Source organism: Kogia breviceps, chromosome 11 (genome assembly GCF_026419965.1).
Source record: "Kogia breviceps isolate mKogBre1 chromosome 11, mKogBre1 haplotype 1, whole genome shotgun sequence".
NCBI lineage: Eukaryota > Metazoa > Chordata > Mammalia > Artiodactyla > Physeteridae > Kogia > Kogia breviceps.
This window is the reverse complement of record NC_081320.1, coordinates 35,594,341-35,882,698: the sequence shown is the minus strand read 5'-3', so window position 1 is coordinate 35,882,698 and position 288,358 is coordinate 35,594,341. Positions and strand designations below refer to the sequence as shown.

Genomic DNA, 288,358 nt, shown 5'->3' with positions numbered 1-288,358 from the left:
GAATTTTCTGGTCGATATCTGACCTCAGAATTTTTTCTGGGGCCCAGTGTCCTTTACAGTCCTGCAAATATTTTGAATATTCAGTGACCTTTAATGCTGGGTTCAAAGCTGCATTTGTGTGAAACGGCCACAAGAAGGCAGCATTTCGCCATTACCAAATCTGTTTACTAGGGCAATAGAGCCTTAATAAGGTCCTGTTCTAGGCTAGGTTGCAAATTAGAATGGAAAGTGCCAGGAAAATCCCTTTAGGTTTATGTCTCATTACTTCTTGTTCGTATTCTTAATTTAATTTTTATTTTTTATTGACAGCAAATTTGATTACAGTGTTTTGTGTGTTCTTGGTGTGCAAGATGTGGTTCTTTCACACATACACATATATCTATTCTTCTTCAGATCCTTTTCCCATGTAGGTTATGACACAATGTTGAGTAGTTTTCTCTTGGTCTTTGGTGATTATATATTTCACATTTGTCTGTATATCTCTGTTAATCCCAATATCTTAATGTATCCAATCCTCACACCTTTCCATTTGGTGAACCATAAGTTTGTTTAATGAAACTGTGATTGCTTTTCTCTGTGGAAATGTCTTCATCGGTACCAATTTTTAGCTAACACCTATACGTGAAATGATAGGGTATGTGTCTTTCCCTTTGTCACTTACTACAAGTTGTGTGATTACTTCTAGACTCATCTATGGTGCTGCAAATGGCATTGTTTCATTTTTTCCCTAGCTAATATTCCATCTCTACAAGTAGCAGTTCTTCTCTGTCCACCCATCTGCTGGTGGACTTTTTGGTTACTTCCATATCTGGACTATTGTAATACTGTGCAATGCAGATTTACATGCCTGTGTCTTTCCAACTCTGTCATAGATTATAGGTCCAGGAATGGACCTGCTGGATCATATGGTACGTCAGTGTTTACCTTTTAAATGCACCTCCATTCTGTTCTCATTATTAGCTCTTTCCAGGTTACACCCCCCTTAAATTTGAGGGTATGCATTTCTCCACAACACCACCAGCATTTATTGTTTATAGTTCTCTTGATGATGGTTATTCTGAATGGTGTGAGCTGATACCTCTTTGTGGTTGAATTTGCATCTGTCTCATACTCTGTTTAAATTGAGCTTTAAGGCATGTCCTTTTTCTTTTTCAAACTGTGATTACAGCTTAGTTCTTCCAAGTGTTTCCTTAAAGTATGTGTCACATTTTGCAATTTTTTGGCCATTACCTCCCTCAAGACATATTGAGGGTAGGTTTCATTTACAACCCTGCAGTTCTTGTTCATATGAAGTGACCATTAACACAGGCTTTAAAGCTGCTTTTGCAGCTAACGGCCAGAGGGCGGCAGCCTTTCTATGTTCCCCACACTGGTACTAGGGAAACAGACCTTCTGGCCAGTGGTGTTCCACAGTTATAAATTAGAGTGGAATGTGCCTGGATAAACCCACAAATGCTGATGTTTCCTTACTTTTGTTTGTTTCTTAAATTTAATTATATTTTTTATTGGAGTAATATTCCATTGTGTACACGGACCACTTCTTCTTTGTGCATTCCTCTGTTGATGGACTTTTTCGTTGCTTCCAAGTGTTGGCTATGGTAAATATTGCTGGAGTGCAGGATTGCCAGCCTGTGACTTTTCTTTTTTTTTTTTTTGTGGTATGCGGGCCTCTCACTGTTGTGGCCTCTCCCGTTGCGGAGCACAGGCTCCGGACGCGCAGGCCCAGCGGCCATGGCTCACGGGCTTAGTTGCTCCACGGCATGTGGGATCTTCCCGGACCAGGGCACGAACCCGTGTCTCCTGCATCGGCAGGCGGACTCTCAACCACTGCGCCACCAAGGAAGCCCGTAGCCTGTGACTTTTTGATTCTCATTTTCTCAGGTGATAGGCCCAGAAGTGGGTATGCTTCATTAAATGGTAGCTCAATGTGTACCTTTTCAAAGCACCTCCATTGTGTTTTCATTAGTGGCTCTTACCACGTCCCCCTTAGAACAGAGTTTACGCATTTCTCCACAATCCCTTCAGCATTTAGTGTTTGAAGCATTTCTGCTGAAGGCCATTCTGACTGGTGTGAGCTGATAGGATTTTGTAATTTGGGTTTGCATGTCTTTCAAAATTCCTAAAATTCATCAGTTTGAGACGCTTTTTTCTTTTCTGCTAAAAAAAGAGAAAAAAGTGTGAGTACAACATACCTCTTGAAATTGTCTTCTTGGAAGGTTGCCCTCTTTTGAATTTTTGTCCAATTTTCGACCCCAGGATTTTTTTGGAGGGCAGGTGTGATTTACAGGCCTGCAAGTTTGGTGAATATTTAGTGACCTTTAGCACTAGGTTTAAACCTGCTGTTGTGGGAAACGGCCCCAAGGAGGCAGCATTTCTCCATTCCCAAATCTGGGTCCTAGGGCAACAGAGCCTTTCTGGACGTCGTGTTCCTAGCTTGAAAATTGGAATGGAATGTGCCAGGAAAACCCCCCATAAGTTTATGTCTCATTACTTCTTCTTGGTTTTTAATTTTTTTTTAATTGGGGTAATTATTAGAATAGTGTTTGTCTTAGGTGAAAACAGCCTGGTTCATTTGTACATTATATATGTCTATGCATGTACAGATCCTTTTCCCATGTAAAATATTACAGAGTGTTCTGTATACCTCCCTTGCTGTATGGTCAGTCTTTTTGATATATGTATAAAATATGTATTGGTATACGTATAGTAACACTAATCTTAATTTATCCATTTTTTTAACATCTTTATTTGAGTATAACTGTTTTACAATAGTGTGTTAGTTTCTCCTTTACAACAAAGTGAATCAGTTATACATAAACATGTTCCCATAACTCTTCCCTCTTGTGTCACCCTCCCTCCCACCCTCCCTATCCCACCCCTCTAGGTGGTCACAAAGCACAGAGGTGAACTCCCTGTGCTATGCTGCAGCTTCCCACTAGCTATCTATTTTACATTTGGTAGTGTGTATATGTCCCTGCCACTCTCTCACATCGTCACAGCTTACCCTTCCCCCTCCCCATATTCTCAAGTCCATGCTCTAGTAGGTCTGTGTTTTATTCCCATCCTGCCACTAATCTCTTCATGACATTTTTTTTTAGATTCCATATATATGTGTTAGCATACGGTATTTGTTTTTATCCTTCTGACTTACTTCACTCTGTATGACAGACTCCAGGTCTATCCACCTCATTACAAATAACTCCGTTTCATTTCTTTTTATGGCTGAGTAATATTCCATTGTATATATGTGCCACATCTTCCTTATCAATTCATCTGTTGATGGACACTTAGGTTGCTTCCATGTCCTGGCTATCGTAAATAGAGCTGCAATAAACATTCCCCACACCTTTCTGTCTAGATAAGCATAGTTGTTTTCTAAGTCTGTGAGTGTCTTTCTTTGTGGAAATATGTACATTTGTGTCAGTTATTAGATAACGCCTATAAGTGATATCATAGGATAGGTGTCTTTTGCTTTCTCACTTTCTACTATTTGCGTGATTACTTCTGGACTCATCTGTGGTGCTGCAAATGGCATTGTTTCATTTTTTTCTTTGGCTAATACTCCATCTGTACATGTACCAATTCTTCTTTGTCCACTCATCTGTTGATGGACGTTTTGGTTGCTTCCATGTCCTGGCTATTGTAATACTGCTGCAATGCAGATTTGCCTGCCTGGGTCTTTCCAATTCTGTCTTCTTAGGTTATAGGCCCAGAGATGGGGCTGCTGGATCATATAGTAGCTCAATGTTTACCTTTAACAGTCACCTCCATTGTGTTCCCATTAGTGGCTCTTACCAGGTTATGTCCCACTTCAAATTGAGGGTATGGGGGCTTCCCTTGTGGCACAGTGGTTGAGAACCTGCCTGCCGATGCAGGGGACATGGGTTCGAGCCCCGGTCCGGGAGGATCCCACATGCCGCGGAGCAGCTGGGCCCATAGGCCATGGCCACTGAGCCTGCGCGTCTGGAGCCTGTGCTCTGCAACGGGAGAGGCCACAGCGGTGAGAGGCCCGCGTACCACACACACAAAAAAAAAACAGACAAATTGAGGGTATGGATTTCTCCACAACCCCATCAGCATTGATTGTTTGTAGTTTTTTGGCTGATGGTTATTCTGAGTGGTGTGAACTGATACCATTTTGTGGTTGGATTTGCATGTGTCTCATAAGCCCTTGAAACTGAGCTTTCAGGCATGTCCTTTTATTTTTTAAACTCTGAATACAGCTTACTTCTTCAAATTGTTTTCTTGAATTATGTGCCACATTTTGAAAATGTTTGGCCTTTACCTGCGTCAAGACATTTTGAGGGCAGGTTTCATTTACAGCCCTGTAGTACTTGTGCATATGAAGTGACCATTAGCACAGATTGTAAAGCTGCTGTTGCAGGTAACAGCCAGAGGGCGACAGCATTTCTACCTTCCCCACCCTGGTACATAGGGAAACAGACCTTCCTGCCAGTGGTGTGCCGCGGTTATAAATTAGACTGGAATGTGCCCTGATAAACCCCCCAAAAATTATATCTCCTTACATTTGTTTGTTTTTTAAATTTAATTTATGTTTTTTATTGGAGTAATATTCCATTGGGTACATGGACCACTTCTTCTTTGTACATTCCTCTGTTGATGGACATTTTCATTGCTTCCAAGTGTTGGCTATGGTAAATATTGCTGGAGTGCCAGATTGCTAGCCTGTGACTTTCTGATTCTCATTTTCTCAGGTGATAGGTGCAGGAGTGGGTATGCTTTATTAACTGGTAGCTCAATGTTTACCTTTTCAAAGCACCTCCATTGTGTTTTCATTAGTGGCTCTTACCACCTGGCTTCTCCACAACCCCTTCAACCTTTATTGTTTGCGGAATTTTTGCTTATGGCCTTTCTGACTGGTGTGAGCTGAGAGGTTTTTGTAATTTGGATTTGCGTGTCTTTTAAAATTCCTAATGTTCAGCATTTTTCCATGCCTTTCTCTTTTCTTTAAAAAAGGAAAAAAGTGTGAATACAAGATACCTCTTTTTTTAACATCTTTATTTGAGTATAACTGTTTTAGAATAGTGTGTTAGTTTCTCCTTTACAACAAAGTGAATCAGTTATACATATACATATGTTCCCATAACTCTTCCCACTTGTGTCACCCTCCCTCCCACCCTCCCTATCCCACCCCTCTAGGTGGTCACAAAGCACAGAGGTGAACTCCCTGTGCTATGCTGCAGCTTCCCACTAGCTATCTATTTTACATTTGGTAGTGTGTATATGTCCCTGCCACTCTCTCACATCGTCACAGCTTACACTTCCCCCTCCCCATATCCTCAAGTCCATGCTCTAGTAGGTCTGTGTTTTATTCCCATCCTACCACTAATCTCTTCATGACATTTTTTTTTAGATTCCATATATATGTGTTAGCATATGGTATTTGTTTTTATCCTTCTGACTTACTTCACTCTGTATGACAGACTCCAGGTCTATCCACCTCATTACAAATAACTCAGTTTCATTTCTTTTTATGGCTGAGTAATATTCCATTGTATATATATATGTGCCACATCTTCCTTATCCATTCATCTGTTGATGGACAGTTAGGTTGCTTCCATGTCCTGGCTATCATAAATATAGCTGCAATAAACATTTTGGTACATGACTCTTTTTGAATTATGGTTTTCTCAGGGTATATGCCCAGTAGTGGGATTGCTGGGTCATATGGTAGTTCTATTTGTAGTTTTTTAAGGAACCTCCATACTGTTCTCCATAGTGGCTGTATCATTTTACATTCCCACCAACAGTGCAAGAGTGTTCCCTTTTCTCCACACCCTCTCCAGCATTTATTGTTTCTAGAGTTTTTGACGATGGCCAATCTGACCAGTGTGAGATGATATCTCATTGTAGTTTTGATTTGCATTACTCTAGTGATTAATGATGTTGAGCATTCTTTCATGTGTTTGTTGGCGACCTGTATATCTTCTTTGGAGAAATGTCTATTTCGTTCTTCCGCCCATTTTTGGATTGGGTTGTTTGTTTTTTTGTTCTTGAGCTGCCTGAGTTGCTTATAAATTTTGGATATTAATCCTTTGTCACTTGCTTCATTTGCAAATATTTTCTCCCATTCTGAGGGTTGTCTTTTGGTCTTGTTTATGGTATCCTTTGCTGTGCAAAAGCTTTTAAGTTTCATTAGATCCCATTTGTTTATTTTTGTTTTGATTTCCATTTCTCTAGGAGATGGGTCAAAAAGGATCTTGCTGTGATTTTTGTCATAGAGTGTTCTGCCTATGTTTTCCTCTAAGAGTTTGATAGTCTCTGGCCTTACATTTAGGTCTTTAACCCATTTTGAGTTTATTTTTGTGTATGGTGTTAGGGAGTGTTCTAATTTCATACTTCTACAGGTAGCTGTCCAGTTTTCCCAGCACCACTTACTGAAGAGGCTGTCTTTTCTCCACTGTGTTTCCTTCCCTCCTTTATCAAAGATAAGGTGACAATATGTGTGTGGGTTTATCTCTGGCCTTTCTATCCTGTTCCATTGATCTATATTTCTGTTTTTGTGCCAGTACCATACTGTCTTGATTACTGTGGCCTTGTAGTATAGTCTGAAGTCAGGGAGCCTGATTCCTCCAGCTCCATTTTTCGTTCTCAAGATTGCTTTGGCTATTCGGGGTCTTTTGTGTTTCCATACAAATTGTGGAATTCTTTGTTCTAGTTCTGTAAAAAATGCCAGTGGTAATTTGATAGGGATTGCATTGAATCTGTAGATTGCTTTGGGTAATAGAGTCATTTTCACAATGTTGATTCTTCCAATCCAGGAACATGGTGTATCTCTCCACCTATTTGTATCATCTTTAATTTCTTTCATCAGTGTCTTATAGTTTTCTGCATACAAGTCTTTTGTCTCCTTAGGTAGGTTTATTCCTAGATATTTTATTCTTTTTGTTGCAATGGTAAATGGGAGTGTTGTCTTAATTTCACTCTCAGATTTTTCATCATTAGTGTATAAGAATGCCAGAGATTTCTGTGCATTAATTTTGTATCCTGCAACTTTACCAAATTCATTGATTAGTTCTAGTAGTTTTCTGGTAGCATCCTTAGTATTCTCTATGTATAATATCATGTCATCTGCAAACAGTGACAGCTTTACTTCTTCTTTTCCTATTTGGATTCCTTGTATTTCTTTATTTTCTCTGATTGCTGTGGCTAGAACTTCCAAAACTAGCTTGAATAATAGTGGTGAGAGTGGGCAACCTTGTCTTGTTCCTGATCTTAGTGGAAATGGTTTCAGTTTTTCACCATTGAGAACAATGCTGGCTGTGGGTTTGTCATATATGGCCTTTATTATGTTGAGGAAAGTTCCCTGTATGCCTATTTTCTGCAGGGTTTTTATCATAAATGAGTGTTGAATTTTGTCAATAGCTTTCTCTGCATCTATTGAGATGATCATATGGTTTTTCTCCTTCAGTTTGTTGATATGGTGTATCACGTTGATTGATTTGCATATATTGAAGAATCCTTGCATTCCTGGAACAAACCCCACTTGATCATGGTGTATGATCCTTTTAATGTGCTGTTGGATTCTGTTTGCTAGTATTTTGTTGAGGATTTTTGCATCTATGTTCATCAGTGATATTGGCCTGTAGTTTTCTTTCTTTGTGACGTCTTTGTCTGGTTTTGGTATCAGGGTGATGGTGGCCTCATAGAATGAGTTTGGGAGTGTTCCTCCCTCTGCTATCTTTTGGAAGAGTTTGAGAAGGATAGGTGTTAGCTCTTCTCTAAATGTTTGATAGAATTCGCCTGTGAAGCCATCTGGTCCTGGGCTTTTGTTTGTTGGAAGATTTCGAATCACAGTTTCAATTTCAGTGCTTGTGATTGGTCTGTTCATATTTTCTCTTTCTTCCTGGTTCAGTCTCGGCAGGTTGTGCATTTCTAAGAATTTGTCCATTTCTTCCAGGTTGTCCATTTTATTGGCATACAGTTGCTTGTAGTAATCTCTAATAATCTTTTGTATTTCTGCAGAGTCAGTTGTTACATCTCCTTTTTCATTTCTAATTCTATTGATTTGAGTCTTCTCCCTTTTTTTCTTGATGAGTCTGGCTAATGGTTTATCAATTTTATTTATCTTCTCAAAGAACCAGCTTTTAGTTTTATTGATCTTTGCTATTGTTTCCTTCATTTCTTTTTCATTTATTTCTGATCTGATCTTTATGATTTCTTTCCTTCTGCTAAAGTTGGGGTTTTTTTGTTCTTCCTTCTCTAATTGCTTTAGGTGCAAAGTTAGGTTGTTTATTCGAGATGTTTCCTGTTTCTTAAGGTATGATTCTATTGCTATAAACTTGTCTCTTAGAACTGCTTTTGCTGTATCGCATAGGTTTTGGGTCGTCGTGTCTCCATTGTCATTTGTTTCTAAGTATTTTTTGATTTCTTCAGTGATCACTTCATTATTAAGTAGTGTATTGTTTAGCCTCCATGTGTTTGTATTTTTTACAGATCTCTTCCTGTAATTGATATCTAGTCTCATAGCGTTGTGGTCAGAAAAGATACTTGATATGATTTCAATTTTCTTAAATTTGCCAAGGCTAGATTTGTGGCCCAATATATGATCGATCCTGGAGAATGTTCCATGAGCACTTGAGAAAAAATGTGTATTCTGTTGTTTTTGGATGGAACGTCCTATAAATATCAATTAAGTCCATCTTGTGTAATGTATCATTTAAAGCTTGTGTTTCCTTATTTATTTTCATTTTGGATGATCTGTCCATTGGTGACAGTGGGGTGTTAAAGTCCCCTACTATAATTGTGTTACTGTCGATTTCCCCTTTTAAGGCTGTTAGTATTTAGCTTATGTATTGAAATGCTCCTATGTTGGGTGCATAAATATTTACAATTGTTATATCTTCGTCATGGATTGATCCCTTGATCATTATGTAGTGTCCTTCTTTGTCTCTTGTAATAGTTTTTATTTTAAAGTCTATTTTGTCTGATATGAGATTTGCTACTCCAGCTTTCTTCTGATTTCCATTTGCATGGAATATCTTTTTCCATCCCCTTACTTTCAGTCTGTAAGTGTCCCTAGGTTTGAAGTGGGTCTCTTGTAGACAGCATATATATGGGTCTTGTTTTTGTATCCATTCAGCCAGTCTGTGTCTTTTGGTGGAAGCATTTAATCCATTTACATTTAAGGTAATTATCGATATGTATGTTCCTATTACTATTTACTTAATTGTTTCGGGTTGTTCTTGTAGGTCTTTTCCTTCTCTTGTGTTTCTTGCTTAGAGAAGTTCCTTTAGCATTTGTTGTAAAGCTGGTTTGGTGGTGCTGAACTCTCTCAGCTTTTGCTTGTCTGTAAAGGTTTTAATTTCTCCATCAAATCTGAATGAGATCCTTGCTGGGTAGAGTAATCTTGGTTGTAGGATTTTTTCCTTCATCACTTTAAATATGTCCTGCCACTCCCTTCTGGCTTGTAGAGTTTCTGCTGAAAGATCAGATGTTAGCCTTATGGGAATTCCCTTGTGTGTTATTTGTTGTTTTTCCCTTGCTGCTTTTAATATGTTTTCTTTGTATTTAATTTTTGACAGTTTGATTATTATGTGTCTTGGCGTGTTTATCCTTGGGTTTATCCTGTATGGGACTCTCTGTGCTTCCTGGACTTGATTGACTATTTCCTTTCCTATATTAGGGAAGTTTTCAACTATAATCCTTCAAATATTTTCTTAGTCCGTTTCTTTTTCTCTTCTTCTTCTGGGACCCCTATAATTCGAATGTTGGTGCGTTTAGTGTTGTCCCAGAGGTCTCTGAGAATGTCCTCAGTTCTTTTCATTCTTTTTTCTTTCTTCTGCTCTGCAGTAGTTATTTCCACTATTTTATCTTCCAGGTCACTTATCCGTCCTTCTGCCTCAGTTATTCTGCTATTGATCCCATCTAGAGTATTTTTCATTTCATGTACTGTGTTGCTCATTGTTACTTGCTTCCTCTTTATTTCTTCTAGGTCCTTGTTAACTGTTTCTTGCAATTTGTCTATTCTATTTCCAAGATTTTGAATCATCTTTACTATCATTATTCTGAATTCTTTTTCAGGTAGACTGGCTACTACCTCTTCATTTGTTAGGTCTGGTGTGTTTTTATCTTGCTCCTTCATCTGCTGTGTGTTTTTCTGTCTTCTCATTTTGCTTATCTTACTGTATTTGGGGTCTCCTTTTTGCAGGCTGCAGGTTCGTAGTTCCCTCTGTCTTTGGTGGCTGTCCCCAGTTGCTGAGGTTGGTTCAGTGGGTTGAGTAGGTTTCCTGGTTGGGGGGACCAGTGCCTCTGTGGATGAGGCTGGATCCCATCTCCCTGGTGGGCAGGTCCACGTCCGGTGTCGTGTATGGAGATGTTGGTAGCCTTATTATGATTTTAGGCAGCCTCTCTGCTAATGGATGGGGCTGTAGACATGTCTCGCTCTTTGTTGGGTATAGGGTGTCCATCACTGTTCGTTGCTGGTCCTTGAGTGAAGCTGGGTCTTGGTGTTGAGATGGAGATCTCTGGGAGATTTTCGCCGTTTGATATTACATGGAGCTGAGAGGTCTCTTGTGGACCAGTGTCCTGAGGTTAGTTCTCCCACCTCAGAGACACAACCTTGACACCTGACTGGAGTGCCAAGAGCCTTTATTCCACACGGCTCAAAATAAAAGGGAGAAAAAATAGAAAGGAAAGAAAAGAAGGAAGGAAGGAAGGAGGAAGGGAGGGAAGGAAGGAAGGAAGAAAGGAAGGGAGGGAGGAAGGAAGAAAGGAAGGAAGGGAGGAAGGAAGGAAGGAGGGAAGGAGGAAAGAAAGGAGGCAAGAAAGGAAGAATGAAAGGGAGAAGACAAAATAAAGTAGGATAAAATATATTTATTAAAATAAAATTAATTATTAAGAAGAAAAATTTCTATTAAAGAAAAAAATAAAACCAACCAAAAAAAAAAAAAAAAAACCGGGTCGGTCTAACCCTAGGACAGATGGTGAAAACAAAGCTATACAGACAAAATCTCACACAGCAGCACACACATACACACTCACAAAAAGAAAAAAGGGGAAAATAATAGTGTATCTTGCTCCCAAAGTCCTCCTCCTCAACTTGTGATATTTTGCTGTCTATTCAGGTTTTCCACAGATGCAGGGCACTTCAAGTTGACTGTGGACCTTTAATCCTCTGCTTCTGAGGCTGCTGGGAGAGACCTCCCCTCTCTTCTGTGTTCGCACAGCTCCTGGGGTTCAGCTTTGGACTTGGCCCCGCCTCTGCGTGTAGGTCGTCTGAGGGCGTCTGCCCTTCGCTCAGACAGGACGGGGTTAAAGAGGCAGCTGATTCGGGGGCTCTGGCACAGGCCAGGGGGGAGGGAGGGGCACGGATGAGGGGCGAGCCTGCGACATCAGAGGCTGTCGTGACGCTGCACTTGCCCGAGGTGCACCGTGCGTTTTCCCTGGGAAGCTGTCCCTGGATCCCGGGACCCCGGCAGTGGTGGGCTGCACACCTCCTGGGAGGGGCGGTGTGAAGAGTGACCTGTGCTCGCACACGGGCCTCTTGGTGGTGGCAGTAGCAACCCTAGCGTCCCACACCCGTCTCTGTTGTCCGTGCCGACAGCCGCAGCTCGCGCCCGTTTCTGGAACTCCTTTACACGGTGCCCGTAATCCCCTCTCCTCGCACCCCAGGAAGTGAAGAGGCAAGAAAAAGTCTCTTTCATGAAGGATTTATCTGTAGTATGCAATGCTATAGATAAATCCTTCATGAAAGAGACTTTTTCTTGAAGGGTCCATCGATGTAGCACACTTCATTGTTGTCTTATTTTAAGAAATTGCCTCAGCTACCCCAGCCTTAGCAGCCACCACCCAGATCAGTTAGCAGCCATGGACATAGAAGCAAGACCCTCCACCAGGAAAAAGATTGTGACTCACTGAAGGCTCAGATGATGGTTAGCATTTTTTAGCAATAAAATATTTTTAATTAAAAAAAAGTCTCTTATCTCTTCAGTAGCTCCGCGCCCATTTCTGGAGCTCCTTTAAGCGGCGCACTTAAAGCCCTCTCCTCGCGCAGCAGGAGGCAGAGGGAAGAAAAGGTCTCTTGCCTCTTCCGCAGCTCCAGACTTCAACTGGACTCCCTCCCGGCCAGCTGTGGTGCACTAACCCCTTCAGGCTGTTTTCACTCTGCCAACTCCAGACCTTTCCCTGGGATCCCACTGAAGCCCGAGGCTCAGATCCCAGCCCCACCCACCCAGGGGGGTGAGCAAACAAGCCTCTCAGGCTGCTGAGTGCTGATCGGCACTGATCCTCTGTGTGAATCTCTCCACTTTGCCCTCTGCACCCTGTTGCTGCGCTCTCCTCCGCAGCTCCGAAGTTTCCCCCTCTGCCACCCGCAGTCTCCGCCCGCAAAGGGGCTTCTAGTGTGTGGAAACCTTTCCTCCTTCACGGCTCCCTCCCACTGGTGCAGGTCCCGTCCCTATTCTTTTGTCTCTGTTTATTCTTTTTTCTTTTGACCTACTCAGGTACGTGTGGAGTTTCTTGCCTTTTGGGAGGTCTCAGGTTTTCTGCCAGAGTTCGGTGCGTGTTCTACAGGAGAAGTTCCACGTGTAGATGTATTTCTGATGTATCTGTGAGGAGGAAAGTGATCCCCGCATCTTACTTTTCTGCCATGTTCTCGCTCCCCTGAAGACACTCTTCTAAATCAAAACCAGTTCTCTTAACTTGCTGTTTCCTTCTTGGGTCACATTATGAACTCTTTCCGTGGCCACAGGGCATGTGTACTTTTAATTTCAGGGACTGCTGATATTCCAGGATGTGGCCATCGATTTCTCTCAAGAGGAGTGAGAAAGCCTGGGCCATGATCAGGGAGAATTGTACAGGGATGTGATATGAGAGAAGTATAGGAACCTGCTCTCGTTGGGTGAGGATACCTTCCTTCCAGAATTCCTTATCCAACCAGAGGGATTAGAGTCCTTCATTTGCAGAATGTCTCCTGATATCTTCTGCTTCCTACAATAGGGTTTCAGATTGCAACGTTTCAGGACAGATTGGGAGTTTGTGGGTATAATTCATCTTCTTTTAAAATTGCAGCCTCCATTTTAATATACTTTGGAACTGCTTGGGATGTGTCTATATGAACTGAGTACTATTGCTTCTGTTAGAATCCTTACAATATTTTATTGTCTTTTTATCTGTAACAATTTTCCATGGACTCTTTGGGATTAAGGTATATTAGAAGAGAGACTGCGATTCTGGGACTTTCCTGGTGATGCAGCGGTTAAGAATCTGCCTGCCAAGGCAGGGGACATGGGTTCGAGCCCTGGTCCGGGAAGAGCCCACATGCCATGGAGCAGCTAAGCCCATACGCCACAGCTACTGGGCCTGCAGGCCACAACTACTGAAGCCCACACGCCTAGCGCCAGTGCTCCACAACAAGCGCAACAAGAGAATCCACCGCAAAGAGAAACCCGTGCACCACAACAAGGAGTAGCCCCCACTCGTTGCAACTAGAGAAAGGCTGCACATAGCAACAAAGACACAATGCAGACAAAAATTAATTAATTAATTAATTAATTTTAAAAAGTACTAAATCCTTCTATACAACTTCTCTGGGAAGAACAGAGAGATGGCGTGGGAGAGTGAGAAAGACAAGTATTTAGTGCACATCTCTCATGCAGGTGCTCTGCTGGCTCAGGTAGATTTATCCCCAGTTTACAAAGGAGGAATTTCAGTGAGGTTTAGTAATTTTCCCAAAGCCAAACAGCTATTCAGTGACAGAACCAAGTTATGAACCAAGTCTGTTACCTTCAAAGCCTAAGTCGTCATCACAACAAAACTCAACTAATATCTACATTTATCCAACTACATTGCAACCTGGGGAGTTCTTGGCACAATCCTGAATAAGGGTGAGAAAGAAAGAAACAGCATTGTTCCTACAGGCAACCGAAATTTTTGGAGCAGCTGCTAGATGCCTGGCCGTTTTGGGGGTTCAGCAGTGATCAAGACAGGAAGAGTCCTGCTTTCATGAACCATGTAGTGGGGAGGAGAGATGGGTGCAACTTGGGTGAGAGATTTCACCTTGCTGGACCTCTGTTTGCCCATCTGGAAAATGGGATGGGTGTTCCTCATTTTCTGGGATTGTCCAGCCCTCACATTCTCTGATTCCATAAGAAGCATTTCTTTTCCTGTTTCTGTAAAATTCATTCAGGCCATGAGCTGTGATGAGTGTGGTTAGCTGCTCCCCAAATCACTCTGTTCCCACCCTTTTCCTGTGATCAGGTCTTTCCCGAAACATGACTCACAATCAATCCAGTCACAGAACCAAAGCGGCACCTAGCAGAAAAATTCCAACCATGGCTTCTCAGGAGCTCTGCGGCCTACCTGCCAGGTAAACTTAACTCACCTGGCACAAGGTGGCCATCCCTGGTTTCACATCAACATGACCACAGGCACAAACCTCCTTGTTTTTCCATTTTGTCTTTCAGTTACTTGTTGAAACAACTGCACAAATATGCCTAGGATATAAATTCAGGCACCTTCTGGTCCCAGTGCCTACTAATAAATAATTTTTTGCCACTTGAATGATAAAGATAGAACATTTTATCATTCTGCTACCCTTACTATTTGTCATTTTTGTTGATATTTCTATTGAATGCATCTTGCAATACTTTAGCAATGGAACATTTATTTACGTTGTTCTAGACCCAGGCTTTAGTGGTAAAGCTTTCGTTGTTATATTTCTATTGGGTTTCCTTTAAAAATTATTATCCTATTTAACTGGATTAAGTCAATTCTATAAGCATTTATCTTAGGATATTGCTGAGATTAATACCTAGAGGGCAGGTGTACAAGGTGATTGGACTTCAGAACCTCTATTAGCACAATTAACTATAAATATTATCTATATGTAAACCAAGGTACATGCCGAGTGAGACTCTCTGACTCTTTTTCACTGTCTGCCCCTCAAGTCTGTGACAAACGGAATATTTCTTGCCATCTCAGTAAATAAAGGATGTCACAGTCATCAGCACTTGCAGCCCTCCAATGTGAGCCGGCGGTCCCTGAGGAACTCACGATATGCAAATACAGAATACTGGCCCCAGAGAGCTGAGGTGCATATCAAAGGAAGGATTTCAGTGAGCCCAGACTCTGGCATCTTCCCATACAAAGAAAAGCGCTGCATTCCTCACCTTGGGAGAGCTGGTTTTCCTTAGTTAACAATCACCTTTGGATGTTCCCCATTACCAATGCCAGTCCCTTGCCCTGTCCCCTCCCCATGGTACTTTAGCTCAGGGAGGAAGGAGCGCAGAGGGGCTCTGCTGGCCTGCAAGCCTCGGGAGGAGTTTTCGGCCGCAGCCAGAACCTGCACCTCCCTTGCCCAGTTTCCTCTCAGGACGCTCAGGCCGAGCCCCTCCCCACGCCACCAAGGCCCTGCGAGCCAGGCCGAGGGCAGGGGCGAGAGGAGGGACCAACGTTTCCCGCGACCAGACGCTGCGGGCAGCTCTTTCTGCACAGCAGCGGCGGGTGGCAGCGAAACCCTGCCCCACAGAAACTGGTCTTGTGCGGCAGCCCGAGCAGGGGACCAGGCCGAGAGTTCGCGCCCACTTGCCCGGCCTGGCGTCCCCAAGACGGTCACGACTTCATCAGCCAGGGCCCCTTCAGAGCCGGCAGCCTCAGTGAGGTCGCACTCCCTGACACCAGAGGGAAGAGACCCCGAGCAGGGAGTTCCAGCTCTGCGGAAACGCGGGCTCCGTTCTGGGCATAGGGTTGGGGTCCCTCTGACCTGAGGCCTTCCGGGAGGGAGAGGGGCGCTCCGGGCAGGAGCAACCAGGACTGCAGGGCACCATCGAGGGTCCTGGAGGTGCGGCCTGGCCTGGGGTGCCGCCCAATGTGACAGAAATTTTACTCATGGCCATTTTGACTGGTGTGAGCTGGTAGTTTTTTGTAATTTGGATTTGCATGTTTTTAATAATTCCTAATGTTCAGCATTTTCCATACCTTTATCTTTTTTATTCAACATAAAAGGAAAAAAGTGGGAGTACAATATACCTCTTGAAATGGTCTTCTCGGAAGCTTGTCCTCTGGAATTTCTTGGTCGATTTTCGACCCCAGGATTTTTTTTTGAGGGGAGGTGTCATTTACAGGCCTGCAATGATTATGAATATTTAGGGACCATTAGCACTGGGTTTAAAGCTGCTGTTGTGGGAAACGGCCACAAGGCGGCAGCATTTCTCCATTCCTAAATGTGGTTACTAGGGCAGCAGAGTCTCTCTGGAAGTCATGTTCCTAGGTTGTAAATTAGAATGGAATGTGCCAGGAGAAAAACCCCATGAGTTTATGTCTCATTCCTTCTTGTTCGTTGTTTTAATTTTTTTTTAATCGGGCTAATGATTAGAATATGGTTTGTCCTAGGTGTACACAGTCTGGTTCATTTGTACATTATATATGTCTATTCATGTACAGAACCTCTTCCCTTGTAAATTATTAGAGAGTGTTCCGTAGGCCTCCCTTCCTATATGGTCGTCCTTTTTGTTATATGTGTTCAGTAGGTATTTGTATACGTATGGTAACCCTAATCTTAATTTATCCATTCCCCCCACTTTTCCTTTTAGATGAGCATAGTTTGTTTTCTAAGTTGGTGCGTGTCTTTCTCTGTGGAAGTGTGATCATTTGTGTCAGTTGTTAGATAACACCTATAAGTGATATCATAGGATATATGTCTTTTGCTTTCCGACTTCCCTCATATTCTGGGAGTATCTCTAGGCTCATCTATGATGCCACAAAGAACAGTGTCATTGTTTTCCATGTCTAATATTCCAGTGATTACATGGACATTTTCTTTATCCTTTCACCTGTTGATGCACATTTTGGTGGATTCCATGGCTTGGCTATTGTGAATATGGCTGAAGTGCCACTGTCGCAGCCTGTGTCTTCTCGATTCTGGTCTTCTCAGGTGAGAGGCCCAACGGTGGGCCTGCTGGACCGAACGGTAGCTCAATTTTTACTTTTACATACAGCTCCTTTCTGTTCTCACTATTGGCTCTTACCACTTTACATCTCACCAGAAGCTAGAGGGTATACAGTTCTCTAAAACCGCTTCAGCACTTATTGTTCGTAGACTTTTAGCTGATGGTCAGTGGACTGGTGTGAGTTGAAACCATTTTGTATATTAGATTTGCAGGAGTCTAATAATTCCTAATGTTGAGACTTTATCCATTTTCCTTTTGTTAAGAAAAGAGTGGATAAAATTTACCTCTTCATACTATCTTCTTGAAAAAAATTGCCTGTTTTGAATTACTTGTCCATTCCCTAGCTCAGGATATTTGTGGAGGGCAGGTATCCTTTACAGCCCTGAGTCGTTGTGAATGTTAAGTGACCATCAGCTGTGGGCTTAGAGCCCCTCTTGCTTGAAACGACCACAAGGCGGCAGCATTTCTACATTTCCGACTCTGGGTTTTTGGGCAACAAAGCCTCCCTGGAAATCATGTAAGTAGGCTGAAAATTAGAGTGGAATGCGCCAGGGCAAATCCCCAAGAGCTTGTGTCCTTACTTCCTGTTTGTTTTTTAAATTTAACTTTTATTTATTATCAGAGCCAATTTGATACAAATGTTGTGCTTGTTCTAGGTGTACAGAACCGGGTATAATAAGTCTATGGATCCATCTATTCTTCTTTGGATCCTTTCCCATGTAGGTTATTACAGAGTGGTGAATAGACCTCAATTGGTATTCCATAGGTATTTTGTGATTATATATTTCATACGTATTAGTACATGTCTCTTAACCCCCATATCCTAATTCATAAATTCCTTACATCTTTCCGTTTCATTAAACATAATTTTGTTTTCTTAATGCATGCGTGTCCTTCTCTTGCAAATAAGTTCATGGGTATCAATTTTTAGGTAACACCTAGAAGTGATGTCACAGGATATCTGTCTTTCAGTTTCTTTCTTCATGTTGGGTGATTATTTCTAGGTCCTTATATGCTGATGCAAACGGCACTATTTCATTTTCTTCCATGGCTAATATTCCATTGTTTACATGGACCACTTCCCCTTTGTGCATTTTTCTGTTTCTTCCAAGTCTTGGCTATGTTAAATGTTCCTGCAGTGCAGGATTTCCAGCCTGTGCCTTTTCTATTCTGCTCTGCTCGGGTGATAGGCACATCAAAGGACCTCCCAGATCACGTGGTAGCTCAATTTTTACGTTTAATGCACCTCCATTATGTTCTCACTACTGGCTGTTACCAGTTTATCTCTTCCAGCAGCTATAGGGTCCACATTTCTCTGAAACCCCTTCAGCCTTTATTTCTTGTAGACTTTTTGCTGAACATCGTTCTGATGGCTGTGAGGTGAGCATTTCTGTAGATTGGATTTGCATGGCTTTATTAATTGCTGATGTTGAGTGTTTTTCAATTCCCTTTTCTTTTAAAGAAAAAAGAATGAAAAGACAAAACGTGCATAAAGTATGCCTGTTGAAACAGTCTTCGTGATATGTTGATGTCTTTTGAATTTTCTGGTCGATTTACAACCCCAGGATTTTTTTTTTTTTTTTTGATGGCAGGCGTCGTTTACAGGCCTGCAATTATTTTGAATATTAAGTGATATTTAGTGCTGTCGTGTGATATGGCCGCAAGGCTGCAGCACTTCTCCCTACCAAATGTGGTTACTAGGGCAACAGAACCTTAATGGAAGTCCTGTTATCGGTTGTAAATTAGAATGGATTCTGCCAGAAAAAAGCCCCTTAAATTTATGTCTCATTACTTCTTGTTCGTTTTTTAATTTAATTTTTATTTTTTATCACAGCAAATTTGATTGCAATGTTTTGTTTATTCTAGGTGTGCAAGATGTGGTTTTTTTCACACATATACATATGTCTATTCTTCTTCGGATCCTTTTTCTATGAGGTTATGACACAATGTTGAGTAGGCTTCTCGGTATTCCATAGGTCTTTAGTGAATATATATTTCACATGTATTTCTCTATATATTTTAACCCCAATATCCTAATGTATCCAATCCTCACACCTTTCAATTTGGTGAACCATAAGTTTGTTTAATGAATCTGTGATTGCATTTCTCTGTGGAAATATCTTCATTGGTATCAACTTTTAGCTAACACCTATAAGTGATATTATAGGATATGTGTTTTTTGCTTTCTGACTTAGTACAATTTGCCTGATTAACTCTAGAATCATCTATGTTGCTGCAAATGGCATTGTTTATTTTTTTCCCCAGCTAATATTCCATCTCTACATGTAGTACTTCCTCTTTGTCCACCCATCTGTTGGTGGACTTTTTGGTTACTTCTATATCTTGGTTATTGTAATACTGTGCAATGCAGATTTGCCTGCCTGTGTCTTTCCAATTGTGTCTTCTTAGGTTATACGCCCAGGAATGGGCCTTCTGGATCATATCATAGCTCAATGTTTACCTTTTAAAGGCACATCCATTCTGTCCTCATTAGTGGCTCTTTCCAGGTTACGTCCCACTTAAAGTTGAGGATGTGCCTTTCTCCACAACAGCTTCAGCATGTATTGTTTGTAGTTTTCTTGCTGATGGTTATTCTGAGTGGTGTGAGCTGATACCTATTTGTGGTTGGATTTGCATGTGAATCATAATCCATTGAAATTGAGCTTTAAGGCATGTCCTTCTGTTTTTCAAACTGTTATTACAGCTTACTTCTTCAATTTTTTTTCTTGAAGTATGTGTCACATTTTGAAATTTTGTGGCCATTACCTCCCTCAAGACATTTTGAGGGAAGGTTTCATTTACAGCCCTATTAGCACAGGCTTCACAGCTGCTGTTGCAGGTAAGGGACAGAGGGCAGCAGCCTTTCTATGTTCCCCATGCTGGTATTAGGGAAACAGACCTTCCGGCCAGTGGTGTTTCTCGGTTATAAATTAGAGTGCAGTATGCCTGGATAAACCCACAAAAGCTGATGTCTCCTTACTTTTGTTTGTTTGTTAAATTTAATTTTTATTTTTTAGTGGAATAATATTCCATTGTGTACATGGACCACTTCTTCTTTGTGCATTCCTCTGTTGATGGACGTTTTTGTTGCTTCCAAGTGTTGGCTATGGTAAATATTGCTGGAGTGCAGGATTGCCAGCCTGTGACTTTTTGATTCTCATTTTCTCAGGTGATAGGCCCAGCAGTGGGTATGCTTCATTAACTGGTAGTTCAATGTTTACCTTTTCAAAGCACCTCCGTTGTGTTTTCATTAGTGGCTCTTACCACGTCCTGTCCCCGTTAGAACAGAGTTTACGCATTTCTCCCCAATCCCTTCAGCATTTATTGTTTTCAGCATTTTTGCGGATGGCCATTCTGACGGGTGTGAGCTGATAGGGTTTTGTAATTTGGGTTTGCATGTCTTTAAAAATTCCTAACATTCAACATTTTTCCACGCCTCTTTCTTTCTCTAAAAAAAGAAAAAAGTGTGAGTACAATATACCTCTTGAAATTATCTTCTTGGAATGTTAACCTATTTTGAATTTTTTGGTCGATTTTCGACCCCAGGATTTTTTTGGAGGGCAGGTGTCATTTACAGAGCTGCAAGTTTGGTGAATACTTAGTGACCTTTAGCAATGGCTTTAAAGCTGCTGTTGTGTGAAATGGCCACAAGGAGGCAGCATTTTTCCATTCCCCCATCTGGGTTCTAGGGCCGCAGAGACTTTCTGGACATCGTGTTCCTAGCTTGTATATTAGAATGGAATATGTTAGAAGAAAAGCCCATAAGTTTATATCTCATTACTACTTGTTAGTTGTTTTATTTTTTTAATCAGGGTAATGATTAGAATATTGTTAGTCCTAGGTGTACACAATCTGCTTCATTTGTACATTATATATGTCTATTCATGTACAGAGCCTCTTCCCATGTAAAATATTACAGAGTGTTCCATAGACCTCCCTTGCTATATGGTCGGTCTTTCTGATATATGTATATAATATGTCGTTGTATACATATAGTAACACTAATCTTAAATTATCCATTACCCTCACCTTTCCTTTTAGATGAGCATAGTTTGCTTTCTACGTCTGTGAGTGTCTTTCTCTGTGGAAATATGTTCATTTGTGTCAGTTAGTAGATAACGCCTATAAGTGATATCATAGTATATAGATCTTTTGCTTTCCGACTTACCTCATGTTTTGTGATTATCTTCAGGCTCACCTGTGGTGCCTCAAAGAGCAGTGTTTCATTGTTTTCCATGGCTAATATTCCATTGTGCTCATGGACCACTTCTTTATCCATTCACCTGTTGATGGCCATTTTGGTTGCTTCACTGTCTTGGCTATTGTGAATACATCTGCAGTGCAGTTTTGCAGCCTGTGTCTTCTCGATGCTTGTCTTCTCATGTGAGATTCTCAGTGGTGCACCTGCTGGATTGAATGGTACCTCCATTTTTACTTTTAAACGCAACTCCTTTCTGTTCTCATTATTGGCTATTACCACTTTACATCTCACCAGCAGCTAGAGGGTACAGAGTTCTCTAAAACCCCTTCAGCATTTATTATTTGTAGCCTTTTTGCTGATGGTCAGTCTACTGATATGAGTTGAAACCTTTTTGTATATTAGATTGCATGAGTCTAATAATTCCTGAGGTTGAGATTTTATCCATTTTCCTTGATTTTAACAGAGAGTAAGTCAAACTTACCTCTTCATACTATCTTCTTGAAAAATTTGCCTGTTTCGAATTTTTTTGTCCATTCCCTACCTCAGCACAATTTTTTCGTGCAGGCGTCCTTTACAGCCCTGAGTCGTTGTGAATGTTAAGTGACCATTAGCTGTGGGCTTAACGCCGCTCTTGTGGGAAACGGCCACAAGGCTGCAGCATTTCTACATTTCCAACTCTGGGTTGTTGGGCAACACAGCTTTCCTGGAAATCATCTTAGTCGGCTGCAAATTAGAGTGGAATGTGCCAGAGCAAACCCCAAAGTGCTTATATTTCCTACTTCTTGTTTGTTTTTTAAATTTAATTTCTATTATTTATCAGAGTAAATGTGATAAAAGATGTTGTTTCTCCTAGGTGTACAGAATCTGGTGCATCATATCAATGTATCTTTCTATTCATCTTTGGATCATTTCCTATGTAGGTTATTATAGAGTGTTGAGTAGATGTCTCTTGGTATTCCATAGGTATTTTGTGATTATATATTTCATATATATTAGTACATGTCTGTAAAGCACCATATCGTAATTCATCCATTCCTTACACCTTTCCATTTGGTTAAACATAATTTTGTTTTCTTAATCCATGCGTGTCCCTCTCTTGGAAATAAGCTCTTGGGTATCAATTTTTAGGTAACACCTAGAAGTGATGTCATAGGATATCTGTCTTTTGGTATCTTTCTTACTTCACGTTGGGTGATGATCTTTCGGTCCTTCTATGGTGGTGCAAACAGCACTTTTTCATTTTCATGGCTAATATGCCATTGCATACGTGGACCTCTTCTTCTTTGTGCATTGTTCTGTTGATTTACATTTCGGTTTCTTCCACATCTTGGCAATGGTAAATGTTCCTGCAGTGCAGGATTGCCAGCCTATGTCTTTTTGATTCTGCTCTGCTCAGGTGATAGGCCCATCAAAGGGCATACAAGATCACATAGAACTTCATGTTTTACATTTAAACAAACATCCATTCTGTTCTCACTACTGGCTGTTACTAGTTTACGTTCCCCCAGCAGCTAAAGGGTACACAGTTCTCTGAAACCTCTCCAGCATTTATTGTTTGTAAATTTTTTCTGATGATCATTGTGACAGCTGTGAGGTGAAGATTTCTGTAGATTGGATTTGCATGGCTTTATTAATTCTTGATGTTGAGCTTTTTTCATACTTCTTTTTTTAAACAACAACAACAAAAAGACAATGTGTACATAAAATATGCCTGTTGAAATTGTCTTCCTGAAATGTTGATGGCTTTTGAATTTTCTGGTCTATATACGATGTCAGGATTGTTTTTTGACGTCAGGTGTTATTTACAGGCTTGCAATTATTTTGAATATTACTTGACTATTTAGCACTGGGTTTAAAGCTGCTGTTGTGGGAAACTGCCACAAGGCGGCAGCATTTCTCCATTCTCAAATCTGGTTGCTAGGGCAGCAGAGCGTTTCTGGAAGTCCTGTTCCCAGGTTGTAAATTAGAATGGAATGTGCCAGGAAAAAGTCCCTTAAGTTTATGTCTCATTACTTCTTGTTCATTTTTTAAATTTAATTTCTATTTTTCATCACAGCAAATTTTATTACAATGTTTTGTTTGTTCTAGGTGTGCAAGATGTGGTTGTTTTACACATATACATGTGTCTATTTTTCTTCGGATCCTTTTCCCATGTAGGTTATGACACAATGTTGAGTAGTCTTCTCTTGGTATGCCGTAGGACTTTGGTGATTATATATTTCACATTTGTTTGTATATCTCTGTTAACCCCAATATCGTAATGTATCTAATCCTCACAGCTTTCCATTTGGTGAACCATAAGCTTGTTTAATGAATCTGTGATTGCCTTTCTCTGTGGAAATATCTTCATTTGTATCAATTTTAGCTAACACCTATAAGTGATATGATAGGATATGTGTCTTTTGCTTTCTCACTTACTACAAGTTGCGTGATTACCTCTAGACTCATCTATGGTGCTGCAAATGGCATTGTTTCACTTTTCGCATAACTAATATTCCATCTGTAAATGTACCAGTTCTTCTTTGTCCACCCATCTGTTGATGGACTTTTTTGTTGCTTCCATATCTTGGCTATTGTAATATTGTGCAATGCAGATTTCCCTGCCTGGATCTTTCCAATTCTCTCTTCTTAGGTTATAGGTCCAGGACTGGGCCTCTGGGTCATATCGTAGCTCAATGTTTACCATTTAAAGGCATCTCCATTCTGTTCCCATTACTGGCTCTCACCAGGTTATGTCCCACTTCAAATTGAGGGTATGCATTTCTCCACAACTCCTTCAGCATTGATCGTTTGTAGTTTTTTTTTGCTGATGGTTATTCTGACTGATGTGAGCTGATACCTCTTTGTGGTTGGATTTGCATGTGTCTCATAAGCCCTTGAAATTGAGCTCTCAGGAATGTCTTTTTATTTTTCAAACTCTGAATACAGCTTACCTCTTCAAATTGTTTTCTTGAAGCATGTGCCATATTTTGAAAGTTTTTGGCCATTACCTCCCTCAAGACATTTTGAGGGCAGGTTTCATTTACAGCATTGCAGTAGTTGTGCATATAAAGTCACCTTTAGCACAGGTTTTAAAGCTGCTCTTGCCGTTAACGGCCAGAGGGTGGCAGCATTTCTACGTTCCCCACTCTGGTAACTAGGGAAACATACCTTCCTCCCAGTGGTGTTACTCGGTCATAACTTAGAGTGGAATGTGCCTGGATAAATACTCAAAAGCTTATGTCTCCTTACGTATGTTTGTTTTTGAAATTTAATTTTTATTTTTTATTGGAGTAATATTCCATTGTGTACATGGACCACATCTTCTTGTTCATTCCTCTGGTGATGCACATTTTCGTTGCTTCCAAATGTTGGCTATGGTGAATATTACTGGAGTGCAGCATGGCCAACCTGTGTCTTTTTGATCCTCATCTCCTCAGGTGATAGCCCCAGTAGTGGGCATGGGAAAATGCTCAACATCATGAATTAATAAAGACATGCACATCCAATCTACAAAAACGTTCACCTCACAACAGTCAGAATGATCATCACCAAAAAATCTACAAACGATAAATGCTGAACGGGTATTAGAGAACTGTGTACCCTCTAGCTTCTGGTGGGATGTAAACTGGTAACAGCCAGTAGTGAGAACATAAGGTAAAAATTGAGCTACCAGACGATCTGGAAGGCCCACTGCTGGGACTGTCACCTGAGAAGACCAGAATCAAAAAGACAATGGCTGGCAATCCTGCACTGCAGCCATATTTACCATAGCCAAGAGCTGGAAACAACCAAAATGTCCATCAGCAGATGAATGCACAAAGGAGAAGTGTTCCTTGTACACAATGGAATATTAGCCATGGAAAAGAATGAAACAGTGCCGTTTGCAACACCATAGAAGGAGCTAGAGATAATCACACAACCTGAAGTAACAAGGAAACTGAAAGACATATCCTATGATATCACTTTTAGGTTTTACCTAAAAATTGATACACATGAACTTATTTCCAAGAGAAGGACCCTCAAGGATGAAAAAAACAAAATTATGTTTAACCAAATGAAAAGGTGTGAGGAATGTATAAATCAGGATATGCGGGTTGACAGACCTATAGTGATACATATGAAAAATATAAATCACCAAAACCTAGGGAATACCAACAGAGGTCTACTCAACACTCTGTAATAACCTATGTGGGAAAGGATCCAAAGATCAATAGATACATATATATAATGAACCAGATTTTGTACACCTAGAACAAACACAACATTTGTATCGAATCTGCTCTAATAAAAAATAAATTTAAGAAACAAACAAGAGGTAAGGAGATATAAGCTGTTGGGGGGTTGCCTTGGCACATTCCACTCTAATTTTCAGCCTACTAACATGATTTCCAGGAAGGCTCTGCTGCCCAAGTACCCAGAGTTGGAAATGTAGAAATGCTGCCGCCTTGTGGCCATTTAACGCAAGAGCAACTTTAACCCCACAGCTAATGGTCACTTAATATTCACAAGGACTCAGGGCTGTAAAGGTCACCTGCCCTCAAAAAAAGTCCTGAGGTAGGGAATGGTCAAAAAACTCAACACACATCAAATTTTTCAAGAAAATCAGGGGTAAGATTTACTCATTTTTTAAAAGGGGGTAAGTTTTACTCACTCTTTTTTTTTAAAAAGGAAATTATTAGAAATCAGGAATTATTAGACTAATGCAAATCTAATCTACAAAAGGTTTCAACTCACACCACTTGAATGACCATCGGCAAAACGTCTACAAATAATAAATGCTGAAGGGGTTTTAGAGAACTGTGTGCCCTGTAGCAGCTGGTGAGATGTAAAGTGGTAAGAGACAATAATGAAAACAGACAGAAGCTGTGTTTAAAAGTAAAAATTGAGCTACCATTTGATCCAGAAGGGCAACAGCTGGGCCTATCATCTGAGAAGACCAGAATCGAGAAGGCACAGGCTGGCAAAGCTGCACTGCAGCAATATTCACAATAGGCAAGATAAGGAAGCAACCAAAATGTCCATCAACATGAATAGACAAAGAAGAAGGGGTCAGGGTACACAATGGGATTTTTGCCATGGAAAACAATGAAACACTGCTCTTGGCAGCACCGTAGATGAGCCTAGATGTAATCACAGAACATGAGGTAAGTCAGAAAGCTAAAGAAAAATATACTGTGATATCACTTATAGCTGTTATCTAACAACTGACACAAATGAACATATTTCCACAGAGAAAAACACTCACAGAGTTAGAAGACAAGCTATGCTTATGTAAAGGAAAACGTGGAAGCAATGGATAAATTAAGATTACAGTGAGCATACGTATACAAATACATATTAAATACATATATCAAAAAGACCGACCATATAGAAATGGAGGTGTATCGAACACTCTGTAATAATTTACATGGGAAGTTGATCTCTACATCAAGAGATATATATAATGTACAAATGAAACGGAATGTGTACACCTAGACAAAATATTCTAATCATTACCCCAATTTTAAAAATTAAATGAAAAAACCGAAGAAGGAATGAGACATAAACTTCAGGGGCTTTTTCCTGGCACATCCCATTGTAATTTACAACCCAGGAACAAGACTTCCAGAAAGGCTCTGCTGCCCTAGTAACAAGTTTTGTGAATGGAGAAATGCTGCTGCCTTGTGGCCGTTTCCCACAACAGCAGCTTTGAACCCAGTGCTAATGGTCACTAAAGATTCACAGTCATTGCAGGCAAGTAACTGACACCTGCTCTCAAAAAAAAATCCTGGGGTTGAAAATAGACCACAAAATTCAAAACAGGGCAACCTTCCAAGGAGACAATTTCAAGAGGTATATTGAGAAGATGGCGGAAGAGTAAGACGCGGGGATCACCTTCCTCCTCACAGATACATCAGAAATACATCTTCATGTGGAACTTCTCCTATAGAACACCCACCGAATGCTGGCAGAAGACCTCAGACCTCCCAAAAGGCAAGAAACTCCCCACGTACCTGGGTAGGGCAAAAGAAAAAAGAAAAAACAGAGACAGAAGATTAGGGACGGGACCTGCACCAGTGGGAGGGAGCCGTGAAGGAGGAAAGGTTCCCACACACTAGAAGCCCCTTCGCAGGCGGAGACTGCGGGTGGCGGAGGGGGAAGCTTCAGAGCCCTGGAGGAGAGCGCAGCAACAGGGTGCGGAGGGCAAAGCGGAGAGATTCCACAGAGGATCGGTGCCGACCAGCACTCGCCAGCCCGAGAGCCTTGTCTGCTCACCCGCCGCGGCGGGCGGGGCTGGGAACTGAGCCTCGGGTGGATCCCAGGGAAAGGTCTGGAGTTGGCAGAGCGAAAACAGCCTGAAGGGGTTAGTGCACCACAGCTGGCAGGGAGGGAGTTCCGGAGAAGTCTGGAGCTGCCGAAGAGGCAAGAGACCTTTTCTTCCCTCTTTACCTCCTGCTGCGTGAGGAGAGGGGTTTAAGCGCGCCACTTAAAGGAGCTCCAGGAATGGGCGCGGAGCTGCTGAAGAGACAAGAGACTTTTTCTTGCCTCTTCGCTTCCTGGGGCGCAAGGAAAGGGAAATAAGGGCACCACGTAAAGGAGCTCCAGAAACGGGCTCGAGCTGCGGCTGTCGGCACGGACAACAGAGATGGGTGTGGGACGCTAGGGTTGCTACTGCCGCCACCAAGAGGCCTGTGTGCGAGCACAGGTCACTCTCCACACCACCCCTCCCGGGAGCCTGTGCAGCCTGCCACCGCCAGGGTCCCGGGATCCAGGGACTGCTTCCCCAGGAAAACGCGTGGTGCGCCTCGGGCCGGTGCAGCGTCACGCAGGCCTCTGCCACCGCGGACTCGCCCCACATCCGTGCCCTGCCCCCCGCCTGAGTGAGCCAGAGACCACGAATCAGCTGCACCGTTAATGCTGCTCCTTTGACCCCGCCCTGTCTGAGCGAAGGGCAGACGCCCTCGGATGACCTGCGCACAGAGGCGGGGCCAGGTCCAGGGCTGAGCCCCAGGACCTCTGCAAACAAAGAGAGGGGGAGGTCCCTCCCAGCAGCCTCAGAAACAGCGGGTTTAAAGCTCCACAGTCAGCTTGAAGTGCCCTGCATCTGTGGAAAACCTGAATAGACAGCGAAATATCCCAGGTTGAGGGAGTGGACTTTGGGAGCAAGATATACTATTATTTTCCCCTTTTTTCTTTTTGTGAGTGTGTATGTGGGTGCTGCTGTGTGAGATTTTGTCTGTGTAGCTTTGTTTTCACCATTTGTCCTGGGTTAGACTGACCCTTTTTTTTGGGGGGGGGTGTTCTTCTTTGTCTTTAATAGAAATTTTTCTTCTTAATAATTATTTTTTTATTTTAATAACTGTATTTTACCCTACTTTATTTTGTCTTCTCCCCTTTCTTTCTTCCTTTCTTCCCTCCTTTCTTTCCTATTTCCCTCCTCCCTTCCTTCCTCCCTTCCTTCCTTTATTCCCTCCTTCCTTCCTCCCTTCCTTTCTTCCTCCCTCCCTTCCTTTCTTCCTTCCTTCCCTCCCTTCCTCCTTCCTTCCTTCCTTTCTTGCCTTTCTATTTTTTTCTCCCATTTGTTTTGAGCCGTGTGGATTAAAGGCTCTTGGCACTCCAGCCAGGTGTCAAGGCTGTGTCTCTGAGGTGGGAGAACTAACCTCAGGACACTGGTCCACAAGAGACCTCTCAGCTCCATGTAATATCAAACGGCGAAAATCTTTCAGAGATCTCCATCTCAACACCAAGACCCAGCTTCACTCAAGGACCAGCAACGAACAGTGCTGGACACCCTATACCCAACAAAGAGCGAGACATGTCTACAGCCCCATCCATTAGCAGAGAGGCTGCCTAGAGTCATAGTAAGGCTACCGACATCCCCATACACGACACCAGATGTGGACCTGCCCGCCAGGGAGACGGGATCCAGCCTCATCCACCAGAACAGGGGCACTGGTCCCCCCAACCAGGAAACCTGCTCAACCCACTGAACCAAACTCAACCACATATCAATAATTACCTTAAATGTAAATGGATTAAATGCTCCCACCAAAAGACACAGACTGGCTGAATGGATACAAAAACAGGACCCACCAAAAATAGATAGAACTACGAACCTGCAGCCTGCAAAAGGGAGACCCCAAACATAGTAAGATAAGCAAAATGAGAAGACAGAAAAACACACAGCAGATGAAGGAGCAAGATAAAAACACACCAGACCTAACAAATGAAGAGGTAATAGCCAGTCTACCTGAAAGAGAATTCAGAATAATGATGGTGAAGAGAATTCAAAATCTTGGAAATAGAATAGACAACTTGCAAGAAACAGTTAACAAGGACCTAGAAGAAATAAAGAGGAAGCAAGTAACAATGAGCAACACAATAAATGAAATGAAAAATACTCTAGATGGGATCAGTAGCAGAATAACTGAGGCAGAAGGACGGATAAGTGACCTGGAAGATAAAATAGTGGAAATAACTACTGCAGAGCAGAAGAAAGAAAAAAGAATGAAAAGAACTGTGGACAGTCTCAGAGATCTCTGGGACAACATTAAATGCACCAACATTCAAATCATAGAGGTCCCAGAAGAAGAAGAGAAAAAGAAAGGGACTAAGAAAATAGTTGAAGAGATTATAGTTGAAAACTTCCCTAATATAGGAAAGGAAATAGTTAATCAATTCCAGGAAGCACAGAGAGTCCCATACAGGATAAACCCAAGGATAAACACACCAAGACACATAATAATCAAACTGTCAAAAATTAAATACAAAGAAAACATATTAAAAGCAGCAAGGGAAAAACAACAAATAACACACAAGGGAATTCCCATAAGGCTAACATCTGATCTTTCAGCAGAAACTCTACAAGCCAGAAGGGAGTGGCAGGACATATTTAAAGTGATGAAGGAAAAAAACCTACAACCAAGATTACTCTACCTAGCAAGGTTCTCATTCAGATTTGATGGAAAATTAAAACCTTTACAGACAAGCAAAAGCTGAGAGAGTTCAGCACCACCAAACCAGCTTTACAACAAATGCTAAAGGAACTTCTCTAAGCAAGAAACATAAGAGAAGGAAAAGACCTACAAGAACAACCCGAAACAATTAAGTAAATGGTAATAGGAACACACATATCAATAATTACCTTAAATGTAAATGGATTAAATGCTCCCACCAAAGACACAGACTGGCTGAATGGATACAAAAACAGGACCCATATATATGCTGTCCACAAGAGACCCACTTCAGACCTAGGGACACTTACAGGCTGAAAGTGAGGAGATGGAAAAAGATATTCCATGCAAATGGAAATCAGAAGAAAGCTGGAGTAGCAATTCTCATATCAGACAAAATAGACTTTAAAATAAAAACTATTACAAGAGACAAAGAAGGATACTACATAATGATCAAGGGATCAATCCATGAAGAAGATATAACAATTGTAAATATTTATGCACCCAACATAGGCGCACCTCAATACACAAGGCAAATACTAACAGCCATAAAAGGGGAAATCAACAGTAACACAATCATAGTAGGGGACTTTAACACCCCACTGTCACCAATGGACAGATCATCCAAAATGAAAATAAATAAGGAAACACAAGCTTTAAATGATACATTATACAAGATGGATTTACTTGATATTTATAGGACATTCCATCCAAAAACAACAGAATACACATTTTTCTCAAGTGCCCATGGAACATTCTCCAGGATAGATCATATCTTGGGTCACAAATCTAGCCTTGGCAAATTTAAGAAAATTGAAATCGTATCAAGTATCTTTTCTGACCACAACGCTATGAGACTAGATATCAATTACAGGAAAAGATCTGTAAAAAATACAAACACATGGAGGCTAAACAATACACTACTTAATAACGAAATGATCACTGAAGAAATCAAAGAGGAAATCAAAAAGTACTTAGAAACAAATGACAATGGAGAAACGACGATCCAAAACCTATGGGATACAGCAAAAGCAGTTCTAAGAGGGAAGTTTATAGCAATACAATCATACCTTAAGAAACAGGAAGCATCTCGAATAAACAACTTAACTTTGCACCTAAAGCAATTAGAGAAGGAAGAACAAAAAAACCCCAAATTTAGCAGAAGGAAAGAAATCATAAAGATCAGATCAGAAATAAATGAAAAAGAAATGAAGGAAACAATAGCAAAGATCAATAAAACTAAAAGCTGGTTCTTTGAGAAGATAAATAATATTGATAACCCATTAGCCAGACTCATCAAGAAAAAAAGGGAGGAGACTCAAATCAATAGAATTAGAAATGAAAAAGGAGATGTAACAACTGACTCTGCAGAAATACAAAAGATTATTAGAGATTACTACAAGCAACTCTATGCCAATAAAATGGACAACCTGGAAGAAATGGACAAATTCTTAGAAATGCACAACCTGCCGAGACTGAACCAGGAAGAAAGAGAAAATATGAACAGACCAATCACAAGCACTGAAATTGAAACTGTGATTCAAAATCTTCCAACAAACAAAAGCCCAGGACCAGATGGCTTCACAGGCGAATTCTATCAAACATTTAGAGAAGAGCTAACACCTATTCTTCTCAAACTCTTCCAAAAGATAGCAGAGGGAGGAACACTCCCAAACTCATTCTATGAGGCCACCATCACCCTGATACCAAAACCAGACAAAGACGTCACAAAGAAAGAAAACTACAGGCCAATATCACTGATGAACATAGATGCAAAAATCCTCAACAAAATACTAGCAAACAGAATCCAACAGCACATTAAAAGGATCATACACCATGATCAAGTGGGGTTTGTTCCAGGAATGCAAGGGTTCTTCAATATATGCAAATCAATCAACGTGATACACCATATCAACAAACTGAAGGAGAAAAACCATATGATCATCTCAATAGATGCAGAGAAAGCTATTGACAAAATTCAACACTCATTTATGATAAAAACCCTGCAGAAAATAGGCATACAGGGAACTTTCCTCAACATAATAAAGGCCATATATGACAAACCCACAGCCAGCATTGTTCTCAATGGTGAAAAACTGAAACCATTTCCACTAAGATCAGGAACAAGACAAGGTTGCCCACTCTCACCACTATTATTCAAGCTAGTTTTGGAAGTTCTAGCCACAGCAATCAGAGAAAATAAAGAAATACAAGGAATCCAAATAGAAAAGAAGAAGTAAAGCTGTCACTGTTTGCAGATGACATGATACTATACATAGAGAATACTAAGGATGCTACCAGAAAACTACTAGAACTAATCAATGAATTTGGTAAAGTTGCAGGATACAAAATTAATGCACAGAAATCTCTGGCATTCTTATACACTAATGATGAAAAATCTGAGAGTGAAATTAAGACAACACTCCCATTTACCATTGCAACAAAAAGAATAAAATATCTAGGAATAAACCTACCTAAGGAGACAAAAGACTTGTATGCAGAAAACTATAAGACACTGATGAAAGAAATTAAAGATGATACAAATAGGTGGAGAGATATACCATGTTCCTGGATTGGAAGAATCAACATTGTGAAAATGACTCTATTACCCAAAGCAATCTACAGATTCAATGAAATCCCTATCCAATTACCACTGGCATTTTTTACAGAACTAGAACAAAGAATTTCACAATTTGTATGGAAACACAAAAGACCCCGAATAGCCAAACCAATCTTGAGAACGAAAAATGGAGCTGGAGGAATCAGGCTCCCTGACTTCAGACTATACTACAAGGCCACAGTAATCAAGACAGTATGGTACTGGCACAAAAACAGAAATATAGATCAATGGAACAGGATAGAAAGGCCAGAGATAAACCCACACACATATTGTCACCTTATCTTTGATAAAGGAGGGAAGGAAACACAGTGGAGAAAAGACAGCCTCTTCAATAAGTGGTGCTGGGAAAACTGGACAGCTACCTGTAGAAGTATGAAATTAGAACACTCCCTAACACCACACACAAAAATAAACTCAAAATGGGTTAAAGACCTAAATGTAAGGCCAGACACTATCAAACTCTTAGAGGAAAACATAGGCAGAACACTCTATGACAAAAATCACAGCAAGATCCTTTTTGACCCATCTCCTAGAGAAATGGAAATCAAAACAAAAATAAACAAATGGGATCTAATGAAACTTAAAAGCTTTTGCACAGCAAAGGATACCATAAACAAGACCAAAAGACAACCCTCAGAATGGGAGAAAATATTTGCAAATGAAGCAACTGACAAAGGATTAATATCCAAAATTTATAAGCAACTCAGGCAGCTCAAGAACAAAAAAACAAACAACCCAATCCAAAAATGGGCAGAAGAACTAAATAGACATTTCTCCAAAGAAGATATACAGGTCGCCAACAAACACATGAAAGAATGCTCAACATCATTAATCACTAGAGAAATGAAAATCAAAACTACAATGAGATATCATCTCACACTGGTCAGATTGGCCATCATCAAAAACTCTAGAAACAATAAATGCTGGAGAGGGTGTGGAGAAAAGGGAACACTCTTGCACTGTTGGTGGGAATGTAAAATCATACAGCCACTATGGAGAACAGTATGGAGGTTCCTTAAAAAACTACAAATAGAACTACCATACGACCCAGCAATCCCACTACTGGGCATATACCCTGAGAAAACCATAATTCAAAAAGAGTTATGTACCAAAATTTTTATTGCAGCAATATTTACGATAGCCAGGACATGGAAGCAACCTAAGTGTCCATCAACAGATGAATTGATAAGGAAGATGTGGCACATATATACAATGGAATATTACTCAGCCATAAAAAGAAATGAAACGGAGTTATTTGTAATGAGGTGGATAGACCTGGGGTCTGTCATACAGAGTGAAGTAAGTCAGAAGGATAAAAACAAATACCGTATGCTAACACATATATATGGAATCTAAAAAAAAAAGTCATGAAGAGATTAGTGGCAGGATGGGAATAAAACACAGACCTAGTAGAGCATGGACTTGAGGATATGGGGAGGGGGAAGGGTAAGCTGTGACGATGTGACAGAGTGGCAGGGACATATACACACTACCAAATGTAAAATAGATAGCTAGTGGGAAGCTGCAGCATAGCACAGGGAGTTCACCTCTGTGCTTTGTGACCACCTAGAGGGGTGGGATAGGGAGGGTGGGAGGGAGGGTGACACAAGAGGGAAGAGTTATGGGAACATATGTTTATGTATAACTGATTCACTTTGTTGTAAAGGAGAAACTATCACACTATTGTAAAACAGTTATACTCAAATAAAGATGTTAAAAAAATGGATAAATTAAGATTAGTGTTACTATACGTATACCAATACATATTTTATACATATATCAAAAAGACTGACCATACAGCAAGGGAGGTATACAGAACACTCTGTAATATTTTACATGGGAAAAGGATCTGTACATGCATAGACATATATAATGTACAAATGAACCAGGCTGTTTTCACCTAAGACAAACACTATTCTAATCATTACCCCAATTAAAAAAAAATTAAAAACCAAGAAGAAGTAATGAGACATAAACTTATGGGGGGGTTTTCCTGGCACATTCCATTCCAATTTTCAAGCTAGGAACACGACGTCCAGAAAGGCTCTGTTGCCCTAGGACCCAGATTTGGGAATGGAGAAATGCTGCCTCCTTGGGGCCGTTTCCCACAACAGCAGGTTTAAACCTAGTGCTAAAGGTCACTAAATATTCACCAAACTTGCAGGCCTGTACATCACACCTGCTCTCCAAAAAAATCCTGGGGTCGAAAATTGGACAAAAATTCAAAAGAGGGCAACCTTCCAAGAAGACAATTTCAAGAGGTATGTTGTACTCACACTTTTTTTCTCTTTTTTTAACAGAAAAGAAAAAAGCGTCTCAAACTGATGAATTTTAGGAATTTTGAAAGACATGCAAACCCAAATTACAAAATCCTATCAGCTCACACCAGTCAGAATGGCCTTCAGCAGAAATGCTTCAAACAATAAATGCTGAAGGGATTGTGGAGAAATGCGTAAACTCTGTTCTAAGGGGGACGTGGTAAGAGCCACTAATGAAAACACAACGGAGGTGCTTTGAAAAGGTACACATTGAGCTACCATTTAATGAAGCATACCCACTTCTGGGCCTATCACCTGAGAAAATGAGAATCAAAAAGTCACAGGCTGGCAATCCTGCACTCCAGCAATATTTACCATAGCCAACACTTGGAAGCAACGAAAAAGTCCATCAACAGAGGAATGCACAAAGAAGAAGTGGTCCGTGTACACAATGGAATATTACTCCAATAAAAAATATAATTAAATTTAAGAAACAAACAAAAGTAAGGAAACATCAGCATTTGTGGGTTTATCCAGGCACATTCCACTCTAATTTATAACTGTGGAACACCACTGGCCAGAAGGTCTGTTTCCCTAGTACCAGTGTGGGCAACATAGAAAGGCTGCCGCCCTCTGGCCGTTAGCTGCAAAAGCAGCTTTAAAGCCTGTGTTAATGGTCACTTCATATGAACAAGAACTGCAGGGTTGTAAATGAAACCTACCCTCAATATGTCTTGAGGGAGGTAATGGCCAAAAAATTGCAAAATGTGACACATACTTTAAGGAAACACTTGGAAGAACTAAGCTGTAATCACAGTTTGAAAAAGAAAAAGGACATGCCTTAAAGCTCAATTTAAACAGAGTATGAGACACATGCAAATTCAACCACAAAGAGGTATCAGCTCACACCATTCAGAATAACCATCATCAAGAGAACTATAAACAATAAATGCTGGTGGTGTTGTGGAGAAATGCATACCCTCAAATTTAAGGGGGGTGTAACCTGGAAAGAGCTAATAATGAGAACAGAATGGAGGTGCATTTAAAAGGTAAACACTGACGTACCATATGATCCAGCAGGTCCATTCCTGGACCTATAATCTATGACAGAATTGGAAAGACACAGGCATGTAAATCTGCATTGCACAGTATTACAATAGTCCAGATATGGAAGTAACCAAAAAGTCCACCAACAGATGGGTGGACAGAGAAGAACTGCTACTTGTAGAGATGGAATATTAGCTAGGGAAAAAATGAAACAATGCCATTTGCAGCACCATAGATGAGTCTAGAAGTAATCACACAACTTGTAGTAAGTGACAAAGGGAAAGACACATACCCTATCATTTCACGTATAGGTGTTAGCTAAAAATTGGTACCGATGAAGACATTTCCACAGAGAAAAGCAATCACAGATTCATTAAACAAACTTATGGTTCACCAAATGGAAAGGTGTGAGGATTGGATACATTAAGATATTGGGATTAACAGAGATATACAGACAAATGTGAAATATATAATCACCAAAGACCAAGAGAAAACTACTCAACATTGTGTCATAACCTACATGGGAAAAGGATCTGAAGAAGAATAGATATATGTGTATGTGTGAAAGAACCACATCTTGCACACCAAGAACACACAAAACACTGTAATCAAATTTGCCGTCAATAAAAAATAAAAATTAAATTAAGAATACGAACAAGAAGTAATGAGACATAAACCTAAAGGGATTTTCCTGGCACTTTCCATTCTAATTTGCAACCTAGAACAGGACCTTATTAAGGCTCTATTGCCCTAGTAAACAGATTTGGTAATGGCGAAATGCTGCCTTCTTGTGGCCGTTTCACACAAATGCAGCTTTGAACCCAGCATTAAAGGTCACTGAATATTCAAAATATTTGCAGGACTGTAAAGGACACTGGGCCCCAGAAAAAATTCTGAGGTCAGATATCGACCAGAAAATTCAAATGACGTCAACATTTCTAAAAGACAATATGAAGTGGCATATTTTACGCACATTTTCTCTTTTTCTTTTTGTTTAAAAAATGCATGGAAAAATGGTCAATATCAGGAACTAATAAAGCCATGCAAATCCAATCTATAAAAACGTTCACCTCACAGCCGTCAGAATGATCTTCAGCAAAATAGTCTACAAAGGATGAATGCTGAAAGGCTTTTAGAGAACTGTGAACCCTCTAGCTGCTGGTGTGACATAAACTGATAAGAGCCAGTAGTGAGAAGAGAATGGCGCTGCGTTTACAGTTAAAAATTGAGCTACCATACGATCTGGTAGCCCAACTGCTGGTCTTATCACCTGAGAGCACCTGAGTCAAAAAGACACAGGCTGGGAATCCTGCACTACAGCAATATTTCCCATAGCCGAGACTTGGAAGCAACCAAAATGTCCATCAACAAATGAATGCACAAAGAAGTGGTCCATGTACACAATGGAATATTAGCCATGGAAAGAAGGAAACAGTGCCATTTGTACCACCATAGAAGGACCTAGACATAATCATCCAACTTGAAGTAAGAAAGAAACTGAAAGACAGATATCCTATGACATCACTTCTAGGTGTTACCTAAAAATTGATACCCACGGACATATTTCCAAGACAAGGACACGCATGGATTAAGAAAACAAAATTATGTTTAACCAAATGGAAAAGCATAAGGAATGAATGAATTAGGATATAGGGGTTAACAGACATGTACTAACACATGAAATATATAATCACAAAATGCCTATGGAATATCAAGAGAGGTCTACTAAACACTCTGTAATAGCCTACACAGGAAAGGAACCAAAGATGAATAGCTAGATACATAGATATAATGAACCAGATTCTGTATACCTAGAACAAACACAATATTTTTATCCAATTTGCTCTGAAAATATATAAAATTAAATTTAAAAAACAAACAAGAGATAAGGAGACATAAGCTCATGGGTGTGTGCCCTGGCACATTCCACTCTAATTTGCAGCCTACTAACAGAATTTCCAGGAAGGCTCTGTTGCCTAAAAACCCAGATTGGAAATGTAGACATGCTGCTGCCCTGTGGCTGTTTCCCACAAGAGCAGCTTTAAGCCCACAGCTAATGGTCACCTAACATTCAGAAGGACTCAGGGCTGTAAAGGACACTAGCCCTAAAAAATTGTGCTGAGGTAGGGAATGGCCAAAAAAATTCAAACCAGGCAATTTTTCAAGAAGATAGTTTGAAGAGGTAAGTTTTACTCACTCTCTTTAAAAAAAGGAAAATGGATAGAAGCTTGACCTCAGGCACTATTAGACGCATGCAAATCTAATCTACAAAAAGGTTTCAACTCATACCAGTCGACTGACCATCAGCAAAATGTCTACAAACAATAAATCCTGAAGGGGTTTTAGAGAACTGTTTACCATCTAGCTGCAGGTGAGATGTAAAGTGGTAACAGACAATAATGAGAAGAGAAAGGAGCTGTGTTTAAAAGTAAAAATTGAGCTACCAATCGATGTAGCAGGCCCACAGCTGGGTCTCTCACCTGAGAAGACCAGAATCGAGAAGACACAGGCTGCAAAAGCTGCACTGAAGCCTTATTCACAATAGCCAAGACATGGAAGCAACCTAAATGTCCACCAACAGATAAATGGATAAAGAAGAAGTGGTCCATGTGCACAATGGAATATTAGCCATGGAAAACAATGAAACACTGCTCTTTGTGGCACCATAAATGAGCCTAGAGATAATCACAGAACATGAGGCAAGTTGGAAAGCAAAAGACATATATCCTATGATATCACTTATAGGTGTTACCTAACAACTAACAAACATGGACATATTTCCACAGAGAAAGACACACACAGACTTAAAGAACACACTGTGTATCTAAAAGGAAAGTTGGTGGCAATGGATAAATGAAGATTAGGTTTACCATACCTATACAAATACAGATTAAGTACATATATCAAAAAGACCGAGCACATAGCAAGGGAGGTCTATGGAACGCTCTGTAATCTTTTACATGGGAAAAGGATCTGTACATGAATAGATACATATGATGTAGAAATAAACCAGAATGTGTACACCTAGGACAAACTGTATTCTAATCATTACCCCGATTAAAACAATTAAAACAACAAACAAGAAGTAAGGAGACACAAACTTCATGGGGTTTTTCCTGGCACATTCCATTCTAATTTACAACCTAGGAACATGACTTCCACAAAGGCTCTGCTGCCCTAGTAACCATAGTTGGGAATGGAGAAATCCTGCCGCCTTGTGGCCGTCCCACAACAGCAGCTTTAAACCCAGTGCTAATGGTCCCTAAATACTCACAATCATTGCAGGCATGTAAATAACACCTGCTCTCAAAAAAAGTCCTGTGGTCAAAAATCGACCAAGAAATTCAAAGGAGGACAACCTTCCAAGAAGACAATTTCAAGAGGTATATTGTACTCCCATTTTTTCCTTTTATTTTTAATAAAAAAGAAAAAGGTATGGAAAAATTCTGAACATTAGAAAATATTAAAAACCTACAAATCCAAACTACAAAAACCTATCAGCTCACGCCAGTCAGAATGGTCATGAGCAAACATTCTGCAAACAATAAATGCTGAAGGGGTTGTGGAGAAATGCGTACCCTCGGTGCTAAGTGGGACATGGTAAGAGCCACTAATGAAAACCCAGTGGAGGTGCTTTGAAAAGGTAAACATTCAGCTACCAGTCAATGAAGCATACCCATTGCTGGGCCTTTCACCTGAGAAAATGAGAAGCAAAAGTCACAGGCTGGCAATACTGTACTCCAGCAATATTTACCATAGCCAACACTTGGAAGCAACGAAAATGTCCATCAACAGAGGAATGAACAAAGAAGTGGTCCATGTCACAATGAAATATTACTCCAATAAAAATGATAAGTTAAATTTAAAAAACAAACATAAGTAAGGAGACATAACACTTTGGGGGTCAATCAGGGCACATTGCCCTCTAATATATAACTGAGGAACGCCACTGGCAGGAAGGTCTGTTTACCTAGGTACCACCGTGGGGAACGTAGAAATGCTGCTGCCCTCTGGCCGATACTTACAACAGCAGCTATGCAATCTGTGCTAATGGTCACTTCATATTCACAAGTACTGCAGGGCTGCAAATGAAAACTGCCCTCAAAATGCCTTGATGCATGTAAAGGCCAAAAAATTTCAAAATGTGGCACAGAATTCAAGAAAACAATTTGAAGAAGTAAGCTGTAATAACAGTTTGAAAAATAAAAGGACATGCCTGAAAGTTCAATTTCAAATGATTATGAGACACATGCAAATCCAACCACAAAGAGGTATCAGCTCACACCACTCAGAATAACCGTCAGCACAAAAACTACAAACGATCAATGCTGAAGAGGTTGTGGAGAAATGCATACCCTAATTTGAAGTGGGACGTAACCTAGTAAGAGCCACTAATGGGAACAGAATGGAGGTGCCTTTAAAAGGTAAACATTGAGCTATTAGATGATCCAGCAGGTCCACTCCTCGGCCTAAAACCTAAGAAGAGAGAATTAGAAAGAAACAGACAGCCAAATCGGTACTGCAGCAGTATTACAATAACCAAGACATGGAAGCAACCAAAAAGTCCATCAAGAGATGAGTGGACGAATAATAACTGGTACATGTGCAGATGGAATATTAGCCAAGGAAAAAAATGAAACAGTGACATTTGCAGCACCATAGATTAGTCTAGAGGTAATCATGCAACTCATAGTGAGTGAGAAAGCAAAAGACACATATCTTATGATCTGACTTATAGGTGTTACCTAAAAATTGATACAATGAAGATATTTCCACAGAGAAATGGAATCACAGATTCATTAAGCAAACTTATGGTTTAACAAATTTAAAGGTGTGAGCATTGGATACATTACGATATTGGGGTTAACAGAGACATACAAACACATGTGAAATATATAATCACCAAAGACCTACAGCATACCAAGAGAAGCCTACTCAACATTGTGTCATAACCTACATGGGAAAAGGATCCGAAGAAGAATAGATATATGTATATGTGTAAAGGAATAACATCTTACACAGCTAGAACAAAGAAAACATTGTAATCAAATTTGCTCCGATACAAAATAAAAATTAAATTAAAAAAACAAAGAGCAAGTAATGAGACATAGACTTAAGGGGCTTTTTCCAGGTACATTCCATTCTAATTTACAATCTACAACACAACTTCCATTATGGCTCTCCTGCCCTAGTGCCCAGATTTGGTAATGGTGAAATGCTGCCTCCCTGTGGCCGTTACACACAAATGCAGCTTTAAACCCAGCGTTAATGGTCACTGAACATTCAAAATATTTGCAGGACTCTAAAGGAAACCGGGACTCAAAAAAAAAAAAAAAATCCTGAGGTCATAAATCGAACAGAAAATTCAAAAGACGTCAAAATTTCAAAAAGACAATATCAAGAGACATATTTTATGCACATTTTGTCTTTTCTCTCTTTTTATTTTTCTTTTTGTTTAAAAGAAGTGCATGGAAAAATGGTCAATATCAGGAACTAATAAAACCATGCAAACCCAATCTATAAAAACGTTCACCTCACAGCCATCAGAGATATCATCAGCAAAATAGTCTACAAAGAATGAATGCTGAAAGGCTTTTAGAGAACTGTGAACCCTCTAGCTGCTGGTGTGACGTAAACTGATAAGAGCCAGTAGTGAGAAGAGAATGGCGCTGCGTTTACAGTTAAAAATTGAGCTACCATACGATCTGGTAGCCCAACTGCTGGTCTTATCACCTGAGAGCACCTGAGTCAAAAAGACACAGGCTGGGAATCCTGCACTACAGCAATATTTCCCATAGCCGAGACTTGGAAGCAACCAAAATGTCCATCAACAAATGAATGCACAAAGAAGAAGTGGTCCAGGTACACAATGGAATATTAGCCATGGAAAGAAGGAAACAGTGCCATTTGTACCACCATAGAAGGACCTAGACATAATCATCCAACTTGAAGTAAGAAAGAAACTGAAAGACAGATATCCTATGACATCACTTCTAGGTGTTACCTAAAAATTGATACCCACGGACATATTTCCAAGACAAGGACACGCATGGATTAAGAAAACAAAATTATGTTTAACCAAATGGAAAAGCATAAGGAATGAATGAATTAGGATATAGGGGTTAACAGACATGTACTAACACATGAAATATATAATCACAAAATGCCTATGGAATATCAAGAGAGGTCTACTAAACACTCTGTAATAGCCTACACAGGAAAGGAACCAAAGATGAATAGCTAGATACATAGATATAATGAACCAGATTCTGTATACCTAGAACAAACACAATATTTTTATCCAATTTGCTCTGAAAATATATAAAATTAAATTTAAAAAACAAACAAGAGATAAGGAGACATAAGCTCATGGGTGTGTGCCCTGGCACATTCCACTCTAATTTGCAGCCTACTAACAGAATTTCCAGGAAGGCTCTGTTGCCTAAAAACCCAGATTGGAAATGTAGACATGCTGCTGCCCTGTGGCTGTTTCCCACAAGAGCAGCTTTAAGCCCACAGCTAATGGTCACCTAACATTCAGAAGGACTCAGGGCTGTAAAGGACACTAGCCCTAAAAAATTGTGCTGAGGTAGAGAATGGACCAAAAAATTCATAACAGGCCAATTTTTCAAGAAGATAGTTTGAAGAGGTAAGTTTTACTCACTCTCTTTTTTAAAAAAAGGAAAATGGATAAAAGCTCGACCTCAGGAATTATTAGACTCATGCAAATCTAATCTACAAAAAGGTTTCAACTCATACCAGTCGACTGACCATCAGCAAAAAGGCTACAAACAATAAATGCTGAAGCGTTTTTAGAGAACTGTGTAACTTCTAGCTGCTGGTGAGATGTAAAGTGGTAACAGCCGATAATGAGAACACAAAGGAGCTGCGCTTAAAAGTAAAAATGGAGGTACCATTCGATCCAGCAGTCACACCACTGGGCCTCTCACTTGAGAAGAGCAGAATCGAGAAAACCCGGGTTGCAAAAGCTGTCCTGCAGCGTTATTCACAATAGCCAAGAGTGTGAAGCAGCGATAAAGTCCATCAACAGATGAATGGATAAAGAAGTGGTCCATGTACACAATGGAATATTAGCCATGGAAAACAATGAAACAGTGCTCTTTGAGGCACCATAAGTGAGCTTGGAGATAATCACAGAACGTGAGTAAGTCAGAAAGCAAAGACCTATATCCTATGGTATCAGTTATAGGCATTATCTAATAACTGAAACAAATGAATATATTTCCACAGAGAAAGACACTCACAGACTTAGAAAATTCTATGCTTGTCTAAAAGGAAAGGGTGGGGGGAATGGATAAATTAAGATTAGTGTTACTATACATATAACAATAACTACTATATGCATATGTCAAAAGACCAACCATCTAGCAAGGGAGGTCTACGGAACACTCTAATATTTTACATGGGAAGAGGATCTGTACGTGAATAGACATATAAAATGTACAAATGATTGTGTACACCTAGGACCAACAATATTCTAATCATTACCCCGATTACAAAAATTAATACAACCAACAAGTAATGAGTCATAAACTTATGGACGTTTCTCCTAGCACATTCCATTCTAATTTACAAATTAGGAACACGACTTTCAGAAAAACTCTGCTGCCCTAGTACCCAGATTTGGGAATGGAGAAATGCTGCCTCTTTTTGGCCGTTTCCCACAACAGCAGCTTTAAACCCAGTGCTAATGGTCACTAAATATTCACAATCATTGTAGGCCTGTAAATGACACCTTCCCTCCAAAAATCTCCTGAGGTCGAAAATCGACCAAAAATTCAAAACAGAGCAACCTTCCAAGAAGACAATTTCAAGAGGTATATTATACTCACACTTTTTTTTTTCTTAACAGAAAAGAAAAAGGCGTGGAAAATGATGAATTTTAGGAATTTTTAAAGGCATGCAAACCCAAACTACAAAACATATCAGCTCACAGCAGTCAGAATGGCCATAAGCAAAAATGCTGCAAACAATAAATGTTAAAGGGATTGTGGAGAAATGCGTAACCTAGGTTCTGAGGGGGACGTGGCAAGAGCCACTAATGAAAACACAATGGAGGTGCTTTGAAAAGGTACACATGGAGCGATTAGTCAATCAGTCACACCCACTGCTGGACCTATCACCTCAGAAAATGAGAAACAAAAAGTCACAGGCTGGCAATACTGCACTCCAGCAATATTTAACATAGCCAACACTTGGAAGCAATGAATAAGTCCATCAACAGAGGAATGCACCAAGAAGAAATGGTCCATGTACACAATGGAATATTACTCCAATAAAAATATAAATTAAATTTAAAAAACAAACAGAAGTAAAGAGACATCAGCTTTTGTGGTTTTATCCGTGCACATTCCACTCTAATTTATAACCAAGGAACACCACTGGCCACAGGTCTGTTTCCCTAGTAACAGCGTGGGGAATGGAGAAAGGCTGCCACCCTCTGGCCGTTACCTGCAAACGCAATTTAAAGCCTGTGCTAATGGTCACTTCATATGAATAAGCACTGCAGGGCTGTTAATGAAATCTGCCCTCAAAATATCTTGAGGGAGGTAATGGCCAAAGAATTTAAAATGTGACACATACTTTAAAAAAGCACTTTGAAGAACTAAGCTGTAATCACACTTTGAAAAAGAAAAAGGACATGCCTTAAAGTTCAATTTCAACGGATTATGAGACACATGCAAATTCAACCACAAAGAGGTATCAACTCACACCAGGAAGAATAACCATCAGCAAGAAATCTACAAACAATAAATGCTGAAGGTGTTTTGCAGAAATGCATACCCTCAACTTTAAGTGGGATGTAACCTGGAAAGAGCCACTAATGAGAACAGAATGGTGGTGCCTTTAAAAGGTAAACACTGAGCTACCATATGATACAGGAGGCCCACTCCTGGGCCTATAACATAAGAAGACAATATTGGAAAGACACAGGCAGGCAAATGTGCATCGCAGCGGTGTTACAATAGCTAAGACATGGAGGCAACCATAAAGTACATCAAGAGTTGAGTGGACAAAGAAGAACTGATACATGCACAGATGGAATATTCGCTAGGGAAAAAAGTGAAAAAATGCCATTTTCAGCACCGTAGATGATTCTAGAGGTAATCAGGCAAATTGTACCAAGTTAGACAGCAAAAGACACATATCCTATAATATCACTTATAGGTGTTAGCTAAAAATTGATACCAATGAAGATATTTCCACAGAGAAAGTCAATCACAGATTCATTAAACAAACTTATGGTTTACCAAATGGAAAGGTGTGAGGATTGGATATGTTAGGATATTGGGGTTATCATAGATATACAAACACATGTGAAATGTATAATCACCAAAGACCTACAGCATACCAAGAGAAGCCTACTCAACATTGTGTCATAACCTACATGAGAAAACGATCCGAAGTAGTATAGATATATGTATATGTGTAAAAGAACCACATCTTGCACACCTAGAACAAACAAAACATTTTAATCAAATTTGCTCTGATAAAAAATAAAAATTAGGGCTTCCCTGGTTGCACAGTGGTTGAGAATCTGCCTACTAATGCAGGGGACATGGGTTTGAGCCCTGGTCTGGGAGGATCCCACATGCAGCAGAGCAACTAGACCCGTGAGCCACAACTACTGAGCCTATGCATCTGGAGCCTGTGCTCTACAGCAAGAGAGGCCACGATGTGAGAGGCCCGCACACCGCGATGAGTGGTCCCCGCTTGCCGCAACTAGAGAAAACCCTCGCACAGAAACGAAGACCCAACACAACCAAAATTTTTTTTTTCTTTTTTTTAAAAAAGAGAGCCCAAATAAGTCAGAAATGAAACAGATGATGTTACAACAGACACCACAGAAATACAAAGTATCCTAAGATACACACAGGGTAACTCAGGGCTCAGACTGGACAGAGCCCACTCTCCATTCCCCTGTACATGACTTACAGGAGCCTCAGGAACTGAGGAGGGGGTCCCTGAGGAGACACACAGGATAGAATACATTAGGCATTAACGTGACTGCATTCATCTTAAACGTGCCTGAACTACATTGACACGAAATGATTTTGTCCTGTATGTACATCGGCACCTCTAGTCGGAAATTCAGGTCTTTGGCTTCACCACCTCTACTGACAGCATTAGCTTCACCTGCTGTGGACCTTCTCCTATAGGATTTCTAGAACCACAAAGCATCAAAGCTTTACAGGACCCAGAGTCTGTTCGACTCCACTCAGAGTCTCAGAGTCTCAACTGCACTCAGAGACTCCACTCTTGGAGGGCACACTCAAAGTAGTGTGCACGTCAGGACCCAGGGGAAGGAGCAGTGACCCTGTAGGCGAATGACCAGACAATACAATAACTGAAATGAAAAATACACTAGAAGGAATGAGTAGCAGAATAACTGTGGGAAAAGAATGGATAAGTGACCTGGAAGACAGAAAGGTGGAAATCACTGCCATGGAACAGAATAAAGAAAAAGAATGAAAATAAAAGAAGACACCCTAAGAGACCTCTGGGACAATGTTAAACGCAACAACATTCGCATTATAGGGGTCCCAGAAGGAGAAGAGAGAGAGAAAGGACCCGAGAAAATATTTGAAGAGATTATAGTCAAAACCTTCCCTAGCATGGGGAAAGAAATAGCCACCCAAGTCCAGGAAGCACAGAGAGTCCCAGGCAGGATAAACCAAAGGAGAAAAATGCCGAGACACATAGTAATCAAATTGACAAAAATTAAAGACAAAGAAAAATGATTGAAAATGATTGAAAGGGGAAAATGGCAAATAACATACAAGGGAACTCCCATAAGGTTAACAGCTGATTTCTCAGCGGAAACTCTAGAAGCCAGAAGGGAGTGGCATGATAAATTTAAAGTGATGAAAGGGAAGAACCTACAACCAAGAGTACTCCACCCAGCAAGGATCTCATTCAGATTTGACAGAGAAATCAAAAGGTTTACAGACAAGCAAAATCTAAGAGAATTCAGCACCACGAAACCAGCTCTACAACAAATGCTAAAGGAACTTCTCTAAGTGGGAAACACAAGAGAAGAAGATGACCCACCGAGACAAACCCATAATAATTAAGAAAATAGTAATAGGAACATACATATCGATAATTACTCTAAACGTGAATGGATTAAATGTTCCAACCAAAAGACACAGGCTCGCTGAATGGATACAAAAACAAGACCCATATATATTCTGTCTACAGGAGACCCATTTCAGACCTAGGGACACAAACAGACTGAAAGTGAGGGAATGAAAAAATATATTCCATGCAAATGAAAATCAAAAGAAAGCTGGAGTAGCAATACTCATATCAGATAAAATAGACTTTAAAATAAGGAATGTTACAAGGGACAAGGAAGGACACTACAAAATGATCAAGGGATCAATCCAAGAAGAAGATGTAACAATTATAAATATATATGTACCCAACATAGGAGCACCTCAATATATAAGGCAACTGCTAACAGCTATAAAAGAGGAAATCGACAGTAACACAATAATAGCAGGGGACTTGAACACTTCACTTACATCAATGGAGATCATCCAGACAGAAAATTGATAAGGAAACACAAGCTTTAAATGACACAATAGACCAGATAGATTTAATTGATATTTATAGGACATTCCATCCCCAAACAGCAGATTATACGTTCTTCTCAACTGCACATGGAACATTCTCCAGGAAAGATCACATCTTGGGTCACAAATAAAGCCTCAGTAAGTTTAAGGAAACTGAAATCATATCAATCAGCTGTTCCGACCACAATGCTATGAGATTAGAAATCAATTCCAGGGGAAAAAAAAACGTAAAAACACACAAACACGTGGAGGCTAAATAATACGTCACTAAATAACCAAGAGATCACTGAAGAAATAAAAGAGGAAATCAAAAACTACCTAGAGACAAATGGCAACAAAAACACGATGATCCAAAACCTTTGGGATTCAGCAAAAGCAGTTCTAAGAGGAAAGTTTATAGCGATACAAACCTCCCTCAAGAAACAAGAAAAATCTCAAATAAACAATCTAAACTTACACCTAGAGGAAGTAGAGAAAGAAGAACAAAACCCTAAGTTAGTAGAAGGAGAGAACTCATAAAGATCAGAGCAGAAATAAATGAAATAGAAACAAAGAAAACCACAGGAAAGATCAGTAAAACTAAAAGCTGGTTCTTTGAGAAGATAAACAAAAATGATAAACCTTTAGCCAGACTCAAGAAAAAGAGGGAGAGGACTCAAATCAATAAAATTAGAAATGAAAAAGGAGAAGTTACAACAGACACCACAAAAATACAAAGCATCATGAGAGACTACTACATGCAACTTTATGCCCCTAAAATGGACAACCTGCAAGACATGGACAAATTCTTCAAAAGGGATAACCTTCCAAGACTGAACCAGGAAGAAATAGAAAATAAGAACAAACTTATCCCAAGCAATGAAATTGAAACTGTGATTAAAAATCTTCCAACAAACAAAGGCCCAGAACCAGAGGGCATCACATGTGAATTCTACCAAACATTTAGAGAAGAGCTAACACTCGACCTTCTCAAACTCTTCCAAAAAATTGCAGGGGAAGGAACACTGCCAAACTCATTCTATGAGGCCATCATCACCCTGACACCAAAACCAGACAAAGATACTACAAGGAAAGAAAATTAGAAGCCAATATCACTGATGAATATAGATATAAAAATCCTCAATAAAATACTAGCAAACAGAATCGAACAACACTAAAAGGATCATACACCATGATCAAGTGGGGTTTATCCCAGAGATGCAAGGATTCTTCAATATACACAAATCCATCAATGTGATACACCATATTAACAAATTGTAGAATAAAAACCATATGATCATCTCAATAGATGCAGGAAAAGATTTTGAGAAAATTCAACACCCATTTATGATAAAAAAAAAAAACTCTGCAGAGTGTGGGCATAGAGGGAAACTACCTCAACATAATAAAGGCCATATATGACAAACCCACAGCAAATATCATTCTCAATGGTGGAAAACTGAAAGCATTTCCTCTAAGATCAGGAACCAGACGAGGATGTCCACTCTCATCACTATTATTCAACATAGTTTTGGAAGTCCTAACCACAGCAATCAGAGAAGAAAAAGAAATACAGATTGGAAAAGAAGAAGTAAAATTGTCACTGTTTGCAGATGACATGATACCATAGATAGAGAATCCTAAAGATGCCACCAGAAAACTACTAGAGCTAATCAATGAATATGATAAAGTTGTAGGATACAAAATGAATGCACAGAAATCTCTTGCATTCCTATACACTAACAATGAAAGATCAGAAAAAGAAATTAAGGAAATATCCCATTACCACTGCAACAAGAAGAATAAAATACCTAGGAATAAACCTACCAAAGGAAGTAAAAGACCTGTACTCAGAAAACTATAAGACACTGATGAAAGAAATCAAAGATGATATAAACAAATGGAGACATATACCATGTTCTTGGATTAGAAGAATCAATATTGTGAGAATGACTATACTACCCAAAGCAATCTACAGATTCAATGCAATCCCTATCAAATTACCGGCGGCATCTTCTACAGAACTAGAACAAAAACTCTTAAAATTTGTAGGGAGACACAAAAGACCCTGGATAGCCAAAGCAGTCTTTAGAGGAAAAAAAAAAAAAAAGAGCTGGAGGATTGAGACTTCCAGACTTCAGACTATACTACAAAGCTACAGTAATCAAGACAATATGGTACTGACACAAAAACAGAAATATAGATCAATAGAACAGGATGGAAAGCACAGAGAAACACACGTACCTATGGTTAACTAATCTATGACAAAAGAGGCAAGGGTATACAATGGAGAAAAGACAGTGTCTTCAGTAAGTGATGCTGGGAAAACTGGACAGCTACATGTAAAAGAAGGAAATTAGAACACTCCCTAACACCATACACAAAAATAAACTCAAAATGGATTAGAGACTGAAATGTAAAACCAGACACTATAAAGCCCTTAGAGGAAAACTTAAGCAGAACACTCTATGACATAAATCACAGCAAGATCCTCTTAAACCCACCTCCTAGAGAAATGGAAATGAAAACAAAAATTAAAAAATGGGACCTATGGGGCTTCCCTGGTGGCGCAGTGGTTGAGAGCCTACCTGCCAATGCAGCAGACACAGGTTCGTGCCCCAGTCTGGGAACATCTCACATGCCCAGAGCGGCAGGGCCCGTGAGCCATGGCCACTGAGCCTGCGCGTCCGGAGCCTGTGCTCCACCATGGGAGAGGCCACAAGAGTGAGAGGCCCGTGTACTGCAAAAACAAAAACAAAAAAATGGGACCTAATGAAACAAAATCTTTTGCACAGCAAAGGAAAACATAAACAAGACGAAAAGACAACCATCAGAATGGGAGAAAATATTTTCAAATGAAGCAAATGGCAAAGGATTAATCTCCAAAAAGCAGCTCATGTAGCTCAATATCACAAAAACAAACAACCGAATCCAAAATTGGGTGGAAGACCTAAATAGACATTTCTCCAAAAAAGACATACAGGTTGCCAACAAACACATGAAAGGATGCTGAACATCACTAATAATTAGAGAAATGCAAATGAAAACTACAGTGAGGTATCACCTCACAACAAGTCAGAATGGCCATCATCCAGAAATCTACAAACAATAAATACCGGAGAGACATTTATTGGATAAAAGGGAACCCTCTTGCACTGTTGGTGGGAATGTAAATTGATATAGCCACTAGGGAAAACGGTATGGACGTTCCTTAAAAACTAAAAATAGAACTACCACACGACCCAGCAATCCCACTACTGGACATTTACCCTGAGAAAACCATAATTCAAAAAGAGTCATGTACCACAATGTTCATTGTAGCTCTACTTACAATAGCCAGGACATAGAGGCAACCCAAGTGTTCATCGACAGATAAGTGGGTAAAGAAGTTGTGGCACATATATATAATGGAATATTACTCAGCCATAAAGAGAAACGAAATTGAGTTATTTGTAGCAAGGTGGATGGATCTAGAGTCTGTCCTACAGAGTGAAGTAAGTCAGAAAGAGGAAAACAAATACCGTATGCTAACACATATATATGGAATCTAAAACAAAGTTCATGAAGAACCTAGGGGCAGGAAAGGATTAAGGACACAAACATAGAGAAAGGACTTGAGGATACGGGGAGGGGGAAGGGTAAGCTGGGACAAAGTGAGACAGTGGCATGGACATATATACACTACCAAATGTAAAATCGATAGCTTCTGGGAAGCAGCCACATAGCACAGGAAGATCAGCTCGGCAATTTGTGTCCACCTAAAGGGGTGGGATAAGGGGGTGAGAGGGAGGTGCAAGAGGGAGGGGATATGGTGTTATATGTATACGTATAGCTGATTTTTTTATACAGCAGAAACTAACACAATTGTAAAGCAATTATACTCCAATAAAGATGTAAAAGAAAAAAAAAGCCCAAAGATAAACCGACACACCTATGGTCCACTAAACTATGACAAAGGAGGCAAGGATATACAATGGAGAAAAGACAGTCTCTTTATAAGTGGTGCTAGGAAAAATGGACAGCTACATGTAAAAGAATGCAATTAGAACACTCCCTAACACCATACGCAAAAATAAACTCAAAATGGATTAGAGACTGAAATGTAAGACCAGACACTATAAAACTCTTAGAGGAAAACATAGGAAGAATACTCTTTGACATAAATCACAGCAAGATCTTTTTTGATCCACCTCCTAGAGTAATGGAATAAAAAACAAACAAATGGGACCAAATGAAACTTAAAAGCTTTTGCAAAGCAAAGCAAACTACAAACAAGATGAAAAGACAATCCTCAGAATGGGAGAAAATATTTGCAAACAAATCAACAGACAAAGGATTAATCTCCAATATATATAAACAGCTCATGGAACTCAACAGTAAAAAAAAGCAAACAACCCAATCCCAAAATGGGCAGATGACTTAAACAGACATTTGTCCCAAGAAGACATACAGATGGCCAAGAAGCACATTAAAAGCTGTTCTACATCACTAATTATTAGAGAAATATAAGCCAGAACTACAATGAGGTATCACCTCACACCAGTTAGAACGGACATCATCAGAAAATCTACAAACAACAAATGCTGGAGGTGGTGTGGAGAAAAGGGAACCCTCTTGCACTATTTGTGGAAATGTAAATTGATACAGTCACTATGGAGAACAGTACGGAGGTTCCTTAAAAATCAAAAATAGAATTCCCATATGACCCAGCAATCCCACTACTGGGCATACACCCAGAGAAAACCATAATTCAAAAAGACACATTCACCACAATGTTTATTGCAGCACTATTTACAATAGCCAGGTCATGGAAACAACCTAAACGCCCATAGACAGACGAATGGAAAAGATGTGGTACATATATAAAATGGAATATTACTCAGCCATATAAAGGAATGAAATTGGGTTATTTGTAGAGACGTGGATAGATCTACATACTCTCATACAGAGTGAAGTAAGTCAGAAACAGAAAAAACAAATATTAACAAATATTAACGCATACATGTGGAACCTAGAAAAACGATACAGATGAACCGGTTTGCAAGGCAGAAATAGAGACACAAATGTAGAGAACAAATGTATGGACACCAAGGGGGGAAAGTGGAGGGGTGGTGGTGGTGGGATGAATTGTGAGACTGGGATTGACATATACACACATATGTATAAAATAGATAACCAATAAGAACCTGATGTATAAAAAATAAATTAAATTAAATTCAAAAATTAAAACAATAGTATTTTAAAAAGAGAAAAAACATTTTCCCTCCCATAGACATATTTATATGAATGAATTATTTCCATGTTTATATCTATAAATGGAAGAAGAGGAATAAAACTTACCTTGAACCAAAAAAGAAGAAAAACTGCTCATACAGAGGAAAACCCTATCAGGGCACTTGCTCCAGTGGCGAACAATTCTGAAGTTGGTCAGAGGTGGGGAATCGTCTCCCATGCAGCCAGCAGCGCCCCCGCAAGGAGCATCCTCATTGCAAAGCTGGGGGACGGTGCCGAGGCATCTCTGAGTAAACGTGAGCTGAGCCCCAGGCTAGCTGCTACTGAACTGTTCCCACTCTTCCCAGGTAAAAATGTGTGCAAGTACTTGAAAGCCTAGAGGAAGGGCCGTGGAGCCACAACAGCCACAGTACACAGGCCGACTTGGTGCCTGGAGGTCAGCCAGGCTAGTCCTGGCCCCAGGCACTCTTATGGAAGCTTTCTATTTCCCTGCCTGACATACCCCTCCTGTCCCAGCCCTCACTGTTTTTTTTCCCTTCCTCAGCTTTGCCCGGGGAGAAATTCCAGCGGCAGGTATGGGTAATACATCCTCTTCTTTAGCAGGTGGCAGCCTGGCAACTCCTTCAGAAAGTCCAGCAGAGCCCCACTCACACTGGGGCACCCACAGAGCCGCAGGCCCTACTCCCTCCCACAAGCCCAGCCCCGAGACTGCTGACAGGGCAGAGAATATGACGTCAGGTACAGCTGCAGGGACTCTTGCTGCCTGGAGGGGTGTTTATATTGACCTCAGCCCAGGCACAGCTGAGAAGGGCTGGCCGGCCAGGTCAGGCTGCCCAGGTCAGCCAATCCTCGCCTCTCAGGGGCTCACAGTTGCAGAAAATGGGCCTTGCTGCACCAGCCAGGTCCAAGGAACAGGTGTGGCGTCCTGAGGGTCAGGATAGACAAGGGGCTGCAGCTCTAGCTTGTTTTCTAATCATTTTATCTGGTCCATGAGTGGGAGACAACTTCAAGAAGACCCTCTCTTAATGAGAGGAACCCAGGAGTCAGGGAGAGGAGGGGTGGTGGGTGGAGACAAAGGCCTGGTGCCCCGGTTGCAGTGGAAGCTTCTGGAAGACTTGGCAGAGGGAGGCCGCACAGAGTGAAGGTCAGGGTCACAGACCTGTCGGAGCCACTGTTTGTTAGTTCAAGTTCTGCTCTGAGGTGCTCTGGGGCAGCTCTGACCAACAGGTGAGCTGGGGGTGCTCTGCAATGAGGGATATGGGCACAGTTCCTGTGTGCCCAGCCCTGTCGGTGTACCTGCCCAGGGGAGCTCCAAATCCTGGGAGGGGCCTGACCACTAGAGCCCCGTGGGCTGCTGGGGACATGCCCAGGTGAGCTCCGTATCCTGGGAGGGGCCTGACCACAAGAGCCCCGTGGGCTGCAGGGTACCTGCCCAGGTGAGCTCCATATCCTGAGATTGGCCTGACCACGAGAGCCCCATGGGCTGCTGGCGACCTGGTACAGGATGTCAGGACAGTCAGTGAAGCCATCGAGGATATATATCCAGTAGTTCCTAATTCCTACACACTGCTGGTCATTCTACCATCCACCAGAACATGCTATTCTGTATTAGACTTCAATGATGCCTTCTTCTGTATTCCATTATCCCAGAGTCACAAGAAGTTTTGGCTTGTGAGTGGCAGGACTCAACATACAACAGAAACAATACCGCTGAGGCGTCCTGCCCCAAGGGTTCAAAAATTCCCACACCATCTTTGGGGAAACGTTAGCTAAAGACCTAAAAGTTCTACCTCTGGAAAAGGGAACCCTCCTTCAATAGGCAGATGACATTCTGATCGCCAGCCCTACTAAGGAGGTCTCTGAACTACTTAGCCAATAAAGGATAGAAGGTGTCCAAGAAAAAGGCTAAAATATCACAGACTAAGGTGACCTGCCTGGGCTTCACTCTCACAGAAGGTCAGAGAAGGCCATCCCAGGAAAGGGAAGAAGCCATTTGCAGCCGTACCCCTTCTAAAACTAGAAGACAGCTTAGGGGTTCCTGGGGAGGCCGGGGTTTACTGCATCTGGATCCTAACTACAGTCTAATAGCTGGGCCTCGATATGAAACACTGAAAGGAAAAGATGATGATCCTTTTGAATAGAATCCAGAAGTGGCCATTGAAGAATGGAAAGAGCAGTCAATTCAGACCCTTGCCCTGGAACTCCCTAATTTAACTAAACCCTTTGACCTTTACATTCCCAGTCGAAGGTGAATCGCCCTTGGAGTATCAGTGCAAAAACTGGGACCACTTGAAATGGAACAACGCAAGAATGCCCTCCAGGTAGGAGAAACTACGGTCACCAAGGGCTTGGCCCACCACCTCATCCGGCCAGGATACTGGGGGTATCGAAAAACCTGGAAATCAGCAGCCTGCAAGGCCAGGTCCCTCCCAAGAGAAAAGGACCCCACGTGGTGATCCTAACCACCCACCAGGCCCTGAAGTTGCAGGGATTGCTCCGTGGGCACACTGACCTCGAGTGAGGAGGCCCTCCAACTCCAGCCTCCAGAGAGACAACCGGGGGCAACAGACCCCCAAGATGACTCGTGTGACCATCACTTGACCTGGAGCTTCTCTCAGAAAACAACAAGAGTGTGCCCCAAAAGAGCAGACTACTGCTTGCAGGACTTACTGCACCCAGAGCGGAGCTAATAAGCTTGGCGGGGAAACCGTAAATAACACTGTCACCATAGAAAAGCCTACAGACACCGCGGTGACGGCAGCCAATGAGACCGGCTGGACTCCTGGCTACTTCAAAACGCCGTTGACTCAGTGGCCGTTATGGTCCTGGATCATCACCGGTCCTGGACTGTCTGGGAGTTGAGCAGGCAGGGCTCTGACACCTGGTGCTGTTTGTACGTTAATTCAGGGGCCTAATTGAAGAAAGCGCAGACTACTGGTCAGAGCATCTAGGCTGGCAGAAACCCTCAGCCTAATGTGGCCAAACAAATGTGGGGTGGGGTAAAGCTGCCGCCCCCCAGCAACTCTGCACATCTCTTTCCTGGACCCTCAAAAGTCATTAGAATCTAAGCACTTCCAATGCTGGTGCTCAGGCAGACAAGCAGTGAGAGAGGAGGCCTGGGGACAATCAACCTCACCTGGAGGCTGCCAGGGAGCAGTTCTGCCCCTCCCCCACAGGTATGAGGACTCCCAACTCAGCACGAAGCAGTTGCAGAAGAGGGGTCTGCACCCTCAGCCCCCCAAGAATGAGGAACAGGACAAAAGGCAGAGGAGGGGTTTGTCGCCGGCAAAGCCCATTAAAAATTCCTGGGAGATAAAAATAGAATCTGGGCAATAAAATAAAATCTAACCTTTTTTTTCCTTTGTGCTTTGTCTAATTTCACATGCCCCTAGGTTTCCACATGCAGAGGTCCCACACCCGGCACTTCAGACCCGATTTCCTACTGCAAAATGGCTGGGCCGACACCTCAGCTCTCAGGGCCACGTGCAGACTCGGCGACATGGAGCCTGAGCTCCAGCCAACCCGGGCCGTGGAGAGCTCTGCCCCCTCCCTCCCGCTGACACTGTCGGGATCCCTACCCAGCAGCCTGTCCCACAGCCCACGGGGGAGCGCACGCTCTCACCTCTCCATTCTCTGATCAAAATATAAAGTTTCCTTTGCTTCTGAAGCAAACTCAGTCTCGTTCTTTTGGCTCCAGTGACCCTGGGCAAGGGGACCCTTGTTGGGACCACTCTGTAGGATCAGTAACAGAAATTGAGAGCATTGTACCTTCAATGAACAGATGTGTGAGCCAAACTGTAATTAACATAGAGCAGTGTGTAAGGCTCGTGTAAAATAAGATGTTTCTAACACTTCCATTTGATATTTCCATCACTTTATTATAAGCAAGTTCAGTGGAGGGCTTTGTCTTATTTGTCAGGTCAACATTAGAGAAATGACGTGATTTCTTTCCAACGATGTACACTACATCTAATAATCTTGGCTGAAGCTTCAATCTTGTTTTGATTGCTTTTCCATTGAAAATGATACCTCTCCTTCAACTCCCCCATGTCTGAGAAGTATAAAATCTTAGAACGTATTATTACCAAAGGGGAAACGCGGGAGGAGGGATAAATTAAGAGTTTAGGATTAACACATACAAACTGTGATGTATAAAATAGATCGTCAACAAGGAACTTCTGTATAACACGGGGAACAACATTCAATATTGTGTAATAACCTATAAGGGGAAAAATCTGCAAAAGAATACATAACTATATCTACATCATCTATCAACGATAGATAAAATGTAACCTAAAGGAGGTCGATGGTGAGCTCTTCTGCCCTGAAGATTTCAATCATCTAAAGCTCGGACTCTGCCTACTGCCCAAGGCCCTTAATGATCATACATGTACCCATAGCTTAAAAATTTCCCAATTTGGGGTTCGGGGAGACACTGATTTGGAAAAACCTGGTGTTCTCCTTACATGAAAGGGGCTCTACCTACAGCTAAAACATGCCTGACACCCAGAAGATGGTACACCGTTTGATCGGGAAGAGTTTGGAAATGACACGTCATCTCCTCAGCTCCTGGTAGTCGGGTTCACCCCTGCAGCCTTTTTTCTAACAAGCTCCCCACTTGCAGAATCAGCACATTTAACCTCCTGTTTTGTACAGTTAGGAATTTGTAAGGAGGATGAACGGGAAGAGGGGGAACTAATGAGAGACCAGCTCTAGGTGTTTGGACAGGCACATGCCACCCTAATTTCCAATCAGGAAGAAGAATTAACCAAAGGCTCAGCCTGCCCCCTGGAACCACAATAGGGCGTGTAGCAATCCTGTGGCTTTGTGGCCAGTTCCCAAAAGAGGACTTAAAAATGGAGCTCAGGAGCACTGCAATTCACAAACCTGCAGGGTTATAAATGATAACGATCTTCCAAAAATACACTGAGGTAAGGCAACGAAAAAGATTCGAAAGCAAGGCAAAATTTCAGGAAAAAGTTTTCAAGAGGTATGTTGGAGTCGCCTTTAAAGCACATGAAAAGTGGCAGAACTTCGCAAATGATGCAGTTGGCCAAAACATATATTTTTCCTAAATATATTTAGCAAAAATGCATACACTCTTTTTGGCCAACCAAACAAGCAGGACATGCAAATCAGCACTACAAAGAAGTCTCACTTCCCATCTGTCAAAAGGGCGATCCTGGAAAAGTGTAAAAACCAGAAATGCAGGACAGGCCATGGAGAAAAGGGAGTCTTGTGACACTGATGAGCGGGATGTAAATTGCCAACGGCCACTCTGGAGTAGTGTATGGTGTTTCCTAAAACATCTAAAAAACAGAACTACAATGCATAGGGCACTTCCACTCATTGGCGTATATATTCAGAGAACCAAAAATCGACAGAACACGGGCACCTCAAAGTTTAGGGCTGCTTGGTTTGCAAGGACCTCGGCTTGGGTACACTGAAAATATCCTAGGAAAGAGAAAAATGGGTAAACAAGTTGTGGTACTTATGTACAATGGAATATAACTCAGCCATGAAATCAATATCATAAGGCTACTAACAGCATAATGAGTATATTTAGGAACGATGATGTTAAGTAAAATAAGTCAGACAGAAAAAGAAACTTATGATAACATATCACTTACCGGGGGTTTCGAAAAATTGCTACACATGAACTGAATTACAAAACAGAACACAGAGTCACACATTTAGAAAACACACTTATGGCTGCTTAAGGGGAAAGGTGAGGTGGGGTGATGCATAAAACGAGAGTTTCAAGTGAGCACAGATACCGTTCCATAAACCAAATATGTAATAGACATGACCTACTCATTGCTCAATGAAGTGGACTCAACACATCCTATTCACTGCAGAAGACTACATCTGCCTAGTAAGAATCTTAAAAAGTATTTATTGGGCTTCCCTGGTGGCGCAGTGGTTGAGAGTCTGCCTGCCGATGCAGGGGACATGGGTTCGTGCCCTGGTCCGGGAAGATCCCACATGACATGGAGCGGCTGGGCCTGTGAGCCATGGCCGCTGAGCCTGCACGTCTGGAGCCTGTGCTCCGCTACGGGAGAGGCCACAACAGTGAGAGGCCTGCGTAACGAAAAAAAAAAAGTATTTATTGATATCTCTCTGTAAGTGAATCAGCTGGGTGTAAAACAGCATAAACACAGCATTGAAAATCAGCTGAACCCCATTAAAAAATAAATTAAAAAAAATAAAAATTAAAAAAACAAACAGTGAAAGAGAGAAACATTCTTACAAAATTCTTTCAGGGGCTGTGATGAAACCCTGATTGACCACATCTAGACACACAACTGGATGAGACATAAGGCTGGACACTCTTGGGGCCAAGAGGATTGGTGAGGTTGGGTGAGCAAATGCAGACCCTTTAAAGTAATACTGCGTGGTACCCATTCCATGGGTCCCAACTCTCCAGGTTCAAGGGAATCTTCCTACAGCTAAAACATGCATGGGAAACTCATAGGATGGTACATTGTGTGATCGGGAAATGTTTCTAAAACACATCTCATTTTTCATCCCTGGTGCTCGGGTTTGCCATTCCAGCCGCTTTACTAACAATCTCCGCACTTGGAGAATCAGCACCTTTATTTAACCTCCTGTTTCGTACAGTTTGCAATTTGTCCAGAGGATGAACGGGAAGAGGGGGAACCAATGAGAGACCAGCTCTAGGTGTTTGGACAGGCACATGTCACTCTAATTTCCAATCAGGAAGAAGAATTAACCAAAGGCTCAGCCTGCCCCCTGGAACCAGAAAAGGGCCTGAAGCAATCCTGTGGTTTTGCGGCCAACTCCAAAAAGGCGAGTTGAAAAATGGAGCTCAGGGGCACTGCAATTCACAAACCTGCAGTGTTATAAATGATAACAATTGTCCAAAAATATACTGAGGTAAGGAAATGAAGAGGATTTGAGATCAAGGCAGTATTGGAGGAAACAGTTTTCAAGAGGTAGATTGGAGTCGCCTTTAAAGCACCTGAAAAGCGGCAGAATTTCAACAATGATGCAGTTGGCCCAAAAGGGCGTATGCGGTTTTTTCCTGAATATATTCAGGGAAAAAACGCATAAGCCCTTTTTGGCCAACGAAACAAGCGGGCAATGCACATCAGTAGTACAAAGAAGTCTCACTTCGCATCGGTCAAACGGCCATCGTGAAAAAGTGTAAAACCCAGAAATGCAGGATAAGCCATGGAGAAAAGGGAGCCTTGTTATGCTGGTGGAAGGGATGTAAATTGCAAACGGCCACTCTGGAGAAGTGTATGGTGTTTCCTAAGACATCTAAAAAACAGAGCTACAGCGCATAAGGCACTTCCACTCATGGGCGTGTATCTTAGCCCCGACCCTGTGGCGGAGTCTGGATCCGGGCCAGCCACCGCCAGAGCGTCTGGTGTGCCGCTGCCTTCCAGAGCCGCCTTCTGGCCGCCCTAGCCCCGGCCAGGCCGGCGGGGAGCGCCCCCTCTGGCGCGCGCTGTGGTGGGAGGGGCCTGAGGAGGTGGGGGCCTGCAGCGGTGCCCGGCCGGGGCGGAGGCGGCCTCAGCCCCGGGCGACTAAAGGAGAAGGCGGGGCGGGAGGCAAAAAGCGTACAGCACCCAGTATTCTCAGGTGGTCTCCCATCCAAGTACTAACCAAGCCCGACCCTGCTTAGCTTCCGAGATCAGGCGCGTTCAGGGTGGTATGGCCGTACGCAGGGTTGGGGACTGCAGGCTGCCTCTTGAGGCCCAGCTTCTCTGGCCCGTGCACCTTACCGCCAGCCCCGCGGCCAGCCCGCCCCGGCAGGGCCCCGCTGCCCGCCCAGCCAGGGGAATGGAGGTCTCGGGTACCGCAGGGTGGTGGAGGGGTTGGCGACCTCCCAGCCCAGGGCGGGAGGGACCCAGCAAACCCTTTGGCGCTTGGCGCCCCGCCCCAGATCCCGCTCGTCTCTCACAGGGATGTGGCCCCGGAACATGTCCGGGGACGTGACAGGAATCATCTTAGCCAACTCAACCCCAGACATTGTGCTCCAGGATACATGCTATGTAGTAGCACACTTCCATGACCTAATGTCCATGGGAGCAGTCTTCACTATTATGGGAGGCTCCTACACGGATTCCCACTATTCTCAGGTTTTACAGTTAACTCAGCATGAGCAAAAATTCACTTCACAAGTATATTTGTAGTAGTAAATATGACTTCCTGCAGCACTTTCTTGGCCTCTCAGGGATGTCACTACGTTAGTCTGTGTGCCCTGAGGCACACACAACATGAAATATTTTGTCTTTAGGCTCATTCATCTCAGTAGCAGCAGTAATGCTAATACTCTTCATATTTTGAAAAGCATTTGCATCTAAACAAGAAGTCTTAGCAGTGGAAACTCCTACTCCTAACCTAGAATGGTTACACAAATGCTCTCCACCATATCCTATGTTTCAAGAATCCTATCTATGTAAGTGTAAAATAAGGAAGGACTCAAGTCCTTTTCAACCAGTTTCAAGCCAACACCATAACAATTATGCCTTTCTCAATAAATGAGATAAAAGTAAAAAGTAATGTAGATTGGTCAAAGTTAAATCATAGGCTAAAATCCTGTATATCACTATGGCATATAAATTTCATCTAGGTTCTCAAGATACAACATCACCGATTATGGAAGAACTTTTACATTTTCATCATCACACATTAATAGTGATTTTTAAAATAAGTTCTCTAGTCCTCTATATTATTTCACTAATATTGACATCTAAACTAACTCATATACATACAATAGATGCACAGGTAGAGAAAATGTGAACAATTTACTAGCCATTATTGTCATCTTAATTGCCCTATCATCATTGTAAATCCTCTACATGATACATGAAATGAATAACTCTTTCAAACCATAAAAAACTATGGGTCAGTAATGATACTGAAGCTACAAATACACAGATAATGAAGATTTAAATGTTGACTTCTCTGTAATCCCCACATCGGAGCTAAAACCAGGAGAATACTAATAGAAGTCAACAACCGAGTAGTTAGAGATAGTCATTGAATATTAGTTTCATCTGAAATTGTTGTACGCTCCTGAGCTGTTCCTTCTCAGGCCTAAAAAGAGCTGCTATCCCAGGACGCCTAAATTAAAGAATCCTAATACCAACAGGACCAGGCCTATGTTGTGGACAAGGGAGCTCGTTTTTGTGAGTTCAAGACTGGACAGAGTGATATGGCTGAGATATGGAGTGAATCTGGAGCCCATGGGGATGCACTTTGCAAGCTCCAGGATAGGAATGGGGCCTCTAGGGTGCCACGCCACCCACCATGCCCTCCCAAGCAGGATCTTGGCAACATTCTCTGTCAGTGATGAGGCAGCCCTAGCACTTGTCACGCCCTGATGTTGTGTCCTATGTGGGCCCCATGCTCTTGGGACCACACCCCACACTCTTCAGGTCCATGCTACAGGGTCCTTCGTGCCTCAGGAGTAGAGACCACAGAGCAAGCAGTTCCCGCCCCAACCAGCAGGAGGAGGGGAGGAGAGCAAGGGCACCAGGGGAATCTCACTCAGACAACAACAGCCCAGCGGTGCCAGTGGGGGCAGTGATGATGCAGATGAGGCACAGACCAAGAGATGGGACCAGAGGACCCAAAAGGCAGCTGGTCAGGTCCTGGCTCATCTGCACCCTGGACACCTTTGTCCCTCATACACCCCCTTCCTCATACACCATCTCCTTAAATGCAAATTCTTCAGATGCAAACAGGCAGAGCTTCAGACTGAAAGTCAGCTCTTCCAAAATGACCCGTGAGCAAACACTGCAGGATTCCACTCCAGTGGGTGCCCTGGAGTCGACAACTCAGGGACTGAAGTGGATATGGGGGCCAGGGCAGCGGGAGGGAATGGAGAGGGAGACTCTCATGGTTGTGGAATTTGGGTTTTGCAAGATGAAAAGTTCTAGGGGTGGTGGTGATGGCTCCACGAGAAAGTGAATAGATCTGATGCCTCAGAAACGTGCACTTAAAATGGTGATGATGGTAAAGGGTACGTGACGTGTTTTATTTCACTTAAAATAAATTCTTAAAATTATGTCTTGTTAATTGAGATTCCATTTTGACTCCTCTTCATCACAGATGTTGGAGGCCCAGACACAGTTTCCTACCTTAGGGGCCATCACGGTACCCTCACAGAGCATGTGGGAGACCATTCTTAGGGGGGGGCGCTAGTCTGTGCTCAGCTGACCTCTGTCCAGGGGGACCCAGGCTGTGGTGACCCCCATAGATTAGGCATATGATATGCTATGATATTAATAGGATACCACCAAGTGTTGTCACTCACCAGAACACAGAGTAGCAGCACACTCAAACATGACTGACCTCATATGATTGTGACCAGATTAAGAGAAGTAAAGGAACCACAGGTTAACTAGGGCAACACCGTTAATGCAGTTTGGAAATCTCAAAGGGGACAGGACGCAGTGCAGGCAAAGAGCACATATGCAGTCTCCCCGTACATGTGATCCTGACCCATGAAGATGTGGTAAGACGCACACAGTCCCCGCACCCTATACCTGGGGTCACACATCCACACTCACCAGGGTGACACACCTCCCCAGACCCTGCACCTAAAGTCACACCTTCTCTCTCAACAGGTGACCCCTCCTCTCCAGACACCTCCACCTGGGTCACATGTCCATAGTCCCAGGGTGACCTCACCTCCGCAGACCCTGCACCTGGCGTCACACGTCCCCTTGGTCAGGACACCATGGCTCTGCTGGTGGCTCCCCTAATGTGGAAACAAGCTGGGTTCCTGGGACCTCCTGGGATGGGAAAAAGTGTCAGGTGGGTCTCCTCTCACCACACTTGTCCCAGAGAACTCCTCTTTTCCCTTTGGTTCTGTGTGATTTTAACTGTTTTTAAAGCTTTCATGCTAGAGTTGAACACACGACCTTGGTGCTGGCAGGCTCAGTCCTTTCTCGTCTCACCTACATATTGAGAAAACTCACAGGGCAGCAGGGCTGAAAGCCAAGGGGCAGCTCTGGACACTGCTGAGTAGGGACAGTAGACTGGAAGGAGAGGTCAGCAGCAGCCTCAGCTGTTACCCATCGGCCTTTTGCCCACTCTGAGGTATCCGGCAATCAATTCACCAGCTAAACCTGCCTCTCTATGCACCATGTACATGCTGGTGAATTGGAATTATTGCCAGGTAGCCCTCCTGAGGATTCTCCACGAGCCCCAGGGAAGGTGAGCCTTGCAGGGATTAAGACGAAGGCCCCGACCATAGCACTGACCCTTGGGAGGACCAGGTCACCACACTCAGAAGAGAAGCTGTTATGTAGACAAGCCCACCTGAGCTCCAGACCCCGGACATCTAAGCACTGACCTTCAGATGCAGGCATGGAGCTTCCCAGTGCTGAGGCCAGGCCGGGTCTCTACCCAGGTCCCTATAGTCCTAGCACAGACATGGTCAGGTCGAAATGTTATCATAGACAACACATGGTTAGCTCTAAACATAATCAGTAGACGGGACATGCAGAGGTCTAAATGTACCACATAGACAAAACTTGATCATGTTTAAACTAGCTTAGGGCTGATCTCATAGGAGGTACAGATCATACACATGGGTCTCTCATCTTTGGACACCCACATCAGGAAACTGAACAAAATCTTTGTCATTAATCATTTCAACAGGCAAAACAGAAATGTTACCAATTTCTCTGGCCACCTGATGGTCAGGATCCACGGGTGAGCCGTGAACTTCTTCTTATAGTGCAGCCCAGTCTGCTGCAAGGACAGACAACAAGTGGCCTGATTCCAGCCTCCCAGGCTTCCAGAAGGAGGTGGCCACACTGGAAGCCCAGGCAGGACAGTCCTGCATGTTCCGGGCCGGGAGATCCGGTCTGTCCATTCCGCTGGCCGATTCCAGGCAGGGCGCTCAGGGCCGCTGAGAGCCCTGCACTCAGGTCCTGCTTCCCTGCAGCGTGTGCGTCTGTGTGTGTGTGTAGAGGGGGCGGTGGCTGATGGCTCCCATGGCTTCCGGTCAGGTGACCTCATGCCCTGGGGCTGACAGCCAGCATGGACACTGAGCTGTCTTCGAAGGGAGGCACGGGGAGAAGTAGGGACACAGAAGCCATTGGAGAGGAGAACCCACCGTGGAACTCCTTGCACACTGGCTCGCCCCACCCAGGGACCCGCCTGCCCATCGTGGGCCGCAGGTCACACCCCAGCCCCCCACTCCTGAGGGCAGGGCACCTGCTCTTCCCACAGCACAGGGTCTCACATGAAGGAGACCCAGTGGGGACTGTCACTGTCACTGCCCCACTCCTGATACTGTGTTTGGGGAGAATGAACCCCCTTGACTGGGCGATGGGACCCTGTGAGGAAAGAGGTGGCGGCCCCATCCAAGTCGGGGCCTGGCTGAGAGATGGGAACACAGGAGCCAACTGCAGGGCCTGGAGGCCAGGCTAACTGGAGGGGCACCCCCAGCCTTGGCTGGGCTCTCCAACTGTGACATTGTAGCTTTAGGGGACCTGGAGCAAGTGAGTGAATGTAATGGGGGTCTAAACTGGACCCTGAATGGGGCTTAAAGAAGGTATGAAGGATGTTACTGAGGTAGTGACAGTCATTGGAAGACTAACTCTGTGTCAGGCCATCCTGCTCCATCCATTTAAATCCCTGAGATCTGTGACCTTTACGTGGCTATGCAGGATTGTTAGAGCAGGTACGTGTGGACATATCTGGAGCACAATTCAGTCTGCAACCAACTTGCAAGTGGTTCCAGCAAACACAAAGGTGTGCACGCAGGCAAGCGCAACACACACACAAACATATGCACGTGCACAGCACAAATATATTCACACACTAGCATATGAACACACATGCATGCATATGCCCATACACACACTAATGTGTGCAAGTGCACATAACTATGCACATGCACAGCATATATATGCAAACAGTCACATGCACACGCATAGCGCACACACACAGGGAATACAGTGAATCGGTAAAGCATTCATTCCTGGACACAAGTGAAGCTGACATGTATTTTTGCCTTTTCTTAGCTTTGATGTTTTTCACAATAAAAAGTTTATGAAAGGGGCTTCCCTGGTGGTGCAGTGGTTGAGAATCCGCCTGCTGATGCAGGGGACATGGGTTCGTGCCCCAGTCCGGGAACAGCCATATGCCACGGAGCAGCTGGGCCTGTGTGCCATGGCCACTGAGCCTGTGCGTCCAGAGCCTGTGCTCTGCAACAGGAGAGGCCACAACAGTGAGAGGCCCACGTACCACAAAAAAAAAAATGTTTAAGAAAAAAGTTAATGGCAAATGACTTTTTTTGCGGTACACGGGCCTCTCACTGCCGTGGCCTCTCCGTTTCAGAGCACAGGCTCCGGATGCGCAGGCTCAGTGGCCATTGTTCACAGGTCCAGCCACTCCGTGGCATGTGGGATCTTCCCAGACCGGGGCACAAACCCGTGTCCTCTGCATCCACAGGCAGACTCCCAACCACTGCGTCACCAAGGAAGCCCACAAATGACTTTTGATTCATAGGACTTTCTGACGTTATTCCACAAATATTATGACAGGAGAAATGAATATAGATATTACATGTGTCCACTAATGGATGAATGGAGAAGAAAAACATGGTCTATCAATACAAGGGAATGTTATTCATCCTAAAAAGGAAGGCAATTCTGACACAGGCTGCAGCAGGGATGAGCCTTGCAGGCATTATGCTCAGTGATGGAAGATAGACACACACAAAAAGAAACAGTGCTTGATCCACTCATACAAGGCCCCTAGAGCAGTTGGAAACATAGAGACAGAAAGTAGGATGTTGAGTTCTAGGGGCTGAGGGAGGGATGATGGGGAGTGTGTGTTTAAGGGGGACTGTTTCAATTTTGCCAAATGAAAAAGCTGGAGGACGAGGCGGTCAGGTTTGCACAACAGTGTGAATTACTTCTTGACCCTGAAACGTGCACTTAAAAATGGTTAAGATAGTAAAGTTTACGTTATGTGTATTGGACCACAATTTTTAAAACTTTTATAAAACTATATGAAATAGTCCATGAATACTACAAGATGCACAACTTCTCTAACACCTGAGGGATTAAAACCATAAGAAAAATACTGTGCATACACCTACCAGAATGGCAGACATGAAAGACATAGTATCAAATATCAGCAGGATGTGGACCAATGGAAAGCCTGGTACGCAGCGGGGGAACGCAACCACTTCTGAGACAATCGGGCCTCAGATAGCGAAGTCCCTGCACAACACAGACCCGCAGTGCTCCTCCCAGCTGAACACAAACCCACCAGCCCTGCACCAGAACACATGGACATGGACTCCGCAGCCACAGGAGCCAAACCTGAAAGAACCTGAAGGCCACCATAAGCGGATGCAGAAATGAACCATGCACGCCCCTATGAAGGGATACTCCACAGCAATGGAGTACATTTTGTTTAAAGGTAGTAAAACTATAAAAATTATTTTTGAAAAAAAACTATATTCACAAGATGAAAGAATCTATAGTTCTGGCACCTAGGGATTGTCAAATGCTCCTAAAAATGGATTGTTGTGGAAATGTTTATTATAAGGAAATTGACATATTCTCTAGGAAGGATGGCGTGAACGGGCCTGCTACATTTTCTACATTGAAGACATATACAGGTTTTGATTCTACTTCTGTTAAATCAAGTGGGGCTTCATTGGATTTCTGCTACTGCGGAGATAATCAAATTCTGGGTAGGGGTCAGGATAAAATTAGCTATAGGTGTTCTTGTGTAATAATTACTGTTGAAAGTGTAAATGATCCATTTATTAGAAAGACTGAGAATAGGATAACTGCTACATTACTTCGTATGAGATTGTCTGTGCTATTGTCCCTAGAGCTCCAGTGAGTGAGTATTTTGAATGTGAAGCTCATCCAGATCTGAGGATGGAATAAATGGCTAGGTGTGATATGACTAATATAAATAATATGACTACATTCATATTAATTAGTGGATAAAATATGGGAAGAGGAATTCATTTTGTGAGAGCCAGGGTTAAGGCTAGCATTGGAGCAATAATACATAAATAGATGATGTTGATGGACATAGTGGTTCTTTAAAAAGTAATTTGAATACCTCAGCAATGGGTTGTAATAATCCATGGGGGCTGATGATTTTTGGCCCTTTCTGGATCTGTATATAGCCAAGGATTTTCCATTTAGTTAATATGAGTAATGCTATGGTGAATTAAATTGGGTAATTTGTGAAAGAATGTTGATTATACACATATTCTTAAGAAGAGGACTTGAACCAGTGCACATAAAGGTTTCCGTATTACATAAGTGTCGGGCTCTGCCACCATAACAAACCCTGATCTACAGTAAGGTATGTATAAATTAATTGAATGTAGATTATATCATCATTTAGTTTGAAGTCATTTTGTAAAGTAAGCCGAATTGCTCTTGTCCTTTCATACTGGAAGAAATCTGCAATAGACAGAAACCAACAAGGATGACTCCAGTGTGAACTCAGATCACGTGAGAATTTAATCGTTGAACAAAGAGAAAATTAATAGCAGTTATACAATTGAAATGTCGTGATCCAGCATCAAGGACATAAACCATATTGCCGATAAGAACTCCAGAATACAATTCCACTGTTATCCCTAGTACAACTTGTTCCATTGATCAGTGTTTTAGAAGAACAGGTGATAAACCATTTTGACTAGTTGGTCTACATTTTAATCACTCAGAGGTGGGTTTATTCTCCAAAAAATAAATGGCGCACGGGCTCAAGACGCACCGGGTTCAGTAGTTGTGGCACTCTGGCTAAGTAGTTGTGGCCCACAGGCTTAGTAGCTCGGTGGCACGTGGGATCTTCCCGGACTGGCGATCCAACTCGAGTGCCCTGCACTGGCAGATGAATTCTTAACAACTGCAAGACCAGGGAAGTACCAGAATCGCAGTCACCCTTCTAATATACCTTAAGCCCAAAGAATCCATGGAAAATTGTTACAGAAAATAAGACAATAAAATATTGTAAGGACTCTAACAGAAGCAATAGTACTCAGTTCATATAGACACATCCCAAGCAGTTCCGAAGTATATTAAAATGGAGGCTGCAATTTAAAAGGAAGATGAATTATACCCACAAACTCCCAATCTCTCCTGAAACGTTGCAATCTGAAACCCTATTGTAGGAAGCAGAAGATTCCAGGAGACATTCTGCCAATGAAGGACTCTAAACCCTCTGGTTGGAGAAGGAATTCTGGAAGGAAGGTATCCTCACCCAAGGAGAGCAGGTTGCTATACTTCTCTCACATCATATCCCTGTAAAATTCCTCCCGATCTTGGTCCAGGCTTTCTCACTCCTCTTGAGAGAAATCGATGGCCACATCCTGGAATATCAGCAGTCCTTGAAATTAAAAGTACACATGCCCTGTGGCCACGGAAAGAGTTCATAATGTGACCCAAGAAGAAAACAGCAAGTTAAGAGAACTGGTTTTGATTTAGAAGAGTGTCTTCCATTATTCAATTATATATATATATGTGTGTATATATATATATATATATATACATATATATATATATATATATATATATATATTTTTTTTTTTTACAAAGTAACTTTCTCTACCTTATGTCTAAGTACAAGAAAAGAGTATGGCATGTGATCCACAAAACCAGTATAGAGACTATACTTATCTGGAAAAGAAATGATAAAATGATGGTTTCAAAAGAGGCATATGCATTTTTGAGTCTTTTATTTATATCAAAGTGGATAAAATGTGTGTATTTCTCAGACAGAGAACACATGTCGAGGTAGAAATGTACCTTTCAACTCTTCACGGGTATACAAGTTCACTGGAGAGATTGTAAAAGTGCAGATTGTGTTTCAGTAGGTTCGGTGGGCCTGAGTTTTATTTTTTTAACAAGCTCAATTTAAACTAGTGATGTCACAGTCTCTGATTCATTAAGGACAATTGTGAAGAGCAGAGACATAATTAGAAACGTAAAAATTCATATTTAACTTTGAACTGAGAGTTTTATGGATTTTACACATTTAATAGGATAGTAAGCACAGCAACAACAATCATTTGTGATTATTTACTATAGACTATCTTTCTAACATTTTTGTGTAGGATTCCAGGAAAAAGGCTTGGGCTGTGGCCACAGTGGGCGGGGCCCCAGGCCGGGCACCTCCAGGACCCCGGATGGGGCCCCGCAGTCCTGGTGGCTCCTGCCCTGGGCGCCCCCCTCCCTCCCGGAAGGCATCAGGTCGGAGGGCCCCATCCCCTGCGCCCAGAACAGAGTCCGCGTTTCCGCAGAGCTGGAACTCCCTCCTCGGGGTGTCTTCCCTCAGCCGTCAGGGAACTGCCCTGGAGCCTGAGGGGAGTGCGGCCTCACTGAGGCTGCCGGCTCTGAAGGGGCCCTGGCAGATGAAGTCGCGACAGTCGTGGGGACGGCGGGCCGGGTAAGTGGGCGCGGACCCTCCGCCTGGTCCAGTGCCCGGGATGCCGCGCAAGACCAGTTTCTGAGGGGCAGGGTTTTGCTGCCACCCACCGCTGCTGTGCAGAAAGAGCTGACCCCAGCGTCCGGTCCCAGGAAACTTTGGTCCCTCCTCTCGCCCCCACCCTCGGCCTGGCTCACGGGGTCTTGGGGACGTGGGGAGGGGCTCGGCCTGAGCGTCCTGAGGGGAAACAGGGCAAGGGAGGTGCAGGTTCCAGCTGCGGCCAAAAACTCCTCCCGAGGCTCACAGGCCCCTTATTCAGCGGAGCCCCTCTGCACTCCTTCCTCCCTGAGCTAAAGTACCCTGGGGAGCAGGCAGGGCGGGGGACTGGCACAAGTAATGGGGAACATCCAAAGGTGATTGTTAACTAAGGAAAACCAGCTCTCCCAAGGTGAGGAATGCAGCGCTTTTCTTTGTATGGGAAGATGCCAGAGTCTGGGCTCACTGAAATCCTTCCTTTGATATGCACCTCAGCTCTCTGGGGCCAGTATTCTGTATTTGCATATGCTGAGTTCCTCAGGGCCCGCCAGCTCCCATTGGAGGGCTGCAAGTGCTGATGACTGTGAGGTCCTTTGTTTACTGAGATGGCAGGGAATATTCCCTTTCTCACAGGCTTGAGGGGCAGACAGTAAAAAAGAGTCAGAGAGTCTCACTCGGCATGTACTTTGGTTTACATATAGGTAATATTTATACTTAATTGTGCTAATAGAGTTTCTCAAGTCCAATCACCTTGTACGCCTGCCCTCTAGGTATTAATTTCAGCAATATCCTAAGATAAACGCTTATAGAATTGACTTAATCCAGTTAGATAAGATAATAATTTTTAAAGGAAACCCAATAGAAATATAACAACGAAAGCTTTACCACTAAAGGCTGGGTCTGGAACAACGTAAATAAATGTTCCATTGTTAAAATAGTGAAAGATGTATTCAATAGAAATATCAACAAAAATGACAAATAGTAAGGGTAGCAGAATGATAAAATGTTCTGTCTTTATCATTCAAGTGGCAGAAAATCATTTATTAGTAGGCACTGGGGCCAGAAGATGCCTGAATTTATATCCTAGGCATATTTGTGCAGTTGTTTCAACAAGTAACTGAAAGACAAAATGGAAAAACAAGGAGGTTTGTGCCTGCGATCATGTTGATGTGAAACCAGGGATGGCCACCTTGTGCCAGGTGAGTTAAGTTTACCTGGCAGGTAGGCCACAGAGCTCCTGAGAAGTCAGGGTTGGAAGTTTTCTGCTGGGTGCCCCTTAGGTTCTGTGACTCGATTGATTGTGAGTCATGTTTCGGGAAAGACCTGATCACAGGAAAAGGGTGGGAACAGAGTGATTTGGGGAGCAGCTAACCACATTCATCACAGCTCATGGCCTGAATGAATTTTACAGAAACAGGAAAAGAAATGCTTCTTATGGAATCAGAGAATGTGAGGGCTGAACAATCCCAGAAAATGAGGAACACCCATCCCATTTTCCAGATGGGCAAACAGAGGTCCAGCAAGGTGAAATCCCTCACCCAAGTTTCACCCGTCTCTCCTCCCCACTACCTGGTTCATGAAAGCAGGACTCTTCCTGTCTTGATCACTGCTGAACCTCCAAATGGGCCAGGCATCTAGTGGCTGCTCCAAAAATTTCTGTTGACTGTAGGAACATTGCTGTTTCTTTCTTTCTCACTCTTATTCAGGATTGGGCCAAGAACTCCCCAGGTTGCAATGTAATTGGATAAATGTAGATATTAGTTGAGTTTTGTTGTGATGAGGACTTAGGCTATGAAGGTAACAGACTTGGTTCATAACTCGGTTCTGTCACTGAAGAGCTGTTTGGCTGTGGGAAAATTACTAAACCTCTCTGAGCTTATTTCCTCATTTGTAAGGTGGGGATAAATCTACCTGAGCCAGCAGAGCACCTGCATGAGAGATGTGCACGAAATATCGGTCTTTCTCACTCTCCCACGGCATCTCTCTGTTCTTCCCAGAGAAGTTGTATAGAAGGATATAATTCTTTTAAAAAATAATTAATTAATAAATTAATTTTTGTCTGCGTTGGGTCTTCGTTGCTACGTATGGGATTTCTCTAGTTCCAGCGATTGGGAGCTACTCCTTGTTGTGGTGTGCGGGTTTCTCACTGCGGTGGATTCTCTTGTTGCACTTGTTTTAGAGCACTGGTTTTAGAGGTGTGGGCTTCAGGAGTTGTGGTCTGCAGGCTCAGTACTTGTGGCGAATGGGCTTAGCTGCTCTGCGGCATGTGGGATCTTCCCAGACCAGGGCTCGAACCCATGTCCCCTGCCTTGGCAGGCAGATTCTTAACCACTGCATCACCAGGAAATTCCCAGAATCGAAGTTTCCCTTCTAATATACCTTAAACCGAAAGAATCCATGGAAAACTGTTACAGAAAATGAGAAGCAATAGTACTCAGCTCATAGAGACACATCCCAAGCAGTTCCAAAGTATATTAAAATGGAGGCTGCAATTTAAAAGGAAGATGAATTATACCCACAAACTCCCAAACTGTCCTAAAACGTTGCAATCTGAAACCCTATTGTAGGAAGCAGAAGATTCCAGGAGACATTCTGCCAATGAAGGACTCTAAACCCTCTGGTTGGAGAAGGAATTCTGGAAGGAAGGTATCCTCACCCAAGGAGAGAAGGTTCTTATACTTCTCTCACATCACATCCCTGTATAATTCCTCCTGATCTTGGTCCAGGCTTTCTCACCTCTCTTGAAAGAAATCAATGGCCACGTCCTGGAATATCAGCAGTCCTTGAAATTAAAAGTACACGTGCCCTGTGGCCACGGAAAGAGTTCATAATGTGACCCAAGAAGAAAACAGCAAGTTAAGAGAACTGGTTTTGATTTAGAAGAGTGTCTTCCATTATTCAATTATATATATATATAGATATGTATACATATATATAATATATATATATTTTTTACAAAGTAACTTTCTCTACCTTATGTCTAAGTACAAGAAAAGAGTATGGCATGTGATCCACAAAACCAGTATAGAGACTATACTTATCTGGAAAAGAAATGATAAAATGATGGTTTCAAAAGAGGCATATGCATTTTTGAGTCTTTTATTTATATCAAAGTGGATAAAATGTGTGTATTTCTCAGACAGAGAACACATGTCGAGGTAGAAATGTAACTTTCAACTCCTCATGGGTATACAAGTACACCAGGGAGGTTGAAAAAGTGCAGATTGTGTTTCAGTAGGTTCGGTGGGTGTGAGTTTTATTTTTTTAACAAGCTCAATTTTAACTAGTGATGTCACAGTCTCTGATTCATTAAGGACAATTGTGAAGAGCAGAGACATAATTAGAAAGGTAAAAATTCATATTTAACTGTGAATGAAAAGTGTTTTATGGATTTTACACGTTTAATAGGATAGTAAGCAAGCAACAACAATCATTTGTGAATATTTACAATAGACTGTGTATCTTTCTAACATTTTTGTGTAGGATTCCAGGAAAAGGGCCTGGGCAGTGGCCACAGTGGCCGGGGTGCCAGGCCGGACCGCACCTCGAGGACCCCCGATGGGGCCCTGCAGTCTTTGCCCAAAGTAATGAACAGTTGAAAGTCAAATGTAATACTTCATCAGACGACGTAAAAATGCTTGCACGCTGGCAAGGATTGTAGAGAACACAAATAGACCCAGAGCAACCTTTGCCAAAAGAGAATAGTGTGCTCAATGTACAGCCATAGTTCTTCTCCATATGAGCAAACAGTCAGGAGGATAAAAGAACTTGGTCAAACTCACACAAGTAAGTAGGACAGAATGTGGTCTGTCTGTCCTAAGCGTTGTGTTCTTTAACCACCAGGCTAGCTTTTCTCAGATCTGATTCATGCATACTGTAACCATATAGCTCTGTTTGCCTTGAATCTTCCCTGTTTATACGTATGCCTGCTGCCGTTTTAAATACGGCCCACTTGGACTCCCCAAAGCAACCGAGAAGGCACAATCATTTGGTCACGATATACATGGACCACTGTGCTGGGACTACCCAGGAAGCTTATTTAAAAAGTGCAACTTAGGGCTTCCCTGGTGGCGCAGTGGTTGAGAGTCCGCCTGCTGATGCAGGGCACACGGGTTCATGCCCCGGTCCGGGAAGATCCCACATGCCGCGGAGCGGCTGGCTCTGTAGGCCATGGCCGCTGAGCCTGCACTCCGCAACAGGAAAGGCCACAAGAATGAGAGGCCCAAGAACCACACACACACACACATACACACACACACACACACACAAGTGGCAACTTCCTGAGCCCTACTCCAAATCTAGATAAGTTTTCTGAGGGTTGCCTCCAGAATCCAGGTACAAGTCTTTTTAAGTGCTTTTGTGGAACTCCCCAGGTGAGTCTCTCACTCTCCTAAGTTAAGAAACCGTTTATTCCGCCTCCCCCAGATGCCCAGCCAGGTTCTGTTAAGGTTGGAGTCCCCGCACCACATCACAGGGATGCTCCCAGCCAAGTCATCTCTGGAGCCTTGGACAATCTGAATGGTCTCATGCTGGCCCACCTGCCACGACAAACCTCCTCCAGAGCATTCCCCTTCACACTTCACCTTCTACCACTCCCAAAGGCAGTCTGCTCCAATGAGGCCTGACTTCGTCTGTCCTAACGGGCACCCGATGATTCAAGCACTTTAGGAGAACAAGGTGCTATGCTTCTCAACCAGGGTGGCCCAACCTCTAAAATGGTAGTCCAAGCAGTCTCTACCTCCTGGGCACATCCCCTCTGCAACAGCCCAAGTACACGAATGTCCCATCTTTGCTTTTTCAAGGTCGGCAACAGGGAGTCCCCTCCTAAAGAAGGTTCTCTCTCATTGCCACACTATCCAAGGCTGCCCCAAATGTGCTTCCTTCCTGTGGGCCTGCTCAGGCTAAGGGCAGAGTCGTCTCTTTCCTTCTCTGAGACGGACCAAATCGTCTTAGTAACACCTCTTCACGGTGTGGACCATGTCTTTCACGGGGGCTGCTGCTGAGCCTTTCTCTCATCCTTTCATGGTGGAGAGAGGGAGAGAGAGGATTCTAATGATATTTACCTCTAGGGGAGAGGGCGAGTGTCATGATTATGTGATCATTCGGTATGATGTCCTTTCGACAGGAATTTGTTTGGACTTTCACGTTAAAGTGGGCCCACCATTTCCACTTTGTGGGGTCATTCAGCACCCTCATTTTGCACCTTTAACATCTCTCTCAGTATCACCTTGGAAATGTTTGAAACGGCATGAGTTTGTCCTCACGTTCCTATCAGCTGGGAATCCGGGGCCCCAACATGAACCTAACCATTGAGCGCAACACCTCTCCACGACCTGTGTAACACTGGGTAGGCCCCTTCACCTCTCGGGTTTTTGAAGCCCTCGGGTGTAAAAATGGGAGGGTTCTATGAATCTATATTTGGGGCAGGACAAGGTCGAGAAGAGTGTGTCTCTGCTATTCTTCTTCCAAAGTGGAATGTCTGCCCTCTCTTCCCCATGGGTCCACATGTCACTTGTCCTTCAGGCCCACTGCCAAGGAGCCTTCCCTGATTCCCCAGTCCACACAAATCTCTGCCTCTTAGGGTCAGGGCCATACAACATAGCTGCCTCCTAACGTTCATCTTGCCTCTCAAGCCGATCTCAGGATGTGGGTCTCTCTTGCCCTCCTGTGGCCCCTGGGGCTGTGCCAGCCCACCGGCACGCCCCACATGGGGTGTCTACTAGACTAGGGCATGGGTGGGGAGGCCCCGGTGTGAGGGCCCAGGCAGAGTACCTCTGCCTTCACCCTGCTCTCCTCCACAGAACTGCCCCTCCTCCTCAAGCCTGACCCCCAAGTCACAGGTTTCATACGATGACCTCACTGGCTAGTGAGGACCTCACAGGCCTTCTTACAATTTCCATGGCAGTGTAACTGTGCAAACAGTTTGCTGCCCTCAGAGAAACTTCCCTACTGGTTCTCCACCAGAGACCAATCTCTTTGGTTGTCTGAGAGAGAATGTGTGACCGGATCCTCTACACATATTCCAACCTGTGCTCTGTTCCCTGGCTGGGCGGTGCAGGAGGAACAGCGAGACCGGGCATCTGCGGAACAGGCCTGGGGTACACACAACCTCACCTGGCTGCCACGTGTTTCTGTGGCTCTTGCCCACTACGTACACCCGAGTTCTTTCCCAGATGTAAGTAATACCAGTGACCTGGGACACCTTCAGGGTCCCACAGTGCTCACTGCTGAGGACAAGTGAAAGGTCAGCCCCGGACTAGTGTGCAGGAAGCTTCTGATCTTTATAAATATAGCCTTCTGCTTTGGGCTACAGGATGCTTCGATTCAGACCCTTTCCGATGGGCCGCTTAGCAAAAGACAAGTGCATTGTTGTGGAGAAGTGGTAAATGGAGCAGTTTGAGGAAGAGGGCCACTCTTGAACAGCACCTTCAAACACAGGCACCTCTGTGCTGGCACGGAGACATCGAGATCGGTCCCCTCAGACACATCCCATACTGAGCTGCTGAGTACTAGGGGAGAGGGTGGTGCCATAGTCATGGGAAGGACGGAAGAACCAAGGGGCGGGGGGTGATGAAGTGCTAGTGAGACCGGAGGGCTGAGGAGATGGTGCCCCAGGAGGCTGGGTTGATGTGAGCCTAGATATGGTACCCAGAAGCCGGGTTCTGAGTCTCCTGTTCACTCTGCCTCAGTAGTGGACCTCGTGCTACTCTAGATACAAGGATCCCAGGGCGAGAGTTCAGTGTGTTTGAAACAGGCAGTATACATGGGGCCCAAGAGGGGTGGCCAAGGTGGGAGTGGTCCTGAACCAAGTTATATTAGATGATTGTTTTCGAAATCTTGAAAGGCATTTCCATGAAAGCCTCAGAAATGACAGACAGCAAGAAATGGTTGGTTTCTCTGTTGTGGAAGGGACAGATGGAGAGGATCATAAGTGCAATGACTTTCGGGTTCTACTGTTTTCCCTGGAAACGGTGAAGACACTTCCTCATGTGCTGCAGCCGTAGGCTCCAGGAATTGCCTTTGCAGCCAGTTTCCCTTCTCCAGGGACTCAGAGAGGTGATGGGCCAAGGCTGTGTTTTGGATGTCCAGGAGATGAAAGGTCTTCGGCCAGAAACTGGGAGAGACTTGAGAGAGGGAAATCCTGCCAGGAGACTGTGTACAGCCGAAGTGACTGATCACTTCTGATTTTCTTTGCAGCAGCAGCGGCTCCCATTTCTCCTCCGACACCTGGTCACTACCACGTCCTCTACTGGGGATGTGAAGAAACGCAGTTGGGCTGGCACAGGGAGACCTACTGCCTGGCTGGTGGCTACCGGGCCTACGGGGACGTTCCTTTGGCCACACCAGCAAAGGTGGAAGCCGAGAAGCCAGTCCCCAGACGAGCTCTGAAGAGAAAGCGTGCTCCGGAGGAGTTGGACGAAGATCTCCGCTGCTCCAGACCAAAAATCCGGCGATTGCAGGAGTCAAGCAGCTTACTAGGATTACAAGGTGCTGTGATTCTCAAGCAGAGTGGCCCCACCTCTGGGCACATCCCCTCTGCAACAGCCCAAGTACACGAATGTCCCATTTTGGCTTTTGCAAGGTGGGCAACAGGGAGTCCCCTCCTAAAGAAGGTTCTCTCTCATTGCCACACTATCCAAGGCTGCCCCAATTGTGCTTCCTTCCTGTGGGCCTGCTCAGGCTAAGGGCAGACTCATCTCTTTCCTTCTCTGAGTCGGACCAAATCGTCTTAGTAACACCTCTTCACGGTGTTGACCAGGTCTTTCACGGGGGCTGCTGCTGAGCCTTTCTCTCATCCTTTCATGGTGGAGAGAGGCAGAGAGAGGATTCTAATGATATTTACCTCAAGGGGAGAGGGCGAGTGTCATGATTATGTGATCATTCGGTATGATGTCCTTTCGACAGGAATTTGTTTGGACTTTCACGTTAAAGTGGGCCCACCATTCCCACTTGGTGGGGTCATTCAGCACCCTCATTTTGCACCTTTAACATCTCTCTCAGTATCACCTTGGAAATGTTTGAAATGGCATGAGCTCTTCCTCACGTTCCTATCAGCTGTGAATCTGGGGGCCCAACATGAACCTAACCATTGAGTGCAACACCTCTCCACGACCTGTGTTAACACTGGGGAGGCCCCTTCACCTCTAGGGTTTTTGAAGCCCTCGGGTGTTAAAATGGGAGAGTTCTATGAATTTATATTTGGGGCAGGACAAGGTCGAGAAGAGTGTGTCTCTGCTTTTATTCTTCCAAAATGGAATGTCTGCCCTCTCTTCCCCATGGGTTCACATGTCACTTGTCCTTCAGGCCCACTGCCAAGGAGCCTTCCCTGATTCCCCAGTCCATACACATCTCTGCCTCTTAGGGTCAGGGCCGTACAACCTAGCTGCCTCCTAACGTTCATCTTGCCTCTCAAGCCGATCTCAGGATGTGGGTCTCTCTTGCCCTCCTGTGGCCCCTGGGGCTGTGCCAGCCCACTGGCACGCCCCACGTGGGGTGTCGACTAGACTAGGGCATGGGTGGGGAGGCCCCGGTGTGAGGGCCCAGGCAGAGTACCACTGCCTCCACCCTGCTCTCCTCCACAGAACTGCCCCTCCTCCTGAAGCCTGCCCCTCAACTCACACGTTCCTTATAGGACCTCACTGGCTAGTGATGACCTCACAGGCCTTCTCACAGTTTCCATGGCAGGGTAACGATGCAAACGTGCTGCTGCCCTCAGAGATACTTCCCTACCGGTTCTCCACCAGAGACCAATCTCTTTGGTTGTCTGAGAGAGAATCCCTCACCAGACCTTCTGCATTTACTCTAACCTGTCCTACGTTCCCTGAGAGGGCAGTGCACGAGGTACACCGAGACCGGGCATCTGTCCAAGAGGCATGGTGTACGCACAACTTCCCCTGGCTGCCACATGTTCCCTGGGGCTTGCCCAGCACATAACACCTGAGCACTTTCCCAGCTGTAACGAATACCAGTGACCCGCGGCACCTTCAAGGACCCACAGTGCTCACTGCTGAGGACAAGTGAAAGGTCATCCCTGGACAAGTGTGCGGGAAGGTTCTGATCTTTATCAAAGGAGCCTTCCCCTTTGGGCTACAGGATGCTTCCATTCAGACCCTTTCCTGATGGGCCTCTTAGCAAAAGACAAGTGCGTTGTTGTTGGCGAATGGTCAATGGAGCAGTTTGAGGAAGAGGGCCACCCTTGAACCGCACCTTCAAACCCAGGCACCTCTGTGCTGTCGTGTAGACATCTAGATCGGTCCCGTCAGACACATCCCATACTGAGCGGCTGAGTACTAGGGCCCACGGTGGTGCCCTATTGATGGCAGGAGCGGAAGAACCAAGGGGGCGTGATGAAGTGCTAGTGAGACCGGAGGGCTGAGGAGATGGTGTCCCAGGAGGCTGGGTTGATGTGAGCCTAGACATGGTACTCAGAACCCGGTTCTGAGTCTCCTGATCACTCTGCCTCAGTATGTGGCCTGTTCTAATCGAGATAAAAGGATCAGAGGACTAGAGTTCCGTGTGGTTGAAACAGGCACTGTAAAAATGGGACCCAAGAGGGGTTGCCAAGGTGGGAGGGGTTCTGAACCAACTTATATTAGATTACCTTTTTGCAAAACTTGAACGATATTTCCATTAAAGCCTCACAAGTGACAGACTGCAAGAAATGTTTTCTCTGTTGTGGAAGGGAGAGATGGAGAGGATCATGCTTGCAATGACTTTTGGGTTCTACTGTTTTCCCTGGAAACGGTGAAGGAACTCCCGCATCTGCTGCAGCTGTAGGCCCTAGGAATCGCTTTTGCAGCCAGGGTCCCTTCTCCAGGGACTCAGAGAGGTGATGGGCCAAGGCTGTGTTTTGGATGTCCAGTAGATGAAAGGTCTCTGGCCAGAAACTGGGAGAGACATGAGAGAGGGAGATTCGGCCAGGAGACTGTGCACAGCAGAAGGGACTGATCACTTTTGATTTTCTTTGCAGCAGCAGCGGCTCCCGTTTCTCCTCGTACAGCTGGTCACTGCCACGTCCTCAACCGAGGGTGTGGGGAAACGCAGTTGGGCTGCCATGGGGAGACATACTGCCAGGCTGGTGGCTACCGGGCCTACGGGGATGTTCCTTCGGCCACGCCAGCAAAGGTGGAAGCGGAGCAGGAGCCAGTCGCCAGACGTGCGCCCAAGAGAAAGCGCGCTCCGCAAGAGTCGGACGAAGATCTTTGCTCCCGACCCCAAATCCGGCGATTGTAGCATGGTGCCAGGAGGCGGACTCCACAGAATCTTGCTGGCTGAGCCATTCTCAAGAGAGGGCCATGGCAAAGCTCACAAGGTTACCACCCGACCCCCCCCCCACAACCCCCATTTCCTGCTCCCCGAAGCAAGAACAGGATGGAGAGTCAAGCAGCACGCACCCTGCCCCGAGGTTCACATGCTCCTTTATTCCCAGCCCCTTCTGTCCCCAGTGGCGTTCCCTACTGCTCCGCAAAGTGTTTTTCTGTTACAGATTTCTAAAGGTCGCCACAGCTCAGACTTAGGTCACTACCCCTGTGCTAGGCACTCCTGCCACCCGGGAAAGGTTCCAAAGGTGGAGCAGCTCCAGCGGGTGCCAGGGATCAGAGCAAAAACTTGAGAGGCTGGGGATGAAGGAGTTTGGGCACAGTCCCTAAAGCATCTCAATGGTTGAGCTTCTGTGAGAAGGCACATCCCCACTGTGTGGGGAGGTGGTGGGGGGAAGGGGTCCCTAGAGGAGGCAGCTAGGGGGAGGGCCTGAGGCTGGAAATGGGGAATGGCGTGCGGCCTCTGAGCGAGCACAGGCACTTAGCCCTTGAGGTTTCTGGGAAAGCTAGAGCCACAAGGGCCACGAGAGAAGGCAAGTGGAGCAGCAGAAGCCAGGTGCCAGATCTCTCCTCAGAACCTATACTTCTCCACGAGGCCGGGCCTTCCACACTGAGGTAGGAGCGATCCTGGCCAGAAGGACAGCCAGCGGCAGCTCTGGGAGGAAGGGTGCTGCACTGGGGGCTCTGCTGCCATGGAAATGACTTCATTTCCTTCCACCCAAATACCGTACGGACTGGGTTCCTGCTCTGGTGAGTAAAAGGGTCGCTGACTCTCCCCAGAAGGTTGTTCACTTCACATCCCCAAAGTCCCTCTATTCGGGCCCTGGGGGGCGTGTAGCAACTCCTGAGGGCGCTCTTTCCTGAGGCTGGCTGACCGAAGTGGGGGAGGTTCCTGATAGGTCCCAGGTGCTGGTTGAAGTCCCCAGAGAATGGTCATGAAGGCTGGAGAGTCAAGTAGGTGGAGAGAGAAGGCCGGGGGCAGAGGGCCCCTACCTGAATCCAGAGCTCACAAGGTTATTACCCCCCACCATTTCCAGAAACTATCTCTTCCCCCATACCAGCCCCAATGGCCCAGTACCGGGAAACCGGGAGCCCAGAGCACTTGTGGCCACAGAGACACTCGCACGCAGCCCTCGGCGTGGGCTGGGCCTGCTGCAGGCGGATGGGGACGAGGTGTGCTCCCGGGAGGCCTCGGGCTGAAGGTGGCCCCCTGAGAGAAGCACCCCAGCTTGGACAGGAAGTTTAGAGGCGGGGGAGAGCAACCTAGGGCGCCCCCTCAGAGCAGTGGGAGGGGGAAGAGGGCCGGGGGCAGAGGGCACCCGCGATGGGAGGCCAGTGGGCTCTCAGGAGAGGCCAGCTGAGCCCGCGGGACCTGCCTCTGAGCAGGGGCCGGGAGGGCAGTGCTGCCCTGTGGCTTCCGGGCTTCGTGGATCACGGCTCTCCGCACACGGGTCATAGGGTCCTCTGACCCTGTATCGCCTCCCTCACCCAGGGCCCCTCGCGAGGCCGTGCCGCTGGGTGGCCTGTGTCGACGGGCACAACCCCATCACCCGCCCCTCTCAGACCCGCCGCCTCTGCCCGCCTGCCTGGCCGTGTGCAGCTTGCGACCCGGGGGGCCTCGAGGGTCCCCGCGCACTCAGCCAGCGGCCTCTGCTGGGTCTGCTGCTCCTGCTGGGTCTGCTGCTGTGGCCGGTAACCCGTGTGCACACCACGCCGGCCACCTCCAGCACCCCAAGTCCGCGGGAGCGCACGCGGGCCCTGATGCGGGACTTCCCGCTTGTGGACGGGTGGCTGCAGTGTGTGAGGGCTGCTTGGGGCCGTTGGGGGCCTAGCCTGGACCTGGGCAGCGGAGGAGGTCCGGAGGTGCCCACACAAGCGTGGTGTGAGGCTCCCTCAGGCTGCCCCAGGCCAGGCAATGTATCCTGCCTGATCCCAAGACCTAAGGGGCCCACCCACTTGCCTTGACCTCCCTCCAGCCACAACGACATGCCCCTGGTCCTGAGGCAGTTGCACCACAATGGGCTCCAGGCTGTTAATCTGCGCAAGTTCAGCCACGGCCACACCAGCTTGGACGGGCTGAAAGACGGTCTCGTGGGTGCGCAGGCACCAAGGGGACACACAAGGTGTCCCCGTGGCTGCTGGGGAATAGTGGGGTAGTTTGGGGGCCTCCGAGACCACAGGTTAGGCACATTGGAACTATGTTACCATAGTGACCTAGAAAGTGCCATGCCATGGATGCTGGGGGCTACAGGGGTCACCGTGAGCCACCCTGACGGGCATCCAAGTACCACAGACAAAAACAATGCGTTACAGGTGACTTCTGGGCACAGTGAGCGCTGTGCCAGCTGAGGAGGCGATGAGAAGCCCAAGGAGTTCCAAGCCCCAAACCAAGCCCTGGCCTTCCCTCACTTCTGGTCAGCCTACGTCCCACGCCAGACCCACCAACGGGATGCCGTGCGCCTCACCCCGGAGCAAATCGACCTCATCTGCCTCACGTGTGCCTCCTATTCTGCGCTGGAGCTTGTGACCTCAGTTAAAGGTACACGGGGGACTTCCCTGGTAGTCCAGAGGTTAGGACTCCACGCTTCCACTGCAGGGGGCTCGGGTTGGATCCCCGCTCACCGGGGAAGAGGCTCAGGTTCAAGGGCTCCTGCTTTGAACCATCTTCTACTCAACATGTAGAAAACAAAGCCTTGATCTGCCCTCCTAAGCCTTGTCCTCTCTCTCCAATTATGGAGTCAACAGACACTTACTGAGCCTCTAAGGTATGTCAAGCACTGGTAGGCACTGGACATAACCTGATGAGACAGGAGGGAAAGGTTCAGTAGAACACAGGGTTATAGAAAAGGCACTTAAAAATATGTGAGAAATTCAAACTGTGTATGGTGCTATGAAGGAGCAGTTATGTAAGGCTGTGGGAGTCTACGTCAGCAGGAAAGAGATGGATGCGGCTTGAGGAGGGCCTCCCTTAAGAAATAAACTCTGGGGACTACCCTGGTGGTGCAGTGGTACAGAATCCGCCTGCCAACACTATTTACGGTGGCCAGGACAGGGAAGCAACCGAAGTGTCCATCGAGAGACGAACAGATAAAGAAGATGTGGCACATATATACAATGGACTCTTACTCCGCCATAAAAGGAAATGAAACTGAGTTATTTGTAGTGAGGTGGATAGACCCAGAGTCTGTCATACAGAGTGAAGTAAGTCACAAAGAGGAAATCAAATACCGTATGCTAATACATATATATGGAATCTAAAAAAAAAAAAAGGTTCTAATGAACCTAGGGGCAGGGCAAGAATAAAGACGCAGACATTGAGAATGGACTTGAGGACTCGGGGAAGGGGAAGGGTAAGCTGGGAGGCAGTAAGAGAGTAGCATTGACAAATATACAATACCAAATGTAAAATACCTGGCTAGTGGGAAGCAGCTGCACAGCACAGGAAGATCAGCTCAGTGCCTTGCAACCACCTAGAGGGGTGGGATCAGGAGGGTGGGAGGGAGATGCAGGAGGGAGGGGATGTGGGGATATACGTATGCATGCAGCTGATTCCCTTTGTTATACAGCAGAAACTGACACACCAGCGTAGAGCAATTATACTCCAACAGACGTTTAAAAACAAAAACAAAAAAAACAATCCACCTGTCAAGCAGGGGACACGGGTCGGCTCCCTGGTCCAGGAAGCTCCCACATGCCGCGGAGCCAGTAAGCCCGCGAGCCACCACTACCGAGTCCACGTGCCACAATTAGTGAGGACCGCGTGCTCAGAGCCCGTGCTCCGCAACATGAGAAGCCACTGCACTGAGAAGCCCGTGCACCGCAAAGAAGAGTAGCCCCGGCTCGCCGCAACTACAGAAAGCCCGCGCCCGGCAATGAAAACCCAACGCAACGAAAAATAAATAAATAAATAAATTCATTCATTAAACAAATAATCAAAAGTTATATTAAAAAAAAGAAAGAAACGAAAAGCAAAAATCTCTGCTGGGAATTCCCCGGTGCTCCGGTGGTCTAGTGGTTAGGACCCCGGGCCTCCACGTCAGGGGGCCCGGGTTCAATCCCTGGTTGGGGAACTGAGATCATGCAAGCTGGCATCGCAGCCCAATTAAAAATGCAATAAAATAAAATATAACTAAATAAAACAAGAAAGCATCTCTGATTCAAGGTCTAAAGGGTGAGAAGGTGTTTATCGGGCCAGTATGTGGGCAGAAAACGTTTCCCATTTCAGTAAGTAGCACCTCCATTTACCCAATTACACACCCTTAACCCACATTCCACCCATCCAATTCATCACTAACTCCTATTCACCTCCAAGCCATCACTAACCTTCCAAATAGGACTCTAACCTGCCTGCTTTACTCTACCTCCAAGGCCACCACTGTGCACAAAGCCAGTCTCCTAATGAGTCTCCCCAAATCCAGTCCTGCCCCCTCCTAGCCATTCTCTTACACTAGCCAGTATGGTGTCTGAAAAAGGCATCTCTGCCAACACCACTTCTCTCTTTATACCCTGCAATGGCTTCCCACCAAGTTTACGATCAATCCCAAACAGATGATGGACTGCAGGCTGAAAGACAACAAGGAGGTAGGGAGGGTGTCAGGTTAGAAAGAGGGATGAAGGCTCTGGACAAACAGCGAAAAGGGCTGAAAAGAAAATGATCAGCACTTGCACAACAGTCCTGATGCAGGCAGGAAAAATGCAGCAATAGTGAAGGCATACCAATAGCCTCTTTTGATTTCTGCAATGCCCTTTGCAGTTCCCCACGTGCTTCATTGATAACTGTGATTCTCAAACCTAGCTGTACATTAGAATCATCTGGGGACATTTGAAAAACTACCAATGGCCAGGCCTCACCCTAAACCAATTACATCACAATATACAGTTAACTGGGGCAGGAATTTTGTCGGTGTCGTTCACTGGACATATGAAAAGTAAGTGGCACATACATGCTGCTCAGAAAATAGTTCCTGAATGAAGGAAGGAAGGAAGGAAGGAAGGAATGCACCACTATCACCTGAGATCCAAGGAAGAATTCTTTTCAAACCTTAGGGAGTCACCAGGCAACGACAGTTACCATGGCAGCCGTGGGAAACACAATACCAAGTGACACTAACACTCCCAGGAGCCCACACTGGTTTCCACAGTAAGTAAACCTTTCTCGTTTCTAAAGGACTATACTGGGAAATACGCATCTCAGTAACAGCTAGAGGTTACTCAATGTCTGCTGGGAGCAGGAGGAAAAGACAAGGGCCTTACACACTATCGAAAGCCACGACAGGAAGAAACTAGGGGCCACGGGCAGAGACAGACAGGCTCCGACAGGCTCCAATCTCTGTGACATTCCTAGGTGATCCCATTGGAAGGGCTTGAGCACGAGAAAGCAGCCACTAACCAGCTACCCTGTCTCAGATATTTGGAGAAAGTCAATGCAAATACATACCTATGCATTATTCCTTTCTGATCATTCTTTCAGTGTATCCTTTCGGGCTTTGTGCAAAGCGATTCTTTGTTTGGTACCTGAAAAAGGAGTGGCACGTGTCAACGGATGAAACATGTCAGAGCAGACCTCCAAGGAGCTCTGCAGCTCAAGAACGAGGAGCTCCGAGTCCTGGGAAAGAATCGTGAAAGTAGTGTAGAATCACAAGATCTTAGAGCATCCTTTATATCAGCCCCCCCCTCTATCATATCACCAATCAGTGGGCATCAGTCTATACAGGAACTCTTGGACTCTGCAGTGACAGACAACCCAGCACTCTCTAGACAGATCAAGGCATTGCTCGTTGCTACAGCAGTCTATATCAAATTCACAATCTGACTCCCTGGCACCCATCACTCCCAGGCTGCCTTCTGGAATGGGACACCCCAGGGCACACCTCATCTCTTTTCCATCTGGCACATTTCCCAAACACATGAGGACAATGTTGTTCTTCCTAAAGTTCTCTTTAGGAAGAGAACTTTAGGGCTCCCACGTCACCCTCCTAAATCACTCCTTCCTGTGTTTAGGACTTTCAGGAGCCCCCAAGGGTTTCGTACCCCAAGGACATGACAAGCATTGGCATCAACGTGCCTGCTACAGATTCTGGGAAAGGGGCAGGGCCACACAACAGTCTGGCAAATGTGACTGACTACCTGACGTGAGAGTACATCGGACAACCTCAGCCTCTCTTCAGTCCTCAGCCTCTATCCAAGGTTTCTCCATAGCACACTATTGACATTTTGGGCCAGCTCATTCTTTTGGGGTGGTGGGGAAAGGCTGTCCTGTGCCTTGTACGATATGTGGTACCATCCTGGCCTCTACCCACTAGATGCCTGCAGCACCGCCCCGACCAGATGTGAACCAAGGAAAATGTCTCCAGCCATTGTCAAACGTGCTGGGGGAAGGGTGAGGGCAACATCACCCTCACTCAAGAGCCACTGCTCTATCCCATGGCGTTGTTCACCCATGAGTACTCAAAACGCTCTCCTCTGCTGGCTTAACAGCTAACCCTCCAGAAAGTCTATCGTGTATCAAAATGCTATAGGAAATTGAATAGTATTTATCTCTATAACGGTATCTCCTGACACCAAAGGAATACTCTTTCTCCAGAGGTTAAGAACCTCCCAGGTGCTTAATCCGCATTTACCTTATCTCCTACCCCAGGCACTGGAAATGACAGAAATGATCTGACACCCATTTTCGGGACCCGTTCAAGAAGTACCAGTAGTGTAAGGCTTTCTGGCAACCTGAACAACCGAACTCACGTAGAATATCCTGCCTGACCCTGGCTTTGTGAGACAAGCCGCAAACCTGTAGCAGGACCCTCCTCGCTGCTATTTACGGAATCGGGGTAGCTGACTGGAAAGCCGGTGGAGGTGAACAAGCCAAGAAAGCAGTGGGCTCAGCATGAGAAGCTGGAAAGGGTGACAAGGGAGGGGAGAATGAGCCTCAGCTGAAAACAAAGGGGAAAAGTACCAAGCGATGAGTTCTCTTGACTGAAGAGAAGATACGCTGAAGGCCATCAGCTTGCCCTCGGGGCCGCCCTCAGCTCTCTGGGGAGCTCTAAGGGAAGGGTGAGCCTGGATCTAGGACTCCGGACTCCTGGTGTCAGCCCCCAGGCCTGACCATTCACTCAGACTCTCAATAAATAACTTGTATTCAAAGACCTTGCACGGGGACCCCATCTGGGAAAACATCGCCACATCCTCATAAGTTACAGGGGGAGACCCGAACTGGCCAAGCCATGACAGGAGCTGTGAGGGTGACAAAAGAGCATTGCAGGGATCCGACATCGGATCACCACAAGCCCTCCGCCCTCCTGGCTCCTAATGCCAGGGCCCCATCACCGCGTATCCTCGGACCCCCGTCCTGCCTCCATCGCGCACCCTTCCCCAAGGTTGGCCGGGGCCTGGAGTCACCAGCCCCTGTTCGGACCTACCCACCTCGCCGCTGCTGAGCTCTACACATCCCGCTCCTTCCACACGCTTCGCCAATTCCGTGGCCCTGACTGAGCCGCGCCAGCCACCGACCGCCAGAACTTGGCGCGCCCGTGAAGTCACTGTCGTGCGCCTCTCCCGCAGCAAGGGGAATATGGCTCTGGCACCCCGGCTGCGGCTCTTGTCGCTCGTGGCTCGATTGCTTCTGGCGCTTCGCCGGGACCTCACGATCCGCGGTCCCAACGAGCCCCGGCCCGTGGTGCGCATCCCGCGGGCTCTACAGTGGCGGCAGGAAGAGCGGCAGAGCGGGCAGCGGAGCCCCCCGCGACCGGTGCTGGTGCGACCCGGGCCGCTGCTGACCTCCGCGTGGCGGCCCGAGTTGAACCAGCCGGTACGCCTCACGCTGGGCCCTTGTCAGCCCGCGCCACTAGGCTTCGCGCGGCTGGAAGAATCGCCGCGCCCACGAGGACCAATTCTCAACATGTAGAAAACAAAAATAAAGCCTTGATCTTCCCTCCTAAGCCTTGTCCTCTGTCTCCAATTAGGGATTCAACAGACACTTACTGAGCCCCTAAGATATGCCAAGCACTGGCAGGCACTGGAGATAAAATGATGAGGCAGGAGGGAAAGGATTAGTAGAACAGAGGGTTATAAAAAGGGAACTTACAAATGTCTGTGAAATTAAAACTGTGTATGGTACTCGGAAGGAGCAGTTACGTAAGGCCGTGGGAGTCTGTGTCAGCAGGGAAGAGACTGGTGGGGCTTGAGGAGGGCCTCCCTTAAGAAATAATCTCTGGGGACTTCCCTGGTGGTGCAGTGGTTCAGAATCCGCCTGCCAGCACAATTTACAGTAGCCAGGACCGGGAAGCAACCTAAGTGTCCATCGACAGACGAATAGATAAAGAAGATGTGACACATACATACCATAGAATATGACTCAGCCATAAAAGAAATGAAACTGAGCTATTTGTAGTGAGGTGGATAGACCTCGAGTCTGTCATACAGAGTGAAGTAAGTCAGGAAGAGAAAAAACAAATATCGTATGCTACCACATATATACGTATATATATATATATATATATATATATATATATATATATATATATATATATATATGTATATAAATGTTCTCATGAACCTAAGGGCAGGGCAGGAATAAAGATGCAGATAGAAAATGAACTTGAGGACACGGGGAGGGGGAAGGGTAAGCTGGGACGAAAGAACAGTAGCATTGACATATATACAATACCAAATGTAAAATACCTAGCTAGCGGGAAGCAGCTGCACAGCACAGGGAGTTCAGCTCAGTGCCTTACGACCACCTAGAGGGTTGGGCACAGGAGGGTGAGAGAGAGAGACGCAGGAGGGAGGGGATATGGGGATATAGGCATGCATAGAGCTGATTCACTTTGTTACACAGCAGAAACTGACACACCAGGGTAAAGCAATTACACTCCAACAAAGATGTTTAAAAACAAAAACAAAAACAAACAATCCGCCTGCCAAGGCAGGGGACACGGGTTCGCACCCTGGTCCAGGAAGGCCCCACATACCGCAGAGCCAGTAAGCCTGCGCGCCACCTCTACCGAGCCCACGCGCCAGAACTACTGAGGACCGCGTGCATCATAGAGCCCATGCTCCGCAACATGAGAAGCCACTGCACTGAGAAGCCCAGGCACCACAACGAAGAGTAGCCCCTGCTCGCCGCAACTACCGAAAGCCCACGCGCGGCCATAAAGAACCAATGCGACCCAAAATTCATTCATTCATTCATTCATTAACCAATTAATCAAAACTTATATTAAAAAAAGAAAGAAACGAAAAGTAAAAATCTCTGCTGGGAATTCCCCGGTGGTCCAGTGGTTAGGACCCCGTGCCTCCACTTCAGGGGGCCCGGGTTCAATCCCTGGTTGGGGAACTGAGATCCTGCAAGCTGGCATCGCAGCCCAAATAAAAATGCAATAAAATAAAATATAACTAAATAAAACAAGAAAGCATCTCTGATTCAAGGTCTAAAGGGTGAGAAGGTGTTTATCGGGCCAGTATGTGGGCAGAAAACGTTTCCCATTTCAGTAAGTAGCACCTCCATTTACCCAATTACACACCCTTGACCCACATTCCCCACATCCAATTCATCACTAACTCCTATTCACCTCCAAGCCATCACTAACCTTCCAAATAGGACTCTAACCTGCCTGCTTTACTCCACCTCCAAGGCCACCACTGTGCACAAAGCCACTCTCCTAATGAGTCTCCCCAAATCTACTCCTGCCCTCTCCTAGCCATTCTCTTACAGTAGCCAGTGCGGTGTCTGAAAAAGGCATCTCTGCCAACACCACTTCTCTCTTTATACCCTGCAATGGCTTCCCACCAAGTGTAGGATCAATCCCAAACTGATGATGGACTGGAGGCTGAAAGACAAGAAGGAGGTAGGGAGGGTGTCAGGTTCGAAAGAGGGATGAACGGTCGAGGCAAACAGCGAAAAGGGCTGAAAAGAAAATGATCAGCACTTGCACAACAGTCCTGATGCAGGCAGGAAAGAAAATGCAGGAAGAGTGAAGGCATACAAATAGCCACTTTTTATTTCTGCAATGCCTTTGCAATTCCCAAAATGCTTCATCGATAACTGTGATTCTCAAACCTCGCTGTACATGAGAATCATCTGGAGAGATTTTAAACGCTACCAATGGCCAGGCCTCACCCCAAGCCAATTAAATCAGCATAGACATTTCACTGTATTGCATTTTATTCCCTGCCCCCAAACATCCATTTAGACCCAGGAGAATGAGAAGGGGATGTGAGTAGCAATAGAGAGAAATTTTCTGCACAACAATGGCCATGGCAAGCTTAGGCGCTTTGGGTGAAATCTCTCTGGGAAGTACTGGCAGTGGAGGAAAAAGCCAAACTGACACACAAGTATTGCCTGGTGTGCATTTCCAGCCTCTGCCTTCTTTCTCATCTCTTGGTGGCAGGTGGAGGAAGTGGAGAAAAGGTGAAACTTCTTTATAAACCGGCAGAAGGTTATAGCATCCTCTCACTATCTCTGCATAGGTTCTAGTCTGTGCAGCACTACAGAAGCTTTGCCCAAAGTAATGAACAGTTGAAAGTCAAATGTAATACTTCATCAGACGACTTAAAAATGCTTGCACACTGGAAAGAATTGCAGAGAACACAAATGGACCCAGAACAACCTTTGCCAAAAGAGAATAGTGTGCTCAATGTACAGCCATAGCTCTTTTCCACATGAGCAAACAGTCAGGAGGATAAAAGAACTTGGTCAAACTCACACAAGTAAGTAGGACAGAATCTGGTCTGTCTGTCCTAAGCGTTGTGTTCTTTAACCACCAGGCTAGCTTTTCTCAGATCTGATTCATGCATACTGTAACCATATACCTCTGTTTGCCTCGAATCTTCCCTGTTTATACATATGCCTGCTGCCGTTTTAAATACGGCCCACTTGGACTCCCCAAAGCAACCGAGAAGACACAATCATTTGGTCACTCTATACATGGACCACTGTGGTGGGGCTGCCCAGGAAGCTTATTTAAAAAGTGCAGCTTAGGGCTTCCCTGGTGGCGCAGTGGTTCAGAGTCCGCCTGCCGATGCAGGGCACACGGGTTCATGCCCCGGTCCGGGAAGATCCCACATGCCGCGGAGCAGCTGGCTCCGTGGGCCATGGCCGCTGAGCCTGCACTCCGCAACGGGAAAGACCACAACAGTGAGAGGCCCACGCACCACACACACACACACACACACACACACACACACACACACACACACACACACACACACACACACACAAGTTGCAGCTTCCTGAGCCCTACTCCACATCTAGATAAGTTTTCTGAGGGTTGTCTCAAGAATCCAGGTACAAGTCTTTTTAAGTGCTTTTGTGGAACTCCCCAGGTGAGTCTCTCACTCTCCGAAGTTAAGAAACCGTTTATTCGGCCTCCCCCAGATGCCCAGCCAGGTCCTGTTAAGGTTGGAGTCCCCGCACCACATCACAGGGATGCTCCCAGCCAAGTCATCTCTGGAGCCTTGGAGAAGCTGAATGGTCTCATGCTGGCCCACCTGCCACGACAAACCTCCTCCAGAGCATTCCCCTTCACACTTCACCTTCTACCACTCCCAAAGGCAGTCTGCTCCAATGAGGCCTGACTTTGTCTGTCCTAACGGGTACCCGCTGATTCAAGCACTTTAGGAGAACAAGGTGCTGTGCTTCTCAACCAGGGTGGCCCAACCTCTAAAATGGTAGTCCAAGCAGTCTCTACCTCCTGGGCACATCCCCTCTGCAACAGCCCAAGCACACGAATGTCCCATCTTTGCTTTCTCAAGGTCGGCAACAGGGAGTCCCCTCCTAAAGAAGGTTCTCTCTCATTGCCACACTATCCAAGGCTGCCCCAAATGTGCTTCCTCCCTGTGGGCCTGCTCAGGCTAAGGGCAGAGTCATCTCTTTCGTCTCTGAGTCGGACCAAATCGTCTTAGTAACACCTCTTCACGGTGTTGACCAGGTCTTTCACGGGGGCTGCTGCTGAGCCTTTCTCTCATCCTTTCATGGTGGAGAGAGAGAGGGGATTCTAATGATTCTTAACTCTAGGGGAGAGGGCGAGTGTCATGATTATGTGATCATTCGGTACGATGTCCTTTCGACAGGAATTTGTTTTGACTTTCACGTTCAAGTGGGCCCACCATTCCCACTTTGTGAGGTCATTCAGCACCCTCATTTTGCACCTTTAACATCTCTCTCAGTATCACCTTGGAAATGTTTGAAACGGCATGAGTTTGTCCTCACGTTCCTATCAGCTGGGAATCCGGGGCCCCAACATGAACCTAACCATTGAGCGCAACACCTCTCCACGACCTGTGTAACACTGGGTAGGCCCCTTCACCTCTCGGGTTTTTGAAGCCCTCGGGTGTAAAAATGGGAGGGTTCTATGAATCTATATTTGGGGCAGGACAAGGTCGAGAAGAGTGTGTCTCTGCTATACTTCTTCCAAAATGGAATGTCTGCCCTCTCTTCCCCATGGGTTCACATGTCACTTGTCTTTCAGGCCCACTGCCAAGGAGCCTTCCCTGATTCCCCAGTCCACACAACTCTCTGCCTCTTAGGGTCAGGGCCGTACAACCTAGCTGCCTCCTAACGTTCATCTTGCCTCTCAAGCCGATCTCAGGATGTGGGTCTCTCTTGCCCTCCTGTGGCCCCTGGGGCTGTGCCAGCCCACCGGCACGCCCCACGTGGGGTGTCTACTAGACTAGGGCATGGGTGGGGAGGCCCCGGTGTGAGGGCCCAGGCAGAGTACCTCTGCCTCCACCCTGCTCTCCTCCACAGAACTGCCCCTCCTCCTCAAGCCTGACCCCCAAGTCACAGGTTCCATACGATGACCTCACTGGCTAGTGAGGACCTCTCCGGCATTCCACAGTTTCCATGGCAGTGTAACTGTGCAAACAAAGTTTGCTGCCCTCAGAGAAACTTCCCTACTGGTTCTCCACCAGAGACCAATCTCTTTGGTTGTCTGAGAGAGAATGTGTGACCGGATCCTCTACACATATTCCAACCTGTGCTCTGTTCCCTGGCTGGGCGGTGCAGGAGGAACAGCGAGACCGGGCATCTGCGGAACAGGCCTGGGGTACACACAACCTCACCTGGCTGCCACGTGTTTCTGTGGCTCTTGCCCACTACGTACACCCGAGTCCATTCCCAGATGTAAGTAATACCAGTGACCTGGGACACCTTCAGGGTCCCACAGTGCTCACTGCTGAGGACAAGTGAAAGGTCAGCCCCGGACTAGTGTGCAGGAAGCTTCTGATCTTTATAAATATAGCCTTCCGCTTTGGGCTACAGGATGCTTCCATTCAGACCCTTTCCTGATGGGCCTCTTAGCAAAAGACAAGTGCGTTGTTGTGGGAAAGTGGTAAATGGAGCAGTTTGAGGAAGAGGGCCACTCCTGAACCACACCTTCAAACCCAGGCACCTCTGTGCTGGCACGGAGACATCGAGATCGGTCCCCTCAGACACATCCCATACTGAGCTGCTGAGTACTAGGGGAGACGGTGGTGCCATAGTCATGGGAAGGATGGAAGAACCAAGGGGCGGGGGGTGATGAAGTGCTAGTGAGACCGGAGGGCTGAGGAGATGGTGCCCCAGGAGGCTGGGTTGATGTGAGCCTACATATGGTACCCAGAAGCCGGGTTCTGAGTCTCCTGTTCACTCTGCCTCAGTAGTGGACCTCGTGCTACTCTAGAGACAAGGATCCCAGGGCGAGAGTTCAGTGTGTTTGAAACAGGCAGTATACATGGGGCCCAAGAGGGGTGGCCAAGGTGGGAGTGGTCCTGAACCAAGTTATATTAGATGATTGTTTTCGAAATCTTGAAAGGCATTTCCATGAAAGCCTCAGAAATGACAGACAGCAAGAAATGGTTGGTTTCTCTGTTGTGGAAGGGACAGATGGAGAGGATCATGAGTGCAATGACTTTCGGGTTCTACTGTTTTCCCTGGAAACGGTGAAGAGACTTCCTCATGTGCTGCAGCCGTAGGCTCCAGGAATTGCCTTTGCAGCCAGTTTCCCTTCTCCAGGGACTCAGAGAGGTGATGGGCCAAGGCTGTGTTTTGGATGTCCAGGAGATGAAAGGTCTTCGGCCAGAAACTGGGAGAGACTTGAGAGAGGGAAATCCTGCCAGGAGACTGTGTACAGCCGAAGGGACTGATCACTTCTGATTTTCTTTGCAGCAGCAGCGGCTCCCGTTTCTCCTCCGACACCTGGTCACTACCACGTCCTCTACCGGGGATGTGAAGAAACGCAGTTGGGCTGGCACGGGGAGACCTACTGCCTGGCCGGTGGCTACCGGGCCTACGGGGACGTTCCTTTGGCCACACCAGCAAAGGTGGAAGCCGAGAAGCCAGTCCCCAGACGAGCTCTGAAGAGAAAGCGTGCTCCGGAGGAGTTGGACGAAGATCTCCGCTGCTCCAGACCAAAAATCCGGCGATTGCAGGAGTCAAGCAGCTTACTAGGATTACAAGGTGCTGTGATTCTCAAGCAGAGTGGCCCCACCTCTGGGCACATCCCCTCTGCAACAGCCCAAGTACACGAATGTCCCATTTTGGCTTTTGCAAGGTCGGCAACAGGGAGTCCCTTCCTAAAGAAGGTTCTCTCTCATTGCCACACTATCCAAGGCTGCCCCAATTGTGCTTCCTTCCTGTGGGCCTGCTCAGGCTAAGGGCAGACTCATCTCTTTCCTTCTCTGAGTCGGACCAAATCGTCTTAGTAACACCTCTTCACGGTGTTGACCATGTCTTTCACGGGGGCTGCTGCTGAGCCTTTCTCTCATCCTTTCATGGTGGAGAGAGGCAGAGAGAGGATTCTAATGATATTTACCTCAAGGGGAGAGGGCGAGTGTCATGATTATGTGATCATTCGGTATGATGTCCTTTCGACAGGAATTTGTTTGGACTTTCACGTTAAAGTGGGCCCACCATTCCCACTTGGTGGGGTCATTCAGCACCCTCATTTTGCACCTTTAACATCTCTCTCAGTATCACCTTGGAAATGTTTGAAATGGCATGAGCTCTTCCTCACGTTCCTATCAGCTGTGAATCCGGGGGCCCAACATGAACCTAACCATTGAGTGTAACACCTCTCCACGACCTGTGTTAACACTGGGGAGGCCCCTTCACCTCTAGGGTTTTTGAAGCCCTCGGGTGTTAAAATGGGAGAGTTCTATGAATTTATATTTGGGGCAGGACAAGGTCGAGAAGAGTGTGTCTCTGCTATACTTCTTCCAAAATGGAATGTCTGCCCTCTCTTCCCCATGGGTTCACATGTCACTTGTCCTTCAGGCCCACTGCCAAGGAGCCTTCCCTGATTCCCCAGTCCACACAAATCTCTGCCTCTTAGGGTCAGGGCCGTACAACCTAGCTGCCTCCTAACGTTCATCTTGCCTCTCAAGCCGATCTCAGGATGTGGGTCTCTCTTGCCCTCCTGTGGCCCCTGGGGCTGTGCCAGCCCACTGGCATGCCCCACGTGGGGTGTCTACTAGACTAGGGCATGGGTGGGGAGGCCCCGGTGTGAGGGCCCAGGCAGAGTACCTCTGCCTCCACCCTGCTCTCCTCCACAGAACTGCCCCTCCTCCTGAAGCCTGCCCCTCAACTCACACGTTCCTTATCGGACCTCACTGGCTAGTGATGACCTCACAGGCCTTCTCACAGTTTCCATGGCAGGGTAACGATGCAAACGTGCTGCTGCCCTCAGAGATACTTCCCTACCGGTTCTCCACCAGAGACCAATCTCTTTGCTTGTCTGAGAGAGAATCCCTCACCAGACCTTCTACATTTACTCTAACCTGTCCTACGTTCCCTGAGAGGGCAGTGCACGATGTACACCGAGACCGGGCATCTGTCCAAGAGGCATGGTGTACGCACAACTTCCCCTGGCTGCCACATGTTCCCTGGGGCTTGCGCAGCACATACACCTGAGCACTTTCCCAGCTGTAACGAATACCAGTGACCCGCGGCACCTTCAAGGACCCACAGTGCTCACTGCTGAGGACAAGTGAAAGGTCATCCCTGGACAAGTGTGCGGGAAGGTTCTGATCTTTATCAAAGGAGCCTTCCCCTTTGGGCTACAGGATGCTTCCATTCAGACCCTTTCCTGATGGGCCTCTTAGCAAAAGACAAGTGCGTTGTTGTTGGCGAATGGTCAATGGAGCAGTTTGAGGAAGAGGGCCACCCTTGAACCGCACCTTCAAACCCAGGCACCTCTGTGCTGTCGTGTAGACATCTAGATCGGTCCCGTCAGACACATCCCATACTGAGCGGCTGAGTACTAGGGCCCACGGTGGTGCCCTATTGATGGCAGGAGCGGAAGAACCAAGGGGGCGTGATGAAGTGCTAGTGAGACCGGAGGGCTGAGGAGATGGTGTCCCAGGAGGCTGGGTTGATGTGAGCCTAGACATGGTACTCAGAACCCGGTTCTGAGTCTCCTGATCACTCTGCCTCAGTATGTGGCCTGTTCTAATCGAGATAAAAGGATCAGAGGACTAGAGTTCCGTGTGGTTGAAACAGGCACTGTAAAAATGGGACCCAAGAGGGGTTGCCAAGGTGGGAGGGGTTCTGAACCAACTTATATTAGATTACCTTTTTGCAAAACTTGAACGATATTTCCATTAAAGCCTCACAAGTGACAGACTGCAAGAAATGTTTTCTCTGTTGTGGAAGGGAGAGATGGAGAGGATCATGCTTGCAATGACTTTTGGGTTCTACTGTTTTCCCTGGAATCGGTGAAGGGACTCCCTCATCTGCTGCAGCCGTAGGCCCTAGGAATCGCTTTTGCAGCCAGGGTCCCTTCTCCAGGGACTCAGAGAGGTGATGGGCCAAGGCTGTGTTTTGGATGTCCAGTAGATGAAAGGTCTCTGGCCAGAAACTGGGAGAGACATGAGAGAGGGAGATTCGGCCAGGAGACTGTGCACAGCAGAAGGGACTGATCACTTTTGATTTTCTTTGCAGCAGCAGCGGCTCCTGTTCTTCCTCGTACAGCTGGTCACTGCCACGGCCTCAACCGAGGGTGTGGGGAAACGCAGTTGGGCTGCCATGGGGAGACATACTGCCGGGCTGGTGGCTACCGGGCCTACGGGGATGTTCCTTCGGCCACGCCAGCAAAGGTGGAAGCGGAGCAGGAGCCAGTCGCCAGACGTGCGCCCAAGAGAAAGCGCGCTCCGCAAGAGTCGGACGAAGATCTTTGCTCCCGACCCCAAATCCGGCGATTGTAGCATGGTGCCAGGAGGCGGACTCCACAGAATCTTGCTGGCTGAGCCATTCTCAAGAGAGGGCCATGGCAAAGCTCACAAGGTTACCACCCGACCCCCCCCCCACAACCCCCATTTCCTGCTCCCCGAAGCAAGAACAGGATGGAGAGTCAAGCAGCACGCACCCTGCCCCGAGGTTCACATGCTCCTTTATTCCCAGCCCCTTCTGTCCCCAGTGGCGTTCCCTACTGCTCCGCAAAGTGTTTTTCTGTTACAGATTTCTAAAGGTCGCCACAGCTCAGACTTAGGTCACTACCCCTGTGCTAGGCACTCCTGCCACCCGGGAAAGGTTCCAAAGGTGGAGCAGCTCCAGCGGGTGCCAGGGATCAGAGCAAAAACTTGAGAGGCTGGGGATGAAGGAGTTTGGGCACAGTCCCTAAAGCATCTCAATGGTTGAGCTTCTGTGAGAAGGCACATCCCCACTGTGTGGGGAGGTGGTGGGGGGAAGGGGTCCCTAGAGGAGGCAGCTAGGGGGAGGGCCTGAGGCTGGAAATGGGGAATGGCGTGCGGCCTCTGAGCGAGCACAGGCACTTAGCCCTTGAGGTTTCTGGGAAAGCTAGAGCCACAAGGGCCACGAGAGAAGGCAAGTGGAGCAGCAGAAGCCAGGTGCCAGATCTCTCCTCAGAACCTATACTTCTCCACGAGGCCGGGCCTTTCACACTGAGGTAGGAGCGATCCTGGCCAGAAGGACAGCCAGCGGCAGCTCTGGGAGGAAGGGTGCTGCACTGGGGGCTCTGCTGCCATGGAAATGACTTCATTTCCTTCCACTCAAATGCCGTATGGACTGGGTTCCTGCTCTGGTGAGTAAAAGGGTCGCTGACTCTCCCCAGAAGGTTGTTCAGTTCACATCCCCAAAGTCCCTCTATTCGGGCCGAGGGGGGCGTGTAGCAACTCCTGAGGGCACTCTTTCCTGAGGCTGGCTGACCGAAGTGGGGGAGGTTCCTGATAGGTCCCAGGTGCTGGTTGAAGTCCCCAGAGAATGGTCATGAAGGCTGGAGAGTCAAGTAGGTGGAGAGAGAAGGCCGGGGGCAGAGGGCCCCTACCTGAATCCAGAGCTCACAAGGTTATTACCCCCCACCATTTCCAGAAACTATCTCTTCCCCCATACCAGCCCCAATGGCCCGGTACCGGGAAACCGGGAGCCCAGAGCACTTGTGGCCACAGAGACACTCGCACGCAGCCCTCGGCGTGGGCTGGGCCTGCTGCAGGCGGATGGGGACGAGGTGTGCTCCCGGGAGGCCTCGGGCTGAAGGTGGCCCCCTGAGAGAAGCACCCCAGCTTGGACAGGAAGTTTAGAGGCGGGGGAGAGCAACCTAGGGCGCCCCCTCAGAGCAGTGGGAGTGGGAAGAGGGCCGGGGGCAGAGGGCACCCGCGATGGGAGGCCAGTGGGCTCTCAGGAGATGCCAGCTGAGCCCGCGGGACCAGCCTCTGAGCAGGGGCCGGAGGGCAGTGCTGCCCTGTGGCTTCCGGGCTTCGTGGATCACGGCTCTCCGCACACGGGTCGTAGGGTCCTCTGACCCTGTATTGCCTCCCTCACCCAGGGCCCCTCGCGAGGCCGTGCCGCCGGGTGGCCTGTGTCGACGGGCACAACCCCATCACCCGCCCCTCTCAGACCCGCCGCCTCTGCCCGCCTGCCTGGCCCTGTGCAGCTTGCGACCCGGGGGGCCTCGAGGGTCACCACGCACTCAGCCAGCCGCCTCTGCTGGGTCTGCTGCTCCTGCTGGGTCTGCTGCTGCGGCCGGTAGCCCGTGTGCACACCACGCCGGCCACCTCCAGCACCCCAAGTCCGCGGGAGCGCACGCGCGCCCTGATGCGGGACTTCCCGCTTGTGGACGGGTGGCTGCAGTGTGTGAGGGCTGCTTGGGGCCGTTGGGGGCCCAGCCTGGCCCTGGGCAGCAGAGGAGGTCCGGAAGTGCCCACACAAGCGTGGTGTGAGGCTACCTCAGGCTGCCCCAGGCCAGGCAATGTATCCTGCCTGATCCCAAGACCTAAGGGGCCCAGCCACTTGCCTTGACCTCCCTCCAGCCACAACGAAATGCCCCTGATCCTGAGCCAGTTGCACCACAATGGGCTCCAGGCTGTTAATCTGCGCAAGTTCAGCCACGGCCACACCAGCTTGGACGGGCTGAAAGACGGTCTCGTGGGTGCGCAGGCACCAAGGGGACACACAAGGTGTCCCCGTGGCTGCTGAGGAATAGTGGGGTAGTTTGGGGGCCTCCGAGACCACAGGTTAGGCACATTGGAACTATGTTACCATAGTGACCTAGAAAGTGCCATGCCATGGATGCTGGGGGCTACAGGGGTCACCGTGAGCCACCCTGACGGGCATCCAAGTACCACAGACAAAAACAATGCGTTACAGGTGACTTCTGGGCACAGTGAGCGCTGTGCCAGCTGAGGAGGCGATGAGAAGCCCAAGGAGTTCCAAGCCCCAAACCAAGCCCTGGCCTTCCCTCACTTCTGGTCAGCCTACGTCCCACGCCAGACCCACCAACGGGATGCCGTGTGCCTCACCCCGGAGCAAATCGACCTCATCCGCCTCACGTTGTGTCTCCTGTTCTGCGCTGGAGCTTGTGACCTCAGTTAAAGGTACACGGGGGACTTCCCTGGTAGTCCAGAGGTTAGGAATCCACGCTTCCACTGCAGGGGGCTCGGGTTGGATCCCCGCTCACCGGGGAAGAGGCTCAGGTTCAAGGGCTCCTGCTTTGAACCATCTTCTACTCAACATGTAGAAATCAAAGCCTTGATCTGCCCTCCTAAGCCTTGTCCTCTCTCTCCAATTATGGAGTCAACAGACACTTACTGAGCCCCTAAGATATGTCAAGCACTGGTAGGCACTGGACATAACCTGATGAGACAGGAGGGAAAGGTTCAGTAGAACACAGGGTTATAGAAAAGGCACTTAAAAATATGTGAGAAATTCAAACTGTGTATGGTGCTATGAAGGAGCAGTTATGTAAGGCTGTGGGAGTCTACATCAGCAGGAAAGAGATGGATGCGGCTTGAGCAGGGCTTCCCTTAAGAAATAAACTCTGGGGACTACCCTGGTGGTACAGTGGTACAGAATCCGCCTGCCAACACTATTTACGGTGGCCAGGACAGGGAAGCAACCGAAGTGTCCATCGAGAGACGAACAGATAAAGAAGATGTGGCACATATATACAATGGACTCTTACTCCGCCATAAAAGGAAATGAAACTGAGTTATTTGTAGTGAGGTGGATAGACCCAGAGTCTGTCATACAGAGTGAAGTAAGTCACAAAGAGGAAATCAAATACCGTATGCTAATACATATATATGGAATCTAAAAAAAAAAAAAAAAAGGTTCTAATGAACCTAGGGGCAGGGCAAGAATAAAGACGCAGACATAGAGAATGGACTTGAGGACTCGGGGAAGGGGAAGGGTAAGCTGGGAGGCAGTAAGAGAGTAGCATTGACAAATATACAATACCAAATGTAAAATACCTGGCTAGTGGGAAGCAGCTGCACAGCACAGGAAGATCAGCTCAGTGCCTTGCAACCACCTAGAGGGGTGGGATCAGGAGGGTGGGAGGGAGATGCAGGAGGGAGGGGATGTGGGGATATATGTATGCATGCAGCTGATTCCCTTTGTTATACAGCAGAAACTGACACACCAGCGTAGAGCAATGATACTCCAACAAAGACATTTAAAAACAAAAACAAAAAAACAATCCGCCTGCCAAGGCAGGGGACACGGGTCGGCTCCCTGGTCCAGGAAGCTCCCACATGCCGCGGAGCCAGTAAGCCCGCGAGCCACCACTACCGAGTCCACGTGCCACAATTAGTGAAGACCGCGTGCTCAGAGCCCGTGCTCCGCAACATGAGAAGCCACTGCACTGAGAAGCCCGTGCACCGCAAAGAAGAGTAGCCCCGGCTCGCCGCAACTAAAGAAAGCCCGTGCCCGGCAACGAAAACCCAGCGCAACGAAAAATAAATAAATAAATAAATTCATTCATTAAACAAATAATCAAAAGTTATATTAAAAGAAAGAAAGAGACGAAAAGCAAAAATCTCTGCTGGGAATTTCCCGGTGCTCCGGTGGTCTAGTGGTTAGGACCCCGGGCCTCCACTTCAGGGGGCCCGGGTTCAATCCCTGGTTGGGGAACTGAGATCCTGCAAGCTGGCATCGCAGCCCAATTAAAAATGCAATAAAATAAAATATAACTAAATAAAACAAGAAAGCATCTCTGATTCAAGGTCTAAAGGGTGAGAAGGTGTTTATCGGGCCAGTATGTGGGCAGAAAACGTTTCCCATTTCAGTAAGTAGCACCTCCATTTACCCAATTACACACCCTTGACCCACATTCCCCCCATCCAATTCATCACTAACTCCTATTCACCTCCAAGCCATCACTAACCTTCCAAATAGGACTCTAACCTGCCTGCTTTACTCCACCTCCAAGGCCACCACTGTGCACAAAGCCAGTCTCCTAATGAGTCTCCCCAAATCCAGTCCTGCCCCCTCCTAGCCATTCTCTTACACTAGCCAGTATGGTGTCTGAAAAAGGCATCTCTGCCAACACCACTTCTCTCTTTATACCCTGCAATGGCTTCCCACCAAGTTTACGATCAATCCCAAACAGATGATAGACTGCAGGCTGAAAGACAACAAGGAGGTAGGGAGGGTGTCAGGTTAGAAAGAGGGATGAAGGGTCTGGATGAACAGCGAAAAGGGCTGAAAAGAAAATGATCAGCACTTGCACAACAGTCCTGATGCAGGCAGGAAAAATGCAGCAATAGTGAAGGCATACCAATAGCCTCTTTTGATTTCTGCAATGCCCTTTGCAGTTCCCCACGTGCTTCATTGATAACTGTGATTCTCAAACCTAGCTGTACATTAGAATCATCTGGGGACATTTGAAAAACTACCAATGGCCAGGCCTCACCCTAAGCCAATTACATCACAATATACAGTTAACTGGGACAGGAATTTTGTCGGTGTCGTTCACTGGACATATGAAAAGTAAGTGGCACATACATGCTGCTCAGAAAATAGTTCCTGAATGAAGGAAGGAAGGAAGGAAGGAAGGAATGCACCACTATCACCTGAGATCCAAGGAAGAATTCTTTTCAAACCTTAGGGAGTCACCAGGCAAGGACAGTTACCATGGCAGCCGTGGGAAACACAATACCAAGTGACACTAACACTCCCAGGAGCCCACACTGGTTTCCACAGTAAGTAAACCTTTCTCGTTTCTAAAGGACTATACTGGGAAATACGCATCTCAGTAACAGCTAGAGGTTACTCAATGTCTGCTGGGAGCAGGAGGAAAAGACAAGGGCCTTACACACTATCGAAAGCCACGACAGGAAGAAACTAGGGGCCACGGGCAGAGACAGACAGGCTCCGACAGGCTCCAATCTCTGTGACATTCCTAGGTGATCCCATTGGAAGGGCTCGAGGACGAGAAAGCAGCCACTAACCAGCTACCCTGTCTCAGATATTTGGAGAAAGTCAATGCAAATACATACCTATGCATTATTCCTTTCTGATCATTCTTTCAGTGTATCCTTTCGGGCTTTGTGCAAAGCGATTCTTTGTTTGGTACCTGAAAAAGGAGTGGCACGTGTCAACGGATGAAACATGTCAGAGCAGACCTCCAAGGAGCTCTGCAGCTCAAGAACGAGGAGCTCCGAGTCCTGGGAAAGAATCGTGAAAGTAGTGTAGAATCACAAGATCTTAGAGCATCCTTTATATCAGCCCCCCCCTCTATCATATCACCAATCAGTGGGCATCAGTCTATACAGGAACTCTTGGACTCTGCAGTGACAGACAACCCAGCACTCTCTAGACAGATCAAGGCATTGCTCGTTGCTACAGCAGTCTATATCAAATTCACAATCTGACTCCCTGGCACCCATCACTCCCAGGCTGCCTTCTGGAATGGGACACCCCAGGGCACACCTCATCTCTTTTCCATCTGGCACATTTCCCAAACACATGAGGACAATGTTGTTCTTCCTAAAGTTCTCTTTAGGAAGAGAACTTTAGGGCTCCCACGTCACCCTCCTAAATCACTCCTTCCTGTGTTTAGGACTTTCAGGAGCCCCCAAGGGTTTCGTACCCCAAGGACATGACAAGCATTGGCATCAACGTGCCTGCTACAGATTCTGGGAAAGGGGCAGGGCCACACAACAGTCTGGCAAATGTGACTGACTACCTGACGTGAGAGTACATCGGACAACCTCAGCCTCTCTTCAGTCCTCAGCCTCTATCCAAGGTTTCTCCATAGCACACTATTGACATTTTGGGCCAGCTCATTCTTTTGGGGTGGTGGGGAAAGGCTGTCCTGTGCCTTGTACGATATGTGGTACCATCCTGGCCTCTACCCACTAGATGCCTGCAGCACCGCCCCGACCAGATGTGAACCAAGGAAAATGTCTCCAGCCATTGTCAAACGTGCTGGAGAAGGGTGAGGGCAACATCACCCTCACTCAAGAGCCACTGCTCTATCCCATGGCGTTGTTCACCCATGAGTACTCAAAACGCTCTCCTCTGCTGGCTTAACAGCTAACCCTCCAGAAAGTCTATCGTGTATCAAAATGCTATAGGAAATTGAATAGTATTTATCTCTATAACGGTATCTCCTGACACCAAAGGAATACTCTTTATCCAGAGGTTAAGAACCTCCCAGGTGCTTAATCCGCATTTACCTTATCTCCTACCCCAGGCACTGGAAATGACAGAAATGATCTGACACCCATTTTCGGGATCCGTTCAAGAAGTACCAGTAGTGTAAGGCTTTCTGGCAACCTGAACAACCGAACTCACGTAGAATATCCTGCCTGACCCTGGCTTTGTGAGACAAGCCGCAAACCTGTAGCAGGACCCTCCTCGCTGCTATTTACGGAATCGAGGTAGCTGACTGGAAAGCCGGTGGAGGTGAACAAGCCAAGAAAGCAGTGGGCTCAGCATGAGAAGCTGGAAAGGGTGACAAGGGAGGGGAGAATGAGCCTCAGCTGAAAAGAAAGGGGAAAAGTACCAAGCGATGAGTTCTCTTGACTGAAGAGAAGATACGCTGAAGGCCATCAGCTTGCCCTCGGGGCCGCCCTCAGCTCTCTGGGGAGCTCTAAGGGAAGGGTGAGCCTGGATCTAGGACTCCGGACTCCTGGTGTCGGCCCCCAGGCCTGACCATTCACTCAGACTCTCAATAAATAACTTGTATTCAAAGACCTTGCACGGGGACCCCATCTGGGAAAACATCGCCACACCCTCATAAGTTACAGGGGGAGACCCGAACTGGCCAAGCCATGACAGGAGCTGTGAGGGTGACAAAAGAGCATTGCAGGGATCCGACATCGGATCACCACAAGCCCTCCGCCCTCCTGGCTCCTAATGCCAGGGCCCCATCACCGCGTATCCTCGGACCCCCATCCTGCCTCCATCGCGCACCCTTCCCCAAGGTTGGCCGGGGCCTGGAGTCACCAGCCCCTGTTCGGACCTACCCACCTCGCCGCAGCTGAGCTCTACACATCCCGCTCCTTCCACACGCTTCGCCAATTCCGCGGCCCTGACTGAGCCGCGCCAGCCACCGACCGCCAGAACTTGGCGCGCCCGTGAAGTCACTGTCGTGCGCCTCTCCCGCAGCAAGGGGAATAGGGCTCTGGCACCCCGGCTGCGGCTCTTGTCGCTCGTGGCTCGATTGCTTCTGGCGCTTCGCCGGGATCTCACGGTCCGCGGTCCCAACGAGCCTCGGCCCGTGGTGCGCATCCCGCGGGCTCTACAGTGGCGGCAGGAAGAGCGGCAGAGCGGGCAGCAGAGCCCCCCGTGACCGGTGCTGGTGCGACCTGGGCCGCTGCTGATCTCCGCGTGGCGGCCCGAGTTGAACCAGCCGGTACGCCTCATGCTGGGCCCTTGTCAGCCCGCGCCACTGGCTTCGCGCGGCTGAAAGAATCGCCGCGCCCACGAGGACCAATTCTCAACATGTAGAAAACAAAAATAAAGCCTTGATCTTCCCTCCTAAGCCTTGTCCTCTGTCTCCAATTAGGGATTCAACAGACACTTACTGAGCCCCTAAGATATGCCAAGCACTGGCAGGCACTGGAGATAAAATGATGAGGCAGGAGGGAAAGGATTAGTAGAACAGAGGGTTATAAAAAGGGAACTTACAAATGTCTGTGAAATTAAAACTGTGTATGGTGCTCGGAAGGAGCAGTTACGTAAGGCCGTGGGAGTCTGTGTCAGCAGGGAAGAGACTGGTGGGGCTTGAGGAGGGCCTCCCTTAAGAAATAATCTCTGGGGACTTCCCTGGTGGTGCAGTGGTTCAGAATCCGCCTGCCAGCACAATTTACAGTAGCCAGGACCGGGAAGCAACCTAAGTGTCCATCGACAGACGAATAGATAAAGAAGATGTGACACATACATACCATAGAATATGACTCAGTCATAAAAGAAATGAAACTGAGCTATTTGTAGTGAGGTGGATAGACCTCGAGTCTGTCATACAGAGTGAAGTAAGTCAGGAAGAGAAAAAACAAATATCGTATGCTACCACATATATATATATATATATATATATATATGTATGTATATAAATGTTCTCATGAACCTAAGGGCAGGGCAGGAATAAAGATGCAGATAGAAAATGAACTTGAGGACACGGGGAGGGGGAAGGGTAAGCTGGGACGAAAGAACAGTAGCATTGACATATATACAATACCAAATGTAAAATACCTAGCTAGCGGGAAGCAGCTGCACAGCACAGGGAGTTCAGCTCAGTGCCTCACGACCACCTAGAGGGTTGGGCACAGGAGGGTGAGAGAGAGAGACGCAGGAGGGAGGGGATATGGGGATATAGGCATGCATAGAGCTGATTCACTTTGTTACACAGCAGAAACTGACACACCATGGTAAAGCAATTACACTCCAACAAAGATGTTTAAAAACAAAAACAAAAACAAACAATCCGCCTGCCAAGGCAGGGGACACAGGTTTTCACCCTGGTCCGGGAAGGCCCCACATGCCGCGGAGCCAGTAAGCCTGTGCGCCACCTCTACCGAGCCCACACGCCAGAACTACTGAGGACCGCGTGCATCATAGAGCCCATGCTCCGCAACATGAGAAGCCACTGCACTGAGAAGCCCGGGCACCACAACGAAGAGTAGCCCCTGCTCGCCGCAACTACCGAAAGCCCATGCGCGGCAATGAAGAACCAATGCGACCCAAAATTCATTCATTCATTCATTCATTAACCAATTAATCAAAACATATTAAAAAAAGAAAGAAACGAAAAGTAAAAATCTCTGCTGGGAATTCCCCGTTGTGGTCCAGTGGTTAGGACCCGGTGCCTCCACTTCAGGGGGCCCGGGTTCAATCCCTGGTTGGGGAACTGAGATCCTACAAGCTGGCATCGCAGCCCAAATAAAAATGCAATAAAATAAAATATAACTAAATAAAACAAGAAAGCATCTCTGATTCAAGGTCTAAAGGGTGAGAAGGTGTTTATCGGGCCAGTATGTGGGCAGAAAACGTTTCCCATTTCAGTAAGTAGCACCTCCATTTACCCAATTACACACACTTGACCCACATTCCCCACATCCAATTCATCACTAACTCCTATTCACCTCCAAGCCATCACTAACCTTCCAAATAGGACTCTAACCTGCCTGCTTTACTCCACCTCCAAGGCCACCACTGTGCACAAAGCCAGACTCCTAATGAGTCTCCCCAAATCTACTCCTGCCCTCTCCTAGACATTCTCTTACAGTAGCCAGTGCGGTGTCTGAAAAAGGCATCTCTGCCAACACCACTTCTCTCTTTATACCCTGCAATGGCTTCCCACCAAGTGTAGGATCAATCCCAAACTGATGATGGACTGGAGGCTGAAAGACAAGAAGGAGGTAGGGAGGGTGTCAGGTTCGAAAGAGGGATGAACGGTCGAGGCAAACAGCGAAAAGGGCTGAAAAGAAAATGATCAGCACTTGCACAACAGTCCTGATGCAGGCAGGAAAGAAAATGCAGGAAGAGTGAAGGAATACCAATAGCCACTTTTTATTTCTGCAATGCCTTTGCAATTCCCAAAGTGCTTCATCGATAACTGTGATTCTCAAACCTCGCTGTACATGAGAATCATCTGGAGAGATTTTAAACGCTACCAATGGCCAGGCCTCACCCCAAGCCAATTAAATCAGCATAGACATTTCACTGTATTGCATTTTATTCCCTGCCCCCAAACATCCATTTAGACCCAGGAGAAGGAAAAGGGGATGTGACTAGCAATAGAGAGAAATTTTCTGCACAACAATGGCCATGGCAAGCTTAGGCGCTTTGGGTGAAATCTCTCTGGGAAGTACTGGCAGTGGAAGAAAAAGCCAAACTGACACACAAGTATTGCCTGGTGTGCATTTCCAGCCTCTGCCTTCTTTCTCATCTCTTGGTGGCAGGTGGAGGAAGTGGAGAAAAGGTGAAACTTCTTTATAAACCGGCAGAAGGTTATAGCATCCTCTCACTATCTCTGCATAGGTTCTAGTCTGTGCAGCACTACAGAAGCTTTGCCCAAAGTAATGAACAGTTGAAAGTCAAATGTAATACTTCATCAGACGACCTAAAAATGCTTGCACACTGGAAAGAATTGCAGAGAACACAAATGGACCCAGAGAAACCTTTGCCAAAAGAGAATACTGTGCTCAATGTACAGCCATAGCTCTTTTCCACATGAGCAAACAGTCAGGAGGATAAAAGAACTTGGTCAAACTCACACAAGTAAGTAGGACAGAATCTGGTCTGTCTGTCCTAAGCGTTGTGTTCTTTAACCACCAGGCTAGCTTTTCTCAGATCTGATTCATGCATACTGTAACCATATACCTCTGTTTGCCTCGAAACTTCCCTGTTTATACGTATGCCTGCTGCCGTTTTAAATACGGCCCACTTGGACTCCCCAAAGCAACCGAGAAGACACAATCATTTGGTCACTCTATACATGGACCACTGTGGTGGGGCTGCCCAGGAAGCTTATTTAAAAAGTGCAGCTTAGGGCTTCCCTGGTGGCGCAGTGGTTCAGAGTCCGCCTGCCGATGCAGGGCACACGGGTTCATGCCCCGGTCCGGGAAGATCCCACATGCCGCGGAGCAGCTGGCTCCGTGGGCCATGGCCGCTGAGCCTGCACTTCGCAACGGGAAAGACCACAACAGTGAGAGGCTCATGCACCACACACACACACACACACACACACACACACACACACACACACACACACACACAAGTTGCAGCTTCCTGAGCCCTACTCCACATCTAGATAAGTTTTCTGAGGGTTGTCTCAAGAATCCAGGTACAAGTCTTTTTAAGTGCTTTTGTGGAACTCCCCAGGTGAGTCTCTCACTCTCCTAAGAAACCGTTTATTCGGCCTCCCCCAGATGCCCAGCCCGGTCCTGTTAAGGTTGGAGTCCCCGCACCACATCACAGGGATGCTCCCAGCCAAGTCATCTCTGGAGCCTTGGAGAAGCTGAATGGTCTCATGCTGGCCCACCTGCCACGACAAACCTCCTCCAGAGCATTCCCCTTCACACTTCACCTTCTACCACTCCCAAAGGCAGTCTGCTCCAATGAGGCCTGACTTTGTCTGTCCTAACGGGTACCCGCTGATTCAAGCACTTTAGGAGAACAAGGTGCTGTGCTTCTCAACCAGGGTGGCCCAACCTCTAAAATGGTAGTCCAAGCAGTCTCTACCTCCTGGGCACATCCCCTCTGCAACAGCCCAAGTACACGAATGTCCCATCTTTGCTTTCTCAAGGTCGGCAACAGGGAGTCCCCTCCTAAAGAAGGTTCTCTCTCATTGCCACACTATCCAAGGCTGCCCCAAATGTGCTTCCTCCCTGTGGGCCTGCTCAGGCTAAGGGCAGAGTCATCTCTTTCGTCTCTGAGTCGGACCAAATCGTCTTAGTAACACCTCTTCACGGTGTTGACCAGGTCTTTCACGGGGGCTGCTGCTGAGCCTTTCTCTCATCCTTTCATGGTGGAGAGAGAGAGGGGATTCTAATGATTCTTACCTCTAGGGGAGAGGGCGAGTGACATGATTATGTGATCATTCGGTACGATGTCCTTTCGACAGGAATTTGTTTTGACTTTCACGTTTAAGTGGGCCCACCATTCCCACTTTGTGAGGTCATTCAGCACCCTCATTTTGCACCTTTAACATCTCTCTCAGTATCACCTTGGAAATGTTTGAAACGGCATGAGTTTGTCCTCACGTTCCTATCAGCTGGGAATCCGGGGCCCCAACATGAACCTAACCATTGAGCGCAACACCTCTCCACGACCTGTGTAACACTGGGTAGGCCCCTTCACCTCTCGGGTTTTTGAAGCCCTCGGGTGTAAAAATGGGAGGGTTCTATGAATCTATATTTGGGGCAGGACAAGGTCGAGAAGAGTGTGTCTCTGCTTTTATTCTTCCAAAATGGAATGTCTGCCCTCTCTTCCCCATGGGTCCACATGTCACTTGTCGTTCAGGCCCACTGCCAAGGAGCCTTCCCTGATTCCCCAGTCCACACAAATGTCTGCCTCTTAGGGTCAGGGCCGTACAACCTAGCTGCCTCCTAATGTTCATCTTGCCTCTCAAGCCGATCTCAGGATGTGGGTCTCTCTTGCCCTCCTGTGGCCCCTGGGGCTGTGCCAGCCCACCGGCATGCCCCACGTGGGGTGTCTACTAGACTAGGGCACGGATGGGGAGGCCCCGGCGTGAGGGCCCAGGCAGAGTACCTCTGCCTCCCCCCTGCTCTCCTCCACAGAACTGCCCCTCCTCCTCAAGCCTGACCGCCAAGTCACAGGTTCCATACGATGACCTCACTGGCTAGTGAGGACCTCACAGTCCTTCTCACTGTTTCCAAGGCAGTGTAACTGTGCAAACAAAGTTTGCTGCCCTCAGAGAAACTTCCCTACTGGTTCTCCACCAGAGACCAATCTCTTTGGTTATCTGAGAGAGAATGTGTGACCGGATCCTCTACACATATTCCAACCTGTGCTCTGTTCCCTGGCTGGGCGGTGCAGGAGGAACAGCGAGACCGGGCATCTGCGGAACAGGCCTGGGGTACACACAACCTCACCTGGCTGCCACATGTTTCTGTGGCTCTTGCCCACTACGTACACCTGAGTACTTTCCCAGATGTAAGTAATACCAGTGACCTGGGACACCTTCAGGGTCCCACAGTGCTCACTGCTGAGGACAAGTGAAAGGTCAGCCCCGGACTAGTGTGCAGGAAGCTTCTGATCTTTATAAATATAGCCTTCCGCTTTGGGCTACAGGATGCTTCCATTCAGACCCTTTCTTGATGGGCCTCTTAGCAAAAGACAAGTGTGTTGTTGTGGGCAAGTGGTAAATGGAGCAGTTTGAGGAAGAGGGCCACTCTTGAACCACACCTTCAAAGCCAGGCACCTCTGTGCTGGCACGGAGACATCGAGATCGGTCCCCTCAGACACATCCCATACTGAGCTGCTGAGTACTAGGGGAGAGGGTGGTGCCATAGTCATGGGAAGGACGGAAGAACCAAGGGGCGGGGGGTGATGAAGTGCTAGTGAGACCGGAGGGCTGAGGAGATGGTGCCCCAGGAGGCTGGGTTGATGTGAGCCTAGATATGGTACCCAGAAGCCGGGTTCTGAGTCTCCTGTTCACTCTGCCTCAGTAGTGGACCTCGTGCTACTCTAGAGACAAGGATCCTAGGGCGAGAGTTCAGTGTGTTTGAAACAGGCAGTATACATGGGGCCCAAGAGGGGTGGCCAAGGTGGGAGTGGTCCTGAACCAAGTTATATTAGATGATTGTTTTCGAAATCTTGAAAGGCATTTCCATGAAAGCCTCAGAAATGACAGACAGCAAGAAATGGTTGGTTTCTCTGTTGTGGAAGGGACAGATGGAGAGGATCATGAGTGCAATGACTTTCGGGTTCTACTGTTTTCCCTGGAAACGGTGAAGACACTTCCTCATGTGCTGCAGCCATAGGCTCCAGGAATTGCCTTTGCAGCCAGTTTCCCTTCTCCAGGGACTCAGAGAGGTGATGGGCCAAGGCTGTGTTTTGGATGTCCAGGAGATGAAAGGTCTTCGGCCAGAAACTGGGAGAGACTTGAGACAGGGAAATCCTGCCAGGAGACTGTGTACAGCCAAAGTGACTGATCACTTCTGATTTTCTTTGCAGCAGCAGCGGCTCCCATTTCTCCTCCGACACCTGGTCACTACCACGTCCTCTACCGGGGATGTGAAGAAACGTAGTTGGCCTGGCATGGGGAGACCTACTGCCTGGCTGGTGGCTACCGGGCCTACGGGGACGTTCCTTTGGCCACACCAGCAAAGGTGCAAGCCGAGAAGCCAGTCGCCAGACGAGCTCTGAAGAGAAAGTGTGCTCCGGAGGAGTCGGACGAAGATCTCCGCTGCTCCAGACCAAAAATCCGGCGATTGCAGGAGTCAAGCAGCTTACTAGGATTACAAGGTGCTGTGATTCTCAAGCAGAGTGGCCCCACCTCTGGGCACATCCCCTCTGCAACAGCCCAAGTACACGAATGTCCCATTTTGGCTTTTGCAAGGTCGGCAACAGGGAGTCCCTTCCTAAAGAAGGTTCTCTCTCATTGCCACACTATCCAAGGCTGCCCCAAATGTGCTTCCTTCCTGGGGGCCTGCTCAGGCTAAGGGCAGACTCATCTCTTTCCTTCTCTGAGTCGGACCAAATCGTCTTAGTAACACCTCTTCACGGTGTTGACCATGTCTTTCACCGGGGCTGCTGCTGAGCCTTTCTCTCATCCTTTCATGGAGGAGAGAGGGAGAGAGAGGATTCTAATGATATTTACCTCTAGGGGAGAGGGCGAGTGTCATGATTATGTGATCATTCGGTATGATGTCCTTTCGACAGGAATTTGTTTGGACTTTCACGTTAAAGTGGGCCCACCATTCCCACTTGGTGGGGTCATTCAGCACCCTCATTTTGCACCTTTAACATCTCTCTCAGTATCACCTTGGAAATGTTTGAAATGGCATGAGCTCTTCCTCACGTTCCTATCAGCTGTGAATCCGGGGGCCCAACATGAACCTAACCATTGAGTGCAACACCTCTCCACGACCTGTGTTAACACTGGGGAGGCCCCTTCACCTCTAGGGTTTTTGAAGCCCTCGGGTGTTAAAATGGGAGAGTTCTATGAATTTATATTTGGGGCAGGACAAGGTCGAGAAGAGTGTGTCTCTGCTATTCTTCTTCCAAAATGGAATGTCTGCCCTCTCTTCCCCATGGGTTCACATGTCACTTGCCCTTCAGGCCCACTGCCAAGGAGCCTTCCTTGATTCCCCAGTCCACACACATCTCTGCCTCTTAGGGTCAGGGACGTACAACCTAGCTGCCTCCTAACGTTCATCTTGCCTCTCAAGCCGATCTCAGGATGTGGGTCTCTCTTGCCCTCTTGTGGCCCCTGGGGCTGTGCCAGCCCACCGGCACGACCCACGTGGGGTGTCTACTAGACTAGGGCATGGGTGGGGAGGCCCCGGTGTGAGGGCCCAGGCAGAGTACGTCTGCCTCCACCCTGCTCTCCTCCACAAAACTGCCCCTCCTCCTGAAGCCTGCCCCTCAACTCACAAGTTCCATACGATGACCTCACTAGCTAGTGAGGACCTCACAGGCCTTCTCACAGTTTCCATGGCAGGGTTACGATGCAAACGTGCTGCTGCCCTCAGAGATACTTCCCTACCGGTTCTCCACCAGAGACCAATCTCTTTGGTTGTCTGAGAGAGAATCCCTCACCAGACCTTCTGCATTTACTCTAACCTGTCCTACGTTCCCTGAGAGGGCAGTGCACGAGGTACACTGAGACCAGGCATCTGTCCAAGAGGCATGGTGTACGCACAACTTCCCCCGGCTGCCACATGTTCCCTGGGGCTTGCCCAGCACATACACCTGAGCACTTTCCCAGCTGTAACGAATACCAGTGACCCGCGGCACCTTCAAGGACCCACAGTGCTCACTGCTGAGGACAAGTGAAAGGTCATCCCTGGACAAGTGTGCGGGAAGGTTCTGATCTTTATCAAAGGAGCCTTCCCCTTTGGGCTACAGGATGCTTCCATTCAGACCCTTTCCTGATGGGCCTCTTAGCAAAAGACAAGTGCGTTGTTGCTGGCGAATGGTCAATGGAGCAGTTTGAGGAAGAGGGCCACCCTTGAACCGCACCTTCAAACCCAGGCACCTCTGTGCTGTCGTGTAGACATCTAGCTCGGTCCCGTCAGACACATCCCATACTGAGCGGCTCAGTACTAGGGCCGACGGTGGTGCCCTATTGATGGCAGGAACGGAAGAACCAAGGGGGCGTGATGAAGTGCTAGTGAGACTGGAGGGCTGAGGAGATGGTGTCCCAGGAGGCTGGGTTGATGTGAGCCTAGACATGGTACCCAGAACCCGGTTCTGAGTCTCCCGATCACTCTGCCTCAGTATGTGGCCTTGTTCTTATCGAGATAAAAGGATCAGAGGACTAGAGTTCCGTGTGGTTGAAACAGGCACTGTAAAAATGGGACCCAAGAGGGGTTGCCAAGGTGGGAGGGGTTCTGATCCAATTTATATTAGATTATCTTTTTCCAAAACTTGAACGATATTTCCATTAAAGCCTCACAAGTGACAGACTGCAAGAAATGTTTTCTCTGTTGTGGAAGGGAGAGATGGAGAGGATCATGCTTGCAATGACTTTCGGGTTCTACTGTTTTCCCTGGAAAAGGTGAAGGGACTCCCTCATCTGCTGCAGCCATAGGCCCTAGGAATCGCTTTTGCAGCCAGGGTCCCTTCTCCAGGGACTCAGAGAGGTGATGGGCCAAGGCTGTGTTTTGGATGTCCAGTAGATGAAAGGTCTCTGGCCAGAAACTGGGAGAGACATGAGAGAGGGAGATTCGGCCAGGAGACTGTGCACAGCAGAAGGGACTGATCACTTTTGATTTTCTTTGCAGCAGCAGCGGCTCCCGTTTCTCCTCGTACAGCTGGTCACTGCCACGTCCTCAACCGAGGGTGTGGGGAAACGCAGTTGGGCTGCCATGGGGTGACATACTGCCGCGCTGGTGGCTACTGGGCCTACGGGGATGTTCCTTCGGCCACGCCAGCAAAGGTGGAAGCGGAGCAGGAGCCAGTCGCCAGACGTGCGCCCAAGAGAAAGCGCGCTCCGCAAGAGTCGGACGAAGATCTTTGCTCCCGACCCAAAATCCGGCGATTGTAGCATGGTGCCAGGAGGTGGACTCCACAGAATCTTGCTGGCTGAGCCATTCTCAAGAGAGGGCCATGGCAAAGCTCACAAGGTTACCACCCGACCCCCCCCCAACGCACCATTTCCTGCCCCCGAAGCAAGAACAGGATGGAGAGTCAAGCAGCACGCACCCTGCCCCGAGGTTCACATGCTCCTTTATTCCCAGCCCCTTCTGTCCCCAGTGGGGTCCCCTAATGCTCGGCAAAGTGTTTTTCTGTAACAGATTTCTAAAGGTCGCCACAGCTCAGACTTAGGTCACTACCCCTGTGCTGGGCACTCCTGCCACCCGGGAAAGGTTCCAAAGGTGGAGCAGCTCCAGGGGGTGCCAGGGATCAGAGCAAAAACTTGAGAGGCTGGGGATGAAGGAGTTTGGGCACAGTCCCTAAAGCATCTCAGTGGTTGAGCTTCTGTGAGAAGGCACATCCCCACTGTGTGGGGAGGTGGTGGGGGGAAGGGGTCCCTAGAGGAGGCAGCTAGGGGGAGGGCCTGAGGCTGGAAATGGGGAATGGCGTGCGGCCTCTGAGCGAGCACAGGCACTTAGCCCTTGCGGTTTCTGGGAAAGCTAGAGCCACAAGGGCCACGAGAGAAGGCAAGTGGAGCAGCAGAAGCCAGGTGCCAGATCTCTCCTCAGAACCTATACTTCTCCACGAGGCCGGGCCTTCCACGCTGAGGTAGGAGCGATCCTGGCCAGAACGACAGCCAGTGGCAGCTCTGGGAGGAAGGGTGCTGCACTGGGGGCTCTGCTGCCATGGAAATGACTTCATTTCCTTCCACTCAAATACCGTACGGACTGGGTTCCTGCTCTGGTGAGTACAAGGGTCACTGACTCTCCCCAGAAGGTTGTTCAGTTCACATCCCCAAAGTCCCTCTATTCGGGCCCTGGGGGGGTGTAGCAACTCCTGAGGGCGCTCTTTCCTGAGGCTGGCTGACCGAAGTGGGGGAGGTTCCTGATAGGTCCCAGGTGCTGGTTGAAGTCCCAAGAGAATGGTCATGAAGGCTGGAGAGTCAAGTAGGTGGAGAGAGAAGGCCGGGGGCAGAGGGCCCCTACCTGAATCCAGAGCTCACAAGGTTATTACCCCCCACCATTTCCAGAAACTATCTCTTCCCCCATACCAGCCCCAATGGCCCGGTACCGGGAAACCGGGAGCCCAGAGCAATTGTGGCCACACAGACACTCGCACGCAGCCCTCGGCGTGGGCGGGGCCTGCTGCAGGCGGATGGGGACGAGGTGTGCTCCCGGGAGGCCTTGGACTGAAAGTGGCCCCCTGAGAGAAGCACCCCAGCTTGGACAGGAAGTTTAGAGGCAGGGGACAGCAACCTAGGGCGCCCCCTCGGAGCAGTGGGAGTGGGAAGAGGGCCGGGGGCAGAGGGCACCCGCGATGGGAGGCCAGTGGGCTCTCAGGAGATGCCAGCTGAGCCCGCGGGACCTGCCTCTGAGCAGGGGCCGGGAGGGCAGTGCTGCCCTGTGGCTTCCGGGCTTCGTGGATCACGGCTCTCCGCACACGGGTCGTAGGGTCCTCTGACCCTGTATCGCCTCCCTCACCCAGGGCCCCTCGCGAGGCTGCGCCGCTGGGTGGCCTGTGTCGACGGGCACAACCCCATCGCCCGCCACTCTCAGACCCGCCGCCTCTGCCCGCCTGCCTGGCCCTGTGCAGCTTGCGACCCGGGGGGCCTCGAGGGTCCCCGCGCACTCCGCCAGCGGCCTCTGCTGGGTCTGCTGCTCCTGCTGGGTCTGCTGCTGCGGCCGGTAACCCGTGTGCACACCACGCCGGCCACCTCCAGCACCCCAAGTCCGCGGGAGCGCACGCGGGCCCTGATGCGGGACTTCCCGCTTGTGGACGGGTGGCTGCAGTGTGTGAGGGCTGCTTGGGGCCGTTGTGGGCCTAGCCTGGCCCTGGGCAGCAGAGGAGGTCCGGAGGTGTCCACACAAGCGTGGTGTGAGGCTCCCTCAGGCTGCCCCAGGCCAGGCAATGTATCCTGCCTGATCCCAAGACCTAAGGGGCCCACCCATTTGCCTTGACCTCCCTCCAGCCACAACGACATGCCCCTGGTCCTGAGGCTGTTGCACCACAATGGGCTCCAGGCTGTTAATCTAAGCAAGTTCAGCCACGGCCACACCACCTTGGACGGGATGAAAGACGGTCTCGTGGGTGCGCAGGCACCAAGGGGACACACAAGGTGTCCCCGTGGCTGCTGGGGAATAGTGGGGTAGTTTGGGGGCCTCCGAGACCACAGGTTAGGCACATTGGAACTATGTTACCATAGTGACCTAGAAAGTGCCATGCCATGGATGCTGGGGGCTACAGGGGTCACCGTGAGCCACCCTGACGGGCATCCAAGTACCACAGAAAAAAACAACGCGTTACAGGTGACTTCTGGGCACAGTGAGCGCTGTGCCAGCTGAGGAGGCGATGAGAAGCCCAAGGAGTTCCAAGCCCCAAACCAAGCCCTGGCCTTCCCTCACTTCTGGTCAGCCTACGTCCCACGCCAGACCCACCAACGGGATGCCGTGCGCCTCACCCCGGAGCAAATCGACCTCACCCGCCTCACGTGTGACTCCTATTCTGCGCTGGAGCTTGTGACCTCAGTTAAAGGAACACGGGGGACTTCCCTGGTAGTCCAGAGGTTAGGACTCCACGCTTCCACTGCAGGGGGCTCGGGTTGGATCCCCGCTCACCGGGGAAGAGGCTCAGGTTCAAGGGCTCCTGCTTTGAACCATCTTCTACTCAACATGTAGAAAACAAAGCCTTGATCTGCCCTCCTAAGCCTTGTCCTCTCTCTCCAATTATGGAGTCAACAGACACTTACTGAGCCCCTAAGATATGTCAAGCACTGGTAGGCACTGGACATAACCTGATGAGACAGGAGGGAAAGGTTCAGTAGAACACAGGGTTATAGAAAAGGCACTTAAAAATATGTGAGAAATTCAAACTGTGTATGGTGCTATGAAGGAGCAGTTATGTAAGGCTGTGGGAGTCTACGTCAGCAGGAAAGAGACGGATGCGGCTTGAGGAGGGCCTCCCTTAAGAAATAAACTCTGGGGACTACCCTGGTGGTGCAGTGGTACAGAATCCGCCTGCCAACACTATTTACGGTGGCCAGGACAGGGAAGCAACCGAAGTGTCCATCGAGAGACGAACAGATAAAGAAGATGTGGCACATATATACAATGGACTCTTACTCTGCCATAAAAGGAAATGAAACTGAGTTATTTGTAGCGAGGTGGATGGACCTAGAGTCTGTCATACAGAGTGAAGTAAGTCACAAAGAGGAAATCAAATACCGTATGCTAATACATATATATGGAATCTAAAAAAAAAAAAGGTTCTAATGAACCTAGGGGCAGGGCAAGAATAAAGACGCAGACATAGAGAATGGACTTGAGGACTCGGAGAAGGGGAAGGGTAAGCTGGGAGGCAGTAAGAGAGTAGCATTGACAAATATACAATACCAAATGTAAAATACCTGGCTAGTGGGAAGCAGCTGCACAGCAGAGGAAGATCAGCTCAGTGCCTTGCAACCACCTAGAGGGGTGGGATCAGGAGGGTGGGAGGGAGATGCAGGAGGGAGGGGATGTGGGGATATACGTATGCATGCAGCTGATTCCCTTTGTTATACAGCAGAAACTGACACACCAGCGTAGAGCAATTATACTCCAACAAAGACTTTAAAAACGAAAACAAAGAAACAATCCACCTGCCAAGGCACGGGACATGGGTTGGCTCCCTGGTCCAGGAAGCTCCCACGTGCCGCGGAGCCAGTAAGCCCGCGAGCCACCACTACCGAGCCCACGTGCCACAATTAGTGAGGACCGCGTGCTAAGAGCCCGTGCTCCGGAACATGAGAAGCCACTGCACTGAGAAGCCCATGCACCACAACGAAGAGTATCCCCGGCTCACCGCAACTACAGAAAGCCCGCGCCCGGCAACGAAAACCCAACGCAACGAAAAATAAATAAATAAATAAATTCATTCATTAACCAAATAATCAAAAGTTATATTAAAAAAAGAAACAAACGAAAAGCAATAATCTCTGCTGGGAATTCCCCGGTGCTCCGGTGGTCTAGTGGTTAGGACCCTGTGCCTCCACTTAAGGGGGCCCGGATTCAATCCCTGGTTGGGGAACTGAGATCATGCAAGCTGGCATCGCAGCCCAATTAAAAATGCAATAAAATAAAATATAACTAAATAAAACAAGAAAGCATCTCTGATTCAAGGTGTAAAGGGTGAGAAGGTGTTTATCGGGCCAGTATGTGGGCTGAAAACGTTTCCCATTTCAGTAAGTAGCACCTCCATTTACCCAATTCCACATCCTTAACCCACATTCCCCACATCCAATTCATCACTAACTCCTATTCACCTCCAAGCCAACACTAACCTTCCAAATAGGACTCTAACTTGCCTGCTTTACTCCACCTCCAAGGCCAGCACTGTGCACAAAGCCAGTCTCCTAATGAGTCTCCCCAATTCCAGTCCTGCCCCCTCCTAGCCATTCTCTTACACTAGCCAGTATGATGTCTGAAAAAGGCATCTCTGCCAACCCCACTTCTCTCTTTATACCCTGCAATGGCTTCCCACCAAGTTTACAATCAATCCCAAACAGATGATGGACTGCAGGCTGAAAGACAACAAGGAGGTAGGGAGGGTGTCAGGTTAGAAAGAGGGATGAAGGGTCTGGACAAACAGCGAAAAGGGCTGAAAAGAAAATGATCAGCACTTGCACAACAGTCCTGATGCAGGCAGGAAAAATGCAGCAATAGTGAAGGCATACCAATAGCCTCTTTTGATTTCTGCAATGCCCTTTGCAGTTCCCCACGTGCTTCATTGATAACTGTGATTCTCAAACCTAGCTGTACATTAGAATCATCTGGGGACATTTGAAAATCTACCAATGGCCAGGCCTCACCCTAAGCCAATTACATCACAATATACAGTTCACTGGGGCAGGAATTTTGTCTGTGTCGTTCACTGGACATATGAAAAGTAAGTGGCACATACATGCTGCTCAGAAAATAGTTCCTGAATGAATGAAGGAAGGAAGGAAGAAAGGAAGGCACCACTATCACCTGAGATCCAAGGAAGAATTCTTTTCAAACCTTAGGGAGTCACCTGGCAATGACAGTTACCATGGCAGCCGTGGGAAACACAATACCAAGTGACACTAACACTCCCAGGAACCCACACTGGTTTCCACAGTAAGTAAACCTTTCTCGTTTCTAAAGGACTATACTGGGAAATACGCATCTCAGTAACAGCTTGAGGTTACTCAATGTCTGCTGGGAGCAGGAGGAAAAGACAAGGGCCTTACACACTATCGAAAGCCACGACAGGAAGAAACTAGGGGCCACGGGCAGAGACAGACAGGCTCCGACAGGCTCCAATCCCTGTGACATTCCGAGGTGATCCCATTGGAAGGGCTCGAGCACGAGAAAGCAGCCACTAACCAGCTACCCTGTCTCAGATATTTGGAGAAAGTCAATGCAAATACATACCTATGCATTATTCCTTTCTGATCATTCTTTCAGTGTATCCTTTCGGGCTTTGTGCAAAGCGATTCTTTGTTTGGTACCTGAAAAATGAGTGGCACGTGTCAACGGATGAAACATGTCAGAGCAGACCTGCAAGGAGCTCTGCAGCTCACGAACGAGGAGCTCCGAGTCCTGGGAAAGAATCGTGAAAGTAGTGTAGAATCACAAGATCTTAGAGCATCCTTTATATCAGCACCCCCTCTCTATCATATCACCAATCAGTGGGCATCAGCCTATACAGGAACTCTTGAACTCTGCAGTGACAGACAACCCCGAACTCTCTAGGCAGATCAAGGCATTGCTCGTTGCTACAGCAGTCTATATCAAATTCACAATCTGACTCCCTGGCATGCATCACTCCCAGGCTGCCTTCTGGAATGGGACACCCCAGGGCACACCTCATCTCTTTTCCATCTGGCACATTTCCCAAACACATGAGGAAAATGCTGTTCTTCCTAAAGATCTCTGCTCCCACGTCACCCTCCTAAATCACTCCTTCCTGTGTTTAGGACTTTCAGGAGCCCCCAAGGGTTTCGCACCCCAAGGACATGACAAGCATTGGCATCAACGTGCCTGCTACAGATTCTGGGAAAGGGGGAGGGCCACACAACAGTCTGGCAAATGTGACTGACTACCTGACGTGAGAGTACATCGGACAACCTCAGCCTCTCTTCAGTCCTCAGCCTCTATCCAAGGTTTCTCCATAGCACACTATTGACATTTTGGGCCAGCTCATTCTTTTGGGGTGGTGGGGAAAGGCTGTCCTGTGCCTTGTACGATATGTGGTACCATCCTGGCCTCTACCCACTAGATGCCTGCAGCACCGCCCCGACCAGATGTGAACCAAGGAAAATGTCTCCAGCCATTGTCAAACGTGCTGGAGAAGGGTGAGGGCAACATCACCCTCACTCAAGAGCCACTGCTCTATCCCATGGCGCTGTTCACCCGTGAGTACTCAAAACGCTCTCCTCTGCTGGCTTAACAGCTAACCCTCCAGAAAGTCTATCGTGTATCAAAATGCTATAGGAAATTGAATAGTATTTATCTCTATAACGGTATCTCCTGACACCAAAGGAATACTCTTTCTCCAGAGGTTAAGAACCTCCCAGGTGCTTAATCCGCATTTACCTTATCTCCTACCCCAGGCACTGGAAATGACAGAAATGATCTGACACCCATTTTCGGGATCCGTTCAAGAAGTACCAGTAGTGTAAGGCTTTCTGGCAACCTGAACAACCGAACTCACGTAGAATATCCTGCCTGACCCTGGCTTTGTGAGACAAGCCGCAAACCTGTAGCAGGACCCTCCTCGCTGCTATTTACGGAATCGAGGTAGCTGACTGGAAAGCCGGTGGAGGTGAACAAGCCAAGAAAGCAGTGGGCTCAGCATGAGAAGCTGGAAAGGGTGACAAGGGAGGGGAGAATGAGCCTCAGCTGAAAACAAAGGGGAAAAGTACCAAGCGATGAGTTCTCTTGACTGAAGAGAAGATACGCTGAAGGCCATCAGCTTGCCCTCGGGGCCGCCCTCAGCTCTCTGGGGAGCTCTAAGGGAAGGGTGAGCCTGGATCTAGGACTCCGGACTCCTGGTGTCGGCCCCCAGGCCTGACCATTCACTCAGACTCTCAATAAATAACTTGTATTCAAAGACCTTGCACGGGGACCCCATCTGGGAAAACATCGCCACACCCTCATAAGTTACAGGGGGAGACCCGAACTGGCCAAGCCATGACAGGAGCTGTGAGGGTGACAAAAGAGCATTGCAGGGATCCGACATCGGATCACCACAAGCCCTCCGCCCTCCTGGCTCCTAATGCCAGGGCCCCATCACCGCGTATCCTCGGACCCCCGTCCTGCCTCCATCGCGCACCCTTCCCCAAGGTTGGCCGGGGCCTGGAGTCACCAGCCCCTGTTCGGAACTACCCACCTCGCCGCTGCTGAGCTCTACACATCCCGCTCCTTCCACACGCTTCGCCAATTCCGCGGCCCTGACTGAGCCGCGCCAGCCACCGACCGCCAGAACTTGGCGCGCCCGTGAAGTCACTGTCGTGCGCCTCTCCCGCAGCAAGGGGAATAGGGCTCTGGCACCCCGGCTGCGGCTCTTGTCGCTCGTGGCTCGGTTGCTTCTGGCGCTTCGCCGGGACCTCACGGTCCGCGGTCCCAACGAGCCCCGGCCCGTGGTGCGCATCCCGCGGGCTCTACAGTGGCGGCAGGAAGAGCGGCAGAGCGGGCAGCGGAGCCCCCCGCGACCGGTGCTGGTGCGACCCGGGCCGCTGCTGATCTCCGCGTGGTGAACCGAGTTGAACCAGCCGGTACGCCTCATGCTGGGCCCTTGTCAGCCCGCGCCACTGGCTTCGCGCGGCTGGAAGAATCGCCGCGCCCACGAGGACCAATTCTCAACATGTAGAAAACAAAAATAAAGCCTTGATCTTCCCTCCTAAGCCTTGTCCTCTGTCTCCAATTAGGGATTCAACAGACACTTACTGAGCCCCTAAGATATGCCAAGCACTGGCAGGCACTGGAGATAAAATGATGAGGCAGGAGGGAAAGGATTAGTAGAACAGAGGGTTATAAAAAGGGAACTTACAAATGTCTGTGAAATTAAAACTGTGTATGGTGCTCGGAAGGAGCAGTTACGTAAGGCCGTGGGAGTCTGTGTCAGCAGGGAAGAGACTGGTGGGGCTTGAGGAGGGCCTCCCTTAAGAAATAATCTCTGGGGACTTCCCTGGTGGTGCAGTGGTTCAGAATCCGCCTGCCAGCACAATTTACAGTAGCCAGGACCGGGAAGCAACCTAAGTGTCCATCGACAGACGAATAGATAAAGAAGATGTGACACATACATACCATAGAATATGACTCAGCCATAAAAGAAATGAAACTGAGCTATTTGTAGTGAGGTGGATAGACCTCGAGTCTGTCATACAGACTGAAGTAAGTCAGGAAGAGAAAAAACAAATATCGCATGCTACCACATATATATATATATATATATATATATATATATATATATATATATATATATGTATATAAATGTTCTCATGAACCTAAGGGCAGGGCAGGAATAAAGATGCAGATAGAAAATGAACTTGAGGACACGGGGAGGGGGAAGGGTAAGCTGGGACGAAAGAACAGTAGCATTGACATATATACAATACCAAATGTAAAATACCTAGCTGGCGGGAAGCAGCTGCACAGCACAGGGAGTTCAGCTCAGTGCCTTACGACCACCTAGAGGGTTGGGCACAGGAGGGTGAGAGAGAGAGACGCAGGAGGGAGGGGATATGGGGATATAGGCATGCATAGAGCTGATTCACTTTGTTACACAGCAGAAACTGACACACCAGGGTAAAGCAATTACACTCCAACAAAGATGTTTAAAAACAAAAACAAAAACAAACAATCCGCCTGCCAAGGCAGGGGACACGGGTTTGCACCCTGGTCCGGGAAGGCCCCACATGCCGCGGAGCCAGTAAGCCTGCGCGCCACCTCTACCGAGCCCACGCGCCAGAACTACTGAGGACCGCGTGCATCATAGAGCCCATGCTCCGCAAAATGAGAAGCCACTGCACTGAGAAGCCCGGGCACCACAACGAAGAGTAGCCCCTGCTCGCCGCAACTACCGAAAGCCCACGCGCGGCAATGAAGAACCAATGCGACCCAAAATTCATTCATTCATTCATTCATTAACCAATTAATCAAAACTTATATTAAAAAAAGAAAGAAACGAAAAGTAAAAATCTCTGCTGGGAATTCCCCGGTGGTCCAGTGGTTAGGACCCCGTGCCTCCACTTCAGGGGGCCCGGGTTCAATCCCTGGTTGGGGAATTGAGATCCTGCTAGCTGGCATCGCAGCCCAATTAAAAATGCAATAAAATAAAATATAACTAAATAAAACAAGAAAGCATCTCTGATTCAAGGTGTAAAGGGTGAGAAGGTGTTTATCGGGCCAGTATGTGGGCAGAAAACGTTTCCCATTTCAGTAAGTAGCACCTCCATTTACCCAATTACACACCCTTGACCCACATTCCCCCCATCCAATTCATCACTAACTCCTATTCACCTCCAAGCCATCACTAACCTTCCAAATAGGACTCTAACCTGCCTGCTTTACTCCACCTCCAAGGCCACCACCGTGCACAAAGCCAGTCTCCTAATGAGTCTCCCCAAATCTACTCCTGCCCTCTCCTAGCCATTCTCTTACAGTAGCCAGTGCGGTGTCTGAAAAAGGCATCTCTGCCAACACCACTTCTCTCTTTATACCCTGCAATGGCTTCCCACCAAGTGTAGGATCAATCCCAAACTGATGATGGACTGGAGGCTGAAAGACAAGAAGGAGGTAGGGAGGGTGTCAGGTTCGAAAGAGGGATGAACGGTCGAGGCAAACAGCGAAAAGGGCTGAAAAGAAAATGATCAGCACTTGCACAACAGTCCTGATGCAGGCAGGAAAGAAAATGCAGGAAGAGTGAAGGAATACCAATAGCCACTTTTTATTTCTGCAATGCCTTTGCAATTCCCAAAGTGCTTCATCGATAACTGTGATTCTCAAACCTCGCTGTACATGAGAATCATCTGGAGAGATTTTAAACGCTACCAATGGCCAGGCCTCACCCCAAGCCAATTAAATCAGCATAGACATTTCACTGTATTGCATTTTATTCCCTGCCCCCAAACATCCATTTAGCCCCAGGAGAAGGAAAAGGGGATGTGACTAGCAATAGAGAGAAATTTTCTGCACAACAATGGCCATGGCAAGCTTAGGCGCTTTGGGTGAAATCTCTCTGGGAAGTACTGGCAGTGGAAGAAAAAGCCAAACTGACACACAAGTATTGCCTGGTGTGCATTTCCAGCCTCTGCCTTCTTTCTCATCTCTTGGTGGCAGGTGGAGGAAGTGGAGAAAAGGTGAAACTTCTTTATAAACCGGCAGAAGGTTATAGCATCCTCTCACTATCTCTGCATAGGTTCTAGTCTCTGCAGCACTACAGAAGCTTTGCCCAAAGTAATGAACAGTTGAAAGTCAAATGTAATACTTCATCAGACGACTTAAAAAATGCTTGCACACTGGAAAGAATTGCAGAGAACACAAATGGACCCAGAGCAACCTTTGCCAAAAGAGAATAGTGTGCTCAATGTACAGCCATAGCTCTTTTCCACATGAGCAAACAGTCAGGAGGATAAAAGAACTTGGTCAAACTCACACAAGTAAGTAGGACAGAATCTGGTCTGTCTGTCCTAAGCGTTGTGTTCTTTAACCACCAGGCTAGCTTTTCTCAGATCTGATTCATGCATACTGTAACCATATACCTCTGTTTGCCTCGAATCTTCCCTGATTATACATATGCCTGCTGCCGTTTTAAATACGGCCCACTTGGACTCCCCAAAGCAACCGAGAAGACACAATCATTTGGTCACTCTATACATGGACCACTGTGGTGGGGCTGCCCAGGAAGCTTATTTAAAAAGTGCAGCTTAGGGCTTCCCTGGTGGCGCAGTGGTTCAGAGTCCGCCTGCCGATGCAGGGCACACGGGTTCATGCCCCGGTCCGGGAAGATCCCACATGCCGCGGAGCAGCTGGCTCCGTGGGCCATGGGCGCTGAGCCTGCACTCCGCAACGGGAAAGACCACAACAGTGAGAGGCCCACGCACCACACACACACACACACACACACACACACACACACACAAGTTGCAGCTTCCTGAGCTCTACTCCACATCTAGATAAGTTTTCTGAGGGTTGTCTCAAGAATCCAGGTACAAGTCTTTTTAAGTGCTTTTGTGGAACTCCCCAGGTGAGTCTCTCACTCTCCTAAGAAACCGTTTATTCGGCCTCCCCCAGATGCCCAGCCAGGTCCTGTTATGGTTGGAGTCCCCGCACCACATCACAGGGATGCTCCCAGCCAAGTCATCTCTGGAGCCTTGGAGAAGCTGAATGGTCTCATGCTGGCCCACCTGCCACGACAAACCTCCTCCAGAGCATTCCCCTTCACACTTCACCTTCTACCACTCCCAAAGGCAGTCTGCTCCAATGAGGCCTGACTTTGTCTGTCCTAACGGGTACCCGCTGATTCAAGCACTTTAGGAGAACAAGGTGCTGTGCTTCTCAACCAGGGTGGCCCAACCTCTAAAATGGTAGTCCAAACAGTCTCTACCTCCTGGGCACATCCCCTCTGCAACAGCCCAAGTACACGAATGTCCCATCTTTGCTTTCTCAAGGTCGGCAACAGGGAGTCCCCTCCTAAAGAAGGTTCTCTCTCATTGCCACACTATCCAAGGCTGCCCCAAATGTGCTTCCTCCCTGTGGGCCTGCTCAGGCTAAGGGCAGAGTCATCTCTTTCGTATCTGAGTCGGACCAAATCGTCTTAGTAACACCTCTTCACGGTGTTGACCAGGTCTTTCACGGGGGCTGCTGCTGAGCCTTTCTCTCATCCTTTCATGGTGGAGAGAGAGAGGGGATTCTAATGATTCTTACCTCTAGGGGAGAGGGCGAGTGACATGATTATGTGATCATTCGGTACGATGTCCTTTCGACAGGAATTTGTTTTGACTTTCACGTTAAAGTGGGCCCACCATTCCCACTTTGTGAGGTCATTCAGCACCCTCATTTTGCACCTTTAACATCTCTCTCAGTATCACCTTGGAAATGTTTGAAACGGCATGAGTTAGTCCTCACGTTCCTATCAGCTGGGAATCCGGGGCCCCAACATGAACCTAACCATTGAGCGCAACACCTCTCCACGACCTGTGTTAACAGTGGGGAGGCCCCTTCACCTCTCGGGTTTTTGAAGCCCTCGGGTGTAAAAATGGGAGGGTTCTATGAATCTATATTTGGGGCAGGACAAGGTCGAGAAGAGTGTGTCTCTGCTTTTATTCTTCCAAAATGGAATGTCTGCCCTCTCTTCCCCATGGGTCCACATGTCACTTGTCTTTCAGGCCCACTGCCAAGGAGCCTTCCCTGATTCCCCAGTCCACACAAATCTCTGCCTCTTAGGGTCAGGGCCGTACAACCTAGCTGCCTCCTAACGTTCATCTTGCCTCTCAAGCCGATCTCAGGATGTGGGTCTCTCTTGCCCTCCTGTGGCCCCTGGGGCTGTGCCAGCCCACCGGCACGCCCCACGTGGGGTGTCTACTAGACTAGGGCATGGGTGGGGAGGCCCCGGTGTGAGGGCCCAGGCAGAGTACCTCTGCCTCCACCCTGCTCTCCTCCACAGAACTGCCCCTCCTCCTCAAGCCTGACCCCCAAGTCACAGGTTCCATACGATGACCTCACTGGCTAGTGAGCACCTCACCGGCATTCCACAGTTTCCATGGCAGTGTAACTGTGCAAACAAAGTTTGCTGCCCTCAGAGAAACTTCCCTACTGGTTCTCCACCAGAGACCAATCTCTTTGGTTGTCTGAGAGAGAATGTGTGACCGGATCCTCTACACATATTCCAACCTGTGCTCTGTTCCCTGGCTGGGCGGTGCAGGAGGAACAGTGAGACCGGGCATCTGCGGAACAGGCGTGGGGTACACACAACCTCACCTGGCTGCCACGTGTTTCTGTGGCTCTTGCCCACTACGTACACCCGAGTGCTTTCCCAGATGTAAGTAATACCAGTGACCTGGGACACCTTCAGGGTCCCACAGTGCTCACTGCTGAGGACAAGTGACAGGTCAGCCCCGGACTAGTGTGCAGGAAGCTTCTGATCTTTATAAATATAGCCTTCCGCTTTGGGCTACAGGATGCTTCCATTCAGACCCTTTCCTGATGGGCCTCTTAGCAAAAGACAAGTGCGTTGTTGTGGGCAAGTGGTAAATGGAGCAGTTTGAGGAAGAGGGCCACTCCTGAACCACAGCTTCAAACCCAGGCACCTCTGTGCTGGCACGGAGACATCGAGATCGGTCCCCTCAGACACATCCCATACTGAGCTGCTGAGTACTAGGGGAGAGGGTGGTGCCATAGTCATGGGAAGGATGGAAGAACCAAGGGGCGGGGGGTGATGAAGTGCTAGTGAGACCGGAGGGCTGAGGAGATGGTGCCCCAGGAGGCTGGGTTGATGTGAGCCTAGATATGGTACCCAGAAGCCGGGTTCTGAGTCTCCTGTTCACTCTGCCTCAGTAGTGGACCTCGTGCTACTCTAGAGACAAGGATCCCAGGGCGAGAGTTCAGTGTGTTTGAAACAGGCAGTATACATGGGGCCCAAGAGGGGTGGCCAAGGTGGGAGTGGTCCTGAACCAAGTTATATTAGATGATTGTTTTCGAAATCTTGAAAGGCATTTCCATGAAAGCCTCAGAAATGACAGACAGCAAGAAATGGTTGGTTTCTCTGTTGTGGAAGGGACAGATGGAGAGGATCATGAGTGCAATGACTTTCGGGTTCTACTGTTTTCCCTGGAAACGGTGAAGAGACTTCCTCATGTGCTGCAGCCGTAGGCTCCAGGAATTGCCTTTGCAGCCAGTTTCCCTTCTCCAGGGACTCAGAGAGGTGATGGGCCAAGGCTGTGTTTTGGATGTCCAGGAGATGAAAGGTCTTCGGCCAGAAACTGGGAGAGACTTGAGAGAGGGAAATCCTGCCAGGAGACTGTGTACAGCCGAAGGGACTGATCACTTCTGATTTTCTTTGCAGCAGCAGCGGCTCCCGTTTCTCCTCCGACACCTGGTCACTACCACGTCCTCTACCGGGGATGTGAAGAAACGCAGTTGGGCTGGCACGGGGAGACCTACTGCCTGGCTGGTGGCTACCGGGCCTACGGGGACGTTCCTTTGGCCACACCAGCAAAGGTGGAAGCCGAGAAGCCAGTCCCCAGACGAGCTCTGAAGAGAAAGCGTGCTCCGGAGGAGTTGGACGAAGATCTCCGCTGCTCCAGACCAAAAATCCGGCGATTGCAGGAGTCAAGCAGCTTACTAGGATTACAAGGTGCTGTGATTCTCAAGCAGAGTGGCCCCACCTCTGGGCACATCCCCTCTGCAACAGCCCAAGTACACGAATGTCCCATTTTGGCTTTTGCAAGGTCGGCAACAGGGAGTCCCTTCCTAAAGAAGGTTCTCTCTCATTGCCACACTATCCAAGGCTGCCCCAATTGTGCTTCCTTCCTGTGGGCCTGCTCAGGCTAAGGGCAGACTCATCTCTTTCCTTCTCTGAGTCGGACCAAATCGTCTTAGTAACACCTCTTCACGGTGTTGACCATGTCTTTCACGGGGGCTGCTGCTGAGCCTTTCTCTCATCCTTTCATGGTGGAGAGAGGCAGAGAGAGGATTCTAATGATATTTACCTCAAGGGGAGAGGGCGAGTGTCATTATTATGTGATCATTCGGTATGATGTCCTTTCGACAGGAATTTGTTTGGACTTTCACGTTAAAGTGGGCCCACCATTCCCACTTTCTGGGGTCATTCGGCACCCTCATTTTGCACCTTTAACATCTCTCTCAGTATCACCTTGGAAATGTTTGAAATGGCATGAGCTCTTCCTCACGTTCCTATCAGCTGTGAATCCGGGGGCCCAACATGAACCTAACCATTGAGTGCAACACCTCTCCACGACCTGTGTTAACACTGGGGAGGCCCCTTCACCTCTAGGGTTTTTGAAGCCCTCGGGTGTTAAAATGGGAGAGTTCTATGAATTTATATTTGGGGCAGGACAAGGTCGAGAAGAGTGTGTCTCTGCTATACTTCTTCCAAAATGGAATGTCTGCCCTCTCTTCCCCATGGGTTCACATGTCACTTGTCCTTCAGGCCCACTGCCAAGGAGCCTTCCCTGATTCCCCAGTCCACACAAATCTCTGCCTCTTAGGGTCAGGGCCGTACAACCTAGCTGCCTCCTAACGTTCATCTTGCCTCTCAAGCCGATCTCAGGATGTGGGTCTCTCTTGCCCTCCTGTGGCCCCTGGGGCTGTGCCAGCCCACTGGCATGCCCCACGTGGGGTGTCTACTAGACTAGGGCATGGGTGGGGAGGCCCCGGTGTGAGGGCCCAGGCAGAGTACCACTGCCTCCACCCTGCTCTCCTCCACAGAACTGCCCCTCCTCCTGAAGCCTGCCCCTCAACTCACACGTTCCTTATAGGACCTCACTGGCTAGTGATGACCTCACAGGCCTTCTCACAGTTTCCATGGCAGGGTAACGATGCAAACGTGCTGCTGCCCTCAGAGATACTTCCCTACCGGTTCTCCACCAGAGACCAATCTCTTTGGTTGTCTGAGAGAGAATCCCTCACCAGACCTTCTGCATTTACTCTAACCTGTCCTACGTTCCCTGAGAGGGCAGTGCACGAGGTACACCGAGACCGGGCATCTGTCCAAGAGGCATGGTGTACGCACAACTTCCCCTGGCTGCCACATGTTCCCTGGGGCTTGCCCAGCACATAACACCTGAGCACTTTCCCAGCTGTAACGAATACCAGTGACCCGCGGCACCTTCAAGGACCCACAGTGCTCACTGCTGAGGACAAGTGAAAGGTCATCCCTGGACAAGTGTGCGGGAAGGTTCTGATCATTATCAAAGGAGCCTTCCCCTTTGGGCTACAGGATGCTTCCATTCAGACCCTTTCCTGATGGGCCTCTTAGCAAAAGACAAGTGCGTTGTTGTTGGCGAATGGTCAATGGAGCAGTTTGAGGAAGAGGGCCACCCTTGAACCGCACCTTCAAACCCAGGCACCTCTGTGCTGTCGTGTAGACATCTAGATCGGTCCCGTCAGACACATCCCATACTGAGCGGCTGAGTACTAGGGCCCACGGTGGTGCCCTATTGATGGCAGGAGCGGAAGAACCAAGGGGGCGTGATGAAGTGCTAGTGAGACCGGAGGGCTGAGGAGATGGTGTCCCAGGAGGCTGGGTTGATGTGAGCCTAGACATGGTACTCAGAACCCGGTTCTGAGTCTCCCGATCACTCTGCCTCAGTATGTGGCCTGTTCTAATCGAGATAAAAGGATCAGAGGACTAGAGTTCCGTGTGGTTGAAACAGGCACTGTAAAAATGGGACCCAAGAGGGGTTGCCAAGGTGGGAGGGGTTCTGAACCAACTTATATTAGATTACCTTTTTCCAAAACTTGAACGATATTTCCATTAAAGCCTCACAAGTGACAGACTGCAAGAAATGTTTTCTCTGTTGTGGAAGGGAGAGATGGAGAGGATCATGCTTGCAATGACTTTTGGGTTCTACTGTTTTCCCTGGAAACGGTGAAGGGACTCCCTCATCTGCTGCAGCCGTAGGCCCTAGGAATCACTTTTGCAGCCAGGGTCCCTTCTCCAGGGACTCAGAGAGGTGATGGGCCAAGGCTGTGTTTTGGATGTCCAGTAGATGAAAGGTCTCTGGCCAGAAACTGGGAGAGACATGAGAGAGGGAGATTCGGCCAGGAGACTGTGCACAGCAGAAGGGACTGATCACTTTTGATTTTCTTTGCAGCAGCAGCGGCTCCCGTTTCTCCTCGTACAGCTGGTCACTGCCACATCCTCAACCGAGGGTGTGGGGAAACGCAGTTGGGCTGCCATGGGGAGACATACTGCCAGGCTGGTGGCTACCGGGCCTACGGGGATGTTCCTTCGGCCACGCCAGCAAAGGTGGAAGCGGAGCAGGAGCCAGTCGCCAGACGTGCACCCAAGAGAAAGCGCGCTCCGCAAGAGTCGGACGAAGATCTTTGCTCCCGACCCCAAATCCGGCGATTGTAGCATGGTGCCAGGAGGCGGACTCCACAGAATCTTGCTGGCTGAGCCATTCTCAAGAGAGGGTCATGGCAAAGCTCACTAGGTTACCACCCGACCCCCCCCCACAACCCCCCATTTCCTGCTCCCCGAAGCAAGAACAGGATGGAGAGTCAAGCAGCACGCACCCTGCCCCGAGGTTCACATGCTCCTTTATTCCCAGCCCCTTCTGTCCCCAGTGGCGTTCCCTACTGCTCGGCAAAGTGTTTTTCTGTTACAGATTTCTAAAGGTCGCCACAGCTCAGACTTAGGTCACTACCCCTGTGCTAGGCACTCCTGCCACCCGGGAAAGGTTCCAAAGGTGGAGCAGCTCCAGGGGGTGCCAGGGATCAGAGCAAAAACTTGAGAGGCTGGGGATGAAGGAGTTTGGGCACAGTCCCTAAAGCATCTCAGTGGTTGAGCTTCTGTGAGAAGGCACATCCCCACTGTGTGGGAAGGTGGTGGGGGGAAGGGGTCCCTAGAGGAGGCAGCTAGGGGGAGGGCCTGAGGCTGGAAATGGGGAATGGCGTGCGGCCTCTGAGCGAGCACAGGCACTTAGCCCTTGCGGTTTCTGGGAAAGCTAGAGCCACAAGGGCCACGAGAGAAGGCAAGTGGAGCAGCAGAAGCCAGGTGCCAGATCTCTCCTCAGAACCTATACTTCTCCACGAGGCCGGGCCTTCCACACTGAGGTAGGAGCGATCCTGGCCAGAAGGACAGCCAGCGGCAGCTCTGGGAGGAAGGGCGCTGCACTGGGGGCTCTGCTGCCATGGAAATGACTTCATTTCCTTCCACTCAAATACCGTATGGACTGGGTTCCTGCTCTGGTGAGTAAAAGGGTCGCTGACTCTCCCCAGAAGGTTGGTCAGTTCACATCCCCAAAGTCCCTCTATTCGGGCCCTGGGGGGCGTGTAGCAACTCCTGAGGGCGCTCTTTCCTGCGGCTGGCTGACCGAAGTGGGGGAGGTTCCTGATAGGTCCCAGGTGCTGGTTGAAGTCCCCAGAGAATGGTCATGAAGGCTGGAGAGTCCAGTAGGTGGAGAGAGAAGGCCGGGGGCAGAGGGCCCCTACCTGAATCCAGAGCTCACAAGGTTATTACCCCCCACCATTTCCAGAAACTATCTCTTCCCCCATACCAGCCCCAATGGCCCGGTACCGGGAAACCGGGAGCCCAGAGCACTTGTGGCCACAGAGACACTCGCACGCAGCCCTCGGCGTGGGCTGGGCCTGCTGCAGGCGGATGGGGACGAGGTGTGCTCCCGGGAGGCCTCGGGCTGAAGGTGGCCCCCTGAGAGAAGCACCCCAGCTTGGACAGGAAGTTTAGAGGCGGGGGAGAGCAACCTAGGGCGCCCCCTCAGAGCAGTGGGAGTGGGAAGAGGGCCGGGGGCAGAGGGCACCCGCGATGGGAGGCCAGTGGGCTCTCAGGAGAGGCCAGCTGAGCCCGCGGGACCTGCCTCTGAGCAGGGGCCGGGAGGGCAGTGCTGCCCTGTGGCTTCCGGGCTTCGTGGATCACGGCTCTCCGCACACGGGTCGTAGGGTCCTCTGACCCTGTATCGCCTCCCTCACCCAGGGCCCCTCGCGAGGCCGTGCCGCCGGGTGGCCTGTGTCGACGGGCACAACCCCATCACCCGCCCCTCTCAGACCCGCCGCCTCTGCCCGCCTGCCTGGCCCTGTGCATCTTGCGACCCGGGGGGCCTCGAGGGGCCCCGCGCACTCAGCCAGCGGCCTCTGCTGGGTCTGCTGCTCCTGCTGGGTCTGCTGCTGCGGCCGGTAACCCGTGTGCACACCACGCCGGCCACCTCCAGCACCCCAAGTCCGCGGGAGCGCACGCGGGCCCTGATGCGGGACTTCCCGCTTGTGGACGGGTGGCTGCAGTGTGTGAGGGCTGCTTGGGGCCATTGGGGGCCCAGCCTGGACCTGGGCAGCGGAGGAGGTCCGGAGGTGCCCACACAAGCGTGGTGTGAGGCTCCCTCAGGCTGCCCCAGGCCAGGCAATGTATCCTGCCTGATCCCAAGACCTAAGGGGCCCACCCACTTGCCTTGACCTCCCTCCAGCCACAACGACATGCCCCTGGTCCTGAGGCAGTTGCACCACAATGGGCTCCAGGCTGTTAATCTGCGCAAGTTCAGCCACGGCCACACCAGCTTGGACGGGCTGAAAGACGGTCTCGTGGGTGCGCAGGCACCAAGGGGACACACAAGGTGTCCCCGTGGCTGCTGGGGAATAGTGGGGTAGTTTGGGGGCCTCCGAGACCACAGGTTAGGCACATTGGAACTATGTTACCATAGTGACCTAGAAAGTGCCATGCCATGGGTGCTGGGGGCTACAGGGGTCACCGTGAGCCACCCTGATGGGCATCCAAGTACCACAGACAAAAACAATGCGTTACAGGTGACTTCTGGGCACAGTGAGCGCTGTGCCAGCTGAGGAGGCGATGAGAAGCCCAAGGAGTTCCAAGCCCCAAACCAAGCCCTGGCCTTCCCTCACTTCTGGTCAGCCTACGTCAAACGCCAGACCCACCAACGGGATGCCGTGCGCCTCACCCCGGAGCAAATCGACCTCATCCGCCTCACGTGTGCCTCCTATTCTGCGCTGGAGCTTGTGACCTCAGTTAAAGGTACACGGGGGACTTCCCTGGTAGTCCAGAGGTTAGGACTCCACGCTTCCACTGCAGGGGGCTCGGGTTGGATCCCCGCTCACCGGGGAAGAGGCTCAGGTTCAAGGGCTCCTGCTTTGAACCATCTTCTACTCAACATGTAGAAAACAAAGCCTTGATCTGCCCTCCTAAGCCTTGTCCTCTCTCTCCAATTATGGAGTCAACAGACACTTACTGAGCCTCTAAGGTATGTCAAGCACTGGTATGCACTGGACATAACCTGATGAGACAGGAGGGAAAGGTTCAGTAGAACACAGGGTTATAGAAAAGGCACTTAAAAATATGTGAGAAATTCAAACTGTGTATGGTGCTATGAAGGAGCAGTTATGTAAGGCTGTGGGAGTCTACGTCAGCAGGAAAGAGATGTATGTGGCTTGAGGAGGGCCTCCCTTAAGAAATAAACTCTGGGGACTACCCTGGTGGTGCAGTGGTACAGAATCCGCCTGCCAACACTATTTACGGTGGCCAGGACAGGGAAGTAACCAAAGTGTCCATCGAGAGACGAACAGATAAAGAAGATGTGGCACATATATACAATGGACTCTTACTCCGCCATAAAAGGAAATGAAACTGAGTTATTTGTAGTGAGGTGGATGGACCTAGAGTCTGTCATACAGAGTGAAGTAAGTCACAAAGAGGAAATCAAATACCGTATGCTAATACATATATATGGAATCTAAAAAAAAAAAGGTTCTAATGAACCTAGGGGCAGGGCAAGAATAAAGACGCAGACATAGAGAATATACTTGAGGACTCGGGGAAGGGGAAGGGTAAGATGGGAGGCAGTAAGAGAGTAGCATTGACAAATATACAATACCAAATGTAAAATACCTGGCTAGTGGGAAGCAGCTGCACAGCACAGGAAGATCAGCTCAGTGCCTTGCAACCACCTAGAGGGGTGGGATCAGGAGGGTGGGAGGGAGATGCAGGAGGGAGGGGATGTGGGGATATAGGTATGCATGCAGCTGATTCCCTTTGTTATACAGCAGAAACTGACACACCAGCGTAGAGCAATTATACTCCAACAAAGACGTTTAAAAACAAAAACAAAAAAAACAATCCGCCTGCCAAGGCAGGGGACACGGGTCGGCTCCCTGGTCCAGGAAGCTCCCACATGCCGCGGAGCCAGTAAGCCCGCGAGCCACCACTACCGAGTCCACGTGCCACAATTAGTGAGGACCGCGTGCTCAGAGCCCGTGTTCCGCAACATGAGAAGCCACTGCACTGAGAAGCCCGTGCACCGCAAAGAAGAGTAGCCCCGGCTCGCCGCAACTACAGAAAGCCCGCGCCCGGCAACGAAAACCCAACGCAACGAAAAATAAATAAATAAATAAATTCATTCATTAAACAAATAATCAAAAGTTATATTAAAAGAAAGAAAGAGACGAAAAGCAAAAATCTCTGCTGGGAATTCCCCGGTGCTCCGGTGGTCTAGTGGTTAGGACCCCGGGCCTCCACGTCAGGGGGCCCAGGTTCAATCCCTGGTTGGGGAACTGAGATCCTGCAAGCTGGCATCGCAGCCCAATTAAAAATGCAATAAAATAAAATATAACTAAATAAAACAAGAAAGCATCTCTGATTCAAGGTCTAAAGGGTGAGAAGGTGTTTATCGGGCCAGTATGTGGGCAGAAAAGGTTTCCCATTTCAGTAAGTAGCACCTCCATTTACCCAATTACACACCCTTAACCCACATTCCCCCCATCCAATTCATCACTAACTCCTATTCACCTCCAAGCCATCACTAACCTTCCAAATAGGACTCTAACCTGCCTGCTTTACTCCACCTCCAAGGCCACCACTGTGCACAAAGCCAGTCTCCTAATGAGTCTCCCCAAATCCAGTCCTGCCCCCTCCTAGCCATTCTCTTACACTAGCCACTATGGTGTCTGAAAAAGGCATCTCTGCCAACCCCACTTCTCTCTTTATACCCTGCAATGGCTTCCCACCAAGTTTACGATCAATCCCAAACAGATGATGGACTGCAGGCTGAAAGACAACAAGGAGGTAGGGAGGGTGTCAGGTTAGAAAGAGGGATGAAGGGTCTGGACAAACAGCGAAGAGGGCTGAAAAGAAAATGATCAGCACTTGCACAACAGTCCTGATGCAGGCAGGAAAAATGCAGCAATAGTGAAGGCATACCAATAGCCTCTTTTGATTTCTGCAATGCCCTTTGCAGTTCCCCACGTGCTTCATTGATAACTGTGATTCTCAAACCTAGCTGTACATTAGAATCATCTGGGGACATTTGAGAAACTACCAATGGCCAGGCCTCACCCTAAAGCAATTACATCACAATATACAGTTAACTGGGGCAGGAATTTTGTCGGTGTCGTTCACTGGACATATGAAAAGTAAGTGGCACATACATGCTGCTCAGAAAATAGTTCCTGAATGAAGGAAGGAAGGAAGGAAGGAAGGAAGGCACCACTATCACCTGAGATCCAAGGAAGAATTCTTTTCAAACCTTAGGGAGTCACCAGGCAAGGACAGTTACCATGGCAGCCGTGGGAAACACAATACCAAGTGACACTAACACTCCCAGGAGCCCACACTGGTTTCCACAGTAAGTAAACCTTTCTCATTTCTAAAGGACTATACTGGGAAATACGCATCTCAGTAACAGCTAGAGGTTACTCAATGTCTGCTGGGAGCAGGAGGAAAAGACAAGGGCCTTACACACTATCGAAAGCCACGACAGGAAGAAACTAGGGGCCACGGGCAGAGACAGACAGGCTCCGACAGGCTCCAATCCCTGTGACATTCCTAGGTGATCCCATTGGAAGGGCTCGAGCACGAGAAAGCAGCCACTAACCAGCTACCCTGTCTCAGATATTTGGAGAAAGTCAATGCAAATACATACCTATGCATTATTCCTTTCTGATCATTCTTTCAGTGTATCCTTTCGGGCTTTGTGCAAAGCGATTCTTTGTTTGGTACCTGAAAAAGGAGTGGCACGTGTCAACGGATGAAACATGTCAGAGCAGACCTCCAAGGAGCTCTGCAGCTCAAGAACGAGGAGCTCCGAGTCCTGGGAAAGAATCGTGAAAGTAGTGTAGAATCACAAGATCTTAGAGCATCCTTTATATCAGCCCCCCCCTCTATCATATCACCAATCAGTGGGCATCAGTCTATACAGGAACTCTTGGACTCTGCAGTGACAGACAACCCAGCACTCTCTAGACAGATCAAGGCATTGCTCGTTGCTACAGCAGTCTATATCAAATTCACAATCTGACTCCCTGGCACCCATCACTCCCAGGCTGCCTTCTGGAATGGGACACCCCAGGGCACACCTCATCTCTTTTCCATCTGGCACATTTCCCAAACACATGAGGACAATGTTGTTCTTCCTAAAGTTCTCTTTAGGAAGAGAACTTTAGGGCTCCCACGTCACCCTCCTAAATCACTCCTTCCTGTGTTTAGGACTTTCAGGAGCCCCCAAGGGTTTCGTACCCCAAGGACATGACAAGCATTGGCATCAACGTGCCTGCTACAGATTCTGGGAAAGGGGCAGGGCCACACAACAGTCTGGCAAATGTGACTGACTACCTGACGTGAGAGTACATCGGACAACCTCAGCCTCTCTTCAGTCCTCAGCCTCTATCCAAGGTTTCTCCATAGCACACTATTGACATTTTGGGCCAGCTCATTCTTTTGGGGTGGTGGGGAAAGGCTGTCCTGTGCCTTGTATGATATGGGGTACCATCCTGGCCTCTACCCACTAGATGCCTGCAGCACCGCCCCGACCAGATGTGAACCAAGGAAAATGTCTCCAGCCATTGTCAAACGTGCTGGGGGAAGGGTGAGGGCAACATCACCCTCACTCAAGAGCCACTGCTCTATCCCATGGCGCTGTTCACCCATGAGTACTCAAAACGCTCTCCTCTGCTGGCTTAACAGCTAACCCTCCAGAAAGTCTATCATGTTTCAAAATGCTGTAGGAAATTGAATACTATTTGTCTCTATAACGGTATCTCCTGACAACAAAGGAATACTCTTTCTCCAGAGGTTAAGAACCTCCCAGGTGCTTAATCCGCATTTACCTTATCTCCTACCCCAGGCACTGGAAATGACAGAAATGATCTGACACCCATTTTCGGGATCCGTTCAAGAAGTACCAGTAGTGTAAGGCTTTCTGGCAACCTGAACAACCGAACTCACGTAGAATATCCTGCCTGACCCTGGCTTTGTGAGACAAGCCGCAAACCTGTAGCAGGACCCTCCTCGCTGCTATTTACGGAATCGAGGTAGCTGACTGGAAAGCCGGTGGAGGTGAACAAGCCAAGAAAGCAGTGGGCTCAGCATGAGAAGCTGGAAAGGGTGACAAGGGAGGGGAGAATGAGCCTCAGCTGAAAACAAAGGGGAAAAGTACCAAGCGATGAGTTCTCTTGACTGAAGAGAAGATACGCTGAAGGCCATCAGCTTGCCCTCGGGGCCGCCCTCAGCTCTCTGGGGAGCTCTAAGGGAAGGGTGAGCCTGGATCTAGGACTCCGGACTCCTGGTGTCGGCCCCCAGGCCTGACCATTCACTCAGACTCTCAATAAATAACTTGTATTCAAAGACCTTGCACGGGGACCCCATCTGGGAAAACATCGCCACACCCTCATAAGTTACAGGGGGAGACACGAACTGGCCAAGCCATGACAGGAGCTGTGAGGGTGACAAAAGAGCATTGCAGGGATCCGACATCGGATCACCACAAGGCCTCCGCCCTCCTGGCTCCTAATGCCAGGGCCCCATCACCGTGTATCCTCGGACCCCCGTCCTGCCTCCAACGCGCACCCTTCCCCAAGGTTGGCAGGGACCTGGAGTCACCAGCCCCTGTTCGGACCTACCCACTTCGCCGCTGCTGAGCTCTACACATCCCGCTCCTTCCACACGCTTCGCCAATTCCGCGGCCCTGACTGAGCCGCGCCAGCCACCGACCGCCAGAACTTGGCGTGCCCGTGAAGTCACTGTCGTGCGCCTCTCCCGCAGCAAGGGGAATACGGCTCTGGCACCCTGGCTGCGGCTCTTGTCGCTCGTGGCTCGGTTGCTTCTGGCGCTTCGCCGGGACCTCACGGTCCGCGGTCCAAACGAGCCCCGGCCCGTGGTGCGCATCCCGCGGGCTCTACAGTGGCAGCAGGAAGAGCAGCAGAGCGGGCAGCGGAGCCCCCCGCGACCGGTGCTGGTGCGACCCGGGCCGCTGCTGATCTCCGCGTGGCGGCCCCAGTTGAACCAGCCGGTACGCCTCACGGTGGGCCCTTGTCAGCCCGCGCCACTGGCTTCGCGCGGCTGGAAGAATCGCCGCGCCCACGAGGACCAATTCTCAACATGTAGAAAACAAAAATAAAGCCTTGATCTTCCCTCCTAAGCCTTGTCCTCTGTCTCCAATTAGGGATTCAACAGACACTTACTGAGCCCTAAGATATGCCAAGCACTGGCAGGCACTGGAGATAAAATGATGAGGCAGGAGGGAAAGGATTAGTAGAACAGAGGGTTATAAAAAGGGAACTTACAAATGTCTGTGAAATTAAAACTGTGTATGGTGCTCGGAAGGAGCAGTTACGTAAGGCCGTGGGAGTCTGTGTCAGCAGGGAAGAGACTGGTGGGGCTTGAGGAGGGCCTCCCTTAAGAAATAATCTCTGGGGACTTCCCTGGTGGTGCAGTGGTTCAGAATCCGCCTGCCAGCACAATTTACAGTAGCCAGGATCGGGAAGCAACCTAAGTGTCCATCGACAGACGAATAGATAAAGAAGATGTGACACATACATACCATAGAATATGACTCAGCCATAAAAGAAATGAAACTGAGCTATTTGTAGTGAGGTGGATAGACCTCGAGTCTGTCAGACAGAGTGAAGTAAGTCAGGAAGAGAAAAAACAAATATCGTATGCTACCACACACATATATATATATATATATATGTATGTATATAAATGTTCTCATGAACCTAAGGGCAGGGCAGGAATAAAGATGCAGATAGAAAATGAACTTGAGGACAGGGGGAGGGGGAAGGGTAAGCTGGGACGAAAGAACAGTAGCATTGACATATATACAATACCAAATGTAAAATACCTAGCTAGCGGGAAGCAGCTGCACAGCACAGGGAGTTCAGCTCAGTGCCTTACGACCACCTAGAGGGTTGGGCACAGGAGGGTGAGAGAGAGAGACGCAGGAGGGAGGGGATATGGGGATATAGGCATGCATAGAGCTGATTCACTTTGTTACACAGCAGAAACTGACACACCAGGGTAAAGCAATTACACTCCAACAAAGATGTTTAAAAACAAAAACAAAAACAAACAATCCGCCTGCCAAGGCAGGGGACACGGGTTCGCACCCTGGTCCGGGAAGGCCCCACATACCGCAGAGCCAGTAAGCCTGCGCGCCACCTCTACCGAGCCCACGCACCAGAACTACTGAGGACCGCGTGCATCATAGAGCCCATGCTCCGCAACATGAGAAGCCACTGCACTGAGAAGCCCGGGCACCACAACGAAGAGTAGCCCCTGCTCGCCGCAACTACCAAAAGCCCACGCGCGGCCATGAAGAACCAATGCGACCCAAAATTCATTCATTCATTCATTCATTAACCAATTAATCAAAACTTATATTAAAAAAAGAAAGAAACGAAAAGTAAAAATCTCTGCTGGGAATTCCCCGGTGGTCCAGTGGTTAGGACCCCGTGCCTCCACTACAGGGGGCCCGGGTTCAATCCCTGGTTGGGGAACTGAGATCCTGCAAGCTGGCATCGCAGCCCAATTAAAAATGCAATAAAATAAAATATAACTAAATAAAACAAGAAGGCATCTCTGATTCAAGGTCTAAAGGGTGAGAAGGTGTTTATCGGGCCAGTATGTGGGCAGAAAACGTTTCCCATTTCAGTAAGTAGCACCTCCATTTACCCAATTACACACCCTTGACCCACATTCCCCACATCCAATTCATCACTAACTCCTATTCACCTCCAAGCCATCACTAACCTTCCAAATAGGACTCTAACCTGCCTGCTTTACTCCACCTCCAAGGCCACCACTGTGCACAAAGCCAGTCTCCTAATGAGTCTCCCCAAATCTACTCCTGCCCTCTCCTAGCCATTCTCTTACAGTAGCCAGTGCGGTGTCTGAAAAAGGCATGTCTGCCAACACCACTTCTCTCTTTATACCCTGCAATGGCTTCCCACCAAGTGTAGGATCAATCCCAAACTGATGATGGACTGGAGGCTGAAAGACAAGAAGGAGGTAGGGAGGGTATCAGGTTCGAAAGAGGGATGAACGGTCGAGGCAAACAGCGAAAAGGGCTGAAAAGAAAATGATCAGCACTTGCACAACAGTCCTGATGCAGGCAGGAAAGAAAATGCAGGAAGAGTGAAGGAATACCAATAGCCACTTTTTATTTCTGCAATGCCTTTGCAATTCCCAAAGTGCTTCATCGATAACTGTGATTCTCAAACCTCGCTGTACATGAGAATCATCTGGAGAGATTTTAAACGCTACCAATGGCCAGGCCTCACCCCAAGCCAATTAAATCAGCATAGACATTTCACTGTATTGCATTTTATTCCCTGTCCCCAAACATCCATTTAGACCCAGGAGAAGGAGAAGGGGATGTGACTAGCAATAGAGAGAAATTTTCTGCACAACAATGGCCATGGCAAGCTTAGGCGCTTTGGGTGAAATCTCTCTGGGAAGTACTGGCAGTGGAAGAAAAAGCCAAACTGACACACAAGTATTGCCTGGTGTGCATTTCCAGCCTCTGCCTTCTTTCTCATCTCTTGGTGGCAGGTGGAGGAAGTGGAGAAAAGGTGAAACTTCTTTATAAACCGGCAGAAGGTTATAGCATCCTCTCACTATCTCTGCATAGGTTCTAGTCTCTGCAGCACTACAGAAGCTTTGCCCAAAGTAATGAACAGTTGAAAGTCAAATGTAATACTTCATCAGACGACTTAAAAATGCTTGCACACTGGAAAGAATTGCAGAGAACACAAACGGACCCAGAGCAACCTTTGCCAAAAGAGAATAGTGTGCTCAATGTACAGCCATAGCTCTTTTCCACATGAGCAAACAGTCAGGAGGATAAAAGAACTTGGTCAAACTCACACAAGTAAGTAGGACAGAATCTGGTCTGTCTGTACTAAGCGTTGTGTTCTTTAACCACCAGGCTAGCTTTTCTCAGATCTGATTCATGCATACTGTAACCATATACCTCTGTTTGCCTCGAATCTTCCCTGTTTATACGTATGCCTGCTGCCGTTTTAAATACGGCCCACTTGGACTCCCCAAAGCAACCGAGAAGACACAATCATTTGGTCACTCTATACATGGACCACTGTGGTGGGGCTGCCCAGGAAGCTTACTTAAAAAGTGCAGCTTAGGGCTTCCCTGGTGGCGCAGTGGTTCAGAGTCCGCCTGCCGATGCAGGGCACACGGGTTCATGCCCCAGTCCGGGAAGATCCCACATGCAGCGGAGCAGCTGGCTCAGTGGGCCATGGCCGCTGAGCCTGCACTCCGCAACGGGAAAGACCACAACAGTGAGTGGCCCACGCACCACACACACACACACACACACACACACACACACACACAAGTTGCAGCTTCCTGAGCCCTACTCCACATCTAGATAAGTTTTCTGAGGGTTGTCTCAAGAATCCAGGTACAAGTCTTTTTAAGTGCTTTTGTGGAACTCCCCAGGTGAGTCTCTCACTCTCCTAAGTTAAGAAACCGTTTATTCGGCCTCCCCCAGGTACCCAGCCAGGTCCTGTTAAGGTTGGAGTCCCCGCACCACATCACAGGGATGCTCCCAGCCAAGTCATCTCTGGAGCCTTGGAGAAGCTGAATGGTCTCATGCTGGCCCACCTGCCACGACAAACCTCCTCCAGAGCATTCCCCTTCACACTTCACCTTCTACCACTCCCAAAGGCAGTCTGCTCCAATGAGGCCTGACTTCGTCTGTCCTAAGGGGCACCCGCTGATTCAAGCACTTTAGGAGAACAAGGTGCTGTGCTTCTCAACCAGGGTGGCCCAACCTCTAAAATGGTAGTCCAAGCAGTCTCTACCTCCTGGGCACATCCCCTCTGCAACAGCCCAAGTACACGAATGTCCCATCTTTGCTTTCTCAAGTTCGGCAACAGGGAGTCCCCTCCTAAAGAAGGTCCTCTCTCATTGCCACACTATCCAAGGCTGCCCCAAATGTGCTTCCTCCCTGTGGGCCTGCTCAGGCTAAGGGCAGAGTCGTCTCTTTCGTCTCTGAGTCGGACCAAATCATGTTAGTAACACCTCTTCACGGTGTTGACCATGTCTTTCATGGGGGCTGCTGCTGAGCCTTTCTCTCATCCTTTCATGGTGGAGAGAGAGAGGGGATTCTAATGATTTTTACCTCTAGGGGAGAGGGCGAGTGTCATGACTATGTGATCATTCGGTATGATGTCCTTTCGACAGGAATTTGTTTGGACTTTCACGTTAAAGTGGGCCCACCATTCCCACTTTGTGAGGTCATTCAGCACCCTCATTTTGCACCTTTAACATCTCTCTCAGTATCACCTTGGAAATGTTTGAAACGGCATGAGTTTCTCCTCACGTTCCTATTAGCTGGGAATCCAGGGCCCCAACATGAACCTAACCATTGAGCACAACACCTCTCCACGACCTGTGTAACACTGGGTAGGCCCCTTCACCTCTCGGGTTTTTGAAGCCCCTGGGTGTAATAACGGGAGGGTTCTATGAATTTATATTTGGGGCAGGACAAGGTCGAGAAGAGTGTGTCTCTGCTACACTTCTTCCAAAATGGAATGTCTGCCCTCTCTTCCCCATGGCTCCACATGTCACTTGTCCTTCAGGCCCACTGCCAAGGAGCCTTCCCTGATTCCCCAGTCCACACAAATCTCTGCCTCTTAGGGTCAGGGCCGTACAACCTAGCTGCCTCCTAACATTCATCTTGCCTCTCAAGCCGATCTCAGGATGTGGGTCTCTCTTGCCCTCCTGTGGCCCCTGGGGCTGTGCCAGCCCACCGGCACACCCCACGTGGGGTGTCTACTAGACTAGGGCATGGGTGGGGAGGCCCCGGTGTGAGGGCCCAGGCAGAGTACCACTGCCTCCACCCTGCTGTCCTCCACAGAACTGCCCCTCCTCCTGAAGCCTGCCCCTCAACTCACAGGTTCCTTATAGGACGTCACTGGCTAGTGATGACCTCACAGGCCTTCTCACAGTTTCCATCCAGGGTAACGATGCAAACGTGCTGCTGCCCTCAGAGATACTTCGCTACCACTTCTCCACCAGATACCAATATCTTTGCTTGTCTGAGAGAGAATGACTGACCCGATCTTCTGCATTTACTCTAACCTGTCCTACGTTCCCTGAGAGGGCAGTGCACGAGGTACACCGAGACCGGGCATCTTTCCAAGAGGCATGGTGTACGCACAACTTCCCACGGCTGCCACATGTTCCCTGGGGCTTGCCCAGCACATACACCTGAGCACTTTCCCAGCTATAACGAATACCAGTGACCGGACACCTTCAAGTACCCACAGGGCTCACTGCTGAGGACAAGTGAAAGGTCATCCCTGGACAAGTGTGCAGGAAGGTTCTGATCTGTATCGAAGGAGCCTTCCCCTTTGGGCTACAGGATGCTTCCATTCAGACCATTTCCTGATGGGCCTCTTAGCAAAAGACAAGTGCGTTGTTGTTGACGAATGGTAAATGGAGCAGTTTGAGGAAGAGGGCCACCCTTAAACCGCACCTTCAAACCCAGGCACCTCTGTGCTGGCACGGAGACATCGAGATCGGTCCCCTCAGACACATCCCATACTGAGCTGCTGAGTACTAGGGCCGACGGTGGTGCCCTACTGATGGCAGGAGCGGAAGAACCAAGGGGGCGTGATGAAGTGCTAGTGAGACCGGAGGGCTGAGGAGATGGTGTCCCAGGAGGCTGGGTTGATGTGAGCCTAGACATGGTACCCAGAACCCGGTTCTGAGTCTCCCGATCACTCTGCCTCAGTATGTGGCCTTGCTCTAATCGACGTAAAAGTATCACAGGATTAGAGTTCCGTGTGGTTGAAATAGGCACTGTAAAAATGGGACCCAAGAGTGGTTGCCAAGTTGGGAGGAGTTTTGAACCAATTTATATTAGATTACCTTTTTCCAAAACTTGAACGATATTTCCATTAAAGCCTCACAAGTGACAGACTGCAAGAAATGTTTTCTCTGTTGTGGAAGGGAGAGATGGAGAGGATCATGCTTGCAATGAATTTCGGGTTCTACCGTTTTCCCCGGAAACGGTGAAGAGACTCCCTCATCTGCTGCAGCCGTAGGCGCTAGGAATCGCTTTTGCAGCCAGGGCCCCTTCTCCAGGGACTCAGAGAGGTGATCGGCCAAGGCTGTGTTTTGGATGTCCAGTAGATGAAAGGTCTCCGGCCACAAACTGGGAGAGACATGAAAGAGGGAGATTCTGCCAGGAGACTGTGTAGAGCAGAAGGGACTGGTCACTTTTGATTTTCTTTGCAGCAGCAGCGGCTCCTGTTTCTCCTCGTACAGCTGGTCACTGCCACGTCCTCAACCGAGGGTGTGGGGAAACGCAGTTGGGCTGCCATGGGGAGACATACTGCCGGGCTGGTGGCTACCGGGCCTACGGGGATGTTCCTTAGGCCACGCCAGCAATGGTGGAATCGGAGCAGGAGCCAGTCGCCAGACGTGCGCCCAAGAGAAAGTGCGCTCCGCAAGAGTCGGACGAAGATCTTTGCTCCCGACCCCAAATCCGGCGATTGTAGCATGGTGCCAGGAGGCGGACTCCACAGAATCTTGCTGGCTGAGCCATTCTCAAGAGAGGGCCATGGCAAAGCTCACAAGGTTACCAACCGCCCTCCCCCACAACCCCCCATTTCCTGCTCCCAGAAGCAAGAACAGGATGGAGAGTCAAGCAGCACACACGCTGCCCCAAGGTACACATGCTCCTTTATTCCCAGCCCCTTCTGTCCCCAGTGGCGTCCCCTACTGCTCGGAAAAGTGTTTTTCTGTAAAAGTTTTCTAAAGGTCGCCACAGCTCAGACTTAGGTCACCACCCCTGTGCTAGGCACTCCTGCCACCCGGGAAAGGTTCCAAAGGTGGAACAGCTCCAGGGGGTGCCAGGGATCAGAGCAAAAACTTGAGAGGCTGGGGATGAAGGAGTTTGGGCACAGTCCCTAAAGCATCTCAGTGGTTGAGCTTCTGTGAGAAGGCACATCCCCACTGTGTGGGGAGGTGGTGGGGGGAAGGGGTCCCTAGAGGAGGCAGCTAGGGGGAGGGCCTGAGGCTGGAAATGGGGAATGGCGTGCGGCCTCTGAGCGAGCACAGGCACTTAGCCCTTGAGGTTTCTGGGAAAGCTAGAGCCACAAGGGCCACGAGAGAAGGCAAGTGGAGCAGCAGAAGCCAGGTGCCAGATCTCTCCTCAGAACCTATACTTCTCCACGAGGCCGGGCCTTCCACGCTGAGGTAGGAGCGATCCTGGCCAGAAGGAGAGCCAGCAGCAGCTCTGGGAGGAAGGGTGCTGCACTGGGGGCTCTGCTGCCATGGAAATGACTTCATTTCCTTCCACTCAAATACCGTATGGACTGGGTTCCTGCTCTGGTGAGTAAAAGGGTCGCTGACTCTCCCCAGATGGTTGTTCAGTTCACATCCCCAAAGTCCCTCTATTCGGGCCCTGGGGGGCGTGTAGCAACTCCTGAGGGCGTTCTTTCCTGAGGCTGGCTGACCAAAGTGGGGGAGGTTCCTGATAGGTCCCAGGTGCTGGCTGAAGTCCCCAGAGAATGGTCATGAAGGCTGGAGAGTCAAGTAGGTGGAGAGAGAAGCCCGGCGTCAGAGGGCCCCTACCTGAATCCAGAGCTCACAAGGTTATCCCCCACCATTTCCAGAAACTATCTCTTCCCCCATGCCAGCCCCAATGGCCCGGTACCGGGAAACCGGGAGCCCAGAGCCCTTGCGGCCACAGAGACACTCGCACCCAGCTCTCGGTGTGGGCGGGGCCTGATGCAGGCGCATGGGGACCAGGTGTGCTCCCGGGAGGCCTGGGGCTGCAGGTGGCCCCCTGAGAGAAGCACCCCAGCTTGGACAGGAAGTTTCGAGGCGGGGGAGAGCAACGTATGGCGCCCCCTCGGAGCAGTGGGAGTGGGAAGGGGGCCGGGCGCAGAGGGCACCCACGATGGGAGGCCACTGGGCTCTCAGAAGAGGCCAGCTGAGCCCATTGGACCTCTGACCAGGTGCCGGGAGGGCAGTGCTGCCCCGTGGCTTCCGGACTTCGCGGATCGTGGCTCTCCGCACACGGGTCGTAGGGTCCTCTGACCCTGTATCCCCTCCCTCACCCAGGGCCCCTCGCGAGGCCGCGCCGCTGGGTGGCCTGTGTTGACGGGCACAACCCCATCACCCGCCCCTCTCAGACCCGCCGCCTCTGCCCGCCTGCCTGGCCCTGTGCAGCTTGCGACCCGGTGGGCCTCGAAGGTCGCCGCGCACTCCGCCAGCGGCCTCTGCTGGGTCTGCTGCTCCTGCTGGGTTTGCTGCTGTGGCCGGTAACCCGTGTGCACACCACGGCGGCCACCTCCAGAACCCCAAGTCCGCGGGAGCGCACGCGGGCCCTGATGCGGGACTCCCCGCTTGTGGATGGGTGGCTGCAGTGTGTGCGGGCTGCTTGGGGCCGTTGGGGGCCTAGCCTGGCCCTGGGCAGTGTAGGAGGTTCGGAGGTGCCCACACAATCGTGGTGTGAGGCTCCCTCAGGCTGCCCCAGGCCAGGCAATGTATCCTGCCTGATCCCAAGACCTAAGGGGCCCACCCATTTGCCTTGACCTCCCTCCAGCCACAACTACATGCCCTTGGTCCTGAGGCAGTTGCACCACAATGGGGTCCAGGCTGTTCATCTGAGCAAGTTCAGCCACGGTCACACCAGGTTGGATGGGCTGAAAGATGGTCTCGTGGGTGCGCAGGCACCAAGGGGACACACAAGGTGTCACCGTGGTGGCTGGGGAATAGTCGGGTACTTTGGGGGCCTCCTAGACCACAGGTTAGTCACATTGGTACTATGTTACCATAGTGACCTAGACAGTGCCATGCCATGGATGCTGGGGGCTACAGGGGTCACCGTGAGCCTCCCTGACGGGCATCCAAGTACCACAGAAAAAAACAATGCGTTACAGGTGACTTCTGGGCACAGTGAGCGCTGTGCCAGCTGAGGAGGCGATGAGAAGCCCAAGGAGTTCCAAGCCCCAAACCAAGCCCTGGCCTTCCCTCACTTCTGGTCCGCCTACGTGCCACACCAGACCCACCAATGGGATGCCGAGCACCTCACCCGGAGCAAATCGACCTCATCCGCCTCACGTGTGCCTCCTATTCTGCGCCGGAGCTTGTGACCTCAGTTAAAGGTACACGGGGGACTTCCCTGGTAGTCCAGAGGTTAGGACTCCACGCTTCCACTGCAGGGGGCTCGGGTTGGATCCCCGCTCACCGGGGAAGAGGCTCAGGTTCAAGGGCTCCTGCTTTGAACCATCTTCTACTCAACATGTAGAAAACAAAGCCTTGATCTGCCCTCCTAAGCCTTGTCCTCTCTCTCCAATTATGGATTCAACAGACACTTACTGAGCCCCTATGATATGTCAAGCACTGGTAGGCACTGGACATAACCTGATGAGACAGGAGGGAAAGGTTCAGTAGAACACAGGGTTATAAAAAAGGCACTTAAAAATATGTGAGAAATTCAAACTGTGTATGGTGCTATGAAGGAGTAGTTATGTAAGGCTGTGGGAGTCTATGTCAGCAGGAAAGAGACACATGGGGCTTGAGGAGGGCCTCCCTTAAGAAATAAACTCTGGGGACTACCCTGGTGGCGCAGTGGTTCAGAATCCGCCTGCCAACACTATTTACAGTGGCCAGGACAGGGAAGCAACCGAAGTGTCCATCGAGAGACGAACAGATAAAGAAGATGTGGAATATATGTACAATGGACTCTTACTCCGCCATAAAACGAAACGAAACTGAGTTATTTGTAGTGAGGTGGATAGACCCAGAGTCTGTCATGCAGAGTGAAGTAAGTCACAAAGAGAAAAACAAATACCGTATGCTAATAAATATATGTGGAATCTAAAAAAAAAAGGTTCTAATGAACCTAGGTGCAGGGCAAGAATAAAGACTCAGACATAGAGAATAGACTTGAGGACTCGGTGAAGGGGAAGGGGAAGCTGGGAGGCAGTAAGAGAGTAGCATTGACAAATATACAATACCAAATGTAAAATACCTGGCTAGTGGGAAGCAGCTGCACAGCACAGGAAGATCAGCTCAGTGCATTGCGACCACCTAGAGGGTTGGGATCAGGAGGGTGGGAGGGAGATGCAGGAGGGAGGGGATGTGGGGATATATGTATGCATGCAACTGATTCACTTTGTTATACAGCAGAAACTGACACACCAGCGTAAAGCAATTATACTCCAACAAAGACGTTTAAAAACAAAAACAAAAAAAACAATCCGCCTGCCAAGGCAGGGGACAGGGGTTTGCTCCCTGGTCCGGGAAGCTCCCACATGCCGCAGAGCAAGTAAGCCCGCGAGCCACCACTACCAAGCCCACGTGCCACAATTACTGAGGACTGCGTGCAGAGAGCCCGTGCTCCACTACATGAGAAGCCACTGCACTGAGAAGCCCTTTCACCGCAATGAAGAGTAGCCCCGTCTCGCCGCAACTACAGAAAGCCCATGCCCGGCAACGAAGACCGAACGCAACCAAAAATAAATAAATAAATAAATAAATTCATTCATTAACCAATTAATCAAAACTTACATTTAAACAAATCCCAAACACATGATGGACTGGAGCTTGAAAGACAAGAAAGAGGCAGGGTGTCAGGTTAGAAAGAGGGATGAAGTGTATAGGCAAACAGCGAACAGGGCTGAAAAGGAAATGATCAGCACTTGTGCAGTAGTCCTGATGCAGGCAGGAAAAATGCAGGAATAGTGAAGGAATACCAATAGCCACTTTTTATTTCTGCAATGCCTTTGCAATTCCCAAAGTGCTTCATTTATAGCTGTGATTCTCAAACCTCGGTGTACATTCGAAACATATGGAGAGATTTTAAACGCTACCCATGGCCAGGCCTCACCCCAAACCAATGAAATCAGAATATACAGTTCACTGCGGCAGGAATTCTGTTTCGTTCACTGTCCATATGAAACGTACCTGGCACATACATAGTGCTCAGAAAATATTTCCTGAATGAACAAATGAATGAAGGAATGTACCACTATCACCTGAGATCCAAGGAAGAATTCTTTTCAAACCTTAGGGAGTAACCAGGCAACGTCAGTTACCACGGCAGCCCTAGGAAAAACATTACCAAGTGACACTAACACTCCCAAGAGCCGACATTGGTTTCCACAATAAGTAAACCTTTCTCATTTCTAAAGTACTATACTGTGAAATATGCATCTCAGTAACAACTAGAGGTTACTCAATGTCTGCTGTGAGCAGGAGGAAAAGACAAGGGCCTTACACAGTATCGAAAGCAATGACAAGAAGAAACTAGGGGCCGTGCGCAGAGACAGACAGGCTCTGACTGGCTCCAGTCCCTATGACATTCTGAGGTGATCACATTCTAAGGGCTCGAGCATGAGAAAGCAGCCACTAACCAGCTACCCTGTCTCAAATATTTGCAGAAAGTCAATTCAAATACATACCTATGTATTATTCTTTTCCGATCACTCTTTCAGTGTATCCCTTCGGGCTTTTGCAAAGCGATTCTTTGTTCTGTACCTGAAAAATGAGTGGCACATGTCAATGGATGAAACATGTCAGAGCAGACATCCAAGGAGCTCTGTAGCTCACAAATGAGGAGCTCTGAGGTCTGGGATAGAATCGTAAAAGTAGTGTAGAATCACAGTATCTTAGAGCATCCTTTATATCAGCCTCCCTCTATCATATCACCAATCAGTGGTCATCAGTCTATACAGAAACTTTGCAGTGACAGACCACCCAGCACTCTCTAGACAGATCTAAGCACTGCTAGTTGCTAGAGCAGTCTATATCAAATTCAGAATCTGACTCCCTGGCAGGCATCAGTCCCAGTCTGCCTTCTGGAATGGTACACCCCACGGCACACCTCATCTCTTTTCCATCTCGTCCTCAGACCCCGAATGGCCTTGAACGATGCTCTGCGGGCTTTGTTAGCTCTTCACAAGCTAACAAAGTGAAGGCTTTTAAGGAGAGGAGTGGCATGACTGATCACATTCCCCATGATCACGGTGACTGCTGGATGAAAAACAGACTGTGGGGGCCACGGTAGACACAGGCAGATCAGTTAGGAGAAGGCTCTTCAGTCACCGATGTCAGAGATGATGGTGGCTCAGGATGGAGAGATAGTAGGGGAGGTGGTGAGAAGTGGGCACATTCTAAAGATATTTTGAAGGTAGAGCAACAGGAGTAAAACGAAGAAAATCAAAATCCCATGTTCCAGAGATAACTGTTACTTTATTTATTCTAAGCAAACATGGTCCCCTCTAAAAACCACAAAGCTTGCCAAGGATACTCTTCTCAGAGGTACTAACTCTTTACTCCTCACCCTACTCCAGCCTGGCCTCCCCCTCTGCCACTCTCCCAAAACTGCTCTGATTAAAGTCACCAATTACCTCGAAGTTGCTCAACCTACGAGACACTGACCTGTCTGTCCTCAATCTTGTTTGGCTGGCAGCACATGGCATGGTTGAGCCTCCCCTCTTCCTTGATCTCTCTCCTCCCTGGGTTCGTCGACCGCACACTCTCCCAGTTTTTCTCCCTACCCCTGCTTTTCACACTCTTGCTGGTTTCACCTCCTCTTCTCACATGTTGAGGGTGCACCTTAGTCGGGGACCCTCTTCCCTTCTAATTTCACACATCCTCCCTCACAAATTTATTCACACCCATGGTTTAAAATATTGGCCATGACCATCTCCAAAGGCATCCCAACCTCACAACAATTGCGCAAAACACATCCCCACTCGGATGTCTTAAGGGCATCTTCTACTCAACATATAGTAAACAAAGCCTTGATCTTCCCTCCAAAGTCCTGTCCTCTGTCTCCATTTCTTTGTTCAACAGACACTTACTGAGACCCGAAGATATGCCAAGCACTAGTAGGCACTAGACATAAAATGATGAGGCAGGAGGGAAAGGTCCTTTAGAACACAGGGTTACAAAAAGGGAACTTACAAATATGTATGAAATTAAAACTGTGTATGGTGCTAAGAAGGAACAGTTATGTAATGCTGTGGGAGACTATGGCAGCAGGGAAGAGACTGATGGGGCTTAAGGAGGGCCTCCCTAAAGAAATAATCTCTGGGGACTTCCCTGGTGGCACAGTGGGTCAGAATCCGCCTGCCAGCACTATTTACAATAGGCAGGACAGGGAAGGACCCTATGTGTCCATCGACAGACGAATAGATAAAGAAGACGTGGCACATGTATACAATGGACGACTACTCAGCCATAAAAAGAAATGAAACTGAGTTATTTGCAGTGAGGTGGCTAGACCTAGAGTCTGTCATACAGAGTGAAGAAAGTCAGAAAGAGAAAAACAAATACCGCATGCTAATAAATATATATGAAATCTTAAAAAAAGGTTCTAATGAACCTAGGGGCAGGGCAGGAATAAAGACGCAGACATAGAGAATGGACTTGGGGACTCAGGGAGGGGGAAGGGTAAGCCGGGAGGTAGTAAGAGAGTAGCATTGACAACTATACAACACCAAATGTACAATAGCTAGCTAGTGGGAAGCAGCTACACAGCTCAGGTAGATCAGCTCAGTGCCTTGCGACCACCTAGAGGGGTGGGATCAGGAGGGTGGGAGGGAGACGCAGGAGGGAGGGGATGTGGGGATATACGTATGCATGCAGCTGATTCACTTTGTTATACAGCAGAAACTAACACACCAGTGTAAAGCAATTATACTGCAACAAAGATGTTTAAAAACAAAAACAAAAAAAAACAATTCGCTTGGCAAGGCAGGGGACACGGGTTTTCACCCTGGTCTGGGAAGGTCTCACATGCCACGGAGCAAGTAAGCTCGCGAGACACCACTACCGAGCGCACGCGCCACAACTACTGAGGACCACGTGCATAGAGCCCATGCACCGCAACATGAGAAGCCACTGCACTGAGAAGCCCGTGCACGGCAATGAAGAGAAGCCCCGGCTGGCCGCAACTACAGAAAGCCCACGCCCGGCAACGAAGCCCCATGGCCACCAAAAATTAATTAATGAATTAATTCATTAATCAATTAATGAAAACTTATATTACAAAAAGAAAAAAAATGAAAAGCAATAATATCTGCTGGAATTCCCCGGTGGTCCAGTGGTCATGACCCCGTGCCTCCACTTCAGGGGGCCTGGGTTCAATCCCTGGTTGAGGAACTGAGATCCTGCAAGCTGGCATCACAGCCCAAACAAAAATGCAATAAAATAAAATACAACTAAATAAAACAAGAAAGCATCTCTGATTCAAGGTCTAAAGGGTGAGAAGGTGTTTATCAGGCCAGTATGGGGGCAGAAAACGTTTCCCATTTCAGTAAGTAGCACCTCCATTTACCCAATTCCACACCCTTAACCCACATTCCCCACATCCAATTCATCACTAACTCCTATTCACCTCCAAGCCATCACTAACCTTCCAAATAGGACTCTAACCTGCCTGCTTTACTCCACCTCCAAGGCCACCACTGTGCACAAAGCCAGTCTCCTAATGAGTCTCCCCAAATCCAGTCCTGCCCCCTCCTAGCCATTCTCTTACACTAGCCAGTATGGTGTCTGAAAAAGGCATCTCTGCCAACCCCACTTCTCTCTTTATACCCTGCAATGGCTTCCCACCAAGTTTAGGATAAATCCCAAATAGATGACGGACTACAGGGTGAATGACAAGAAGGAGGTAGGGTGTGAGGTTAGAGAGAGGGATGAAGGGTCTAGGCAAACAGTGAAAAGGGCTGAAAAGAAAATGATCAGCACCTGCACAACAGTCCTGATGCAGGAAGGAAAATGCAGGAATAGTGAAGGAATACCAATAGCCACTTTTAATTTCTGCAATGCCTTTGCAATTCCCAAAGTGCTTCATCGATAACTGTGATTCTGAAACCTCGCTGTACATTAGAATCATCTGGAGAGATTTTAAAAACTACCAATGGCCCGGCCTCAACCCAAGCCTATTAAATCAGAATATACACTTCACTGTATTAAATTTTATTCCCTGACCCCAAACATCCATTAAGCCCCAGGAGAAGGAAAAGGGGATGTGACTAGCAAGAGATAGAAAATTCCTGCACAACAATGGCCATGGCAAGCTTAGGCACTTTTGGTGAAATCTCTCTGGGAAGTACTGGCAGCGGAAGAAAAGGCAAACTGACACAGTATTGCCTGGTGTGCATTTCCAGCCTCTGCCTTCTTTCTCATCTCTTGGTGGCAGGTGGAGGAAGTGGAGAAAAGGTGAAACATTTTTACAAAACCGGCAGAAGAAGCTTATAGCATCCTCTCACTATCTCTGCATAGGTTCTGACCTCTGCAGCACTATAGTAGCTTTGCCCAAAGTAATGAACAGCTGAACGTCAAATGTAATACTTCATCAAACGACTTAAAAATGCTTGTACACTGGAAAGGGTTAAGTTGCAGAGAACACAAATGGACCCAGAGCAACTTTTGCCAAAATAGAATATTGTGCTCTATGTACAGCCATACCTCTTTTCCATATGAGCAAACAGTCAGAAAGATAAAAGAACTTGGTCCAACTCACACAAGTAAGTAGGATAGATTCTGGTCTGTCTGTCCTAAGCGTTGTGTTCTTTAACCACCAGGCTAGCTTTTCTCAAATCTGATTCATGCATACAATTACTATACACCTCTGTTTGCCTTGAATATTCCCTGTTTCTACATATGCCTGCTGCAGTTTTAAATATTGCCCACTTTGACTCCCCAAAGCAACTGAGAAGACACAATAATTTGGTCACTCTATACATGGACCACTGTTGTGCGACTGCCCAGGAAGCTTATTAAAAAAGTGCAGCTTAGGGCTTCCCTGGTGGCGCGGTGGTTGAGAGTCCGCCTGCCGATCCAGGGGACTCGGGTTCGTGGCCCGGTCCGGGAAGTTCCCATGTGCCGCAGAACGGCTGGGCCCGTGAGCCATGGCTGCTGAGCCTGTGAGCCCGGAGCCTGTGCTCCGCTACTGGAGAGGCCACAACAGCGAGAGGCCTGCGTTCTGAGAAAAATAAATAAATAAATAAAATATGTTTTTAGACCTGAATGTATTATCTTTTCTTTCCTTCTAAGGTGCTATTATTTTTGTTCCAAGCATTATCAGTCTACTAGTGACCCTAAACTAAAAATTTCAGAATTACATTTGACCCCTATTCTTGCTTCTGCTTTTCTTACATCATCATCAAGTATATAGATCCTTACTATCTTATTAGTCCAGTATCTTTGCTGCTCTCCCAGGTTCTAATTTTTACTTCCCAATCCATATCCAGGAGACCAAATAATCTTCTCAAAGACTGCTTTCATGCTATTCCCTTTCACAGAAATCCTTCGATGGGCTCCTGTTTATTTTTACTGCCACACAAGTCCAATCTCCCTCTACATCTTTATTACAAATAACCCTCGTAAAACTATAATTTTAGACCGGAATGAAGTGAAAGTGTAATCATATAAACCAATTTTGACACAGTGAATCCATATCTAGGAATTTATCTTATAAAAATACTTGCAATGCAAAAAGATACATGTATGGGTTGGCCATAAAGTTCGTTTGGGTGTTCCATTAAGATCTTACGGAAAAACCTGAACGAACTTTGTGGTCAATCCAATACAAGTATACTCACTACAACATTTGTGAAATGTAAAAAAAGTAAAATAAATTATCCATTGAAGTGACATTGGTTTAGTAAATTATGGGACATTTATTTAAAACAATAACACAGAGCTGTTGAAAAGAAGCAAATCTACATGACCTGACTTACAAGGATACCCATTTTATATTGCCTCAATTTCTTGGGAAAACCCAACAACTCATATAATAATCCTTACTCTCCCATGGATAAACGTAACAAACTTTAACAAACAAATTTAAAACAGAAAGATAATACCTGCAGAAAATTCAAGCACTGTAGATACGTATAAAGAAATAAAAATTATTTAAAGTCCCATCACCTAGGGGCTTCCCTGGTGGCGCAGTGGATGAGAATCCGCCTGCCAATGCCGGGGACACAGGTTCGTGCCCCGGTCCGGGAAGATCCCACGTGCCGCGGAGCGGCTGGGCCCTCAAGCCATGGCCACTGAGCCTGCGCGTCCGGAGCCTGTGCTTCGCAACGGGAGAGGCCACGACAGGGAAAAGCTTGCGTACCGCAAAAAAAAAAAAAAAAAAAAAAAATTTCAGGCAAGACTTGTTATCTACATCTTTTCAGTTAAACAGTTGCTACCTTGTAACAAAACTGTAGAATGAAAACTGTTACATAAAACTGTTAATAATTATATACAAAATTAAAATTTTTATTTGTATCGCCAGTCTGCCCTCCAATAAGGTTATACCAACTTATTCTTACATTAAAGCATTATTTGAGAGCATGTGCCCTCACGTCTCCAACTAGAAACTCTCAACCCTTTGTAACTGTTGTCAAACTACTAGTCAAAAGTAGTATCTCTGATTTTGTTTGCGTAGTTTTGAATACTAGTAACATTGAATATCTTTTAAAAAGCTTACTGGTCATCTATATTTGCTGCTTTAAGAACTGTCAGACTTTTACCCATTTTTTCTAATTAGATTGCTTATGTTTTTATTAACTGCATATTCATATTAGCCTTCTGTATGTTACAAATATTAGCCCCAGTCCATCATTTGCTTTCAATTTTAGCTTTGTGCAGTATATGATTCACTTTAATTAGTCATTTTTATTTTATGCTTTCTAGCTTTTGTAGCATACCTAGAAGGGCTTTCCGCATAGCAAGATTACATTAATATTCAGCTATATTTTTTCCCAAGTTATAGAGTGTTAATTTTCACATTTACATTTATGAGCCTTCTGGAATTCATTAGGTCTAAGTTTATTTCCAGATGGCTAGAGACCAATTCTGTCACATGGATAATGAACAGTTTATCTTTCCCACACAGATCTAACACCAATTTTATCATAGATTAAATTCAAAATATACAGGTCTATTTCAAGACTACGCTTCAGTGATGGGCTTATCTATTGCTAAGATTTTACCATAAATTTAAGTTCTTTTAACTTTATACTATGTTCTGTTATCTGGTAAGTAAAGGTTCTCAAAAAACTTTTCCATAATTTTCCTTAGTATTATTACATATTGTTCTAGGTTAACTTGAGACTAATTTAAGGCTTAAAAAAATCAGGATTTTGCTTGTGCTGGTACACTGATCTAATATATTTAGAAATAAATGACATTAGTATTCTGATGAGTCTGCCTATCCAAGAAATGTATGTATGCCTATTTATTTTTTAAGTCTCTTAGAAGACTTATTTTAAGCCTGCTTCATCTAAGATTTGAAGATTTCTTGATAAATTAGTCATATGTTACCTGCTGTTACTATGAATGGAATTGAAAATATCAGTTAACATTTATTGAGCACTTATTTTATGCCAGGCACGGTGCTAAGCATCTTTAATTATTTCATTTAATTCATCAATTCTATGCCTTGTTTCACAAATGAGAACACCGAGACACACAGGGGATTAAGTAATTTGCCAGATGCCACATAGCTAGGAGTGGAGATTTGAAGCTGGCAACCTGGTTCCAAGGATGATGCCTTCCATTAAATACTCTGAACTAGATAATTTTGACTTGTGTTTTTCAAAGTATATAAAAAAGGACTTCTTCCTTCCAACCTGAATTCCTTCCAATGTGAATTTGCATTTGGGGAACAAAACATCAATAAAAAATGGGAGTTCATAACTATAACATGCTCAGTCTTCTAAGTAGTCCATACCTTCCCATCATAAATAGTCTCCCATGTTGCTCTTTTCTTGCTTCTTGGACATTCTTCCATTTCCTGCATGGCTACTTCATATTCCCCATCTAAAAGCTGTAAGCGCCTGTTAGACAAACACATACACTTTAAAGTAACCTGACTATTATTGTAAGTACACAAATTCTACATCTTTAGATTTATACTAAAAAGCACTTATTAAATTTATAAACTAGCTTACATGCCCAACAAGACTTAAAGATATACCTACACTCCATTCCTGACAAAAGAAATTTTAATGATTTGTACTGATAATTATTACTAGAGAATTATTTCATTACTGTAGCTACTCAGATATAACTTTAAACATTTAAAGTATAATAGGCCTAAGGTCTTAAAACTTGCTAAGTTTTAAATGTTAAGTATAAAGCATGTGCGCAGGCTTTATACTTTTAAAAACAAGGTAACAACGGTGTTATAATACTTGCTTTAGGGAACAGCTAAGAATTAGGTCTCTGTTATCTTTAACTACTGTAAGTACTTGAACTAGAATTCTTGACTTTTATACTTGACCAGTAAACTAATTAACTGTAAGAACCTGGGGGGCACCTGGCACATACAGGTGCTCAATAAACATTTCATAGGTGAATGAATAAATGGAATACTGGTTGAATCAAAGAATCGATGAAATTCTACCCATACTCACAGTATACTTTTAATGTGTGTGTACATATCTGTGTGTGTATACATAGTTTATGTTATTTTCTCCATACAATTAAACACTACTAACCTAAATACCATTCTTCAACCATACTCAATAATTAATTGTATATCAAGAATCTGGCATCTCTTCATCAGTCTTAGAGAAATTCTGTTAGGTGGTATTAGCTGACATTTATTGAGTGCTTACTATATGCCAGGCACTATTTTAAAGACTTTACAGAGTTCATTTAATCTTCCCAACACCTCTATGAAGTAGATGTTATTACTCCATTGTTCAGAAGAAACTGAGGCATAGAGAGGGTTAAATAACTTGCCTTAAGATGACACAGTAAGTAGCCAGAGCTAGCAACAGAATCTAGGCAATCTGTCTCCAAAGTCTGGCTCTTAACACCGCATGATTTTGAGCCTTAAGAATTCTTGTCTTAGGCTTCCCTGGTGGCGCAGTGGTTGAGAGTCCGCCTGCCGATGCAGGGGACACGGGTTTGTGCCCTGCTCTGGGAAGATCCCACATGCCGCCAGAGCGGCTGGGCCCGTGAGCCATGGCTGCTGAGCCTGCGCGTCCGGAGCCTGTGCTCCGCAACGGGAGAGGCCACAACAGTGAGAGGCCCGCGTACCGCAAAAAAAAAGAAAAAAGAAAAAAAGAATTCTTGTCTTTATGCTGTGCTACTGAATTTATTCTACTTCAATAATTTATCAACAAGGCTGTTCAACTTAATAATTTAGAAGATAATTTTATTTACTAATTTGAATAGGTAATACATTAGTATACTTCTAAAATGGAAAGGACTTTTTCCTCCTGCATGTTTACATGGCTACATAATATTCTATTTTATGGCTGAACGTGTGATAGCTACAATCCAATGTACTCTCCTACCTGTAGTCTATGAAGAGGGCCTTTTCCCCCACAGCCTCATCAACAGTGCTTTATCAAGTTTTTTGATATCTGTCAAACTGCTAAGTGAAAAAATGACATCTCAGTGTACTTTTATATTCAGATGTTTTACCTTTTAGTTGTTTAAAAACCATATATATTCTCTTTTCTTGTAAACATTTTCACGATATCCCTTCCTCATTCTTCTACTGGCCTGTGGTGTTTTTCTTTTTACTTAGTATAATCTTTTTATATTAAAGGAATGAGGCATCTATCTATACATTATGAGTTGAAATTAATCTTCTCCTGACTTGTTATCTTTATTTTGACTTGGCTTATGATGGTGTTTTTGTTTTCAGAAGAAGGTTTTTTTTTTTATTTCACTCCATATTTCATACTCTTTCAATATGGCTTTTGAATTTTAGTCATTCTTTAAGGAGACTTTAGCTTCTCAAGAGATTATAAAAAGAATTTTTAAAACATCTAACTCCTCAGATCTTGGTTGGCAAATACTTCTCCTCTACTGAAAAGAACTATGACCCTTTGAAGAAACAGCCAATTCCAGAGCAGAGGTAGGAAAAGGAGAATGTAAAGCCTGGAATATCTAGAAGAATATTGCAGAAAACAAGAAAATAAATAAATAAAAACAAGTCAAAGGGACTTAGGAGCCTGCTTGGAGGGGCTCCTCCTCACCAAATTTGGGACAATTTGAGCATTAATATAGCAACATCAATAGATTAAAACAGACTGAATAAAAGTGGAATTCGTTAATCCATACTGATTTAAAAAAAGGTTGAGAAAAGTAACGTTCTTCTTCACAGAAAAATGCCAACAAACCAAACATGGAAGAACTGATAGAAAGTTACCATGTGGCCACCACCATAGAATAATTTATTCAAGTAAGAATCATCAATGGATGCTAAACTATTGCGTTAAAAAATAACTGTTGGGAGAAAAAAGGATATTTATCCAGTTTCATGTATTACTACAGAGGTTGCATATTAATTAATTAAAGTGAAAAGGGACCATTACAATGGAGAAATATGGTAAACACCACTTTAGCCAAGCGATCAAACCTGATATCAGCTGTGTCTGTGACGTCCACAAAGAACACATCACCAATGAGTGTTCCTGGCCAAAATGTTTAACCTGAATCTAAACATAAAGAAACAATCACAAAAGTCCAAACTGAAAAACATTCTGCAAAACTACACGCCTGTATTTAAAGTGTTGTTACAAAAGGCAAAAAAAAAAAAAAAAAAAAGGCTGGAAAATGGTTCCAAATTGAAGGAGACTGAAAAGATATGGCAACTGACAGATCGCAATCCTTAACTGGGGTGAGTAGGGAACAGAAAAGGACATTATCGAGGAAACTGGGGAGAGAGTACTGTATTTTTGGTATCATGTTAAATTTTCTGAATATGATAGGCGTACTGTGGTTATGGAGGGAAATGTCCCTGCTCTTAGGAGATACACGCTGAATGAAGTGTTTATGAATAAGGAATGAAATCCAGCGTCATGATCTAACCCTCAAATGGTTTGTCACAAAAATACACTCACAAATAAAGCAAATGTGGTAAAATGTTAACAACTGATGAATCTAGGTGAAGGGTACATGGGTATTACTACCTGCATTGTTCTTTCAACATGTTTATAGGTTTGGAAATTTTCAAAAGAAGTTTGGGGAAAATTCTCCCATGATTTCCTCTTGGTACTTTTTTAAAAAGCAGTTTCTTTGTTTTAACGTACAAGGAATATGTTAATACAAGGAAGGTAGAAAGAATTCTTAAAAGAATGTACCCTTACCCTCACGCTGCCTAAAATATATAGAACATTTACCAACACTGATGAAGCCCAGTGTGCAACAACAGCCTAATTGCTTCTCCCACAGACACAACCCCTATCTCTTAGCATATATGTTTCTGTTGTTCTCCATTTAAATTTTTGATCCACATTCAAATTTCTGACTTTAAAAAAACACTATATTGGTTTCTGCTGGTAACATTAAGCGACATTAAGTGATATATTCTAAGACAATATGGTAGCAAAATCCATGGCATTATTCCTAATCACCTTTGCTTTCCCATTAAAAGCCCTATAACCTGTCTTTACCCTAGTGGCTAATAAGTGGATTACATTAAAGCAACAAGTTACTTTTTAAAGAGCAGGAGAAACACACTCATTGCTTTTCTTGGCTCTTTCTCCCATACCTGATGGTGGACTGTGTTAACTACCAGTGAGCAGCCTAGGACAAGAAATCATGACATATTATAAGTTTCACCCTTCAACCCTATCAAAAAAGAATACTGTATTTGCTTCCCAGAGGTTCTTTTACTGGCACTAAGATGCTTCATTCCCAACTGAAAACTGCAGAGATGATTATAAATCCAAGTGCTCCTTGCTACCCTGTGCCAAATGCACACAGAGCCAAACGATGATTTCACACACTTTTCTTCCTTAACTCTAGTAAATACATAATCTCAAGATTTGCATGGGGCCCACTTTATTCAGGTCTCTGCTCAAATATGACCTTTTCTCAGAGGCTTTCTCTACAAAACCACCATTTATTCTCTTTATTTTTCTTCACAGCATTCCCACTAAGTGACATTAGTTGATACAATTTTGGGGGGTGGTGTCTATTTCCTCCACTAGAAGTTAAGCTCCATGAGGGCAGGGGTTTTGTTGCCTTCTCACTGCCTAAAACAGTGTCTGACAAAGAGGACACACTCAGAAAATACTGGCTGAATGAACAATCTTAACTGAGCCGTTCAAATAGTTCCTCATCTGTGTTTATTGCTTTCTAGGTGATAAAGACAAAAGTTCAGTATTTGCAAATTTGTTTTTTCATCCATAAGAATAAAGAGAAACAAAGGCAAAGAAACAGTATCATCACTATATTCTGCTTCAAAATAAAAACATTTCTAAAACATGGGAGCCTTGCTTGTCCATCAACATTACCTGTTTTTATCAAATACTGTCATTTGTGCAACAAATGTTTTTCCCCATCTTCACGATTTCGTTTTCTTCTAGCTGCAAGTTCTTCATTGACATCTGAATTTGACAAACATTTCTCATGAATCAAATATTCAAGCAAAAACAGATTTATGATATATAGTCCCTTCACATAACATACTACATTTATCCCAAATGAGATACAAATAAACTTAAGTTGCAATATAATAATATCCAAACACTCTTCAACTTTATGTCTCAACCTTATGTGTATGTCCTTACTTTCTGATATTCATTGACACTATTAACTCCACATTTTTGCAAATGTTATTTTCTGTTCAGAATGATCTTTATTGCTAGGCAAGGAGAAAAAACCCTCCTCATTCATGGTTACTTTCCAGGAACTTCAAAGGATACTTCAAGACTCAAAGATTATTTCTTCCAAGCTGCTTCTCCCCTGAACTTCACAAATACCTCTATTATACCACATATCATTTAGCTGCAATTATATTTTATGTTTATCTCCATACTCTAGGTTATGAGCCTTTGGAAGATGGGACTGGACTTTTTAATCATCTCTGTGTTCCCAACACCTATATGTTGTTGTTTGAATGATTACCTCAAAGGTGGATTCAGAACTGTTGGGAGGATACAAGGATAGATGTATGTTAACTGTAGACTCTAAGTGGTGGGTAGATAGGTGCTCACTACCAAATTCTTTTGTCTGTTCCATATGTATGAAATTTTTCACAATAAAATGTTGAGGGGGGAATGAATTCATTGTTTGCTGAGAGACTAATTTAAACACCAGTCTTTTCCATCCAGTGTTTTATATATACATATATATATATATATATATGTGTGTGTGTGTATTTTCATTTTGCTGCATGAAATGTTTCATCATACAACAATGAGAATTTTACAGATTAAATACCTAATACAACATAATAGCCAAAAGTCTAACAGCAAGGCCAATGTACCATAAAATTAAGTATCTCATTAGACTATAAGAGATTTGCAAATAAATAAAGGCCATGCTATTAGAACACATGCATTTATTTCTAGTTCTGTACCACTTTTCCCTCTAAATAATTATGAAAATAACTAAAAAAAGAAATATTCTGTACACAATTACGAATACTATGAAGATGGATTAGTTCAATCATTTTCACTGATCACCTTAATCTCCAACAACAAAATCTAGTAAAATTATTAAAATAAAAATTACCAATATTTTCATTGGTTTCTCCATTAATCATTCCATTAAACTCTCTTCTTCCTGGACAAGTCACTCTAAATAGCAATGAGTAAGACTTCACCATATGGCTGTTACTAGGTTCAAATTCATTACTGGAAACTGCAAGGGACGGGAAATTTCCAGGTTTTGTTTGACTGAGGTCAGGATTCAAAGGCACCTGCTTTTTACCTGTAGGAACTTGTCTTATTGGACAACGTACATCCTGCAAAGGCAAAGATTATTATATTTATTTATGCATATGCATTTGTAAGAATTACAATAAAACCTCTAATCACAGCTATAGGAAATATGGTATAGGCCGTGATTTCCAAATGGCATGCTAAAATTCTAACCATAAATCTGAAAATTGTGATGAAGCAAAAAGAAAATTTGGATCAACTATCTTTCAAATATTAGCCCAATTTAGGATATCCTCAATACAATGAAAACAATGATATAATAGTATATCTAATATTTAGCTGATGGTCATCGGAAAGTTTTAAGTTAGAAATATAGAACTAAAACCATGCTTAAAATATTACAACTCATGTAAATTAATCTTTTCCCCTTAAATATTCTATTTTAACAAAATGACTGATAGGACTATTAGAAATGAAAAAAGATTATTACAATAACCCCACTGTCAACAACACTGAGAAAAAGTAAATCCATATATTTAAATAATTGTTTATAAGAAGTAACATTAATCATCTTATGAGTAATGTTCTGTAATTATATAACTAGTTATGCCGAAAGAGCAAAGTTGAAAAATTGCAAGATGCAAAAGACCTTTTTAACAAGAAAATATAGTACATATTTTAGGTAACTTCTTTTTAAAAACAAACAGAATACATGCTTATGGTCTTAAAAGTCTGCTCTACAAGAATATAAAACGAGAAAAATAAAAGTCGCCTCCACCCCCCTCCCCGGGTCTTATACTCCAGAGAAGACTAGTATTAGCAATTGGTTGTATTTATCCTCTGAAGAAAATATGTATGCCTATTACTTTTTTTTAAACACAAAAAGGATCATACTATAGTTACAGGCACATTTTTTTGTCTAAATAATAATATTATCTTGAATTTTCACATCACTACTTGTTGTGTATGGGTGTTGGGTGAGAGCGTGGAGTATTACTAGCTAACTTTATAGAGTTTTTAATATGTACTTACACTGCTGTCTCCCATCACCTTGGTCTATTCCATACCAATGCTCTAGCACAGTTTTCACCATATCACCTTACTGTGATTGATTTTGGAAGAGCATGAGCAATCAGAACCTCTATACAGGTCATTCCTCGTTTTTTTGGTCTCACCACATGGCTTGTGGGCTTTTACTTCCCCGATGAGGGATGGAGCCCAGGCCCCCTGCAGTGAGAGCATAAAGTCCTAACCACTGGACCGCCAGGGAATTCCCTCCCATTCTTAAAATACCCAAGGACTTAAGGCTACTAAAAGTATCTCTGTTGGCTTTGGTGGGTTGCTCAGGAAATTTAACCACCATAATACTTGTTTCGACGGTGAAATGATTTCATCTTATAAATAAAAACTTGAAGCAATATATTTATAAGTTAATGGCTGATAATGCTAGAAACAGAAATTTCTTTGCCTGAGAGTAGTGTTACAATATAATCCTTTTGGGAAAAACTCTCTCTTAGACCTTATTTAAAACATTAATGTGTACAAATAGCTACAAAAAATAAGCTAAGAGGCTGAAGTGGCAGGAAGCAACTGAATTTATGTCCTAAGATGCTAAAAGATAGCTTCTTCCCTTCACTGTCATACTCCTGTAACAGAAGGTTCTATGCAGATACCTATAGCCAGATTAGAAAAAAACATGAAGATATGGGAGGTTGGCAAAAGAGCTTATCAGTTTTACAATTCAGCCATCAACATATTTAAAAGCTTTTAAGGTTTATATGCATAAACAATATATATGCATAAACATATTCAATGAAAAAAATTATTCCATTTCATCTACCAGTAGCATCCTATACATTACCTTTCCTTTTTTGTGGCAAACTTTCACAAGCAGGACTTCCAGGGTAACAGAATTTTGTTCATTTTCTGAATTTCGTGATGGCTTATCTAAATAGAAAATCAATACTTTAAAATCTATTTTACACTTGATCTTAGCCAAAAGGCTGAGAAATGATTAAAATCTATTTTTAAAAAAATAGTATTCATTTTCCTAAGAAGTCTGAGAATTTACAAAAAAGACTTCCTATAGTGAAGTCTTCTCAGAAGTTTACTCATTCCTGTTTCCCAAAATCAGTTTCAAATTTGACAAATACAGTTAAGGCTTCTTAGTAGAAAGCACAAATGAAATAGTTCAGGCGAGGTAACACACAAAATAAACATTAAAAATTTTTTTCCTTCTTCTAAAATCTATCAGAAAAATTATTTAGTTTAAGATACATTTAAATTGAACTGGTTACTATTTTTACATATTTCATTTTATTTTGAATGCTCAGATATTTAAACTTAAAAGGCTCTTTGATTTGATCGAAACTTATAACCAAAAGGATTAAAAAAAGTTTTCAAAAAATATTAAACATAAAACTTACATGCCTAAATGGGATAGCAAAAATCAAGATATTATTTACTACCTAGGGAAATCTCTTGGTTTATAATGTTTAGGAAATTTAATTTTAAAGTAATAGTCTATATTCTCTATATCAATGAACTCTAACAAAGGTTTCTGCAAATTAAGGTTCCAGAATACTTCCCTACAGCTTGTCTTTAATCCCAAAGGCATTAATAGTCCAAAAAACTTTAATATTTAATCATTCATTCATCATTAAGTTCCTAATATATTGAACTACTATGTACTTCTATATAGTTCTCTATATATTACAGATAAATCTATAAACATATACAGAAATAATATAATTTTTGTTCTGAGATTTTGGACAATACTTCTTTCTACTTGAAAACATTCTTCTTACTCAGGGTATATACATAAAATACATTTCAATCAGTCTCTTGAAAGTTGCAGCCAGGATAAAAATAATTTAATATACCAAAAAATAACTGAATATCTAAAATGCAGTACCAAAAATACTCTCTGAACAATACTCACCATGAAAATAGTACCCTAATAATCTTTGTGTATTCATTCTAAGCAGTCTCAAGTAGTAATTGCTAAACAAGAGTCTTCATTTAAAAACAAAAGAAAAAATAATCATATTTTAGGGATTGTGATGTTGCTTTTCTAACCTGATTTCTTAAAAATATTATTTCTTTTAAAAAAACTACAAATATACCTTGAATAGACAAAGGAGGCAATATATCTGCTTCTTTCCAACTTCCACTAATTTCAAAGTTACAATGGGAAATTATTTTCTGGAAATAGAAGTATCAACAGAGTTTACTTTCTCATTTACTTCAGTAATATCAAGAAAATAGAGTTTAAGTGAATTTGTGCAATTTTTGAACTTTTTTGCCATGTAGATGGGAAAGAAGTTTATCGTACCATGTTCCAGTTAATTTCAACTAACTAATTCAAGTAAATTCAATTACTATTAATTAATCAAATAATATTAATTAGTAAATATTATTCGATTAATATCCATCAATGATTTCAGTGATGAATAATTTATATGTTTTATAGAAGTCCCTGAGAACAAAGGGCAAACAAACCTATAAAATTCAAATTATAAGCTTCTAAAGTATTAGAGTTCATGTACTTTTTAAGTATCACAGAAGACAAAGTATGATGAGTGATTAGAAATATGATCTCTACAAGATGATTATAAATGATTTAGGAGGAAAAAACATGAAAATGCTACTGAGGTTACTTAAATAGACCAGATGTAAGGCAAAACTATAAGTAAAGTTACATTAGCTGCTAATACAGATATGACCAGACTTCAAATTTCTTACATTAAAAACCTGACTAGTTATCAAACTGTTCTAATATAACCATTCTGCTTATTATTAAACTTTGTTTCTTACTAAACAATACCAAGGATGACCAACTTGACCTTTTTCTTATAAAGGTTTTATTCCATTACCTGATTATTAAAGGATACACACACAAATTTAAGATGGACAAGCCTAGAGGCATTTTATTCATTCTGAAACCAACGGAAACTTTACCCAGTACGCTTTCACCTCTTTTAATGAAGTAACATTTACGACTATATAATTTTCTTTATATAATATCTAACACATTGATATATCCCATTGGTAGCAGTGGTTGTTTCAGTTGTTTTATTATTGTATTAAAAATACTCAAAATGTTTATGCAGAAAGGGCTCTACTCAGGAGACTCTTCACCTATTCCAGGTTCTAAGGCAATTAATTACAATTCTCATCATTAGTCTTTATAATTTAAAGTTTGAAAAACGTTGGAAATAAAAAAATGACAAAATCTAAGAAATTGAATTTCATTACAAGTCCTTCCCATTATTTTCTACTTACAATCTTTGGAAAGATGATGGCTCTGAGTTGGGTAAGATAATGTTACACAGCATTTTTAAAACTGTGATACTTAGAGCCCTAAAAGGTACGGTTGAGCGGTAAGAGCTGGGATTTCATCTATTTAGATATGAGCCAGATGAAGCTAACATTTACCTTCAAGAATGATCCCACACAGCACTGATTATTTTAATAATTTAAAAATCTACTTAAAACTTAAATAGACAGCAAGACAGCAATAAGAAAACAAGGCGATGAACACAACCTTATGTATAAAGTCTACCTACAATTTTAAAAAAACTTTTAAGGCAGAGTTTCTTATTTATTTATTTTTATTGAAGTGTAGTCGATTTACAACGTTGTGCCCACCTCTGCTGTACAGCAAAGTGACTCAGTTACACACATATATATTGACACATTTTTTTAATGCCAGAGTTTCTTAAAACTTGTTCCTCAGACAACCTACTTCTGAATTACCTTGGTGCTTTATTACAATGCAGACTCCTAAGCTCCACCAAAACCCTGCTAGATCTGAGTCCCTGTAGGGTCCAGGTATATGTATTTCAAACAAACTGTCAAAATGCTTCTACACACACTAAAATTTAAGAACTACTACTTTTAAAGTTTAATGAGTTGCAAGTTACCTCCTCCATATCCCACCATTGACCAAATAAAGCAATAATTGAAACTGTTGGAGAAATCCACTAAAGAGAAATTAAATTATCAACATCAACATCTTTTCCATTAAATATAATTTTCTGAATTTACACGCAATTTTTTTCAGTCACAAAGGTGTTTTGTTGTTAGAATGCCAATATGTTTAAGTACATACCATTTTTGTGGAAGAAACCAGTAAATGTAAGCTGCAGATGAGTTGACAAGCTAAACAGAACAAAAAAATTTTATCACTTTAATATTCTATAATAAAAATAACCTAAACTTTAAAATATAACACTGAAATCAAAGCTACTTCAGCTAATATATAAATATTTGGCTGCCTAATTCTTAACTCTGTTCAAGCCCATGACCCCATGCTCTCCCTGTTAAGTATGACATCCAATACAGTGTGTCTATACACATTAAACACACACACACACACACACACACACACACACACACACACACACACACACAAATAAAAACAAAAACACCAAAGAAGCAAGGCAGAAAAAAATAAACCACCAAATAAGAGGCAAGATAATTTACTGTGCTTCAGTGTTCTACCTATAAAATGGGGACAGGTTTCCCTTCCCACCCGTCAAAACGGTAGCTGAATCCAGGCAAAAGTTTTTGAGTATTTTCAAGCTACGGAATTTCAACCTCCTAACAAATGATGCAGAACCATCACTTTCTACTTCAATTAGGGATGAAATATTACAATCACAAATCTGCTATAGATTTGTAATTTACTGTTTCAACTTGTCATTTTCACTTTTAGTTTTAGAAGCAATGAAAAGGAAGCATAAACTATAATGATCCTTTTGTTTTGAAAAATATTTACTACCAATGGAAAAACTAGTAAGTTGGGATAGAATAAACAAAAACATCAACAGGCTTTTATAGTACCTTTCAACTGGAAAAAGAGCAATCTATCTCGTGATCAGGAACCATTCATAACTTTCCAGAACAGATGTTGGGAAAAGGGAAGCAGTACTTTTACTCAAGAAACTTACTAAAGAATCAAAGTAAATAGCAGTAAAAGGGCAATAAGGATCAATAAAGGGTATGTTTTTGTGTTTTATTTTAAATGATGGTGACAATCTACGCATCCTTATAATCAGAGGGGAAGAGTTATGTAAAGACTTTGAGGCAAGAGAGTGTTAAGGAACAGGTAATGACTGGAAATGAGGACATGTTATAAAGAGGTTAGCTCTGTAACTTTGCCCAGGACTCTTCTTCTTAGAGAAACAGGAGGTAAGTGAGATATTTCAACAGAAGATGTGAGGATACCTCTATTTTCTTAGTGAGGTAATCCATGAAAGCGTATGCTTAAAAAAACTACAAGGTGGGGGTCCTGAAGGGCACTTCTAGTGCCCTTAGTACTAAGAAAAGTATGCTAGGATATCAGTAGAGAACAAAATGACTATGGTAGAGTAGAAGTGTAAGGGTCCAAGCAGAGTTAGAAAGCATAAACATAGAAAAGAAAAACTAAGAACAGCAACTATAACTTAAGTATCAAGAAAATAAAACGGGATTCTTGAAAACAGTTAATTCATGTATCTTACTTTCTAACACGTATCAGATACATTTCAAAAACACAGAGGGAGTGGAGAGTTGACTATAAACGGGGCATGAGGGAATCTGTAGGGTTTATCTTAATTGTAGTGGTTGTTACCTGACTGAATGCATCAGAACTATACACCAAAGAGTGAACTGGACTGCATATCATTTATACCTCAAAAAAAAAGTACATTAAGGGGATCAACTGTAAAGGAGCTCAAAGGACTTTTTCAAGGTAATGAAAATGTTCTATATCTTCACTGTGGTTATGCTTGTGCGAATGCATACATTTGGCAAAACTCAAACTATATACTTAGGGTGAGTGTATTTTATTGAATATTAATTATACCCAAAGTTGATTTTTAAAAAGTATATGTACCATCTATGAAATCTACGTGCCATCTTACTAAAAGATAATTAGCATTTTCCTATCAAAACTGTTCCATAAATGTAACCTAACAATGCAGAATTGGTGAAACTCCAAAACAAAACTGAAAGAGAGAAATATTCTACAGTTTCCTTGCTAGAAGATAATCCATTAGTCCCAACCAGTTTATCCTATTCTTAGTTGCTTCAGTTAAACCTACCTACTAAGGCCAGGTAAATTTTCTTAAAATGATTTTGTATGAATCATTCCTTTCTCCAATTTTCTAATGGGTCCCCAACTGTGAAATCTTTTGTCTAACCGCTGTCTGTAATATGGTTCCCATTCCTTTTTACCTCTAAAGCCATATATAGGAAAGTAGAATAGGATGACAAAATCCAAGTTTGAATTCTGGCTCCAGTTATTAGCTGTGACCTGATATCTATAAAATGAGGAGATAACCTCTCTCAAGATTGTGAGGCTTGGATAAAATACTAAACAATCCATCAAAATACCCTCTCCCTCTTCTACAAAGACCCATCCCCAAACATCCCAGAGCTTAATTTCCTTTACAAGCACCTGTATTTACCACTTTTTTTGTCACAATTTTTCACACACATTCTCTCTTGACATATCAGTGTCCTTAGCACCTAGCAGTGTCTTACAGAAAGGCACTCAACAAATGATTTTCAAAAGGATAATGATGTCCTCCCTAGAGTAATAAGATTTCTAAGGTCAGGGATCAGGACCCATTATACTGTAGTACTTATAGTATTATTTACATTGTTTTTATAGGGAATGCGATTCTAAGTTCCAACTGTGAAATGACAGAAATACCTTGCATTGATCTACCCCAGAAAATATTTTAAATTAGTGTTATTCAAAACGTGGTCTGCAGACTGAGGTCATCCGGGATACTGTTACCATTCCACAACACGGCAAGAAGTTGAGAATAAGACTTTAACCACTTTCATAAAAATTTAACATTGACATAACATCCAAGTATGTGATCAGTACATTTACAAAAGTATCCATCCAAAAAAGACTGGAAATTAAAAACAAACAAAAAGGTCACCAAAGGATGGTCTGAGACACAGTTTTAATTGCTACATTATAAGTTAAATAAGATGGCAAGCACAAAAAAAAAAAAAAAAAAAAGACGGCAAGGACATTCAGCCACCATTACAACATTTCTTTGAGAAAAGGAATTCCAAATTTCAAGTAACCAACTGAAAAAACAAACTTGGGAATGTGATTTGCTATGCACAATTTCCCCTCCTCCTTCCCCTCCTAAAAGTAAACACTCTTGATATGGACCTAGAATAAAATGTAACAATGAGGCCTAGTTGATGGCTGAGTCCAAGGAAAAAGGGCAGTTTTCTTTCCCTTTCTGATTTACCCTCTTCCCTCTCTTGTTGCTACTGTGTCCACATCTTAATTGGTTAAACTGGATCAGAAGAGGGGAATGAGAAGGGAAGAAACAAACAAGGTCAGGCCTCTTTAGTTTTAGGCAGCAAAGGATCTAGCTTAGATGATCAAGATAAGATATCAGATAAGGATTTGGTTCCTCTTCCTGATGTGTTCCCTATCTGTATCTTAGGAAGCAAGCAATATGGCAACAGGAAACTAGAGGGGGAATGTGAAATTTGGGGATAAGAGTCTAAACACAAGTACCTGACAATTCTAAAGAAGTCTGCAGAATAAGGTTGAGTACATTTAAATTCATAAGGGACTAACATTTTGCGATGAGATTCATGTAGGAAACTCAAATTTTAAGAACAGCCAGATGCCACAGGAGGACCAACATTTTTATGCAGGAAAGAAACCAAGATTAGGGCCTTGAATTTGTACACATTAATCTGATAGTGGCAGGTGTAAGGCTTCATTTCTAGGGTCACGGCTGTATCACCTCAAAATAGCCCAAGTGTGATGATAAGCTATTTGGCATCTACACTGTTACATGTCATGCTGTGATGTATTATAAAGCTGAGGAATTGGTGACTGCATCAAGCCCATTATTCTGGAATGACGTCTTTTTCTCCTAAATGCCAATAAGTTCCATACAGGCAAGGTCTTCATCTGTTTTGCTCATTATTATATCCCCTAGGACTTAGGATAGGGTCTGGGACATGGTACACTGAGGAAATGGGAATCCCAGAAAAAAATCCCAGACTTTGTTACAGTACAAAAAGATGATAAAAGGAAGATTACTAATTCAGAAGTTTAGGTTGTAATAACAACAACAAAAAGTGATGAAAGGTACTTTACCTTATCAACCTACTAAAAACATAGGTTTGAAAATATATCTAGTAGATGTTCTAGTTCAGTTACCTTTGGAGGGGATTTCTCCAGCTACTAATAGTAGACCAGGAACAGAAAATGATTAAGTGGAAATGCTTCTAATCTGACCACAGGAAATACTTCTGGAAGCAATTCCAACTTGGAAATCTTTTCATGATACCTTTCAGTCAGTGGAGATGCACTTAGAAGACAAGAGATATGACTAGAGAATTCCAAAACTGGTAGGATTAATAGCCCAAGAGACCCCCTGGGATCCTGCTAGAACAGAAAACTACAGAAAGATCAGAGATTTATACCAATAAACCATGGCGCTTGGTCAAAACGCAAAATAAACTCAAAACCCACAATATACTGGCATGCCAGAAACAAGAGACGGAGAAGACAGAATATAAGGCATTACATCAGAAATTCTAAAAAGAAAATAAAGATATTTTAAATATACATAACCACACCAAAAGAGCAAGGAGAAAGATTAGGAAAAACCTGGAGACTAGAGGTCTGGTCACTAGACTATGTGAAAAACCTGGTCAAGTAGTTTGACCACTATGAATTTCTAAAATTTGCTAATTGCTGTGGAGTTTTTAGAAGCCACTGTTCAAGAAAAGAAACAATCTTCATAGTTGGTGGGTGTTATGGTTGAGTTTTAAGGTTACAAATGCAATTCTGGTCTATTGTCACAAATGGTTACCTTAAAGAAGTGAAAACCATGAAATGTCCCATGTTTCTTTTTTCTATCAGCTCCTTCCCCTAATAAATTTCTGCCATTATCTGAGACAAGTAAGACAAATATAGATCTAGAGTATAAAACACAAGAGAGATCCTGGGACACCAACTTTATTTTGTACAGACAATGCCAGGAATTTGGGTTTGTTTGTAAGTCACTACAACTGTCATAAACAGGTCAGGCATTTGACTGTTCTAAGCTTTGGGCTGTAGTACTACAGTAATTTGGGGTATCTTGATATTCTCCTGGAACTCTGAGAATGAAATACATTGGGTTTGAGAGTGGAGACATTAAAACTGTGGAAGTACTAAAAGAACATGAGTTCCAGTGGGAGACATCCAGACAGTAGCTACTGAACAGACCCAGGATCCAATTAAACTGAACAAGATCTCTATGTTTGAGATGGTAAAGAATAAACATACACATGGAAATACCTTTGTGTATGTGATTTAAGATTTTAACATCTACGAATTAACAACAAAGGCTTATTTTGTTCTCTCAGGGAATTTGCCCATAGATTTTACAAGTAAAGTTTTACAATGCTGGCATTATATACTGGTATCTAGAGAACTTCTTACAATCCTATGTGATAAGTTTAGTAGACCTATTGGTCTACTAAACCAATTATGCCTAATTTGAGATGAGAAATACACTGAAGAAATTTAATAATACAGGGCCTTAGGGGTAAACTTAAAATGAAGCAACTTCTCAATTAATTTTAGTGACTCGGGGAGCAACAATGAGACATTCATAAAGATGGCGGCCAGGGGGGCGGTTGAAGCACCTAGTACAGTAACTCAGTACCTCCTGGGCCTAAAGTGCCTCACTGGGTATTAAATAAGCATGGTCAGCTCTAACAGTTAGGTCTGTTTGAAATAAAAAAGATCTTGGGTGTTGAAATGACCAACTCACTGGTCCCAGCTAGATCCTAAAGAGTGAAAAAGTTGCTTTTCAAAATTACAAGCAGGAATTCTATGCAACTCTCTGATGTTTCTGTGAGGTGGTTAACAATACCCCTGTTATAGTACTGGCCTAGCTATTGAACCCATTGGGTCGAAAGAAATATAATTATTGGGTGAGTGATTATTCAGAGAGAACTGACCAGTATAATCTATCTTCCTCACAACACACACTATCAAGGAAGTTCTGTAATATTTATCAAAGCCAGGGTCACAATGAGATAGTAGTAAGGTTTAGCAGTGATGAAGGTAGAACCCTGATGGGGAAGATGAAGAAAAGGGTCAAGTTTTCTTCCTCTTGGTTCATTCTTCCTTCTCACATGAGCCCTGAAAGACCTGGAGGGCAAACTATTAAGGTGTTTAGAAGAAAAGAAGTGAGGATGTCACATTAGGTTCTGACTACAGCTTTATACTTTATAAGTTAAAAAGGCCCTGAGGATCCCAAAAGCTCTGTCCAGGGTAGGTAAACAGCCAACGATCTGGAATAGAAATTCAAGCAAAGAATAGAGAGTGCATGCGCTGGGAATATTCTCAGTCTTTATAAACCTGTATTGTAAGGTATTCCTTGGGCAATAACAGATTAGGTAAAGATTTGGGAATGGACTATCAAAGTCTATTTACAAATCAAGATTGCCTAGATATGGAAATATAAATTACACTTCAGTCCTACAAGACTGCAAGATACTGATACAAAAATTTTAAAATGCAATAAAATAATTCCAGTAAAATAACCTAATTGAAAAGGCAAACTTAAAATAAAAGCAATTGAAAAAGGACATCTTATACTAGTCACAAAAATGAGAAAGTATAAATGAAGCATCATTAAGTCAGTGTACATCCTATCTAAACTGGCAAGATATGATTTAAAACTTCAAGAGAAAAAGAAAAATCCATGTGGCAATTTTCCCAATTCCATTTTTTTTAATCTAGTATTTTTAGTTCTACATTCTTCCTAAAAGTAGTCAATGAATAAACAAATACCACCCAAGTCCCTGTTTCTCTTTAGAATAATATTCAACTTTCTTTAGTTTTCATATGAAAGAACAAATAGAAGCATACTGTCGAGGAAGGGAAGCATACTGTGTAGCCTAGGCAGATATTAGGCTAGTCAGAACATTTAGGGATTAGTTCTGGGTAACACATGTGAAAACAGACAATAAGAAGGTTCCATCCAAAGGGCCAGGTTTCTGAAACTATCATGTGATAAACATATTTCAAATATAAACTAAAGTTAAGAATATTTTGCCTGAAAGTTGTAAATAAGAGCAAGGACAAGATGGGGAAAAAAAAGAGAGAGAGCCTCTCTCAGAATTGTAGATGATTACTTAGAAGACATGTGATGTTGTGAAGCAGCTGGCACAGTACCTAGCATATACCATAAAAAATGAGTCTCCATCATTCTTTAGAGGAGATAGTAGGATTAACACTAAATACAGAAGTTACAGAAACTCTGATTCAGAATGCAAGAAATTGGTAGTAGAGAAAAACAATAATGAACAGAACTGCCTTAGAAAACAGTGAGTTCCCAGCATTAGAGATATTCAAGATGAGGCTTAAGAACTGATTCTCTGCCAGGGATGCTACAGAAGTAATCCCTGATCTGTGTATGAGTTTGGACCAAGTGGGATCTAAGGTTCATTCTAACTCCTTACAATATTGAGGTGATCACTAGGAAAATGATCACTGTACTTTTTCCTCTTTCCTCAAGTATGTCACTTCATGTAAACTTTTAGGTTATCTTACCTATGAGATTTTTGCTCTCCTTTCATTTTCTCTACTTTTGATAACATATCATCAACTTTAAATGTTTTCCTGGAAGAGACAGATAAACAAAATAATCACTTCTCAACTGGGAAAAACAAACAGATTATACTTTACTGTCACTATAATAGGCAAGTTGGAGATCTGATTTTATTTATAAGATAAATTATGGGATGGTTAGCCATAACAATGAATACTATGGAGACAGTGTTATGTTGTAATACAGCAAACAAGCCCTCAAGCCCCATCTCAAATGCTAACTTTTCTACGAAACCTTTTGTAATTATTCCCAAACCAGAGTGATTTTTTTCCCCACCTATGGCACTTGGTTTACATTTATTTTGACATTTAGTCTCCTAAACCTGAAACTTGCATAAATATTTTATTTCTACTAGATTATTAGCTCCTGAAGGGCAGAGATTTGTTTTCTTCAAGGAAAGCCACATAGTGCTTGGCATATTGCCTTATACTTGGTAGGTGTTCAAGCATTTGTTGGACTGAGCCAAACAAATGCAAATTATGTATATTTTGAAACACTTGTATTTCCATTAAGTAACCTGACAAATATGGATATTCCATAAAACAAATATGAAGTTAGTAAAACATCCTCAAAGATTAGCAGCAATGGCTAAAGTTAAGTATGTCATTTTAAAGAGATGGTTGTCACCATCACAAAAAAAATTTGAAGTTTAAAGGACATACCCATCAAATCATAACAAAATTATCAGCTTTTAACTTAACAACTTTAAGAGAAAAAAGTAATTTCCAATAAAATAGAAGCTTATATTAAGAATAACCACACCCTTAGCAAGCAATTTAAGAATGAATGGATTCTAGGGCTTCTCTGGTGGCGCAGTGGTTGAGAGTCCGCCTGCCGATGCAGGAGACACGGGTTCGTGTCCCGGTCTGGGAAGATCCCACATGCCGCAGAGCGGCTGGGCCCGTGAGCCATGGCCACTGAGCCTGTGCTTCCGGAGCCTGCGCTCTGCAACAGGAGAGGCCACAACAGTGTGAGGCCCGCATACTGGAAAAAAAAAAAAGAATGAATGGATTCTAAAACAAGCCTCATCTTAGTTCTTAAGGTGCTCTACTATATACATTTTCTAGAGGCTGAAAAATTAGACCCATATATGTTAATTGGAAACAAATATTTCTATTTATACTCATATATTTTCTTCAAATATAGAACTTGGAAAGATTCATGTATTCTTATAAAATTTGAATTCAGATATTAGAAATTACTAATATGCTCATTCCTCAAAAACAGCTATTGTACTCAACTACTATAATAAAAATTATCAGTAGAGAAATGTTAATGTAAATATATTGTAGTAAAACACTGATAGGAAGAGCAGAATTGATACGATCTATATTTCAGGTGAATAAATAGCCTCCATTAACAAAAGATCTTTTTTATAAAAAAGCTTCTCTCTTTACCTTTAGAGTTACTGAAAACCTCAATATTAAAGTTTCCCCCAATAAAGCACAGTAAGGAGTTCTTTACGAAGGATGGCAGGCAATACATTTTCAATCTCCATAGATAAGAGAGAAGAAAGAATAAAAATGTAGGATTCTTTTAGGCTAGTTACAAAGAACTTTTCAGTATAAATACTGAAATGTACTACTGAGGAGGGTTGTAAAGTTACTGAAAACTTTTTAGAATAATATGTTTATCTTTGTGTAATGACTAAGAAGAAACCCTGTCTGTAGGAAGAAAAGTTAAGACTGTAGGTCACAAGGTTCACCTCTTCCAACTTTATGCAGCTGTACATAGGAAAACTGAATATTAACAACCATTTGAATAGATCATACAGGTAACCCAGCATTCCTTAGGAAAAACAAAACGAACTGTATAGGCAACTATACAAAAGCAGCCCCACCTCCCAACACCAAGTATTTCTGTTTCTTTAGAAAGGTACTGCTACTGTAGCTCAGATTTAACAAGGGAAATAGTTATCAAAAGGTCATCATAAAGGAGAATATTCTTAAAATTCAAGACATTTTCAGGGGAGGATTCAGAAACAGCTTACATAAAACCTACTAAAATGGATTCAATAAAAGACGCCGTTGTCCTCACCAGTATTTCCACTGTGCCAGTGTAGTGTCAGGCTACAGAATCTGAATACCTCTATGAAGTGCAACTAAAGTAAAAGGCAAGTTTAACAAATATATCAGATTAATGTTACACCTGCTTGTACAACTTCAAAAGGAGTGATAAGTGTACTCCAACAGTGAATATGATGTTGTTGTGTAACAGTACAAAAGGAGTTCCAAAAACATTCTGAGCAAAGGGATTGTACTAAAAGCAATTCTGTAAAAGCAGTTCCAAAAACATTTGGAACAAAGACCACAATCGCTGGGCTGAATTCATCACCTTCCAAATTCACCAACTTACTTTGAAAAGGACAGCGTTCATTTGAAGATATTAAGTTGTAGTATAATTTGTTAAAAATCAGTCTTATTGTCTTATATATGCCAGGCATACAACAAAAGAATTAAGTGATTCCTAATGCATTTTTACATGGAAGTAAATTAAATGGAATGTATGTTTCTTGGCTGGCAAACTGCTTCAAAACTGTCCCAAAGGAAATTTTTTTACCTAAGGGGTACTAAATTAAGAAAGTTCATTTCTACTGCCATGCTTTTGAAATTGCCTCCACTCATTAGCAGACAACAGAAATGTATCCCACAATGAGGCAGTCAAATAGTCTAATAAACAAACATGATGTATATTTTTAATACACTTATGGATTAAACTCAAATTTATTCTGAAAACACTTTATCATTTTAAAATTAAAATCAGGAAGCATTCTAGATGATAACTGCAGTACTTAAAAAACAATTTTTTTTGGCCACACCTCAGCATGTAGGATCTGAGTTCCCTGACCAGGGATCGAACCTGTGCCCCCTGCAGTGGAAGCACAGGGTCTTAACCACTGGACCACCAGGGAAGCCCTCTAGATGGTAACTGATCTTCCATATTAAAAATACTTAAAGAAAAAGTTTACTACTAAATCAAATTCACCTAGTTTTATAGAGTAAATCAAGGGTCTGCAAATTATGGACCATTGGTCAAATCCAGCCTGTTGTCTGTTTCTGCACAGCCCATGAGCTAAGAATGGTTTTTACAGATAAAACATTTGCAAGTGATTTGATAACAGAGAATACTAACTCTAAATCCCAATTAAGCTAAATGTTATCCCTCCCACCCTACCCCACAAAAATAAAAGAATCCCACATTTCTCACTAGTAGGCACATATTATAAAACACTGTACTCCCTGGCTCCAGTGGTTAGGACTTGGCTCTCTCACTGCCAGGGCGGAGGTTCAATCCCTGGTCAGGGAACTAAGAACCCGAAAGCCGTGCAGCAACCCCCACCCCCCAAGAAAGAAAAGGAAAAAAAAAGAAAACACTGCACTCAATTATTATGTTTTGAATTTCATCAATTAAAAAAAAATGTTGATATTCGTTTTCTCTTTCTGTGTAAGTACCTACATACTACCTAATATCCTCAATTCCGTTTCCTGGACCACAAAGGCTAAAATATTTACTATCTAGTCCTTTAGAGAAAAATTTTCCTGATTCCTGGCATAGAGTAGACAGGTAAAGAGCTGACATAATTCTGCTGCTTAATTCATCACCTTCTTCCTAGTTATTTAGGCACCTGGCAGGTTTCACCCCTTAAATGCAATGCGCGCTCACTCGCTCTCTCGCTCTCTCTCTCTCTCTCTCTCTCTCTCTCTCTCTCTCTCTCTCGATTCAGAAAGATTACCAGAAGACAAATAGTTTTAACGTTTCAATCCTTCAAAATACATCTAGATATATCTACAAAGCTAAACTATGTCTTGCTGTAAAAAAAGCGGTGCTTATTTAATAACCAGCAGGAGTCTCCAAAGGAGTTTAGTTTCAAAGTTTATTGAAAAGCTTAATGGTTTTACTAAGTCAAAACTATGACAATACCAAATGCTTAGTAGAGGTTCCCTCCTTTAAAAATGTAAAGTTGTTCACTTGATATGCTCAGTAAATAGTCATGGGTGCAGAACAAGAAACTACCATTCTATAATTATATACGGTTAAATGTTACATAGCAAAAACAAGCTCTCTGACACCTTCAGATTCCACTTTAAGACTAGGTGATTAAGATTAAGAAGTTTTTAAAGACATTCCTCCTACTGACTTCAAAAGTATTTCCCTTTTAATAAGACAACCACCAAAGACATAAAATGAGACTTTCTGAACCTATCCTCATAGAAGTGAATTCTTTATTGTTAGAACATATAAGAAATATTCAGACATTAACTGTTAAATTTATGTATCAAAGATAGTTCCCATGAGCCCTTTAGTAAATACTTAAATCCTCAACTTCTACCAAACTTGAAAATAACTATTAGCACAGAGTAAAAAACATTAGTCAGTAAAATCACTTCATTTACTCCACTACCAAATCACTTGTTAGGAAAAAACTGGCAATCAACTGGGATTTACAAAAATGATACTATTAAAAATCACTTTGCAACCAATTCACTCTTTCACCTCAGTTTTCATATTTAATCTTTCATTAGAAATCATACTTTAAAACAAAATTTTAACATGGTTTGAACAACTTGAAATAAGATTCATAACATGTACCTTTTGATGTTTGTTCTGGAGTTTCGATGAGACATGTAAGTAAGAGTTCTATGCAAAAATACTGGCTATAAAAAAAGTTAAAATATTAAAATTAAATAGGTGAAATTCTAGGAAAAAAATAATATCAGTAAATTTTGTTGATTACTTACCGCTATAAGATTTCGCGTTCGAAGAAGCCTATAGAACTGCGTTGGTTCTAGGTAACAGAAACAAAATCCAAAGTTATCTAAATTTACTTATTACTTAAATTGTTAAGAAAATACCAACCCAGACCATGTTATATAAGCCAATATATAAACCAATAACCTATTATGGAAACTATGTAGTGAACATTTACATCAAGAAAATAAGTAAGCACGATTAGATCAAAAGACATTCAATCTACAGCATACATTCACAAAATGCATCTACATTTACTTTAAGTTTCTCTACAATCTAGTTCTTAAACCTTGCATTTCTAAGGTAGCTATTTTTAAACTAGCTGTATGAAGAACTGAAAAGAAGTAGTTATATTCATTTAATTTATTTAATTAAAACTATTTATAACCCATCTCCTTCTAAAAAGTAGCTAAAGTGAACGAGTTGGATTCAGTAAAGGAACTCTTTATTGAAGCCAAATAAGAAAATAAAATGTTCACTTTTTAACTGGTCTTTTCAAAAGTCTGTACAGTAGTAAGCCGAAATGGAATAAAACCGTTACCTGGATAGATGTCCTAATACAGATATAATCAAAGTGAAATCCAAGACATAAATTAGCTAAAATTTTCGATGAATATTGCTAGTTATAGTTCAGGTTTCTATTTTGCTCAGTGTAAATATTACCTCAGTATGTAAATACTGCCTCAACACATATTTTTAAAGTACCAGATTCCCACAGTGTTTTTAATGCTGTTTAGTTAAAATCTGTTATAAAGGACTTAGGTTACAGATAGAAAATATTTTATATACAAGTACCATAATAGCAGTTACATTAATGACCTGTTAGTATTATGTTTCTTTAAATAAAGCGGTATAAAAATGACCTAATATAACTATATTAGTAAATACATCAAAGCATATAAACTTCTCAGAAACTAAGATCAATATTAGAGAACAATCAAGTTGTTTTGTGACCATATCTAACTCTTAATGACAGTTCATCTCTCTGAAGTACACTCATCAAAAAAGCAAAACAGCTAAAACTTTCTTGCAGGATTTGTCTTCTCACTACATACGGAAAGAATTTTTTAAATTTCCACTTAATCTTCAGTTAGTTTAGTTTTAGTTTCAAATAAACTAAAAGGAGATGAGATGTTTTAGAAAGGCTGCAAACATGTATGTTTACTGTCATCACTGTGCTTTAGTTCTCCACCATATTTCCAACTGAAAGCCTCTCCAGATTTCTGGAAGTATATTGAGCAAACGCTAGAATAATGTGAATCTTTCTCAAGCAGGTTCCATACGAATTTCAATAAAAACCGAAATTCCTTGTATTAAAATCCAATTAGAATTTCATGAAGCACTAATGAGAGAGAATGAAAGAAGGGTATTAAACAACGTAATACATCTTTCCAAGAACAGCTGATACCAAGCCCTTAACATATGCCACAAAAAAAAAATTGTAAATAAAGACACTGAGTGGTAGAGCTGAGTTTTTTCAAGTCTCTGTAAGATATCTAGCTATTAAAGGTCATCCAAATTACAACATCCATACAAAAGCAAAGAGGAAAACCATCAGGATGTAATATTCATTCAAGAACAGTTCAGCTTACTCACAGTCATGACATTTCTTATATATTTTATTGCTTCTTTCCAGACACCTTGCCCCCTTCCCAAATTAAGTCGTAGCTCTGCCCTCGAAACAGACCTTAAAAACAGAAACTGACATCAGAAAATGTCCCGAAATGAAGACAACTACAAACGGACAGAATTCCGAGATCGTCTAGAGAGAAATAAAATGCTTAAACACTGCCTGTCTCAGTTTACGTACCCATGAAACTGGTGGAAAGATGTGAAAGGTGTAGAGCATCAAACGGTGCCATGTTAATGCACCAAGTTAGTGCGAAGGCATTTCAGACTAATGACAATTTGGTCGATTTTACTGCACTCCTCTCTTCACAGGCTTAATTTTGCTCCTCTAAACCTACAACCGACAGCCTTGTACTTCTAGAGTATGGAAGGCATGAAAGAAAGCAAGAACTAGTCCTGGGATCTGACGGTAGATCCAACTGTACAGTCCAACTGTGACCTCCCCACCTAAAAAGCAGCCTGCTCTCAACGCGGGGCACCATGCCTCAGCTCGCGTGTAAATCTTCGGGGAGGCACGAACCTCACCTGGACCCCCTAATCCACCTCCCTCAAAGGCCCTAGACTTCGGGCCCCCTCGAGCCATAACCCCGGAAGGCGGAATGGCCCCCTCAATTTCGCCCTCCACTCCCGAATCAAACCGACTCCCGGTGAGGAAGGGGGTCCCAGCACGAGTGTCCCGGCCCCCTAACGCTGCAAGAGTGGGGATTCCTGCCCTCAAAGCCTTCATCACACTCACTCTCAAAGGCCTGGAGAAAAAGCTCGTGGTCAGCCTGGACGTGCTCCATTTTCGGCTTCTTCACCGGTAACACCGCGGCCCCCGCCGCTGCCGCCACGGAGGAAGAGGAGGAGGCCAGGTAACTACCGCCGCCTCCACAGCCCCCACCACTGGATTTGCCGCCTGACGCTGCCGCCACTGAACCCCCGAAGCCGCCTCCCCCGGACCCCGCGCAGGGCCCCGAGCCGCCCCCTCCCCCACCGCCGTGCTCCTGAGGCGCCCTCGCAGTTCCTGCCTCCTCCCCCACACCAGCTATCCGCCGGGCGGCCCCGGAGAGTAAGCGCCGGCAATACCAACCGCTCGCCCCAGAAGGCTCCGGCGGACCGAGGGGGGAAGGACGAGAGAGGCGGGGGGGGGGGAAGGGAAGGGAGGAGGAGAGGAGGGAAAGGAGGGAGGGGAAAAAAAGTGTCTCCTCCTGAGAGCCCCGCTCCGCTCGGGAGACCGCTCACTTCCCCCGCCCGGCGCTCTGATGCCCAGCCTGTTGGCCCGCGCATTCCCCCGTCAGTCACGCGGAGGCGCTTCTCGCGCAGGCGCAGCTTGGTTGGCCCGTGCGCGCTGCTGACCGCGGGCCCTGCCGCCTCTTTGAACTGAATTCGCGGGAAAATTAGGGGTCGGAGCGGCCTTCCTGCTGGCCCCGGTGCATTGTGGGGTGAGAGGGACCCAGCGAGCGGCTTAGGGAGCCGTTTCTCGCCTTCTGAGCGTCGTCAGTCGCCACCCCCGGGGGATACAGGACCCCTGAGGAGAGGCAGGCCTCTGAGGAACGGCGGGGCGGGTGCTGGGGGGTCGAGGGGCTCATTAAATGAACTGAGATCCATGCCAGATCATCGAGTCTCTAACTTCACAGGAAGGGGCCTGCCTGGTGTTGGTCGGGTCGCTTCTGGTCTGAGGGGCTCGCAGGGCGAGGATCTCTTCCCCTGTCCCCTCGCCACCACGTGACTCAAGCCACCCTTGGCCGAATCCCACCCAGCGAGCCCTGGAGAGGACTGGGGGCAGCCAAGGGGTTGCGGCTGCTGCTCTCGGACACCGCTGGGCTCCACCAAAGGGAGCGATTTCTAGGGAGCAGGAATGTCCTATCAAATGAGGAAAAGGATTTTCTGTAGGTGCGGTGAGGCATCCGGATCCTTACTGAGAGCGGTCGTGGCTTCTCAACGTGTTGGAAGCAACACTTAGATTTTTGATTCCCGGACACCACAGGAGTGGCCAGAGGGACAAACTGGATGATTTCTTAGAAGTACCTACACCCATCTTTGAGAACCTGCTCATTTTGCGCTCCAAAACTGGAGAGGGGATCCGGTGTTCAGCCGGTCTCGCTTAAAAAGAGAGATGCATAGGCCCGGACGGGTTTGGAGTTGAGCTAATACTCGTCAAGATTTGAATTTCAAGTCGGACAAGATGATCTCTAAGGATGTTCTTCCAAGTCAAATCCTGTAATCTTGTGTTACATTAAAATGCAACATTATCTTCAAAAATTCTAATCTGTAAACACAGAGCCGTTTCATACTTTCAATAATATTTTTAAATGCCTGCTTTGAGCCCTTTAGAATTCACTTCAAAACGCTGTTTACAAAGCAAGTACCTTTGGAATGGTTATTTAAATAACCAAAGTGCTGATTTTACAATGCATTTGCTACATAAGAAAGTGAGCTCTACAAATGATGCCTGTAGTATAAAATTTGGCATTTCAGGAACACATCTGAAATTATGTATACCTGTTGCTGATTTTTAAGTACAGTCTATATTTTTAGTCAGACAAAAAGTTCAGAATGCTCTCTTTGTTATGCTGTTCTGTACTCAGTATTTTAAAAAATATTCGCCCCTACCAAGAAAAAAAAAGGTTTTGTTTTGTTCTTTAGATTTCTCAAATAAGCCTTCTCTGATTAGTGCCACCCCTAGAGGCTTGTGGGGTTTTAGATCTTGCTAAACTGCTCATCTTTAGCTTTACAGGGTTAGAAAATGAAGTTTCATCAATTCAGTCAGGGTCTGGAGAACTAAAGCACACTAAGCAAATCGCAAGATATCAAATTATAAACCAGAATGCTCATTTATGAATTAACAGTAAATGTAACTGGCAGAATTACCAGTCTTTGTCATTTATACAGGGTTCTTTGCGATGACGGGAGGGTGGAGATACAGGTACAGTCAAAGAAAAAGACCGAGTCACAGGTTATAAATCTTTGATGAACAGAAAAATGCGGCCAAAGGAGTTGGGATGTTCTTAAAGGGTATTTCCTTTAGGAATGCCATGGTAGCGTTCTAGGCTTCAGCATGGACATGGTTTTAACGTACAGTCGCTTACCAGTACTGGTCATGAGAATCAAAGCCATCCATTCTATGGGAGGGGCATAGCAACAAATTCTCCCTTTTTGTAGTCTGCTTTGTAGAACACTAAAAAAAATCCTTATACCCTCGGACAGATTAGAATTAATTGAGGGGTTTTCTTGGTTACATTGCAGTACTCTTAATCAGACTCTGTCCTATAGGTAAAATGTCTGTATATCACCTCAGTATTGGTCACTTCTGTGGCCAGCTTATTTATTTTGTGTTGTTATTTTTAAGGTTGGTGTGGCAACAGTTTTTGAGACTTTCGATGCCAATTCACTGTCAAAGACAGGTGTATGTTTAGTCCCCTAACTCACACTGAATTTGAATTGCTTTCCAGGGTTTCCTTTGTTTCTGCCTTCATGCATATTTGGAATTGGTAAACTCCTAAAAGGCAAAGGCCCCTGTTCATTTTTTTTATATTTCCTAGCACAGGACTAGATATACATGCAAGGAAAGAAGAAGAGCAATCATTTTGACCTTTATAGTTGTGAGTATGCTTTTATGTATATTACCTCACTTTGTCATAATGATCCTATGAAATTGGCACTAGTTTCATTTTACAGAAGAGAAAATAGTCTCAGAGACGTTAAGTGATTTGCTCATTTAGTGGCAGAGCTGTGAGTTGGACCCAGGTATTTTTTTGTTTTTTTGTTTTTTTTTTTTTGGCTGCACCCTGCAGCAAAGGGGATCTTAGTTCCCTGCCCCCTGCATTGGGAGCACGGAGTCTTAACCACTTCCCTGGACCACCAGGGAAGTCCCTGGACCCAGGTTTTTAAAATTCAATTTCTATGCACTTTTGCAATCAGCATAAAGTTACCCTTAGTATCTCAAGTTGATGGTTTTTAAGTATGTTTTAAAAACTGAAGACCACTTAGCTTCTCTTACCCAAAAAAATCATTTTATACTCCTTCCTATTGTGCCCTTTTTCATCAGTGTCCCCACTTGGCCTTACAGAGACTTCTGTGCTGGGATTTTTAACCTTTCTTGTTCCATGGACCCCTTTGGCAGTCTGATGGAGCCTATGAAAACTTCTTTTGTAAATGCACAAATATAAAATGTATTGGATTATAAGGGAAACCAACAAAGTTGTGATGTGTTAATATAGGTGCTTCTTTTTAAATTTACTAAATAAGATCTAGCAGCAGGTCAGTCTTATGACTATCATAATTTCAAAGCAGTGATGAGGGCAAATAATATTTTGAGATACCTGCAAGAAGTGTAATGTGATATGAAAATATCTGTAACTTCTCTTGGAAACAAAGCCACAGGCATTGCTAACACTACTGTGATTTGTCACCTATATTAGTAGTTGAAGGAAATGCTAAATTTCAGTTAGAGGTTAATGTACATAAAGAGGTAATTTATTTTCTCCTCTAAATTCGGGGACTCCCTGAATTTGATACAGATTTACAGCTTGGCGTCACAGCATCAAGTCTTTTTCTTTCTACTTGGCTGTAAGCTCTTGGGGGCAGAGATGATGGGTGATTTGTTTTAGCAACTGAGGTGTCTGTCACTGTGCCTGGCATAGAAGAGGGGCTCATCCAATGAGTTTTGATAAATAGGAATGGACACCAGTGCATAAATATAAATACTGATAATAATAATTAAGTACTTACTATGTGCCAGGCAGTATTTTAAGCTTTTAACAATTCCAACTCATTCAGACCTCCCACCAACCCTCTGATGTTGGTAACTATTATTTTTCCCATTTTATAGTTGAAGAAACAAAGGCAAGTCTTGTTAAGTAACTTGCACAAGACAATTAATGGAGCTGGTATTCTAACCCAAACAATCTGCTTCCAGAGCTCTCACTCTTGACCATCATGCCATGAAACTGGAGAGCTTTAGAGATATAAAATATTGCACGTGTCATTTCTAGGTCAAGAAAAATTAGTAAATATTGCCTCTGATGCACTGGAATGAATGATCCTCAGTATTGAATGCATTTGCTGAAAAATAACCTAGGTATCAGTTTTCCTTTTTACTTGTATAGTGTCTTTCTATCCTCCATCCACTCCCATCACCTTAAGATTAAGCACTGAATCTAAGCCAACAAAAGCTATATCAGAAAAAATATATATATGTTTAAGTCTTGCTTTGAGTGAACTGAAGTTATATTTGCTGATAAATTCTTGGAGAGATATAATCAAATTTGATTTTTAAAAAGGAATGGCCTCCAAAGTAAAAATACTAATAACCTCCTAATACAAGTTAGTGTGAAAGAACAATTTTAACAGTTCTATTTGAAGTTTAAAATCAAAAGCTTGCACATTTTTGTTTCCTTTGTCTAGAAAAGAAAACTATAAGAACCATGGAACGTTCACTGTGTATTATGGGGTTTTCATAATAAACCCCTGATTTGTGTGTGTGTGTGTGTGTGTGTGTGTGTGTGTGTGTGTTTATCTAGTTTTAACTAGATATAATAAGGGTGCTAGTAAGGCATAGTTAGAACCCCTGAGACAAAAAGAAACTTGACACTAATAACTTGAGGGAGGAAAAACCACCTGAGACAAATTGGAAATATCTAAACCTGAATTTTGGGAGGCCTACATCTGGAGATAGCTACTATGCCCATTTTTTAAACTATAGGACAGGTGGTTTTATCTTTAATTTTAAACAAAAGCAGGAGTGAATTGATATTTATTGAGCATTCTATCCATACAACAATCATAAACAGTTATGTTATTTACTATTGTTAGCCTCTTACACATGAGTAACTGAATCTCAGTAACTCTCTCCCCATCTCACAGCTTTTAAGTGGGTGAGCTGAGATTTGAACCCAGTTACAGGGAACTCAAAACCCCATGTGTTTTCCAGTATAACAAAGGTATCTAGGAAGCATTTTGGAAGCCCCAGAGTTTCAAAAATCTACCTCAAGGGAAACAGTGTGGACTCTGCTTCCCCTTTTGTTCATCTTCAATCAGATCTGTTCTGCTTTTATGTGTTTATAATTTGTTTGAAGATAATGGATCTACTTGCTGAAAAAATATTTTTTGAAAACCACCGCATTACACTCAGCTACCTTCCCAAGCCTGATAATGAGAAACAATGAGCTAAAATGACACTAATAATGCATTCTGGGCTATACTCACCTCAAACTTTGACACCATTAAAAACAAGAGTATGCTAAGAGTAATGAATATTACTTTAATAGTAATGAAATATAGATGAAAAAAATCTGTGTATATCTCACGCATGCCCTGCCCAGAAAAAAAAATTCAGTCTTGCTGTTGTTACCCCTTATCTTTGTGTGAACTGATTGTTTCCAAACTAAATGTTTCCTTCATCTTCTGAGGAAAAAAAGAGCATTACTATGTCACCATTCTTCATAAATAATATCAACAAAACTAGGTATTATACCACTTCCATAATAATGGTATAGTCTGGATTTCCATTTAAAGTTTATAAGTTCACCTTCATTTTACAATTGCTGATTACTACTTTTAATCAGAACAAATTAAGAGATACAGGTCTTTAGTTTTAGCTAGTTGTCATTTTACAAATATTGTTCTTCTTTCCATGATATGGTTTTTGTTTGTAGGATACATTTAGCAATTATGTTTATAAATTAATTTATTAGATGAAAACAAATTTTATAGCTAGAGGAAACTTAGATAGTATCTAGCTTAAGCCTCATTTTATACACCTGAGGAAACTGAGTTCCACAGTTTAATTTGCCAAGATCACACAGGAGGTTTAAGTATATGCTGAGAGAGAATCTATAGGGCTAAATATTTGTGGAAAAGCTGCCTCTTAGCTTATACATTCAGTATTCTTTAGGATGTTTGGTATGTACTTCATTAAAAAAAAGTCCTCATCCACCTTACTCGACTCAGAATTTTATTTCTGCTTGCACACTATTCAGTGGAACTAGACCCTGGGAAAACATTGCTGTTATTCCTGGTTGAACTACTTTTTTTCTTCATACTCAAGGCTTCCTACAATAACTTATTCACGTGACTAATTTGCGAAAGTTGCCACCCTCATGGTTGAGCTGAATAAGAGAGGTGTCCTGAAGAGACCGCAGAGTGCTTTAGCAGCTGTTTTTGATAGAACAGCACAGACCTTACCTGTTGCCACTGGGATAGTTAGTACTCTACGTGCCTGGAAAAAATTCATTGAGGTCATAAAAGCATTTGACAATAGATTTCAGAATTCTGTAACCATTTTCTATCACAGAGGCATTGTAAGTGACGAGAGAGAGAGAGAGTGATTGGGGGAGTGTGACTTCAACTTGATATCAAGATAAATTGTTTCTGTACTTTTAGTGTATCAGGATCAAAATTGACACGCAGAGGCGAATTTTAATTTGGTTGAGCTGTCTTCAGAGCGTACTCTTCGAGGAGAATTTTCTTACTAGGAGAGAAATGCTTCTGGCTCTATTTCTATTTTTAAAATCTATTTTTTTCCTCAAGTTCCACTTTGCAACAAACTTAGGAGAAAGAACATTATACTATCAATCAAGACTTGACTTGGTCATTATTTCACAGTGTGAGTTTGAGAAAGTTATTTACGTTCTCTGGTCTTTCTTTTCTCAAATATAAAATTAAGGATTGATTTAGACCAGTGATTTTTGTCCATAACAGAATCCCTGGAAGTTGAAGGTAGATCATGTGTAATGTGGAAAATCATGTTCAACATTATAATTTTACTTTTGGAAAGCAAAAACAAAGCTATCTGCAGTTTTTACCCTATAATCAGTGAAAATAAAGTTCTGTATCAGTGGGTACATGAAGAGATAGACAGTTTTCCACATATCAGTGTTCTTAAGGCACATCTCCCTATAAAGATAGACATGGGTTACAGGGGTAGGGGAATAGGAAGTTTTCAAAAATCAAATTAGATATCGAGGGAAAAAAATCAAGAAACACTGATATAGGTTATTGTTAAAGTTATCCCCGTTCTTTAATTCTAAGAAAATCACAGAAATCACCTTCTAGTGTGCTATAACAAAGTTAAATTCATCCTAATGTTCCTTTTCTGTAAAAATCATAAAACTTGGGTTCTACTTTTGGTTCCTGAATGATCAATAAACAAAAGGCAAATAGTGTTATCTTTTCTCCAATGGAGCAAAAAAGGGTTAACAAATTCAGCTCAAAACATGTCAAATGGTGCAGAATAGTGCCGGGTAAGAAGGTGAATTGCACAATAACCCATCTTCTATTAATTCTGTGTTACACTATGGTAAGAAGAAAAAAAAGCCCTGTATAAATTGCTTTTGGGAATTTGTTCAGTCTTTTTTTTAATTACCTTTACTTCTTTTTATTTTTTAATTAATTAATTAATTAATTTTTTGGCCGTGTTAGGTCTTTGTTGCTGCGCACAAGCTCTCTCTAGTTGTGGCGAGTGGGGGCTACTCTTTGTTGTGGTGCTCAGGCTTCTCATTGCAGTGGCTTCTCTTGTTGCAGAGCATGGGCTCCAGGTGCACGGGCTTCAGTAGTTGCAGCACGCAGGCCTCAGTAGTTGCAGGACATGAGCTCGGAAGTTGCGGCACGTGGGCTCTAGGGCACGTGGGCTTAGTTGCCCCATGATGGCGTGTGCGATCTTCCCGGACCAGGGATGGAACACATGTCTCCTGCATTGGCAGGCAAATTCTTAACCACTGTGCCACCAGGGAAGTCCCCAGTCTTTTTTTCAGGGCCCCAAATGGTCAATTATTTTTAATGTTCCATGGATGTTTCAATAATATGGATATTTTCTGTTGTGTCCAAAGTTAATCATCTAGGGAATTCCCTGGCTGTCCAGTGGTTAGGACTCAACGCTTTCACTGCAGGGGCCTGGGTTCAATCCCTGGTCGGGGAACTAAGATCCACGCAAGCCACTCACGGCAAAAAAAAAAAAAAAAGAAAGAAAAGAAAGAAAGAAAAAGAAAAGAAAACACATACACAAATAAAGTTAATCATCTATATCTGTCTACCTATCAATCCACCTGTCATCATCCAAGATACCACATTACTTTTGTTCCTCACTCTCCTTAGTCTCCTCTGGTCTGTGGCCTGTGACAGCTCTCAGACTTTCCTTGTTTTTGATGACCTTGACAGTTTTAAAGAGTACTGGTATTTTGTATAATATTCCTCAGTTTGGATTTGTCTGATGTTTTTCTAATAGAGTGGGGTTATGGGTCTTGGGGAGGAAGATCCCAGAGATGAATTGCCATTTTCATCACTTCATATCCAGGGTACCTGCTATCAACATGATTGTCATTGATGATGTTAACCTTAGCCACCAGAACAACTAAGTATTTCACAGTCTTCTCCACTCTACTCTTTGAAAGCAAGTCCCCACGTGAAGCCCACACTCAGGTGTGGTGATAGAGGTTGTGGTGGTGAATTAAGCTCCACTTCCTTGATGGGGGAGTAGCTTTGTAAGTTATTTACAATTCCTCTGTATAGAAGACTTTTCTCCCTCGTTTCTGTATTTATGCAATCATTTATTTATGGATATTTACTTGGATACTTTGGGCTATATTCAGTACTACACCATTTAATTTGTTGTTCAGATCGTTGCTGCTTTGGCCATTGGGGAGATGTGCCCCTTTGACACAGCACCATCATTTGTGTTTTGCTTTTAGCCATTTCTTACTTTCTTGTACTATGACAAGTGCCAGCCTCATCTTGTATATTCCCTACCCCAGTCCTAGAGCAGCCATTTCTCTAAGGACCTCTGGTTCCTTTCATTATGATAAAATGATGGAGAAACCAAGATGTGGGTGCTGGGTGTGCTCATAGCTTCTGAGGTGTCATTTCTTCTAGGCCCTCTCAGTGGATAGGATATATGTGTATGTATTCTAGCATGTGCATACACACAAATATGTAATTATTTCTGCCTGTCATCTCTATTACATTAAGCTAAACTTGAGTTTGTACTGATGTCTCAGACTCTATTTCTTTTATTTTAATGTTTGCTTTTCAATAGTAGTCGTCGTGTTCTTTTCAATCTCTCTCCCTTTCCTGAGCACTTACCCCAAGAAGCTCCAGATGGTGCTGTTAATATAATTACTTGTGTGTTTAACAGGTGCTACCACCTTTTCTTTTTTGCAACATGCAGGTTTTCATTTATTTTAAAATTGAGATATAATTGACATATAACATGATATTCATTTTTTTTAATAGATCTTTTTTGGAGTATAACTGCTTCACAATACTGTGTTAGTTTCTGTTGCACAACAAAGTGAATCAGCCATATGCTGGAGAAAGAACTAATTTCATTTTCCCAGGAAACTTGAAATGTTACAGAGGAGAGAGGTGACAACCAAATCCCCCAGTAAAAGGAAGGGTGGCACAGCTCATTGCCCTTCCCAGCAAACACTGAGAGAAACAGGCAATGGGGACAGCAAACTAGTTGAAGGTCTACTTCTCAGTTATCCTTCCTCTTTCCTGGCAGAGCTCACTCTCCAGACTGGGGGCTTCCTCTTTACTTTAACGTGAGTCCCCATCATAAGGGGCATGTTTCAGGTTTCTCACGTTAAGGGCTCCTGGAAAATTGTAGTATCAGTTATATCTTTCTGATTCTAATTATGTTTCTTATACACTTAATTATATACTCAAGAGTTCCTTTTCTTTCTCGTTAGAAGCTAGTTTTCATTTCTTGGAAATCTTAAAATTTTACTGACGTGTCTGAGCAGAAGAAGGGAGAACAGAATATATCTTTTTTTTTTTCGGACGCACAGGCTCAGTGGCCATGGCTCACGGGCCCAGCTGCTCCGCGGCACGTGGGATCTTCCTGGACTGGGGCACGAACCCGTGTCCCCTGCATCGGCAGGCAGATTCTTAACCACTGCGCCACCAGGGAAGCCCCAGAATATATCTTGAACAGAGGGAACTTCACCATGAAACCCCAAACAGAGTTGGGGGACTTGTTTTATTCTGGGATAAATGTTTCCTGACACTGTGAATTCAAGAGTATCTCCTCGAGGAGTATGGCATATAGCGAGTAGTCTGGAAAGTCATGAGTCTTGAAGACTTTTTCAAGTGCCTAAGCTACTGAATCCTGCTTCCAACAACACTATGATCGGGCCTTTTGCAAAGTTAATAAATATCCCTAATTTCTCAGGAAAATGGCTTGCAAAATCAGAGTCCTTCTGAGACAGGCTGGGACCTGGGACCCTTTGCTGCAGGGCTGCAGTGTTTGCACATGGACACACCTCTCCTCGAGCAATAAAATACAAAGAAACTATATGGGACTGCATGCAGGCACAGCTGGGGCAAATTCTGGATCCAAAAGATACAAAGAGACCAAAAAAACCCAACTGCCAATTTTGAAGAGCCTGGAGCAAAAGCAGGGTACTGCGCACTCCCCCTGCACACAACACCACTTAAGGAGTGAGCAAAACACCTAAGCCACCCCTGGACACACCCCTACCCTCACCCGGTATAAGGAACAAGCTTGCTCCCCCTCAGGGAGCCAGCAAGCAAGGGAACCTGTTACTTGTTTTCACGCCCCCCTGGTGCAGCAGGGGCCCCAATAAAGCCTTGCCTGAATTTCTTGCCTGGCCTCTGGTCAATTTCTGTTGATTGGGGTAGGCCAAGAACCCTTGTCTGTAACACTTCCTACTTTCATATTTCATCTCTTTCTATTCCTGGCTGTACTGCCTGCTCTCCAGTCATACTGGTTTCAGCATTATTCCATGAGCACTTCTATACTTTCTTACTATGCTTGGAATGCCTTTCCCCCTTCCCTCATCAAAGTTCTGCACATTTATCATTTTCACTTAGATGTCACCTCTGACATGAAAATACTGCCTAATCTTGCCAGATAGAATAAATTACCCATAGTGTATGAGCTTGTCTACCCTATTAGCTAACATCTAATTCATCTGTGTATCTTTAAAGCCTATTGCCGAAAAGGCATTCAATAAATGTTTGTTGAACTAATTAACAAAAAAATGAATATATCTACATAAAGTTGCTTCAGCGCTGCTTGGTGGACATCAGAGCTTGCCCCTAGGTAAATACTGAAAGTATTTAAAGGGAAAGATACACTGAAGTGGGAGCCAAGTCACCTAGCTTCTCGGATCCTAGCTCAACCAACATCTACATAGCCTTAGAAAAGTCGCTTCAACTTTCTGGGCCTATTTCTTTACACAATTAGAAGATTCCGCTGGATCAGTTATTCTCAGTCTGGAATGAGATCATAGCCTCAAATATTTTGGGTCAGAAAAATCTCTGTGATCCTCTGATAAGAAGATTGCTAGTCCTATGAAATTCTACCTGTATGATTTCTTGAAAGCTTCTTAGAGCTCAGTTACAACTTTTAAGTGTATTTCATCCACTGCCTTATATTCTATTACTTCCATTTATGTTTTACATTATTTCTATGACATTTCTTCTATTCATACATGTAAATATGGTCCAGAAACTTAGCACCACATACTTTAATATGCCTATCTTCCCCATACATAGCTTTAAAAAATCCTCTGTAAGTTCAGTCTAAAATTTGTGCACTTAACTGGATTAACCAGCAGTTTATTCTGAGGACATCTCTTGTAGCTAAAAAAAATACACTAGCACTTTTCAAAATGAAAACTCCATTTTACCCTTAGAGCTTGTGATGAGAAAAATATATAATGCTGAATAAAATTTAAAAACCTGACCCACTAGTAGACCTAGAAGACAAGGAAAAACATGCTGAGTTTTTTCTTGGTAGATCACCCAGGCTGAATTATTCATTTGCTAGACATTCCTATAGTACTTTGTACATACCTTTTTAAAGGTACCTACCACATTCTATAGAATGTATTTAGGTTTCTGCTTCTCCTACTACACTGGGACTACATCAAAGAAAGGAAATGTATATTATTCATCCTTTTTTAAAAATTAATTTTTCTTGGAGTATAGTTGCTTTGCAATGTTGTGTTAGTTTCTGCTGTACAGCAAAGTGAATCAGTTTTACGTATACATATATCCACTCTTTTTCAGATTTCCTTCCCATTTAGGTGACCACAGAACATTGAGTAGAGTTCCCTGTGCTATACAGAAGGTTCTCATTAATTATCTATGTTAAATACAGTAGTGTTATATTATTCATCCTTGGATCCTCAGCCTCTTTTAATTTAGAACTTAGCAGATACCGGATCAAGATTTTTGGATGAACAAATAAGAAAGGTAGAATGTGAATTGAGCCTTGACTTGAGGGCAAGGCTTGCCTTCAGAGGGCAGAGAAGCAATAAAGAGTTTCACTCAGGGGAATGGTGTGATCAGAACTGCATACGGAGGATTACTCTGATTTAATTTTATTACATTTGAGACCATGGTTTTTTTATTTTGAAACAATAATTTGCAGGAGCTGGCTCATACCAGCTTGCAAGAGCCAACTGGTGGATCTTGAGGAATTTTGTAAGCCATTTGTTAAACACAGTTGTTATTTAAAATTAGGTTATATAAGGTTAAAATTAAGGATATTAAAAATAAAAGTAATACTCAAAACCCATCACCTCCAAATTATTTTATTATTGATATTTTATGATCACCTATGCTCTTGAGATTGTCTCTTGTATCTATATTATAGAAATACTAGTATAATTATATACTATTGTGCTTCTCTTCCCAATTCTGCATTCAATGGTATAATGTTGGTAGCTTAAAATCAGCCACTGTGCAAATATTTACACTTTGAAAATGGGCAAGTACTACCAATCAAGGCTCCACACCCCCCCCACACACACACCCCGCCTTTGGAGAGTTGGTTGTTAGTCATTTACTGGCACACCATTGTTTAGAAGGCAAAATTGGCCAAGGGGTAATGAAAAGTTTGGAAAATAGAGATGAAGAAATCTGCAGACAGTAGGGAAAATAAAGACATGAGAAGTGGAAGAGAAAAGATGAGAGAATTAGAATTATTTGGAGAGTCTGATGTACAGATAAGAGAAGTTTGAGAAAGTAAGAACAGAGAAGACATCCGGATGGAGTGGAGCAGAGTATGTGTGTGTGGAGGGGAGAGATCTAATGAGTAATGCAAGGAAAAAAAGAAAAGTGAGGAATTTTCCAGAACTAAAGGGCAAGAATTTCTAAATTGAAAGGGCCCTTGAGTGTTTAACACAATGAATGAAAAGATGTATAGCAAGGTATATCATTGGGCATTTTCAGAACACCAAAGATAGAAGATAATCAAAGTTTCCAGAAATAAAATACAGTAATACACAAAGGACTATGGGTCATGTACAAAAGTAAGAATTTCATTAGACTTCTCAACAATAACTGTTGAGATAACTGGAAGCTAGAAGACAATTCATAGTTGTAAGGAAAAATGAATTCCAAACTAGAATTATATACCCAGACAAATGATCACTTCAATCAAGTGAGGAGGTAAAATAAAGATATTTTCAGACATGCAAGATCCCAAATAAAATTACCTCCTTTACACTCCTTCTCAGGAAGCTAGCAGAAGATGTGCTGCACCAAAACGAGGGAGAAAAAACGAGACATGGGATCCAGGACACAGGGGACTCACACAAAAAGGTAAGGAAAATTCCCAGGATGACGATGAAGGGAAAGCCCAGAACAACAGCTGTGCAATTGGCTTTGTGAGCAACAGTTAAGATTGGAATGGGGGGAAGATTCCCGAGAAAAAACAAAATAAGATGTATTTTACCTGATGAATGAATGGAGATTTACAGTTTGGGGGGAAATGAGTGAGATACGACATGTAGAATGCTTAACAAAGAACTGAGACAGTGATTAACTCTAGGGACTAGACAGGAGATACAATCATAGTGTATTACTCAGACCCACTGTGAAAAGTATTTTCAATGCATAATAATGTAAATTAAAAATTGTTTTAACCCACGGTGTGGGGAGGATGAGTGTGTGTGGAGAAAAGGGGACAGAGTTGGTGAGAGACTGCTAAGAGGATACCACATTGAACGGGAAACAGACTGCCCCCTCCATAAACAAAGGACATTTCCCTCAGAAACTGCTCAAGTCTTGGACCCCTTTAGTCTGAGAAAGGACATACAAACGGGGCCAGAAGGGAAAAATGGAGGGCTTGGTTGCAGCAGTTCTTTGGAGCAAGGCTGCGGGACTGTGGACCCTCTCGTCCCCGAGGAAGGGACAGGGATGCAACCCTCGACCCCGAACTCGGGGGCGGCTTTCGGGCCGAGGGGCCGGGAAACCCGGAGCCCTGGTGCCTGACCCGCGCCACCTGCGACCCGGGCCGCCTCCTGCGGCGAATCCGTGGCCTGGGAGGCCAACGGCCTGCGGGCAGCAGGGGAGGCCTGGCGAGTTGGGCCTGGGCTGCGGCGCCGAGTAGCCGCGGGGACGAGAGGGGAGCGGAGGGCGGCGCCCTGTCCACGGGGCTGAGGCCGCTCTATCGACGGCCGGCAGGAGGCCCCCGAGGGCCACCGCGGCCGGGTGGGGAGGCGTCCGCTCCACTCCGCTCCGCCTCGCTTCCAGTGCCCCTCTCCGCCGCTGCGCCCGCTGGGCCCTCTATCCCTGACTCTGTTCCTTGTCCCCTGACCCCGGCCCTCGGCCCCCCACCCAGACCTTCTTCTCCCGCTGACACGGATCTTCATCCCGCGGGCCAGGCCCTGGGCCTCCGACCCTCCGACCCTGACCCTCTCCTGCGACCCCAGCCTCTCGCCCCCGCCCAATCCTCGCTCACAGACACCGACCGCCGCCCGGAGCCCTCCCTGTCCGCAGCCCTCGAGGGGTCTGGGGTGAGCCCTGGCCGGGCCAGAGGAGGCTGACAGCTCAGCCCGCATCCCGGCCCGGGTCCCGATGGTGGTCCCTTGGCCCTGGCCAGCCTAGTTACCGCAGCGGAGGTGCTGGAGACTATGTGAGCGAAGAGAGGGGCCCCGATCGAATTTCCAAGCTGGGCGGGGTGGGGGACCCCAGGAACCAAGAGCAAGCAAAGGGAGTGGACGGTAGAGTGGTGTTTTGGTTATACCGTGGTTAAATCTGTGCAACACACGGGTCATGCGTTTATCTAGAAATCTGGAGGTAAACCAGTAGACAGAGCTGAAAACTTTGCACGTAGTTGCACAGGCGCGTTAGAATAGGAGAGTGTGGGGTAGGGGAAGGCTGTTTTCCTTTACATGTTCTAGAGTACTATTTGACTTTTAAAACTAGTTAGTTCAAAAAAAGGAAAAAAGATAAAGAGCCATTGGAGACCTTTAGTAAGCCTAGATTTCCCAGCAGGCTCCCCCACTTACTAGCTGTGTGAACTTGGGCAAGTCTCTTCACCTTCTGGAACCTTGGTTTGCTCATCTGTGAAATGAAGCTTCACCCACCCACAGAGTTTCAGGAAGGATTAGTGTGACAGGTAGGCAAAAATGCTTTGTCAGATTCAGTGATGGGCACAAGCTAGTTGTTCAATGAACCTTATGAATGAAGTTATTTTAGAGTGAATAAAGGGGTTTGCAGCCAAAAGCAGCCTCTCTGCCACAATACCTGTGTGCAGAAGGGCTGGAGTGGATGTGATCCAATCTGAATATGGGTTTTTGAGCAGACCAAGGCTGTAAAGGAGAGAGCAATAATAGAGCTGCTTGTGTGAACACCTAGAGGTCTTTGTACATGTTAATTTGTACCTGGACAGCTCCCAGGTTGTGGAGGCTTGGGGTGAGAAGGGGAGAAAAGGGAGCTGGATTTTCGAAAGCAACAGAATATGCCCTCTTTATTATGAATACCTTATTAGCAAACAGATAACTTAAGGAATGAAATTACTCACCTTACAAAAAGTATTCCTCACGTGAAACACGGATCCTAAGTCCCTTAAGGCAGAATCTTCTCTGGTGTTTAAAAACAATGTGCACAGTAAAAGTTGAGGTATTTCAAGCAATTGCTGTGAAGTCAGTCAGAAGGTAAGATAAAGCACGTTTTCGTTTTAATATCCCAAATAACCTGAAAAAGATGACACAGCTGGAATTTGAACCAGAGTTTGATTCTGAAGCCTCTTCCTTCATTTTTCTTTTCTCTTTATTGAAATGTTTTATTTAAATAAAAATGACAAAAATAATACACCTTTGCTATATTGCTCCACAATATAGTAAGGTAGAAAGTCACCATTCCACTTCTCAGAGGTAACCAATGTGTGAATGGTTTGGTGGACAATCCTTCTAACTTTTTATTTTGCTCCTAACACGCACATACACATATTTAAAATGGATTATACAATAACTGCTGTTCTGCAACTTGCCTTTTTTAGATTTAACAACGTGTCATAGGCCTATTTCCATTTCATTACATAACACACTCCTCATTCTCTTTAATAGTTGCCTAGTATACCATTGTATGGACGTATTCTAATTCATTTAACCACTTCCCTGATAGACAATGTAGGATCTTTCCAAGGTTTTGCTATTACAAACATTGCTTCAGTGACCCTGCTTATATGTATATGTTCGTGCATTTTCGTTAAGTGTTTCTGTAGGATAGATTTGTAGGTGTCAGAATGGCATCAACGGCTGGGCCTTAAGCATGCATGTTTAAAATGTTGGTAGATACTGCCAAAACGTATTCAAAATAAAGCTGGTTGTGTTAACGGTTATGCCCCACTGCCCCTTGAGCAAAGTAGTGAATGCATTTTGAAATAGCTGGCTTCCTTGGGTAGTGGCAGCTGTGTGGACCCATGGGGGAGGGCTACTCATGGAGAAGGAAAAAGAGAAAGATTGTGACCAAGTCTTTGAAGCAGAAAGCACCTTTCCTTGGGTGCTTTGTGTTTACCCAAGCCAATGGTAGTCCCTGAAACATAGCAAGGGAACTTGAGGTTTGTGGCTCTCTTGTAGTTCATAAATCCTCACTATTGAAAAGAATATGCTTTGAATTTCTAACAGTATGTGACTTTTCTGATTAAATAAATAAATAAAAGATTGTTAAAAGTGACCCCGTAATAATCTATTGCTGTAAATCCAGAGTTTCAAATCTGTTTAAAGCAAGGTACATTCACAGTATACGTGGATCCTGGCTTGCCACAGGAGGGTGACTTTAAGGGAAACCAAACAGCTCTGAAGAGAACATTTGTCCCTGTGCCTCCCAATAAAGGTTCAAAGCTCAAAGGGTCAATTGTCAAAGGCTCTGAAGAACATCTCAAGTGTATCATTTGGTAGAAAATACGAAAATGCAATACTCTCACTCTTTGACAGGTGACCGCAACTGTATGAACCAAGAATGGTGTTTTAGTTAGGTTGAGGGTTGTAAATTACAGGGACAATCTCTTTAAGGCACCTCAAGCAACTGGGCATTATCGTGACACAGAGAGCAAGAAGGGGCCCAGAATTTCAAGAGTACTGGATTCAAAACAGTTCAAATGGGACTTCAATTGCCGGAGTCTGTGGATCCTCATTCCAGGGCACGCTTATTAATGTTATTCAGTGACTCTCTCTTAGGTACTGTGTTCCTTCCCCCATCCCCTTTTACTCTGTACACCTTTTCTATATTTCGGAGTTTCTACTTAATGTAGTTTCTGCTACCTTAAAACTTTGCCTTGCCAGGCTCCTCAAGCTCCTATCTTTAATTCTTGGATTCTCTTTTGTTTTAACTCACATGTTCCCATCACGTAATTTTTTAAAAATATTTATTTATTTATTTATTTCTGGCTGTGTTGGGTCTTCGTTTCTGTGTGAGGGCCTTCTCTAGTTGCAGCGAGCGGGGGCCACTCCTCATCATGGTGCGCGGGCCTCTCACTGTTGCAGCCTCTCTTGTTGTGGAGCACGGGCTCCAGATAAGCAGGCTCAGTAGTTGTGGCTCATGGGCCCAGTTGCTCCGCGGCATGTGGGATCCTCCCAGGCCAGGGCCCGAACCCGTGTCCTCTGCATTGGCAGGCAGACTCTCAACCACTGCCCCACCAGGGAAGCCCCACGTAATTCTCTTTTTACTTCTTAATTCAGAATCCAAAGAGGGAAAGTTAAGTTAGTTCATTTCATCTTTTCATGCCAGGGTACATTATAGGTTTTTGGCCAGCCAATGGAAGGGTTGTTCTTGAGTCAGGAGCTTACTTGTGGTCTGAGCAGTAGTGGCAAATTGCCCAGGGTCAGGTGGTAAGAAAAAAGTAGCTGTGGGTAGATCAGTTTCCTGCAGGAAGGGTTTTGGGCATATTAAACTCTGCGAGTGACTCTTAGATAGTATGTGTTAGTAGAGTTGTTTCTTTTCAGTGAATATTTATTGAGTACCTAATGTTTTCCAACACTAGGTTTTAGGGACTTCAAAGATAAATAAAATATTTGTTCTCTTTGTCATGGAAGTCACAGTATTATACAGGGTAGACGTAGATTAAAGAAAAAAGTTACAGCACACACTAAGTAGTAAACTGCACAAATATTCATTCATTTATTCAACAAATATGTAATGAGCACTTACTATGCACCTAACCCTGGAGATTGAACAGCAAAAAATGTCAGCTCCATGGAGCTTCTGTTTCAGTGTAAGCCAGAAGAGACACAAATAATAAACACTACTGTAACATGTTGGATGGTGATCAGTGATATGGAGGGAAAAAAAGCAAGAAAGTAGAATTAAGGATTGTTGACGATAGGAGCTGCAATTTTAAATACGAAAAGCTTCCCCAAGAGAGTGATATTTGAGAAAGATTGAAGGAGGTGAAAGAATGAGCCAAGAATTTATCTGCATAAGAGAATTCCAGGCAGTGAGAATAGCCAGTGCAAAGGCCCTGCATTGCCCTGTGGAGGGATACCAAGGAATCTAATGTATCTGCAGTGGAGGAAACTAGAGCAGGTGAGAAATAAGGTCAGAAAGGAAAGGGAGGGGCAGGGCACCAGATCGTAGGAAGTTTCTAGGCTTGTGGAAGAGTTTTAGTTTTTACTCTGAGTCATGAAGCCACTGCAGAGCTTTGAGCAGAGGAGTGATGTGGTCTAACTTATATTCTAACAAAATAACATTGGCTGTTCTTTCTAAAATTATTTGTATTTTTTGCGGTACGCGGGCCTCTCCCTGTTGTGTCCTCTCCCGTTGCGGAGTGCAGGCTCCGGACACGCAGGCTCAGCGGCCGTGGCTCAAGGGCCTAGCCGCTCCACGGCATGTGGGATGTTCCCGGACCGGGGCACGAGCCCGTATCCCCTGAATCGGCAGGTGGACTCTCAACCACTGCACCACCAGGTAAGCCCCTTGGCTGTTCTTAAGAATAGACTCCTGTTAAGAACAGACTCAAGAGGGCCAGGAAGAAAGCAGGGAGACAAGAGTCGGAGGCTTTAGCAATAATCCAGGTGAGGGATAATGGTGGTGTACACTAGGATGATTGCAGTAGTAATGCTGGGGAGAGGTCATATTCTGGCTATATTTTGTAGAACAGAGAGGATTGCTGACAAATTAGATGTGGAGTCAGGGACAACTGCAAGGTTTGTGGTCTGAGAAACTAGAAGAATGGAATTGCCATTAACCAAGATGGAGAAGATTACAGCAAGAGCAGATACTGGGGGAGAACATCAGTAGCTTGGTTTTGAATGTACTAATTTTCAAATGCCTGTAAGATCTGCAAGTGGAGATACTGAGTAGGCAGTTGGGTATACTGGCATGAGTCTGGAGTTCAGGGGACAGTTATGAACTGGTGTTAGAAATATGGAAGTCACATAGATCTATGCTGTCCAATGTGACAGCCACTAGCTGCATGTGGCAATTTAAATTTAAATTAAATGACATTAAAAATTCAGTTTCTCAGTTGCTCTAGCCACATTTCACATACTTAACAGCCGCATGAGGCTTGAGGCTCTTGTATTGGACAGTGCAGATGTGGAACATTCCCATCATCACTGGCATTCTATTGGACAGCACTGAAAGATGACATCTGATGTTACGGACCTAGATAAGTTTCTTGTTTTATGGACCTAGAGAATTAGTGAGAACGGAGTAAAAGAGGTTCAAAGACTGAACCCTTTAGTGGAAGTCCCTGCGGTCCAGTGGTGAGGACTTGGCACTTTCACTGCTGGAGCCTGGGTTCAATCCCTGGTCAAGGAACTAAGATCCCGCAAGCCTCATGGTGCAGCCAAAAACAAAACGAAACAGGAAGACTGAGCCCTTTATATAAATGTATATACATAAGTACACAAATTGGTGGTGACGATGGGATAGTGGGGCATTAAGGGCAGGCTTCCTTTTTTTTTCCATGAGCTAAATTTGCCAAGTGGATAAGGGGACAAAGACATACCAGGCACAGGGAATAGTGAGTGTTAATAGAAGTATAAAACAGCACAGTATAGTTGGGGAGCTATAAGAGAGCTGGCAGTTTTGGAGCAAGGTCATATTATTTTAGTATAGTTAAAAACACACACACACACACAACACAACTCCAAACCTCTTCTTTGCTTAAACAGTTTGGGACTGAGCATGTGATGCTGAAGCTAAACAGTCCAGGTCTAATTGGAGGGCAGAACGAGAAGGGGAAAAAGAATTTTCCTTGTCATTTGTAAACTGTGCAAGGGGAATGGATGTAAGAATTAAATTTAGAGAAATGGATACTACCTTGCAATAGATACTACCTGTTTCTTTCAGCAATAACAATTAAATGTGATATTAATTTTCCGTCTTTTGAAGATTTGTTCCATAAAGACCTGAAAGTTACTTAGCAGGGACTGGGGATTCTATCTGGATTGGGGGCAAACTGAAAACAAGTTGATGTAACTAATGAGCTATGGTTTTGATGAAATGTATTCATACACAAACAATCGCCAGGCCCCATCCTGGAAGCCAATCATTTCCAAACATGTTTTTTCAAGATCTTAGTTTGTTTTAATAGTAGGTTGTTATCCTCAAACTACCATATTCTTGGTTTTCTTTTTGGTTTTGTTTGTTTCGAGTTTGCAAAAAGCAATAACTTAAGCCACAGGGGAAAAAAACCTCAAAAATGCTTTTCACCAATTAAAAGACACTCTTTCCATTTACATGTGTTTTGAACTACAAGAACCTAAAATTTTTTAAAAGGATTTCACTAGAATTAAAAAAAAACTTTGAAAAGTAGAATCTATTACACTCTCACGTTGTCATTCTAGGCTCCTGCAGTTAAAGACCATGTCATTATTTCCATTATACTTACCTCCTAATTTTCAGGGCTTATTAGCCCGGCCGTAAAAACTTGCTCCGGTTGAAATTTGGCAAGCTGACAAGGCTGCGTGCCAGAAGTAATTTACTATCCAGTGTGGTTCACAAAGTAAAAGAAGCTATATATGATAGAAAAAGAAATGAAAAGTTCCTGGTTCCAAATATTTTGATGTGTGTCACCTCAAACTTTTCAGCTTTGTTGTTAGCAACTGTGAGGTAACATGAAAGGTTTGAAAGGTACAGATACTTTGCATTCACATCAAACTGAGGGATACGATGTTCTTAGGCATCAAAGACCAGACTCTGTCTATCGCTTCTGCTCTGACTTTGAAGTCTACCAGGGTTCTCTGTGTGGGAGAAGCAGGCAGGGGACTTTGAACAAGGTAGGGGGATGGGATTCCAGGCGTCTCTCCTCTCATTATCACTGAAATTAGGTACTTCTCTTCACCTAATAATAATAACAATAGTAATAATGGAAAAAAGAGAGGAACCTTTCTTTTTCTGCTGTTGTTGCTTTGTTCTTTTTTTTTTTTTTTTTTGGCTGCACCACGCGGCTTCTGGGTTCTTAGTTTCCCAACCAGGTGTTGAACCCAGGCAGTGAAAGTGCCGAGTCCTAACCACTGGACTGCCAAGGAATTACCTTTTCTGCTGTTTTTAACCACTGAGCTGTTGGTGAACTTAATCTTCAGACGTGACAATGAATACTCTAGGGAAGAGCTCAAGTTTACTTTGAAATTAACATTTAAATAATTTGAAGGCCATAATAGAAATTTTAACTTGATTTGCAAACATCTGGCTACTGTTCATCTGCCAGACTCCTTAAAAGATTGTCTTGGGACCCTAACTGAGACCCCTCTTCACTATTTTCCAAACTGTCTCGCGAGCATTGCAATGGGGCCAAGTGTTTCTCTAACGTGGGGTGAGCAGGTTACATCCTTCTGGGATTAATCTTACTTGACAAGCTGGGAAAAAACCCACAATAATTTATATTCGAACAAATACTAATCTATCGTGGGCTAGAATGCAAAATTCAAATGAAGTCTTTCAGAGAGGGAGAAGGCTTTTGTCTTTTGGGTTTCAGTATTTTGACCCTGCCACACTCCTAAAAATAATAGTTGAAGCTCTTGAAGAGAACAATATCCTCAAAGAGAGAGCTGGTCATTAATTTTTTTCTTTTAAAGTATAATTTTCATAAAAGGCAAGAATCTTTTAAAATAATTTTTATAACTTTAAAAATAAATAATTTATTTTTGGCTGCATTGGGTCCTTGTTGATGTGCGCGGGCTTTCTTTTAGTTGCAGCGAGCGGGGGCTACTCTTTGTTGCGGTGCGTGGGCTTCTCATTGCGGTGGCTTCTCTTGATGTGGAGCATGGGCTCTAGGTGTGCGGGCTTCAGTAGCTGTGGCACGTGGGCCTCAGTAGTTGTGGCTCACAGGCTCTAGCGCGCAGGCTCAGTAGTTGTGACGCACGGGCTTAATTGCTCTGCAGCATCTGGGATCTTCCCGGACCAGGGCTCGAACACGTATCCCCTGCATTGGCAAGTGGATTCTTAACTGCTGCGCCACCAGGGAAGCCGCAAGTGCATGAATCTTAAGTGTATACCTCAATGGATGGATTTTTATATACGTATACATTCATATAATGGCCACCTAGATCAGATATAGAAATTTCCAGCACCCAGAAGGCTCCCTTGTGCCCCCTACCAGTTCATACCTGCTTACAAATCTGACATCTATGGTGAATTTTAAAGGTCAAATAAAGGAGTAAAGATATGTCAAGCTTTCTGAGGTACACCTTAGAACTCCAGACTCAAGAGCACTTTTTCTCAGTCCCTTGGGTTCCTTACTTAGAAGGTGTGCTCAGCTAAGTATTCTGAGACCCAGTGGCCATTATGCAAAGACAGTTTCTTCTGCTGTATTGATCTTTCTCTATAAGGTGCTTTTTACCTCTTCAAGAGCTCCTTCTTGTGTTGATATTTTAAAATGTTTGTGATAGGAGTAGAAGAGTTAATATATAAGAAACTTAGAACAGTGCATATAGGAGCTGGGCACATAGTAAGTCCTAAATAAGTGATAGCTATTATTATGAGATGCAGAAGAGGCACGAAGTTTTTGCCATTATCGTTATGATAATTCCTAGAGCAAGATAAACATAGAAGCTAAATTTGAAAATAAGGGAGGAAAGTGTTTATAGTTGGGTTGATTTGATGTAGTTATCCATCAAATTTGCCTTGAAAGGAAAGATTACAATCTCTCAGAGCTTGCTGACTCCTTTGGACCTAAAGAACATTTAGTACATTTTCTTATTCTGTCATGATTTTACTAATTGAGTGCTTATTATATTTTAGGCATTGTTCTAAGTGCCCAGGTATTGAAGTAGACAAAACAAACACAAATCCCCTGCCCATATGGACCTTACTTTCTAGTGGCATTCCTGCTCTTACTGTTAGCACAGGCCCCTAAAGACTTTCCTATTACAAAGAAATTCCATCTTTGTTTTACATCCACTTCCCTCATGTCTTAGAGCTGAGGGAATCAAGAATCAAGCCAACCTTAGCCTAAATTCCGAGACCAGTGGAAAGGAAAGGCACAAGGGGCAAGGGTGGAACTCTTGCTAAGCATATATTCCTCTTTAATAAATCACACGGAGGATCAAGGTGCTAATGCCAATGTTGAAGTAAACAGGTCTAGCAAGAACTCCAGCTGTGGTTTTTTTTAAATCATCTTCCAGAACTTAAAAAGAACTGAGCCATGTAGTTAATATTTTAGGTTTAGTAATTACACCAGCAATGTCACTTTCAAGCTCGGTTGTCTGACGTTTCTCTTAGAAATGCTAAGTTGCTTGGGCAAAGGTTGAAGGAGGGTCTATATCGTATTGATTCTTCTTTGGGTAACTCCCAAACTTTTCAATACCAAGATTCCCTCTTCTGAAAAAATACAGTTTCTGATACGCACCCAGGGCCATATTTTGAAAGATTGCGTCTACAAAGCCAGTATAGTTTTTAAGTAATAAAAATGTCTCCCCATTTAAAAATCAACCAGCCGTCTAATTGGCACATGGAAAACCAGGATCACACTGGTTTACTAAATCTAGTTGAAAGCAAAGACATAGTGTTTGGGACAGCCTGATCCGTTTTAGCGCCCCCCTTCATTATGCCTCATTGAAATGTTTGCTATAATTTTATGATATCCTCTAGCCTTTCCCTTCAGTTTGTTTGTATTTTTTAAAAAATATTTATGTATTTGTTTAGTTGCACTGGGTCTTTGTTGCAGCAAGCAGCCTCCTTAGTTGTGGCTTGCGGGCTCTTTAGTTGTCGCATGCAAACTCTTAGTTGCGGCATGCATGTGGGATCTAGTTCCCTGACCAGGGATGGAACCTAGGTCGCCTGCATTGGGAGCGCAGCGTCTTAACCACTGTGTCACCAGGGAAGCCCCGGTTTGGTTGTATTTTGGTTCTTGGTGTTGGAAAGCAGAATAAAAGGAGACAATATCTTGCAGAAAATGCATTTCACGCCCCTTTCAGGTAACCCCTCTAGACCCGAGGTGATTTTTGCGATCCCAGATCCCGCGCACTGAGCCCCGCCCCCATCCTAGCCCCACCCCTCGATTCCTGTCCTCCAGAGAAGGGGGGCGGTGCTCGCTGCAAACCCACAGTCAGCCGCCAGGGGGAGAGCCAGGGGTCCCTGTCCAACAGCCAGGCGGCGGAAGCGGAAAAGGCGGGACCTGGGGCGTACCTTACATCAACACGTGCGAGCATCAAGGCAGGGTCCCTGGAATAGGGAGTGGGAGCTTCCTGCGCGTCTTGGCTGTGAGAAGGTCTTTTCCAGGTTGTAGAGTTCGACCTCATGGCGGAGATAATTCAGGAACGCATAGAGGATCGACTCCCCGAATTGCAACAGCTGGAGCTCATTGGACTGTTCAGTCGTGCGGAGATTAAGTGAGAGAACGGAGGAAGAGGAAGGGCTGGGGAGGGTAGGGGGAGGCTGGGGCGTGTGTGTGGCGGGGGGCAGGGATAGGGGGCACTTGGGTTGTGTTTATTTTTTTTTTTTAATGTGGTAGAAGCCCATTTCCAGATTCTGATGATGCCCAGAACTAATTTCTCATTCATTGCAAGGTGATCCGTCCATTTACCCCTCAAACATATTGACAGCTCTTCATGAAGGATGTTCTGAGGCTATAAAGGGGATAAAACCAGGATACCCGCCCATCAAGAGCTAGCTGCCCTGACACAGTATTGTGGGGGAGACAGACAAGTGAAACATTTTGATCACAGTGCAGCGTACTCAAAGTTGATTGTAGTTGAGTACTGCCCTAGAGATGTGAACAGAGAGCCGTGGGAGCCCAGGAGGAGTAGATAATTCTAACAAGACTTGAAGATGGGGATCATTTAATTCGATTTTATATTTTACCCCAGGGCTTAGCCAACAACTAGTATATAGTTGTTACTCATTAATTTGTATAATAGTTTTTAATGGTTTACTGTGACTATTTCTTCATTTTACAATGACTGCGAATGTTGTACTTTGGCTATGGGAACCTTAAAGTAAACATTTGTTTATGAAATGCAACATATTGTGGACTCTTTAATAAGAGTGGACTCTAGTTCATTCCTTAGCTAAATACAGTGAGTCTTCTCCCATAAGCCCTTTGCAGTAGTGATAGAGGTAGAGACAATGTAGGTTTTTTTTTTTTTTTAATCTACCTGTTGAAAATTCAGAAATAAGAGGATTTAGGAAAGAAATTTGATGATTATTAAAGCCCAAGTGACTTGAATTAGGAGGAAAAGAAATCTCTACTAATACCACATATAAATAATGTAAAGTACTACTTAACATTATTTACTTTGCTGGTGGGAATGTCAGTGGTCCTGGCAATCGATTAAGGTGATTTTCATGAAAGTTTTAAGGTACATCTTCATGCCCTTAAGACCACAGAAGTCCTGAAACTAGTATATTGTAAATCAACTATACTTTCATAATAATAAAAAGGAACACAGAGATAATTATGTAAGAGAATATGGGGACTTCCCTGGTGGTGCAGTGGTTAAGAATCCACCTGCCAATGCAGGGGATACGGGTTCGAGCCATGGTCCAGGAAGATCCCACATGCCGTGAAGCAACTAAGCCCATGTGCAACAACTACTGAGCCTGCACTCTAGAGTCTGTGAGACACAACTACTGAAGCCTGCATGCCTAGAGCCCGTGCTCCCCAACAAGAGAAGCCACCGCAATGAGAAGCCCCTGCACAGCAAGGAAGAGTAGACTCCACTCACCACAACTAGAGAAAGCCCACAGGCAGCAATGAAGACCCAATGCAGCCAAAAATAAAAATAAATTTATAAAATAAAAGAATATGTACTTGCTTATGAAGGATAATTATTTGGGAATTATATATTTTGGCAAATAGATGTTTCAAATATATTAAAAATACTTTAAAAATTCCAAAGTTATTTATTTAACTTCTTGTTTCAAGTGTTACATTTTTTTTTTCTTTTGTGGTATGCGGGCCTCACTGTTGGGGCCTCTCCCATTGCGGAGCACAGGCTCCGGACACGCAGGCTCAGCAGCCATGGCTCACGGGCCCAGCCGCTCCGCGGCATGTGGGATCCTCCCAGACCAGGGCACGAACCCGTGTCCCCTGCATCGGCAGGTGGGTTCTCAACCACTGCGCCACCAGGGAAGCCCAAGTGTTACATTTTAAATGGCTTTCTCCTAAGGGCTATCATTAAAAAGGCTTCAGATCTAGAATACAGAATATAGCAAAGAACTCTTTTTAAGGAAGACTTTATCAATTATGTTCAAGTAAGTGAATAATTTTGTTACTTTTTAATCCCCTCACAAATTTAAAATCAGTTATAGAATAGTGAGCTTGATGTCAGTTTTCTACAAAATTCTGGAACTGATGATTAGACAGGTAATTTTTGAACAGGAATAGAGGTAATTTGGTAATAGTGTTGCTCCACGAAGGCTTTGGTCCTTGGCAAACTGAACTTTTTTTTTCTTCTATAGGGTTAGTAGATCAGAGTCTGACAAAGACCCAGTGTATCAGGATTTCAGCAAGAGGTTTGATCAATTATGTCTTGTGGGGAAAAATAAAGGAAAGTGAGTTTGATGATAGCACGTGGTTAGGAAGTTAACGCTTATGTGCCTGAGGCCTGTCGATTTAGAGAGAGGTGAGGTATGCTGCAAGATTCTTCAGTCCTGTAAATGAATGGAAGATTTGAGTGAAGATAAAATATACATGCTTGGGACTTCCCTGGTGGTCCAGTGGTTAAGAATCCGCCTACCAATGCAGGGGACACAGGTTCGATCCCTGGACTGGGAAGATCCCACATGCCGTGGGGCAACTAAGCCCATGCGCCACAACTACTGAGCCTGCACTCTAGAGCTTGCATGCCGCAACTAGAGAAAGCCCACACACAAGCAACAAAGACCCAACGCAGCACCGCCCCCAAAAAATACACACACACACACACACACACACACACACACACACACACACACACACACATGCTAGATCAGTTTTCAGTGGGAGAGAATAATGTGTTGGATGATAAAATCAGAATTCAGAAAGAATCCAATAATAAGATGTTATAAATCTTATACCTTGGGACTTCCATGGTGGCACAGTGGTTAAGAGTCCACCTACCAGTGCAGGGGACATGGGTTGGAGCCCTGCTCCGGGAAGATCCCACATGCCGCAGAGCAACTAAGCCCGTGCTCCACAACTACTGAGCCTGCTCTCTAGAGCCTGTGAGCCACAACTACTGAGCCCATGTGCCTAGAGCCTGTGCTCCACAACAAGAGAAGCCACTGCAATGAGAAGCCCATGCACCGCAATGTAGAGTAGCCCCTGCTATCCGCAACGAGAGAAAGCCCGTGTGCAGCAACGAAGACCCAACACAGCCAATAAATAAATAAAATTAAAAACCCAAACAAATAAATCTTATACTTTAACACTAATAAACATTATAAAAGTTTAGCTAAGTTTAGCTTTTAAAAAAACCTACTGAATGAACAATATATGAGATCTGGCTAAGAATCTTGTATTTGAAGGAGGTCCTAAGGCTCAGTAGATTGCTATATCAAAATAGATCAAGAAGTATATCATGTCAAAACATATAATCTAAGCGATTAAATGAATAGAAGTGGCGTGTTGGGTAAGTCAGCTGAGCAGAGGAGGTTGCAAACAGTAGGCATTCAGTAGAATGTTTCGAAATGGTTCGAAAAAAAGTATTTTGCACTTGTCAGACTATGTCTGGAGCATTGTCAGCTCAGGATGACATTTTAAGAAGGACTTTGAGAGGTTGGTTAGAAGGCAGCCAGGATGTAAACCGTGTTCTGGGAGGAATCATTGAAGGAAATGGAGATGTTTAACCTTAGGGAGACTTAAGAAATGGCAAATAACTTTACTCTTCATATATTTGAAGAGCTATGTGTGGATTAGGTTGATTTGTTTAGTTTTAGAGCACAAATTGAAATAAGTAAGTAGATATAACAACTCACATGCACACCTCTCTTACATGTATACCCTCTCTGCCTGCACACAACCATATATACTTGCTATGAGACATAAGTGGCATTTTATATTGAGGTTCTGATTATCCACATTGAAAAAATAAATTTAGATCCCTTCCTCATGCAAAAATAAATTCCTATGGAATTGAATAGCTAAATGTGGTGGGAAAACGAAATCTTCTACAAAAAATATGAATGACTTCAGGTAGGGAAAGGTTTTTTTTTTTCTAAATTGAAGTACAGTTGAATTACAATGTTGCGTTAGTTTCTGGTGGACGGCAAAGTGATTCAGCTATCCATATGTATACATATTTTTCATATTCTTTTCTATTATGGGTTATTTCAGGATACTGAGTGTAGTTCCCTGTGCTATACAGTAGGATCTTGTTGTTTATCTATTTTATATATAGTAGTTTGTATCTTCTAATCCCAAACTCCTAACTTAACCCTCCCCCATCCTGTTTCCCTTTTGATAACCTGAGTTTGTTTTCTATGTCTGTGGGTCTGTTTCTGTTTCGTTAGTAAGTTTATGTGTGTCGTATTTTAGATTCCACATAGAAGTGATATCATACGGTATTTGTCTTTCTCTTTCTGACTTACTTCACTTACTATGATAGTCTGTAGGTCCATCCATGTTGCTGCAAATTGCATTATTTTATTCTTTTTTATGGCTGAGTAGTATTCCATTACATATATATGACACATCTTCTTTATCCAAATCTGTTGATGGACATTTAGGTTGCTTCCATGTCTTGGTAAATAGTAAATAGTGCTGCTAGGCACACTGGGGTGCATGTATCTTTTCGAATTATAGTTTTCTCTGGATGTATGCCCAGGAGTGGGATTGCTGGATCATATGGCAACTGTATGTTTTTAGTTTTTTAAGGAAACTCTGTACTGTTTTCCATAGTGGCTGTACCAGTTTACATTCTGGTAGGGAAAAGTTTCTTAAAATGAAGAAGATTGTGAAAGCACAAACCATGAAAGAGAAGATTGATTTGACTACGTTAAAGGTAAAAAATTTCTGTGCAAAAAAGACATCATAAATAATGTAAAAAGATGAGCCACAAAATGAGAGAAAATATTTGCAACATATATAGTCAAAATCTAGAATATGTAAAAAACTACAAATCAAGAAGAAATGACAAATAAATGGAAAGAAAATGAAAACAACTGGAGGTATAGGTACATGCAGTGCACAAAGGGGAAACATCAGTCATTGGTAAACTTTTGAAAAGATGTTAGCCTCGTTAGTAATCAGGTAAGTATCAATTAAAACCAGGGTGCGGTACTACTTTATATCCATCATATTAATAAACGTTTTAAAGACTGACAGTATCAGCATATAATTTGTCCCACCACTTTCAAGAGCAGTTTGGCAATATCCCATGAAGTTGAAGATCCGTGTACTGTGTGACCCAGCAATTTCATTCATTCAGTCATACAGTATATATTGAGTACCTGTTACGTACATGGCACTGATGGGGTACAACAATAAATTAAGCAGACAGAAATCATGGCCTTGGGGAGCTTATATGTTAGTGGTAAAGTTCCTGGATATATCCACAAGAAGATCTGTACAAGAATATTAATTGCAGCTATTTGTAATAGAAAAATTGGAAACATACGCATCACAGGAGGAAGGATAGGTAAATTGCACGTTCGTATAACGAAATGCTATATAGCAGTTAAAATGAATGGACTTGAATTCCACATGACAGCAGGGATATATCTAAAGTCATAATGTTCAGTAAAAATATGGAGTGATGAGTTCAGTATGATATCATTTGTATAAAGTTTAAAAGCATTCAAGACAGCATTATAATAAAGTTTGAAGTCATGCTTGTGAACGATAAACACCTGAGTCAAGATCATCATTTCCTCTGGAGAGGGAGAAGAGTGGAATCAGACACGGGGGGCTTTGCCTTTATTTGAAATATTTTATTTCTAAAAACGTTTTGAACCAAATATAGTAAAATGTAGGCTTTGATGTAGCTGTGTGGTAGCTGCATGCATGTTCTGTGTGCTTCAAATATTTCATAAGACAGTTTTAAAATGAAGCATGCAATCTTGTAAGGTTCTGTGCCTTCTGTCTCTAGTAGTCTTCAAGCTTAGAGAGGAATTATATAGTAGTGCTTTTTGGAGAGTCTTAGAAGTTCTCAGTGGTCCTTTGGAGGCGAAGGTAGGGAGAGCCAATTAGGTGCCCTGTTTCACCTAGTACAAGCCTGTTTATCTGCTTTATTTGCTTGTGCATCAGCTAAAATTTTTGAATGGTTAGTTTCCTAAAAGTTTGAACACACTGTTGTAGACTAGGAAGTTAGATTGATATTGTAAATCTTAGAAGTCTTAGAGTTTTAGTAACATGCTTTCTTTGTATGTAAGATGTTTAGATGCATGCTAATGTATGTATTTTTGAGTTTTGCAGATGTAAGGTGAATTTTTAGTGAATGCTAGACATTTACTGTAAATTAGGTTTCTTGATAGCAAATTATTTTCTGTTTTATGTTCTTAATTTTTATTTACATTATGATTTTGACTAAATGCATCTCCTCTATATAAAAGGTTATACTTTTTTTGTTTTCTCTTTTTTTGTATGTTTTTCTTTCATAGTATGAAATCAATCTTTTGGAACAGATCCAGCGAAGATGAGTTGTAAGTAGATGATTTTCTGGAAGTTGGAAAAAAATATAGAATTAAATAGTGTGACTGCAAAGCTAGAACTTGGGTTTGGGAAGTAGTTGGCATTGATAATTGTGTGGTGATGTGCTCATAATGATACTTGTAATTATTTGCTTTCTCTACCAGTACTGTTTAAAGATCAACTGGGAATGCTGCTTTGGATAAATGGGATTAAACTGAGGCTTTTTTTAATGTCCCTTTTTAGCATATTGGGTATTCATTTAAGAAGGATGAGATTGAAAATTCTATCGTACACCGGGTACAAGGTGTCTTCCGACGTGCATCAGCCAAGTGGAAAGTAAGTGTTCAGAGTGCCCTTAGCTGTAAGGGATGTGAAGATGTGTATTATACGTATTATGAATATGGATATTCAGATGTATGGTTGTGGATTCTTATCTTGGGTATCTCAATACTTATTCTAATGATAACACCATGACTTGAAACCACTTATCAAACCATTAAGAAAATTGATCGCATTACCTGAGAGTTAGTCTGTGAGGATGATGCTGAAAACAGTCGATTTGATTCATATTTAAGGATCAGAAAATTGTCTGGGATTTGGATATGTCTCTAAAGTACCCCGAGCTGGGGTACTTGGAAGTGGAATATAAGGTTAGAGTAGGCGCAACACCTCAGTAACTTGGTTTTCTTCAAGTTTGGTTCTGGGATCGGGATATATTACATGGGAAGTACTTTGGATTCTTGGGAATGACAAATTTTAGTTTGCTGCCTCTGATTGAGACCATTTCAGAAGTGCATTGAACAAATTGGATAGATGACAAATTTTGTCTTAGATCATAGTAGGTGGGAGTGGGGGGACGGAACAAGTTGTCATGGCTAAGAGATCTAAGGCGGGTAAGGAACAGCCTAATAGGCTGAGGCATGTGGCACATTGGATTTTCTGAAATCTGCCTCTGTTGCAAACAAAATTAATGAATGCAAAGGTGTATTGTATATAAAATTCAAATTCAGGCAACTTACTCCATTGCTTTTCTTGCAGGATGATGTTCCACATTGGCTGTCTTATGTAGTCTTTTGTAAGAAGTGGGTGAGTATTGGGCAGCCCTGTCTTGGTCCCTCTTTCCTGCTTTTGGTTAGTCTGCATTTTAAACCTCATACTTGACTACTGAACTCCATGTTTTCTCCAAAGGTGTGTAAAGTTAACAAATGGGGAAAGAACCCAAGAAGGCTGAACGTCAGTGTAACAACATTTGCATATTTGAATGACTATATAAATGGCTTCTATATCAGCTGAAAAGAAAAGGGTCTTTATGCATATATGTTCAGTAAAGTTGAAAACATTTTTTAGATATTTAAAATGTTTATGTTAAGTGGTTTAGGTAGAAGAGAACCCTGAGTGAATCTGTATTTCTTTATATGTCCTTAGTAATAGCAGATGTCACCTCATTGGAGTTCACAGTTGGTGAGGGTACAGTGCAGATCACTTAGAGTTTAATAGCAATGACTTTGCTGTGTAGGAAGTAGAATTTTTCTTCTTTTACAGGCTACCAAAGTTCAACTTAGCAAGGTATTCTCTGCCATGTTGCCCATTCATTTGAACAAGCCAGGTATGGTGAAATCCTTGTCAGTTCTTTTTCTATCTTTTTTGTAGACTCAAGCCATTTTGTAATTTATTTTGCTTGATAAACCTAAGAGAATTATTTTGAGAACTTGAGGATATGAACTTGGCCTCAGCAGTTTTTATTCCCGAATAGCTGCCTCTTAGTTCATCCCTGCTACTGTGAACTAGTTACTGTGCCAGGTGTTGTACCTGTGAGCAAGAAGGACTAAGTTTCTTTTTAGCTGATGGTGGAAGAAACTCTTCAGTTCTTTGAGAGGAATTCTGTTTGGAGGCAGTCAAATCTGAGGATTTCAGAAACATAAAGGGGAAAATATTAATACAGATTTTACAAGAGCGATTAGCACAGAGTAGGTGCTCACGTTTTCTAAGAGAAGGACTTCTCTTGTGAACATTGTGTAAGCAGTATGATATTTTTATTTTTTTAAAAAAAATATTTATTTATTCATGTATTTAATTTTTGGCTGCATTGGGTCTTCGGTGCCACATGCGGGCATTCTCGAGTTGCAGTGAGAGGGGGCTACTCTTTGTTGTGGGGCGGAGGCTTCTCATTGTGGTGGCTTCTCTTGTTGCAGAGCACAGGCTCTAGGCACGTAGGCTTCAGTAGTTGTGGCGCACGGGCTTAGTTGCTCCGCGGCATGTGGGATCTTCCTGGACCAAGGGCTCGAACCCGTGTCCCTTGCATTGGCAGCCGGATTCTTAGCCACTGTGCCACCAGGGAAGCCCAGCAGTACAACATTTTATAGTGAAGGTGCTTCAGTGTGTGTTCTGGAGTATTAGGTATATAGCACACGAGACTCAAAATCGGCTACATTTGGCACTGGTTGATTCCAAAGGATACAACAAGACAGCGTTAGTACTGTCAGCCATTCGGAGGCTTGTCTTTGGTGGGAGGGCATGAGAGCACGGGAGTGGGCAGAGGAGCCACACTGCCATAGAGGACCCCTGGATAGGTGCAGCTTCCAGATAGTATATCTGTGAACTGTGCTCAGTTTCAGGAGGCAAATGCTCAAGAAAACCCAGAGCAGTGGCTCTCTACCATTCATAGCTCTCCTCGTCCAGAGACAGTTACAAACCGTGGGTCATTTTTACCAAAAGCAGTCTTGCCTGGTAATAGCTGATCTTTGTTTTTCAAACATCTTTATTGGAGTATAATTGCTTTATACTGGTGTGTTAGTTTCTGCTGTATAACAAAGTGAATCAGCTATACATATACCTACATATCCATATCCCCTCCCTCTTGCGACTCCCTCCCGACCTCCCTATCCCACCCCTCTAGGTGGACACACAGCACAGGGCTGATCTCCCTGTGCTATGCAGCTGCTTCCAACTACCTATCTATTTTACATTTAGTAGTGTATATGTGTCCATGCCACGCTCTCACTTCATCCCAGCTTACCCTTCTCCCGCCCCGTGTCCTCAGGTTCATTCACTGTGTCTGGTAATTGCTGATCTTTATGAAGTTTCTAGGGAGATAGCTAGATGTTACCTCAAGGTTAATTTCTTATGTAGAAGGACAAAGGTCTTTTGTTTGTTTGTTTGAAGACTTATTCCCAGTAGGTAAAATAAAAAATTTACTTTAGGGCTTCCCTGGTGGTGCAGTGGTTAAGAGTGTGCCTGCTGATGCAGGGGGCACAGGGTCGTGCCCCAGTCCGGGAAGATCCCACATGCCGTGGAGCTGATAGGCCCATGAGCCCTGAAGGAAGAACAGGATGGAGAGTCAAGCAGCACGCACCCTGCCTCGAGGATCACATGCTCCTTTATTCCCAGCCCATTCTGTCCCCAGTGGGGTCCTCTACTGCTCAGTAAAATGTTTTTCTGTAACAGATTTCTAGGGTCGCCACTGCTCAGACTTAGGTCACTACCCCTGTGCTAGGCACTCCTGCCAGCCTGGAAAGGTTTCAAAGGTAGAACAGCTCCAGGGGGTGCCAGGGATCAGAGCAAAAACATGAGAGGCTGGGGATGAAGGAGTTTGGGCACAGTCCCTAAAGCATCTCAGTGGTTGAGCTTCTGTGAGAAGGCACATCCCCAGTGTGTGTGGGGTGGGGTGGGGGGGAGGGGCCCCTAGCAGAGGCAGCAACGGGGAGGGCCTGAGGCTGGAAATGGGGAATGGCGTGCGGCCTCTGAGCGAGCACAGGCACTGAGCCCTTGAGGTTTCTGGGAAAGCTAGAGCCACAAGGGCCACGAGAGAAGGCAAGTGGAGCAGCAGAAGCCAGGTGCCAGATCTCTCCTCAGAACCTATACTTCTCCACGAGGCGGGGCCTTCCATGCTGAGGTAGGAGGGATCCTGGCCAGAAGGACAGCCAGCAGCTCTGGGAGGAAGGGTGCTGCACTGGGGGCTCTGCTGCCATGGAAATGACTTCATTTCCTTCCACTCAAATACCGTACGGACTGGGTTCCTGCTCTGGTGAGTAAAAGGGTCGCTGACTCTCCCCAGAAGGTTGTTCAGTTCACATCCCCAAAGTCCCTCTATTCGGGCCCTGGGGGGGTGTAGCAACTCCTGAGGGCGCTCTTTCCTGAGGCTGGCTGACCGAAGTGGGGGAGGTTCCTGATAGGTCCCAGGTGCTGGTTGAAGTCCCCAGAGAATGGTCATGCAGGTTGGGGAGTCAAGTAGGTGGAGAGAGAAGGGCAGGGGCAGAGGGCCCCTTCCTGAATCCAGAGCTCACAAGATTATCCCCCCATTTCCAGAAACTATCTCTTCCCCCATACCAGCCCCAATGTCCCAGTATCGGGAAACTGGGAGCTCAGAGGACTTGTGGCCACAGAGACACTTGCAAGTAGCTCTCGGTGGGGGCGGGGCCGGCTGCAGGCGGATGGGGACGAGGTGTGCTCCCGGGAGGCCTCGGCTGCAGGTGGCCCTCTGAGAGAAACACCCCAGCTTGGACAGGAAGTTTAGAGGCGGGTAGAGCAACCTAGGGTGCCCCCTCGGAGCAGTGGGAGTGGGAAGAGGGCCGGGGGCAGACGGCACACGCGATGGGAGGACAGTGGGCTCTCAGCAGAGGCCAGCTGAGCCCGTGGGAGCTCCCTCTAAGCAGGGATCGGGAGGGCGGTGCCGCCGTGTAGCTGCTGGGCTTCACAGATCGTGGCTCTCCACACACAGGTCACAGGGTCCTCTGACTCTGTATCCCCTCCCTCAACTTGGCCCCCTCGCAAGGCCGTGCCACTGGGTGGCCTGTGTTGACGGGCACAACCCCATCGCTCTCTCAGACCCGCCTGTGCCCGCCTGCCTGGCCCTGCGCATCTTGCGGCTCCGGAGACCTCAAAGTTCCTCGCTCACTTAGCCAGTGGCCTCTGCTGGGTCTGCTGCTCCTGCTGGGTCTGCTGCTGCGGCCGGTAACCTGCGTGCACACCACGCCAGGCACCTCCAGCACCCCAAATCCGCGGGAGCGCACGCGGGCCCTGATGCTGGACTTCCCGCTTGGGGACAGGTGGCTGCAGTGTGTGCGGGCTGCTGGGGGCCGGTGGGGGCCTAGCCTGGCACTGGGCAGGAGAGGAGGTCTGGAGCATGCAGAGCTAGTGGGGAGGCTCCCTCACACCGCCCCTGGATGTCCTCTCCATCATCTATGGATGCCCTTCCCCTTCTCTGTCATCCCCTCCCTCGTGGGAACCCTTCAGCCCAGGCCGCAGCTGCTCCTAGTATTGTCTGTGTGACAGTGTGAGGTGGGGCACCTCCAGGCTGCCCCAGTCCAGGCAATGTGTCCTGCCTGATCCCAAAACCTAAGGGCCCCCCCACATTTGCCTTGACCTCCCTCCAGCCACAACGACATGCCCCTGGTCCTGAGGCAGTTGCACCACAATGGGCTCCAGGATGTTAATCTGCACAAGTTCAGCCACAGCCAGACCAGCTTGGACAGGCTGAAAGACAGTCTCGTGGATGCGCAGGTACCAAGGGGACACACAGGGTGCCACTGTGGCTGCTGGGGAATAGTGGGGTAGTTTGGGGGCCTCAGACACCACAGGTTAGTCACATCAGAAGTATGTTACCATAGTGACCTAGAAAGTGCCATGCCATGGATGCTGGGGGCTACAGGGGTCACCGTGAGCCACCCTGACGGGCATCCAAGTACCACAGAAAAAACAACGCATTACAGGTGACTTCTGGGCACAGTGAGCGCTGTGCCAGCTGAGGAGGCTATGAGAAGCCCCAGGAGTTCCAAACCCCAAACCAAGCCCTGGCCTTCCCTCAGTTCTGGTCAGCCTACGTCCCACACCAGACCCACCAACGGGATGCCGTGCACCTCACCCCGGAGCAAATCGACCTCATCCGCCTCACGTGTGCCTCCTATTCTGCGCTGGAGCTTGTGACCTCAGTTAAAGGTACATGGGGGACTTCCCTGGTAGTCCAGGGGTTAAGACTCCACGCTTCCACTGCAGGGGGCTCGGGTTGGATCCCCACTCACCGGGGAAGAGGCTCAGGTTCAAGAGCTCCTGGTTTGAACCATCGTCTACTCAACATGTAGAAAACAAAGCCTTGATCTGCCCTCCTAAGCCTTGTCCTCTCTCTCCAATTATGGATTCGACAGACACTGAGCCCCTTAGATATGTCAAGCGCTGGTAAGCACTAGACATAAAATGATGAGGCAGGAGGGAAAGGTTCAGTAGAACAGAGGGTTATAGAAAAGGAACTTTAAAATATGTGTGATATTAAAACTGTGTATGGTGCTATGAAGGAGCAGTTATGTAAGGCTGTGGGAGTCTATGACAGCAGGGAAGAGAATGATGGGGCTTGAGGAGGGCCTCCCTTAAGAAATAATCTATGGGGACTTCCATGGTGGCGCAGTGGTTCAGAATCTTCCTGCCAACAGTATTTAAAATAGACAGGAGAGGTAAGCAACCTAAGTGTCCATCGACAGATGAATAGACAAAGAAGATGTGGCACATATATACAATGGATTATTCGTCAGCCATAAAAAGAAATGAAACTGAGTTATTTGTAGTGAGGTGGATAGACCTAGAGTCTGTCGTACAGAGTGAAGTAAGTCAGAAAGAGAAAAACAAATACCGTATGCTAACACATATATATGGAATCTAAAAAAAGGTTCTAATGAACTTAGGGGCAGGGCAGGAATAAAGACGCAGACGTAGAGAATAGACTTGAGGACTTGGGGAAGGAGAAGGGTAAGCTGGGACGAAGTAACAGAGTAGTATTGACAAATATACAATACGAAATACATAATAGCTAGCTAGTGGGAAGAAGCTGCATAGCACAGGGAGATCAGCTCAGTTCCTTGCGACCACCTTGAGGGGTGGGATCAGGAGTGTGGGAGGGAGACGCAAGAGAGAGAGGATATGGGGATATATGTATGGATGTAGATGATTCACTTTATTATACAGCAGAAACTAACACATCAGTGCAAAGCAATTATAATCAAAAAAAGATGTTTAAAAACAAAAACAAAAAAAGAATCCACTTGCCATTGGAGGCGACACGGGTTTGCTCCCTGGTCCGGGAAGATGCCAAATGCCGTGGAGCAACTAGGCCCACGAGCCACCACTACTGAGTCCATGCACCACAACTACTGAAGTCCACGCACATAGACCCCATGCTCCACAACATGAGAAGCCACTTCAGTGAGAAGCGCATGCACCGCAACGAAGAGTAGCCCCGTCGCCGCAACTACAGAAAGCCCACGCCCAGCAACGAAGACCCAACGCAACCAAAAATAAATAAATAAATAAATAAATTCATTAACCAATTAATCAAAACTTATATTAAAAAAAAGAAAGAAACGAAAAGCAGAAATCTGTGCTGGGAATTCCCCAGTGGTCCAGTGGTCCACTGGTTAGGACCCCGTGCTGCCACTTCAGGGGGCCCGGGTTCAATCCCTGGTTGGGGAACTGAAATCCTGCAAGCTAGCATGGCAGCCCAAATAAAAATGCAATAAAATAAAATATAACAAAATAAAACAAGAAAGAATCTCTAATTCGAGGTCTAAAGGGTGAGAAGGTGTTTATCAGACCAATATGTGGGCAGAAATCGTTTCCCATTTCAGTAAGTAGCACCTCCATTGACCCAATTACACTTCTTTAACCCATATTCCCCACATCCAATTCATCACTAACTCCTATTCACCTCCAAGCCATTACTAACCTACCAAATACGACTCTAAACTGCCTGCTTTACTCCACCTCCAAGGCCACCACTGTGCACAAAGCCAGTCTCCTAATGAGTCTCCCCAAATCCAGTCCTGCCCCCTCCTCGCCATTCTCTTACACTAGCCAGCATGGTGTCTGAAAAAGGCATCTCTGCCAACACCACTTCTCTGTTTATACCCTGCAATGGCTTCCCACCAAGTTTAGGATAAATTCCAAACAGATGATGTACTGCAGGTTGAAAGACAAGAAGGAGGTAGGGAAGGTGTCAGGTTAGAAAGAGGGATGAAGGGTGTAGGCAACCAGCGAAAAGGGCTGAAAAGAAAATGATCAGCACGTGCACAACAGTCCTGATGCAGGCAGGAAAATGCAGGAATAGTGAAGGCATACCAATAGCCACTTTTTATTTCTGCAATGCCTCTGCAATTCCCAAAGGGCTTTATTTACAACTGTGATTCTCAAACCTCGCTGTACATTAAAATCATCTGGAGAGATTTTAAAACTACCAATGGCAAGGCCTCAACCCAAGCTGATTAAATCAGAATATATAGTTCACTAGGCCAAGAATTGTGTATGTTTCGTTCACTGTCCTTATGAAAATTACCTGGCACAAACTTGGTGCTCAGAAAATATTTCCTGAATGAATAAATGAATGAAGGAATATACCTGAGTGAATAAATGAATGAAGGAATGTACCACTATCACCTGAGATCGAAGGAAGTATTCTTTTCAAATCTTAGGGAGTAAGCAGACAACGTGTGTTACCGTGGCAGCCCTGGGAAAAACATTACCAAATGATACTAACACTCCCAGGAGCCGACATTGGTTTCCACAATAAGTAAACCTGTTTCATTTCTAAAGTACTATACTGTGAAATATGCATCTCGGTAACAACTAGAGGTTACTCATTGTCTGCTGTGAGCAGGAGGAAAAGACAAGGGCCTTACAAGGTATCTAAAGCAATGACAAAAAGAAACTAGGGGCCGTGCACAGAGACAGACAGGCTCTGACTGGCTCCAATCCCTGTGACATTATGAGGTGATCACATTGTAAGGGCTCGAGCATGAGAAAGCAGCCACTAACCAGCTACCCTGTCTCAAATATTTGGAGAAAGTCAATGTAAATACATACCTATGTATTATTCTTTTCTGATCATTCTTTCAGTGTATCCCTTCTGGCTTGTGCAAATCGATTCTTTGTTTTGTACCTGAAAAATGAGTGGCACATGTCAATGGATGAAACATGTCAGAGCAGACATCCAAGGAGCTCTGCAGCTCATGAACGAGGAGCTCCGAGGTCTGGGAAAGAATCGTAAAAGTAGTGTAGAATCACAATATCTTGGAGCATCCTTTATATCAGCCCCCCCCCATCATATCACCAATCAGTGGGCATCAGCCTATACAGGAACTTTGCAGTGATACACAACCCAGCAGTCTCTAGATAGATCTAGGCATTGCTAGATGCTACAGCAGTCTATACCAAATTCAGAATCTGACTCCCTGTCACTCATCAGTCCCGGTCTGCCTTCTGGAATGGGACACCCCAGGGCACACCTCACCTCTTTTCCATCTGGCACATTTCCCAAACACATGAGGACAATGTTGTTCTTCCTAAAGTTCTCTGCTCCCACGTCACCCTCCTAAATCACTCCTTCCTGTGTTTAGGACTTTCAGGAGCCCCCAAGGGTTTCACACCCCAAGGACATGACAAGCATTGGCATCAACGTGCCTGCTACAGATTCTGGGAAAGGGGCAGGGCCACACAACAGTCTGGCAAATGTGACTGACTACCTGACGTGAGAGTACATCGGACAACCTCAGCCTCTCTTCAGTCCTCAGCCTCTATCCAAGGTTTCTCCATAGCACACTATTAACATTTGGGGCCAGATAATTCTTTTGGGGTGGTGGGGAGGGCTGTCCTATGCCTTGTACGATATGTAGTAGCACCCTGGCCTCTACCCACTAGATGCCTGCAGCACCCCCCCTCCGGATGTGACAAAGAAAAATGTCTCCAGTCATTGTCAAATGTACTGGGGAAACGGTGAGGGCAAAATCACCCTCACTCAAGAGCCACTGACTCTGTTCACCCATGAGTACTCAAAATTCTCTCCTCTGCTGGCTTAACAGGTAACTCCAGAAAGTCTATCATGTATTAAAATGCTATTTGAAATTTAATCGTATTTATCTCTGTAACGGTATCTCATGAAAGTAAAACTATTTCTACAGATGTTAAGAACCTCCCAGGTGCTTTATCTGCATTTACCTTATCTCCTACCCCAGGCAATGGAAATTACAGAACTGATCTGACACCCATTTTTGGGATCCGTTCAAGAAGTACCAGTAGTGTAAGCCTTTTTGGCAACCTGAACAACTGAATTCAAGTAGAATATTCTGCCTGACCATGGCTTTGTGAGACAAGCCACAAACCTTTAGCAGGACTCTCCTCGCTGCTATGTACAGAATTGAGGTAGCTGACTGGAAAGCCAGTGGAGGTGATGTAGCCAAGAAAGCAGTGGGTTCAGGATGAGAAGTTGGAAAGGGTGACAAGGAAGGGGAGAATGATCCTTAGCTGAAAAGAAAGGGGGAAAGTACCAAGCGATGAGTTCTCTTGACTGAAGAGAAGATATGCTGAAGGCCATCAGCTTGCCCTCGGGGCCGCCTTCAGCTCTCTGGGGGAGCTCTAAGGGAAGGCTGAGCTTGGATTTATGACTCCGGACACCTGGTCTCAGCCGGCAGGCCTGACCATTCACTCAGACTCTCAATAAATACTTGTATTAAAAGACCTGACACAGGGACCACATCTGGGAAAACATCGCCGCACCCTCATAAGTTACAGGGGGAGACCCGAACTGGCCAAGCCATGACAGGAGCTGTGAAGGTGACAAAAGAGCATTGCAGGGATCGTACATCTGATCGCCACAAGCCCTCAGCCCTCCTGGCTCCTAATGTCAGGGCCCCATCGCCGTGTATCACCGCACCCCAGTCCTGCCTCCATCGCGCACCCTTCCCCAAGGTTGGCCAGCACGTGGAGTCACCATCCCCTGTTCGGACCTACCCACCTCGCCGCTGCTGAGCTCTACAGATCCTGCTCCTTCCACACACTTCACCAATTCCGCGGGCCTGACTGAGCCGCGCCAAACGCCGCCCGCGAGGCCTTTGCGCGCCCCTGACGTCACTGCCGTGCGCCTCTCCCTCAGCAAGGGGAATAGGGCTCTGGCACCCCTGCTGCGGCTGTTGTTGCTCGCGGCTCGGTTGCTTCTGACCCCTGTGGCATTTTCTCCTAACTTACTGCTATCTCTCTCCCATTTAAAATGTGGGAATAATCAATCTTGTGAGGAAAAAGGCACAAGGAAGGTTTTTGCTTTTGTCTAATAATGGGATGGCTAAAGATTTCAGGAGGCCAGAAGAATTAGTGAGAATGACCATGAGAAATCAGAGAAAAATCAGATCCATAGGTGAAGGGATGTTTACCTCTGTGAATCAGTGAGAAGTAGGAGCAAATGAAATGAAAGCTGAATACAACATTTTCTGAATAAATGTAACTTTTCAGCTGTCATCGAAAAATTAATACTCACTGTGATACAACATATTTAGTTTAGAAAGTTAACTTAAATTTAAAGCTTAATAATTAGATTTATTGAAGAAACAAAAACATATTTGTGGTTTAGAATAAATAATGTATTCTGCTACAGATAAGAAGACTACATAAATAAACAGAAATAAGACTAAATAAAGAGGAAAAAATATATTAGATGATATTAACATTAAAAAATGACACTCATCTAAAGAAAGAGGAGAGACAGAAAGAGAGAACTCATATCCAGCATATATTTAAAACTCCTAAATAAGAAGTCTTCAGATGTTAAAAAAAGTCTTCAATGAGAAGATAATGTAATAGAAAAATGGGAAAAATATACCAAAAGATATTTCAAACAAGAGAGTACAGAATGTTAAGTAAACATATCAAAAGATGCTTGGGGGCTTCCCTGGTGGTGCAGTGGTTGGGAGTCCGCCTGCTGAGGCAGGGGACACGGGTTCATGTCCCGGTCCAGGGGGATCCCACGTGCCGCGGAGCGGCTGGGCCCGTGGGCCATGGCCACTGGGCCTGCACGTCTGGAGCCTGTGCTCCGCAGCGGGAGAGGCCACAGCAGTGAGAGGCCTGTGTACCACAAAAAAAAAAAAAAGAGAGGAAAAGATTCTTGGCTTCCTAGTAGTCAATAAAATGCAAAAAAGTGATACCTGGAAGTATCACTCACCAACCAGAAAGTTCAAATGAAAATGACAGGTATTATCAAGATGACAAGAATGTGTATAATCCTTGAATCTCATTCACTGCTGATGAGGATGAAAAATCATACAAATGTTTTGAAAATATTTAGAAATATCTAAAAAGATAAACACATGAAAGCTATGACTCACAAATTTTACTACTGCATGTATACTGAAGAATAATTTATACACACACCACCAATGATCAAGTCCTAGAATTTATATTCCAGTGCTATTCTCAATAGACACAAAGCGAAAATCTCTTATATTGTAATACACATTGGAATAAATTAATTAATAGTTATGTATTTACACTATGGAATCCTATGCAACAGTGGCAATGCGTGATCACAGCAACAGGCAACCATATAGACATATTCACAAACAAAATAAAATATAAAAGCCCAATCCAAAAGGGATTTTACTGTGCCATTACATTTATATAAAATACAAAATACAGGTAAAGTGATCTTTTTGTTAGATACCAGAACAATATTCAACCTTAAGGGGAGTCACTAGAATGGGACCAGGGGGCCTCTGAGTATCTGGCAATTTTCTGTGTCTTTATCTAGGAGCTATGTATAGAGTGTATTCAGATTCTAAATTTTCTGAAATTTGTCATTTCCTTACAAACCATGCATGTTTTAGTTGTTTTTTATACATAACAAAAAGTAAAAATGGTAGACTAGGGAAGGTAATTATATTAGCACTTTAATATCCATGCTTTTCAAGGTGGAAGTGAAAGGTATTAAGTACTTGAAATTGTGATTACTTCTTAAAAGTAAGGTGAAAATTTCAGATTAATAAATAAGCCATACTTCTTCATATATAATCCTCAAAGAGGAGGGGTAGAAAGGAGTATTTTTTAAATTTAATACAGAATCGTTAAGATAGAAAATAATGAAAACAGGGCTTCCCTGGTAGCGCAGTGGTTGAGAGTCGGCCTGCCAATGCAGGGGACACAGGTTCCCGCCCCGGTCTGGGAGGATCCCACATGCCGCAGAGCGGCTGGGCCCGTGAGCCATGGCCGCTGGGCCTGTGCGTCCGGAGCCTGTGCTCCGCAATGGGAGAGGCCACGGCAGTGAGAGGCCCACATACCACACACACAAAAAAGAAAATAATGAAAACAGACTAGGTTTGAAAAAGAGCACACTGGACTTCCCTGGTGGCACAGTGGGTAAGAATTTGCCTGCCAATGAAGGGGACGGGTTCAATCCCTGGTCTGGGAAGATCCCACATGCCGCAGAGCAACTAAGCCCGTGTGCTACAACTACTGAACCTGCGCTCTAGAGCCTGCAAGCAACAACTATTGAGACTGCATGACACAACTACTGAAGCCCATGCACCTAGAGCCCATACTCCACAACAAGAGAAACCACTGCAAGGAGAAGCCCGTGCACCACAACGATGAGTAGCCCCTGCTCGACATAACTAGAGAAACCCTGTGCAGCAACAAAGACCCAACACAACCAAAAATAAATAAAATTAAGTATTGTGACTTGTGAGATGACTCAACTCACGTGGCTGTAGGTAAGAGGCCTCAGCTCCTTGCCACATGGATCTCTCCTTAGGCTGCTTGAGTGTCCTCATGACATGCCAGTTCGCTTACCCCAGGATGAGTAATCTAGCAGAAACCAAAGCAGAAGCTGCAATATCTTTTATACCTTTGGAAGCTGCACTTTGTCATTTCTGCAATGTCTTATTAGTTAAAAAGTCAGCCCTTTTCAAGTGCAAGGAGGCACACAGGTGCATGAAGACTGGGATATAATTAGGGGATGTTTAGGGCCATCTTGCAGGAGGGTTACCAAAGTGGCTGACTCACCGAAGACTGAATTTTGTTTTCTTCACTGATGGAGAGAAAATGATCAGTGAATCTCATTGGTGGTCTTTGAGATGTATCAAAGCTACCTCTTGCTCTAACCCCCAGCCGTGTGGCTGACAGAGTCTTGGTGCTCCGGCCAGGTGTCAGGCCTGTGCCTCTGAGGTGGGAGAGAAGAGTTCAGAACATTGGTCTACCAGAGACCTCCAGCACCTTGTAATATCAAACGGCGAAAAATCTCCCAGAAGTACCTGTGTCAACGTTACGACCCAGATCTCCCAGAGGTATCCGTCTCAATGCTAAGACCCAGCTCCACTCAAAGACCAGCAAGATCCAGTGCTGGACAACCCATGCCAAACAACTAGCAAGACAGGAATGCAGGCCCACCCATGAGCAGAGAGGCTGCCTAAAATCATAATAAGGTCACAGACACCCCAAAAGACACCACTGGATGCGGACCTGCCCACCACAAAGACAAGATCCAGACACACCCACCAGAACACAGGCACCAGTCCCCTCCACCAGAAAGCCTACACAACCCACCAAAGCAACCTTAGCCACTGGGGCCAGACACCAAAAACAACGGGAACTATGAATCTGCAGCCTGTGAAAAGGAGACCCCAAACACAGTCCCCAAAGCCAAATGAGAAGATAGAGAAACACACAGCAGATGAAGGAGCAAGGTAAAAACCCACCAGACCAAACAAATGTAGAGGAAATAGGCAGTCTACCTGAAAAAGAATTCAGAGGAATGATAGTAAAGATGATCCCAAATCTTGGAACTGGAATGGAGAGTATATGAGAAACGTTTAACAAGGACCTAGAAGAACTAAAGAGCAGACAAACAATGATGAACAACACAATAAATGGAATTAAAAATTCTCTAGAAGGAAACAATAGCAGAATAACTGAGGCAGAAGAATGGATAAATGACCTGGAAGATAAAATAGTGGAAATAACTACCACAGAGAAGAATAAAGAAAAAAGAATGAAAAGAACTGAGGACATTCTCAGAGACCTCTGGGACAACACTAAACCCACCAACATTCGAATATAGGGGTCCCAGAAGTAGAAGAGAAAAAGAAAGGGACTGAGAAAATATTCAAAGAGATTATAGTTGAAAACTTCCCTAATATGGGAAAGGAAATCATTAATCAAGTCCGGGAAGCACAGAGAGTCCCATACAAGATAAAACCAAGGAGAAACATGTCAAAACATATATTAATCAAGCTATCAAAAATTAAATACAAAGAAAAAATATTAAAAGCAACAAGGGAAAAACAACAAATAACATACAAGGGAATCCCCATAAGGTTAACAGCTGATCTTTCAGCAGAAACTCTGCAAGCCAGAAGGGACTGACAGAATATATTCAAAGTGATGAAAGGCAAAAAGCTATAACCAAGATTACTCGACCCAGCAAGGATCTCATTCAGATTTGACAGAGAGATTAAAACCTTTACAGACAAGCAAAAGCTAAGAGAATGCAGCACCACCAAACCAGCTTTACAACAAATGCTAAAGGAACTTCTCTAGGCAGGAGACACAAGAGAAGGAAAAGACGTACAATAACAAACCCAAAACAATGAAGAAACTGGTAATAACAACATACATATCAATAATTACCTTAAAGGTAAATGGATTAAGTGCTCCAACCAAAAGACTCAGACTGGCTGGATGGATCCAAAAACACTACTGGTATATATGAGGTCTTCAAACCTAGGGACACATACAGACTGAAAGTAAGGGGATGGAATAAGATATTCCATGCAAACGGAAATCAAAAGAAAGCTAGAGTAGCAATTCTCATATCAGAAAAAAAGGGACTTTAAAATAAAGACCATTACAAGAGACAACGAAAGACACTACATAATGATGAAGGGATCAATCCAAGAAGAAGATATAACAATTGTACATATTTATGCACCCAACATAGGAGCACCTCAATACATAAGGAAAATGCTAACAGCCATAAAAGGGGAAATCAACAGTAACACAATCATAGTAAGGGACTTTAGCGTCCCTCTTTCACCAATGAACAGATCATCCAAAATGAAAATAAATAAGGAAACACAAGCATTAAATGATACATTAAACAAAATGGACTTAATTGATATTTATAGGACATTCCATCCAAAAACAACAGAACGCACTTTTTCTCAACTGCTCGTGGAACATTCTCCAGGATAGAGCATATCTTGGGTCACAAATCAAGCCTTGGTAAAATTAAGAAAATTGAAATCGTATCATGTATCATTTCCGACCACAACGCTATCAGACTAGATATTAAATACAGTAAAAAAATCTGTAAAAAAATACAAACACATGGACGCTAAACAATACACTACTTAATAACCAAGAGATCACTGAAAAAATCAAAGAGGAAATAAAAAAATACCTAGAAACAAATGACAATGAAAACATGACACAAAACCTATGGGATGCAGCAAAAGCAGTTCTAAGAGAGAAGTTTATAGCAATACAATCCTACCTCAAGAAACAAGAAACATCTCAAATAAACAAGCCAACCTTACAACTAAAGCAATTAGAGAAAGAAAGGAAAAAAAAACAAAGTCAGCAGAGGAAAGAAATCATAAAGATCAGACCAGAAATAAATGGGGGAAAAAATGAAGGAAACAACAGCAAAGATCAAAAAAACTAAAAGCTGGTTCTTTGAGAAGATAAACAAAATTGATAAACCATTAGCCAGACTCATCAAGAAAAAAAGAGAGAAGACTCAAATCAATAGAATTACAAATGAAAAAGAAGTAACAACTGACACTGCAGAAATACAAAGGATCATGAGTGATTACTGCAAGCAACTATATGCCAATAAAATGGACAATCTGGAAGAAATGGACAAATTCTTAGAAAAGCACAACCTTGCAAGACTGAACCAGGAAGAATAGAAACTATAAACAAACCAATCCCAAGCACTGAAATTGAGACTGTGATTAAAAATCTTCCAACAAGGGGCTTCCCTGGAGGCGCAGTTGTTGAGAGTCCGCCTGCCGATGCAGGGGACACGGGTTCGTGCCCTGGTCTGGGAAGATCACACATGCCATGGAGCAGCTGGGCCTGTGAGCCATGACCGCTGAGCCTGCATGTCCGGAGCCTGTTCTCTGCAACGGGAGAGGCCACAACAGTGAGAGACCCGCGTACCGCAAAAAGAAAAAATCTTCCAACAAAGAAAAGCCCAGCACCAGATGGCTTCACAGGCAAATTCTATCAAACATTTAGAGAAGAGTTAACACCTATCCTTCTCAAACTCTTCCAAAATATAGCAGAGGGAGGAATTCTCCCAAACTTTTTCTATGAGACCACCATCTCCCTGATACCAAAACCAGACAAAGATGTCACAAAGAATGAAAACTACAGGCCAATATCACTGATGAACATAGATGCAAAAATCCTCAGCAAAATACTAGCAAACAGAATCCAACAGTGCATTAAAAGGATCATACACCATAATCAAGTGGGGTTTATCCCAGGGATGTAAGGATTCTTCAATACATGCAAATCAATGTGATACACCATATTAAAAAACTGAAGGATAAAAACCATATGATCATCTCAATAGATGCAGAAAATGTTTTCGACAATGTTAAACACCCATTTATCATAAAAACCCTCCAGAAAGTAGGCATAGAGGGAACCTTCCTCAACATAATAAAGGCCGTATATGACAAACCCACAGCCAACATCGTTCTCAATGGTGAAAAAGTGAAACCATTTCCACCAAGATCAGGAACAGGACAAGGTTGCCCACCCTCACCACTATTATTCAACACACTTTTGGAACTTTTAGCTAGAGCAATCAGAGAAGAAAAATAAATAAAAGGAATCCAAATCAGAAAAGAAGAAGTTAAGCTGTCACTTTTTGCCACTAGATGACACGGTACTATACATAGAGAATCCTAAAGCTGCTACCAGAAATCTACTAGAGTTAATCAATGAATTTGGTAAGGTTGCAGGATACAAAATTAATGTAGAGATATCTCTTTCATTCCCATACACTAAAGATGAAAAATCTGAAAGTGAAATTAAGGAAACACTCCCACTTACCCCTGCAACAAAAAGAATAAAATACCTAGGAATAAACCTACCTAAGGAGACAAAAGACATTTACTCAGAAAACTATAAGACACTGATGAAAGGAATCAAAGATGACACAAACAGATAGAGAGATATACCATGTTCTTAGATTGGAAGAATCAACATTGTGAAAATGACTATACTACCCAAAGCAATCTACAGATTCAATGCAATCCCTATTAAACTACCAATGGCATTTTTCAGAAAACTACAAAAAAATTTCACAATTTGTATGGAAACACAAAAGACCCCAAACAGCCAAAGCAATCTTGAGAAGAAAAACAGAGCTGGAGTAATCAGGATCCCTGACTTCAGACTATACTACAAAGCTACAGTAATCAAGACAGTATGGTACTGGCACAAAAACAGAAATATAGATCAATGGAACAGGACAGAAAGCCTAGAGATAAACCCATACACGTATGGTCACCTTATTTTTGATAAAGGAGGCAAGAATATACAATGGAGAAATCACAGCTTCTTCAATAAGTGGTGCTGGGAAAACTGGACAGCTACAGGTAAAAGAATGAAATTAGAAGACTCCCTAACACCATACACAAAAATAAACTCAAAATGGATTAAAGACCTAAATGTAAGGCCAGACACTATAAAACTCTTAGAGGAAAACATAGGCAGAACACTCTATGACATCAATCACAGCAAGATCCTTTTTAACCCACCTCCTAGAGAAATGGAAGTAAAAACAAAAATAAACAAATGGGACCTAATGAGACTTAAAAGCTTTAGCACAGCCAAGGAAAATGTAAACAACACAAAAAGACAACCCTCAGAATGGGAGAAAAAGTTTGCCAATGAAGCAACTGACAAAGGATTAATCTCTAAACTTTACAAGCAGCCTATGCAGCTCAATATCAAAGAAACTAACAACCCAATCCATAGATGGGCAGAATACCTAAATAGACGTTTCTCCAAAGAAGATATTCAGATTGCCAGGAAACACATGAAAGAATGCTCAACATCACTGGTCATTAGAGAAATGCAAATCAAAATTACAATGAGGTATCAATTCACACAGGTAAGAATGGCCATCATCCAAAAAATCAACAAACAATAAATGCTGCAGAGCTGTGGAGAAAAGGGAACCCTCTTGCACAGTTGGTGGGAATGTAAATTGATACAGCCACTATGGAGAACAGTGTGGAGGTTCCTTAAAAAACTAAAAATAGAACTACCATATCACACAGCAATCCCACTACTGGGCATATACCTGGAAAAAAAAAACATAATTCAAAAAGAATCATGTTCCACAATGTTTGTTGCAGCTCTATTTGCAATAGCCAGGACATGGAAGCAACCTAAGTGTCCATCAACTGCTGAATGGATAAAGGAGATGTTGCACATCTTCAATATAAAATGGAATATTACTCAGCCATAAAAAGAAATGAAATTGAGTTATTTATAGTGAGGTGGATGGACCTAGAGTCTGTCATACAGAGTGAAGTAAGTCAGAAAGACAAAAACAAATACTGTGTGCTAACACATATATATGGAATTTTTTAAAAAACCAAAAAAATGGTTGGGAAGAACCTAGGGGCCGGACAGGAATAAAGACGCAGATGTAGTGAATGGACTTGAGGACATGGGGAGGGGGAAGGGTAAACTGGGAAGAAGTGAGAGAGTGGCACGGACTTATATATACTACCAAATGTAAAATAGATAGCTAGTAGGAAATAGCTGCATAGCACAGGGAGATCAGCTCAGTGCTTTCTGACCACTTAGAGGGGTGGGATAGGGAGGGTGGGAGAGAGATGCAAGAGGGAGGAGATATGGGGATATACGTATATGTATAGCTTATTCACTTTGTTATAAAGCAGAAACTAACACACCATTCTAAAGCAATTACAGTCCAATAAAGATGTTAAAAATAAATAAATAAATAATTTATACACCCCCCAAATTAAATCTTTTTTAAAAATAAATAAATAAATAAGAGCACTCAATAACATGGTAACTCTAAACCTAAGTATTTTCAATACTACAGTAAATGTAAATGGATTAATGTCTTCTATTAAAGTGTAATTTTTTATATTATGTGCAACTAAATTTTTTCCCAATATACAGGTAAAATAAAAGAATTACATTAGAAAGGAGAAAACATTCCATGTATTTAAAAACAATAAAATGATAAGCATATAATATGCATCTTAGATAAAGTAGTCTTTAAGTTCAGAACAATTTGTCATTATTGTAACTAGTATTATTATCCCAATTTCTTAAAAATATTTCAATACTTTTTCTATTTGAAAAAGTATTTTAAGATTTTTTCATTCCTCTTTTGTGGTCTAATACGTGGTAAGTATTTAGGTGCTAACATAACCTAAAAATATATGGGTTTTTTTTTACAGCTGAACAGAACTGAATTGAGAAGAAACAGATAACTTGAATAGACTGATCACTAAAAGCAAAATAGAACCTGTAATTTACAAAAACTCCCTACCAACAAAAGTCCAGGATCAGATGGTTTCACAGGCAAATTCTACCAAATATACAAAGCAGAACTTACACTGATTCTTCTCAAACTCTTCGAAAAGATTGAAGAGTAAGGAATACTTCCGATGACATTCTATGAAGCCACCATCACCCTGATATCAAAACCAGATGGGGGGACTTCCCTGGTGTCACAGTGGTTGAGAATCTGTCTGCCAATGCAGGGGACATAGGTTCGAGCCCTGGTCTGGGAAGATCCCACATGCCATGGAGCAACTAAACCTGTATGCCACAACTACTGAGCCTGCGCTCTGCAGCCCATGAGCCACAACTACTGAGCCTGATAGCTACAACTACTGAAGCCAATGCACCTACCGCCCATGCTCTGCAACCAAAGGAGCCACTGCAATGAACAGCCCACACACCACAATGAAGAGTAGCCCCCGCTCCCTGCAACTAGAGAGAGCCTGTGCACAGCAATGAACATCCAATGCATCCAAAAATAAATAAAGAAAGAAATTTACTAAAACAAAAACCCCAAAAAAGATGGGGACTTTTATGCTGGTCTAGCAGTTAAGATTTCGCCTTCCAGTGCAGGGGGTGTGGGTTTGATCCCTGGTGGTGGAGCTAAGATCCCACATGCCTCACAAATAAGAAACCAAAACAGAAAACAGAAAAAAATATTGTAACAAATTCAATAAAGACTTAAAAAGAACAGAGAAAGACATTACCGAAAAAGAAAATTGCAGGCCAATATCTCTGATAAATATAGATGCAAAAATTCTCAACTGAATATTAGAAAACCGAATCTGACAACACATAAGAGGATCATACACCATGACCAAATCTGATTCACCCCCGTGTCACAAAGTTGTTTCAACATATGCAAATTAATCAACATGATACACCCCATCAACAAAGGAAAAGCACAAAACAGATGATCATCTCAATAGATGCCGAAAAAGCATTTGAAAAACTTCAACATCCATGCATGATAAAAACACTTACTAAAGTGGGTATAAAGGAAACATATCAACATAATAAAAGCTATTTATGACAAACCCACAGCCAATATAATACTCAATGTTCATAAGATGAAAGCCTTCCCGCTAAAATCTGGAACAAGACAAGGATGCCCACTCTCACCTCTTCTCTTCAACATAGTATTGGAATTCCTAGCCACAACAATCAGACAAGAAAAAGAAATAAAATCTAACCAAATTGCAAGGGAAGAGGCAAAGTTGTCACTATATGCAGATGATATGATAATATATATAAAGGAAACCCTAAAAATTCCACAGAAAAACTACTAGGACTGATAAACAAATTCAACAAAGTAGCAGGATACAATATTAACATACATAAATTGGTTGCAGTTCTTGGTTCTACTTTTTGTTTTTTAATTTATGTTCGCTGCATTGGGTCTTCCTTGCTGTGCACGGGCTTTCTCTAGTTGTGGTCAGTGGGGGTTAGTCTTCGTTGTGCACAGGCTTCTCACTTCAGTGGCTTCTCTTGCTGCGGAGCACGGGCTATAGGCATGCGGGCTTAAGTAGTTGTGGCACCCGGGCTCAGTTGTTGTGGCTCATGGTCTCTAGAGTGCAGGCTAAGTAGTTGTGGAGCACAGGTTTAGTTGCTCCACGGCATGTGAGATCTTCCTGCACCAGGGCTCAAACCCGTGTCCCCTGTATTGGCAGGCGGATTCTCAACCACGGAGCCACCAGGGAAGTCCATGTTTGCATTTCTTTACACTAACAATGCAATATCAGAAAGGGAATGTAAACAAGCAATCCTTTTTACAATGGCATCAAAAAAAACCCCAAAATACTTAGGAATAAACCTCACCAGAGAGGTGAAAGACTTATATGCTGAGAACTACAAAACATTAGTAAAGGAAACTGAAGATGATTCAAAGAAATGAAGGACATCCCACGCTCTTGGACGGGAAGAATTAATAGTGTGAAAATGGCCATACTACCCAAAGCAATCTACAGGTTTAATGTGATCCCTATCATATTACCCATGACATTTTCCCCAGAACTTGAACAAATAATCCTAAAATGTATCTGGAACCATAAAAAGTCAGAACTGTCAACACAATCTTGAAGATAAAGAACAAAGCAGGAGGCATAACCCTCCTAAACTTCAGACAACACTACAAAGTTACAGTAATCAAAACTGCATAGTATTGGCACAGAAAGAGATACATGGATCAATGGAATGGAATAGAGAGCTCAGAAATAAACCCACACACCTATGGTCAATTAATCTTTGACAAAGGAGGCAAGAATATACAATGGGGAAAAGATAGTCTCTTCAGCAAGTGGTGTTTTGAAAGTTGGACAGCCATATGCAAATCAGTGAAGTCAGAACATACCCTTACACCATACACAAAAATAAACTCAAAATGGCTTATATGCTTAAATATAAGATATGACACCTTAAAACTCCCAGAAGAGAACATAAGCAAAACATTCTCTGACATAAATCATACCAAAGTTTTCCTAGGTAGTTCTCCCTAGGCAGTACAAATACAGTAAGTCACCTACATACGAACCTTCAAGTTGCAAACTTTCAAAGATGCAAACGTCCATTCACATGTCCAATCATGTAAGTTAGTTCACATGTCTGGCATACATTGTCACGTGCATGCATCCTCTATAAGTGGTTGTGCTTTTGTGTACTTTACAGTACTGTATAGAGTACAGTAGTACAGTACCTTTATTTCAAGCCCAAGATGTCTGGAAGCAAGTGTAAAAGCAACGGTGATGTAGCTGGTACTGTTAAGAAGCACCAAGCGATAATGATGGAAACAAAAATGAAAATAATTGAGAGAGTGGAGCGAGTCACAAAGATTTTAGACATCGCTCATTCTTATAACATCAATCATTCAATCACTGACACGAATCTAAACAACAAGGACAAGATCATGGAACATGTGAAGTCTGCTGTGCCAACGATGTTGACAAAATATTGAAGAAGCATGGAAAAGTGACGGAAGAGATGGAGAAACTTCTCATTTTGTGGATGCAGGATCAACATCCGCGCTGAATCCTGCTCAGCTTAATGCTGATTCAAGAGAAAGCTAAAAGGCTTTATGAGATTTGAAGAAGAAACATGGCAAAGAATCAGAGGGCACATCTTTTAATGCCAGCCATGGCTGGTTTCATCAGTTCAAGGCTACAGCCAACCTCAACAATGTAAAAGTAAGTGGAGAGGCAGCAGGTGCAGGTAGGGTAGCTGTCCAGGAACTTCCTGAAACACTTTGAGCAATTATTGATAATGATGTGCATTTACCCAACCAGGTTTTTAATGTGGATGAGACACAACTGTACTGGAAGAGGATGCCAGACCGAAGTTACATCAGTAAGGAGGAAAAGTGGATGTCAGGCTGTAAAGCAGCAAAGGCTAGGCTAACTGTTGTTTGTTGGCAATTCTTCCGGTGATATGAAGCTGAAGCCTCTCTTAGTTTATCATTCAGAGAACACAAGAACCCTTAAAAACATAGCCAAGGGCTCTCTTCCTGTTGTATGGAAGCGTAACCCCAAATCCTGGATTACATAGGCCACGTTCCAGGACTGGTTTTGCCACAACTTTATCCCAAATGTAGAGAGATATTGCTTGGAGAAGGACGTCCCAGCAAAACATTCTTTTGCTGCTCGACAATGCTCTGGGCCACCCCCCATTCATGGATGACTTTCATCCCAACGTCAAAGTAGTGCATCTGTCACCAAATTCTACATTGCTCATCTATCCTATGGACCAGGGAGTTATAGCGACTTTCAAGAAATATTTATGTCACACTTTTTGTCAGGCAGTAAAGGTAAGTGACAAATCAGGAAGAACCTAGGGACAATTTTGGAAGGACTATAACATCTACAAGGCCATCAAAAACATTGACTTTGCATGGTGTGAGGGTATGGCGGTCACCATGAATGAGGTTTGGAAGAAACTTTGCCCACAGTTTGTTCATGATTTTTGTGGATTTGAGAAGGTAGATCAGAAGTCCGAAGAGGTCTTCAGCAACGTAGTGACCCTCAGCGAGAAGCTGGAGGTAGACCTGCAAGAGGACGATTTCATTGAACTCCTTGCTGTGCAACATGAGGAGATTACTGATGGAATTGGAGGCCCAGAGAAAGGATGAAGAGGGACAGGAGGAAGAAGAAGTAACTGAAGAACTGAAGAGATTCACGACACAGAAAATGGCAAGGGAATCTTCGTTATTTGAGGAAGCACTGTTAGTTTTTGAGGAAGCACTGTTAGTTTTTGAGGCACAGGACCCGAACCTACAATGGTACCCAAAGGTGGCAGCAACCATTCAGAATGCAATCCAGTGCTACCTTGTCATCTATGATGAGAAGAAAAGAGCTACTACCCAGACATCAATGGATCATTTTGTCAAGAGGGTAGACAGAATTAAATCCAGCAAAGAACCAAAACCTGTGCCATCAATGTCAGGCATGAGTGAAATGGCAGCTTGCCCTCTGTCTCCTACTGCTGATAATCCTTCACCTCTACCTTCTCCCACTTCCTCTCCCTCCTCCGATCAGTAACTCTTCTCGCCTCTTCCCTCGATGCCAGCCCCAGTAGCCCAGCTGTTGTACTGTATTACTGTACTTTTCAAGTTACTGTACTGTAAGATTAAAAATGTTTTCTTTATTTTTGTGTTTGTTTTTAATATATTATTTGTGTGAAAACTATTATACACCTATTACAGTACAATACCATATAGCCGACTGTGTAAGTTGGGTCCTTAGGCTAACTTTGTTGGACTTACAAACAAATTGGACTTACAAACACACTCTTGGAACAGAACTTGTTCATATGTAGGGGACTTACTGGAAAAGCAAAAAAGAAACAGGGACTAATCAAACTTATAAGCTTTTGCACAGCAAAGGAAACCATAATGAAAATGAAAATACAACCTATGGACTGGGAGAAAATATCAGCAAATGATGAGACTGACAAGGGCTTAATTTCCAAACTATACAAACAGCTCATACAACTCAATAACAAAGTAACAAATAACTCAATGGAAAAATGGGCAGAAGACCTAAATAAACATTTCTCCAAAGAAGACATACAGATAGCCAATAGGCACATGAAAAGATGCTCATCATCACTAATTATTAGAGAAATGCAAATCCAAATTACAATGAGGTACCACTTCACACGGATCAGAATGGCCATCATTAAAAATATCTACAATTAACAAATGCTGGAGGGGGTATGGAGAAAAGGGAACCCTTCTACACTGTTGGTGGCCATGTAAGTTGGTGCAGCCAATATGGAAAACAGTACGGAGGTTTCTCAAAAAAACTATAAAGAACGTTGCCATATGATCTAGCAATACCACTTGTGAACATATATCTAAACAAAACTATAATTCAAAAAGATACATGAAACTCTATGTTCATAGCAGCACTATTTATAATAGCCAAGACATGTAAACAACCTCAATGTTCATTGAAAACTGAATGTATAAAGAACGTGTGGTATACGTATACAATAGATATTACTCAGACATAAAAAAGAATGAAATAATGCCACTTGCAGCAACATGGATAGACCTAGATATAATGATACTAAGTGAAGTAAGTCAGAAAGAGAAAGACAAATAGCATATAATATCACTTATATGTGGAATCGAAAACAGGACACAAATGAACATGTCAGCGAAACAGAAACAAACACACGCAGTTATAGAAAACAGAGTTGTGGTTGCCAAGGAGAGAGTGAAGGAAAGATTGGGAGTTTTGGACTACCAGAAGCAAACTATTCTACATAGGATGGACAAACCACAAAGACCTACCGTAGAGCAGAGGAAACTATATTCAAAATCCTGTGATAAACCATAATGGAAAAGAATATATATATATATATATATATATATATATATATATATATATATATATATATATATATATATATATATATAACTAAATCACTTTGCTGCACAGCAGAAATGAATACAACAAAGCATAAAGGCTGGAGAGGGTGTGGAGAAAAGGGAATCCTCCTGCACTGTTGGTGGGAATGTAAACTGATACAGCCACTATGGAGAACAGTATGGAGGTTCCTCAAAAACTAAAAATAGAACTACCATATGACCCAGCAATCCCACTACTGGGCATATACCCTGAGAAAACAATAATTCAAAAAGATACATGTACCACAATGTTCACTGTAGCACTATTTACAATAGCCAGGACATAGAAGCAACCTAAATGTCCATCAACAGATGAATATATAAAGAAGATGTGGCACATATTTACAATGGAGTATTACTCCTCCATAAAAAGGAACAAAATTGAGTTATTTGTAGTGAGGTGGTTGGACCTAGAGTCTGTCATACAGAGTGAAGTAAGTCAGAAAGAGAAAAACAAATACTGTACGCTAACATATATATATATATATATATATATATATATATATATATAGAATCTAGAAAAATGGTACTGACGAACCTAGTGACCTAGTGACAGGGCAGGAATAAAGACACAGATGTAGAGAATGGACTTAAGGACACAGGGGGAAAGGGGAGACAGGGACATAGTGAGAGAGTAGCACTGACATATATACACTACCAAATGTAAAATAGCTAGTGGTAAGCTGCCACATAGTACAGGGAGATCACCTCCGTGCTTTATATCCCCCAGAGGGGTGGGATAGGGAGTGTGGGAGGGAGGCTCAAGAGGGGGGGATATGGGGAATATATGTATACATATAGTTGATTCACTTTGTTGCAAAGCAGAAACTAATACAATGTTATAAAGCAATTATACTCCAATAAACATGTATTTTAAAAACCCACAACCCTGTAAATCAACTACACTTGAAAATATTTCTTAAGTGCAAAAAATTTTTTGAATGTAAGTTTTATTGCGTGTGTGTACCACAGGTTCAAAATATATGAATTATGTCAAATTGATTACATTGTTCTTCAAAATAAAGAATTGTTGATATTTTACATCAGCTTCATCACACAATTTTAATAGAATGTTCCGCCATGAACTGACTTCCCACCTTAGAGACACGAGATTCTCATTCTGAAATCTCTTTCTTGCAAAAATGTCCAATTAGCATCCTAGCATTACAGAAAAGAAATGCTTTTTTCCAGATCTCAAATTCCATACAACTTTACTCAAGACATCATGTATGTGTTTTCTCACACACACACACACACACACACACACACACACACACACACACACACTGTATTTTATTTTTACAAGAGATAAATCAACTGACATCAAGCATTGTAAATGGATGACCACAACAAAAGCAACAATGATTGCAATTACCAAACACGAAACACACTCATACTATGTCATAATATTGACATTCAGTCCAGTAATCCTCCACTGTAACAGCTCCTTTACTTTGCAGTGAAAGACATCATGTATTTTAAACTTATCAGCACTCACCTGAGGTCTTTAAAAATCAACAAAAACATAATTTTGTGTTCTCTTTTTTATTTATTCTGGTTCTAAGTGGTCATTTCTAAGCGAAAGTATTTACATATGTTAACGTCATTTTATAACATCATATTTCAAATGACTACCTTCTCTCCAAAGATGAAATATGAGGCACTCATAATTCGGCTCTCCAAAGCTTTACTCTCTGAATCTGTATTAGCCTTCTGCTGAACTCCACACTGTTCATTATTCTCTGAGAATATTCTTTTTCTAGTATGGCCATCTCACACACTCTTTCATTTCATGAAGGTTTTTCCTACAATTTTATGCCTCATCTATTTCTGAGAATATGCATTATTTCAGATTGATATTTATAGACACAAAGACTTCTCTATAATTCCCTGAGAGTTTCAAGAACTCCTTCTTCTTTTTTAATTTTTTTAATTTTTGTTTTTTTTGAGGTACGCAGGCCTCTCGCTGTTGTGGCCTCTCGCATTGCGGAGCACAGGCTCTGGGTGCACAGGCTCAGTGGCCATGGCTCACGGTCCCAGCCACTCCACAGCATGTGGGATCCTCCAACACCAGGGCACGAACCCGTGTCCCCTGCATCAACAGGCGGACTCTCAACCACTGCACCACCAGGGAAGCCCTATTATTATTTTTTTAATACCTAGATTCTGAAGCTCTCCACAAAGCATTACTAAAATTGCATTTAAATAAGTATCTACATATTAATCACACATTAATGCATTTACAATTGTATTATGATTTATTGCTAATTTTGGAGCATAAACGTAGCTGTTTTATTTAGCACCCTCTTGGAAACCACTTTAATATTTGCACTTAGAAATTGAAAGAGAATGGATAAATAAAAACCTGAAGAATATGCAAATACAAGTTATATATTTCTCATAAAATTAGGTGATTATCTAAACTTTATCCAGAAAAAAGAAGAGCCCAGATATTCAGCAGGCATGATACTCAAGAACGTATGGTCTTCCATCAGGAAAACATGCAGTAATCCATGTGGCAGAGTTTACCTGTGACCAGCTGGGGTTAGTGACCTATGCATTCCTTACATGCAACATATCAGGAGTGGAAAAAGGGAATTTGTCAGTTGTGGCAAGAAGTATAAGGAAGATTTGTAGCAGGTCATGCTCATATATTCAACAGAGGTACAATCAAAATTTTGCTCAATTCTGGTAGATCTAAGTCTGTATCTGTTACCTCCATGTCTTTCCGGAGGAAATGTTAGAACTAACTTACAAAAAAAAGTGTTTGTTTGTTTGTTTTAATTACAGTCACGGTGAGTAAGACATAGCTCAGAAAAGCTAATGTGACTTAGTGATTCTCTCATCAGGAAATACAGTTTCTACTTCCTTGTTTATTCTCCACATCCTGTAGTAAGTAAAGTTTCAATGAAAGATAAATCTACAGGGCAAAAAGAAAAGAAAATTTACATGTGTTGATAAGATCATTTTGACAGGTTTCACCACGTATGTCAGTGTTTCTGGGGATAGACACAAGCCAGAGCTCCCTACTCTGACATTTTCACTGATGTCATTCCCCTTGATCCTCAATTTGAAAGTGTCTAAAAATGTTTTCTTCTTTAAGAAATTAAATAAAGAATGCTTTCTAGACATGATCCTCTAATGATTTTCGGTCAGTGGTCGTCAACAGAGGAAAAGCACAGAATCTCATCCCCACAGAAGGGTGACGTTCAGTCAGGTAAGAAAATTCTCCCTGAAATCAGAGTTTCATCTTTAACATGCAATCAAAGGCTTTCACAGGTTCTTCATCACTCTGCACTCAGCCCTACCATATGGGATTGGCTCTGAGAATCTCACATCAGATGACGGACAAACAAGTCATAGTACACTGATCTGCTACCAGATCCTGCCTCTCTTAATGATCTCCTGCAGGGACATTGGAATAGTCTAGGACATTTCCTGGAGCCCTCTACTCTATACAGGTACACTTCCAAGTAGAAACAGGAGTTTTGATTCTCACTGGGACCCCTGCTCTGTCCAACCAACCTCTCTAGAAATATGATGTTCTAATCTCTCCTGATTAGAACATTTCAAGGTATCTCCCTGTGCTAATTTAGTAAAGGTCAAATAGAAACAAGAAAAAGCAAACTATGCAGGGAGCAATATATAAGGTTCCTTTACTTCATGTATTTACCTAATATACCCCAAAATTGAGAAATATAGATTCATTTCATAATGGTCAAGAAAAGAAGAGGAGGAACCTCCATGCCAACAGTGTATATAAAATGGAATCAATATTGCATAAACTCCAGCTTAAGCTTAGCTACGAGGTACTAACTCTTCTCATAAAGAAGCAATAGTTCTCCATCATTTGAGGCACACTGAGGACTCAGGCAGCTGGACACTGAAGATATAGCTTCCTCACTCGAATTCTGTACCTGCATCACAGAGCAATGAAATATTCCCAAAGAATTATTAAGGATGAGGTGAGGAGCCAAAATAAAAAAGATGAATCCATAGTCACCTCTACCATCTGTTCTGCTGGATATTACCACCATCTTGGCCTAATATGACCTTCCCACTTTTCTCTGGGCCTCCCTACTTTCCATCTCCATCCTCTCATTATATCTTACCTACCCTTGGAAACGACTCTAGTTTTTCCACTTATCTTTATCAACAAGTAATCCAAATAGCAACTGTGTATATAACTCCTTAGAAACCTCATGTCTGACTCAGTAATACATGACTTTCGAAGTCCAAAGTTTTCCTAATTCCCTTTATTATTTTTTTCTAATTTCCATGTACTTAAACTCTCAGTACATCCACTTTTCTCAGTTCATCTTCCCTGCAAAATCTGTCAACCTAGACATAGATTTAAGTACAACCCTCTAATTATCTCCTAGGGAATCCAGTTTTGAAAAAGCCTCAGCAAGCCTTATGGACTTTATTAAAGACTCTTTAAGATAACCCATGGGAGATAGCAGTACACCCACAGATATCTATTTAATACACCCTCAGAGTAATTTTTTTATAAAGTCTCTTCTGGCCAATGAAGACTCTCAGCTCTTCTTCTTCAACATATGCAGTTTCTCACCGTTCTGATTACTCTCTGCTCTATCCCAGGTCCCCTCCCTTCCCTGATATTACATTCTTTCCCAATTGTGTATGTTGGTAAAATCAAATAACATAAAATATAACATATTATTTATTATAAAGTGTACCGTTCAGTGATATTAACTACATTCATATTATTGGGCGATCAACATCACCATTTCTCTTTCTAATTCTTTCCTACGTTTTAAAACTGTAACTCTATATCCTTTAAACATAACTTTCCTTTTGTTCCATAACCACCTGAAAAGCATCATTACACTCCCAATTTCTATGGTTTTGACTACAATAAATATCCCATATAATTGAAATAATTAGTTGTACTGTTATGACTCACTAAAAGTCACAAAAATGGCATTTTGGTAGCTAAATTTCCTCAAGATTCATTCATGTTGTAGAATATTCTTAGATCTTTTCCTTCTTAACACTGGATAATATTGTATTATATGGGTATACCACACTTTGCTTATCCGGGAACTAGTGGATGAACACTTAGGTTGCTTTCATATTTTAGTTACTGTGATTATTACTGCTCTAAACACTGGAGTACAAATATTGCTTTAAGACCGTGGTTTTAATTCCTTTGGGTATACCTCATAGTAAAATTCCTGGATCATGTAGGCATTCTATTTTTCAATATCTGAAAAACTGCCATACTCTTTTGAAAAGCAGCTGTATCATTCTACATTCCCACTGACATAACACAATGCTTCCAACTCCCTCACATCCTCACCAATACTTGTTTCCTGCTTCTGAATGTGTGCGTGTGCTTCTATGTGTATGCATGCACACAAATATATAAACATGCCTTTAGTGATAAGGAGCATCTATTCAAGTGCTTAGTCATTTGTACATCTTTTTGAAGAACCATCTATTCAAGTCTTTTTATCCATTTTTGAATCAGGGCGTTTGCTTTTTGTTGAGTTGTAGGAGTTCTCTGTATATTCTGAATAGAAATCTCTTGTCAGATACACGGCTTTCAAATATTTTCTCCCATCTTGTGGGTTGCCATTTTATTCTGTTTACATTGCTTTGATACACATTTTTTAAAATTCTGAACTGCAAAATGTTTATTTTTTTTGTTAGCTCTACCTTTGTTGTTCCTTCGTTTCATATTGAGGAAAACACTGCCATATCCAATGTCATGAAGCTCTTGTCCTGTGTCTTCTTCTAAGACTCTTTATTTTACTAGGTCTTATATTTAGTTTCTTGATACGTTTTCATTAATTTTTGCATATGATGTTAGGTAAGGGTCCATCTTCCTTCTTTTGCATGTTGACAACAAGACTTAGCACCATTTGTTGAAAATCCTATCCTTTCTACTTTGAAAAGCCTTGGCAACTTGTCAAAAATCATTTGGCCATATATCAGGGTTTATTTCTGGGTGTTCTATTCTATTCTATTCTATTCTATTCTATTCTATTCTATTCTATTCTATTCTATTAGTCTTGAATAAGGGAGAAAATAGTATAACCTATCCAGTTGATGAAGCACATAAAGAAAGACCTGGACTGAGAATTAGGAGGGCAATATAAAACAGCAGGGAGTAAAAGACAGTGTGAGAGAAGATCTTGTATTTGCGAGTTCATGGAAATATGATCATGCTAAAACCACTAAACGCCTGACTTTGAACAATATGGTAAATGTGCTAGCAAGAAGCATAACACTTACCCATCTCTGGGAAATATAGTATGGGCATAAAGATAAACTACGCACAAATATATTTAAAAGGGAAGGGTTTACATGGTGTGAGAATATTGCGGGATTTGAAATACAATTTACTTCTGTTCTACCATTGTCTCTAAAATTTATCAAAGTGTATATACAAGCAATTCCAATTCTGGTAATGTGCTTGACAGGTTTCTTTATGAACTTCAGCAGACCAGTAAATGTACATTCATAGTAGGACTGTTCCCTAAACCAAAAAACAAAACAAAAAAACTGGAAAGGCTAGACTTCACTTTGTCAACACACATACAGATTTCATGATGGTTAATGGTCCAAAACAGAAGGTGAGCATGGGTGCAAGAGGTTAATCCCCAGGCTGAGGTGGGGTGCAGAGTTTGAGTGTAACACAGGCTGAAAAGGCTTTTGTCCTATCCTTGATTTTTGAGGTATGGAAATTCACAGGTCACGACCTTCATTTCAAAATGAATGAATGCACTATTCAATTTTTTTAAACAGGCGAAGTAAACATGAGTGATAATAAATTCCAAACTGTCGCTAATCAAATAAGATACTAAGAAAAATTAAATAATATGATTTAAGAATGAAGTGGAGAGATTGTCCAAGATGGTAGCGTTCAAGGACCCAGAGCTTGATGCCTCTCATGGGCACACCAAAGTCACAACAGTTTACAGAACAGCAATTGATGAAAAAGGCCGGGACCTACCATGAAAGATGTTTTAAAGGGAAAGACATAAGAAAGGCACCTCGGCAAGACAGGAAGGGAGGGCACAATCTCAATAGTGTCAAGACCCATACCACCAGGTGGGTGTCCCACAAATGGAAGAATAATTACAATTTCAGAGGTGCTCCCAGGTAGCAAGGGGTATGAACCCAACATCAGGCTCCCAAGCCCAGGGATCCTGTTCTGGAAAGAAGAGTTCCTAGAAAGTTGGGCTTTGAAGACCAGTAGTGCTTATTTTCCAGAGAGCCAGAGGGTTGTGGGAAATAGAGATTGCAATCTTAAAAGATGCTCACAAAATCCCAAATGATCTGAGAATCAGAACAGAAGCAGTCATTTGAAAGGATCCTGGGTCACACCTACCTCCTGATCTTGGAGAATCTCCCAGAGAGGCAAGAGGCAACTACAGCACAGCCTCAGGGACATAGACAGTGGCAGCAGCCATTTGGGGGAGCTCCTTCTGCCTTGTGGCCTCTGGTCTCAGCAAGCAGAATTTCAGAATCCTCCCTCTATCTTTTTAGCCTCAGGAGATAGCCCTACCCATTTCCACCAGACTATAGACACAGGTACTAGGATGCTGCAGGTCAAGCAACTAACTGAGCAGGGGCATAGCCCCATCCACCAGCAAACAGGCTGCCTTCAGATCCTCTCAATGCACAGCTGCCGCTGGACATGGGCCCAGCCACCAAAAGCCCCAGGACCAGCCTCCACACCTCAGTGAACAGGCACCAGCCCCAGAGTTCCTGGCCCCTCTGACAAGTGAGCCTGCCCTGTCCTTGGAGTCAGCCTCACCGTCAGCAGCTGATTACTGCACAGGGACTGGATGGAGCTTGGACCTACCCAACAGCAAACCTGCTCTAGCAGTGGGATCAGCCTCATACACCCACAGGCACACACCAGCTCCAGGAATACCACAGCCCAGCAGCCTGTGTGACCAGAACACTCCCTTGCAGGCCAGAAGCAGCCATGGACTCAGCTGGGGCCTGACTCTGCCCGTCAGAATGCCAACACAAGATTAGGGATACCCCACACCCTGCAGATAGCTGTGTCAGGAACAGTGATCCAACACCAACTCTGCGACTCCTGGGCCCTGCAGCCAGAACTCAGGACCTGTCTCTTCCTCCCAGTAGCCAGCATAGCCCCAGGACCAGTGACTGGGCACTAGCCCTGGTATCAACTGGACTGCAATTCTACCCATAAGTGAACCAGCACTAGATTTGGTGTCCCCCAGGGTTGTGCAGCCAGCTGCCTTATGATAGTCTCGCCAAGCAGCACAGACAGCCTCCAGACAAGACAGAGCCTGGCAAACAAGCAGCCTGGGGACAGCCAAGCCTACAAGACCACCCACAGTAGTCAGCCCACCACAACAGAAGCGCCCAAGCAGCCCACATAGGGGGTACACCTAGAACATATAGTTCTAGTGACCAGGGGACAGTGGGCTGCTGGGACACATAGGACCTCTCCTACAAAAGGTCACTTCTCCAAAGTCAGGAAATCTAATGAACCTACTACATACATAGAGATAAAAACAGCAAGTTAAGAAAAATGAGGTGACACAGAAACACGATCCAAATGAAGGAACAAGATAAGAACTCAGAAGAAGATCTAAGTGAAGTGGAGATAGCCAATCTACTCAAGAAAGAGATCAAGGTAATGACTGTAAATATGATGAAAGAACTCACGAGAAGAATGGATGACCAGAGCAAGAGTTAGACCATTAAAGAACAACAAAACAGAGATGAGGAATACAATAACTGAAATGAAAAATACACTAAAAGGAAACTACTGTAGATGAAATGATACAGAGGAATGAATCAGAAAACTGAAGGACAGAGTACTGGCAATCAGTGAAGATGAACGGTAAAACAGGTTAAAATGAAATGAGGAAAGTTGAAAAGACTTGTGAAACAATATCAAGTGTACTAATGTTTGCATTATACTGGTCCCAGAAGCAAAAAGGGAAGAGAAAGCAGTGTAGAACATACCTGAAGACATAAGAGCTGAAAACTTCCCTAACCTGGGAAAGAAAACAGACAACCAAGTCCAGTAAACAAACTAAGGCCCAAACAGGATAAACACAAAGAGGACGACACCAAGACTGATTGTAATTAAAATGGCAAAAAATAAAGATAAAAAGACACTATTAAAAGGAGCAAAGGGGGCTTACCTGGTGGCGCAGTGGTTGAGAGTCCGCCTGCCGATGCACGGGACGCGGATTCGTGCTCCGTTCTGGGAAGATGCCACATGCCGCGGAGCAGCTGGGCCCGTGAGCCATGGCCGCTGAGCCTGCACTTCCGGAGCCTGTGCTCCACAATGGGAGAGGTTACAACAGTGAGAGGCCTGCGTTCCGCAAAAAAAAAAAAAAGGAAAAAAAGAGCAAAGGAAAAGTAACAAGTTACAAACATGGGAACTTGCATAAAGTTATCAGCTGACTTTTCAGGATAACCTCTGCATGCCAGAAGGGAGTGGCATGGTATATTTAAAGTCGTGAAAGAGAAAAGCCTATGACCAAAAAAACTCTACCCAGCAAGGCTCTCCTTCAGATTTGATGGAGAGATCTAAAGTTTTACAGAGAAGCAAAACTAAAAGAGCTCAGCATCGCCAAACCAACTTTATGAGAAATCTAAAAGGGGCTTTTCTAAGTGAAAAAGGAAAGGTCACGACTGAAACATAAAAATTAGGAATCAAAACTTACTAAAGGAAAAACCTCATTGGTTAAGGCAAATATTCAACAAAGACAGTAAATCAACCACATACACAACTAATAGGAAGGATGAAAGAAAACAGTAATAAAATCATCTATATTCACAATAAGAAGTTAAGGGACACACAAAACAAGTAGATGTAAAATATAAGGTCAAATTCAGTAACTGTGGGGGAGGAGGGTAACAATGCAGGGTTGTTAGTGTCCATGTAAAATTAAGAGCACAGCAACTTAAATAATCACACAAACACACACACACACACACACATACACACACAAAAAACTGAAAGAAATCCAAACATAATATTAAAGCTAGTCCTCACATCACAGATGAAGGGAATAAAAGGGGAAGAAAGGAACACTGAAGAAATTAAAGAGGGATTCTAAAAATACCCAAGACAAATGAAAATGAACAATGATCCAAAATCTATGGGACACAGCCAACGCAGTTCACAGGGGGAAGTTAGAGTGATACAAGCTTATTCTTAGGAAACAAGAAAAAATATCAAATAAACAACCTAACATTACACCTGAAGGAATTAGAAAAAGAAGAAACCACAAAACTCAAAGCTGTCAGACAGACAAATTAAGAAAACTGTACCATATGTAATCACATCAAAAAGAATAAGATACCTAGGAATAAACACACCTAAGCAGGTACAGGACATGTGCTCAGAAATCGATCAGCCACTGGTGAAAGAAGTTGAAGGCAACCCCAAAAGATGGAAAAATATAGCATGTGCATGGACTGGAAGAATTAATACTATTAAAATAACCATACTACCAAAGACAATCTACAGATTTAATGCAATCCCTAGCAGAATACTAAAGCATTTTCACAGAACTTGAAAAAGTAATTTTAAAATTTGTATAGAAACACAAAGACCCCAAATAGCCAAACAATCTTGAGAAAGAACAGAGCTGGAGGCATCATACACCTTGACTTCAGACTATACTGCAAAGCAACAGTAATCAAAGAGAATCGTACCAGAGCAGAAACAGACACAAAGATCACTGGAATAGAATAGAGATCCCAGAAATAAGCCCACACAATTATATTTAATTGATTTATGACAAAGCAGGCAATATGGAGAAAAAACTGTCTCTTCAATAAGTGGTACAAGGAAAATTGGTCAGCTACATGGAAAAGAATAAAATTAGATTATTTTAGCACACCATATATAAAATAAATGCAAAACTGAATAAACACCTAAATGTAGGAACAGAAACCATAAAACCCCTTGAGGAAAATATAGAATATTCTTCAACATAAATTTAGGTTCGGTCTACTAAGGCAAATGAAACAAAAGCAAAAATAAACAAATGGGACTTCACTAAACTTAAAAGATTTTGCACAGCAAAGGAAACCATAGACAAAATGAAAAGACAACCTGCTGAAGGAGAGAAAATATTTTCACATGATAAGAGGTTAACACCAAAAAATGACCAAGCAAGGGTTCATACCTAAACTACAGAAACAGCACATATAACTCAATAGCAAAAAAAAAAAATCTTTTTGCAAAAATGAGAAGACCTAAATAGACATATTTCCAAGGAAAAATACAGATAGACAGCCAGAACTCACAAAGATGCTAAACATAGTTAATCGGCAGTAAAATGCAAATCAAAACTATGAGATATATCACCTCAGTCTTGTCAGAATGGCTGTCATCAAAAAGATCACAAATAACAAAGGTTAGTGAGGATGTGGAGAAAAGGAAACTCTTGTACACTCTTGATGTGAATGTGAATTAGTGCAGCTACTGTGGAAAGCAGAATGGAAGTTCCACAAAAAACTAAAAATAGAACTACCATAATATGCAGCAATTTCACTCTTGGGTATATCACAAGAAAACAAAAACACTATTTCAGAAAAAGGACTGCACACCAATGTTCATAACAGTGTTATTTGCCATAGCCAAGATATAGAGTCAAACTAAGTGTTCATCAATAGGTTAGTGGATAAAAAAGATTTTTCATGATGATTTCAGCAAAAAATGAAATTTTGCCATTTGCAAGAACATGGATGGACTTGGAGGGTATTATTATGCTTAGTAAAATGAGCCACAGAGAAAACAAGCATGGAATGTTATCACTTAGATAAATTGAATACAACAACAACAACAACAAAAACAGACTCACAGATTAAAGAACAGACTAGTGGTTACCAGCAGGGAGAGATAGGGTGGAAGAGCAAAATAGTGATAGGAGATTTTGAGGTATAATCCACTATGTATAAAATCAATAATCTATAATGATGTACTCTATAGCATGGGGAATATAGCCACTCTTTTAAAATAACTATAAATGGAGAAGAACCTAAACATTTATGAATCACCATGTTGTACCTCTGAAACTAATATAATAATGTAAATTAACTATAGATAAATAAAATATAAAGTAAGAAACAATAAAGGGGAGACAGATTATTAGATAGAATTCAATTAAATAAACACAAGTTTTGGAAATCAAGGAATTAAAAAAGAACATGTAAGACACAACTTTGGCATTTAAAGTGTACAATCTATTCATTTAAAAGAAATCATTTAAGTGGTAAAATATGGTACCCATTCTCACAATTTTGTATATCTAGGATAAATTATTATCTACAAAGATATGTTACAAATATTCACCCAAAAAGAAAGAGAAAATTTGGATTAACTGATTTTAGTATACAACTTTAATATCAAAGTCTCTATCTAAAATTGATTTGAATAGTTCTGTTAGCCACTTCTAGTTTTTTTGTGATGTAAAATCTTTTAAAGCATAAAAATCAGCCTTTCTATATTATTCCATTAGACATACATAGAAGTTAAAAGAAATGAGAAAACAGAACAATCAACCAGGAAGGTGAATTTACTGAGAAACAGTCATTCTTTCCCACTCCTCCTTTTCTTTCCCTCCTTTTCCAGGTCTCTTTTGGTTCCAGTCAAGAGAAGTCTTGAGAGTTCTGAGAATATTTCTTTAAGGGCTTCAAATCACCATACTTATATCCTCTGCCACAACTACACACACAGGAACAAAAACAAACCTCTGCTATCTACTCATGTAGGATGGATTCATGCAAAATTAACTCCTACATGGAGACCAACAGGTGAGTTTTCTACCTGTTCTTTATAATGTCCTTCCATTATAGTAAATCCCACACATGATGAGGCAGAAGCGGTTATGTGAGCTTTCCCTTGAAGTCAAAAAAGGGAGATCAGGGAGCTGATCTCCCTGTGCTATATGCAGCTGCTTCCCGCTAGCTATCTATTTCATCTTTGCTAGTGTATATATGTCCATGCCACTCTCTCACTTCATCCCAGCTTACCCTTCCTCCCCATGTCCCCAAGTCCATTCTCTACATCTGCATCTTTATTCCTCTGCAGCGACTCCTGCTAGGGATGGATACTTCCTTTTATGCTCAGGGGAAATCCCCTAGTTTGAATAGGATTTGAGTTTGACCCTGTGAAACCATCAGAACTTCCCACCAGAGATAAATGAGGAGATTCTGGCCTTTATTAGTATGCACAATGAACACGGGTGTCCTGGCTGTGCTTGCCAACCCTCCTATTTTATCCACCTATTTTTATCCACCTTCCTCCCTGTGAGTACCTTTGACCAACCCTGAGCTCAGACCCCTGACCTATTACAGTGACTTTGTCAGTCATGCTTTAAAAATGGACAGGTAATAAAATGAATTTAACCTAGAAGCAGCAGCTCAGTAAGGGAAATAAAATCATCAAAAGTTATCTGATCACAGCCACAGCCATCCAGGACTCTGTCTTATCTGCCTGGTCATAAGAATGGGGCCTTCCTAAACTTGAAGGACATCCAATCAAATAAGTAAAGGTGTTGCTCACCTCTGGCTCTTGGAGGGATTGCCAGGCAGTCTACCCAGTGTATACTAACTGCAAAAAACTCTCATGGTTCTGAAACACCTATGTTCCAAGAAAGCTTTTTGGGGTGCATGGAGAAGGTTTCTTTTGACATCAAGCAAAAAATAAATCACCAAGCTCTTTGAGCACAGGGGTTCTGAAGAGGGCAGTAGAAGGAAAGAATGGACACAAAAGACGATCTCCTCTGAAGTGAAGGTCGTTTTTCCGAAAGAGTAGGATTTAGACTCAGTTAAAGGAGAACACTTTTAAATAGCTGGGACAGCTCCAAACTGCAGTTTAGGGAACAAGTGCTTCAGAAGAACAGTGCCTTAAAGTTCCTGGCAAGGCAGCAAGAGGATGAAGAGTTGGTTTTCCAGTTTTGAACACAGGAGTAAAGAAGCAGAGGCATGTCTGACTAAAAGGCCCTGAGATCCTATGGCATCAATGGGTCAGTTGCACGGGGCAGGGGGTGTGGGCAGCGATATTTCTCTCTCAAAGTCTCCCAGCGCAGCCACCCCTCCCAACCCCATCCCCCTACTCCCTTCACCCTTCCTCCCTCCACTGGTGGGTCCCCAGGGCCAGCACTTCTTAAGTTGGAGCATTCAGGCACCATCTCTGCACTCTGGATTCTTCCTGGAGCCTGGCAAGTTCTGGGACAGGAAACCAGGTCTACAAGGCTGCTGGGGTGCAGTCGGACCTGGAGGCCTGGAGGGGAAATGGAGCCCTGGAGCCCATCCACGTCCTTGAAGCCGAGGGAGGAACACATCCTCCTAACAGTACTTCTCAAGGGTCAGCGTGCTCCCCACCCGATGGCGACCATACTCACTTGAGGCAGCAAAGACTGCCTCTAACTGGCCCCCTTGACTCTGCCTTAAGGGTCCTCGCACATGTGTGATAGCTCAGGTCCCGGATCTCTTTGGTCAGCTGAGGCCACTCCTGCTGGGGTCCCTCCAGTCCCATCCCCCAGCCCTTCCCTCTGGGACTGTATCTAATAGAAGAAAGAGCACAGAGGAATTGACTGAATCAAGGAACCTGGGAGCCTGGGTATGAGTTTGAAGACCGAGAATCTAAGGCACAATTACATATTATTAGAAACTCTTGTGGGGTGTGTGGGGGGAGGTTAGGAGGCTGAGAGGCTGAGTCGACCTGGTGAGTCCAGCCCCAGGACACCACACAGCCCAGCCCCCCTTCCCTGCCATCAGACAAGGGGTGCCGCAAATCCAGCCGGGACTCTGCACTTCCCCCTCCCTGATTCTCTGCCAGAAGAGCAGGTGGACCCTCTCTGAGGGCAGGGGCAAGACAACGGACCAAGTCTCCCTGCACTAAGGTGCTACTGGATGCTCTTCCTGAACAGCAGTGCTGGCTTGGAGCAAACTCGTGCACCGCCAAAGTTGGTCTCATCCTGCAGCTGATGGACTCAGGCTTTAAGTCAGCTGCCTTGACTTTAAATCAATCAGCCCCCCCTTTAAGTTAGGTGAGCCGACTTTAAATCACTGTCTGCCCCTCAAGGCTGCAACTTCAAACGTTGGGAACTTCACGTTGATCCCAGCACCTAACATAGCAGAATGCACACTGTAGTCACCGCCAAGCCTGGCTTAGAGGCAGGATATAAGATAAGGGGATGGGTGTGCACACATGGTGATGAGGGTGTATTTCAAGTACCAGAAGGATCTAGGTACTCTGCGGTACAGCAAGCAGTGCACGATGCAGCAGCTCCCTGGCAAAGCTGGTGATGCACAGGGAGAGCAGGCACACCCAGGCATGCCGATGTTCCAGGACGGGAGCTGGGGCACAGCAGCTAGGAGGGTGTGAGAGCAGAGGATCTGAGCCGTCTTGAGAAAGGCAGACACAGAGGATGGATGAGAAACAAAGACCATATGAAACATGGATTTGAAAAACACACTCTGCTCTTGAAATTGGGGTGGGGGCACCCCAGATTTGAATCCTCCTCCTCCCCTGTAGCTAGTGCTTTGGCATTTGCCCAATTACTTATAAAATGTGACTGATAATATCTAACACATAGAATACTGCATTGGGAGTGGTTTGTGTGTTTATGTTTCTATAGGGGAATAAAATTTTCTACAAGAAAAATGTATATTTTCTGAAATAGATTGAAACCCCTTTTTAAAAAGTACTATAATCGGACTTCCCTGGTGGCACAGTGGTTAAGATTCTGCCTGCCAAGGCAGGGGATATGGGATCGAGCCCTGGTCAGGGAAGATCCCACATGCCGTGGAGCAGCTAGGCCCATGCACTACAACTACTGAGCCTGCAGGCCACAACTACTGAGGTCCGGGCACCTAGAGCCGATGCTCTGCAACAAGAGAATCCACCGAAATGAGAAGCCCGTGCACCACAACAAAGAGTAAGCCCCGCTCACTGCAACTAGAGAAAGCTCACACACAGCAATGAAGACCCAACGCAGGAAAAAAATTAATTAATTTAAAAAAGCTACTATATCCATCTGTACATCTTTCTCTGGGAAGAACAGAGAGAAGGAGTGCAAGAGTGAGAAAGACCACACATCCCTGCACATCCCTGATGCAGGTGCTCTGATGGCTCAGATAGTTTTATCCCCACTTTAACAAAGGAGGAAACAAGCTCAGAGAGGTTTAGTAATTTTCCCAAAGCCAAACAGCTATTGAGTGGCAGAACCAAGATCTGAAACAAGTCTGTTACCTTCAAAGCCTAAGCCCTCATCACAACAAAACTCAATTAATATTTACATTTATCGAATTACATTGCAACCTGGGGAGATCTTGGAACAATCCTGAATAAGAGTGAGAAAGAAAGAAATACCATGGTTCCTACAGTCAACCAAAAATTTTGGACACCTGCTAGATGCCTGGCCTTTTTTGGGGTTCAGCAGTGATCAAGACAGGAAGAGTCCTGCTTTCAGGAACCATGTAGTGGGGAGGAGAGATGGGTGAAACTTGGGTGAGGGATTTCACCTTGTTGGACCTCTGTTTCCCATCTGGAAAATGGGATGGGTGTTCCTCATTTTCTGGGATTGTCCAGCCCTCACATTCTCTGATTCCATCAGAAGCATTTCTTTTCCTGTTTCTGTAAAATTCATTCAGGCCATGAGCTGTGATGAGTGTGGTTAGCTGCTCCCCAAATCACTCTGTTCCCACCCTTTCCCTGTGATCAGGTCTTTCCCGAAACATGACTCACAATCAATCAAGTCACAGAACCTAAGGGGCACCCTGCAGAAAAATTCCATCCCTTGCTTCTCAGGAGCTCTGCGGTCTACCTGCCAGGTAAACTTAACTCACCTGGCACAAGGTGGCCATCCCTGGTTTCACATCAACATGATCACAGGCACAAACCTCCTTGTTTTTCCATTTTTTCTTTCAGGTACTTGTTGAAACAACTGCACAAATATGACTAAGGTATAAAATCAGGCATCTTCTGCCCCCAGTGCCTACTAATAAATGATTTTCTGCCACTTGAATGATAAAGGTAGAACATTTCAACATTCTGTTGCCCTTATTATTTGTCATTTTTGTTGATATTTCTATTGAATGCATCTTGCAATATTTTAGCAATGGAACATTTATTTAGGTTGTTCCAGGCCAGGCCTTTAGTTATAAAGGTTTTGTTGTTATATTTTTATTATGTTTCCCTTAAAAATCATTATCCTAACTAAATGGATTAAGTCAATTCTATAGGCATTTATCTTATGATATTGATGAAACTAATACATAGAGGGCAGTAGTACAAGTTGATTGGACTTGAGAAACTCTATTAGCACAGTTAAGTATAAATATTGTCTATATGTAAACCAAAGTACATGCTGAGTGAGATTCTCCTACTCTTTTTCACTGTCTGCCCCTCAAGCCTGTGAGAAACGGAATATTTCTTGCCATCTCAGTAAACAAAGGATGTCACAGTCATCAGCACTTGCAGCCCTCCAATGTGAGCCAGCGGGCCCTGAGGAACTCAGGATATGCAAATACAGAATGCTGGCCCCAGAGAGCTGAGGTGCATATCAAAGGAAGGATTTCAGTGAGCCCAGACTCTGGCATCTTCCCATACAAAGAAAAGCGCTGCATTCCTCACCTTGGGAGAGCTGGTTTTCCTTAGTTAACAAACACCTTTTGATGTTCCCCATTACCTGCGCCAGTCCCCTGCCCTGTCCCCTTCCCCTGGTACTTTAGCTCAGGGAGGAAGGAGCGCAAAGGGGCTCGGCTGAATAAGGGGTCTGCGAGCCTCGGGAGGAGTTTTCGGTCGCTTTCTCCGCAGTCCGGATGAGGGGCGCTGACGCTGCAGCCGGACCCTGCACCTCGCTAACCCCGTTTCCCCTCGGGACGCTCAGGCCGAGTCCCTCCCCACGCCCCCCAGGCCCCATGAGCCAAGCCGAGGGCAGGGGCGAGAGGAAGGACCGAAGTTCCCAGGGACCAGACGCTGGGGGCCGCTCTTTCTGCACAGCAGCGGCGGGTGGCAGCGAAAACCTGCCCCTCAGAAACTGGTCTTGCGCTGCAGCCCGGGCACCAGACAACACGGAGGGTTGGCGCCCACTTACCCTGCCCGCCATCCCCACGACTGTCGCGGCTTCATCCGCCGGGGCCCCTCCAGAGCCCGCTGCTTCAGTGAGGCCGCCTCAGGCTCCGGGGCAGTTCCGTGACGGCGGAGGGAAGAGACCCCGAGCAGGGAGTTCCAGCTCTGCGGAAACGCGGGCTCCGTTCTGGGCGCTGGGGGTGGGACCGCTCTGCCCGGAGGCCTTCTTGGAGGGAGGGGGCGCCGGGGCACGAGCCACCAGGAGCGCAGGGCCCCATCGGGGTTCCTGGAGGGGCGGCCCGGCCTGGGGCCCGGCCCACTGTGACCGCAGCCCAGGCCCTTTTCTGGAATCCTACACAAAAATGTTAGAAAGATACACAGTCTATAGTAAATATTCACAAATGATTCTTCCTGTTGTGCTTACTATCCTATTAAAGGTGTAAAATCCATAAACACTTTAAGTTCTCAGTTAAATATGAATTTTTACCTTTCTAATTATGTCTCTGCTCTTCACAATTGTCCTTCATGAATCAGAGACTGTGACATCACTAGTTTAAAATGAGCTTGTTAAAAAAATAAAACTCAGGCCCATCGGACCTACTGAATCACAATCTGCATTTTACAGTCTCTCTAGTGTACTTGTATACCCATAAATATTTGAAAGGTACATTTCTACCGCGGCATGTCTTCTCTGTCTGAGAAATACACACATTTTATCCAGTTTGATATAAATAAAACACTCAAAAATGCATATGCCTGGTTTGAAACCATCATTTTGTCATTTCTTTTCCAGATAAGTATAGTCTCTATACTGGTTTTGTGGATCACATGCCATACTCTTTTTTTGTAGTTAGAAATAAGGTAGAAAAAGTTACTTTGTAAATATTTATATATATATATATTTATTTATATAAACGTTATATATATATAACGTTTCAGGAAAGATTAGGAGTTTGTGGGTATAATTTATCTTATTCTTTTAAAATTGCAGCCTCCCTTTTAATATACTTTCTAACTTCTTGGGATGTTTCTAAATGAACTGTGTACTATATGCTTCTGTTACAGTCCGTACAATATTTTATTGTCTTATTTTCTGTAACACTTTCCCATGGATTCTTTGGGCGTAAGATATATTAAAAGGGAGACTGCGATTCTGCAACTTGCCTGGTGATGCAGTGGTTAAGAATTTGCCTGTCAATGCAGGGGACACGGGATTGAACCCTGGCCCGGGAAGATCCCACGTGCCACGGAGCAACTAAGCCAGTGGGACGAGGGGTCCTGAGTCCTAGATCCAGGCTCAGCCTTCCCTTAGAGCTCCCCAGAGAGCTGAGGGCCGCGAGGGCAAGCTGATGGCCTTCAGCGTATCTTCTCTTCAGTCAAGAGAACCCATCGCTTGGTGCTTTTCTCCTTTCTTTTCAGCTAAGGTTCATTCTCCCCTCCCTTGTCACACTTTCCAACTTCTCATCCTGAACTCACTGGTTTCTTGGCTAGATCACCTCCACCGGCTTTCCAGTCAGCTACCTCAATTCGGTAAATAGCAGCAAGGAGGGTCCTGCTACAGGTTTGTGGCTTGTCTCACAAAGCCAGGGTCAGGCAGAATATTCTACTTGAATTCAATTGTTCAGGTTGCCAAAAAGCCTTACACTACTGGTACTTCTTGAACAGATCCCGAAAATGTGTGTCAGATCATTTCTGTCATTACCAGTGCCTGGGGTAGGAGATAAGGTAAATGCGGATTAAGCACCTGGGAGGTTCTTAACATCTGGAGAAAGAGTATTCCTTTCATGTCAGGAGATACCATTATAGAGATAAATACTATTCAATTTCATAGAGCATTTTGATACAAGATAGACTTTCTGGAGAGTTACCTGTTAAGCCAGCAGAGAAGAGAGTTTTGAGTACTCATGGGTGAACAGTCATTGGATAGAGCAGTGGCTCTTAAGTGAGGCTGATTTTACCCTCACCCTTCCCCCAGGATGTTTGACAATGGCTGGAGACATTTTTGTTTGTCACATCTGGAGAAGGGGTGCTGCAGGCATCTAATGGGTAGAGGCCAGGATGCTACTACATATCATACAAGGCACAGGACAGCCTTTCCCCACCACCCCAAAAGAATGAGCTGGCCCAAAATATCAATAGTGTGCTATGGAGAAACCTTGGATAGAGACCGAGGACTGAAGAGAGGCTGAGGTTGTCCGATGTACTCTCACGTCAGGTAGTCAGTCACATTTGCCAGACTGTTGTGTGGCCCTGCCCCTTTCCCAGAATCTGTAGCAGGCACGTTGATGCCAATGCTTGTCATGTCCTTGGGGTGTGAAACCCTTGGGGGCTCCTGAAAGTCCTAAACACAGGAAGGAGTGATTTAGGAGGGTGACGTGGGAGCAGAGAACTTTAGGAAGAACAAAATTGTCCTCATGTGTTTGGGAAATGTGCCAGATGGAAAAGAGATGAGGTGTGCCCTGGGGTGTCCCATTCCAGAAGGCAGACTGAGACTGATGCGTGCCAGGGAGTCAGATTCTGAATTTGGTATAGACTGCTGTAGCAACTAGCAATGCCTAGATCTGTCTAGAGACTGCTGGGTTGTCTGTCACTGCAAAGTTCCTGTATAGGCTGATGCCCACTGATTGGTGATATGATAGAGGGGGGCTGATATAAAGGATGCTCTAAGATATTGTGAATCTACACTATTTTACAATTCTCACCCAGGACTCAGAGCTCCTCGTTCGTGAGCTGCAGAGTTCCTTGGATGTCTGCTCTGACATGTTTCATCCTTTGACATGTACCACTCATTTTTCAGGTACAAAACAAAGAATAGTTTTGCACAAAGCCCAAAGGGATATACTGAAAGAGTTATCGGAAAAGAATAATACATAGGTATGTATTTGCATTGCCTTTCTCCAAATATTTGCGACAGGGTAGCTGGTTAGTGGCTGCTTTCTCGTGCTCCAGCCCTTATAATGTGATCACCTCAGAATATCACAGGGATTGGAGCCTGTCTGTCTCTGCCCATGGCCCCTAGTTTCTTCTTGTCATTGCTTTCGATACTTTGTAAGGCTCTTCTCTTTTCCTCCTGCTCACAGCAGACATTGAGTAACTTGTAGTTGTTACTGAGATACATATTTCACAGTATAGTCCTTTAGAAATGAGAAAGGTTTACTTATTGTGGAAAACAGTGTCGGCTCCTGGGAGTGTTAGTGTCACTTGGTAATGTTTTTCCTAGGGCTGCCATGGTAACTGTCGTTGCCTGGTGACTCCCTAAGGTTTGAAAAGAATACTTCCTTGGATCTCAGGTGATATTGGTACATTCCTTCATTCATTTATTCATTCAGGAAATATTTTCTGAGCACCATGTATGTGCCAGGTACTTTTAACATGGACAGTGAATGAAAGAGACAAAATTCCTACCCTAGTGAACTGTACATTCTGACTTAATTGGCTTGGGCGAGGCCTGGCCATTGGTAGCTTTTAAAACCCCTCCAGCTGGGTTTCAGAACCACAGGTATAAATGAAGCACTTTAGGAATTGCAAAGACATTGCAGAAATCAAAAGTGGCTATTGGTATGCCTTCACTATTCCTGAATTTTTCTGCCTGCATCAGGACTGTTGTGCAAGTGCTTATCATTTTCTTTTCAGCCCTTTTTGTTGTTTGTCTGGACCTGTTATCCCTCTTTCTAACCTAACACCCTACCTCCTTGTCTTTCAACCTCCAGTCCATCATCTCTTTGGGATTTATCATAAACTTGGTGGGAAGCCATTTCAGGGTATAAACAGAGAAGTGGTGTTAGCAGAGATGCCTTTTTCATACACCATGCAGGCTATTGTAAGAGAATGGCTAGGAGGGGACAGGTGTAGATTTGGGGAGACTCATTAGGAGACTGGCTTTGTGCACAGTGGTTGCCTTGGAGATGGAGTAAAGCAGGCAGGTTAGAGTCCTATTTGGAAGGTTAGTGATGGCTTAGAGGTGAATAGGAGTTAGTGATGAATTGGATGTGGGGAATGTGGTTAAGGATGTGTAACTGAGTAAATGGAGGTGCTACTTACTGAAATGGGAAAAATTTTCTGCCCACATATTGGCCTGATAAACACCTTCTCACCCTTTAGACCTTGAATCAGAGTTTACTTCTTGTTTAAGTATATTTTATTTTATTTCATTTTTATTTGGGCTGTGGTGCCAGCTTGCAGGATCTTAGTTCCCCAACCAGGGATTGAACCCAGGCCCGTGAATTGGAGGCACGGGGTCCTAACCACTGGACCACTGGGGAATTACAAGCAGAGAGTTTTTCTTTCTTTTTTAAATATAAGTTTAAATTAATTGCTTAATTAATTTATTTATTTATTGTTGGTTGTGGTGTGTCTTCGTTGCCATGCATGAGCTTTCTGTAGTTGCGGCAATTAGGGGCTACTCTCCATTGAGGTCACGGGTCTCTCACTCCAGTGGCTTCTCTTGTTGCGGAGCACGGGCTCTATTCACGCAGGCTTCAGGAGTTGTGGCGCGTGGGCTCAGTAATCGTGGCTCACGGGCTTACTTGCTCTGCGGCATGTGGGATCTTCCCGTACCAGGGAGCAAACCCGTGTCCCCTGCCTTGGCAGGCGGATTCTTTTTTTGTTTTGGGGTTTTGTCATTTAAATTAGATGTTTATTCATATACTAATTTACGTCACAAAAGAAATTTCTCATTTTATAAGCCATTATTGTGTCATTAAAATTAGAAAGTGTGACTCTTTAACTATGTTTCTGGAATGAATATTTCAACTATTTCTCAAGTCTGATTTAAGAATTTTATTTATTATTTTAGTCCAAAACAGAAAAGCTAGTTGTTGAGCTGATATATGATAATATTAGTAGCTTACAACTAGAGTCAATAAATCATTCTTCACATTAATAAATTATGTTTTGCATTACTTTTTTATTTTCAACTGTTTTTATTTTAAAAAACATCTTTATTGGAGTATAACTGTTTTACAATAGTGTGTTAGTTTTTCCTTTACAACAAAGTGAATCAATTATACATATACATATGTTCCCATATCTCTTCCCTCTTGCATCACCCTCTCTCCCACCCTCCCTATCTCACCCTTCTAGGTGGTCACAAAGCACAGAAGTGATCACCCTGTGCTATGTGGCAGCTTTCCACTAGCTATCTAATTTACATTTGATAGTGTATATATGTCCCTGCCACTCTCTCACTTCGTCACAGCTTACCCTTCCCCCTCCCCATATCCTCAAGTCCATGCTCTAGTAAGTCTGTGTTTTCTTCCCGTCCTACCACTAATCTCTTCATGACATGTTTTTTCCCTGGAGTCCATATATATGTGTTAGCATACGGTATTTGTTTTTCTCCTTCTGACTCACTTCACTCTGTATGACAGACTCCAGGTCCATCCACCTCATTATAAATAACTCAGTTTCATTTCTTTTTATGGCTGAGTAATATTCCATTGTATATATGTGCCACATCTTTTTTATCCATTCATCTGTTGATGGACACTTAGGTTGCTTCCATGTCCTGGCTATTGTAAATAGAGCTACAATGAACATCTTGGTACATGACTCTTTTTGAATTATGGTTTTCTCAGGGTATATGCCCAGTAGTGGGATTGCTGGGTCGTATGGTAGTTCTATTTGTAGTTTTTTAAGGAACCTCCATACTGTTCTCCATAGAGGTTGTATCAATTTACATTCCCACCAGCAGTGCAAGAGGGTTCCCTTTTCTCCACACCTTCTCCAGCATTTATTGTTTCTAGAGTTTTTGACGATGGCCAATCTGACCGGTGTGAGATGATATCTCATTGTAGTTTTGATTTGCATTTCTCTAATGATTAATGATGTTGAGCATTCTTTCATGTGTTTGTTGGCAATTTGTATATCTTCCATGGAGAAATGTCTATTTAGTTCTTCTGCCCATTTTTGGATTGGGTTGTTTGTTTTTTGTTATTGAGCTGCCTGAGTTGCTTATAAATTTTGGATATTAATCCTTTTTCAGTAGCTTCATTTGCAAATATTTTCTCCCATTCTGAGGGTTGTCTTTTGGTCTTGTTTATGGTATCCTTTGCTGTGCAAAAGCTTTTAAGTTTCATTAGGTCCCATTTTTTTTATTTTTGTTTTTATTTCCATTTCTCTAGGAGATGGGTCAAAAAGGATCTTGCTGTGATTTTTGTCATAGAGTGTTCTGCCTATGTTTTCCTCTAAGAGTTTGATAGTGTCTGGCCTTACATTTAGGTCTTTAACCCATTTTGAGTTTATTTTTGTGTGTGGTGTTAGGGAGTGTTCTAATTTCATACTTTTACATGTAGCTGTCCAGTTTTCCCAGCACCACTTATTGAAGAGGCTGTCTTTTCTCCACTGTGTATCCTTCCCTCCTTTATCAAAGATAAGGTGACCATATGTGTGTGGGTTTATCTCTGGGCTTTCTATTCTGTTCCATTGATCTATATTTCTGTTTTTGTGCCAGTACCATACTGTCTTGATTACTGTAGCCTTGTAGTATAGTCTGAAGTCAGGGAGCCTGATTCCTCCAGCTCCATTTTTCGTTCTCAAGATTGCTTTGGCTACTCGGGGTCTTTTGTGTTTCCATACAAATTGTGAATTTTTTTGTTCTAGTTCTGTAAAAAATGCCAGTGATAATTTGATAGGGATAGCATTGAATCTGTAGATTGCTTTGGGTCATAGAGTCATTTTCACAACGTTGATTCTTCCAGTCCAAGAACATGGTATATCTCTCCACCTATTTGTATCATCTTTAATGTCTTTCATCAGTGTCTTATAGTTTTCTGCGTACAAGTGTTTTGTCTCCTTAGGTAGGTTTATTCCTAGATATTTTATTCTTTTTGTTGCAATGGTAAATGGGAGTGTTTTCTTAATTTCACTCTCAGATTTTTCATCATTAGTGTATAAGGATGCCAGAGATTTCTGTGCATTAATTTTGTATCCTGAAACTTTACCAAATTCATTGATTAGCTCTAGTAGTTTTCTGGTAGCATCCTTAGGATTCTCTATGTATAGTATCATGTCATCTGCAAACAGTGACAGCTTTACTTCTTCTTTTCCTATTTGGATTCCTTGTATTTCTTTTTCTTCTCTGATTGCTGCGGCTAGAACTTCCAAAACTAGGTTGAATAATAGTGGTGAGAGTGGGCAACCTTGTCTTGTTCCTGATCTTAGTGAAAATGGTTTCAGTTTTTCACCATTGAGAACGATGCTAGCTGTGGGTTTGTCATATATGGCCTTTATTATGTTGAGGAAAGTTCCCTGTATGCCTACTTTCTGCAGGGTTTTTATCATAAATGAGTGTTGAATTTTGTCAATAGCTTTCTCTGCATCTATTGAGATGATCTTATGGTTTTTCTCCTTCAGTTAGTTGATATGGTGTATCACGTTGATTGATTTGCGTATATTGAAGAATCCTTGCATTCCTGGAATAAACCCCACTTGATCATGGTGTATGATCCTTTTAATGTGCTGTTGGATTCTGTTTGCTAATATTTTGTGGAGGATTTTTGCATCTATGTTCATCAGTGATATTGGCCTGTAGTTTTCTTTCTTTGTGACGTCTTTGTCTGGTTTTGGTATCAGGGTGATGGTGGCCTCATAGAATGAGTTTGGGAGTGTTCCTCCCTCTGCTATCTTTTGGAAGAGTTTGAGAAGGATAGGTGTTAGCTCTTCTCTAAATGTTTGATAGAATTCGCCTGTGAAGCCATCTGGTCCTGGGCTTTTGTTTGTTGGAAGATTTTTAATCACAGTTTCAATTTCAGTGCTTGTGATTGGTCTGTTCATATTTTCTCTTTCTTCCTGGTTCAGTCTCGGCAGGTTGTGCATTTCTAAGAATTTGTCCATTTCTTCCAGGTTGTCCATTTTATTGCCATACAGTTGCTTGTAGTAATCTCTAATAATCTTTTGTATTTCTGCAGTGTCAGTTGTTACTTCTCCTTTTTCATTTCTAATTCTATTGATTTGAGCCTTCTCCCTTTTTTTCTTGAAGAGTCTGGCTAATGGTTTATCAATTTTATTTATCTTCTCAAAGAACCAGCTTTTAGTTTTATTGATCTTTGCTATTGTTTCCTTCATTTCTTTTTCATTTATTTCTGATCTGATCTTTATGATTTCTTTCCATCTGCTAAAGTTGGGGTTTTTTTGTTCTTCCTTCTCTAATTGATTTAGGTGCAAAGTTAGGTTGTTTATTCGAGATGTTTCCTGTTTCTTAAGGTATGATTCTATTGCTATAAACTTGCCTCTTAGAACTGCTTTTGCTGTATCCCATAGGTTTTGGGTCGTCGTGTCTCCATTGTCATTTGTTTCTAAGTATTTTCTGATTTCCTCTTTGATTTCTTCAGTGATCACTTCATTATTAAGTAGTGTATTGTTTAGCCTCCATGTGTTTGTATTTTTTACAGATCTTTTCCTGTAATTGATATCTAGTCTCATAGCGTTGTGGTCAGAAAAGATACTTGATACGATTTCAATTTTCTTATATTTGCCAAGGCTAGATTTGTGGCCCAATATATGATCGATCCTGGAGAATGTTCCATGAGCACTTGAGAAAAAATGTGTATTCTGTTGTTTTTGGATGGAATGTCTTATCAATATCAATTAAGTCCATCTTGTGTAATGTATCATTTAAAGCTTGTGTTTCCTTATTTATTTTCATTTTGGATGATCTGTCCATTGGTGACAGTGGGGTGTTAAAGTCCCCTACTATAATTGTGTTACTGTCGATTTCCCCTTTTAAGGCTGTTAGTATTTAGCTTATGTATTGAAATGCTCCTATGTTGGGTGCATAAATATTTACAATTGTTATATCTTCTTCATGGATTGATCCCTTGATCATTATGTAGTGTCCTTCTTTGTCTCTTGTAATAGTTTTTATTTTAAAGTCTATTTTGTCTGATATGAGAATTGCTACTCCAGCTTTCTTCTGATTTCCATTTGCATGGAATATCTTTTTCCATCCCCTTACTTTCAGTCTGTAAGTGTCCCTAGGTTTGAAGTGGGTCTCTTGTAGACAGCATATATATGGGTCTTGTTTTTGTATCCATTCAGCCAGTCTGTGTCTTTTGGTGGAAGCATTTAATCCATTTACATTTAAGGTAATTATCGATATGTATGTTCCTATTACCATTTACTTAATTTTTTCGGGTTGTTCTTGTAGGTCTTTTCCTTCTCTTGTGTTTCTTGCTTAGAGAAGTTCCTTTAGCATTTGTTGTAAAGCTGGTTTGGTGGTGCTGAACTCTCTCAGCTTTTGCTTGTCTGTAAAGGTTTTAATTTCTCCATCAAATCTGAATGACATCCTTGCTGGGTAGAGTAATCTTGGTTCTAGGATTTTTTCCTTCATCTCTTTAAATATGTCCTGCCACTCCCTTCTGGCTTGTAGAGTTTCTGCTGAAAGATCAGATGTTAACCTTATGGGGATTCCCTTGTGTGTTATTTGTTGTTTTTCCCTTGCTGCTTTTAATATGTTTTCTTTGTATTTAATTTTTGACAGTTTGATTATTATGTGTCTTGGCGTGTTTATCCTTGGGTTTATCCTGTATGGGACTCTCTGTGCTTCTTGGACTTGATTGACTATTTCCTTTCCTATATTAGGGAAGTTTTCAACTATAATCCTTCAAATATTTTCTCAGTCCCTTTCTTTTTCTCTTCTTCTTCTGGGACCCCTATAATTCGAATGTTGGTGCGTTTAGTGTTGTCCAAGAGGTCTCTGAGAATGTCCTCAGTTCTTTTCGTTCTTTTTTCTTTCTTCTGCTCTGCAGTAGTTATTTCCACTATTTTATCTTCCAGGTCACTTATCCGTCCTTCTGCCTCAGTTATTCTGCTACTGATCCCATCTAGAGTATTTTTCATTTCATTTATTGTGTTGCTCATTGTTACTTGCTTCCTCTTTATTTCTTCTAGGTCCTTGTTAACTGTTTCTTGCAAGTTGTCTATTCTATTTCCAAGATTTTGAATCATCTTCACCATCATTATTCTGAATTCTTTTTCAGGTACACTGGCTACTACCTCTTCATTTGTTAGGTCTGGTGTGTTTTTATCTTGCTCCTTCATCTGCTGTGTGTTTTTCTGTCTTCTCATTTTGCTTATCTTACTGTATTTGGGGTCTCCTTTTTGCAGGCTGCAGGTTCGTAGTTCCCTCTGTCTTTGGTGGCTGTCCCCAGTGGCTGAGGTTGGTTCAGTGGGTTGAGTAGGTTTCCTGGTTGGGGGGACTAGTGCCTCTGTGGATGAGGCTGGATCCCATCTCCCTGGTGGGCAGGTCCACGTCCGGTGGTGTGTATGGAGATGTTGGTAGCCTTATTATGATTTTAGGCAGCCTCTCTGCTAATGGATGGGGCTGTAGACCTGTCTTGCTCTTTGTTGGGCATAGGGTGTCCAGCACTGTTAGTTGCTGGTCCTTGAGTGAAGCTGGGTCTTGGTGTTGAGATGGAGATCTCTGGGAGATTTTTGCCATTTGATATTACGTGGAGCTGGGAGGTCTCTTGTGGACCAGTGTCCTGAGGTTGGTTCTCCCACCTCAGAGACACAACCTTGACACCTGACTGGAGTGCCAAGAGCCTTTAATCCACACGGCTCAAAATAAAAGGGAGAAAAAAATAGAAAGGAAAGAAAAGAAGGAAGGAAGGAAGGAGGAAGGGAGGGAAGGAAGGCAGGAAGAAAGGAAGGGAGGGAGGAAGAAAGGAAGGGAGGAAGGAAGAAAGGAAGGAAGGGAGGAAGGAAGGGAGGAAGGAAGGAAGGAAGGAGGGAAGGAGGAAAGAAAGGAGGCAAGAAAGGAAGAAAGAAAGGGAGAAGACAAAATAAAGTAGGATAAAATATAGTTATTAAAATAAAATTAATTATTAAGAAGAAAAATTTCTATTAAAGAAAAAAATAAAACCAAACAAACAAACAAAAACACCGGGTCGGTCTAACCCTAGGACAGATGGTGAAAACAAAGCTATACAGACAAAATCTCACACAGCAGCACACACATACACACTCACAAAAAGAAAAAAGGGGAAAATAATAGTGTATCTTGCTCCCAAAGTCCTCCTCCTCAACTTGTGATATTTCACTGTCTATTCAGGTTTTCCACAGATGCAGGGCACTTCAAGTTGACTGTGGAGCTTTAATCCTCTGCTTCTGAGGCTGCTGGGAGAGACCTCCCCTCTCTTCTGTGTTCGCACAGCTCCTGGGGTTCAGCTTTGGACTTGGCCCCGCCTCTGCGTGTAGGTCGTCTGAGGGCGTCTGCCCTTCGCTCAGACAGGACGGGGTTAAAGAAGCAGCTGATTCGGGGGCTCTGGCACAGGCCAGGGGGGAGGGAGGGGCACGGATGAGGGGCGAGCCTGCGACATCAGAGGCCGTCGTGACGCTGCACTTGCCCGAGGTGCACCGTGCGTTTTCCCTGGGAAGCTGTCCCTGGATCCCGGGACCCCGGCAGTGGTGGGCTGCACACCTCCTGGGAGGGGCGGTGTGAAGAGTGACCTGTGCTCGCACACGGGCCTCTTGGTGGTGGCAGTAGCAAGCCTAGCGTCCCACACCCGTCTCTGTTGTCCGTGCCGACAGCCGCAGCTCGCGCCCATTTCTGGAACTCCTTTACACGGTGCCCGTAATCCCCTCTCCTCGCACCCCAGGAAGTGAAGAGGCAAGAAAACGTCTCTTTCATGAAGGATTTATCTGTAGTATGCAATGCTATAGATAAATCCTTCATGAAAGAGACTTTTTCTTGAAGGGTCCATCGATGTAGCACACTTCATTGTTGTCTTATTTTAAGAAATTGCCTCAGCTACCCCAGCCTTAGCAGCCACCACCCAGATCAGTTAGCAGCCATGGACATAGAGGCAAGACCCTCCACCAGGAAAAAGATTGTGACTCACTGAAGGCTCAGATGATGGTTAGCATTTTTTAGCAATAAAATATTTTCAATTAAAAAAAAGTCTCTTGTCTCTTCAGTAGCTCCGCGCCCGTTTCTGGAGCTCCTTTAAGCGGCGCACTTAAAGCCCTCTCCTCGTGCAGCAGGAGGCAAAGAGGGAAGAAAAGGTCTCTTGCCTCTTACGCAGCTCCAGACTTCAACTGGACTCCCTCCCGGCCAGTTGTGGTGCACTAACCCCTTCAGGCTGTTTTCACTCTGCCAACTCCAGACCTTTCCCTGGGATCCCACTGAAGCCTGAGGCTCAGCTCCCAGCCCCACCCACCCCGGGGGGTGAGCAAACAAGCCTCTCAGGCTGCTGAGTGCTGACCGGCACTGATCCTCTGTGTGAATCTCTCTGCTTTGCCCTCCGCACCCTGTTGCTGCGCTCTCCTCCGCAGCTCCGAAGTTTCCCTCTCTGCCACCTGCAGTCTCCGCCCACCAAGGGGCTTCTAGTGTGTGGAAACCTTTCCTCCTTCACGGCTCCCTCCCACTGGTGCAAGTCCCATCCCTATTCTTTTGTCTCTGTTTATTCTTTTTTTCTTTTGACCTACTCAGGTACGTGTGGAGTTTCTTGCCTTTTGGGAGGTCTCAGGTTTTCTGCCAGAGTTCGGTGCGTGTTCTATAGGAGAAGTTCCACGTGTAGATGTATTTCTGATGCATCTGTGAGGAGGAAAGTGATCCCCGCGTCTTACTTTTCTGCCATGTTCTCGCGCCCCTGAAGACACTCTTCTAAATCAAAACCAGTTCTCTTAACTTGCTGTTTCCTTCTTGGGTCACATTACGAACTCCTTCCGTGGCCACAGGGCATGTGTACTTTTAATTTCAGGGACTGCTGATATTCCAGGATGTGGCCATCGATTTCTCTCAAGAGGAGTGAGAAAGCCTGGGCCATGATCAGGGAGAATTGTACAGGGATGTGATATGAGAGAAATATAGGAACCTGCTCTCGTTGGGTGAGGATACCTTCCTTCCAGAATTCCTTATCCAACCAGAGGGATTAGAGTCCTTCATTTGCAGAATGTCTCCTGAAATCTTCTGCTTCCTACAATAGGGTTTCAGATTGCAACGTTTCAGGACAGATTGGGAGTTTGTGGGTATAATTCATCTTCTTTTAAAATTGCAGCCTCAATTTTAATATACTTTGGAACTGCTTGGGATGTGTCTATATGAACTGAGTACTATTGCTTCTGTTAGAATCCTTACAATATTTTATTGTCTTTTTATCTGTAACAATTTTCCATGGATTCTTTGGGATTAAGGTATATTAGAATAAAGACTGCGATTCTGGGACTTTCCTGGTGATGCAGTGGTTAAAAATCTGCCTGCCAAGGCAGGGGACATGGGTTCGAGCCCTGGTCCGGGAAGAGCCCACATGCCGTGGAGCAGCTAAGCCCATACGCCACAGCTACTGGGCCTGCAGGCCACAACTACTGAAGCCCACACGCCTAGAGCCAGTGCTCCACAACAAGCACAACAAGAGAATCCACCACAAAGAGAAACCCGTGCACCACAACAAGGAGTAGCCCCCACTCGTTGCAACTAGAGAAAGGCTGCACATAGCAACAAAGACACAACGCAGACAAAAATTAATTAATTAATTAATTAATTTTAAAAAGTACTAAATCCTTCTATACAACTTCTCTGGGAAGAACACAGAGATGGCGTGGGAGAGTGAGAAAGACAAGTATTTAGTGCACATCTCTCATGCAGGTGCTCTGCTGGCTCAGGTAGATTTATCCCCACTTTACAAAGGAGGAATTTCAGAGAGGTTTAGTAATTTTCCCAAAGCCAAACAGCTCTTCAGTGACAGAACCAAGTTATGAACCAAGTCTGTTACCTTCAAAGCCTAAGTCGTCATCACAACAAAACTCAACTAATATCTACATTTATCCAACTACATTGCAACCTGGGGAGTTCTTGGCACAATCCTGAATAAGGGTGAGAAAGAAAGAAACAGCATTGTTCCTACAGGCAACCGAAATTTTTGGAGCAGCTGCTAGATGCCTGGCCGTTTTGGGGGTTCAGCAGTGATCAAGACAGGAAGAGTCCTGCTTTCAGGAACCATGTAGTGGGGAGGAGAGATGGGTGCAACTTGGGTGAGGGATTTCACCTTGCTGGACCTCTGTTTGCCCATCTGGAAAATGGGATGGGTGTTCCTCATTTTCTGGGATTGTCCAGCCCTCACATTCTCTGATTCCATAAGAAGCATTTCTTTTCCTGTTTCTGTAAAATTCATTCAGGCCATGAGCTGTGATGAGTGTGGTTAGCTGCTCCCCAAATCACTCTGTTCCCACCCTTTTCCTGTGATCAGGTCTTTCCCGAAACATGACTCACAATCAATCCAGTCACAGAACCTAAGCGGCACCTAGCAGAAAACTTCCAACCCTGGCTTCTCAGGAGCTCTGCGGCCTACCTGCCAGGTAAACTTAACTCACATGGCACAAGGTGGCCATCCCTGGTTTCACATCAACATGATCACAGGCACAAACCTCCTTGTTTTTCCATTTTGTCTTTCAGTTACTTGTTGAAACAACTGCACAAATATGCCTAGGATATAAATTCAGGCATCTTCTGCCCCAGTGCCTACTAATAAATGATTTTCTGCCACTTTAATGATAAAGGTAGAACATTTCAACATTCCGTTACCCTTATTATTTGTCATTTTTGTTGATATTTCTATTGAACGCATCTTGCAATATTTTAGCAATGGAACATTTATTTACGTTGTTCCAGACCCAGGCTTTAGTGGTAAAGCTTTCGTTGTTATATTTCTATTGGGTTTCCTATAAAAATTATTATCCTACTTAACTGGATTAAGTCAATTCTATAAGCGTTTATCTTAGGATATTGCTGTAATTAATACCTAGAGGGCAGGTGTACAAGGTGATTGGACTTCAGAACCTCTATTAGCACAATTAAGTATAAATATTACCTATATGTAAACCAAGGTACATGCCGAGTGAGACTCTCTGGCTCTTTTTCACTGTCTGCCACTCAAGTCTGTGACAAACGGAATATTTCTTGCCATCTCAGTAAACAAAGGACGTCACAGTCATCAGCACTTGCAGCCCTCCAATGTGAGCTGGTGGGCCCTGAGGAACTCACGATATGCAAATACAGAATACTGGCCCCAGAGAGCTGAGGTGCATATCAAAGGAAGGATTTCAGTGAGCCCAGACTCTGGCATCTTCCCAAACAAAGAAAAGCGCTGCATTCCTCACCTTGGGAGAGCTGGTTTTCCTTAGTTAACAATCACCTTTGGATGTTCCCCATTACCAATGCCAGTCCCTTGCCCTGTCCCCTCCCCATGGTACTTTAGCTCAGGGAGGAAGGAGCGCAGAGGGGCTCTGCTGGCCTGCAAGCCTCGGGAGGAGTTTTCGGCCGCAGCCGGAACCTGCACCTCCCTTGCCCAGTTTCCTCTCAGGACGCTCAGGCCGAGCCCCTCCCCACGCCACCAAGGCCCTGCGAGCCAGGCCGAGGGCAGGGGCGAGAGGAGGGACCAACGTTTCCCGCGACCAGACGCTGGGGGCAGCTCTTTCTGCACAGCAGCGGCAGGTGGCAGCGAAACCCTGCCCCACAGAAACTCGTCTTGTGCGGCAGCCCGGGCAGGGGACCAGGCCGAGAGTTCGCGCCCACTTGACCGGCCTGGCGTCCTCACGACGGTCATGACTTCATCCGCCAGGGCCCCTTCAGAGCCGGCAGCCTCAGTGAGGTCGCACTCCCTGCGGGCTCCGGGGCAGTTACCTGACACCAGAGGGAAGAGACCCCGAGCAGGGAGTTCCAGCTCTGCGGAAACGCGGGCGCCATTCTGGGCGTAGGGTTGGGGTCCCTCTGACCTGAGGCCTTCCGGGAGGGAGAGGGGCGCTCCGTGCAGGAGCAACCAGGACTGCAGGGCACCATCGAGGGTCCTGGAGGTGCGGCCTGGCCTGGGGTGCCGCCCAATGTGACAGAAATTTTGCTCATGGCCATTTTGACTGGTGTGAGCTGGTAGGTTTTTGTAATTTGGATTTGCATGTTTTTAATAATTCCTAATGTTCAGCATTTTCCATACCTTTATCTTTTTTATTCAACATAAAAGGAAAAAAGTGGGAGTACAATATACCTCTTGAAATGGTCTTCTCGGAAGCTTGTCCTCTTTGGAATTTCTTGGTCGATTTTCGACCCCAGGATTTTTTTTTGAGGGGAGGTGTCATTTACAGGCCTGCAATGATTATGAATATTTAGGGACCATTAGCACTGGGTTTAAAGCTGCTGTTGTGGGAAACGGCCACAAGGCGGCAGCATTTCTCCATTCCTAAATGTGGTTACTAGGGCAGCAGAGTCTCTCTGGAAGTCATGTTCCTAGGTTGTAAATTAGAATGGAATGTGCCAGGAGAAAAACCCCATGAGTTTATGTCTCATTCCTTCTTGTTCGTTGTTTTAATTTTTTTTAATCGGGGTAATGATTAGAATATGGTTTGTCCTAGGTGTACACAGTCTGGTTCATTTGTACATTATATATGTCTATTCATGTACAGAACCTCTTCCCATGTAAATTATTAGAGAGTGTTCCGTAGGCCTCCCTTGCTATATGGTCGTCCTTTTTGTTATATGTATTCAATAGGTATTTGTATACGTATGGTAACCCTAATCTTAATTTATCCATTCCCCCCACCTTTCCTTTTAGATGAGCATAGTTTGTTTTCTAAGTTGGTGCGTGTCTTTCTCTGTGGAAGTGTGATCATTTGTGTCAGTTGTTAGATAACACCTATAAGTGATATCATAGGATATATGTCTTTTGCTTTCCGACTTCCCTCATATTCTGGGAGTATCTCTAGGCTCATCTATGATGCCACAAAGAACAGTGTGTCATTGTTTTCCATGTCTAATATTCCACTGATTACATGGGCCACATTTTCTTTATCCTTTCACCTGTTGATGCACATTTTGGTGGATTCCATGGCTTGGCTATTGTGAATATGGCTGAAGTGCCACTGTCGCAGCCTGTGTCTTCTCGATTCTGGTCTTCTCGGGTGAGAGGCCCAACGGTGGGCCTGCTGGACCAAACGGTAGCTCAATTTTTACTTTTACATGCAGCTCCTTTCTGTTCTCACTATTGGCTCTTACCACTTTACATCTCACCAGAAGCTAGAGGGTATACAGTTCTCTAAAACCGCTTCAGCACTTATTGTTCGTAGACTTTTAGCTGATGGTCAGTGGACGGGTGTGAGTTGAAACCATTTTGTATATTAGATTTGCAGGAGTCTAATAATTCCTAACGTTGAGACTTTATCCATTTTCCTTTTGTTAAGAAAAGAGTGGATAAAATTTACCTCTTCATACTATCTTCTTGAAAAAAATTGCCTGTTTTGAATTATATGTCCATTCCCTAGCTCAGGATATTTGTGGAGGGCAGGTATCCTTTACAGCCCTGAGTCGTTGTGAATGTTAAGTGACCATCAGCTGTGGGCTTAGAGCCCCTCTTGCTTGAAACGACCACAAGGCGGCAGCATTTCTACATTTCCGACTCTGGGTTTTTGGGCAACAAAGCCTCCCTGGAAATCATGTAAGTAGGCTGAAAATTAGAGTGGAATGCGCCAGGGCAAGTCCCCAAGAGCTTATGTGTCCTTACTTCCTGTTTGTTTTTTAAATTTAACTTTTATTTATTATCAGAGCCAATTTGATACAAATGTTGTGCTTGTTCTAGGTGTACAGAACCGGGTATAATACGTCTATGGATCCATCTATTCTTCTTTGGATCCTTTCCCATGTAGGTTATTACAGAGTGGTGAATAGACCTCACTTGGTATTCCATAGGTATTTTCTGATTATATATTTCATATGTATTAGTACATGTCTCTTAACCCCCATATCCTAATTCATAAATTCCTTACATCTTTCCATTTCATTAAACATAATTTGTTTTGTTAATCCATGCATGTCCTTCTCTTGGAAATAAGTTCATGGATATCAAATTTTAGGTAACATCTAGAAGCGATGTCATAGGATATCTCCCCATATCCTAATGCATCCATTCCTTACACCTTTCCATTTCGTAAATAATTTTGTTTCCTTAACCCATGTGTGTCCTTCTCTTGGAAATAAGTTCATGGGTATCAATTTTTAGGTAACACCTAAAAGTGATGTCATAGGATATCTGTCTTTCTGTTTCGTTCTTCCTTCAAGTTGGCTGATGATCTTTAGGTCCTTCTATGGTGGTGCAAATGGCATTCTTTCATTCTTTTGCATGGTTGTGTACATGGACCACTTGATCTTTTCCCCCTGTTCTGTTGATGGACATTTTGGTTTCCTCGAAGTCTTGGCTATGGTAAATTCTGCTGCAGTGCAGTATTGCCAGCCTGTGTCTTTTTGATTCTGCTCTGCTTGGGGGATAGGCCCATCAAAGGGCCTACAAGATCACATGGTACCTCTATATTTATGTTTAAACGCACCTCCATTCTGTTCTCACTGCTGGCTCTTACCAGTTAACATCCCCCCAGCAGCTAGAGGGTACACAGTTCTCTGAAACTCCATCAGCATTTTTTCTTTGTAAACTTTTTGCTGATGATCATTCTGAGGGCTGTGAGGTGAACATTTCTGTAGATTGGATTTTCACTGCTTTATTAATTCCTGATGTTGAGCATTTTTCCATGCCATTATTATTAAAATTAATTAATTAATTTATTGATTTATTTTTGGCTGTGTTGGGTCTTCGTTTCTGTGCGAGGGCTTTCTCTAGTTGTGGCAAGCGGGGGCCACTGTTCATCGTGGTGTGCGGGCCTCTCACTATCGCGGCCTCTCTTGTTGCAGAGCACAGGCTCCAGACGCGCAGACTCAGTAGTTGTGGCTCATGGTCCTAGCTGCTCCGCGGCATGTGGGATCTTCCCAGACCAGGACTCGAACCCGTGTCCCCTATATTAGCAGGCAAATTCTCCACCACTGTGCCACCAGGGAAGCCCTCCTTGCCGTTTTTTTTATAAAAAAGAAAAAAAAGACAAATTGTTTGTAAAATATGCCTGTTGAAATTGTCTTCTTGAAATGTTGACGTCTTTTCAATTTTCTGATCGATTGACGACCCCAGGATTTTTTTGAGGGCAGGTGTCATTTATAGGCCTGCAATGATCGTGACTATTAAGTGACAAGTAGCGCAGGGTTTAATGCTGCTGTTGTGTGAAACGGCCACAAGGCGGCAGCATTTCTCCTCACCAAATCTGGCTTCCAGGGCAACATAGCCATAATGGAAGTTATGCTGTAGGTTGTAAATTAGAATGGAATGTGACAGGAAAATCCCCCATGAGTTTATGTCTCATTACTTCTTGTTTGTTTTTTCAATTTTATTTTTTATCACAGCAAATTTGATTATAATGTTTTGTTGGTTCTAGGTGTGCAAGATTTGGTTCTGTAAACACACATACATATATCTATTGTTCTTCTGATCCTTTTCCCATGAAGGTTATGACACAATGCTGAGTCGTGTTCTCTTGGTATGCCGTAGGTCTTGGGTGATTATATATTTCACACGTGTTTGTATATCTCTGTTTACCCCAATGTCGTGATGTTTCCAATCCTCACACCTTTCCATCTGGTGAACCATAAGTTTGTTTAATGAATCTGTGATTGCCTTTCTCTGTGGAAATATCTTCATTGGTACCAATTTTTAGGTAACACCTATAAGTGATATCATACCATATGTATCTTCCACTTTCTCTCTTACTACCAGTTGCGTGATTACCTCTAGGTGCAGCATCTAGGGTGCTGCAAATGGCATTGTTTCATTTTTTTGCCTTGGCTAATATTCCATCTCTACTCGAACCAGTTCTTCTTTATCCACTCATGTGTTCATGATCTTTACGCTTGCTTCCATGTCTTGGCTATTGTAATACTCCTGCAGTGCAGATCTGCCTGCCTGTGTCTTTCCAATTTGGTCTTTTTAGGTTATAGACCCTGAGGTGGGCCTGCTGGATCATAGAGTAGCTCAATGTTTACCCTTTAAAGGCACCTCCGTTGTGTTCCCATTAGGGGCTCTCACCAGGTTACGTGCCACTTCAACTTAGGGTATGCATTGCTCCACAACCCCTTCAGCATTGATTATTTGTAGTTTCTTGCTGATGGTTATTCTGAGTGGTGTGAGCTGATACCTGTTTCTGGATGGATTTGCATATGTCTCATAATCCCATGAAATTGAGCTTTCAGGAATGTCTTTTTATTTTTCAAACTGTGAGTACAGCTTACTTCTTCAAATGGGTTTCTTGAAGTATGTGCCACATTTTGAAACTTTTTGGCCTTTACCTTCATCCAGTCATTTTGAGGGCAGGTTTCCTTTACAGCCCTGCAGTCCTTGTTCATACGAAGTGAACATTAGCACAGATTTCAAAGCTGTTGTTGCAGGTAACGGCCAGGGGGCAGCAGCATTTCTACGTCCCCCAATCTGGTACCAAGTGAAACAGACCTTCCTGCCAGTGATGTTCCTCAGTTATAAATTAGAGTGGAGTGTGCCCCGATAAACACCCCAAAGCTTATGTCTTCTTGCTTATGTTTTTTTACATCTAATTTATATTTTTATTGGAGTATTATTCCACTGTGTGTATGGACCACTTCTTCTTTGTGCATTCCTCTGTTGATGGACATGTTCGTTGCTTCTAAGTTTTGACTGTGCTAAATGTTGCTGGAGTGCATGATTGCCAGCCTGTGACTTGTGGATTCTCATTTTCTCAGGTGATAGTCCCAGCAGTGGGTATGCTTGATTGACTGGCAGCTCAATGTTTTACCTTTTCAAAGCACCTCCATTGTGTTTTCATTAGTGACTCTTACCACGTCCCACTTAGCACTGAGGGTACTCGTTTCTCCACAGCCCCTTCAGCATTCACTGTTGGCAGAATTCTTGCTCATGGCCATTTTGACTGGTGTGAGCTGGTAGGTTTTTGTAATTTGGATTTGCATGTTTTTAATAATTCCTAATGTTCAGCATTTTCCATACCTTTATCTTTTTTATTCAACATAAAAGGAAAACAGTGGGAGTACAATATACCTCTTGAAATTGTCTTCTCGGAAGCTTGTCCTCTTTGGAATTTCTTGGTCGATTTTCGACCCCAGGATGTTTTTTTGAGGGGAGGTGTCATTTACAGGCCTGCAATGATTATGAATATTTAGGGACCATTAGCACTGGGTTTAAAGCTGCTGTTGTGGGAAACGGCCACAAGGAGGCAGCATTTCTCCATTCCTAAATGTGGTTACTAGGGCAGCAGAGTCTCTCTGGAAGTCATGTTCCTAGGTTGTAAATTAGAATGGAATGTGCCAGGAGAAAAAACCCAGGAGTTTATGTCTCATTCCTTCTTGTTCGTTGTTTTAATTTTTTTAAATCGGGGTAATGATTAGAATATGGTTTGTCCTAGGTGTACACAGTCTGGTTCATTTGTACATTATACATGTCTATTCATGTACAGAACCTCTTCCCATGTAAATTATTAGAGAGTGTTCCGTAGGCCTCCCTTGCTATATGGTCGTCCTTTTTGTTATATGTATTCAATAGGTATTTGTATACGTATGGTAACCCTAATCTTAATTTATCCTTTCCCCCCACCTTTCCTTTTAGATGAGCATAGTTTGTTTTCTAAGTTGGTGCATGTCTTTCTCTGTGGAAGTGTGATCATTTGTGTCAGTTGTTAGATAACACCTATAAGTGATATCATAGGATATATGTCTTTTGCTTTCCGACTTCCCTCATATTCTGGGAGTATCTCTAGGCTCATCTATGATGCCACAAAGAACAGTGTGTCATTGTTTTCCATGTCTAATATTCCACTGATTACATGGACCACATTTTCTTTATCCTTTCACCTGTTGATGCACATTTTGGTGGATTCCATGGCTTGGCTATTGTGAATATGGCTGAAGTGCCACTGTCGCAGCCTGTGTCTTCTCGATTCTGGTCTTCTCGGGTGAGAGGCCCAACGGTGGGCCTGCTGGACCAAACGGTAGCTCAATTTTTACTTTTACATGCAGCTCCTTTCTGTTCTCACTATTGGCTCTTGCCACTTTACATCTCACCAGAAGCTAGAGGGTATACAGTTCTCTAAAACCACTTCAGCATTTATTGTTCGTAGATTTTAGCTGATGGTCAGTGGACTGGTGTGAGTTGAAACCATTTTGTATATTAGATTTGCAGGAGTCTAATAATTCCTAACGTTGGGACTTTATCCATTTTCCTTTTGTTAAGAAAAGAGTGGATAAAATTTACCTCTTCATACTATCTTCTTGAAAAAAATTGCCTGTTTTGAATTACTTGTCCATTCCCTAGCTCAGGATATTTGTGGAGGGCAGGTATCCTTTACAGCCTTGAGTCCTTGTGAATGTTAAGTGACCATCAGCTGTGGGCGTAGAGCCCCTCTTGCTTGAAACGACCACATGGTGGCAGCATTTCTACATTTCCGACTCTGGGTTTTTGGGCAACAAAGCCTCCCTGGAAATCATGTAAGTAGGCTGAAAATTAGAGTGGAATGCGCCAGGGCAAGTCCCCAAGAGCTTATGTGTCCTTACTTCCTGTTTGTTTTTTAAATTTAACTTTTATTTATTATCAGAGCCAATTTGATACAAATGTTGTGCTTGTTCTAGGTGTACAGAACCGGGTATAATACGTCTATGGATCCATCTATTCTTCTTTGGATCCTTTCCCATGTAGGTTATTACAGAGTGGTGAATAGACCTCACTTGGTATTCCATAGGTATTTTCTGATTATATATTTCATATGTATTAGTACATGTCTCTTAACCCCCATATCCTAATTCATAAATTTCTTACACCTTTCCATTTCATTAAACATAATTTTGTTTTCTTAATGCATGCGTGTCCTTCTCTTGCAAATAAGTTCATGGGTATCAATTTTTAATTAACACCTAGAAGTGATGTCACAGGATATCTGTCTTTCAGTTTCTTTCTTCATGTTGGGTGATTATTTCTAGGTCCTTATATGCTGATGCAAACGGCACTATTTCATTGTCTTCCATGGCTAATATTCCATTGTTTAAATGGACCACTTCCCCTTTGTGCATTTTTCTGTTTCTTCCAAGTCTTGGCTATGTTAAATGTTCCTGCAGTGCAGGATTGCCAGCCTGTGCCTTTTCTATTCTGCTGTGCTCAGGTGATAGGCACATCAAAGGACCTCCCAGATCACGTGGTAGCTCAATTTTTACGTTTAATGCACCTCCATTATGTTCTCACTACTGGCTGTTACCAGTTTATATCTTCCAGCAGCTATAGGGTACACATTTCTCTGAAACCCCTTCAGCATTTATTTCTTGTAGACTTTTTGCTGAACATCGTTCTGATGGCTGTGAGGTGAGCATTTCTGTAGATTGGATTTGCATGGCTTTATTAATTGCTGATGTTGAGTGTTTTTCAATTTCCTTTTCTTTTAAAGAAAAAAGAATGAAATGACAAAACGTGCATAAAGTATGCCTGTTGAAACAGTCTTCGTGATATGTTGATGTCTTGAATTTTCTGGTCGATTTACGACCCCAGGATTTTTTTTTTTTTTTAGGCAGGAGTCGTTTACAGGCCTGCAATTATTTTGAATATTAAGTGACATTTAGTGCTGTCGTGTGATATGGCCGCAAGGCTGCAGCACTTCTCCCTACCAAATGTGGTTACTAGGGCAACAGAACCTTAATGGAAGTCCTGTTATCGGTTGTAAATTAGAATGGATTCTGCCAGAAAAAAAGCCCCTTAAATTTATGTCTCATTACTTCTTGTTCGTTTTTTAATTTAATTTTTATTTTTTATCACAGCAAATTTGATTGCAATGTTTTGTTTATTCTAGGTGTGCAAGATGTGGTTTTTTCACACATATACATATGTCTATTCTTCTTCGGATCCTTTTTCTATGAGGTTATGACACAATGTTGAGTAGGCTTCTCGGTATTCCGTAGGTCTTTAGTGAATATATATTTCACATGTATTTCTCTCTATATTTTAACCCCAATATCCTAATGTATCCAATCCTCACACCTTTCAATTTGGTGAACCATAAGTTTGTTTAATGAATCTGTGATTGCATTTCTCTGTGGAAATATCTTCATTGGTATCAACTTTTAGCTAACACCTATAAGTGATATTATAGGATATGTGTTTTTTGCTTTCTGACTTAGTACAATTTGCCTGATTAACTCTAGAATCATCTATGTTGCTGCAAATGGCATTGTTTATTTTTTTCCCCAGCTAATATTCCATCTCTACATGTAGCACTTCCTCTTTGTCCACCCATCTGTTGGTGGACTTTTTGGTTACTTCTATATCTTGGTTATTGTAATACTGTGCAATGCAGATTTGCCTGCCTGTGTCTTTCCAATTGTGTCTTCTTAGGTTATAGGCCCAGGAATGGGCCTTCTGAATCATATCATAGCTCAATGTTTACCTTTTAAAGGCACATCCATTCTGTTCTCATTAGTGGCTCTTTCCAGGTTACGTCCCACTTAAAGTTGAGGATGTGCCTTTCTCCACAACAGCTTCAGCATGTATTGTTTGTAGTTTTCTTGCTGATGGTTATTCTGAGTGGTGTGAGCTGATATCTGTTTGTGGTTGGATTTGCATGTGAATCGTAATCCATTGAAATGGAGCTTTAAGGCATGTCCTTCTGTTTTTCAAACTGTTATTACAGCTTACTTCTTCAATTTTTTTTCTTGAAGTATGTGTCACATTTTGAAATTTTTTGGCCATTATCTCCCTCAAGACATTTTGAGGGAAGGTTTCATTTACAGCCCTATTAGCACAGGCTTCACAGCTGCTGTTGCAGGTAAGGGCCAGAGGGCAGCAGCCTTTCTATGTTCCCCATGCTGGTATTAGGGAAACAGACCTTCCGTCCAGTGGTGTTTCTCGGTTATAAATTAGAGTGCAGTATGCCTGGATAAACCCACAAAAGCTGATGTCTCCTTACTTTTGTTTGTTTGTTAAATTTAATTTTTATTTTTTAGTGAATAATATTCCATTGTGTACATGGACCACTTCTTCTTTGTGCATTCCTCTGTTGATGGACGTTTTTGTTGCTTCCAAGTGTTGGCTATGGTAAATATTGCTGGAGTGCAGGATTGCCAGCCTGTGACTTTTTGATTCTCATTTTCTCAGGTGATAGGCCCAGCAATGGGTATGCTTCATTAAATGGTAGCTCAATGTGTACCTTTTCAAAGCACCTCCGTTGTGTTTTCATTAGTGGCTCTTACCACGTCCTGTCCCCGTTAGAACAGAGTTTACGCATTTCTCCCCAATCCCTTCAGCATTTATTGTTTTCAGCATTTTTGCGGATGGCCATTCTGACGGGTGTGAGCTGATAGGGTTTTGTAATTTGGGTTTGCATGTCTTTAAAAATTCCTAACATTCAACATTTTTCCACGCCTCTTTCTTTCTCTAAAAAAAAGAAAAAAGTGTGAGTACAATATACCTCTTGAAATCGTCTTCTTGGGATGTTAACCTATTTTGAAGTTTTTGGTCGATTTTCGACCCCAGGATTTTTTTGGAGGGCAGGTGTCATTTACAGAGCTGCAAGTTTGGTGAATACTTAGTGACCTTTAGCAATGGCTTTAAAGCTGCTGTTGTGTGAAATGGCCACAAGGAGGCAGCATTTTTCCATTCCCCCATCTGGGTTCTAGGGCCGCAGAGACTTTCTGGACATCGTGTTCCTAATTTGTAAATTAGAATGGAATGTGCTAGGAGAAACGTCCATAAGTTTATATCTCATTACTACTTGTTAGTTGTTTTATTTTTTTAATCAGGGTAATGATTAGAATATTGTTAGTCCTAGGTGTACACAATCTGGTTCATTTGTACATTATATATGTCTATTCATGTACAGAGCCTCTTCCCATGTAAAATATTACAGAGTGTTCCATAGACCTCCCTTGCTATATGGTCGGTCTTTCTGATATATGTATATAATATGTAGTTGTATACATATAGTAACACTCACTAATCTTAATTTATCCATTACCCTCACCTTTCCTTTTAGATGAGCATAGTTTGCTTTCTAAGTCTGTGAGTGTCTTTCTCTGTGGAAATATGTTCATTTGTGTCAGTTAGTAGATAACGCCTATAAGTGATATCATAGTATATAGATCTTTTGCTTTCCGACTTACCTCATGTTTTGTGATTATCTTCAGGCTCACCTGTGGTGCCTCAAAGAGCAGTGTTTCATTGTTTTCCATGGCTAATATTCCATTGTGCTCATGGACCACTTCTTTATCCATTCACCTGTTGATGGCCATTTTGGTTGCTTCACTGTCTTGGCTATTGTGAATACATCTGCAGTGCAGTTTTGCAGCCTGTGTCTTCTCGATGCTTGTCTTCTCATGTGAGATTCTCAGTGGTGCACCTGCTGGATTGAATGGTACCTCCATTTTTACTTTTAAACGCAACTCCTTTCTGTTCTCATTATTGGCTATTACCACTTTACATCTCACCAGCAGCTAGAGGGTACAGAGTTCTCTAAAACCCCTTCAGCATTTATTATTTGTAGCCTTTTTGCTGATGGTCAGTCTACTGATATGAGTTGAAACCTTTTTGTATATTAGATTGCATGAGTCTAATAATTCCTGAGGTTGAGATTTTATCCATTTTCCTTGATTTTAACAGAGAGTAAGTCAAACTTACCTCTTCATACTATCTTCTTGAAAAATTTGCCTGTTTTGATTTTTTTTGTCCATTCCTTACCTCAGCACAATTTTTTTCGTGCAGGTGTCCTTTACAGCCCTGAGTCGTTGTGAATGTTAAGTGACCATTAGCTGTGGGCTTAACGCCGCTCTTGCGGGAAACGGCCACAAGGCTGCAGCATTTCTACATTTCCAACTCTGGGTTCTTGGGCAACACAGCTTTCCTGGAAATCATCTTAGTCGGCTGCAAATTAGAGTGGAATGTGCCAGAGCAAACCCCAAAGTGCTTATATTTCCTACTTCTTGTTTGTTTTTTAAATTTAATTTCTATTATTTATCAGAGTAAATGTGATAAAAGATGTTGTTTCTCCTAGATGTACAGAATCTGGTGCATCATATCAATGTATCTGTCTATTCATCTTTGGATCATTTCCTATGTAGGTTATTATAGAGTGTTGAGTAGATGTCTCTTGGTATTCCATAGGTATTTTGTGATTATATATTTCATATATATTAGTACATGTCTGTAAAGCACCATATCCTAATTCATCCATTCCTTACACCTTTCCATTTGGTTAAACATAATTTTGTTTTCTTAATCCATGCGTGTCCCTCTCTTGGAAATAAGCTCTTGGGTATCAATTTTTAGGTAACACCTAGAAGTGATGTCATAGGATATCTGTCTTTTGGTATCTTTCTTACTTCACGTTGGGTGATGATCTTTAGGTCCTTCTATGGTGGTGCAAACAGCACTTTTTCTTTTTCATGGCTAAGATGCCATTGCATACGTGGACCTCTTCTTCTTTGTGCGTTGTTCTGTTGATTTACATTTCGGTTTCTTCCACATCTTGGCAATGGTAAATGTTCCTGCAGTGCAGGATTGCCAGCCTATGTCTTTTTCATTCTACTCTGCTCAGGTGATAGGCCCATCAAAGGGCATACAAGATCACATAGAACTTCATGTTTTACATTTAAACAAACATCCATTCTGTTCTCACTACTGGCTGTTACTAGTTTACGTCCCCCCAGCAGCTGAAGGGTACACAGTTCTCTGAAACCTCTCCAGCATTTATTGTTTCTAAATTTTTTCTGATGATCATTCTGACAGCTGTGAGGTGAACATTTCTGTAGATTGGATTTTCATGGCTTTATTAATTCCTGATGTTGAGCTTTTTTCATGCTTCTTTTTTTACACAACAACAAAAAGACAAAGTGTACATAAAATATGCCTGTTGAAATTGTCTTCCTGAAATGTTGATGTCTTTTGAATTTTCTGGTCTATATACGATGCCAGGATTGTTTTTTGACGTCAGGTGTTATTTACAGGCTTGCAATTATTTTGAATATTACTTGACTATTTAGCACTGGGTTTAAAGCTGCTGTTGTGGGAAACTGCCACAAGGCGGCAGCATTTCTCCATTCTCAAATCTGGTTGCTAGGGCAGCAGAGCGTTTCTGGAAGTCTTGTTCCCAGGTTGTAAATTAGAATGGAATGTGCCAGGAAAAAGTCCCTTAAGTTTATGTCTCATTACTTCTTGTTCGTTTTTTTAATTTAATTTCTATTTTTCATCACAGCAAATTTTATTACAATGTTTCGTTTGTTCTAGGTGTGCAAGATGTGGTTGTTTTACACATATACATGTGTCTATTTTTCTTCGGATCCTTTTCCCATGTAGGTTATGACA

At 44.2% G+C, this 288,358-nt stretch overlaps 1 protein-coding gene and 1 pseudogene across 1 annotated transcript; both read right to left on the bottom strand.

Moving 5' to 3' along the window:
• Window positions 1-60,192: 60,192 nt before the first annotated feature.
• Window positions 60,193-185,664, bottom strand: LOC131765159 (polycomb protein SUZ12-like). The gene is given in 14 exon segments (XM_067006907.1): window positions 60,193-60,315; window positions 158,697-158,802; window positions 163,228-163,270; window positions 163,273-163,320; window positions 164,450-164,681; window positions 166,460-166,545; window positions 169,712-169,761; window positions 177,191-177,259; window positions 181,839-181,903; window positions 181,988-182,034; window positions 184,363-184,714; window positions 184,851-184,988; window positions 185,093-185,176; window positions 185,641-185,664. Coding segments are annotated over 14 exon segments (1,467 nt in total).
• Window positions 60,346-60,454, bottom strand: LOC131765996 (5S ribosomal RNA; annotated as a pseudogene).
• Window positions 185,665-288,358: the final 102,694 nt, after the last annotated feature.